This window comes from Pseudochaenichthys georgianus, chromosome 24, assembly GCF_902827115.2.
Source record: "Pseudochaenichthys georgianus chromosome 24, fPseGeo1.2, whole genome shotgun sequence".
Lineage (NCBI taxonomy): Eukaryota > Metazoa > Chordata > Actinopteri > Perciformes > Channichthyidae > Pseudochaenichthys > Pseudochaenichthys georgianus.
The window spans coordinates 1-212,761 of record NC_047526.1 but is presented as its reverse complement, the minus strand read 5'-3'; the positions used below and the strand labels follow the sequence as shown (position 1 = coordinate 212,761).

Genomic DNA, 212,761 nt, shown 5'->3' with positions numbered 1-212,761 from the left:
AGAGAGAGACGCTGAGCTGCACCGAGCAGCGATGAACTGATACGGAGCATAGAGAGAGAGAGCTGCAGTCCGCGGGGCTCGGCCTCGCCTCCTGTCCTCACAACTCTTAATCCCGGGACCGGACAATTGTTATTTGTTCCTACTCGGAACCGAGTTTTGCTTCCCAACCCTGCCACTGTGCTACACTTCCCGCCCCGCCCCCGTCTAACTGTACAGAAAGCGGCGAGATGCATTTCCTTATGAATCGACTTGCAGAACCGAAACTAACATTTCTAAACGAACAATGGCGGACACGGACAATTTGCCAATGAGTTCTGCATTTTTTAAACTGAATTTATCAATAATTTGTTAATAAATCAGGGCGAAAAATGTCACTTGTCCGCCGGACAAGTCAATTGAAAGATCTACTTGTCCGATATTGTAAATAACATGTCCCGGACGGTGGGACGTGTACTTTTTCGCACACTGGTAAGCAATTTGAGTTTTTAGCCATAAATATAGAAGTGGCAAAGGGGCAACAGGTCATGGTGGTGGGCTGTTACAGACCCCCCTCAGCTGGCAAGGACTCCTTGTCTTCACTAGCAAATCTTTTATCGCAGCTAGACTACAAGGAAATAGTGCTACTTGGAGATTTTAACTGGGACTGGTTAACTGCAGTGTCAGAGGATTTTAAAAACCTTTGTATCTCTTTAAATGTTACTCAGATTGTGGACAGTCCTACTCGCCCTAACATTAAGTCCCCAAATAAATCCTCCCTAATTGATCTCATTTTAACTAATGTTCCCCATAAATATTCATCTGTGGGAGTATTTGCAAATGATCTGAGCGATCACTGTGTTGTAGCCACAATTAGGGACACTAAGGTCCAAAAGGTTAAACCTCGTATTATCATTAAGAGAGACAAAAAACATTTTGTGGAGCAGGGTTTTGTTCATGATCTGTTTGGGTTTGATTGGGGAAAAATCGATCTGTGTGCTGATGTAGAAACCGCATGGTCTTATTTTTATCTTGGTTTTATGGAGATCATTGATAGACATGCACCCCTGCGTAAATTTAGAGTAAAGGGACGAGACAATTCTTGCCGAGCTGTCTTGTCTCCTTCATGAGAGAAACAAAGCCTGGGCAAAGGCTAGGAGATCAGGCTCAGAGGTAGAATGGCTGCGTTTTAGGCAGCTAAGAAATAGCTTCACTTCTCATATCAAAAGTGCTAAATCAAAGTACTATCTGTCAGTTACCACAAAGAATCTGAATAATCCTGGAAAATGTTGGAAAGCCATTAAATCGTTATCCACCGGCGATATCCGTAATGAGCTACCTCCGTGCCTTACCACAGCATCTGGCACTATATCGGACAGGGCTACTATGCTCAATTTCTTTAATGAGCATGTTGTGTCCTGTGGCTCTCTGTTTGATTCTGTTTCTAACTCTGCTGCTGTGAACACCCCAATCCGTGATTCTGAAAAACGTGTGTTGGAAAACCCTTTTAGTTGTACCCCTTTTACTGTTGATGTTGTTCGTGAAGCTTTAACCAAGTTAGATCCTAAGAAACCGGCCGGCCCGGACAACGTAGAACCTTTCTTTTTAAAGTTAATGTTATTGCTCCACCTCTCACTACTCTTTTTAACCTCTCCCTCAGCACAAACACAATTCCAAAAGTATATGTCAGCATATGTTCTGCCTTTGCTAAAAGGAGGGGAGGCCACCTTATTAAATAACTATAGGCCAATCTCTAAATTGTCAGTTCTGGCTAAGGTTCTTGAATGCTTAGTGAGTGAACAGGTAAAGGTGTTTTTATGTACAAATGACAACCTGTCTAAACATCAGTCAGGCTTCAGAAAGCAACACAGCACCATCACTGCGACAATGAAAGTGGTGAATGATGTGACGAGTATTTTAGATAATAAGCAGAGTTGTGCAGCTCTGTTTATTGACCTTTCAAAAGCGTTTGACACCGTTGATCATCACATTTTAAAGCAGAGGCTACTCAGTATAGGCATGTCCAGCCATGCAGTGGGTGGTTTGTGAACTACCTCTCTGAAAGGTCCCAATGTGTTCACTTTGATGGGCTGTCTTCTGAGTGGTTAAACATTGCAAATGGTGTTCCTCAAGGTTCTGTTTTAGGTCCACTTTTATTCTCCATCTACATCAACAGTTTAGGTGAAAATGTGGATGAAGCTACTTTACATTTGTATGCGGACGATACCGTGATGTACTGTGCAGGTCCCTCCATTCAGGAGGCTGGTGTTACATTACAGGCTGTTTTTAACATTATTCAGACTCAGCTCTCTGAACTAAAGCTTCTTTTAAATGTTGAGAAAACCAAGGTAATGCTCTTTTCTAAAGCTAAAAAGACACCAGAGCCTGTTTTAGATATTGTAACTACGCAACGAATAAAACTTGAAGTGGTTACCTGTTACAAATACCTTGGTATCTGGCTTGATGATTGTCTCACTTTTAAACTTCATGTCAATAACCTGCTTAAAAAGCTGAGGGTTAGGCTAGGTTTCTTCTACAGGAACAAGTCCTGTTTCTCGCTTGAGGCCAGGAAAAGGCTAGTCACTGTGACCTTTTTACCTGTGCTGGACTATGGTGATCTGATGTATATGAATGCACCTGCCAATTGCCTGGTCAAGTTAGATGCTGCGTATCACAGCGCACTGAGATGTGTGACAAACTGTAAAGCATTAACCCATCACTGTACCCTGTATGCAAGGGCTGGTTTGCTTTCACTAACTGTACGGAGGCTCAGTCACTGGTACATTTTTATATACAAAGCCATGTTAGGGAAACTTCCATCTTATATCTGCTCCCTGATCTCACGGAAAATTGTAAGTGGCTACTGCCTGAGATCAAATGCAGTGGTTTTATTAAATGTGCCAACTGCTAGGACTGTCTTAGGGAAGACAGCTTTTAGATGCGCAGCTCCTCTGTCTTGGAATAGTCTGCAAATTAAATGGAAACTGAACAATCTGGTGCCACTAAATGTTTTTAAAGCTCGGTTGGATGCTAGTCAATCAGAAGCTATTGGTACCTGTTTATGTGGATAATTATGTAAATGATGCTGTATGATGTCCTTTTGTTGTTCTATTGATCATTGATAGACATGCACCCCTGCGTAAATTTAGAGTAAAGGGACGAGACAATTCTTGCTGAGCTGTCTTGTCTCCTTCATGAGAGAAACAAAGCCTGGGCAAAGGCTAGGAGATCAGGCTCAGAGGTAGAATGGCTGCGTTTTAGGCAGCTAAGAAATAGCTTCACTTCTCATATCAAAAGTGCTAAATCAAAGTACTATCTGTCAGTTACCACAAAGAATCTGAATAATCCTGGAAAATGTTGGAAAGCCATTAAATCGTTATCCACCGGCGATATCCGTAATGAGCTACCTCCGTGCCTTACCACAGCATCTGGCACTATATCGGACAGGGCTACTATGCTCAATTTCTTTAATGAGCATGTTGTGTCCTGTGGCTCTCTGTTTGATTCTGTTTCTAACTCTGCTGCTGTGAACACCCCAATCCGTGATTCTGAAAAACGTGTGTTGGAAAACCCTTTTAGTTGTACCCCTTTTACTGTTGATGTTGTTCGTGAAGCTTTAACCAAGTTAGATCCTAAGAAACCGGCCGGCCCGGACAACGTAGAACCTTTCTTTTTAAAGTTAATGTTATTGCTCCACCTCTCACTACTCTTTTTAACCTCTCCCTCAGCACAAACACAATTCCAAAAGTATATGTCAGCATATGTTCTGCCTTTGCTAAAAGGAGGGGAGGCCACCTTATTAAATAACTATAGGCCAATCTCTAAATTGTCAGTTCTGGCTAAGGTTCTTGAATGCTTAGTGAGTGAACAGGTAAAGGTGTTTTTATGTACAAATGACAACCTGTCTAAACATCAGTCAGGCTTCAGAAAGCAACACAGCACCATCACTGCGACAATGAAAGTGGTGAATGATGTGACGAGTATTTTAGATAATAAGCAGAGTTGTGCAGCTCTGTTTATTGACCTTTCAAAAGCGTTTGACACCGTTGATCATCACATTTTAAAGCAGAGGCTACTCAGTATAGGCATGTCCAGCCATGCAGTGGGTGGTTTGTGAACTACCTCTCTGAAAGGTCCCAATGTGTTCACTTTGATGGGCTGTCTTCTGAGTGGTTGAACATTGCAAATGGTGTTCCTCAAGGTTCTGTTTTAGGTCCACTTTTATTCTCCATCTACATCAACAGTTTAGGTGAAAATGTGGATGAAGCTACTTTACATTTGTATGCGGACGATACCGTGATGTACTGTGCAGGTCCCTCCATTCAGGAGGCTGGTGTTACATTACAGGCTGTTTTTAACATTATTCAGACTCAGCTCTCTGAACTAAAGCTTCTTTTAAATGTGGATAAAACCAAGGTAATGCTCTTTTCTAAAGCTAAAAAGACACCAGAGCCTGTTTTAGATATTGTAACTACGCAACGAATAAAACTTGAAGTGGTTACCTGTTACAAATACCTTGGTATCTGGCTTGATGATTGTCTCACTTTTAAACTTCATGTCAATAACCTGCTTAAAAAGCTGAGGGTTAGGCTAGGTTTCTTCTACAGGAACAAGTCCTGTTTCTCGCTTGAGGCCAGGAAAAGGCTCTGTGACCTTTGACCTGTGCTGGACTATGGTGATCTGATGTATATGAATGCACCTGCCAATTGCCTGGTCAAGTTAGATGCTGCGTATCACAGCGCACTGAGATGTGTGACAAACTGTAAAGCATTAACCCATCACTGTACCCTGTATGCAAGGGCTGGTTTGCTTTCACTAACTGTACGGAGGCTCAGTCACTGGTACATTTTTATATACAAAGCCATGTTAGGGAAACTTCCATCTTATATCTGCTCCCTGATCTCACGGAAAATTGTAAGTGGCTACTGCCTGAGATCAAATGCAGTGGTTTTATTAAATGTGCCAACTGCTAGGACTGTCTTAGGGAAGACAGCTTTTAGATGCGCAGCTCCTCTGTCTTGGAATAGTCTGCAAATTAAATGGAAACTGAACAATCTGGTGCCACTAAATGTTTTTAAAGCTCGGTTGGATGCTAGTCAATCAGAAGCTATTGGTACCTGTTTATGTGGATAATTATGTAAATGATGCTGTATGATGTCCTTTTGTTGTTCTATTTATGTTTTTATTAATGCTGTCAAAATTATCGCGTTAACGGCGGTAATTAATTTTTTGAATTAATTGCATTAAAATATTTAACGCATTTAACGCATGTGCAGAATGGCCCGCCCCATACATCCCACCAGTGGCAGCGCCAGGGTATGGCTGGGGTAGGCTACACCCATACCAAGAAATGGCTTAGCCCCACCATGACAAATTATGTTAAAGTAAGCAAAATAAAGTCCGCCAACTCGCGCCGTAAATTGCACACACAACAGTTAGTAAGATTGATTTCAGTAGCCACTTGTCTGGAAATACCGAAGACCAGAAACGGTTTTGAAAACTTTTGTCACATAGTGATCGTCTTCTCAATAGAACATCTTTGATAATGTCTTCTGGCCAATCAGAATCAAGATAACGGCATGGTGTTGTTGCAGGAAGTCCCGACGGAGAATACTTTTGCTGTAGTACACATAACTGTTACGCAGGTTATGTGCGTAATCTGAAATGCGTACCGTCACTTGTGTCACAAAGCGCATTTGCGTACCGAGTACTTGTGAAGCTTTTCCAGAAGGCGGTTAGATAACCGGACGACAGAGTCGGTCTCCGTGTGCACAGACAGGGCTGCTGTTAACGTCGGTCTATACAACGGAACTGTGCCAAAACTACGCCAACCGGCTGCGGAGGGAGACTCCCCCCTTCACTGGAGAACTGCGCTAAAACAGCTGATCACAACGTTCACACTCTCTGGTCACGAAGTACTCCACTAGCCCCCCCCCGTCGACTTTCCTGAAGTACTCCCTCGTTGATAGAAATCAACACGTAATGAATTAAGACCCCACGGTTTGATGATTGATAGGTGCTCTCTTTCATTTTGACACACAGAAAAATGTTACAACATGTATGTTAAATGGATATATCCGCGTTCTTTCATTTATCTTTCCATTTCCACAACAATATGCATAAAGAAATGACATATTTTGGACAAAGTTCGAATGGTGATTAATCATGATTAATTAATTTTTAAGCTGTGATTAATCCGATTAAAAATTGTAATCGTTTGACAGCCATAGTTTTTATGTTTCATGTGGAACTACTTGAGCAGGTCTCCCTTGAAAAAGAGATCAATGATCTCAATGGGATTTATCTGTATAAATAAAGGTTTGAAATGAAATGAAAAATCTGTGTCTGTCCATTTGGTGTAGTGTTTTATCCAATATTACATTTGGTTTATATATTAGTCACTTTCTTATGAAATGCCATGTTTTAGGCCTTGATTTGAACATTCAATCCTGGAAATAAAAAATCAACCAGATACATTTTTCTAGATCGATAGTAAGTAACATCTGTATAGGAAGACGAGTTACGGGATAGAGGAGAAAAGGTTATGGTATAATTACAGAGCCAATTTATAAATGGAGGAAATCAATGTTAGTCTGTTAACCAAAGTGCAGCCATCTAATAATGTACTATCTGTTATTAAAGATCAGAGGAAAAGAACAGAATGAGAGGGGTCAATCCAGAATAATTGTTCTTTAATCCTGACATAGAGTAGATAGATAGTAAGTAAGTACATCTGATTGGAAGACGAGTTAAGGGATAGAGGAGAAAAGGTTATGGTATAATTACAGAGCCTGTCAATTTATACATTGAGGAAATCAATGTATAAATTCAAATCAATGTTAGTCTGTTAACCAAAGTGCAGCCATCTGATAATGTACTATCTGTTATTAAAGATCAGAGGAAAATAACAGAATGAGAGGGGTCAATCCAGAATAAAAATAAAGAAGCAAAGAGATTGTAGAGCAGTGAGAAGGAAAAAAGCTTGGTGTGTCAATTCATTACATTGCCAGTATTTTTCGTTGTTGTGAGAGAAAAAAAATCGCCCCCTCAGTCATTTCATCCTGGAGCCGGGCCTGCAAGCCACCAACAGAATGCTCATCTTTTTTTTTATATATCTTTTTTTTTATTTGCACAAAAAAAACATTAACAGTTACAGACCATCTTACATTTTTTGAAATAATACAAAGCAAATAATGTGAATCACGCATACAGACAAACGAACATGAAAAGACAGAGACACAACAACAACAAAAAACAATTGTGTGCAGCAGAGAACCAGGGGGTTCCATTACAAATAAAGTTTTTAGTGTTTTTAGTTGAAGTCTGATCTATACGGGTTGACAAACTCGATCCATCCGTTCCAACACTTGTCAAATGTGTCTGTATTGAGTCTTAGAGCAAATGTTAATTTTTCCATAACAAAAATGTCATGCATCACATTAAAACAGTCTGCTAGAGTAGGTGGTACTTGGCTTAACCATTTTTTCGTTATGGCTTTCTTACTGGCGACTAGCATTATTTTAAACATGTACATTGTTGAGAAGCCAAGAAGCTGTTGTGGCATCTTACCCAGGTACAGTACATGAAAGCAGAGATCAATCTCAATTTTTAAAGCTCTTTCCATTCCATCTCTTATTGATTCCCAATAGTGAACCATCCCAGGGCATTCCCAAAACACATGATGGTGATTGGCCCTCACAGATCCACAGCCTCTCCAGCACACCATCTGCCCCTTCCTTTATAGTTATAAAGTATCTGACCAGATTTTTCCAGTTAAACTCTCTCCATGTTAGTGAGTTGGTTGATTTCCATTGCCTTTCAATTAAGTTGTCCCACTCTTCTATTGATAAGACAAAGTTTCCTTCACGTTCCCACTTTTCCTTTATGTAGGACGTGTTCACCCCACTTAGCTCCTGGAGGCCCTTATACAGCTTAGAAATAGTCTTGTGACCTTGGTCAGCTCTGTATGCCGAAATAAAGACACTTAATATACCAGTTCCAGATAATAATTTTAACATATCTTCTTTACTAATCAGTTTGTTCACATGATGTCTGAGCTGCAAAAATCGGAAGAGGTCCTGGCTGGCCAAGTCGTATTGATCCCTTAGATTTTGGAAGCTTTTAAGTGTGTTTCTTTCAAATAAATCAAAATAAATATTCAGGCCCTGAGCCTGCCATTTTTTTAAATTTGCATCAAGAGTGTTTGGAATAAAACCTGGATCTCAGGCCACCCAACTGATCAGTGAGTAAGGCTCCACGGTCCCAAATATCTTAGCTACTTTAAACAAAATGTTCAGTGACAGATCTAGACACGGTTTGGGTTATTCCCCCAGGTGGTGCCTCAATTCACTGTCGCCAATAACTGCCTGTAGTGGGACCTTGGTTGAGTATTGACACTCAATTGATTTCCATATTGCTGAATAGGCGGGGTTACATATATTTATCAAAGGTTTAATTTGAGCTGCTTGGTAGTATGTTTTAAGACAGGGGAGGGCTAGGCCCCCCTTGTCTCTGGGAACCTGTAGGGTTTTGTACCTAACTCTTGGTTTCTTTCCCTGCCATAGGAATCTCGAAATCCACTTGTCCCATTCTATAAATGTTTTGTCTGGGATATCCACTGGCAGTGACTGGAACAAATAGAGTAGCCTCGGAAGAGTATTCATTTTAATTATTCCAACACGCTGGATCAAGCCCAAAAAGGGCAGCAGGCCCCATCGAGCTAGATCTTTCCTAATGTTAGAAAGCAGTGGGTCATAATTTTCGGAGGTTAGGTTTGTTAGATCCCTTGGAATCTGCACACCCAGGTATTTCAGACTGTCGACCTCCCTAATGGCATATTTGTCTTTGAATTGCTGGCTGGTCCTGTAATTAAATGATAAGAGCTGGGATTTATGAGAATTCAATTTGTAACCTGATACTGCTCCAAACTCTGACAGTGTTTGCAGCAAAACAGGAAGAGAATGGGCCGGACGCGTCATATAGACAAGGACGTCGTCCGCGAACATCGCTATTTTGTTTTCTCCTGCCAGCGAGACTCCATGTATGTATCATTTGGCTCAGAGGCTATAAAGAGCGCAAACAGGAGAGGGCTTATAGGGCATCCCTGGCGGCAACCACGCTCCAATTAGATGGGTCCTGAAAGGGAGCCATTTATTTTTATTCTCGCCGTTGGTTTGTTATAAAGAGCCTTGATTGTCTGTATGACATTTTTATTAAACTGAAATTTGTGCAGAGTTTTGAACAGAAATGACCATTTAACTGAGTCAAATGCTTTTTCTGCATCCAGTCCCATGATAACTGCTTCAATGTGCTCCTGGTTTATCTTGTGAACCATGTGTCGAGTACGCCTGATGTTGTCCTGAGTTTGCCGATTTTTTATGAAGCCTGTCTACGTGAATGATTTCAGGCAGGATTCTCTCAAGTCTCTTAGCTAATATTGAAGCAAAAATCTTGTAATCTTGGTTCAAGAGGCTCACAGGTCGGTAATTTGAACAATCTAGCCCATCTCCTCCCTGCTTGGGGATAACAGTTATTACCGCTTCTCTCCAGGAGGGGGGGGTCTCCCCTGTCTGGAGCACCCAATTAAAGGCCCTAAGCAGTATTGGAATTAGAGGCTCTTTGAGCACCTTGTTGTTCAGCTGTGTATCCATCTGGCCCAGGGCTTTTGTTGATTTTGAGCCCAGAAATAGCCCTATTCAATTCCTCACCTGTAATTGCTACCTTTAAAGACTTATTTTGGCTATCTGTCACGGTTGGGAGGTTCCGCAAGCAGAGTCTCCGCTTGGTCATCATTGTTTAATTCTGACTGAGTGTACAACTTTTTGTAGTATGCATCAAAGCAGCTGCTGATATCATCCAAATCGTATTTTAGTCCTTTGTCCTGGGGATCTCTAATCTTGTATATAGTTCTCTTAGCTTGTTGTTTTTTTAATCTATAGACTAATCATTTGGTTGATTTACCCCCCACTTCGTAATATTTCTGTTTTACAAACATCACATTTTTTATTATGTCTCGTGATAGGATATTGTTTAATTGAGTTTTTAGCTGTTGCATTTCTTTATTAAGATTTGGGTCCAATGTTGCTTTGTGCTCCGTTTGTAGCCTTTTCAATTTTATTTCTAAATTAATTAGTTCCTGTTGTTTTTCCTTCTTTATTGCAGCTGTTTTCGATATTCATTTCCCTCGTAGCACCGCTTTGCATGCATCCCACAGGAATATGCGAGAGACCTCCCCGTTATCGTTATCTTCCAAGCATTTCCTCTTTCATCTCTTGGTTCATCTTCCGTATGGATGAGTTTAATCTCCATGATGTAACTCGCCTTTTAAAATTGTATTCTATTTCCATTTGAACTGGACAGTGATCTGACATGTCCATTACTCCTATACTGCATGATTTAACCACATGCACATCTTTGTAAAACATTAGAAAAGAGTCAATACGAGAGTATGCAGAGTGGGGAGACGAGAAATAGGTAAAACCTTTAACTGAGGGGTGGAACTCTCTCCACACATCTATTATACCTGCATCCTCCATTACACTGTTGATTTGTCTGCGCAGTGAGCCACTTTGGGAACTGGAACCACGGGAAGAGTCCAACCTGGGGTTCAATCTGACATTAAAATCTCCTCCACAGATCATGAGGCCCTGGGCTTTACTTAACATTAGATAACAATGTGCCTAAAGAAGGACCAGCTTGCTCCAGGTGGAGCGTACACATTCAGAAAGGTGACTTCGCTCCCCTCCAATCTTCCCCCCACCATAATGTACCTCCCCTCCTTATCTTTGATTTCAAACTGCACTTCAAAATTAAACTTATCTGCTATCATTACCGACACCCCTCTTCTAGGTCCAGATGTATATAAGGCTGAGAAGACCTGATTAAAACCCCTTCTCTTAAGGTTAGCATGGTCTGGTTCTGACAGGTGTGTTTCTTGAAGAAAAACAACACCCGCATTCTCCCTTTCATTTTACCCAAGATGTTACTCCTTTTGATCGGATTGAGAAGGCCATTAACATTGTATGATACTACTTTAAATCAGACCTGGCATTGTTGCAATACTTCTGACATCTCAAAGGTTACCCTACTCCTATTGCTACACACACACATAACAAATCCCTTAACTGAACACACACTTTGGTACATAGAACACAACATTGAAAACAATAACACAAAGCTGACTCCCTGAACTGGGGTCCTATCTTTGACCCTGTTGGAGCCGTGGTTTAAACTCCCTCTCCCACTAGGGGTAGAGGGCCCTCTGCATGTGGATGTAAGCGGGAATGCATTGCAGTTACAACCCCCAATATTACAAGCTTAACAAAACAACTTAAATGCTACTCTCGAAAACAGAGTATAAGAGAAGAGATAAAGAAAAAAAGATGCTGGCCGATTTGTTCGTATTTAGCAAGTCCGTTATTTTAGGAAATATTGAAAAATGACTAATGTTCAATTAAAGTCTTTCAGATCTCCTAAAAGTCTCCAGCTTCTCCTTGAATCCTGTGTCTCCATCTCTCTCCCCCGGGAAACTGTGCTCCAGCTCAGCCGCTTGATCCTCTCCGCCCACGTCTCCGGGGGCTTGAACACCTTTACCCGCAAACAGTTTGCCGCTATATCCTTGGTTGCCTCCTCCGCCGAGCCGTAGATTCGGGTCCCGTCTTGGAAAAAGACTCTCAGCTTGGCTGGGAATGGGGTCTGAAATCGTATTTTTTCCTCCCGCAGCACCCGTTTTGCCTCCACATATTCTTTGCGTTTTTTTAGCACCTCTGGGGAGTAGTCATGATCCAGGTTAACTTGTCTCTCTTTGTAGACAAAACCCCGTTTCTGCCATGCCGTTTTAATTATCTCCTCCTTGGTTCGGTGGCTCGCAAATTTGACCACTATCGATCTTGGCGGCGCGTCTGTGGGCGGTTTGGTCCCCAAAGCCCGGTGGGCTCTTTCTATCTTCAGGTCCGAGGAGGGCGGAAGCTCCAGATTCTCTTTCAGTAACGTCTCAACAAAGGAAATCACTGAGGGTGAGTTTTCTTCAGCCCCTTCACAGACACCGTGTATCCTAATATTTTCTCTTCTGGATCGGCTCTCCTGGTCCGTTAGCCTGGCTTCCAAGTGTGTCTGTAGCTTCAGCAACTCTGACACCGCGCTCTCCACGCTTTCTAAATCTGTCTTCTGCTTCTGCAATTCTCTCTTCAGATTCATCAATTCTATTGTTTGTCTTATTTATGTCTTCCCTGATGTCCCACAGCCGCTCGCCGTTTTCTTCTCGAAATTCTCGAACAATCACGTCCAGGTTCGCCATGTTTCCTTCCTCACGTTGCCCTTCGGTGTCTCGCTGGCTAGAGCTAGCTCTCTCGCTAGCTCCGCTCTCTTCGGTGAGGGGCTTGTTGTTCACGGCATGCTTACCGGGAACTTTATCGTGGTTTGGTTTCTTCAGCTGGCCTTTAGGCATCTTATGGTCCCCCACTATGATTTGAATAAACTGAAAACACGTAAGAGCCAAGTTACAGGGGCTTTAGATATTAATTGGGGGGGAGCTGTTAAGTTAGTCTGCTACCAGCATGGCCACTCAACCGGAAGCTTCCAGAATGCTCATCTTACAGACCAATTAGCTTAATGGGACGTGATACAAAAATACTCGTCTTTCTGGACGATTGGATAAATATCTCCCTCAATTAATTGTTGATGATCAACAAGGTTTTGTGCAAAAACGACAGGGATTTCACAACATCAGAAGAGTTTTAAATATACTACATATACTACGCCAGCTCCGGTAACAACCCCTTTCTTGTGTGTCAGCTAAGAGTTGCACTGTCTCTCGGTCGGTGGGTATTTAAACACCAAAAAAGGCAGGAGCAAGCTGACACCGGCATTCCCAAAGTACCTGCCATCCTGTCCAACCTTCTCGAAGTAAAATCAGCGCTTGAAGCCTTTAATTGCACAATATATTCCCGTGAACAAACTCGATTTCCTCTACCTGCAATGTAAACAAATGTTTCTACTTCCTCGTTCAACCACGTTGTGCCGCTGACGTCACACTCCCGAGGATTCTGGGAATTGGAGTCCCAGATCCAGCCACGAGTTCTAGCTTCCTGCCCCCTGCAGCAGCAGTTCCTTAGGAATCGCATCTTGGCAGGTATATATAATACTATTCTGCATAAGCAATGTTTTATTATGGAAATATTTGGCCTGCAGTAAGTCATATTTGAGGCAATTATACAGAAGTTGTATGTGTATAAGTATGTATACTAGGCCTACTATAAATCAATGAAATTAAAAACGGAAATAAATTAATAATTTCCATCACGTGAATATGAAGGGAAGCTCGATACATTGTTAACCATCATTTTAGACTTCAATCTCCGACAGTGTATTTTCTGTGAATAGGCCTACCATGAATCATTCTCTGCCAAGCGGCCGTGTACATTTAATCCCGAGTTTTTCCTCACAGGAATTAAGCTCTACCTGCAATATTCTGCCCCTCGCTGGGTGTGCCTCAGGAGGCTTCATGCTGCAAATTGTTTCCAAGCTCTTTCTAATCACAGATGTTCGTCAAATGACCTCATCACAGGCTTAAAGCAAGGTTTCTTAGCAGGTTATGCTGGCTCCCAGGGACCCATGTCTGTTGAAACCTGCACTCAAGACTGAAGTTTGCACTGAAGGAGCCAGGAGTATTACACGTGCTGCTATTTAAACGTTTAAAAACACGACAGGCCCCTAGCCTAGTGCTAGGAGGAATTATTCTAGCAACGTTTCTTTATTGAGCCGTTAGTTCCTCACGATTATTCTGTTAAGAGTATTATTAACTACTAAAGATTGTTCCCGTTTCTTTGCTCTGTAGATGACATGGCAGGGAAAGCAGACATCCCATATGCCTTCTGTGGCATATATATTTTAAGGTTTTACAATCAAATGTGCATTTGGTTGCCATAGTAGCCCACGTTTCTTTGACACCTCATCAGAAGCATTATGCTGGATTCTCTGCAACACCTGTAAGCACCCCTTTTAACCATTTCCTAGTTGTTAACTTTCCCAGATAAAACTTTTCAACAGCTAGGCCTACCTCTTTCAGAACTGGAAGCCCTTCCACACGTCTAGAATTATCGGTATCATGCTCGATAGTGTGCCGATGCAAGCTTCACTGCCACGAGACAAGCTGTCCCGCATCAGAACAGCCATACTTACAATTCATGTTATTTATTTAGCGCCTTTCCAAATGTTCAAAGTAGGGATGCACGATATTGGTTTTTTGAAACCGATACCGATACCGATAACTTCCTGCTTCTCAAGACCGATACCGGAAAAAAAAAAAAATGAGTTGCACATAGCTCCAACGCGCGCGCACACACACACACTTTGTATTGTATTATTGTCTTCGTACGCTTTTAACACACCATCGTAGCGATGGCGATGTTTCAGGTGACTGATCAGGTGCGAAGTATTAGGGAGCGCTGGATTTGTGAAGAACTCCCCTCTTCCTAAACTACTAATACCACAGTACTGGCAAAACGGGAAAAACAAGCGCCCCTCATCCCAATCCACCCACACCGCAGTATTTTTTCTTTTTTTTACCCAAAAAATATATTTTATATTATCGGGGCTATTAATACTGGTATCGGGTTTATCGGGATGACGTCATAATTCCTAATATCGGACCGATAATTATCGGGCCGATAATTATCGTGCATCCCTAGTTCAAAGTGCTCTACGTCATACTACATATTAGACTTGTAATACATTCAATACTGATTACTGCCTTCAATCATGGTCTCCCACTGGTAGTCTCTCTAAAAGAGATGTTTTATATTTATAAGGAACAAGCGCTAGACTTTCTGTTCAAACCTTAGGTCACGTTCACACCTGCTTGGTTAGAACTATTGAATCGGTCCCTGTAGCGTTAACCCCTTGATGCGGTTCGTTGGATTGGTGTGGAAGCAGTCCGATACCTCTGCTCCGCCTAAAAGAGGTGGTCTCGGGTCGCTCGCTAGTAAACTCTGGAGAGGTTCATTGCTGGTGTGACGTAGTCCGCATCAAAACATGGGAACAACTATTTGCGCGTCATCACTTGTTTTGCTATCTATGCTGTGTGCAACATCCAGTAACCTTTAGGGTCATGCATTCATTCTGGTGACTGCTTACCTCACTGGTCCCCTGTGTACAGAGAAAAGGCAGTGGTACAATCTCATCAGAGCCACCCGTCATCGGTGAAACCTCCTCACTGCATAACGTCTCATTATGTGTTATAATGTTTTTAATGCATGTTGTCTGATCTATAATCCTATGCACCGGCCGCAGAGTCTGTTGATGCACTCTCCAGATTAACAGCAGTATGAAAATAACCTGCAATGCTCCATGATGCAGGCTACTGTAGGAATTGCTGGGATCTGCATTTTATCCGCTTAATGTCCCGCCAATTGTTGAAAAAGCATCTCCGTACAATGACTTTAGTTTACAGTTCATGGTCTGTTTGAGGTTGCCTGGGTGAACGCAAACCCAACCTTCTGCAAATGAAACAATGTAATACACTTGCGTTTGGTGTAAAGACGCGGACTATTCGGCATGAATGCAATCTTAGAGATGGCTATTGCTCAGATCTTTGGTCCTTAGCCCCTCTGCGACGAGTGGAAGGTTATGTTCATTCTTTTATAATGACCTTGCGGTGTCCTCAGATCCTCTCTAGTTACTTACAGATGCTGCGCCTTCTGCTGGTTTGGGGGATTTCACAATGAGTGGTTTACCCCACCAGCTTGCCATGCCCTTCGTTCAACCAAATGACTCTGGATCTACACGTCAAGCCCTCAAGGATTTCCCATATTCTGCCTCCAACCAAGAGCATGATTCAAAGCCTACAATTCAGCTTGCTACTTTATCTTCTTCTGTCCCAACCTCCTCTGTGTACTTATACAATAGATATAATAGTTGTTCATGCATTAATTGTATTTTCATTCGAATCCTGCAATCTTCAAGTGCTAAGTATTAAGCCACGCCAGAGTTCATTAATTTGCTCCTCAAGGGCCTTAAGAAGGCACGCCCTCCACGCAATGATAAAGACTGCCTCTTAACTTTGCACCCGTGTAAAGGTTAATGTATAGGTTCAGGCAAAGGGGTTTCACTATACATTGATAAACGTCAGATGCAGTTGTTACAGCTTTCTATTGGTTTCTCAGGTGGTGAATATACACAGACCTCTCACCTTTTAATCCTCCAGCATAATCTCTCCCTCACTGAATTAACTTTGGAGATCAAATATACACACTTTTTTGAAACATTCAATGTCTGACAGTTCTGTTTTGGGAGTCAAGGAACCCCGAATAATCATTGCTAAAACTAACACTGTTTTCTTTGTCCTTTATCTTCCATGCTGAACTTCTCGCATCATTGCCCTCTGACACATGGGTCGGCACTAGGGATCGACCGATATGGCTTTTTCAAGGCCGATACCGATACCGATTATTAGTAATCAAGGAGACCGATAACCGATATTTGGAACCGATATACATTTGCAGTAAAATCAGAAAATCTTGGTGTCAAAATGTAGAATAACACAAACTCCAACACAACTCAACACAACTTCTTTGAAATGCATTTAAGCATAGCCTATATTATGCTTAATGAACTTTTAAACATCTTACAACTGGTTTCCTCTCTGAGCCCTTTTCTTTAGTGCAGTCATCTGCAATGAGTTAGAGAGAGAGACAAGAAGTGGGGCTGCAGGCTGACATGCTTAACTAACAATAATGCTTAATTTATTATATCAAAACAATGCCTGTATGTCTAGCATAACATCCCAATAAGCTGCTAGCAACTGCAAAACACTAGTGCTAGCTAATGTTTTGCAAACTATTAAAAGTGAGGCTATTACAGTAGACCTAACGTTAGACTAGTAGCCTCACTTCTAATATTTTGCTAAACATTTGCTAAATACATGTTGCTTAGCTAATGAGCTTCACATATCAACCTGAAAAACTGCGAGGCTTCACTCGCAGCCGCCCCTCCGCAGTCCGCACCACAGTTCCGCTGTGAGACGCTGCACGCTGACTGACTTCCCGCATCCCTGTGTAACTGGGAAGCTGATAGAATTGGATCAATAGATCGTGCTGTTTTTGCAACTTCAGCATAGGGGATAGGGATGTTTATTGAACTTCGGCTTTCAACTGATTTACCTTGGAAACACATGTATGGCTCTGCCGCTCAGCGCTGCTGCTTGCCTCTGTCTGTGTCTGCGTTCTTCGCACCTGCCTGTAATTTGAGAAGGTCCCGCCTCTATGGCTGGCTCCCGCCCGGAAAATCTTCAGTGTTGATTGACACTTCAGTAATAGCCTATCAGATAGCGCTGTGGGCGGGACATTGCTCGTGTACAGAGAGTGGTGACTGCAGACAGAGAAACGGCCGCATCAGAGCCAAAGTGTTATCGGCAATTTTATAAAAAAAAGGCCGATACCGATAATCGGTCAAATGATGAATATCGGCCCCGATAATCGGCCTGGCCGATAATCGGTCGACCCCTAGTCGGCACCCTTGTTTATTCGATGGCTGCAAACCCAACGACAAGGGTTCTCCTCCAAGCTGCGTGATCTCTGCCTAAACTGCGATCTGCCCCCAGATCGCTATTCCCACTGTTTAAGAATCTGCACAGCCACAACCGCAGCTCTATATCCGCCTACCTCAACCCTGAGTATCCTGGGCCGTTGGTCATCTTCTGCCCACCAGCGCTATATCATGCCTCACATGAATGAGATCCTTTCAGCACAAACAACCATGAGCTCTTGCACTACTCGATGATGAGTAACGTTCAACGATGTATATCTGTAGAATTCTGTTATTGCATACCAGGTGGTTGCTGGGTTAGATTATATTTTTATTTCATTATAGTATATTCCCCTCATACACTGAACAAAAATATAAACGCAACACTTTTGCTCCCATTTTTCGTGAGATGAACTCAAAGATCTAAAACATTTTCTATAAACACAAAATAACCATTTCCCTCAAATATTGTTCACAAATCTGAAAAAATCTGTGATGTGAGCACTTCTCCTTTGCCGAGATAATCCATCCCACCTCACAGGTGTGGCATATCAAGATGCTGATTAGACAGCATGATTATTGCACAGGTGTGCCTTAGGCTGGCCACAATAAAAGGCCACTCTGAAACGTGCAGTTTTGCTTTATTGGGGGGGTCTGGGGGGGGGGTCCGAAAACCAGGCAGTATCTGGTGTGAGGGGTAGGATTAGGGTTAGGGGTAGGGTTAGGGTAATGTTGTGAATTGAGTGGCCCATGGTGGTGGTGGGGTTATGGTATGGGCAGGCGTATGTTATGGACGACGAACACAGGCCACTCAATTCACAACATTACCCTAACCCTACCCCTAACCCTAATCCTACCCCTCACACCAGATACTGCCTGGTTTTCGGACCCCCCCCCCAGACCCCCCCAATAAAGCAAAACTGCACGTTTCAGAGTGGCCTTTTATTGTGGCCAGCCTAAGGCACACCTGTGCAATAATCATGCTGTCTAATCAGCATCTTGATATGCCACACCTGTGAGGTGGGATGGATTATCTCGGCAAAGGAGAAGTGCTCACTATCAGAGTTTTTCAGATTTGTGAACAATATTTGAGAGAAATGGTTATTTTGTGTATATAGAAAATGTTTTAGATCTTTGAGTTCATCTCATGAAAAATGGGAGCAAAAACAAAAGTGTTGTGTTTATATTTTTGTTCAGTGTAGCTGCATGCTAGCAGCACCTTACCGTGGTAGAGAGGTTTGTGTGCCCTGATGAACCTGGGGGCTGTGTTGTCTGGAACCTTGTGTTCCTGGTAGGGTCTCCCATGGCAAATTGGTCTCAGGCAAGGGGCCAGACTAAGATTGGTTCAAAAGACCTCATGAAAGGAAAAACAAGAAGTGAGGATACCCGGCCCGGAGGAAGCCCGGGGTCCCCTTCTGGAGCCAGGCCCAGAAGGAGGACTCGTCGGCGAGCGTCTGGTGGCCGGGCTTGCCACGGAGCCCGGCCGGGCCCAGCCCGAAAAGGCAACGTGGGCAACACCTCCGCTTCTCTGTCCCGCGGGCCCACCACCTACGGGAAACATCGATGGGGTCGGGTGCGCTGCCAGACGGGTGGCAGTGAAAGCGGAGGGTCTCGACGGACCAGACCCGGGCGGCAGAAGCTGGCTTTGGGGACGTGGAACGTCACCTCTCTGGGGGGGAAGGAGCCGGAGCTTGTGCGGGAGGTGGAGCGGTACCAGTTGGATCTGGTTGGGCTCACCTCGACTCTATTCTTCTCCGGAGTTGCTCAAGGTGTGAGGCGCCGGGCGGGTGTGGGGATACTCACAAGTCCCCGGTTAGGTGCTTCGTTGTTGGAGTTTACCCCAGTGGACGAGAGGGTCTCCTCCCTACGCCTGCGGGTTATGGGGGGGAAAACTCTGACTGTTGTGTGTGCTTATGCACCCAACAGCAGTTCAGAGTATTCGGCCTTCTTGGAGACCCTGGAAAGAGTCCTGTATGGGGCTCCTGAAGGGGACTCCTTAGTCTTGCTGGGAGACTTCAACGCACATGTGGGCAATGATGGAGACACTTGGAGGGGCGTGATTGGGAGGAACGGCCCCCCTGATCTGAACCGGAGTAGTGGTTTGTTACTGGACTTCTGTGCTAGTCATGGATTGGCCATAACAAACACCATGTTCGAACATAAGGATGCTCATAAGTGTACGTGGTACCAGAGCACCCTAGGCAGAAGGTCCATGATCGATTTCGTTATCGTATCATCGGACCTGAGGCCGTATGTTTTGGACACTCGGGTAAAGAGAGGGGCGGAGTTGTCAACTGATCACCATCTGGTGGTGAGTTGGGTCGAGTGGCGGGGGAAGCCTCTGGATAGACCTGGTAAGCCCAAACGTGTAGTTCGGGTGAACTGGGAACGTCTGGAGGAGGCCCAAGTTCAGGAGGCCTTCAACTCACACCTCCGGCGGAGCTTTTCGGGCATTCCTGTGGAGGTTGGGGACATTGAACCAGAGTGGTCGGTGTTCAAAGCCTCTATTGCCGAAGCCGCGGTGGGGAGCTGTGGTCTCAAGGTCTAAGGTGCCTCAAGGGGCGGTAACCCTCGAACCTCCTGGTGGACACCGGTGGTCAGGGAAGCCGTCCGACTGAAGAAGGAGGCCTTCAGGGATGTGTTATCCCGGGGGACTCCCGAAGCAGTTGCAAGGTACCGACAGGCCCGAAGGGCAGCAGCCTCATCCGTGGCCGAGGCAAAGCAGCGGGTGTGGGAGAAGTTCGGAGAAGACATGGAGAAGGACTTTCGGGCGGCACCAAAGTTGTTCTGGAAAACTGTCCGACACCTCAGGAGGGGGAAGCAGGGAACCATAGAAGCTGTGTACAGTAAGGATGGGACGTTGTTGACCTCAACTGATGGAGTGTTGGGACGTTGGAAGGAACACTTTGAGGAACTCCTGAACCCGACAACTCCGCCCTCTATGTTAGAGGCAGAGCTGGAGTATGACGGGGGATCAACGCCAATCTCCCGGGGGGAGGTCACTGAGGTCGTCAAACAACTCCACAGTGGCAAAGCCCCGGGGGTGGATGAGATCCGCCCGGAAATGCTGAAGGCTCTGGGTGTTGAGGGACTGTCATGGTTGACACGTCTCATCAACATTGCGTGGAAGTCGGAAACGGTACCGAAGGAGTGGCAGACCGGGGTGGTGGTCCCCCTTTTCAAAAAGGGGGATCAGAGGGTGTGTGCCAATTACAGAGGCATCACACTACTCAGCCTCCCCGGGAAAGTTTACTCCAAGGTACTCGAAAGGAGGGTCAGGCCGATTGTCGAACCTCAGATTGAGGAGGAACAATGCGGATTCCGTCCTGGTCGTGGAACGACGGATCAGCTTTTTACTCTCGCAAGGATCCTGGAGGGGGCCTGGGAGTACGCTTATCCGGTCTACATGTGTTTTGTAGACTTGGAGAAGGCGTATGACCGGGTTCCCAGGGAGTTACTGTGGGAGGTGCTGCGGGAGTATGGGGTGAGGGGGTCTCTACTCAGGGCCATCCAATCTCTGTACTCCCAAAGCGAGAGCTGTGTCCGGGTCCTCGGCAGTAAGTCGGACCCATTTCCGGTGAGGGTTGGCCTCCGCCAGGGCTGCGCTTTGTCACCAATCCTGTTTGTAATATACATGGATCGGATTTTGAGGCGTAGTCGTGGGGGGGGGGGTCTGCAGTTCGGTGGACTAAGGATTGCACCACTGCTTTTTGCAGATGATGTGGTTCTGATGGCTTCATCGGTCTGCGACCTTCAGCACTCACTGGATCGGTTCGCAACCGAGTGTGAAGCGGCTGGGATGAGGATCAGCACCTCCAAATCTGAGGCCATGGTTCTCAGCAGGAAACCGATGGACTGTCCACTCCAAGTAGGGAATGAGTCCTTACCCCAAGTGAAGGAGTTCAAGTATCTCGGGGTCTTGTTCTCGAGTGAGGGATCAATGGAGCGTGAGATGGGCCGGAGAATCGGAGCAGCGGGAACGGTATTGCAGTCGCTTTACCGCACCGTTGTGACGAAAAGGGAGCTGAGCCGGAATGCAAAGCTCTCTGTCTACCGGGCCATTTTCGTTCCTACCCTCACCTATGGTCATGAAGGATGGGTCATGACCGAAAGAACGAGATCGCGGATACAAGCGGCCGAGATGGGTTTCCTCCGCCGGGTGGCTGGTGTCTCCCTTAGAGATAAGGTGAGAAGTTCGGTCATCAGGGAGGGACTCGGAGTTGAGCCGCTCCTTCGCGTCGAAAGAAGCCAGTTGAGGTGGTTCGGGCACCTAGTTAGGATGCCACCTGGGCGCCTCCCTAGGGAGGTGTTCCAGGCACGTCCAGCTGGGAAGAGACCAAGGGGTAGACCTAGGACCAGGTGGAGGGATTATATCTCTTCGCTGGCCTGGGAGCGCCTTGGGACCCCCCAGTCAGAGCTGGTTGATGTGGCCAGGGAAAAGAAAGTTTGGGGCTCTCTGCTGGAACTGCTACCCCCGCGACCCGACCACGGATAAGCGGGAGAAGATGGATGGATGGATGGAATGGGGACAACAGAGAAACAAATATTTTTCATGACCAATGTTGGAATTTAAAAGTAAAGTGAAACGTATGCTTGTCACCCTCCGGTCCACACGTATTAATCCACATGAATCCCAATACGTATGATTGTATGAAAATATCTTAAAATAAATACAAATGTATTTATTATAAACGTTAGTCCTTAACCTACCACTGTGTATATCACCATTAAAACATCTTTTAAACGTTTAAGAAACCCCACACAGCTGAGCCCCGCGACCCGACCACGGATAAGCGGGAGAAGATGGAAGATGGATGGATGGATGGTAGCTGCATGCTTGGGGGGGAAAGCTCATTGTCGCTGCCTCAAAGACCTAGACACAGCAGTCTCTCTAGGTAGTATATTCCCCTCAAAGCCGAGGTGCTTAAGGGGGATGGCTTTTCGGGCTGTTCCCAGGCCTTCACATAGCAGTCACTAGGTAGTATATTCCCCTCAAAGCCGTGGTGCTTAAGGGGGATGGCTTTTCAGGCTGTTCCCAGGCCTTCACATAGCAGTCACTAGGTAGTATATTCCCCTCAAAGCCGTGGTGCTTAAGGGGGATGGCTTTTCGGACTGTTCCCGGGCCCTCACATAGCAGTCACTAGGTAGTATATTCCCCTCAAAGCCGTGGTGCTTAAGGGGGATGGCTTTTCGGGCTGTTCCCGGGCCTTCACATAGCAGTCACTAGGTAGTATATTCCCCTCAAAGCCGTGGTGCTTAAGGGGGATGGCTTTTCGGGCTGTACCCGGGCCTTCACATAGCAGTCACTAGGTAGTATATTCCCCTCAAAGCCGTGGTGCTTAAGGGGGATGGCTTTTCGGGCTGTTTCCGGGCCTTCACATAGCAGTCACTAGGTAGTATATTCCCCTCAAAGCCGTGGTGCTTAAGGGGGATGGCTGTTCCATGGCCTTCACATAGCAGTTTCACTAGGTAGCATATATAGGTAGTATATTCCTCTCAAAGCCGCTGTGCTTGGGGAAGAATCGGCTCTGGGCTATTCCTCAGGCCTACACATAGCAGTCTCACCTAGTAGTATATTCCCCTTAAAGCTGCTGTGCTTAAGGGGAATGGCCACATGGCAGCTCGCCAGGCCCTCTACTTATCAGTCTTACATCACCAGTGTCAGGCTCGGGCTACGCAGTTTTGGGGGATAGTATCTAATCTCCACGCAGGTTTGGGGGTTAGTTATTTAATCATCACTCATCGTGCTATGTATATCTATGGAGTGATGATGCCCGAGCCTAGTCGCCAAACTCAACTATATGCTGCTCTAATAAACATGTTAAAGGAACACGTGAGTTGTCTGACTGAAATGAGGCGAAGCCTGCGAGCTAGTTCAGGCAGTCAACTCGAACACTTATGCTGCAGTCATACATAACGCCCCTTGCCACTCTCCAACCAACCAAACAGAGTCTGCTTAATATGCCGCTCTATTTAACCTGCCAGATCTCTCTCCATGCATTGCTCGCTGCTGCTATTGCCGCAGCTCTACGAAGCTGCTGCTTGCTGCCCCACCACCACCCCAGCTTCCACCTGTAGGCTCGGGGGGTTAGTTATTTAATCATCACTCATCGTGCTATGTATATCTATGGAGTGATGATGCCCGAGCCTAGTCGCCAAACTTAACTATATGCTGCTCTAATAAACATGTTAAAGGAACACGTGAGTTGTCTGACTGAAATATAAATAAACTTGCCTTGCCTTGCCTAATGTGAACGAGCCTTTTGGGGGGACTGGTTAAAGTTGCGCATGTTCTATGAGCGCACATACGGGTACTTTTTAGGCATGACGGGTAATCTGTGACGTTTTGCTCTCTCAAAAGTTGGCCCATTTTATCTTCATGCGCCTATGAGCAGCTCTCATTAGAATGAATTATATATGAATGCTGTATCCAGTTCTTATTATACATCCATGATATCCACGCCATCATAGCGCAGCTTCCTGAATGCCAGCTTCATAACAAAGCACGGAGACGAGCTGCGGCTCGCCTCAAAAGTAGACGAGAATAGCCTTCTGGTTCGGAACCGGTCTTTCTTTTCAGCCCCCGTTTTGTTCACACCTCCCAGAGCCTGACTGGTGCTGCCGCTGCTAATCCAGAGTTCCGTGGTTCATTGTTTATTAATGTGTTTCAGCGGCATTTACCGACCGCTGCAGTGCTGCTCGTCCACCGGAGTTTACTCACGACAGCGGCCGCTGTAAAGTATTCACTGTCTGACTGTCACACAAGCAGCTGATAAATATCCACAAGTGAATTTGTTTCAATATGAATTGACGCTGTTTGGCATCACAACGCTGTTATGAAAGTTTCTCTGGTATAAAATGGGTGATGTTAGCATAGCAACCGAAGCTAAACAGACTATCTTGACTACTTGTTGCTATCCTATTGTGGCATAAGCCGTTTTCTACAGGCACATTTTACCGGCGTATGTTTCCTTATGATTCTACTTGTGATAGTCGTACATGAGAACCTGTGCAGCTCATGCATTCCGGATTCCATCCGATAGCTGCTATAATACAAAACAACACGTCTGCCTCTCTCCACAATGATCAATAACAGCGAACGGATGGTCAAAGTAAGGTACAGATAAACAGAATCACACGAAGCCTGGTTAGTGTTGCCTGACTTTAGAAAGTCTGTTTTTTTTTACAAGTGTGTGGTTGCGTTCTTGTCACTTTGCTCAGCACTACTGCTTGATACAACTTGTATTTGCCGTACTCGCCTTTAACTGTCAGGTTAATCTCGCTCCCCTCCGACTTAGGTGGTTCTTGTTTCTAGACCGACAATTTTTTTAGAACTTGGTAAGAACCGCTTTTCGGGGAAAAGAGGCGGCTCCGCTGCGGTGTGAACAGGAAAAACTGGTGCTTACCAGGCTTAAGCTCTGAACCGGCCCTGGAACCGCGTTGGTGTGAAAGGGGCAAAAGAGAGAAAAGCTGCTGGCCCTGACAATGTCTCCCTCTTCATCTTGAAGTACTGTGCTGATCAGCTTTCTCCGGTGTTTACTGACATCTTTAAAACCTCACTGGAGACATGCCACCTTCCGGCATGCTTCAAAACCTCCATCATCCCGGTTCCCAAGAAAACAAGGATCACAGGATTAAATGACTACAGACCCGTCGCCCTGACCTCTGTGGTTATGAAGTCCTTTGAGCGCCTTGTCCTGTCCCACATAAAATCCATCACAGACTGGACCCCTGCAGTTCGCCTACAGAGCTGACAGGTCTGTAGATGATGCTGTCAACATGGCCCTTCACTTCCTCCTTCAGCACCTGGACACAGTGAACCTACACCTTGATCCTGTTTGTGGACTTCAGCTCTGCCTTCAACACCATCATCCCGGCTCTGCTGCAGGACAAGTTCTCCCAGCTGCACGGGCCCGACTCCATCTGCAGATGGATGACAGACTTCCTGTCTGACAGGAAGCAGCACGTGAGGCTGGGGAAACACGTCTCTGGTAGGGTTGCCAGAAAATGACCATGATCAAAATCGATTATTCGGCAGCCCTGGCGAATAATAATCGATTATTCGACCGACCCCTCCCCTCCCCCCCCCCCCGCGGGAGAAAAAAAAAAAAAAAAAAAAGGAATTCCGTTTTTTTTTCTTTACTGGAACATGTTTAACAGTACAAACAACAAACAAGCATGTCATCACAACGACGTGGCCTTGAAGTGAAGTTGGTAATGGCCGGCTGTGCTGCGTCTTTCTCTGTAACCTCTTTGGCGTGCTTCGCACTCAAATGCCAACGCATTGTTGAGGTTGAGCTGTGATAGACCAACGTCTTTTCGCAGAGCTTGCATTTAACTTCCTTTGGACTTGTAAGTTCGAAGTAGTTCCACGAGGAGGAACTCTTTTTACCTGCCGCTTTGTTCATCTTTAGTCGCACGTGAGAGGGGGGGCGGGGTCGGTGTGTAGCGTGCTGCAGCAGCAGTCTGCTCTGCACGCAGGCTTCCTCCAAGTTTACAGTAAAACAAACTGGTGGTGTGACCAATGACAATTATTAATACTATTACTATTATTAGCATATATATATATTTATATATATTTTGGTTGAAACTAAGCCAGAAAAAAATAAAAATACATAAATAATAAGAAAATAAAAAAATAAATAAAATCGATTTTTAAAAATAATATTCGATTATGGAGACTGTAGCGAATATTCGAATAATCGAATAATCGCTGGCATCCCTAGTCTCTGGTGGTTGTGCCTGAAATTATTGTGCGTGAAAAGTCCAGTGGACTCCCCTGGAGTCCTTCCTTATTAGTCTGTTCAGTGTCTTCCTGTCAGCAGCCCAGACGCTCTACCCCAGCAGACCACACCATAAAAGAAGGTGGTTCCTCTGGCACCAGAGGGTGAAGTCCTGCGTCAGCCCCCTGTACTTCCTGTCGTCCTCGTTGGAGATGAGGCAGAGTCGTCAGAGAACTTCTGCAGGTGACAGGTAGCAGTGAAGAGGGTGAAGTCTGCAGTGTAGAGGGTGAAGAGAAACGGTGCCAGCACCATCCCCTGGGGGGGCCTCGTACTGCTGATGATAGTGTCTGATTGACGCTCCCGGGTCCTAATGTACGGTGGACGGTTGGTGAGGTAGTCCAGGATCCAGGAGGTGAGGTGGGGATCCACCCCCAAGAGCTGCAGCTTGTCTCCCAGGAGCGGGGGCTGGATGGTTTTGAAGGCACTGGATAAATCAAACCATTGCCAAGCCAGATCATCCATTATTTTAGTTCCACTTTACGACAGAGCTGTTATTAAAGAAATCTTTTAACAACGTGTTTTCATTTTAAATTTGCCTCAGTCTGACCTCATTAATACCTCCACTAGATGTATTCAATATGAACTCTTGAGTGACTTTCTCCACATAAACAGATCAAAACATCCCCCTCAACTCTATCATTCATCTGTGAACGTAAACCTGCAGCTCAGATCGAAAAAAAGTATTTCAGCAGTTGTCAAAGCTTGTTACCGTGACACTTCACAGCCCCTTTACCATGAAGAGATAAGATAAGACCAGATAAGCTGACATCAGCGCTATGTGCTGTCTGACACAAGGCAGGAAAACAAACGCAAATGATTTTAAATGTACTCTCATCCTCATGCTTCAGGAATGTCCTCGGCAGCCATGTGATCTGCTGCCCTGCACAGCCATGAAGGAGGTATTGTTCTCAGGAAGAAATTGGAAGCAATAAGAATGATAAGGATAATAGGAGGGTCACACAGATATCAGTAACATTTGGTTAACTGCTGAATGATGAGCACCAATATTTCGGCTTTGAGTCAGCTATAAATGAAAAGCTTTAACTGCAAAACGTGTCTGCTACACAAGTCACTTGTAAACGTATGTCTCCAAGTCATCTGGTGAGTCCAGCAGTGTGTGCAGGATAGTCAATCGACACAAAACTGTAACTGGATAAACCTGGGCATGGTTTTTCAGTGGCCAAAACATATGCTTCAACACACAGAAGAGGTTTAAAAGCAACTAGTGAAAAAGGTTTTAAAAAGTATAAGGAAGAGAAGAAAAATGTGTGATGAAGTACTTTCCATTCTGGAACAAGGACACATCATGAAACAAACAAAGCCATTGTTAACTGGAGTTTGGCCTGTAGAGAAGCTCCAGCAGCTGGATTCAATTAGGGGCTTTTTTAAAAGGGGGTAGGTCCCATCCACACTACATGTTTCACTTCAAATACACACAAGGTAGATCAGGGATTAAAGAGGACACATTATGCTAATTTTAAGGTCCATATTTGTATTTCTACTGAGACATGTTGATACTGTAAGCTAATGTTGAAAAAGCTCTTATTGTTCTCATACTGCCTGTGCTGCAGCACCTATCTTCACCCTCTGTCTGAAACCAGAGCCCAGTCTGCTCTGATTGCTTAGCTGGCCGGCTCTGTTGTGATTGGTCAACCACAGAGATGTGTTTTAAATGTCCAATCAAAGTTTGATAATAATTAAAAAAATATATATATATATATTTTATGTTTTGTGATAATTTTTTCTGCTGTACCGAAAACGTACCGAACCGTGACCTAAAAACCGAGGTACGTACCCCTACTGCTTACAGGCAGAAACTTAAAGACAGACAGATAAGATGGACTTTTATTAATCCCTCGTGGGGAAATGGTTTCTCTGCATTTGACCCGTCCTAGTGTTAGGAGCAGTGTGCTGCCATTTTGAACGGCGCCCGGGGAGCAGTGTGGGGAACGGTGCCTTGCTCAGGGACACCTCGGTAGCACTTGGTCTTGCCGGGACTTGAACTGGTGACCTTCCAGTTGCCAAGTCCCTATCGACTTCGCCACCACCGCCCCCAGACCGGTAACAAGGACAGTACAGCGATGGAGTGAGGAGTCAGATTCAGCTCTGTAGGGTTGCTTTGCATCTACGGAGTGGAGTGTGTTTGAGGACAACAACATCAACACACACACGGATACGGTCATCTGCTACATTGGGAAATGCATCGATGACGTGGTACCGAAGATTTCCATACGAACATTCCCAAATCAAAAGCCCTGGATAAACGGCAAGGTGTGTGGCAAACTGAAAGCGAGCACTATCGTGCACAGAGGTGGAGATTTAGAGGAGTACAGGAAATCTAGGTATGAACTCCGGAGAGCTATCTGCAAAGAGACAAAACCCCCAACCTGACAGTCACCATTGATGGCACCCCGGTTTCCCCCTCCACCCAGGCACGCAACCTGGCGTTATATTTGACCCACCCTCTCCCTCGAGCCCCACATCCGCCAAGTTGTAAAAACCTCATTTTTCCACTTCCGCAATATTGCCAAACTCCGTCCCTCTCTCACCCGCCCTGCAGCTGAGCGACTCATTCACACCTTCATCTCCTCCCGCCTTGACTATTGCAACGCACTCCTCTACGGCATCAGCACTACATCCCTCAGTAAACTCCAGCGTGTCCAGAACGCAGCCGCCAGACTCCTCACCCACACCAAGTCATGGCATCACATCACCCCGGTCCTCAAAGAACTCCACTGTCTCCCTGTTTCACACCGCATCCATTACAAACTCCTGGTCCTCACTTACAAAGCCCTCCACCATCTGGCCCCCCCCTACCTCACTGACCTCCTCATCCTCTACCAACCACCCCGGTCCCTCAGATCCACCCCGGTCCCTCAGATCCACCCCGGTCCCTCAGATCCACCTCAGCCGGTTTTCTTTCCATCCCCAAGGCCAAACTCCGGAGCTTCGGGGATAGAGCTTTCTCTGTGGCAGCCCCGAAGCTCTGGAACTCCCTCCCCCAAAACCTCCGCGAGTCTGAGTCCCTCACCCTGTTCCAGTCCTGCCTCAAAACCCACCTCTTCAACTCTGTATATCCATAAGCCCCCCCCCCCCCCCCCTCTCAACCAACTTCCTCCTGACTGCTTTTTCTGTTTGTTTTTTGTTTGTTTGTTTTTGCCTGTCCTTGTTTGTCTACCCTCCCTCATAATGTAAAGCGTCTTTGGGTTCAAGAAAAGCGCTATAGAAATATAATTTATTATTATTATTATTATTCCTCCGCAGGCTGAGGAGGTTCAACCTGGACTCCAGGATACTTTGCAACTTCTACAGGTGCACCATAGATAGTATCCTGACTGGCTGCATCACGGCCTGGTACGGCAGCTGCACCGCCCTCAACCGTAAGGCTTTACAGAAGGTGGTGAAAACTGCAGAGAACATCACCAGGACGGAGCTGCCCTCCATGGAGGACCTTTACTCCCAGCGGCTCAGGAAGAAATCCCTTTTTTTTATCCATGTATTTTTCCTTAATGTTTATTTTATTAGCTTTTCTTTTTTAATGCTTAATGTCTTTCATTTTTTTTTTGTAAAGCACTTTGAATTGCCTTGCGTTGAAAAGTGCTATATAAATAAACTTGACTTGCCTTGCCTCAAGATTATAAAAGATCCCCATCACCCCAGCCACAAACTGTTCAGTCTGCTGCCGTCTGGCAGGCGCTACCGCAGCATTCGGACTAAAACCACCAGACTCAGGGACAGTTTCATCCCACAGGCAATAAGACTGTTAAACACCTGAACTGTTGAAACAACATCCACAATATTCATCTGGCTGCTACTTAAAAAGTATTTATCTATTACCTAATATATCATATTTCAATGACTTGCATATAGACTCTTATTGCACTATTTCAAACTATTTTTCTTCTTGTATTTACTATTTACTATTTACTTGCACTATATTTTTCTGTTTATCTGTGTTTTGTGTTGCACTGTTGGAGAAGTCGGTGACACAAGATTTTCATCGATATAACTACACTGTAGCTATGTTTGTATGACAAATAAAGAACCTTGAACCTTGAAACACACCCGCGAAAAACATAACCCTCTCGTCTCGTCAGCTGCGGTCCTCCGACACCGGGCTGCTCTCCATCCAGCGCTCCAAAACTGAAATCCTTTGGTGACAGAGCCTTCAGTGCCGCAGCCCCAACCCTCTGGAATTCTCTCCCCTCTGCTATCAGGAATGCCGACTCTCTGGACACTTTCAAGGAAAAACTCAAACACCATCTGTTCACTCAGGCCTTCGGCCCCAGCTAAAATGCAGTACCCATCTGTTTTTCAGTCTGTGCGTCTGTGTGATTATTATTACTTATGTATTCTATGTCCCATTGTAAAGCGTCCTTGGGTTTCTTGAAAGGCGCTATAAAAACAAAATTATTATCATCATCACCATATTTCTAAACAATTGTAGGTAAAGTTAGCATACAAACTTTATGCACAACTGTTAACTGTATAACATTAGCTAGCAACTTATCCGAGACCAGCGCTGTGTTTGCAACTTAACTTACTTAACAACTCCACACTTAAAGCCGCAATAGCTACATTGTTGTTTTTTCAATCTGCCTACATTAACACTGACAATAGCTAATCAGGCACAGCGGCACAGAAGGTATTATCAACTCAGATAACTGGCAAGCCTAGCTAAAGCCGATAGCAAACGTACATTTGAACACTTGAAAACGTTTCAGTGTGTTGTGAACCAAAAACCATATCCATATATTTCACCACAATTTAAGGGCAAGTTGCTGGGCACCATGGGCGTAGGAAGCATCCTGAATGTGGGGGGGACATTTTTAACGAAAAATAGATTTCCTGTATTCAAGGTCGTTTGATACTTTTATGTGGCTATACTAGCATGAGGAAAATGATGGGTACATTTTGTAATTTCATCCAGTAGTAAAGAAAGGAAACATATTTGATTATTAATTCAGAGCCGTCTTTGAATTAATAAAAAGCAGTTTAAATGCCCATTTTTTGTACATTTATATACAACAATAAATATGTGTGAGTACATTGAGAGATATTGTTGTGGAGAGTCATTTATATATAAATCGCAAAATACATTTGTGAATCCTTCTGAGAGCATTTATTAATATTGAGACTGATCTGACTCCATACAGATGTTAAGTTCACCTAGGAATGGTATCATTGACTTGTTCAAATAAATGTTGCTCTTCAGTCTATATTGGTCATATGATGCCCCTTGACTGAAATGCTTCCTGTTCAATATCCCCACTGATTTCCTTAACACTCTAAAGTGTCATTTCCCTTTCATCACTCACCTCAGCAACAGACCTCTCTCCACTGTCCCTGTGTTCTGCCTCGATTATTATTCGCCAGGGCTGCCGAATAATCGATTTTGATCATGGTCAGTTTCTGGCAACCCTACTCTAAAGTAAGTCCCAGTCTGTGACATTGGACATTTTGAAGACTCAAAGCCCCAAGCAGTAGGTAGAATATTAGCTATCTATATAATGTGCACAGAAAATAAACAGTTAACTTAACACTGGGATGGAAATGGCCTATAAGCACTCAGTAAAACATAAACACACACAAACAGCTTCTGAATGATAAGAAGTATAATTAAAACATAATGCACATTATCATTTTGAGAGAGAGTACCGAAGTTAAAGAACTCTTATCTCTTATCGAACTGAGGCTCCAGTAAAACACACTGACTGCGTCTCTACGTGGACATCATGGTGTTTCCATGAGCACAGAGAGATTGGTTATTCATGTTCCCTGTTTACATGATAAATACTAGTGACCTGGCATTTCAATGCCTTTTCTCATCTAAACTATTCAGTATTCGTATCTCTCTATCATGACATAAAGACGAAACTCCTCTCCAGAAGTGAGACGCCGCCGCCGCCGCCATCACTGTTAACTGATTAACTGCTACCAGCTGATTACTTACTTTCCTCTTCTTTGAAGTGTTCTTATGTCCATGTTGTCTGGGGGAGAAAACATATCAAACCAAGAGATCGTCAGCTTTGATTTTCGCTGTATTAACCATTTCCTGAACACTTGGTGTGTGTGCCTTACCTCCGCTACCGGCATCGCTTCATACAACAGATCTGAGCTGTCCAACTATGGCAACACTCCTTGAACATAGCGCATGTGAGAATCTGCCTTGGTACAAAGTAGCAGTGAAAACATGGTACGGAGTATCATTGATTTGGGCATTCTCTCAATAAGCAAGTGGAATGGATTTGATAGTGAAGCACTGACACAGCGCTCTACAAAGTGCGGCGAGTGGAGAGGCCGATTCACGGACTTTCCACATGGTAAAAGTGGGGGGGTCTAAACTAAACAATTGAAAAGGTGGGGGGGACTTGTCCCACCCTCATATAATGGCTGCGACACCCATGCAACTGGACTTCCACAACAGCTCCACAATCGCCATTAGTAGCTACTAGGGGTGTAACGGTTCACAAACATTTTGGTTATTATCCAAAGTAAATGTAAACTTGAATAATGTACATAATTTGAATGTAATAATTAAGTTGATTGTTGTTTGTGGAAGCTCCAGTGAATGAGCCCCATTAACTGAGTTTTAAACATCACTATAAATTAAATATTCCTTGATGTGGTTTCAAACATGATATGGCATTTAAGCACGGCAGCATTTAGCTGAGTATCTGCCGGTAGAAATCTCTCTCATCTCTCTGGAGCTCACAGTGTGCCAACGTGCTCCAAAGGGAGCGGGGGCAGCAACTACTGACGCCACTAATTATTTTAACGCGATTAACGCATGTGTATTTTTTTTCCTCGGCCGCCCCGTAGCTTCAGAGCGCATCGAGTTTAAAATACCATCTCCAAGCTGATGCTGACAGCCCCGCTCCTGCCGCCCGCTTGTGGCAGACCACACTTCCACGCTCACCGGCAGGCACCGCTTGGCCATCTGGAGGACCGGGAGGGTGTGTGTACGTGTGATCCGAGCGAGCAAGAGAGAGACCTTACGTGCAATGTTGTTGTTAGCATCTGGTGCTAGCTAGCTGCGCTAACGGATATAAGGAGCTGTTTAAATGAAAACAGAGGAGCGCTCTATCCACACAACTGCGCCGAGCACTTGACTTTATGCAGGAAGCCAGACAGCGGGACATTGTACGAAAAGTCAGCACACTCAGCAACATGATTGCAGCGTCCAGGCAGCTCCGGTTCGAGCATATGCCTTGAGTTGCACATAGCTCCAACTCGCGCGCAGACACACACACACACACACACACACACACACACTGTATTGTATTATTGTCTTCGTACGCTTTTAACACACCATCGTAGCGATGGCGATGTTTCAGGTGACTGATCAGGTTCGAAGTATTAGGGAGCGCTGGATTTGTGAAGAACTCCCCTCTTCCTAAACCACTAACACCACAGTACTGGCAAAACGGGAGGAGCCGAGTGAAAAACAAGCGCCCCTCATCCCAATCCACCCACACCGCAGTATTTTTTTCTTTTTTCTACCCAAAAAATATATTGTATATTATCGGGGCTATTAATACTGTTATCGGTTTATCGGGATGACGTCCTAATTCCTAATATCGGACCGATAATTATCGGGCCGATAATTATCGTGCATCCCTAGATGATATGTTTGTTATTTTGAGCAAAACACATCATAAACATGTTTTTTATGTATTTTTATTAGGGCTGTCAAACGATTACAATTTTTAATCAGATTAATCACAGTTTAAAAATTAATTAATCATGATTAATCACCATTCGAACTATGTCCAAAATATGCCATTTATTTATGTATATTGTTGTGGGAATGGAAAGATAAATGAAAGAAGGCGGATATATCCATTTAACATACAGTATCTATGTTTATTATAAAAAATGTCTGCGTGCCAAAATGAAAGACAACCCACATACCTATCAATCATCAAACCGTGGGGTCTTAATTCATTACGTGTTGATTTCTATCAACGGGGGAGTATTTCAGGAAAGTCGACAGAGGGGGGGGGGGGGGGGGGGTCGGCGGCGGCTAGTGGAGTACTTCGTGACCACAGAGTGTGAACGTTGTGATCAGCTGTTTTAGCGCAGTTCTCCAGTGAAGGGGGGGGAGTCTCCCTCCGCAGCCGGTTGGCGTAGTTTTGGCACAAGTCCGTTGTACAGACCGACGTTAACAGCTCCCTGTCTGTGCACTCCGTGTGCACAGAGTCGGTGCACTCCGTGTGCACCGACTCTGTCGTCCGGTGATCTAACCGCCTTCTGGAAAAGCTTCACAAGTACGTCGGTACGCAAATGCGCTGTGTGACACAAGTGACGGTACGCATTTCAGATTACGCACATAATCTGTGTACCAGTTATGTGCACCCCTGTACTACAGCAAAAGTATTCTCCGTCGGGACTTCCTGCAACAACACCACGCCGTTATCAAAGATGTTCTATTGAGAAGATGATCACTATGTGACAAAAGTTTTCAAAGCCATGGCTACTGAAATCAATCTGACTAACTGCTGTCTGTGCAATTTACTCTGCGCGAGTTGGCAGACTTTAGTTTGCTTACTTTAACATCATTTTTCATGGTGGGGCTAAGCCATTTATTGGTATGGGTGTAGCCTACCCCAGCCATACCCTGGCGCTGCCACTGGTGGCACGTATGGGGCGGGCCATTCTGCACATGCGTTAAATGGGTTAAATATTTTAACGCAATTAATTCAAAAAATGTATTACCGCCGTTAACGCGATAATTTTGACAGCACTAATTTTTATATATCTGAGACCCATAATATATTCCTAAAAATAGCATAATAGGAGACCTTTAAGTTGCAGACTGAGAGGGGAACGAGCTAAGCAAACGTTTGGTTCTTACCAAGTCCACTGTTGTCAAAGTGCACACGTCCATAGAGAGTCGAAGTCCCTCCCTTTCCGGTGGAACTCCATGGGACCTTATTTCGGAAAACTTATGTATTGAAGTCAATGGCGAGAGAAAAGTTATCTTTCGATACCGTCTGAATTGTGCCATGAATTACACATGTTTGTCAATCTTAAAAAATCATTTCCAAGTAAAAAAAATCACAGTTTGTCGTAAAACTGTGAAGTTACACTTATTTGTGTGTGAAACCGCTCAATTAACTACATCTCTGGTCTCGCACAATACACGTCACCAACACCAGAATGAGGTGAATAAGGTGGAAATCATTACAGTCTGGGCATGTTGAGAGCTGCTATTACACAAAAGGAGAATTAGTCGGTCCGTAAGAGCCAGCATGCGGGACCGGCTGTACAAGGTTTCTGTGAGTGTAATGTGTAACGTTAATGTCAGCTAGCTAACATTAGCTAACGAGGTACACTCCTGTGTTTTGTTTTAGCAACTAGTTTTCTGCGTACCTTGTCCTTGCCAACACCAATGTTATCCACAGCGTACACAGCGATCACTCAGTTCTTAACGAGAAAACAAGTTGCTAAAACAAAACACGGGAGTACCTTGTTAGCTAATGTTAGCTAGCTGACATTAACGTTACACTCGTTTAACACTCACCTCGGCTCTTACGGAACCGACTAACTCCCCTTTTGTGTATATAAAGCTCTCAACATGCCCAGACTTGTGGGTTAGATCCGCGTTCATAATGCAGAGGGAAATAACTCTCAGAATAACGTTATTAGCACATTTTTACAACTTGAGGAACGAATGTTTATAAAGGGCTATACAAGTGTTCATACTGGGTATTTTATTTAGCTTAAAAAAAAGTATCCAATGATTTACAGACCACTCTTTCCCCATGTAAGTCAATGGGAAAAAGTGTTTCCGGGCCTGGCAACCAAACGGAAGTGTAGTACCGCCGTTGGCCACCATGAATATTTTTGATCTGAGTCCGGCGCACTTCCTGGGGGCTTGTGCAGATCGGGCAGGACTGCAGATCGGGTAGTGACAGTGACAACCGCAAAGACTTCAGCCGACGGCCAAGAAGCACGTACGAACTGCGCATGCGTGAGTGGCAATAACTCTCCTTACCAGCAGGCGGCGGTAGTGTGTATTCGTCATTCAAAAGAGGCAACAACCGGAAGACAGACTGCGTGATAACTGAGAGAAGAAGAACAGACCGCGTGATATAAACGAACAACAAATAGCGTGTGCGTTCCATTTTCACTCTACAACGAGAAGCTCATGAGGAAATGAAATTACGGGCCAAAAGTTGGATTTACAAGTATTAAGCATAGGACACCAAACCAACTGAGAAGTGTCTGTCCGCCGCACCTACGCACACACACACACACTCTACCACACGCACCTACACACTGTACAACACGCACCTACAGCTCCGACTTAAAGCATATAATATCAGGCTACAGCCCAGGGGGGCGCCCAAGAAATATGTGGGGGGGGGGTTTAAAAAAAATAAATTATTGATTACATCAATGCAAATGTGAAATAAATAAATGTTTGACCAAAAACATAAAGCCAACACAGCTGATATGATTAGGCCAATGGCCAGCACCCATTCGATTTTTGACCTACCCATAGGCTAAATTACTTTGTGACACTTGAGTGACTTCCTGTTAGCTCGAGCGCCAAATTATTTGCTAACAGCAAAGTGAAAAATTGATAGTTTTTTAGTCCTTAAACTTCCATGTGTGGACACTCAATCAAAACCAACTGAAAGCGAGAGGGATTATGCACATAATAGCATAGCCTCGTGAGTACAAGTAGCTTACTTCTGGGTCTCTATGTTTCATTCAAGCCCTGCTCTGTGTGTGTGTGGCACGAGCCATTTTGTGTGCGTGCGCGAGCGAGAGAGAGATCTACCGGAGATCGTTGTGGTTAGCATCTGGTGCTAGCTAGCCAAGCTAACGGATATAAGGAGCTTTTTCAACAACAAGGTGGAGGGAGAACTCTCTCCTGTCAGACTGAGAGTCTCAGATAACCTCAGGTGAAGTAAAGGACTCTCTCAGTGTTTAGATAGTTAACTTTAGTCTAGTTGTCTCAGTGGGTCTCAAACGGTTTGTTTTAAAAGGGGAGTGATTTGTAAAATATCTATAAAGAAATAGAAAATCTGTTTACAGTTCTGTTTCATATGGGTGATGAGAGATGTATCCATAGATCTCTTAATGTTGCTCTCAAAGTGCACCAGATTGATGCTTTCAACTTCAATATTTAAAAACAAAATCTTCCCGGGGTAGCATGCCCCCGGACCCCACTAGAGGAGGTGAGGGCCCTCCTAGACAGAGGCGCGGGAAGGTATTTTGAGTGGGGGTGCTGAGGTGCTGGACTCCAGTGAACACTATGACGGGCACTATAGAGCACGCACAAAAGCACTCCCCACACGCAAACACACAGTACACCCGCTACTGTAAGCAGATGTTCTTTTTCTTTATGGATATTTTACAAATCACTCCCCTTTCAAACTGTATTCTTGTTTTACTGCCATATAGTATTTCATAACTGTTTTTCCTTTATTCTCTTATTTTTTTATAACGATGATCATATGAAAGTGTGCCGCGGAAATAATCTTTTGAATAATTTGTGACCAAACCGTTTGAGACCCACTGAGATACCTTAGACTAAAGTTAACTATCTAAACACTCAGAGAGTCCTTTAGCTCACCTGAGCCTCTCAGTCTGAGAGGAGAGCTCTCCTCCAGCTTGTTGTGGAACAAACAGCTCCTTGTGTCCGTTAGTGCGGCTAGCTAACCAGACGCTAACAACACGGTCCCTGCAGCTGGCACCGGTCCCTCTCTCTCTCTCCCTCTCACACACACACAGACAGACACACACACACACACACACACACACACACACAGAGCCGAGCTCGAATGACACAAGCACACTTTTATTTCCATGCAACTCTCTGATTGGTCTGGTGTCTTGCCTCTGTTGCATTCACTGAACAAGGGAAATTACAGTCCTGTCGTCCTCTCTAGTGTCATGATGAGGTTCACGTAAAGCACGGTTAATGTATTATATTATTGAGGTAGAATTGTCCGGGGCTACAGCAACAACATTCGGGGCAGGCCAAAATATTATTTTACCAACAATGTGGAATTTATTGGCTACATATTACACAGATTATGCACAGCGGGAGCAGCAATAACCGTCAAATAATAATTCAGACAGGGGAGCACCCCATGCCTGCCGCTAGGGTGTGCTGCAGCGCCCTCAGCACCCCCCTTCCCGCGCCCATGCTCCTAGAGGAGGTGAGGTCCACTCCCCACTTGTAAAAATAGCACTTTACCCCTGCTTACACCTATATGCCGTGAGCTGATTATCGAGCCTTCTAACAGTCGCGGGTGCACTGTGTGTGTGTGTGTGTGTGTGTGTGTGTGTGTGTGTGTGTGTGTGTGTGTGTGTGTGTGTGTGTGTGTGTGTGTGTGTGTGTGTGTGTGTGTGTGTGTGTGTGTGTGTGTGTGTGTGTGTGTGTGTGTGTGTGTGTGTGTGTGTGTGTGTGTGTGTGTGTGTGTGTGTGTGTGGCAGTAGAAAATTCAACTGTAGCGCTGGTGCATTAATGGGAAACCCTTACTGTTTGAGCACCCTCTATGAAACGTCAAGCTACAGTTTTCACCCCTAGAGAAAATCTCTGGTGCCGCCACTGCTACAGCCAATGTGCATTTTATTATGTGAAGCACTAAATGGTCTTAGAAATGTATCGACTCTTTGTTTGTAGATATCTACTAAACTAAAGCAAATACAGAGAGTAATGTAGGCCTGTTATACTGAGTGATATATATTATACACACTGCTCTGCTTTCTGCACGGACCTCACAGCTGTTCTCTCTGTAAACATCAAAGTATTATGGACTATGGATTATTGTGTGTGTGTGTGTGTGTGTGTGTGTGTGTGTGTGTGTGTGTGTGTGTGTGTGTGTGTGTGTGTGTGTGTGTGTGTGTGTGTGTGTGTGTGTGTGTGTGTGTGTGTGTGTGTGTGTGTGTGTGTGTGTGTGTGTGTGTGTGTGTGTGTGTGTGTGTGTGCGTGCGTGCGTGGCCTAGCATTACTATACTTGTGGGGACCTAAATCTGTTTACACAGTCCTGTGTGGGGACTGGCCTCCCTTATGGGGACAAATTGGAGGTCCCCATAAGGGGAATCATTAATTTTAGGATGAAGACTTGGTTAGGTTTATGGTAAGGGTAAGGTTAAGGGTAAGTGTTAGGCATGTGTTGGTTATGGATAGGATAAGTCTCCAGGAAATACATGCAAGTCCATGTAATGTCCCCTGAAGTGTGTGTGTGTGTGTGTGTGTGTGTGTGTGTGTGTGTGTGTGTGTGTGTGTGTGTGTGTGTGTGTGTGTGTGTGTGTGTGTGTGTGTGTGTGTGTGTGTGTGTGTGTGTGTGTGTGTGTGTGTGTGTGTGTGTGTGTGTGTGTGTGTGTGTGTGTGTGTGTGTGTGTGTGTGTGTGTGTGTGTGTGTGTGTGTGTGTGTGTGTCATCAGATAAATGCTAACCCATCACCAGTGCTAAAATAATCCTGTTATGCAGTATGGGAGCAGCAGCACCATTCCAACCCAATACACGTACACAGTGTAGCACAGTGTAGCACAGTGTGGTGTAGCACAGTGTAGCACAGTGTAGCACAGTGTGGTGTTGCACAGTGTGGTGTTGCACAGTGTTGCGTTCAACGAGTGTGAGATACAGCTGACATTGATATGGAGCTTGCAAGAGGGCTAACATGCAAGTAGAGACAGTGCATGTGCACAGTGTCTGTCTGTCAGTCTCTCTCTGTCTGTCTGTCTGTCTGTCTCTCTCTCTCTCTCTCTCTCTCTGTTTGTCTCTCTCTCTCTGTGTGTCTTTCTGTCTCTGTCTGTCTGTCATCACAGCAACATGTTCAGCTGAGATGTCCTCGCGCTCCTGACTGTGATCGAATCTTCGATAATACTATACATAAATAAATATTTAAAAATAAATACAACAAATAAAAATATATATACATTTTCCCAATGAATACACATATTATTTCCCATTGTAAACCATTGGCAGCTTCTCACCTCATGAGGAAAGTGTTGTCCGGTCAAATGTTGTCACACCGTGTGTTCTCTTGGGTGACTTCCACTAAAGTTCCCCCCCCTCCGTTGGCGACAGATGAACAGGGCTACTCCGGCGGCACTACGGCTCTCAGTTTGCAGGCAATCCGGTGAAAGTACAAAACAAGAACAAACAAAAAAAAGCGAGATGATAAAAGAAACCCTCGAATCCTACATAATCCAGAGCATTGCGTCCCCGCTGGAGGTAAAGAGTCCGTGGGCAGAGAGCGGAGAATCGCAGCGTTTCTCGGCTCTCTCTGGAACACTCGTGTCCGTGTGATGCGGCGCTATGCCGCGCCGCTGCCGCTCCCGCCTGCTGCCTGCAACACGTCCTGCGTTTATGGCCACGCCAAAAGCTCCTGCTCTGAAGTTCCATGGCCGTGTGGCCATGGAGCTGTAGTGACCGAACAATGTCTACTGTATCGCTGCTACATCCTTTATTAAAGGACATATGGCACGTTCCTTCTCAAATCAAGTCTATGAGTGCATATGCATATTGATAACGGAGTGAACAAATTAGTCAGTGAATGGGGAACTATTTTGACAGCACCACGATAAACTTGATTCCCTGTGAAACCCTCATTGTAGGCTTCTTCTGGTTATAACACACTGCCCATGTATTTGATAGATAGTCTTAGGATAATAATGATAATAATCATAATAATCATAATAATAATAATAATAATACTGCCTCTGCTGTCCGTCCTCTAAAATGAACATCTACATGTTTGGCTTACATAAGAAACTCTTTAGTTTCGTCTTTCATAAGCGCTGAACTTTTCGTCTTTCATTTCCCACAGTACTTGAAGGCACCAATTGACGCAATTTGTAGGACGTAGCACGTACAGGTTGCCCTTGACAACCGAGTCTTATCCCCTGCTGTAGGGGTATGTGTCTTTAATGTTGAACTGGGACCAAAGTAAACTGAAAATATTACAAAATATGCATATTGCATAACTACAGTAAACCAGAATTCATTTAAAATGGTGCCACACACCAGTACAGTCACATAATATGAAGTGTCATGAAGCTTCCTGCTGTTAACCTAGATTAAAGATGCTGAACAAGTTGCCTCTAAACTCTCATCAATGCTGCAAAAAGATGCTCAATTGCTAAATGGCTCGTAACGGGCAATATGTGTTACTTATAATAAGCAAGACAAACTGTGCATCCACTGCTTGATGTGTTAATTAGGTCAAATATTTCCCTAGTGATATTGGATATCAATCTTTTTAAGCCATTTCAAAAACACAAGTCGAAAACTGAAATACACAATTTTTTTATTTAAACCTATTAGGAACTAACAAAAGCAGCATAAAAAAAAAATGTGCACGCCATTATTCTCTCACATCTTCAGTCCTGTATAACCTGCTGGTCCCAGGCAAGTAAGAGTGTGCTGAGACCAGTTTTAGATTTTAATTTAAATAAATTGTATAATAGTTGTACTGTTAACCTGAAAATGACTAGGCAGTCATCCATAGGAATCCCGAACCCAATAAAATACCCAATATTAACGGTGTGTGTGTCTGCCCAAGGACAATTTAAGGTAAAACCTAATAGAGGTGTCATACATAATAACCTAATAAAAGTAAATGTAACAACTACTACAGTGCAACAAAACAGGAAGATTAAATGTGGTCTCTTAAACATAAGATCTCTAGCATCTAAAGCAATATTGGTAAATGATTTAATATCAGATTATAATATTGATATATGCTGTCTCACTGAAACTTGGTTGAGACATGAAGAATATGTCAGCATAAATGAGGCCACTCCACCCAGCCATATCAACACTCATATTGCCCGAGGCACGGGCCGAGGAGGTGGAGTTGCAGCAATCTCAAGTTTACTTATCAATACTAAACCAAAATTAAATTATACCTCCTTTGAAAACCTGGAAAACTTTGCAGCCAATCTTATTTGTTACAGTGTATCGTGCACCAGGTCCTTATTCAGAATTCTTATCAGAATTCTCTGAATTTTTATCAACTTTGGTTCTTAAAACAGATAAAGTAATTATCGTAGGTGACTTTAATATTCATGTTGACGATGATAAAAATAGCCTTACTGTTGCATTTAACTCTATATTAGATTATGTTGGTTTCTGTCAGAGTGTAAATAAACCAACCCACTGCTATAATCACACTCTCGACCTTGTTCTGACTTATGGTATTGAAATTGAGCAACTATTAGTCGAACCGCATAATCCTGCTTTATCCGACCATTTCTTAGTAACTTCTGAAGTACTATTACGAGACTACAAAGCATTAGTCAAAAGCTCCTGCAGCAGAAACCTATCTGTTAGTGCTATAGCCACATTTAAGGAAGAGATTCCACCAATACTTAACTCGATAGCATGTCTGCATGTAAGGGAGGAAACTTATACAAAATGTACACCACCCCAAATTGATCATGTTGTTGATAGTGCTACAGATGCGCTGCGAATAAAATGAGACTCTGTTGCTCCTTTGAAAAAGAAGAAAATAAAACAACATAGCACCATGGCATAATGCCGAAACCCGCAAAATAAAGCAAAAGTCGAGACAACTTGAAAGGATATGGCGTTCCACTAAACTTGAAGAATCTCGTTTAATTTGGGATATTACTCTCAATGAATATAAGAAAGCACTGCGTAAAGCGAGAGCAGCCTACTACTCTTCATTAATAGATGAGAATAAGAATAATGCAAGATTTCTTTTCAGCACTGAAGCCAGGCTGACAGAGAGCCACAGCTCGATTGAGCCTTCTATTCCCATAGCACTCAGTAGTAATGATTTTATGTGCTTTTTTAACAATAAAATTGTTACTCTTAGAAACAAAATGAATGACCTCTTGCCTTTGACCAGTATAGTGTTATCAACAGCTCCCGGAAACGTAAGTTCTAATATTACACCCGATAGTAAACTAGAATGCTTTTCAGCCATTAAGCTTGAACAATTACATTCAATGATTCTCTCTTCTAAACCATCAACCATGATCCATGTTAGACCCAATTCCAACTAAGCTGTTGAAGGAAGTTTTTCCATTAATTAGCACTTCTTTATTAAATATTATGAATATGTCTTTATTATCAGGCTATGTTCCACAATCATTCAAAGTAGCAGTGATAAAACCGCTTCTTAAAAAGCACAACCTCGATCCAGAGGTTTTAGCCAACTATAGACCTATTTCTAATCTTCCGTTCCTCTCAAAAATTCTTGAGAAAGCGGTCGCAAAACAGTTGTGTGATTACTTAAAAAATAATGATTTATCTGAAGATTTTCAGTCTGGCTTTAGAACACATCATAGCACAGAGACAGCTCTGGTTAAAGTCACAAATGACATTCTAATAGCCTCAGACAAGGGACTTGTCTCTATTCTTGTTTTGCTCGATCTCAGTGCTGCATTTGATACTATCGACCATGATATCCTATTGCAAAGACTAGAGCACTTAGTTGGCATACAGGGAACTGCTTTAGGCTGGTTTAGGTCCTATCTATCTGAACGCTCTCAGTTTGTACGTGTTAACGATGAATCTTCCACGCAAACCAAAGTTAGCCATGGAGTGCCACAGGGTTCAGTGCTCGGACCTATTTTGTTCACATTATATATGCTTCCGTTAGGCAATATTATAAGGAATCATTCTGTTCAAAAGACCTCATGAAAGAACAACAAAGAAGTGAGGATACCCGGCCCGGAGGAAGCCCGGGGTCCCCTTCTGGAGCCAGGCCCAGAAGGAGGACTCGTCTGCGAGCGTCTGGTGGCCGGGCTTGCCACGGAGCCCGGCCGGGCCCAGCCCGAAAAGGCAACGTGGGCAACACCTCTGCTTCTCCGTCCCACGGGCCCACCACCTACGGGAAACATCGATGGGGTCGGGTTTGTTACTGGACTTCTGTGCTAGTCATGGATTGGCCATAACAAACACCATGTTCGAACATAGGGATGCTCATAAGTGTACGTGGTACCAGAGCACCCTAGGCAGAAGGTCCATGATCGATTTCGTTATCGTATCATCGGACCTGAGGCCGTATGTTTTGGACACTCGGGTAAAGAGAGGGGCGGAGTTGTCAACTGATCACCATCTGGTGGTGAGTTGGGTCGAGTGGCGGGGGAAGCCTCTGGATAGACCTGGTACGCCCAAACGTGTAGTTCGGGTGAACTGGGAACGTCTGGAGGAGGCCCAAGTTAAGGAGGCCTTCAACTCACACCTCCGGCGGAGCTTTTCGGGCATTCCTGTGGAGGTTGGGGACATTGAACCAGAGTGGTCAGTGTTCAAAGCCTCTATTGCCGAACCCGTGGCGGGGAGCCGTGGTCTCAAGGTCCTAGGTGCCTCAAGGGGCGGTAACCCTCGAACCTCCTGGTGGACAACGGTGGTCAGGGAATCTGTCCGACTGAAGAAGGAGGCCTTCAGGGATTTGTTATCCTGGGGGACTCCCGAGGCAGTTGCAAGGTACCGACAGGCCCGAAGGGCAGCAGCCTCATCCGTGGCCGAGGCAAAGCAGCGGGTGTGGGAGAAGTTCGGAGAAGACATGGAGAAGGACTTTCGGGCGGCACCAAAGTTGTTCTGGAAAACTGTCCGACACCTCAGGAGGGGGAAGCAGGGAACCATCCAAGCTGTGTACAGTAAGGATGGGACGTTGTTGACCTCAACTGATGGAGTGTTAGGGCGTTGGAAGGAACACTTTGAGGAACTCCTGAACCCGACAACTCCGCCCTCTATGTTAGAGGCAGAGCTGGAGTATGACGGGGGATCAAAACCAATCTGAGGGTCACTGAGGTCGTCAAACAACTCTACAGTGGCAAAGCCCCGGGGGTGGATGAGATCCGCCTGGAAATGCTGAAGTCTCTGGGTGTTGAGGGACTGTCATGGTTGACACGTCTCATCAACGTTGCGTGGAAGTCGGAAACAGTACCGAAGGAGTGGCAGACCGGGGTGGTGGTTCCCCTTTTTAAAAAGGGGGATCAGAGGGTGTGTGCCAATTACAGAGGCATCACAATACTCAGCCTCCCCGGGAAAGTTTACTCCAAGGTACTTGAAAGGAGGGTCAGGCCGATTGTCGAACCTCAGATTGAGGAGGAACAATGCGGATTCCGTCCTGGTCGTGGAACGACGGATCAGCTTTTTACTCTCGCAAGGATCCTGGAGGGGGCATGGGAGTACGCTTATCCGGTCTACATGTGTTTTGTAGACTTGGAGAAGGCGTATGACCGAGTTCCCAGGGAGTTACTGTGGGAGGTGCTGTGGGAGTATGGGGTGAGGGGGTCTCTACTCAGGGCCATCCAATCTCTGTACTCCCACAGCGAGAGCTGTGTCCGGGTCCTCGGCAGTAAGTCGGACCCATTTCCGGTGAGGGTTGGCCTCCGCCAGGGCTGCGCTTTGTCACCAATCCTGTTTGTAATATACATGGATCGGATTTTGAGGCGTAGTCATGGGGGAGGGGGTCTGCAGTTCGGTGGACTAAGGATTGCACCACTGCTTTTTGCAGATGATGTGGTTCTAATGGCTTCATCGGTCTGCGACCTTCAGCCCTCACTGGATCGGTTCGCAACCGAGTGTGAAGCGGCTGGGATGAGGATCAGCATCTCCAAATCTGAGGCCATGGTTCTCAGCAGGAAACCGATGGACTGTCCACTCCAAGTAGGGAATGAGTCCTTACCCCAAGTGAAGGAGTTCAAGTATCTCGGGGTCTTGTTCTCGAGTGAGGGAACAATGGAGCGTGAGATGGGCCGGAGAATCGGAGGAGCGGGAGCGGTACTGCAGTCGCTTTACCGCACCGTTGTGACGAAAAGGGAGCTGAGCCAGAAGGCAAAGCTCTCTGTCTACCGGGCCATTTTCGTTCCTACCCTCACCTATGGTCATGAAGGATGGGTCATGACCGAAAGAACGAGATCGCGGATACAAGCGGCCGAGATGGGTTTTCTCCGCAGGGTGGCTGGTGTCTCCCTTAGGGATAAGGTGAGAAGTTCGGTCATCAGGGAGGGACTCAGAGTTGAGCCGCTCCTCCTTCGCGTCGAAAGGAGCCAGTTGAGGTGGTTCGGGCACCTTAGGATGCCACCTGGGCGCCTCCCTATGGAGGTGTTCCAGGCACGTCCAGCTGGGAAGAGACCAAGGGGTAGACCTAGGACCAGGTGGAGGGATTATATCTCTTCGCTGGCCTGGGAGCGCCTTGGGATCCCCCAGTCAGAGCTGGTTGATGTCGCCAGGGAAAAGAAAGTGTGGGGCTCTCTGCTGGAACTGCTACCCCCGCGACCCGACCACGGATAAGCGGGAGAAGATGGATGGATGGATGGATGGATCATTCTGTAAACTTTCATTGTTATGCGGATGATACTCAACTATATTTATCAATCAAGCCTGATGAAATTAATCATCTAAATAAAATTCAAGACTGCCTTAAGGACTTAAAAACGTGGATGACCTTAAACTTTTTGATGTTAAACACGACCAAAACTGAAGTTATTGTACTTGGCCCGAAGAATCTACGAAACAAATTATCTAAAGATATACTAACTATGGATGACATTAATTTGGCCTCCAGTGAGACTGTAAGGATTCTTGGTGTTATATTTGATCAGGATTTATCCTTTAACGCCCACATAAAATCAATTTCAAGGACCGCCTACTTCCATCTACGTAACATTGCAAAAATCAGGCATATCTTGCCTCAAAACGATGCAGAGAAACTAGTCCATGCATTTGTTACTTCTAGGCTGGGTTATTGTAACTCTTTATTATCAGGGAGTACCAAGAAGTCAGTCAAGTCGCTTCAGCTGATTCAAAATGCTGCAGCTCGGGTACTAACCAGAGTTAGGAAAAGGGACCACATTACTCCTGTTCTGGCTGCCTTACACTGGCTCCCTATAGAACACAGGATAGAATTTAAAATTCTTCTTCTCGCCTACAAAGCCCTTAATGGGCAGGCGCCATCTTACCTTAAAGAACTCATTATACCCTACTGTCCAGCTAGGGCATTGCGTTCCATGAATGCAGGGTTGTTGGTTGTTCCTAGAGTCTCTAAAAGTACAGTGGGAGCCAGAGCCTTTTCTTATCAAGCTCCACATTTGTGGAATCAGCTTCAGTTCGTGTTCGGGCGGCAGACACTCTATCCGTTTTTAAGAGTGCGCTTAAGACCTTCCTTTTTGATAAAGCTTATAGTTAGGGCTGATTAGATTCAGCCCCTAGTTTTGCTGATATAGGCTTAGTTTGTCGGGGGACATCTTACTTCTTCCTTCTCTCTGTCTATACCTGTGTACTCTCATGTTCCCATTAACCCAGCTTCCCCAAATGTCTTTCTTTTTGGTGTCTATATAAGCCGGGATCCGGAGACATGGATGATCCTGCGGTCCTGAGTCCTGGATCGTGAGCCCTGGATCTTGAGTCGTGGCTGTGGTCCTGGATCATCGGTCCTGGATGTCACGATTCTCATGTTATGTCACGTTTGTAGTTTTGTCTGTGTTGGTGTTTTTCTTGTCTTTGGGTTTCCTGTTTTATTGTGTAAAGTGTTCACCCCCGTTTCCTGCCTGTCTGCTTTCTGTCTGTTTCCCTCCCTGATTACCCGATTGTGTTCACCTGTTGTCCTTGTGTTTCTCCTCCCCTGCCCAGCTGTGTCTTGTTCTGTGATTACCCTTCTGTGTATTTAGTCTAGTCTTCCCCTGTGTTCCATGTCGGTTCATTGTTTCCCCTCCATGTTATTCCACGGTCTGTGTTCCTTGTGCTGCTCGTTGGTTTTGGATATTTTGGATACTGCCTTTTTTTGCCACAGCTTTATATTATTTAATAAAGCTCGCTTTTCATTAAATTCTGCATTTGAGTCCTACCTGCTTCATCCAAGCGTAACACTGGATGGATATCCTCGTGGATTCATCTTCTTATTATAGACACATGCATGTCTAAACATTTGGACTACCTATGTTGCAAATGTATTATCTTTTCAATTTACACACGGCATCTATTGCACGTCTGTCCGTCCTGGGAGAGGGATCCCTCCTCTGTTGCTCTCCCTGAGGTTTCTCCCATGTTCCCTTTAAACTGTGGGTTTTCTCCGGAGGTTTTTCCTTGTACGATGTGAGGGTCTAAGGACAGAGGGTCTAAGGACAGAGGGTGTCGTATTGTCATACTTATATTTTGTACACACTGTGAAGACCACTGAGACAAATGTAACATTTGTGATATTGGGCTATATAAATAAACATTGATTGATTGATTGATTGATTGAAATCACAGCTGACTGCAGGAGAGAGGAGAACCATTTTATAGTTTGGCTGCAGCACGGTGATTGGCTGCTGGAGAATGAGGTGAAATGTAATAGGCAGAGATGGGGTCGTTACTAAAAAAAAGTAATATATTACATATTCTCTGAAACGCCTTTGGAGACGGCTTATGGTAGAGAAATGAACATTCAATTCATGGGCAACAGCTCTGGTGGACATTCCTGCTGTCAGCATGCCAATTGCACGCTCCCTCAAAACTTGTGACATCTGTGGCATTGTGCTGTGTGATAAAACTGAACGTTTCAGAGTGGCCTTTTATTGTGGCCAGCCTAAGGCACACCTGTGCAATAATCATGCTGTCTAATCAGTATCTTGATATGCCACACCTGTGAGGTGGGATGGATTATCTCGGCAAAGGAGAAGTGCTCACTATCACACATTTTTTCAGATTTGTGAACAATATTTGAGAGAAATGGTTATTTTGTGTATTTAGAAAATGTTTTAGATCTTTGAGTTCATCTCATGTAAAATGGGAGCAAAAACAAAAGTGTTTCATTTATATTTTTGTTCAGTGTATACTCCCAGTCTTCCTGAAAGAACTTGCGCTGAGCTTCATTTCAATCTTGAAAAAAAAGATAAATAACACAAATTTAAAATGAGATAGCACGGGGACATGATGAGAATGTCGGAATCACTGCAGGGTTAATGTGAACGCCGACCATGGTTAGCGCCTGCATAGCGGATTTAGGCAAACGCTGACCCACTGGCCGCAACCTATACGCGCAGGGTTAAACATGACGCTGACCCACTGGCTGCAACCTGCACCCGCAGGGTTAAACATGACGCTGACCCGCTGGCCGCAACCTGCACCCGCAGGGTTAAACATGACGCTGACCCACTGGCCGCAACCTGCACGTGCAGGGTTAAACATGACGCTGACCCATTGGCCGCAACCTGTACACGTAGGTTTAAACATGACGCTGACCCACTGGCTGCAACCTGCACCCGCAGGGTTAAACATGACGCTGACCCGCTGGCTGCAACCTGCACCCGCAGGGTTAAACATGACGCTGACCCACTGGCCGCAACCTGCACGCGCAGGGTTAAACATGACGCTGACCCATTGGCCGCAACCTGTACACGTAGGGTTAAACATGACGCTGACCCACTGGCCGCAACCTGCTCCCGCAGGGTTAAACGTGACGCTGACCCATTGGCCGTAACCTGGTTAAACACAATGCGGACCCGAAGGTCACAACGATAAGAAGTGTTTAAACATGTACACGGTGACACGTAAATGTGCTGACTTGCTAAGACAACCACCAGTTATATGTATAAATACCGTTTAGTGTTTGAGGGACCTTTGGATGGCCAGCACGGCACTGATGTCCGGGCGGATGTAGGATGTGAAGGCAGCCGTCCGAGTTGTTGCAGGGATGAGGATGAGACTCCTTGATTAGCAGCAGATGTAGCTGCGCCTATCCTGAACGAATGCCCCGAGAATAATTGGGGTGATAATCCGGATTTAGAGAGAACTTGCTTTAAGTAGTAGTTGAACCGGTGTTTAGTTAAGGGAATATTCCCTGGAAGAAGAAATAGTGGTGAGAGAGGATTTGTGGAAGATCTAAGATGCAGGAATTTGATCATGGATTTATAGGGGCAGAACGGGGAAGCATTGCGAGCAGCGTTAACGGAGCAAGCGTCTCCACATTGAGTGCTTAAGTTTTAAACTAAAATGGCTAGCGTGGAAAGATAAGTCGGCAAAGCAGACGTCTTGATCGGGATCGAATGTTAGGGAAACTGTGGCGAATTCTCCTGGTCTGAGAAAAGCATAGAATGCTAACAGGAATAGTGACTCTCAGCACAACCAATCAGAAGACTTTACTTTTGATTAAAGAATGACAACACAACGTTGTGTCAACTATGGCTTTAGTGTTTGATTTCTACAAGTTACTTCTGACTGGAAGAGTTGAAAATGCAAGCGTGGTAAGTCACATTATGAATAGTGACATCACATCGAGTAGTGCGTCGACGTAGGGAGAAAATACTCCTTCTCTGAGTTTGGAGAGCATGAGACGCAGGGTGGAGAGTGTAATGGGTCGCCTATGGTCTGCAACGGGGGGAAAACGTTTTTCGAAGACCTTTCAAAGTGAGTTTGACTGATTGGTTCGAAAACAGGCTGGGAAAGCTGGGATCGTAACAGCGAACATTAAACTAAACTCCAGCTAGGAGGCCTCGGATGTATTGAGGTTTTAGGTGGCGATCAGTGGCGCAGTAGCACATGAAGGCGCACACGGTGGATATGAGGACGGGTTTAAGTGAGATGCCTACAGAAAAACAAAAGAATGTGAAAGTTCTCCATGCGGAGTCGTATATTTTAAGCCCTTCCTCATAAAGAACCTGGCGGACTCTAGGTGCCTGGCTAATGGCTTAAATCTCATTTAAGAGAGGGAGAGAAGATGCAGGGGAGGGATCCCGACGGGTTGCGAGCTGGCTTCTGGGCAGAGATTCCGGAAGGTCTGGAAATGAAAGCGAGAGAGGGAGTCAGCCGCTGTGTTGAGGTGACCGGGGACATGACGAGCTGAGATGAGGAAGTTATGGGTAATGGAGGGCCACGTGATGCTTCTCATGAACGGCATAATGTTATTGCACGGGGAGCGAGCTTTATTAATTATCCCAACTACTGCTTGGTTGTCGCAGAGCACCAAGATGCGTTTCCGTAGCCAGAGGTGACCCCACACGTAACAGGCAACGGCGATAGGGTAGATCTCGTGCAGGGCGGAGGATGAGGCATGATTGGGGAATGTGGGAGGCCATGGGCCCGCAAACCACTCTCCCTGAAATAAACCCCCAAAACCCACGGATGGGGCGGCGTCCGTGAAGAACCTCATTGAGTCGGAGGAATACACTATGTCATCATAGAAGAAGGTGATGCCGTTCCAGTGATCGAGCAGGAGGGACCAGAATTGTAGGTCTGAGCGGCAGCTTTCGTCTAGCACGACGCGGTCGTGGAGGTTTTTAACGCCCGACGCTGTGTCTAGGAGGCGAGAGATGAATGAGCGCCCCTGGGCAACACACTCTCACTCCCTAAGCGTCCAATAGCGACGTTTGGTCAGTGTCCGTGGCGTCCAATTTTGACGCTCCTAGTCTCCTTCAGCGTCATAAAGGGACGCAAATAGCTTTCAACTGATTGCAATGTATTCCCATCTGCGTCGGGATTTGACGCTCATGGAAGCACGGCATTCGTTTATGCCGGCTGCCCTTAAAGGCAATGTGAGCATCCATTCCCATTGGATAACGGAGAATTTTACACCCGGAAGTAAGTACTCCTCTTACTGTCGATTGATTTTACAGTGATATCTGCACTACTCATCGACTAAAAAACACCAGATTATCCTTGTTAATTACACAACATTGATTGGTTTAAATTGTGTGCAATGCTTTTGTATTTTTCCCCTTCGATTCGGAGAAACAAATATGTTTTCTGAGTAAAGGATGGCAGAAGACACTACACTACCCAGAATCCCCAGCTATCGTTTGGCCTACACCATGTGCTCTGTTTGACAAACCCCATTTTTTTCACCATTCATTCCGATGGCTGGCGTCTATGTCACGTGATCTTTAAATTTCTCTCTGCAGAAAAAGAAAACATGGCCGAAATTCGTTTTATTCTCGGTAGAAAAGGTCTATTTTAAAGTTAATTTGGCCATTAAAATGCGTTTTGATGTCATTTGATGCGAGAAATATGAGTTGTTATTTCAGATTATGTGTGCAGTGGATGTACATGATCTTTAGTTTGCTAGTTATTACGAAGATTACTTCAGGAAATCGCGATGTTTTCATTGTTACCAAGGTGGTTGCTAGGGACGCTGCTATCGATATTATTTCTGTTATGTTGTGTAACTGTTTAATGGTGTTATCTTTATTGCTACCCCCTTCCCCGTCAATGTATAGTGTTGGTCCACAGCCTAAACATATTAGTTTAACAAAATCCGCATCTAAAGATAGCTTACGTTATTTCCCCCTGTGCAATTCCAGTCTCACATCTCAGAGCACATCGTCATTAACAAATACCGGAAACAGACCAAAATAATAATAATAATACCTTATTCCGAGTGTGCTTGCTTTTCTCTTTGAAAGTCATCACATAACGGCATTGTAATACACGGTTCGGCTGCATTACATATTACATATCTGCCGTAGTTCTGTATTTATAGAGCCCTGAGGAGAAGACAAACATGAGGAACTGAAAACGTGACGTGGATCATAAATATATCAGCCATTAAACAACATCTTACATTTCTTTTCACACAATACGTCTCCTTGCAGTATCAACACTAATTCGGCTCACTTTTATATTTGATCCAATTGGTAGATAGGCTGTATTTACACCATAAAGGTGCACAGATGATATAAAGAGACACCTGGTGGTTAAAGCATGTTATTGAATTTCAATATTTTTATTATTAGATATTAATACGATCCCTATAAAGTATATTCATTACTCGTTATTCTCTACTAATTGTTAATTAAAGACTGTATGTAATGACTATTTTGCACATCCCGTTCAAGATTTCAAGATTGTCTAAGGTTTATTGACATATCATATAGGCCTACACAACTGTGGTGTAGTTCTGCACTGAATGAAAAACGTGGGTCGCAGGTTCCTCAACAGTGCATTACAAGACATCTATCAATATTTGTGCATACCTCCAGCAATGTTAACTATGTTGAAGCACTTATTTTAACTGATATTATACATAATGTATTATACTCTTATGAGATGTATGCAGATATTTCATCTCCGGCCTTGTCAGGTATTGAACAATCAATAAATAAAGAACACAGAATTGTTGAATATAAAACACAGAATTTGTGTGATTATACTAAATGATTTTCAAATAAACACAACTGCATATTTAACTGTTACACATGCTGATGTAACGCAAATGTTCCAACTTGGGATCAATAAAGTATATCTTATCTTAAGCTGATCGATGGCTACTGCCATATTTGCAAAATGTGCCTCTGAACCCTTGACAAGTGCATGTTTCAGGCTTAACAATTAATGTAATGTAATGTTATCACAGGGGTGACACACATAAGACCAGCTGTTAAATAAAGCTCTTCTGACCTTAGCTGGCATGTGGGTATATATATTAATACTGCCCATATTGGGCACAAGCAATTTTCACCCATTTATTAATTATATGTTTTAAATGTGAGTGTTTCCTGTCCCCTAAACCTCCAGGGATGTACACAGTTTAATACTGGCAACTTCTTATTATGGGAAATACGAAAACGTCTTTTAAAACTACAACTCCCAGTAGAGACGTGCCATAGAGAACATGTTGCGAAACAGAATAGCCAGCATGTGTAGTTCTGGGGACGGGGTGGGGGAGGGGGGACGCGGTGGACCCGTTCAAATCCAGTTTTGGACAGTCTGCCGTGGTTCCATCCCATTTCAAGTGCTGTTCGAGAATCGGCTTAACCCTCGGAGCACACTCTCCAATCACAGAGCTTGAGGAGTATCACGGGGTTTGTCAAGAGCACATGGTGTAGTCCAAACGATAGCTGGGGATTCTGGGTAGTGTAGCGTCTTCTGCGTCTTTACTCCTGGGAATGGACGCTCACATTTCCTTTAAGGGCAGCCGACATAAACGAATGCCGTGCTTCCATGAGCATCAAACCCCGACGCAGATGGGAATACATTGCAATCAGTTGAAAGCTATTTGCGTCCCTTTATGACGCTGAAGGAGCCTAGGAGCGTCACAATTGGACGCCACGGACACTGACCAAACGTCGCTATTGGACGCTTAGGGAGTGAGAGTGTGTTGCCCTGGGGGATGGCAAAGTTAAGGTGCCCGAGGAGAGAGAGCAGCTGTTGTTTGGTTATGATTTGTTGCCCGCAATATGACTTGGTAATTTCACGTATGCGCTGCAGTTTGTCGCTGGGGAGAGATGCTTTCATCTCTGAGGAATCGAGTATAATGCCTAGAAACTCCAGGCGTGTGTCAGGTCCTAGGGTTTTCTCTGCGGATAGGGGAACGCCTAGCTCCTGAAAGCAGAGTTTAAGTTTAGCCAGGGAGGCGCCTGAGTTGTCCCGAGGGGGATCTACGAGGAGAAAATCGCCCAGCAAGTGAAGAACGGAGGGAATTCTGACAATGTTCAGCAGGATCCAGCAGAGGGCTTCGGAAAGAGAACTAAAAATGCAGGGGCTACTTCTGCACCCAAAAGTCAGGCGGACGGCGAAGTAGAATGTTCCACTGGGACGGATGGATGGGGATGATTTTGAACGCATCAGTAATGTCTGCTTTGGAGAGCCAGGCTCCTTGCCCTGCGAGCTTGATTAGTTTGATTGCGTTGTCAACCGAGGCATAGTGAAGGGAAAATGGCTCTGAAGGGATGAGGCTGTTAATGCTGCAGAACGGGCCGGCGCTGGGTGCAGACAGATCGAAAATCAGCCTTTTCTTCTCGGAGTATCTACGTGTGGCTACTCCTATTGGACTTGTCCGGAACACTGAGAACGGGGATGAGTGAAAAGGACCTATTAAGTATCCTTTGTTACGTTCTTTCTCAATGAGCTGGGAGACTATGATGGGATAAATAACCCATGCAAAAACCTACCATCAGCCACTAAAGAGTGGCTGATTGTAGGTTTTTTGCGACAAAGGTTACGGAGGGAGGAGAGAGGACCCCGACCCTAAAGCCTTGGGAGAGCCCTGACAGAAGATAATCCACGAACACTGAGTCTGGGTGGGTAGAGAGCGCAGCGGCTAGGTATGGGATGTTAATGGGAGTGGACGGGTGAAGTTTTAGAAGGTTTTTCCAGCACGTGGTTTCTGTTGCGGGAAGTTGATTCGGCGGCGCCTGGGGCAGACTGACTTCGGATGAGCATCCCTGCAGAAACTGCAGATGTGGAGAAAGTACAAAAGGGGTAAACGCAGACATTCTCGTTAAAGCCATAACAAATCCTGTCATTTTTCCTATTCTGCACCTGGCGGTCTTGGCTATAATTCTCGGCGTGGGCAAATCTCTGGCCCCGGAGAGAGGCACTGATGGGCAGAAGGGGGCAGTGTGGCCCTGCGTCCCGCAAGTAGGGCATGAGTGGACTTGTTGCCCGCCGGTAGCCATAACAAGCAGCTCGGTGTCCAGCACGGACCAGTCCAGGCGAATGTTGCAGTGAGCTAGATGGCGCGCTGCTTTGCTAGAAAAGCTCTTGTGGTAATAGTAGAATGTGAATTTCCCGTATTTGAGATGGAGATCGATGATGCACAGATACGCATCTAACTCGGTTCTCCTTTCGGGGTAGACGGTACATATGACATCTCGAAAGATGCCGAAAGCGGCCAGGAACTGCCCTATGTTTAGATCTTTAAGGAGCTGGGGATCTGTGGACCTAAACACAGCGGTGAAGCTTCCTCCTGTGGCGATGGACTTGTCGCACTCCAGGGAAGGCAAGATGAGGCTGACAAGATTAACGTATTTTCCTCCAAGGATTTTCGCTCTCAGCCTAGAGGAAGTATACGCGGCTTGGGGAATGTAAGGCCTACCTGAAGGAGGCGCTGGAAATGCAGTAGCCAGGGTGTGAGAGGGAATTACCACTTGTGGATATGACGGGCCCTGCCCCGGCCTAAGCCCTGACGGCCCCGGAGCAGAAATGTCGCCCCAGTTTGCGGAAGGAGTTGAAGCTCTAGCGGAGCCTTTATCCATGGCCTGAAGGTGAGAGTTAATTCCCCGCATGGAGCTTGCCAGAGTTTGCAGGGTGTTAGCTAGGCTATCATCCTGGTTCCCGAGGCTCCCGAGCTGGCCGGCGCTCGGGTGCGCCTGGGGAAAGGTGGATCTTTTTGATGAGCGAGCTCGTGGAGGGCTCCGCTTCCTTGTCCTTTTCCCTCCGCGGCTACGCCCGCGTCCTCGCCCCAGTCTCTCGGGAGAGTTGGCTGGAGAGTTGGCTGGAGCTGCTGGCCTGGGCTGGGAGACCGCACCGGAGACTTGGTCGGAGAGTTCCCGAAGCTGGGAGAGAGGGCAGTCTAGGGCTGTGGAAATGCCCTGCTGCAGTAGGTGGGAGATGAGGAAATCCGCCTCTGCTGTTCGGGATTCGCCACGGGAAGCCAGACGGGAGCTTGTGCGCCGTTGGCTTGAGGAGTTGGAAGGTACTCCTGGAGGTACATCGGAACCGGGATCGAGATCCTTCGGAAAAGGTTCGTTGTCGGAGCCTTCTGTATTAGACATCTGAGGGTTTTTTCTTTAATCTTTTCTGAGTGTTTGTTTAACGAGATAGGAGTATTGAGGTACTACCAATTGCGTTGACGCCTGAAATGACAACTGACAGAGAGGGAGGAGCAGATTTAAAGGGGTTAGCAGGTGCGATGATTGGCTAGCTGGGGAGTAACACCCCTGATTACTTAATGGAAGAGGAGATTGAAGTGACGTGTAACACCAGGGGGTCTTCCTCATTGAACTTGCGCTAAGCTTCATTTTATTTCAAGATTTTTAATTTCATCGCTAAACTCCCTGAAAAGGTCCTCTTCCTTTTCTCCAAGGTACACGACAAGGCAGCGGATGCTATAGTTCTCTGCGTACTTCATTGTATTGTGCTATTTTTGAAAAAGGAAAAAAAGAGAAATGACCTAAATGAATATATTCTGAATGGGTGACTGCCAACAACTTGCATTTCAATGACAACTCTAAATAAGGATCCTACCTCAAGAAGCATCCTTGATCTGCTTCACGAGATTCATTTTTAATAAAAAGCGATATCACAATAGTAACCAAAGTATTTTTACTCTCACAGTAGCCTCTACTACTTTGTATCCTCTCACAGAACTATTCACAGTTCAAAGGCTGCTAGTTTTGGTCAAACAGCAATTTGCCATACAGTGCAACTACAAGGCTATCTGTGTATTTCAATGACAAAAGATGACACTCACCTTAAAATGTCCTTTGTATATTTCTATTTGTCTTAAGTGTGGGAACTTGTCCAGGCATGTTAAGTGGGAGTGGACTTGAAATCCTTAACTCAAGGTGTAGAACAATTAAGTTATCAAGCCAATTGCATTACTTACTACAACTTGAATTTAGTTTAAAGTCAATTAACGCAGAAATCAGAGTTCAAATGACACACAATATTAAGTTGATGTAATTACCAACATTATTACGTCAACACAAATTATAAATTAATGTTTGCAACTTAAAATGTTTATCTAAATCAATTAACTCACATTTTTATCTTGCAACCATGCATTTAATTAAGTGGAGGTGAAAGGTCGCCTGAATTCGTTTTTAGAGTGCAAAAGCACTATTTCCTTATTTAGCTTGTGTGGTTTCTATTCTCCATCCTTTGGTTATATTTGATTTGAGTACAATGAAGAATCATCATGAGAATGTTGAGCAGGAGAACGAGTGAATAGCACATATAGGCAAGGCACGTTTATTTATATAGCACCTTTCAGCACCAGGCAATTCAAGGTGCTTTACAAAAATGAAAGACATTCAGAAAATGGCATTTAAAATCAGTCATTAAAAAGAAAAGCTGATAAAATAAACATTAAAAGATAAAAGTTACAGTGCAGTCTAAGATATGAATAGTTCAATTATTTCGGTTCTTGATTTTTTATTTATTCACAGAACCTCCCTTTGGAAATCCGAACATTTCCGTCCCGATTGTTCATTTAGACTGATTGTTTTCACCATGTTATGCTCGCATGACATCCACAATCGGACCCTCAGGAGGGTGTACTAGCCCCCTACTCTGCTTTGCGTTCCATAACAAAGTCTTTAAGTGTTACCTGAACACCCCGTGTATAGGCCCTTAAAAAAAATCTGTTTTAAAGACAGACACGATTCAACATAACTAAGCTGCTGTATGTATACGCTATATTTTGTAAAGAAAAAGATCAGCAAACATTTACATTTTTGTGTGATGTTTTACACAAGGATCAAACTGTAAAGGCAACATTTTTATTATCAGCTCTTAAGCCCTTTCTGCTGTGGTGTAGGTTGTCAATAGGACTTCATGATAAGAATCTATTTTCAGTACATTTGAACCGATTTTTATTTACATATTTTAAAAATATGAAATAGATGTGAGGTGAAACCCAGCTGTATGATTGAGGCGTCAGCACACCATCCACTCCTCAGCAGCTCGGCTATTGTGATCCAATACCCTGAGACAATACATATCAGGATCTGAGGCTTCAGACCTCTGTTCATAAATATATAAGCCTTCCATAAAAATACTCTTGAAATGCAGCACTACTAAGCAAGTGTTAACACCTGAGTATTGTACTTAATGAAAGGGAACATTAAAAATGTGAATTTAATTCAAGTTAAATTGTCAAACAAGTAAACAGCAGCACTAACACAGCACAATATAATCTCTGCATTTTACCCATCCAAGTATCAGGGAACCAATATACAGAGCTCTGGTCCACCTCGGCACTGCCCTGGAGGTGTAGTGGCACTCTGGGCACTAGTCCACAGCCTTGGTTCCTATGGACTGAGACAACTCCACTTCAAGTTCTTGTACTATTTTCAACACTTTAAATACTTTGTGTTGGGAATGCCAGCAGTCAGTTTAAGGTGCACCCACTAGAGGGGGACATGCACAATCTATACAAGATATGCTGCAAGCAGTCCTCAGGGAGTACAGGTTCAGTATCTGTGGGCCCCTCCTCATGTGGGCTGGAGGTGGAATGAGAGAGCGGATGAGCTGGCAAAGAGGGCTTTAAAGAGGGGAAATGCAAGTATTAGTAAGTGAGAGGTTAAGTGTGAAATCTGGGAGAGTGTGAATCAAATGTAGCAAAATAGGTGGGACACAGAAGGGGAAGGGAGGCATCTAGATGTTGTACTTTAGTAAAAGTCGAAGTACCAGAGTGTTGGAGTACTCTGTTTCAAGCGATAGCTCTGCATTTAAAGTGTTACTCAATTAAAAAAATATTATCATCAAAATATACTTAAAGGTGGGGTAGGTAAGTTTCAGAAACCGGCTCGAGATACACTTGTTGTTATATTCCATGGAATGCTCTTAACATCCCGATAGCAATGAATATCTGAAGTGCTTTGACAAAAAATCCATAAAAAATGTCATCTGTAGAAGCCGTAATACTGTAAAAAGTACAACCAATCCGTTTAGCCGTCCCGGATGGCCTACCTGCCTGTCAGCCTTCCATCGGGCACAAACTTATCTCGTGCCCTCATTGGTCGTGTGCGCGTTCGTGTGTGTTGGAGGAGGGGCTCTATAAGGAAGTGGCAGACTTTCTCCAGTTGTGTATTTTCAAATTCTAGCGATCTCGAGCCGGTTTCTCAAACTTACCTACCCCACCTTTAAAGTACCAAAAGTAAAAGTAGTCATTGTGCAGATTGGTCCATCTCAGAATAATATATATGAAGAAGAAGATGGAGCTTTATTGATCCCCCAAGGAGGAAATTCAATTTCCACTCTGTTTTACACGCACATGCTTTTTTAAATACAGATACAAGTACACACAGTTATGATTACAACATGCACATACATATACAAATACTCACAGTTATATGCACACATGCACATGCATTGAGAGGTCAGAGCAGAGGCAGCCAGTCTAGCCGGCGCCAGTGAGCAGTTGGGGGTTAGGTGCCTTGCTCAAAGGCACTTCGGCAGTGGCCCAGGAGGTGAACTGGCTCCTCTCCAGTACTAGTCCACACTCCGTATTTGTTGGTCCGATCGGGACGTGAACCGGCGACCCTTCGGTCCAAAGTCCAACCTTTCTTTCTTTTTTTTAACGTTCAATTATAATTATTTGGCAAAATTACATTTTATTACATTTATTTACAAGAAAAGTGTTATTTTTGTCCAATTTGGACCAATTGTATCTGGCTTGTGACTTAAAACATAAAAGTAATAATCAAAATATGATTCATCCTCAAAAAATGCTTTTAAACCAATTAACAAATGAAGCTCAGCGCAAGTTCAACCAGCAAGACCGTCTTTACTCATTCATGTATTTCTATCTCCATGTTTCTACTCTCTCTCCTCTCAATAAGTGACCGGGGGCGTCACTCTTTAGCTCAGCCAATCACTCCGCTCTATTCCCAAGAGCCTAGCGTGCGTCAAACCCTTTCAACCCTGCTCTTTCCCCTCTGACAGCTGTCATTTCAGGTGACTCAACGCAACCCTCCTCCACCCCTTTTCACCTCCTGTCCGTCTGAATCCAGGGTCAAGCTAAGCCCCTGCCCTTCAGACCGACCCAACTATCCATTCGCCACCACCAGTGTCTAGACCCCGGGGGGTTTTCATCGGATCGGTTCTTCCCTCCCGAATGATACTCCTGCACAACGGGGCCTAATCGCCGAAACTACTGTCACTTTCATTTGTGTATCTGCGTATTAAATATGTATTATAAAAACCGTCTCTCCTGATTGAACTAAATATAACTGTTCACACTGATGTAAACAAGATTAACTAAAAAAACATTAATTGTCATCAACCAGCCTTTAACATTTCCTGTTCACAAAATGATATTTTATTTTGCCTTCGATTCAATGAGGGTGCTACCCTCCACAAAGTCCTCTGTGAATTTAACTTTCTTGTGGTATCTGTGTAAAATGTCAATGTCTCTTTTCATTGTCCGAACGAAAATGTTCCACACTTCGACTTTTCTGTCCTCATAATGGGCTACATTCCTTCTTATTTTAACAGCATGTAAAATTGCAGTCCAACCCCCTACAGACTGAACCACTGCCGCCCCCATATGATATGTTTTATAATTATTGATGCATTAAAGTTTTATCAAAGCTGGTAAAGGTGCAGCTAGTTTGAATGACTTTGCAGGGCAGCTTGTGAATTTACTCAAAGTAAAATACTCAAGTAAAGTACAAGTACCTCTAAATTATACATAGGTACAGTACTTGGGTAAATGTACTAAGTTACTTCCCACCTGTGTAGTGGTTATAGGAGAGAAGAAACCGTGTTGACTATGTTGAGATTGGGGCACTGCTCACTAAACAATACATTCAGACAGGATTGTGTGAGGAATGTCAAGAGGAGGAATCAGTAGAGCATGTAGAACTGAGATGCAGAATGTAACACATTTTAAGGAGTATTATTATTATTGTTATTATTATCATTATTATTATTGTTATTATTATCATTATTGTTATTGTTATTATTATTGTTACCATTATTGTTATTATTGTTATTATTATTGTTATTATTATTATTATTATTGTTATTATTATTTTAAAGGGATTTAGAATGTACACCTATGCATGATCCACACTCCGGAACAGTAGGGTGGCGGTAATGCACCATTAAAAGTCTCCTATCATGCAAAATGCACTTTGTGATGTCTTGTATACATGAATGTGTCCCCAGTGTGTCAGGGAACTCCCAAAGTGTCAGAACACAAAACCCTCTCTCTTTTCCTCCGTACCCAAATCTCTAAAAAGCTGGTACAACGGGGCTGATCCAGATTTGCGTCTGCTATGACGTTATATCGAAAATGTGGGCTGGTTTTACACCCATGGCCCAATCAGAAACGTTGCTATCAGAAACAATGCGCGACGTGTTTTGGACATAATGTGGTCTTTGTTTACATTAGCAAGCATGGCTAACACTCAGAGCTAACCTGTACTGGAGAGAGTAGCCTATGTGTAAAAAAGCGGGATATAAAAAAAGGAACTGACCTTGTGGTAAACCCTTGTGGAGAAAAAGCATTTGAGCTCCATACTGTTTCAGAAATAATCCTTGAATTGGTTTTGAACATGATGTGGCATTTAATCACAGCAGCATTTAGCTGAGAATCTGTTGAGTTATCAGCCTTCTCTTCTCTCTGCAGCTCTGCTGCATGTGGCTCCAAAGGGGGCGGGCCTACACAGTTGTTATGCTATACCACATCGCCCTTCACTGGATGTATAATGAGCTGCACTAAACTACATTTTAGCATTTAAAATACCTAGCCATTCTTTTGAGGTTATTTTGGTGAAAGTAACTAAAAAGTAACTAAAGTAATGTAACTCATTACATTTTCATTTTAGCATTTAAAATACCTATTCTTTTGAGGTTATTTTGGTGAAAGTAACTAAAAAGTAACTAAAGTAATGTAACTCATTACATTTCAGAGACAGTAATATTGTAATTTAACTTATTACTTTCAAAAGACAGTAATAAGTAATATGTAATATATTACATTTTGGAAGTAACTTGCCCAACAATGTTCATGTTGTTGTGAGTGTGGACGGAGCAGAAACAACGTTAGCTTGGCCTGATCGATCCGATCTCCATTCAGAAAACACGCATTTTAAAAGGTTTTTCGCATGCTGTCTTGTCTGCACACTTCTCAAAGCATTAATTCATGGTTTTTACTAACCTGTATCAGTATGTTTTTACTTCGGCATCATTTTTAAACGTGTATTACAATTAAGTCTCAGTAAAAATATGTTAATGTTGTTGTCGTTGGTATCTACCATAGTATTTACATGGATATAAGCCCCACCCCCTGGCCAGCGCGTCTTATTTGAATGATGCGAGTAAACACAGCTGATAGCCGCGGTGAAACACGAGCGATTAGAGCGATATATTTCACCTTTTGATTATTATAGTGATGCACGTTCAAAACAAAGCACTTTGGCATGTTACCACATCCGTTTTAAAATGCTTAATAAGCACCTTCACTTTAAAGATACTAATTTATCGGTCATAATCTAAGGCTGCAGTCAAATTGTCAGTTTAGCTTAGGAACATTCCTAACGGAGTGTAATGACCCGGAAGTACCTCAGTGGCAGCCATGATAAGAGCTGTTTAAATTCTCTAGATCACATGTGTCAAACTCGAGGCCCGGGGGCCAAATCAGGCCCTTGGTGGATTTAATTTTCGGCCGACAGGATAATTTCTAATTACTATTAGATCTGGCCCGCCGGTATATTGCACGCACACCTTCACTCAATCCTGAGGGTTTCCTCAGCTCAGAGCCTGACCCCAAACATTGATGAATTTGCACCCAAGATGTGATGCCAAGTATCTGGCTCGAACTAGCATCACAGAGCAGCACACTGAGTTTACATGGATGTTTCCTTCTGCACTTTCTTTCTTGAGACAACAGGGCATGTTTGGTTTTTTCTTTGAGGGAAATTGTTTTTTGAAGCTGTTGTTGGCCTGTGGAAAAATGTAATCATAAGAAATGACTTTGGAAAAGCTGCAGATAGAGCCATAAGAAATGACTCTGCAGATAGAGCCATAAGAAATGAATGCAACTGATTATTTAATGTTTTGTTTTTATAGGCAATAATTTAAGCTTTGTTAGTCCCAGGTTTAATATGTGCAACACACTCATTTCAATAAGTTTTGCAATAAACATTGAACCAGTCCGGCCCTCGACTAGTTCCCATTTTTTAATTTTGGCCCACTGTGTATTTGAGTTTGACCCCCCTGCTCTCTAGATGATAGGAAAGGAGGTTTGAGAAAATGCTGCCCCACAATGCAGCATTTGCCTTCACACAACATTCAGCCGTTCACGGAAACAACCGATTATGACCGATAAATTAGTATCATGAAAGTTACGGTGCTTATTACGCATTTTGATGTGATAACTTTTGTTTTGAACGTTCAACACTATAATAATATGAACGTTACCTTTTTACTGAAATTTTCAAATAAAGTCAACATTTAATAGTGTTTAATCAGTTCAGTCAGCTGTGTGGGGTTTCTTAAACGTTTAAAAGATGTTTTAATGGTGATATACACAGTGGTAGGTTAAGGACTAACGTTTATAATAAATACATTTGTATTTATTTTAAGATATTTTCATACAATCATACGTATTGGGATTCATGTGGATTAATACGTGTGGACCGGAGGGTGACAAGCATACGTTTCACTTTACTTTTAAATTCCAACATTGGTCATGAAAAATATTTGTTTCTCTGTTGTCCCCATTCCATCCATCCATCCATCTTCTCCCGCTTATCCGTGGTCGGGTCGCGGGGGTAGCAGTTCCAGCAGAGAGCCCCAAACTTTCTTTTCCCTGGCCACATCAACCAGCTCTGACTGGGGGGTCCCAAGGCGCTCCCAGGCCAGCGAAGAGATATAATCCCTCCACCTGGTCCTAGGTCTACCCCTTGGTCTCTTCCCAGCTGGACGTGCCTGGAACACCTCCCTAGGGAGGCGCCCAGGTGGCATCCTAACTAGGTGCCCGAACCACCTCAACTGGCTTCTTTCGACGCGAAGGAGGAGCGGCTCAACTCCGAGTCCCTCCCTGATGACCGAACTTCTCACCTTATCTCTAAGGGAGACACCAGCCACCCGGCGGAGGAAACCCATCTCGGCCGCTTGTATCCGCGATCTCGTTCTTTCGGTCATGACCCATCCTTCATGACCATAGGTGAGGGTAGGAACGAAAATGGCCCGGTAGACAGAGAGCTTTGCCTTCTGGCTCAGCTCCCTTTTCGTCACAACGGTGCGGTAAAGCAACTGCAGTACCGCTCCCGCTGCTCCGATTCTCCGGCCCATCTCACGCTCCATTGTCCCCATTCATAAAGCATAAAACAACACCATCAGAGAATGATGCAGTATATCTAGATGAGTTTACAGTAGTCCACTGTTCTTATCATACATCCATGTAGTCCGCTGTATAGAAAACTGTTGTTTCCCCCCATTCATGACGTTGACTGGTGCATCATAAATACGTCGATAGTGTAAATGCAGTCGGATTCTCTAAAGTACTGCAGTCTCTTCTCCTAAGTCCTTTTGAATTCTCCTATCCACTATCCCTTAACCCTGTGACGTTTCACACAGAGGTCAAAGAATAGTGGATAGGATACGAGCTGATTTTTGGACTATAGAGAGGCGAAGTCCCTCCCTTTCCGGGAGCCTCCATGGGACCCCGGAAGCGTAAAATTATACATTGAAGTCAATGGAGAGAGAAAGGTTATCTTTTGATCCCGTTTGAATTGTGCCACGAATGACACATATGATGTTTGTCAATTTAAAAGAAGTCAAAAAATTTTAAATGTGTCGTAAAACTGTGAAGTTACACATTTTTTTGTGTGAAACCGCTCAGTGAACTACAGGTCTCTCGTCTCGCACAATACGCGTCACCATCACAAAGATGGCCGTCACGTTAGCAAATTTCACCTGTTTCTTTCAGAATGAGAATAAAAGTATAAAACGAGGTGAACATCACTACAAGTCTGGACACGTTGAGAGCTGTACATACACGAAAGAGGAGTTAGTCGGTTCTGTAAGAGCAGCGGGACCGGCTTTATAAGGTTTCGGTGAGTAATATGAGTGCAATGTGTAACGTTAATGTCAGCTAGCTAACATTAGCTAACAAGGTACACTAACGTGTTTTGTTTCAGTAACTAGTGTTCTCCTTTAGAACTTCGTGGTCTCTGTGTATGCTGTGGATAACATTAGTGTTCACAAGAACAAGGTAAACTCCCGTGTTTTGTTTTAGTTGCTCTTCAGATTGAAGCGGCCAGTTTTATATCGACTATACCAGGCATCCTCAAACTACGGACTCCGGTCCGGATCCGGACCGAACCACCACTGTCTCCAGACTCTGAGCAAATTATACTTTTCATATTTATTATCTCTCTGTATTATATGTGAGACATCGCCACAACGCATTCGCAACGAGTCAAAATTCTCAGCTATGTCCACTGCAAACAGCGCTCTGCATGTCTGACTGTTCCACTGTGTTCCACCTGTGTGTGTCAACGAATGTCGAATCACATTCAGTAGCAAGTCAGCGTTTTTTCCCCCCCACCAACAGTCTGCCAATCAGAGGCACAGGAGGGCGGGTCTTCGCGGAATGAAAATGCGTATGTCGTCTCTTTCAACCTGTCTGAGTCAGCGCGGGAGTCATAATAATAAATAAAGTCAGAGCGAGAGTTGACAGTGCATCTAGTTGCATGTAGCTATACTTAGTTTCAGCTGTAGCTAGTAAAGCTGGAAAAATGGCATGTTCAAAGATGACCAATAAAATAAAAGTCGACAGTGAAAACCGGCAATTCAAAGATGAGTGGACTGAAAAATATGCGTTCATCCTCCCTCCAGCGAGCACCAAACCAATGTGCCTAATATGCCAAGAAACGGTAGCTCTTGTGAAGAGTGGCAATTTGAAACGGCATTATGAAACGAAACACGATTATTTTGAAGCGACCTTCCCTCAGAATTCAGCAGTAAGAACCACAAAAATAAATGGGATGAAATCCTCATATCAAGCTGCAAGCAGGATTCTTGTAACATCTATGTCACAACGAGAAAAGGCAACTGAGACCTCACTCAGAGTGGCATGGGTGTTGGCTAAACACAAGAAGCCATTCTCTGATGCAGAAATAATTAAAGAATGCATGACTGAAGTGATTGAGACCTTGTTTGAAGGCAAACAAAAAGAGGAAATAACAGCTAAAATCAAGCAAATCCCCCTCTCAGATTCCACAGCAACCAGAAGAACGGAAATACTGGCTGGTGATTTGATTCATCAGCTTTGTGATGGAATCAAACATGCACAGTGCATTTCCTTAGCTGTGGATGAGTCCACTGACACCACTGACAATGCTCAGTTGCTGGTGTATGTGCGATTTTATGATGAGACAAAGGGGGAGTTTGTTGAAGATGTGTTGGGCCTGACAGACCTCAGTGGACACACAAGGGGGGAAGACATTTATAACGCAATCATGGGAATGCTGAATGAAAGAGGGATAGATCTAAAGAAAGTGGTGTCAATTGCTACTGATGGAGCTCCAGCCATGATGGGGAGAGAGAGAGGACTGGTTCAGCGCCTGAAAGATCACCACCCTGACCTGATCTCATACCACTGCATAATCCACCAGTCTGTCCTTTGTGCAAATCTTGGAGAAGTGTACTCTGAAATCATGGCAACAGTGATGAGACTCATAAACTTTTTGAGAGCATCATCTTCACTGCAGCATCGCTTGCTGCGCACATTCCTGACAGAGGTCAATGCCACTTTTGATGATTTGCTCCTGCACAACAACATCAGATGGCTGAGCAAAGGCAAGGTCCTGGAGCGTTTTTGGGCCATTAGGAAAGAGCTGCAAGTGTTTCTGTCAGAGCAAAAGAGTGCGAAAGCAAAACAGTTCATGGAATTCATGCAAAATGAAGAGAACATGGAAGCTGTTGCATTTTTGGCTGATATAACATCTCATCTCAATGACCTAAATCTCAAGCTACAGGGCAAGAACAACACAGTGTGTGAGCTGATGTCAGCAGTGCGTGCTTTCCAGAGGAAACTGGAGGTTTTCAAAAGTGACCTACAGGTAAGCCTTTTTAATATTTTCTACCACACACATTTCCTGGATTCCAATGAACACCTTTATCATACCCTTTTAAGCAGTGCTCCTTATATAATTTTCTTATTTATTTTTGTTTTTTTTGTTATGTTTTCCTACAGGAGGGACTGCTCCACTTCCCCACACTTTTGGAACAGACCAAAGGAGAAAATCGTCCTCAGAATCATGTTGCATTCCTGGAGAAGCTGATTGAAAACTTCAAAATTCGCTTTGATGACTTCAGATTAGGAAAACAAGTCCTACTGTTCATTGAAAACCCATTCCTGGTCAGAAATGTCAGAGAGTTCTCTGCAGAAGCACAACAAATCTTCCCATGGGCCAGTGCTGCTTCTCTGCAAAGTGAGTTGATTGTCCTCCAGGAAAGCCTTGCACTGAAAGAGGCTGACTGTGACACTCCCACCTTCTGGACAAAGATGGTCACTGCAGCTAATTTCCCTCTCCTGCATAAGATGGCACTTCACATTCTCACAATGTTTGGCTCAACCTACAGGTGTGAGTCTGCATTCTCAACAATGAACATGGTGACGAACAAGTACCGCAGCCGACTCACCAATGAACACTTGCATCAGTGTGTCCGCCTGGCCATCACGCCTTTTGTGCCAAAGTTCAAAGTCTTGGCAACAGACCAAAGGTGCCACTTCTCTCAGCAACAGTGTTTGACACAATGTACAATAGTTCTGGACTTATTTCGACTTTGATTTTTGGGATGGTTTGATTCACTTCGAGGCTTTTTGTTTTTGCAACCTCGTGTTCAGAATCTTTTTGCAATTAAAAGTTTGAATGACCATATTAAACGGACCTTTGTCTTATTGAACATTTTCTTTCTGGACCTTTAAGATTTGTATTTGAGTACCTCTGGACTATACTGTATGTGTGATCTCCTTTTACATCTCGTTGTGTCATTTGAGTTTATTTGCTGTGTGTAGATTCAAGGGTTTTGGTTATCTTGTCAATTTATTTGGTTATCCAGGCACAGCTGTGTGTGACTCCCTCGGGTACACTGGTATGTGTTTTCCTAATGTAGAGAGCATTGATTAATTAATAAACTACACACTGAGTCTAGATCCTGACCAAGTCCTTTTTTATTGTTGATCAAATGTTTTTCAAAAATGTATTCATACACATTTAGAAAAATACAATGTACAATCACAACCAGTACAACGCACATTACAAAAAATACAGAAAAAACAAACAATAACAACAATCAGACAAGAGGACAAAACTATGGAAAAATAACCCCTCCCACCCCCAGATCCGGACCATCCTTGTATTATTTCTCATTCAATCTATTATAGCATGCTAACAAACATGGTACTTACTTTATTTGTACAGATCTGCAGGGGAGACGATGGCGCGATGCAGAGCGCTGTCTGTGATTGTGCACGGGGGATGTACAAATGCAGCCACGCTGCAGCATTGGCAATATGTGCCATGTGGCAGATCAGCTCCACAGATGTTGAGTGCCAGTGGAGGAAGCCTGGCACTTCCAAAGTAGTCCAGCCGGTGTCTCAACTTTACCAACAGTGAGAGGAGACATACAACCCACTGGCCAGAGACATCGCCTCTCAGGATGTGGACTGGTTCAGGTCTGCACTGAGGGGCGCACAGTGTGGCATGGCATGGCTTTTGTCACCTGAGCCAGAGCCGCGGCCTCAACATCAGGCCATTGTCACCGTGCCGGAGCTGGTGAAGGGGCATGGGGGTCGGGGGCTTGATTTATTCTTTATGAAAATAGTTGACTGTTGGAGAAATGAATCCAAATGAAACGTTGGACTGAACTACAACTACGCCTTTAAATCTCTACGGACTGTTTTTCAGTGGGATGGCAAGTTCCTATCTTTAAACATTTAATAGTTTTTTCTCCGAACAGATTTGATTTTCTGAAGTTAATTTAACTTAACCATGTAAGGTCATTATTAAAAAGGTACAATCAATTTGTTTAGGGTTGACTAAAATAATGATAAACATTTCATTTGGATAATTTACTGATAGAATAAGAAACTCAATAATGCTCTACTCAGCTGTTCCTTTTTATAAAGTGAAACCGTTGAAACGATAGATTTTAGTAAACTTAAAAACAACCTTCTCCAAAAGCTATCAAGGAATATACCGAATACTTATTTTAGAACTTTATTACATATTATTTGTATATAGTTTGAATGATCCATAATTGACAGAAGCTTGTGTTTACACTTACCTGTTACTCATATATTAATCAGTATTGGGTCCACTCCTATTCATCATTTACCTCCTCCCACTAGGCACAATCCTCCGTCACCATGGCATCCACTTTCACTGCTATGCTGACGACACGCAAGTCTATATCTCAACCAAACCCAACACCTCCCTCACCACCTGCCTCCAGGATATCAGGAGCTGGATGAGCAGGAACTTCCTGAAGCTAAATGGTAGTAAAACTGAGGCCCTGCTCATTGGCTCAAAAAACACCCTCTCCAAAATCCTAACCACCCCACCCCCAAGCATCATGATCGACGGCTTCCCTGTATCCTTCACCAGCCAAGTCAAAAGCCTTGGCGTCATCCTGGACAGAACCCTTTCGTTTGCACCCCACATAAAAAAACATCACCCGGACTGCCTTCTTCCATATCCGCAACATTTCCAGACAAATTAGATTTACCAAATAAGTCAGCCATATGTTTGATTTGTATTCACTATTCAATATTCCTCAACAATACAAGAAACTTCACAATTCATGGGCTTTTATTTTGAAACGTTAACCCCAGAAGAGATTATGTTTGGTCCAAGTGGAGCTGGGAGAAGTTCCACTAAAAGGGCTTTATTTAGTAGAATTATTATTTATTTTGTAAACGTTTCCTTTAATTTGATAATTTAAATAAATTGTCTTTCAGTCTTGATACACTCCGGTACAGTAGGTGGCAGCATGCACCTTTACACGTTGGGTTGTAGTCCGCCATTAAACCAAAAGAAGAAGAAGAAGGAGATTCTCTTGGATATGATTGGCTGTGTTCACACTGTGCTGATGTGGTCTTCCGTTAGCAGAGCTGTCGACACATTCAGAACAATATTACTGTTTTATTATAATTATAAAAAATAGCCACTGTACTTTGTTGATAATGCCTTATTATCAGACCTGGGAGGAGTTTTCCCGCGCAGCAGAGAAGCTGTATCTGACAGACCCCATGAAGGTGAAACACTTTACATGTGAAGTAGCTTAGCATGCTAAGGACCGAGTGTTAGTTGGATAGCTCGGTGGCTAGAGAATGTGCCCAGCAGCCAAAGCTGTGTCATGTTTAGATGTTCAAGTGGTTCTGATCTTTGACTTTAACTTCACCGTGTCCAGGTTCGGGTGGTTCTAAAGTACAGACACTGCGACGGAAACCTGTGTATCAAAGTGACCGACAACGCTGTGGTGAGTGAGGCCATGAGTGGTCTACAATAACTCATGCTAAATGTATTATTTTTACATTTCTGTTAAAAAGCTTGGACTGATGGACCTTGAGGAAGTCGAGGAAGATTAAGTAGACCTCAATTTCCAGGCAGCATGAAGGCACGGGCAGGAGAGCACATTTTAGAATAATGTTTCTGATATTGCGACGTATACATACTTATACTTGTACATCTTGACATTAACCATAATTCTGTCACCTCAATTGAATATTGTCTCATGTTGTCTTCTGTCCATCCCCACAGTGTTTACAGTACAAGACAGACCAGGCCCAGGACGTAAAGAAGATTGAGAAGCTCCACGGAAAACTGATGAGACTCATGGTGTCCAAGGAGACGCACAGCGGTTCCATGGACACAGATTGAAGAACTGTTGCAGCACTGGACTGAGCCTGCTGGACACAAAGTGCACAGTGTGGAGTCTGAGAGACGGGATGTGGCTGCCTATGCTGATTTAATATATCAGAGATGTGATATTAATACTGTCCATTTTTGATTCTCAGGATTTTCATTTTTTATTATACATTTCCCATTTTAAAATCTTATTATCATGGTTTTTTTCAGGCATTGTGATCCCGCCCCTAATAGTGTTACTATAAAGTAAGCTTTAACAGCTGCTGGGACATTTTAGAAAATGCAGAGGTGGAAGTTGAGAATGGTTGTGGTAATGTAGGACCAAATGTCCAAATCCTCTGCTGCAGTGTAGCTTTGGCACCTTGATTTCTTTAGAGCCTGCATTTCCATTTTAAAGCAGGTGAAAATGAGCGTGATGAAGACACTGCATGTCTCTTCTATTTTCTTCATCCAGGATATGTAGCTGTAGGTTGGATTTCAGCACAGCGATCTTTTAGTTTTTCTTCATGGACATTAATGAAGCAGGAACATTTGACTTTCTTACCAGTGTGGAGAAAGCCCCCACACCTGATTGCTAATGTATTCTTCTGAAAATCAATGTTACATTTTCAATAAATGTTTGTTTACCCCAGCACAGCCAGTATCTCTGATATATTTGTCTTGTGTTGGTATTGTTTGCAACGTGTTTCAAAACCGTAATTGTCTGCAATGGGGGAGCGGGTATATGTAGGGGTACTGTAAAATAGTTAACCAAACCGGCAGGAAGTGTTTATTTTAAACGGGATGTTCTCAGTGGGGAATGTTGTCTAAATAATGTTAGCCTTTTACTGGTTGTGGGGAGGCCCAATCCCTACAGCACCTGTAGACGCTAAACTGTTCTTAATCGGCATAATACTACGTATCCCATCATGCACCTCTGGCATTTCCACACGCCCTTCACACAGTCCACTCAACCCTCCATATTTTTCGCTTCATACGCCATGAATTACAGCCCACCAGAACCATAGTGCACGCATCCTGACGCACCCCCCGCTGAGGACAGCAGCGTTGAGCAGGTAAACTCCTTCTGACTCATCTATAATGTTCTATCTGCAGCACTTAGTGGACAGCTTACAGTAGGCTAACAGGTCCCGCTTTAGGTGACTCCAAACGCTTCACTGCAAAAACAGTGCGGGGGCAAACGTGGACTTTCCTTCTTGAGGATGTATTACATTCGTAAACTTTATCTATGCAGGAAAATAATGACTATCCAGCAGCATCTGAAGCACACATGGTGATGTGATTGTGTCTGCAGTAACACGGTATGATACGGCTCGTTAGAGTCCATTCATAGTGGTCTTTATTCGGTGTCATGGATGTACATGGAGAGTTAAACAGTGCAGACTTTGAGCTCTCTGATCCGGTCAGCTGCACCACAGGACACCTTTGTTTGGCTGCATGCTTTTTCTACAAAGTTGTGAAATCAAAGTGCCCCCTGATTGATTGATTGATTGATTGATTGATTCATTTTATTTTGAACAAGTAAAATAAATAATTACAAACAACAAAGAAATGTTGCAGTGCATAGTCATGTTAAACAAAACAAAGTGACATTTACAACAACAACATTAGCAACATAAACAGTCATATTACTGCGGCCACACGAGGACGAATTCGGTCGTTTGCGTTACTGTTTAGTGTCATATAGACCGTTCGGCCACACGAGGACGACCGAATACGGCACTAAACGACTGAGGAAACGATAACGGGTCCCAAGGTGGATAGAAAGGCATACGCAACTCTCTGGGGGGTCAAACGGCTCCGTGTGTACGCCCTATCCGAACATTTTCAGATCACTGATAGTAGGCTTGTTTGAGACAAGCAAGACCTGCGCAGACCTGCGCAGACCTGTGCAGTTGCGATCAACGTCTTGCTAGTGCGTTGCATGATGGTTAGTCATTTTGTCCGACTTGCTCTGGAGGCTCGCCCACATGAGACTTTGAAATCTCGCGGGACAAAGACGCCCGCAGCCTTGAGAGCGAGGCGAGGCGAGTTGGCGCAGTTGCTCTCCACGAGCTGCGGAAGCGAAATGCTTGATGGGAAACGGCTCGCTGGTATCTCGAGCTGAGCGCTCATTGGTGGTTTTTACCACGTGCTGCTGATGAAACTCTCCAATTGGCTGGCAAAAGTTTGTTGTTGTTTTACGTCGCCACATCCATTCCCATTTTTCATCATTGTTCCACAATGTTTATCATCATGAAATTAATATCTATATATTTTTATACTATAGCCTACTGCTTACCGTTTTCATACTTTATATATCTTAGCATATTCATACACACTGTTCATACTGCTCACAGGCTGATATCTAGTGTATTCATACCCCACTGTTTATTCATCATTCAATTCATTCTATATGTTATTCTGTAGATTGTGTACATTACTTTCCACTTCACTGCTTGTTGCACCTGGTTAGAAGCTAAACTGCATTTCGTTGTCTCAGTACCTGTAATATGTGCAATAACAATAAAGTTTCTCTTTAAGTTAAACCAAATCATTAAAATAAGATCTAATGTAATGATTTGGTTTAACCTTATTTATTGAATACATCATTTAAAATGGCAAGATTAAATCAAATTACATCCATGTTGTAGACATCATAAAGCTTAAAGTGGCAGCTAAAGAATTAACACAGCAGCAGGTCTGTTCAATTCATGCTCATTAAGCTTCATGTGTGCGGATCTGAAGGGACTGATCATTTGTAGCCTGTCCACCTATCAGTTTTGCAAACATTAAGAGGGAGGAGCATTTCTATTGCATCCACTTCATCTGCAACGAAAAACGCCAACGCAATTTCCGCCATTGCAAACCCAGCCAGTCAAGCCGACTCCGAGTCCGAGCTGTCCGATTTAAGACGAGCTTTTTGACACCTACCCCGGCTGCGATCGGCTACTCTCGTCTACTTTCGAGGCGAGCCGCAATGTGTCTCAAACAAGCCTACTGATTGCGCAATAGCCCCACCTCTTCTGCTCACCGCCACCAACAACAACAACAATGGCGGATCGCAGAGTTGCTATCGTGCTCCGGACGCTATTGACCATGCTACAGTTGTTTGTGCAACATTATCATACAGCAATAATGATGAGGCAATAACCCCGCCTCTCCCCACCTCTGCTGCTCACCCCCGCGTCAAAGTAAACTGCACCCTGAATTCAGATTATTTATCTTTCTCTCGATATGGACCTAAACGCGAGTGAAGTCTAATCTGACAGGACGGAGACACGCAGCTCTGCTCACCTGCAGCTCCTCCCGCTGCAGCAAAACACACACTTCAAGTCAGATCATCACCCTTAGCTATTTTAATGACCTCTCAAACTAAACTAGTTATAAATATGTTTATTTTTACAGTCGGCCGGGTCACTCATTACTGGATCAGCTGCTGCATGAGACTGACGCTGTCCGAAGAGAAGGAGGAAAAAGAGAGGCTCCGTGTATTTTATTATTATAATATATAGAGTCGTTATTCATTTGTTTTAAAGCTCAATAAATAACAAAGAAGACCTTTGATCGGCACTTTTATAATTTTGTCCGGAAGATTTAAACTTTAATACACGTTGACTGGCGAAAAACGCTGCCCGGTTCCCTCGGCCCCCACCGCGGAGAATAAACAGAAGGACAACAATGCTTCTTCGCTGCTTTTGTGGAGGAAGTTACAGCGCCACGTACAGGCTCCTGCATATGTACTGCAGCTTCTCCAGCGGTTGGAGCTAAACGGAGCGGTCTCGTGTGGACAGACACTATCCGGATATCTATTGCGTGTGGACGGAAGCTTGTTTGTGATTGCGTTTGCGCTAATCCTATGCGTTTAGCCGTTTTCGTCCTCGTGTGGCCGCAGCCTGGTGTTTGAAAAGGAGTGAGAAGAAGTATAATCTATTTAATCTCACCCCCTTGTCCCTAAATTATTTATTTATAATCTATAAATAATTATCATTATTATTATTATTATTATTATTAATCTGCTTTACTTGTTGATTGAAATATATACATTTTCACATATATATATATATATATACATATACACATATACATTCACACACATACACATACACATACATATACATCGTCGTCATACAGTCTACACCAGGGGTGTCAAACTCAATTTCATCACGGGCCACATTCGCATAAAGGTTGCACTCAAAGGGCCGGTTGTAACTATATAAATATATAATATATATATAAAATAATGTATTATATTACATTATTGCCTCTGAATTGGATTATTATCATTATAATAATTTAGTAATTAACTATGTATGAAAGCTGAAGTCCAGAAGTCTCTTCAGTGAGCATGTCACAAAATGAGATGCATTGTGGGACATGTAGTTTATGGGCAACCTGCTTATGTAAAGTGGCATGTAACCGTATAATACACATTATATTCTTTGCAAGCTCTTGTGGGGCCACATAAAATGAAGTTGCAGGCCGGATTTGGCCCCCGGGCCTTGAGTTTGAGTCCCCTGGTCTACACCCTCCCCATCCCTGTACCTGAGAAAATAATTTCTCTGTATTTCCTCTTGAACTGATTAATGTCTGGACATCGCTTTAGCTCCACATTCACACTGTTCCATAGTCTTACTCCGCAGGCTGAGATACAACATGTTCTTCTGGTTGTACGGACCCTATGAATTTCGAATTGAAATGGTCTCCTTGAACTATATCCCCCCCACTCGTTAAAGGTGGAGAATTTGAAAATTCACAGCCGGAAAAAATCTGCCACTTCCCACAGAGCCCCTCCTCCAACACACACGAACGTGCACATGACCAATGAGATAAGTTTGTGCACAGATGGAAGGCTGACAGGCAGGTAAGCCATCCAGCTAGCCGGCTCAGATGATTGGTCGTGCTTTTTACAGCACTACGGCTTCCACAGATGACATTTTTTTATGGATTTATTGTCAAAGCATTTCAGATATTCATTGCTATCGGGATGTTAAGAGCATTCTATGCAATATAGCAAAAAGTGTTTCTGAAATAAATTACATACCCCACCTTTAAATAAATATTTTTTGGATGTTTCCATTTTTTGCCTTAAACATGATTTGTGCTGTTTGGAATTCTACCAAGTCTGTACATTTGAGCAATTTTGACTGCAGGAATAATGCGTTAGTGTGATCAAGATATTTGGCATTGTGAATGATTCGTATGGCTTCTTTTTGTAGAATAGATACATATAGTTATTGCCCCAGATGTCAGCACAGTAAGTCAGATATGGTAAGACTAGTGAACAGTAGAGAATGTAAACTGGTTTTTGATCTAGAACTTGTTTTACTTTGTTTAGTATGGAAATACTTCTTGACAGCTTTGATTGTACTTTATTCGATGATTGTATGTGTAATTTCCAACTTATTGTGTCATCTATTATTAGCCCAATAAATGTAATTTCATGGACTCTTTCAATTTACATTAAAATTGTTTCTCACAAACTCTGCATTCAAACCATATATTCATTGTTCAGTTGGTTTTAGTAAGACAAGATGTCACATCTTGTTACACTTCAATAATTATTTATTATGTTGTTCATAGGATAAAAGGACTGACCAAAGGACATTTCGAGAAATTATCCTATCAACACTTTTTTTGAACTATTAACATAAAAACGTTCTATGGAAATCTAAGGAAAAATGGAAATCTTCTGGCGAGATCTTTTGTTCACCTGTTTTTAAAGGTCCCCTATTATACTGTTTGTCATCAATATATTATAGGTCTCTGGTATATACACAACATGTCTCCGAAGTGTGTGGCTCGAAATACCAGACAGATCATTAAAGCATCCCATAATCCCCTCTGTTTCAGCCCTGTTTCAAAAGTGCTGATTCTCTGACTGTTACTTTAGATGAAAATAAAGAGCCCCTCCCCACGCCCCTCTGAGAGACATTTGGTTACAACGAACACAATGGTGCTCTAGGAGGAGATTCAGGAGATAACGTTTTTTATGATGTCATAAAAAACGTTATGACATCATAAAGTGGCCAAAATCTGATCAGCTCATTTTCAGACAGGTTTTTATATAAATGGATCAGGACAAAAAGTGAGCCAATCTTTTTTCCTGAAACTTTCAGAATTTGTTTTACACAGTGTCCCCACATGTTTATGTATACAAGACATGAATAATGGATTTTGCATAATAGGTGACCTTTAACTCATAAACAAAGGAATGGAAACAATATCTCAAAAGGTATCAAGTTTAACTTGACTCTCTTCCTACATGAAAGTTTACTGTCATAGCAAACATAAATCAAACCATTGAAATGTTATATTGTTTTATGCATGGTAAATATGTTTGCATTTTGTATTTGTTCTTTACATCATTGTGTTTCACCCCCAGACACGGAGCACCATGTTCACAGAGCTGCTGGTTTGCCTGTTGATTGGAGGACTCATCTGCTTCCTGGTTCAGAGGAGCAGGAAGCAGGTCTTGAAGACCGAGGATGGCTGGTGGGGGCCCGGTGCACCCCCTGATGGGGGGGAGGACGTCACTATTTATCCCTTTAAAGTCAGCACCAGTGATAAAGAATTGGAGGTTAGATTCCCTTTTAGTTTATCACTCAAGCAGTGTTGGGAGGGTTACTTTGAAAAAGTATCCTGTTACAATGACTATTTACATGTTAAATGTAAATCAATAACCTAATCTAAGTATCACAACATACAAGTAATGTAACCTGATTACTTTTGTTACTTTTGAATTACCTCAATATCGAATGCAATGCAAATAAAATACAGTAAAAATAAATATCAAAAGAAGGCTTTTAATCAAGTGTATGAATGAAGACAACAGAACACCTAAGAACCTTCTCTGGTGCGCACCCGACACAAGTTTGTTACATTGTTTCATTTTTCAGAAGGTTCGGTTTGCGTTCATACGGGCAAACCTCAAACGGAGTATAAACTGTAGTCAAAAGTCATGTGCTCGGAAATGCTGTTCAACAATTGGTCAAATCACACCAACCCACACGAACCGCACCAAGGGGTTACACGCTCCAGGAACATGTATAGATAAAGCAGATTCAGGCAGCAGGCCTATCGATTCACACTTAAAGTATTAGCCTACAGAACAGTATAGCATACAACGCAGAAATATGCACTTTTTCAGTTTACTAAAGTATATGGATTAGGCGATGACAGTATTTTAAACAAATCAAGTATCCACCTACTGAATTTTCAAAAAGAACATATAAAAAAGAAAAGCAGATTCAACCAGCACGCCTACCTATTCCAATCGCCACCCAAAGAAAGTGTTTTTTTAACTAGAGGCCACGATGATGGTTTCACTTTAGACTAGTTTCACTGGTTGTTGTGAGACTGGTGAACTGTGCTTCTTAATATGCTTTTCATTATTTGAAAATGTATTGTAACATTGTAATCCTGCTACTAATCCCCTTTTTTTTTTTTAAACTACCAGTAATCTCATTCTTTTTTTATATATAACTGCAAGGGAATAAAGTATGTTTGTTTGTATCCAGATTACTTAATCCCGTTATCCAGTACTCCTCAAGCCATCAATCAAGATAACTCCATAGCATTTACTCATGTTCCCCTGCACACACCATATACATATCTCTGTCTTTCTTGCTTCCTTCTTGCAGGACCTGTACACAAGGATAGACCAGACTCGCCCTGTCCCTTCACTGGAGGACAGCCAGTTTAATTATGGCTTTAACTCCCAGTACCTGCAGAAAGTGGTTTCTTACTGGAGACATGACTTTGACTGGAGGGGACAAGTGGACAAGCTTAACCAGTACTCCCACTTCAAAACTAACATTGAAGGTGAGTCTAAATTGCACACACTCATGGAGAAGATGTTGTCCTTCTCTAACCCCATCTTCTTCCTCTTCCTGTTTGGACTGCCACCCAGGCGTTAAAATCCATTACCTGCATGTGAAGCCCAAGAAGGTGCCGGTAGGATCTGCTGCCATTCCTCTGATAATGGTTCACGGCTGGCCGGGCTCCTTCTATGAGTTCTATGGATTGATTCCTCTGCTGACAGAACCCACAGAGCCACATGACCTGGTGTTTGAGGTTGTGTGTCCTTCCATACCAGGGTACGGGTTTTCAGAAGCACCACATAAGAAAGGTGAGTTGGCAGACATTCATAGGAAAATATAAATTTATAAAAACAAGAATATCTGACATTTTGTGTGTGAGAACAGGTTTTGATTCAGTGTGTGCGGCACACATCTTCCACAAACTGATGCGGCGCCTGGGCTTCCAGCAGTTCTACGCTCACGGAGGAGACTGGGGCTGGCTGGTCACCACCAACATGGCTCAGCTGCAGCCCAAGTAAGACACACACACTCTTTGTGTAAAGGTATTTACTATTTATACATCGCAGTGTTTAATCTTTTCGGTATTTATTTCATACCCCAGGACTGTCAGAGGCTTGCATGTGAACTTCGCCCCCCCTTCTAAGCCGGGGCTGCCCTTGGCTTTATCCGTCATGCTTGGGAACCGCTTCCCAAAACTGTTTGGCTTCACTGACATGGATGTTCAGCGTCTCTACCCCTGCATGGACAAACTGGTGGTGGAAACCATAAAAGAGTCTGGCTACATGCACATCCAGGCCACCAAGCCTGACACTGTGGGTAAGGACATCAAACTCCAGACCAGCTTCGGTAGAGTAGAAAAGGATTGATAGCATCTTAAATTGGTTTATCATTTTTCTTGTTTCTGGTTTAATATTCTCTCAGGACGAGGACTGAATGACTCCCCAGTAGGCCTGGCTGCTTACATTCTGGAGAAGTTCTCCACATGGACGAGCCGTGACTTCAGGAACCTGGAGGACGGAGGACTCACCAGGTACAGATAAATAAATACTTATACCAATACTTTTGTATATATAGTGTGTATATATATACACATTATATATACACAAGTATTGGAACTACAGGAGCTTTTATGATGGGGCCAGTGAGTCCAGTTATTCCACACCAAACTCATCCAACCAGGCCTTTATGGACCTGTAAAAGGTCCTCCCCCAAACATTTTCCACAGAGTAGGAAGCATAGAATTGTCCAAAATGACTTGGTAAGATGAAGCATTAAGAATCCGCTTCGAGGGGCCGAGGCTAACCCCAGAAAAACAGCCATAGCATTATCACTCCTCCACCAAACTTTACAGTTGGCACAATGCCGTCAGGCAGGTAACGTTCTCCTAGCATTCGCCAAACCCAGACTCGTCCATCAGACGGATAGAGAAGCGTGATTGGTCACTCCACAGAACACATTTCCACTGCTCCAGAGTCCAGTAGCGGCGTGATTTACACCCCTCCATCCGACGCTTGGCATTGTGCTTTGTGATGAAAGGCTTGATGCAGCTGCTCAGCCATGAAAACCCATGAAGCTCCCACAGTTTAGTGCTGATATTAATATATATAAATCTAGAATTCTGCAGTTATTGAGTCAGCAGAGTTTTGGTCACTTTTACACACCAAATAGTGAGCCCACATTTATCTGTACCGCTAAGCCTTGTATTGGCTACTTGGCTTACTTCGTCTTCTTCATCAGCTAACATCCTTGGTATCTGTTGTTCACAGAGTTGATTCTCCTTCCCATCCATCTTGATGTCTCTTGGCATCTCTTATGTACGGTGGCCGGCAGGTGAAAACGCGGAACAACGGCCCAAAACAAATACATAAGCAGGAAACAGCTGCAAATAATGAAATGAAAAACAAACAAACACTGAAAACAAAAACAGAAGAATGCTGCATTTACAGAAATGATGCAAACTAAATACAACACACAAACCCCGAAAACAAACACAACAAAAAAACGCTGCAAATACCAAAACGATATGCAAAGTCCAAAGCTCGTACAAATCCCAAAACACATAAAAAAAAAAACATTCCGGAAGTGCTCCAGGCCTCTACGTGGAACAGATTGATGTCTGACCCAAGCGTCAAACTCTGGGGAACAGCCGGGAAGCCAATACGGAAGTGCCACACACTGCAGTTCATACATGGGCCGCTAGGAACTGGCTGCAGAAAGGAGCAATTTCCATAGACCCCCATATTAAAATGCCCAACTTTACAGCAGAAAAAACATGCAATACATATTATTATCGATATAGTTAGATTCCACCTTCATGATTATGAATCTGTGAGTGAATTGTTTTCTAACATGACCCTTTTATTTATATTAGGTCTTAAGGTTTTTGCATAAATTAGGGCGTGGTCACGTTGATGGACACGTACATGCCTCACTGTCAGCTAACAGCAACTTGTCCACTCTGCTAGGCTACAACCATAGAGGCTACAACGTTAGTTAGTCATAGTACTGTACTTGACCCTTTAGCTTTAGCCGTGTTCGTGGTGATTGTGCCTTTTAGGGAATATTGTTACAAGTACCAGACAATTAAAATGTTGTGCTGTGCGCTTGAATGTACTAACAGAACTTCCAAGAAGTCTAAAATGATAATATTATACATGTTAACCCCGTTCGCAGGGTTCTGCTTGGTAGCTTAGCTTGTTACTTATTAGCCAGCTAAGGACGTAACCCTTTATGCATACATATACATTTTAGTTTATGATTCAGCCTTGGGTAAGACTTTTATAGTCTATGGCTATGACGCCCATAATGCTAAACGGGAGCAAATGTTAATAGGGGACCCAATTATCCCAGTGGTGGCCGCCGGAGCTAACTCTGTTTACTTCCAGTTCGGAGGCAGCAGGTCCCGCCTCGGCTCCGCCTCTTTGCCCTTATTTGGAGCAGGCGGGATTAGACTCTGACGTCACAGTCGAGCCGTTAGTGGCCGACTCCGCCTACTAAGGGCTTCACGGCAACTCTGCAGAATCCTATGGGTGACGTCACATTTATATATACAGTCTATGGTCTGACCAGACATAGACAGTGGCGGCGCCAGAGATTTTCTCTAGGGGGTGCTGTGGCCTGTGGGGTATCTTGACGTTTCATTGAGGGTGCTCAAACATTAAGGGTTTCCCATTAATGCACCAGCGCTACAGTTGAATGTTCTACTCCAACACTCCCCACACGCACACAGTGTACCTGTGACTGTTACAATGAAGGCTCGATAATCAGCTCACGGCATATAGGTGTAAGCAGGGATAAAGTACTATTTTTTTCAAGTGGGTGGTGGACCTCACGTCCTCTAGGAGGGTCCTCACCTCCTCTAGTGGGGTCCGGGGGCATGCTTCTCCGGGAAGATTTTTTTTAAATATTGAAGTTAAAAGCATCAATCTGGTGCACTTTGAGAGCAACATTAAGAGATCTATGGAAACATCTTTCAACAACACCCATATGAAACAGAACTGGAAACAGATTTTCTATTTCTTTATAGATATTTTACAAATCACTCCCCTTTTAAAACAAACCGTTGGAGACCCACTGAGATAACTAGACTAAAGTTAACTATCTAGACACTGAGAGTCCTTTACTTCACCTGAGCTGAGGTTACCTGAGACTCTCCGTCTGACAGGAGATAGTTCTCCCTCCACCTTGTTGTTGAAAAAGCTCCTTATATCCATTAGCTTGGCTAGCTAGCACCAGATGCTAACCACAACGATCTCCGGTAGATACCCACCGGTGCGCGAGCTCTCTCTCACTCGCTCGCGCAGGCACACAAAATGGCTCGTGCCACACACACACACACACACACACACACACACACACACACACACACACACACACACACACACACACACACACACACACACACACACACACACACACACACACACACACACACACACACACACACACACAGAGAGCAGAGCTTGAATCAAACACAGAGACCCAGAAGTAAGCTACTTGTATTCACGAGGCTATGCTATTATGTGCATAATCCCTCTCGCTTTCAGGTGGTTTTGATTGAGTGTCCACACATGGACGTTTAAGGACTAAAAAACGATCAATTTTTCACTTTGCTGTTAGCAAAAATAATGTGGCGCTCTAGCCAACAGGAAGTCACTCAAGTGTCACAAAGTAATGTAGCCTATGGGTAGGTCAAAAATCGAATGGGTGCTGCTGCCATTGGCCTAATCATATCACCTGTGTTGGCTTTATGTTTTTGGTCAAACATTTATTTATTTCACATTTGCACTGATGTAATCAATATTTTTCACAAAACGAAAACCACACCATTGGGAAAGCTTAATGTTTTGTTCAATACAAAAAAACAGGGAAAGGCTTGAAAAACACAGAGTTGAGACTCTGGGTGCAGGGTGAGGGTCTCAGTGCAGGTATTCAGGCTCCATTGAATCCCCCTCTGGTTCTTGTGCTGAAAGAGGGAGTAACAGACAGGAGAAAGGGTTATACACAACTATATAGCACCTATTGGATGGGAAATTGCCTTGGGGAGATAAGGTGTTTACTTATATAAAACAGTAGTATTAAACTTACCTTGTGTTTTCACTCTCACTTAAGTCCCTCTCCCTTTGCCATCAATCCAAATTCAGCTGAGCTGCAACATTATACAGACAGGTAATAATCAACATAATCACAAGGACACAATATGGCTCTGCTAAAAACACTCACTCTTACACGCACCAAAGTTATATTTATCTAATATTTAACTCCCTCCACCCCCGCATACAATCCCGTTTAGAAGCTCCTCTTCTCTAATTCAACAACGTTGGACGAAATGACATTAAGAGAACGGAATTTACAATTAAAAGGCTGTTCAAAGTGTGTTGCTAACTTGATTCGGTATCCTAGCTTAATCTGTTATCTGTAAACGTTCCCTAAATCTACTAATTTAGGGATAATCCACTGACATCCTTTAATACACATGTTAATTTGAATCAGATGTACTGATAATATCCGCAATATAAATCTTTAAACTTCTTCTTACCTTTAAAAGTCCGTCACGAACAGTCTATTATGCTGCAACTCTACAGCTCTGCTAACCTTGGCGCTAACTTCCGGGGAACGATTGAGAGGCTCCACGATCCGCCATTGCTGTAAAAAAGTGGTCCATTGGAGTGAACGGAGATGACATAACTCTCAGTCTATATGGCGCTGGTTCTCTCTATGTCTGGTCAGACATCAATCTGTTCCACGTAGCGCGCCCCCTAGAGGCCTGGAGCACTTCCGGAATGTTTTTTTTGTATGTGTTTTGGGATTTGTACGTGCTTTGGACTTTGCATATCGTTTTGGTATTTGCAGCGTTTTTTTGTTGCGTTTGTTTTCGGGGTTTGTGTGTTGTATTTAGTTTGCATCATTTCTGTAAATGCAGCGTTTTTTGGTTGGATTTGTTTTCAGGATTTGTTTGTTTTTCATTTCAGGATTTGCTAGTTTCCTGCTAATGTATGCGTTTTTGGCCGTTGTTCCGCGTTTGCACCTGCCGGCCACCGTACTTATGACCAGGGCTGCCAACACTCATGCATTGAGGGTGAGAGTCACGCAATTAACCCACATCTCACACACTCACGCCACACTTGCCTTTCCTCACGCTAAGTTTTCGTCCAAAATAAATGTATATAAATATAAAAATAAAGTGAAGGAACAGCAAAGCGAGCGGTCTACGAAATGAGACGGTCTTTTGGCTTAGTTCAGTAAAGTTGGAACGATATTGGGAGATTCTGATTTCCCGGACCAATAAATCATGAACAAAGCGTTATTCAGACACAAATTACGTCTCCTAAGTACCGTGGTAAGGTTGGCAACGAACTACAATCACATGTTGATCAGAAAAAGCCAATATGCGCCGTCCTCTCTCCGAGCTGGACACATTACATTGGTCTCTATCCGCAGCCGGAGAAGAAACGAGTGCTCAGGGACCGTCTGCAAAGTGCAACACAATAATACAATAATATTCAATCACTATTATAGAGTATATTTCTACCAAACTCACCACACACATCAATAGTCTCCTGTGTGTCATACTACAGCAAGGAGTTTGGAAGAATATGCTTTTGAATAATTTTGGAGAATATTTATAATGTAAATCTTCAATAAATATGGCATCATCTTAAATAACTTTACTATCATACTGTATATTTCTACCAAACTCACTATTTGCGTTGTTGTTGTTGTTGTTGTTGTTAGCATCTGGTTAGCTAGCTGCGCTAACAGATATTAAAAGCTGTTTCTAAAACAAAGAAAGGGAGAGCTCTGTCCTGTAAGACTGAGAGAGATAACTACAGCTCAGTGAGGTAAGGGACTCTCTGTTTAGATAGTTAACTTTAGTCTAGTTATCTCAGTGGGTCTCAAACGGTTTGGTCACCATTTATGAGAATAAATGAAAAACAGTTATGAAATACTATATGACAGTAAAACAAGAATACAGTTTAAAAGGTGAGTGATTTGTAAAATATCCATAAAGAAAAAGAAAATCTGTTTACAGTTCTGTTTCATATGGGTGTTGAGAGATGTATCCTTAAATTCATTTTGCTCTCAAAGTGCACCAGGTTGATGCATTTAACTTCAATATTTAAAAAAAGAAAAAAACTTCCCGGGGGAACATGCCCCCGGACCCCCCGGAGATGAGGACTCCCCCCACTTATAACATTTGTTTTGTTTCTTTGTTTCTTTTTGGTTTTGTTTTGTTTGTCTACCCTCCCTCCCAAATGTAAAGCGTCTTTGGGTTCAAGAAAAGCGCTATAGAAATATAATTTATTATTGTTATTATTATAAAATAGCACTTTACCTCTGCTTACACCTATATGCCATTTTATATGCTGTGAGCTGATTATCGAGCCTTCATTGTAAGAGTCGCGGGTACACTGTGTATGTGTGTAATCCTCTGTAGCGCCCGGTACATTAATGGGAAACCCTAGTTTGTACATGTTCAATACATTTGTAACACTGTACACATGAACGTTTCTTTTTTCGGTTCACCAAAAAGAAATCTCACTCCAAGCTGAACTCAAATGTTGGCAGCCCTGTTCTAAAGTGTAAAACACATTCCCATTTATTAATGAGTTACTACCATTTCTAATTGGTAAAAGGGAGCCTTATTGTAAAGTGTGAAACACATCACCATCTATTGATGAGTCACTAACATGTATAACTAAAGGGTGCGTTGTTTTTAAGTTTAATACACATGTCCATTTATGAATGAGTTATAACATTCACGCTTACCTAATACACATGTTTCACATGAAATACAAAGTAAGACGCAACAGAAACAAGCAAAACATTTTATTCACACATGAAGAAAATTGGGACTCAAAGTAATGACTGTTTAGTATTACTGATCCACATATTTAAACATAAAAGCTTTTCTCAGACATAAATGAAAGACTTGGTAAGACATAATGGTACTCAGACTGGAAAGGCTTTGTGTATATCCTTGAACAAGCGTCCACGCAGTCCATCAGGGTGACCAGAGCCAAGCCAAGATGACCATTCAAGAACCTTGAGGTGTTCCTCCAACAAACTCTCTGTACGGTTTACTCTCAGTCTACGGATATGTCCTTTGACGGTCGACCTCTTTCTATATGTTGGGTATGACTGCCAGTCTGGGGGTTCACCAACCACCTGCTGTGGTTTATGGTGTAGTGGTTGTACCCCATGCTACTCAGCACTCTCCTGTATGCCCTCCACTCATCACTCATAATGCTACTTCCTGACTTAACATGCCGTCTAATCAGAGGGACAAGGTGGCATCTTGATCGTTTCTCCACTAGTTTCAACACTAGCCTCCGCTTTTGTCTTTAACTCCCATCATTCCGAAGACCCATTTTTCCTTCTCCAGGTATGTCCAAAGCGTCCACGTGCATACTAACAAAAAATCATCTTAGTTAACAACAAAATGCACACAAATTACAGTAAAAATGGTTGCAGATCATGTTTCAAAATGCCATACTTGTTTATTAGGTGCATTGTATAACATCATTTAAGGATAATTTTATAGTAATGGTTCATATTGTATTCTCTTGTACAAGAAAGCCCAGTCTATAACTACCGAACATAGGAACTGGGTACAGTACCTTCTCCCAGACACAAATAATCAAATAAAATTGTTTACTTTATCAGCAGTGGTATTACCAATGCTTACTATTTATTTGATACCAATTTGGTAATACAATTAATAACAAGAACAAGGTTAGGGTTTGTTCTTCAGATATGACTGTGACGTTAACGTGTAAGCTCAATAATGAACTCCAGCTCAACCAACCATATTGTAATATCTAAGTAATCATCTTGAAATATGAAATTAATATTTGTAATATACACACATCTTATAGTGAGGTTCATTTCACATACACTACGCCGCTCTTCAACACTACGTTTACTAAGCAACACATAAATAAAGTACTCGAATTTCACTTACCGCATTAATGCACCGTCTGTTTTAACCGCAGAGCGAGTCACAATAGTCCGATCTAAGCATGAAGAATGTCCACAAGGCACCAGCACAACAAACACGGCAGAGTTCAAGTTATGTTCCCCGGATGAGCTGAGCAGGCTGAGCCCCCTGAGAGAAAGCTAACAGCAGCAGTCACTGGACAGACCTGTCACTCAATGTGACCACGCCCTAATTTATGCATAACTTTAAAGGAGACCTATCATGCAAAATGCACTTTTTTATGTCTTTTATACATAAATATGTGTCCCCGGTGCGTCTCACGCAGCGTCAGAAAATAAAACCCTCTCTCTTTTCCTCCATACCCAAATCTCTAAAAACGGAGGTACAACGGAGCTGATCCAGATTTGCGGCCGATATGACGTAATATCGGCGGCGGACCCACAGCACTATCAGAAACGTTGCTATCAGAAACAATGCCCGACTGTTTTGGACGTAATATGGTCGGTGTTTACATTAGCATCGCTAACAGTCAGAGCTAACCTGTACTGGAGAGCATGTGTGTGAAGAAGCAGGAAATAAAAAGGAACTCACCTTGTGGTATAACCGGCAAGAGAGAAAGCCTTTGAGCTCCATACTGTTTCAGAGAGAATCCTTGATCTAATAATCCTTGATCTAATAATCCTTGCGTTTCATCACCGCAGCATTTTAGACAGTATCTGCCAGGTCCCCCATGAGCCGACATAAACTCAGCCCCCTCTTATTCATTTATTTTTCAGTTTAAAAAAAAAAGGTTTATTTTTTAGCCTTTATTTATACAGGTGAACATCTCATTGAGACACAGGGTCTCATTCTCAAGAGAGACCTGATTATACCCAGAATCAGCACTGTTGTAACCGAAAGTGAAATAGAGGGATATGAGGCATGCTAGAATGGGTGACCTGTTTGGTATTTTGACCAAAACACTTCATAGACATGTTTTTTATATTTCTTTATATATCTGATACCTATGCTATTGCCTAAAAATAGCATAATAGGTGACCTTTAAGGCTTAATATAACCTAAACACATTATAAATGGTAGTAACTCATAAATAAATGGTCATAAAGAGATGCCAAGAAAGCTCAAGGTGGAAGGGGCTGGAATCAACTCAGTGAACAACAGATACCAAGGATGCTGGCTGAAGAAAAAGACGAAGTAAGCTAGGTAGCCAATATAAGGCTTAGTCATCTTGCCAAATAGTGAGCCCGTCTTGATGTATGAAACTATGTTAGAACTGGTTTATAAATGGTTCTTAATGATTAATAAAGTGTTTGCAACCTAATTAATAACCTAATGATAAACCCTTTATGAAACCTTTATAAGGGTAGTCTTATTGTAAAGTGGTACCCAAACTTGTCATATGTTCTAAATAGCATCAGGTGCAACTGCGTATGTTTCAACAGTCATACTAATCAAATATCTTCAGTTTCAGAAAATATGGATGAATGATGGTAGCCTCTCAGTAGACTCTTTACTGTCATATTAAATGTTCTTGCAGGAAGTTCTCTCTAGACGACCTGCTGACTAATGTGATGATATACTGGACATCTGGCTGCATCGTCTCCTCCATGAGGTTCTACAAGGAAAACTTTGGCAAAGGCCTCAACGCACCTCACTCTAAGTGAGTGACAAACACCAAGTTGGATGTGACCAAAGGTTCTTATAAAGCAGATGTAGAAACAGTGTGATGTTGATTATCATTTTAAATTAGTTTAAATGAGTCCTGGGCCACCATTTTCTAGTCACAAATACTTAAATTCAGAGCAGATACATTCAAGTTTTGAGTAATGGTATATTTTGACAGGATATTTTCATCATTTTAGAAGTTTCCTTGACTTAAAGGGGACCTATCATGCAAAATGCACTTGTGTACGTCTTTTACAGTATACATGAACATGTGTCCCCGGTGTGTCAGGGAACTCACCAAGTGTCAGAAAACACAACCCTCTCTCTTTTCCTCCATACCCAAATCTCTAAAAACGCTCCCCTCTCCTGCAGGGGGGCGTGGTCAGCTGCAGCTCATTTGCATTAAAGCTACGTCATAGAATCAGCCCTTGCAAAAACAGGGCTGGAAAGAGCAAATAGAGCGAAATGAGACATGGCTAAAATGCATGATCTGTTTGGTATTTTAAAAAAAAAACTTCACAGACATGTTTTGTATAGGTATGGCCCTACAATATATGTTTCAAATATAGCTTGATAGGTCCACTTTAACTGATATCCAGCAATATATATTTTGTACAAGTTATATGTATTAGCAGCATTTCAACAACATTTTCTTTGTTACCGCATTGTCTCGACACAGGATGACTGTATTTGTCCCCACTGGCTTTGCCTGCTTCCCCAATGAGCTGATGCACACTCCCAAACTATGGGTCAAGCAAAAATACCGCAATCTGGTGACATTCACACCCATGGCCCGTGGAGGCCATTTTGCCGCCATGGAAGAGCCCCAGCTGATGGCCGAAGACATCCAGAAGTTCATTAAGCTGGTGGAGAAGAAGAAGAAGAAGCAACAGTAAGGACTGCACTGATAAACAGGTGAAGGAAATTAAATTCAGAATTGTGGAATTGATCAAAGTGAAAGAATGGAAAAAAGCAGGGCCTCACTGGTGAACAGGAGGTAAACGTGTCCACAGTGCAATTCGAAGCATTGTGTTTCTCTAGAAGTGGAATCCTTACTATTAGTGAATTTCCTAATCAAACTTCTTGGTGATTAAGCCAGTCTAATGCTGTGTTAATACTAGAACATGTTTGCATGTTTGTGTCTGCAATTATTGTAAAGAGGCAGAAAGATGGTGTGGTATTATGGTGCAGACAGCCTGGACATTCCTCTGATAACATGAAGCTACAGCCATGGTGCCATGTTATTGCCTTACACCTCTTAATATGACTGTATTTCTCCTTTCAAATTAATTTAAGTGTATTACGCTTTGATAAATTCGGGTGCCTTTTATGTATTACATAAGTGTCATTGATGTATTTGCTATGCATTAACCTTCACATTTTGTCTCAGTGATTGACTGACATTGATTGACTTGAATTTGCTGTACAATTGACACAAGTCACAGGTGAAACACTTCCTCTATTGATATAAGCCTCTGTTCTTCAGATCATAGCCTAACATTACAATTATAGTTCTGAGAAAATGTACATTATCATGTTGATCTTGAAGAAGTGACATGTGCTGTATGAAGATAGTTTACTTAAGTGGTGAAAGTTTTTGAGAATTTAAGAGATGTTAACATTGGCATGCTCAATATATGTGTGGAAATGCGTTGTAAATCACATATTTTGGAATCTTCTGAAATAAAATTATATTTTACAATGAAATGCTGATCGAATCTTTCCCTCTTTACCCTTTATGTTTGCTACCATTCCAAGATGGTCAGTATGACTTGTATCTAAGATTAAGACACAATGTTCTGTCTATGATCAAATTCAAATAAAGTTGTTAGCGGCTGTAATATTACAGCTTGTGACATAGAAACATTTCAACGCTTGAACACATTTCAGTTTGTTGTGAACCAAAAAATACATCGATATTTTGAACCAATTTTAGGTGGGCATACAGCCTATTAGCTAAATTGTTAACTAGCAACTTAGCAGAGGCTTGCACTTTGTTTGCAACTCGACTTCCAGCAGCTCCACATTTAAAGCCCCAGTAGTAGCTACATTGTTATTTCCAAAGGTTGTGACCCTGTATCACCAGATTGGCCCAACAGAGTTGGACATATCCCTTCTTTCATCAGTAACTATTGTCAATAACTGACTGATCCTTGCTTGGTTCAGGAAGCCACTTATTTTCTTCTTTTCAGTTGTCCATACAAAGGTCAAAGTTACGAGTCTTACGACTGTAGTAAAAACAGGAAATGGCAGACAACAAAAAGGGTTAGCAGACGCGGACTTGACAATATAAACTAAACAGAGTAATAATATTAACAAATCTGCCGAGACACAACAGTACCCCCCCCCTCTACGGCCGACTCCGGACGGCCCAGAGTCCTGTGGATTAAGCCTGAAAAAGTCCTTTATCAGCTTCTGATCCACAACGAAGCTTGCTGGTACCCACGACCGATGTTCTGGACCGTATCCTTTCCAGTCTACAAGGAACTGTCGGCCGCGTCCTCTCTTCCTGACTGCTAGCAGTTTCTTGGCGTCGTAGATCAGACCGTCGTCTAACATCCAGGGGGAAGGAGGGGGCTTGGATGGAGGAACCAAACGACTCTCCCGAACCGGTTTGACTTTGGCAACATGAAAGGTCGGATGGACTCTCAGGGACCTGGGCAGGCGCAGGCGAACAGCCACCGGGTTAATAACTTTAGTTATGGGAAACAGACCCACAAACCTCGGAGCCAGCTTCCTGGAGGCCACACATAGGGGTAGATCTCTTGTAGATAGCCAAACCTTCTGCCTGGGTCCGTCGCTCTTGCAGCCGAGTGTCTGTGCCAAGGCGATCATACTGTCCAAATCCGGCGGAAGATCAAGAGGAACAAGAAGATCCCGCACACAGTCACTGAGTCCGCTGAAAAACATATCGTATAGTGCGTCTTCATTCCAACCACTGTCCGTGGCCAAAGTGCGAAAATCAATGGCGTAGTCAGACACACTCTGATTCTGCTGGCAGATCTGTGTCAGGGCTCTGGCAGCTTCTCTCCCCGGTGTGGTTTGGTCAAAGATTTTTTTTATAGTCTCAATGAATAGTTGTAGTGATTTACACACTGGAGACTTCCGTGCCCACTCCGCCGTAGCCCAGGCTTCCGCTCTTCCCGTGAGGTGGGACACAATGAACGCCACCTTGGCTAGATCGCTGGGGAAAGCAGCAGGCTGGCAGGTAACATGTAGGTCACACTGCGTTAGGAAAGGACTGCAGTTACCAGACTCGCCTGAAAACTTCGCAGGACGAGCAAGACGAATCATGGAAGCTGGCATGGAAAAATCAGCTGTAGTCTCTGGGGCTGGGGCAGCCATGGCGGGAGGAGCGGCGGGCACACTATCCAAACGTGTGAGTACATTATGGACCCGTTCAGCCAGGTGATTGATTTGCATCGTAACCGCACCACGAAACTCACTCTGGCTGTTAGTCAGCGTCATCACTCCCTGGTTTAAGGCCTTCATGTCCTCCTCCTGATGCTGCAGGCGTTGAGCCTGAGAGCCGAGCGCTGCTAAAAATGATAGGACCCAAATGCACGACTCCAGACAAAATATGATTCAAAAAAAGGTTTTGACTTGCGGTGATAAGCAAGGCAACACAGTCACATAAGCAGAGTTAGGACTCCAAAAAATTACTCTACAAAAAACTACTGAAAATCACAATAGCTTAGAAAACAAACTGGCAGACTAGTATCACAAGGTTTGACAAACAATCTGGCACCGGGCACAGGGAACACACAGAATATATACACAAACAAGGGACTCCTCAGGTGCAAACAATCAGGGCGGGGCAGGTAATCAGGGCAGTGAGCATCCTGACAAGGTAGGAGTCGAACTACCTGAAATCAGAAAGGAAGTGACAAAGTAAAACAGGAAATGGCAGACAACAAAAAGGGTTAGCAGACGCGGACTTGACAATATAAACTAAACAGAGAAATAGTATTAACAAATCTGCCGAGACACAACAGTCAACAAAGTTTCAGTTTGCAGAAAATAGCATCTAGAGCTAGCCAGTAGAAACACAAGTGTTACATAGTGATGTCACCACTTTCAGAAATAAAACTAAGGAGTCCAATTTGAGGCCTTTCGTGCAGGGAGGAACAGTGTGGGGGAGAAACCCCCTCTGGAGGGAACCTTGGGGTTGTAGCCTTTGCTGACTGACATGCACAGAAACCTATAGGACACGCTGCAGAGAGGGCACACCCTTTGTGGCGCTGTAAAGATAACCTGGTACACTTCATCAGTAAGACTCTTTGTTGACTCAGATGAAAAAGAACATTTCATGGTGTGAAATGCAGATGTTTTGCGTAACATGAGTCATTTTCTGCTGAGGGTTTCTAATCTTAGACCCTCTCCGGTGTAATGGACCACCCATCAGCATGGTGATTTGAATGTGTCTGTCTGATAAATACCAATTGTCAAGCATAGAGTTTACATTTCTATACAGTATCAGATGATGACACTAACAGTATTATCTATTTTGTATACTTACTTTTTTTTTGTACACTACAATTATGATATAAAAAGCAAACATAAATAACATATTACTGTGAAAATGTTGATTTAAGATCATTCCACCTGTAAAATGATCACGCTAGTTCTATTCAGTGCTGCTGAGTTCATGTCATTCAAACCTGCAGCTCTGTGCAAGTGAAAGTGGTCTTATCAGGATGAGGTGGTCTTCTGCCTCTGTTTGGTCATGTTGCATGTCGCACTGCCCTGAGCTTCCACTCTGTCCAGTTGTAAGCAAAGCGAGAGTTTCCCAAGCCCCTTGGTGCCCTGGCGCAGGACACCCTCCCAGAGCTGCTCTCCCCCACCGGCTTGACTGCCTGCTCTTCTTGGCAGCCAAACAGCCAGGGGAGGATCAAGATGACCGGGCGGCTGAGATAAGGGCTGCATGAAGTTCCCCACATTACCTCACCCGATAAGGAAACCAGCAGAGAGAGAGAGAGAGAGAGGCAGGCTGGGAGGAACCCTCTAGCGAACAGTGATGCACAGAGAGGCAGACACACTTGGTTGGGTTTTTAGTGGTCTGGGTGGAACCGCTACCCACAGAGGCCTTTTGAAGTCGACAGATGCTTGAACATAATGGTCCTCAGTAGAAATAGAAACATGTGCACAGACTTTTAAAATGTCCTGGATGTAAAGAAGACCTCAGACTATTTGTTCTTTAGAGGATTTACCAGAGCAGTTGGTGGATGATACAAACATCTTCAACCAGGGAGAGCAAGCTTCCATCCTGCCAATTCAAATAGACTGAAGAAAGTGAAAAAAACCTTGAGGAGAGTCTGCTTCAGCACTGATGGCGGGGAATCCTCTGGAAAGTCTCATGTCGGTTTCAGCAAACCATCAGCTTGTGTCCAACTCCGCCGCTCAGCCCTGGAGGCAGCAGCCTGGGGGGGGGGGCGGCCCAGCATCCCCACACAGGCAGAGCACACGCAGGAAGTGGGTGAGTCTGAACCCTTCAGAAGGTCCCTGGTTACAGACACCAGCGGGATATTGCACAACCTTCTGAATTATTACTACCATAATCACCAAGACATAAAAGTAATAATTAAAGCAAAAAGGATGAAACTAACTAATGTTCTTGAGTAACATGTATTTTGTATTTATTTTCACACTGTGACAACATACAACTTGTAGCAAAATGTATTTTATAATGAACAAATTCTGATATATTTGACTAATATATATTTTTTGAAAGTAAGTAAAAGGATGTTGCTAAATGAACTGTTCATTTAATAAATGTTCTCTATTACTAGGTTTGATTTGATTGTTCCACCCTGTGCTGCAGGCGCAGTCTGTGTTTGGGTCCAGGCTAAACTCTGGTTCTTGTGGCGAGTCTGCAGTTCGGTCCGGGACAATGAGGGGTCAGCACTCTCCAGAGAATGCAGCGCGAGAGAGGAGCCGTGTTCGGAACCTACGACAGGCCTTCCACAGCCTTCAGGTACACTGGACATACATCAGTCTCTTCCCAATATTCTCATTCATTATTCGGCACTCCCTGCCCATTTGTGTTTCATAACCTGCTTCCATGTTGAATTCACATTTATGAATTAATTCTGAACAATGAGGGGCTGTGGATTGTTTCCTACAGAAACACTCATTTGTACAACAAACCTAAAACCTTAACAACAGGTAGCATTACAAAAATACATAAACTGCATGTCTTTCATTTTGTAATTTGAATTAGCATAAACCAAGACTCCACTGAACCTCCTTATGAGGTGGACTGATTTGGGGATATGATTAAAAGCAGCTATAGTTTAATATTAGAAAGTGCAGATAATGTAAATAAAGTAACTCCAGTAAATAAATATGTAAAAACATGTTGACTATATTTACTGGCAATCTTTTGCAGATTTGTCCAGACATCCATCCATTGTGTTGAAGAGGTGTGATCATGGGCAATGGTCGAATGTAACAAATTCATATACTTTAGTATTGTACTTAGGTGCTAACTTGAATTACTTGTAAGCCAGGCTAATGGCCCCGATGGCACCTCTCAACTGTCCGAGGTCTTCACTGAGATGTTCAACCTTTCTCTGGGCCAGGCTGTTGTCCTCACATGCCTGAAGATGACAACTATTGTGCCAGTGCCCAAAAAATCTGCTGCATGGAGTCTGAACGATGTACGCCCTGTCGCATTCAGCCCTGTCGCATTCAGTGCTTCGAGAAAGTCCTGGGTCACGTTAAGTCAAGACCAAAAGCTGCAGACACACCCCTATGAACATAAATGGATCTGAGGTAGAACAGCCGCTTTCACACCCAGTACTTAGCCATACTTAGTGCCCAGTAGGGCTGTACCCGAATATTCGACTATTCGAATATTCGTTCGTTGGCCAACTATTCGGGTTTCAATTTCATTATTCGGATATTCGTTTTTTTTTTTTTTTTCAAACAAAAAAATATTTTTAAAAATAAAATATTTTTCAAACAAATTAATATATTTTTCTAAATGTATGCTATTAATAAAGGCGAATTGCCATATTCTTATACTATATTTATACTTTTGAATTGCACTGTTAAAATGCGGAAATATATACAATCTCAGCCTGTGCTCCTGACATTGCGTTCACTGTTCACAGTCACGAACGCAAATGGCACGCTTCACCTCGCTTCACCTCGTTTCACCCATAAAATGCCGAAGACTTCAGCTGTGTGGGACCATTTTAAATTGGACGACGGTAAAAAGAAGGCAGTGTGCCAAATATGTGATAAGAAACTGGCCTACCACGGTGGCACAACAACTCTGAAAAGTCACCTGGATGCTGTAACCTAGCTTAGTTTAGCTGTTGTGAAGTTGCCGTGATGAAGCTGCTGTATCCGCCGTTTAAACAGTAACGTTAAACATGATAAAAATGTGCACTTACTTTGCTTGGAAAATAGTTGCAAGCAAGCAACCGAATTATTTTTTTATATTAGTTTTTTAATTTGATCAGCATAGTGAAAATAATAGGAGTAATGTGGGAACATCTGGGGCTAAGGCAATTATTGGCATAAAGTTGAGTAGCTCAGCCTAATAATACATTGTGGCCATAGGTGCATCCCCACGCATCCCAGCCATCAACATCCTCAACAATACAGCAGACCCTACAGTTAAAAAAAACGATAACGGAGAAAAGAAAGATAGAGATAACAGATGCCATAGTACATTTCATCGCTATGGATATGAGACCCATTTACATAGTCGAAGGCGAAGGCTTCAGAAAATTAATGAAGAAGATGGAGCCCGGCTACACTGTCCCCAAACGCTCCAGTATTTTAGATGCCATGTCTCTGAAGTACAGCGATCACCGAGACCAAATTGTAACTCAGATTGAAAACTCAACTGCCGTAAGTTTTACAACGGACATTTGGACCACCTCGGTGCGTATGGAGGCGTATATGGCTGTCACCTGTCATTTCATAACTCGCGAGTGGAAACTCTGTAACTTTGTTTTGGAAACCAAAGTAATGGAAGTAAACCATACGGGAGTAAATATTGCAGAACAGCTTGGAGAAGTGGCGGACGCCTTTGCCATTCCGAATTATAAGCGAGTAGCCGTTGTCCACGACAATGCCAGCAACATGAAGCTGGCAGCTGAAATATGTGTTTTGTATCTTTGTTTGACTGTTCAGGTTGTAAAATGTTATAGACGGAATGTGGAACCAGATTTGGTCCCCGGGTGCTGCGCTGGGTTAAATGCAGAGGACACATTTAGTTTTAATGTTTGCGAGTACTGATACAATAAATACATATAAATCGTAATAGTATGCTCTATCTGCGCTTCTGCTTAACAGCGTGTTGTCAGGTGTCTCGGATTCGGAGCGTGTTATGAAACCTTTTGGGGAAAAAAAAAAAATGTGAAAAAAAAAAATGTGAAAAAAAAATGTATTAAAAGAAAAATACAAATCTCTCCGCACCGAATATTCGAATATTCGCTGCTGATTACTACCGAATATCCGGAGCCCGAAAAATGGTATTCGGGACAGCCCTAGTGCCCAGCACTTAGTGCCGGCACTAAGTACCCCATGGAACTAAGTACAGATCGCCTTCACACCGGAATAAGTTCCCTGAGGGAAGATTTCGCAAATGAAGCCGCTGACGTCACTTCTTCTTCTGCTTTGGGTTTACTGGCAGGCCGCAAACCACTTCACGGTGTATACTGCCACCCGAAGTCCCCGGCCGGAAGTCCCCGGAGTTGGGGACTGGCTGGGAGTCCCAGCAGATTCTACTGAAGCCTTCCGAGTAAATCACCAGAACGCCGACACCTCCTCATCTCCACCGCTCCCATGTTTTCTTTTGTGTTGCTAAGTTATTCTCTCTCCGTTGGTGCGCGGGGCTAATGCTAATGCTAATCATGCTATTGCCATCAAATACAATGGCGGCTTCACAAAAGTTTTCTGAGTTTTACGGGGCGTGGTTTGCAATTCGCCCAGCCAATCTTAATTGGTACTTTTCCCCCCCCCAGGATAGTACCACCTCTCTAGCAGGCACTAAAAATGAGGGTAAAAGTTCTCAGAACTAAGTAGGCCTACTTTTTTTGGTGTGAACGCAAAATTCCAGAGAGGAGCACGCTCGTGAACTGTCAACGGGGGTGGGGGGGGTGCACGCTCGTGAACTGTTAGCGCCGTGTTATGCATGCCCACTGCACCTCGCGGGAGCGCGCACAGCGTAAAACCAAAACTCACAGACATTTCAATGATCTGTACGGCACAGTTAGGTTTGGAAAGGTATCATTTCCTTTTTGGAGGGCATGCATAACACGGCATAACACCGGTGCCTCGCTGCGGGGAAACTTTGGCGCTGTTCTGAGTTTGTTCTAATCTGTCAAAATGACGGACTGCTTTCAGATGTTTCCGTCATTGTTAAAATCCGTCATAGGCGGAAAATATTCGGTTACCAGCCCACCTCCACACTCCCCTTTGCATGTCATTGGGCTCCAACCCACAGCACCTCACACTCAGGGACCTATCACATACAGTACTTGCAATATCTGAATTTAGTTTTTATTATAAAAGAAGTATTAAATATGCATTACAACTGTATTTAACTTTAACCTAAACCTTCTCTTTATGCCTCTAAATATGCATTCTACAGATATTTATTAATATTCATACATGTATGTACATTACTACAACATTGTTTGTAATGTGAATGTATTGAAACCTCATGCACTTTTCTGCTCTTTGCACTGGTTGGATGCATTTCATGTCATCTTTGCAATGAAAATATAGTGTAATCTAATCTAATCTTTACTTGATTATTTGTTCCATGCCAGCATAGACTTCTACCTTACTAATTCAAAATATTGTACTTTGAACTTCACTACATTTATAAAATTACGATTTATTAAAACGTATAAAATACGATGGTGTTTTTATGAATACATACAATACATGAACAGGATAGTCAATTATAGACTATTGAGAGAAATGTAGTATTTATAATTATTTCAAATATAATTGATATATTCAGATATATTGAGGCCTCAATTACACGTCATTTTTAACTTCATTTAGCTGAGTATTACTTACTTGCACATAAGTTACCTTTTCAATGCAACAGAATAGTTGTACAGTTCAAGAAAAGGATCTCAATTGTTCTTCCATCACTGATCATGGGACTGCTTGGAAGCAACGTTCCACCTCCTGAGGAGAAGAGCTGGTGGCTCAGGAGTAAAGATCCGTTTTTTTCAAAATTGTGTAGACACAATTCCTGGAACAACTCTTCACACACACTATTTCTAAAAGTCACACAAAATGCTATAACATGTATGGTCTGGGTCCTTTGGAATAGAAGGCTAATGGATTCAGTTGAGTGTGTAGACAGTTGTAAGCTGATGTGATCCTCTGTCCACAGGCGGCTCTGCCCTCAGTCCCACCTGACACCAAACTGTCCAAGCTGGACATTTTGGTTCTGGCTACTAACTACATAGCTTTCCTGACGGAGACATTGGACCAGGGACGGACGCAAGCTGAGCACACCTTGCCCTCCCAGCTGGGGGGAAATCTGCATCCTGTTAAGGTGCAATCATGCAGAGTGCATTACACTGAATGCTGCTCTCAGAGAGTATCCTCTAGGACACTGTTATTGGGACACGCCCTCTCGCACAGACAGATTGGATAAAGATGCAACTGTACCTATACCAACAGCTGTGCATCATGTCAGGTGGCTGAAACATATATTACATATTATTATGATATTGAAAAAAGTTAGATAACTTGATTATGTTATTACATTTTAGTAGTCTAGATAAAACTACTAATGAAAACTAGAAAGTCCTAGCTCATAAGCGGATGAAACATCCCACTAATATAACCTTGTATCTGTATACATTCACTTATATGACCTGAAACAAGCCACTGATTTATGATAAGTAGTCGATCTCAGCTAATTACAACAGGCTGGTTCAAACCACATATAATACCTTTAGATCAGGAACTTATTTGATTTGGTTATAAGTACATGAAAACTCTAATATTACCAAGATGACACATTTGTATTATCCAGTTTTAAGTACATAAAACCTGCCTTTTGATTATTGTGACCTTGTAAAGACAAGAATGAAATGCTCCAAGTAGACAGTCCTAAGTTCTGGGACATTGATCTGCTGTCCTCTGCACAAGGCATTTAAAGCCCCTGCCTGAAGTCTTCTGCCACTTCTGGGGCGGCTATGGCTCGGGAGGTTTGACCACCAACCCTGCATGAAACATGTGGAGTATCCCTGGGACGTGGCCACTGGTGTCTGCATGTGTGAGGGTTTGAGTTGTACTGTATGGCAGCCTGTGCCATGAATATGTGTGTGAATGGATTTATGCTGTCTCATTGCAAGGACAAAGATTATAGAAATCACCCTAATGCTCCCTGGGTCTAGGATACGCCTGAACATTTATATATATATATATACAGTACATATATATATTTCTTTATTTAATATAGGTAAAAACGTCACTGTGAGTCGACTACTGTAATGGCTCAGGGCCTTCACTGGGCTGTGACCGAGGTCCCCTTCTCTTCTGAGGTAGGTTGGGGCTGCCTGTGACTTTAGGGGAATACTAACTGTAATAAAAACAACCGCCAAGAAGACGTTGATGCAGGTATTCTTTCAAGGTTGGGTATCCTGTGTAGCACGAGAGATGTAACTTGGGACAAAAGTGGCATATATGTTGCTATGGGTTGTTTTTGCGTTTATCAAATATCCAGGTGCTATTTCTATTTGCATTAAGGGATAACCAAATGATGTTATTTCTCTCCTCAGAAGTGGCCCATGCGTTCCCTGCTCTATTGTGGCAGCGTGGCAGAGCTGCTTTCAGGAGTCCCAGTCAATCAGACGCCTATTCCCGGACAGGATGGAACACACCCCCTGACCCCCCGCCAAGAAGTAAACAAAGAGTGATAGCTAAGAGGGGTCATTACTTTCCCCCTTCTCAAATGTTAATCAGCTGCCATTGGGAGCGCAAGAAGCTTCTACCTGAAGTATGTCTTTCTCTGTCAGTAAGAAGCTTCCTTCCTTCTACATGCACTGTAATGTAAATGATATTGCTTAGGTAGGCTCTGCAGTTTAACTTTAAGAACACTACAGCAAAACAAATATCAAAACTTTTGAGCCGTCAAAAGTAAAAGAAAGGCAAAGATTTACATATGTTGGATGGAGATGGGCAATATGCAGTTCCAATCACATTTTGAGCCAAGGCTGTTGAAAAAGTATAAACCTTTTCTCATTTCATTATTTCATTCAAGAATTGGCAACAGCTTCTTTTTCTTTATTCCTGTGACTATTATGTTTGTATCTGCAAAAGCCTGTGTGTGTGTGTGTGTGTGTGTGTGTGTGTGTGTGTGTGTGCGCGTGTGCGTGTGTGTGCGTGTGTGCGTGCGTGCGCGTGCGTGCGTTCATGTGTGCGTGCGTGTGTGTGTGTGCGTGCGTGTGTGTGTGTGCGTGCGTGCGTGTGTGTGCGTTCATGTGTGCGTGCGTGTGTGTGTGTGTGTGCGTGTGTGTGTGGGGGGGGTGTGTGTGCGTGCATGCGTGTGTGTGTGTGTGTGCGTGCGTGCGTGCGTGTGTGCGTGCGTTCATGTGTGCGTGCGTGTGTGTGTGTGTGTGTGTGTGTGTGTGTGTGTGTGTGTGTGTGTGTGATGGACTCCCAGATGTGCAGTGGGAGGGTGTTGTGGGAACACAGCTGCTGTCTGATCACTTGTTATCTCTGCAGTAATGATGACTTGTTCTAATTACGACCTTGCCACAATGTAACCTTCTTCTTTGAGTAAACGGAGTCAGTAACAGCTTGTGTGTGTTTGATATTTTTTCTAGAGACCCCATGTTAACAGTTGTAGGTCAAACTTTGTGGACTGATATATACTTTAAAGCTAATTACCAAAGTGAGCTAACATATCTTACGTCTGCTCGATGAGTAGTCACAAAACCACACGTTAATACATGTAACTATCTGCTAGGTTCCACCGGACAACAACTTGCATTAAAACACAAGGCAAGATTTCCACTGTCTTCCTTTTTCAAAGTATTTGAAGTTTCTCTATCTGAGCTGAGAAATGACAAAGTATCATATTGTACCAGCATGAGTACACATTGCTGACGTGAGTGATCGGAATCTATAGCAATAGATCACAGACATGTCTGCAGGGCGGAGAGGAGCGGCTGAGAGCAGGCACACTGACGTTCTCTCCTCCTTGAACAAGATGGGCTCCGCTCCACACGCAACAGCCCAATGTTCAAGGCCAGCACTGTAAATCCCCCCCCCCGATTTCCTGTGTGTAGTGATGACTCATTTGGAGATGCTTGGGTCTGACTACTAAGGCAGAGTTTACAGAATGACAGTGAAAGCTTGATAACATCGTATAGCGAATGCAAAAGAAACACAGAAAACATTGAGGCTCAAAACGTTTATAAACCCCCAAGGTGCCACAACCAATCCAATACGGTCCAATTCTGCGTAACAGTTGCTTAAATATAGTGTTCATGTAAGCAGTAATGCTCATTATGCAACTTGCAAAACACAAGTTGGCATCTATCATTTTCTAAATAAGTCTAAATAAGTCTAAATAAGTAAGCAATGTTGAATTCTAACTAAAAACGAGGAAGTACTTTTTGGTTTTATGGGCTTTAAATGATTTGCTGCTTCATAAACTGATAACAATGTCTATGTATTTGTGTTGAAGTTCAACAATCTGAGCTGCTCAACTCCTAATATTAAACTAAACACTTGCAGCTTTTCAAACTATATCTACAATTTTCACAGTTTACACTCAGGATTCCACTTAAATATTTCAAGCTCAATTTATTTCTTAATATCTACAACCATTTTGGCTAATCACATATTTTCACATGATGTATATACATTATAACTTATACATGATCAGACTAGTCGCGGTGCATCTCTACTACAGGCTCTGTGCGTGTTACTGCTCATGCTTCCACGTAAAGACAACTCGTCTCCCATGTTGGGAGGTGAGAACATCTCCTGCTCATTATCGCCGGGACGTGCTGATTACAGGCTGGATTTATGGAGCTCTGAGGCCACAATCCCCCTGCTTTGGCCAGGCCTCTGGTGCCATGTAGAATCAGAGGCAGAGGAGGACAGGGTGGAAGAAGAGGAAGAAGAGGGGAGGGTGGAGGATAACAGTAGAGAAAGGACAACTGTATTTGGAGACAACAAATGAGAGAATAGTTAATAAGGACAGAAGAAGACAGGAGGACAAAGGGGAGATGAAGGTGGAAGGGCAGCAGAGCAAAGGAAAAAAGCTTTTATTTGTTAGAAACACATATTTGATCATACTGAGATTTAAATTGCACTTAACCGCAAAATGTTTTTAATACTACGCTACTCTTTAGCTTGAAGCTTTAGTGAATATTTTTCACACATTTAAACATGGTTTATCCACTTACCTTTTTTACGTTTGCATTGAGGGAAAAAGGTCAGTTCTGCTATTTGACACTTTTTTAAAAGCTGATTTCAGTAAACAGGCAAAGCATTAAGCCTATAATAATTTAAGCTCACAGGTTGTTCTGCAGCTTAACTCCAGTTCAGCCAATGGGAATTCAAATCTGAGCAGAAATCTCAGGCATGCTGTTCATTTTCATGTCAGCATACTTAAATCATGTGATAAATACATGTCTGAGCAACATATCCTGCCGTTTGAAACGTATTGTGTGGAGTTACATTATTTTGCCTAAAATTAAAACCTTTTTTTTTTTTAAGAAAGCTGTTAAAAACTGAAATGTCTTATCTTCACAAACACAATACAATGTGTCTCCATTAAGCTCTGCATTACATATTTTAATGTACTTTTACACATCATAAAAGAGACTTTCATCCCACTGTATTACTGTACAGTGTCAATGAGTCCATACAACTGTGTTAACCCCTTATTGTTACAGAAGCATCTGGATGTCAATAATGGCCTGATGTTCTTTATGAATGTGTCATATTGATAATTTTCGTATGTGTTATTTGTAATCATGTTGTTAAAAAGCATGACAGAGACGACCTTTACATTATGATTATGTGTTTTGAACACTTTGCTATTATATTACTCTGAGTCTCAACTTACACAGATACGGATATCATGATTTTATTTTAGACATCAATAAGTTGAAAGCAGGGGAAGAATTCTGAACATATCATTGTAAATAAAACAGGCCGGTTTTACCTCAGAAAGGCTGAGGACCATATTGGTTGTATTCTCAGTGTTACTGTCCTGTATACATGTGACGTGACCGCTGGGTGGCACTGTAGTAACTGCAGTACCGGGGAAATAAAACTCGAATTGCTCTTACGTCATCTCCGAGCGACTGTTGACCATCCAGATACCACCATGGCCGAAACTGAGTATGTAATTGTGTTAAATGTAATCTATCGCAATCCGTTCTTTATCTGTCTGCATTTGTTTTGTTTCGAGTCTCTGTAACAAGTCAAGGTTTTACCGGTTGAATCTAAAGCCATATTGATCGCGATGATTGTTAGAAGCCGTTGTCATGGTTAGAAGAAGTTTGTAGAAGCCGGATTTCACGACTCCACTCCACGGAGAGATCATGGCGTGATTTAAAGTTAATATCCGAAACTAGTTGTTTTTAGTGTTTTCTTGGTAGTTTAATGCTGTATGTTCTTTGGCTATATTACATAATCCCCACACTTAAAGCTGAAGCTGCATGTGTACACACACACACACACGCACGCACGCACGCGTATATCTGTTGATCAGTGTGTGTGCTCCTGTTGGCAGGTCCAAGAAGGTGATCAAGTTGGTTCCTGAGTATCTGCTGAAGAAGAGGAAAGCATACCAGGCCATCAAAGCCACTCAGGCTAAGATAGCACTGCTCGAGAAGAGAAAGGTAAGAGAGCAGGCTGTAAGAAAGTGTTAACAGTCACGTGATGCAGGCTCAACTGTACATACTACTTGTTTTAATGTACTGCTGGATATTTACACGTTTCCCATTTCTACACCATTCCAGATATCAAAAGGAAAACCATTAAAGTTCAAACGATTAGAAGATTTCTTGAAAGACAGCCACAGGAAGCATCGTGATGAAACTCGCATCCAGAGGAGTCAGCAGCGGCCCCCCGGGCCCCTGCCCCCTGCCAAGAACAGGCTGGCCTTCGCTGTGCGCATCAGAGAGTGAGTACTGTCGGAGGATTGTCCTGCCTCCTGTGGCTCTAACATTCAGGACTTCCCTTTTTAAGATCGAGTGTCGATTAAATTCAGCTTGTTTTAAATTTGACTTCAAGGTAGGGCAGGTAAGAATAGAGAAACCAGCTCGAGTGCGCTAGAATTTAAAAGTACACAGCCGAAAAAAATCTGCCACTTCCTTCAGACTTCCTTCCAGAGCCCCTCCTCCAACACACACGAACGCACATGACCAATGAGGGCAGAGATAAGCTTGTGCACAGATGGAAGGCTGACAGGCAGGTAGGCCATCTAGTTATTTTAGTCGGGCCGGCTCAGGTGATTGGTCTTGCTTTTTACAGCACCACGGCTTCCACTAGTGCTGCACGATTCTTGCTCAAATGTGAATCACGATTTTCCTCTATAAGAATTGACATCACGATTCTCATCGTTTCAATGAAAATATTTATTGCACTCTTACTCTTAGACATCACGTGAGTACAATGAATTTAAACAGACAACATTTGTCTCTCTTGTAACAAAAACATAACTTTGTCTTTAGTCTGTAGTTGCTGAATACTGAACAAACATTACTACATTCAAAATGTGGAACCTGGAGCCAACTATTGTGGCTTTAACAGACACCATCAACATCAAAGTGCTGGACTTAAATCCAAGTCTCAGTTCCTTGTAGCAAAAACATAGAGTAACTAAAATGAATTTGACAGCCAACTACTGTGGCTTTAAACAAAGTGCTTGACTTAAACTCAAGTCTCTCTGGTAACAAAACATACAGTAACTAAAATAAAGATATTGCTGCTGCCTGAGTGCTGAACATAAAAAATAGAATTGTTGCAGCTTTATAATAACAAAATGTAAACTTTGCAGTAGCACCTGTCCACAGTGACAGGACACCCAACTACTGTACAACAACACCAACCTGTTGTTATAGGGAGGAATGCACTTAAGTTACTCAAAACACCTCACCACAGTGCTGAATATAAAAACAAAACAGTCACAGCTTTAGATTAATAATATAAAAAAAAGCCTAGCCGGCTAGCACCCAGTTCAACTACTGCACTTAAAGGTTCTTGTACTGAAAAAACCAGAAACTTAAACAAAGTGCTAGACTCCACTGAGTAGTAATGTCACTGAATCAAAAGGATTAACTTAAATACTGCAGTCAGTACTGAATATAAAAACGGAACGGAACATAAAGTTACAGCTTCAGAATAAATGTAAATAAAGTTTAGCTGCCTAGCTACTAGCACAGTCCATCTACTGCACAAGATTCTTGGCTAAGAACACCAACATGTCGACATTCTGAGGTTTCAGGGAGGAACGCTGGCAAGTTACAATGTTCCCCCCCCTTTTTTTTTTATCGGTGTTGTTGTCATTGTCCTCGACCTCCTCGTCACTCATTTCTGTTTTTCCTGTACTACTAGTCGCTCTCGTCACTCTTTGCTAATCAGTGCTAATGCTAACGCTTCTGTAAACATACTGCCGGCTCCTGCCCTCACGTGCTGCAGTCAGTGAGTGTTGCCAGGTATACTTATTATTAGGGATGCACGATAATTATCGGCCCGATATTAGGAATTATGACATCATCCCGATAAACCCGATATCAGTATTAATAGCCCCGATAATATACAATATATTTTTTGGGTAAAGAAAAAAATCCTGCGGTGTGGGTGGATTGGGATGAGGGGCGCAGCTCCTCCCGTTTTGCCAGTACTGTGGTATTAGTGGTTTAGGAAGAGGGGAGTTCTTCACAAATCCAGCGCTCCCTAATACTTCGAACCTGATCAGTCACCTGAAACATCGCCATCGCTACGATGGTGTGTTAAAAGCGTGCGAAGACAATAATACAATACAATACAAAGTGTGTGTGTGTGTGTGTGTGCGCGCGCGCTGGAGCTATGTGCAACTCAAGGCATATGCTCGAACCGGAGCTGCCTGGACGCTGCAATCATGTTGCACTATCCGTGCTGACTGTTCGTACAATGTCCCACTGTCTGGCTTCCTGCATAAAGTCAAGTGCTCGGCGCAGTTGTGGCGAAATGTCGCTCCTCTGTTTTCATTGAAACAGCTCCTTATATCCGTTAGCGCAGCCAGCTAGCACCAGATGCTAACAACAACAATGCACGTAAGGTCTCTCTCTCGCTCGCTCGGGCCACACATACACACACCCTCCCGGTCCTCCCGATGGCCAGTCGGTGCCTGCCGGTGAGCGTGGAAGTGTGGTCTGCCACAAGCGGGCGGCAGGAGCGGGGCTGTCAGCATCAGCTTGTAGATGGTATTTTAAACTCGATGCGCTCTGAAACTACGGGGCGGCCAAGGAAAAAAATACACATGCGTTAATCGCGTTAAAATAATTAGTGGCATAAATCTTTTTTTATTATCGGTTATCGGTATCGGTCTTGAGAAGCAGGAAGTTATCGGTATCGGTTTCAAAAACCCAATATCGTGCATCCACACTGCCACACTGGGCTTATCTTTCTGTAAAGTTGCTCGGTAGTAAGTAATAATGGTTGTTGCGGTTGTGAGCTTGTAGATAGGTTATTTTAAAATAGCCGACCCGACATATATAGGTTTAAAGTGCTCATGTTCTTTTGCGCTTGTTTTCATAGACCTGGTTGCTTATTCCTTCCGCAAAAACTGGCAACCCTCGTGGCTCCTACAAAGAGTACGCTGCAAGCCAAACCATGCCTGACTTTTCACAGCGATGGTGTCTGCTGCACAAAAAAGTTCCTGAATTAGTTCTTAATGTGGGTTGAGATGTCAATGCCGTCGATGGTTATGATTTGTTTATTGAAATATTTGTAGTGCAATGTTAATTCCCAGTCCGACTCATCTATTGCAAACCAGTGCTCCCCTGATCTCCAGATCAGGGGAGCACTGGTTTGAGTCCCGCTGCAGTCTGCATGTCATTGTGTCCTTGGACAAGACACTTCAGCCCAGATTGCTCCTGTGGGGATTGTCCTCTATACTGAATGTATGTAAGTCGCTTTGGATAAAAGTGTCTAACAAATTACATGTGATATATTATACATCTCATTCTATTTTGTTAATCTTGATGATGCTTTCCTGTTAGGATTAAAGGTGTCAGTCCAAAGGTGATGAAGATGGTTCACATGTTGAGGCTGAGGAAGATCTTCAGCGGGACCTTTGTCAAAATCAACAAGACCTCGGTAGCAATGATGAAGATGCTGGAGCCTTATGTGGCCTGGGGGTGAGTGACGAGTGACTGAAATGCTAAGCGTAGTTTTGCTTATAATAAACCTATGTAATTTTTCCAACAGTTTTCCCAACTTGAAGTCTGTTCGTGAGCTCATCCTGAAGAGAGGACAGACTAGGGTGGGCCGGAGGAGAGTTCCTCTCACAGACAACACCTTCATTGAGCAGCACATGGGTAAGTCTCTTCCTCAGCCACATGATGATGGCAGGCTCACCACCAGCACACACATCAGCAGGGCTCAACGCTGACTTTTTAAAGTGGTTGCCAGGCTGGTAACCAGGCATCAGCTTTTGGTTGCCAAAACTGAAAATACGGTTGCCATTTTTAGTCACCTTATATTTTAAATAATGAAGATACTACACAGTTATATATCAACTTAATAATGAACATGTGACACAAAAGAATGTTCAAATGCTTTACAATAAGTAATTAACACAATTATTTGAAACTTAAGTGGTAGTAAGTTGTCCACCCTCAATTGCTGGTATACTAAATACCAGTAGTGCAGCTGTTGTCCTGTTCTTCACAGATCCCTCACAAATGAATAGAGCAAGTCACTAGTTTCATCATCCGTTGTCTCCCTTTCAAATGTGTGCTGACCCCCACCATAGATCCATTGGCCCTTCAGCATTGAAGTCTTGACCTCTGTGCTGACCCCCACCATAGATCCACTGGCCCTTCAGCATTGAAGTCTTGGATTGGCCAGGCTAATACATTTCTAATGTTAAATACATGAAAACTATTCACAGTTAATTAGATATTAATTATTAATGCTGTAAATTACCTGTAATATGTCTAACTATATTTAACATGTGTTACCTTTTTATAGAAGTGATTATATTTGTATGCCAATATTTTCCTATGGTAAAGTTTCGTTTAGCACTTTTATTTTGGTAGTAATAAGATCGGGACTCTTATTTTGAAGGAACTTTTACAGGAAGTGAATGCACAACGGAGCAGAATGTACATATATATTTCGACTCCCAAGACTTTACCCATTTCCTCTTTGCTTTTCGTTCGGGTTCATCTTGCGCTTTATCAGTTGAATCACTTTGAACATTGGTTTGAGAAGTTGACGGGTTGGCTGAACTTTTTACCCCACAGTCAAACAACTTAATTTGCTTCGCCATTTTTTGTAAAACAAACACGGCGCACGCGAGTAAACGTGCATCGCTTTCTGGCTCCGTAATCACACCAATGCACGTGCAACTTAAGTATCAGGTTCCGACTGGTCACTACAATAATTAAATATCACTCTTATGTATACAAATAATGAACATTTATCTATCTTAGGGTGCACATTTTGCTGTTTGCTGTCCTTATTTCTTTCTGAATGGTTGCCAATGGCAACCTGGCAACCGTTACTGTGGAGCCCTGCATCAGGCTCAAGTTTCCATCATGCTCATCAGTGAGTGCTAACCACTGATTGTTACATTCGATCCACTCAAAGGATCATTTAAAGAGTGTGTACTGAAATACTTGAAGGTATAGCATTCTAAGGCTTTAAAGGATTACAAAATGTATTTGTGTTTGCACTATCCCTAGTGAAAAATAGCTACAGTGTAGCTTTGGCATTAAAAATCGTACGGCCCAGGCTACTCCAACAAAGCAATTTAAGATTGCAAGTAAAAATATAAATAAGATGTTGCAAGTGAGTTGTGTGCAAGTAAGTGCAGAAATAAGTAAATGATAGGTTATATTGAATAAGATATGCCAAAAACAAAGTCAAATGAAACTAGTGGCCCAAAACACTGCATTTTGTGGATGCAGTTGGTCACGATACGCTCCATAGTACAAGTGTAGAAGTTGCAGAGTATCCTGGAGATCAGATTGAATTTCCGCAGCCTGCGGAGGAAGAAGAGCCGCTGTCGAGATACTTGGGTGATTCCACGGTTGTGATGAACATGTGACTCAGTGAGGTCACCCCGAGAAACCTAAAGCTGCTGACTCTCCTCTGTATTCCTTATGATGGCGATGGGGGCGTGTCCTTCTGTCCCTTCTGTCTTCATATCATCCACAATCAGCTCCTTGGTTTTGCTGACGTTGATGGAGGTTGTTCTCCTGGCACCAAGATATCAGGGTTCTGTCCTCCGCTCTGTACGCCGTCTCGTTGCCGTCGGTGATCAGGCGGTCGTGTCGTCAGCAATATAGTATAGCATCGAGCAAATAGTTGTAAAGGTTTACATTAAATAAATAATGTTCATCTATTGACGCAGAATAAGGAACTCCTTGAGTTGCACATAGCTCCAACGATCCATCACAGTGTCTCTCCACACACACACACACACACACACACACACACACACACACACACACACACACACACACACACACACACACACACACACACACACACACACACACACACACACACTGTATTGTATGAGAGGTTCCAGGTTGAATTGAGGCAGATACATTTGTAATGTTCAGAGGTTGTTGTGTTTAATATTCATGAGAATATTTGTCATTGATCAAATGATAATAAACAAACATTTGCATAAAGCATATTTGTCCACTCATATGTTGATAAGAGTATTAAAAACTTGAAAAATATCCCTCTAAGGAACTTTTAGAACAGATAAAAAAATGTACGATTAACTATGGACAATCATGCGATTAAATATTTGAATCGACTGACAGCTCTTGTTAAAACAATTATAAAGAGTAGAATAAAAATAATTATATTATTAAGCTGTATAAATAATACACAAGTTGTTAAGCATTTCTTCATAGCTTATAGCATGTTCGGTCTGTCCGTTTGACACTCCTTCCCATTACTCAACTCCTCTACCACTTTTCCCCAGGTAAACATGGTATCATCTGTTTGGAGGACTTGATTCACGAGATCTACTTGGTTGGTAAAGGCTTCCGGGCTGCAAACAACTTCCTGTTGCCGTTCAAGCTGTCAGTGGCTCGTCACGCTGCCAAGGATAAGGCTGGGCTTCTGAAGGAACTGGGAAATCCTGGATTTCGCAACACAGACATTAATGCTATCGTCAGACAACTCAACTGAGGCACCAATGCAAGGTGGACACTCTGCCGAATCTATAAGGATGCTTTATTTCTTACCATGCAAATGCCAACAAAACAAGATATTAAAAAATGTGTTTGGTTTGTTTATTTGGCAGAGAAGTTCATAAATATATCTGTAAGGCCTTTTTTCTGGTTCCAAGCTGAGACATCACAAGGAAATACAAGTCAGACTGGACTCGCAGTCCATCTGTCAAAAAAATCATTTAATAGTTTTCAGTGTGTTAATATTGGTTAACGATTGTTAATATGTTGTATTTACAATAAACCCTTTTTTTTCCAATGAAATATGTTAGACACAAGATGAGTTGTCACTGGTTTCCAGAGGGGGCCTGATCTGTGGATTCCCTGCTCCACTGCTAGCCCAAATGTATGATAATACTCTATACCTGTAGATTTGAGCAACGTTACACAATGGTTTCCTTAACGGCAAAAAAACAACATTGATTAGGATTAGGGTTTATTATGAGGAAATGGGGCAGTAGATGGCGATGCTTTCACAGCCTCCGCCCCTGGTGTCAGTGTCACTAGATTCAATGAGACCTGAGTCAGTAGGGAAGTTGAGGGGGATGCAGCTGCGCTTCAGCGGTGCGCACTGAGACTGAGGCGGTCACTGAAGGATGTGCTCCCTGGTCGACGATATTCCTGTCGGATGGATTTTGAAAACAACAGGTAAGACAGAGACAGTGGTGTGTTGGTGTTCTGCAGACCGTCATTAAATCTACCAAATAAAGGACTTGCCATGGAGATTTATTTGTCTCTTACTATGATGCTCTGCCCCCAGGAGCAGCGGTTTACAGACTGACGTCATGAATAAGATGAACCGACCACTTTCACTTGATGTCATCCAGTTTCAAACACTGCAATGTTTATATTCAGTGTAGTTGAAACAACTGGCAGCACGTTTTCCGCTGGTGAGGGCTAGTTTACGAGGAGCACGTGAAGGCAGCACCCAGTCGGGTGTCAAGGAGAGTGGGCGGTCCTTCACCGCATGACCCCACGCGCACATCCCATCGAGTATCCCAGTGATGTGTTGTCTCGATGCCGAGGGTCCTTTCAGTGCAGAGGACAATCCGAGCTCAGGCTGTCAGACCGCTGAACCCACGCGGTGTTCATATGAAGACGGTTACAACACTTCTGAAGCCAGACGTCACTGGAGGCTCGAGTTTACCGGGTAGGCTCACGTTGGTGCACGTGGTTGTAGCATGAAGTAGGAGCATGTGTTCTGGTTATTAACGTTAAACATGACACAGGACCGCGCGAACTCTGGGTTCTGGTACTGTCATGCCGATTTTAACAGTTGTTAGTGTCGCTAGCAGTCACTGCAGCTCAATGAATGACATGTTCGCGTGTGTGCTGAGGGTCTGTCTATAGAACATGTCCGTTATACACTAATCTCGTGTCAGTAAACGAAGCGTTAAAGTGATACATGTGTGAAGTATGTTGGTTTATCATAAATACAATGAAACACATAATAAAATGCCAAGCGAATAGCAATACAAAACAGAAACAGACAGGTATAAAAATACAAGAATACAAGTTGGAACCCAGTGCAGGATATGAATAGTTTTTTTATTTAATAAAAGGCAGAGGCAAAAAGGAAAAAGTCTTACATTTTCATTTAAAGAAGTTAAAGTTGTAGCGGACCTGCTAGGGATTATAATGTGGCAGATCAGAAATGAGTTTTGGCCCTAAACCATTCAGTGCCTTCTTAGCCTGTTCTCCAGTGGGGGCTCTACCAGAATGTAAGCAAACGTATACTCAAAGTAAAAACCTATTTCGTATAACAACGCAGGGCTAGCTCAAAGGCACCACAGAACTTGATGCAGTCTCTTATTTTAGAAAGGATGTACCTGTTTTAGACAACCACCTTATTATGCTTACTGATCCCTATCCTGTAGCCTTCATTGGACAACTGTGTTTACTTTCCTAAACATGGCTAGTCACATAGCATCATCCATGTGGACTCTAGTTTGCTCTGAGGTGTGCTTTAACCCTCTGGAGGGTATTTTCTCGATTTTTAGAGGTCTCCTTAAATCTTATTTTAACTGTACTGGTTATAACATGGCACCTCTGCATGTGTTACATCAAATGTTCAGGACAGTCTCTGGTCTTGCGAGAAAGGCAAGTCACTCACCTTAGCACTGTGTGATGAGATCATTAACATTTGACATCCGATTTTTGGAAATCTTCAAAAGTCTTGTGAAAACACAGATTTACTCATGCCATCCAATTGTTTTGGTGTTTTACATTTAGTTTACCAAAGTCTTAGGATCACAAAAGTAGTGAAATATATGAATTACACTGTATATAAATGTGAAATTCATGTCTAAAATGAAAATGTGTAAATTCGAATTTTGAGTAAAATAGTTGTTTATCACTCTACTTTCGTCACAGCTGGGACTGAGATACATCAGGACTGCTTCATGACATTAAAGGTCCCATGTCATGGCCATTTCTACTGATCATAGTTCCATTGTTGAGGTCTACTAGAATAGATTTACATTGTTCAATGTTCCAAACTCACATTGGTTTCTCATACAGCATCTCTGTATAGTAGTATGTGTATTCATACCCCCCCTCCCCCTCCCTGTGAGCCCAGTGTGCTCTGATTGGTCGCGAAGCTGAGAGGCTCGTTGCTGCTCGCAGCTGTGTGAGCTGCTGCAGGAGCAGACAGGCTTTCTGTGTCGGCGATACAGCGAAACTCATCCTGAGCACACAAACACTCACAGCCGAAGTAAAAACAATAAGTGTGGCTTGATATTGAGTAAGAAAAAGGTTTATAACGCTGTGAGCATGGGTCTGCGGAGAGCATCTCCGCGATACCTTGTTTGTTTTAAACATCATAAATACACAAACAACAATGAATACTTACAGGTTGTGTACCTGAATCTCCCGCTGGTCCAAACAAAGTAGGAACAGCATCGTTCTTCAGTGCCCTACGCTGTACATATCTGGCATGAATCGCTGAAAGGTTTGGGAAGCTTTGTTTCGTGAAATGCTGGCAGAGGGTGCGGCCATATAGACCCTCCAGAAAAACGCGATCGCAGAATTTACCGCATAATCAGCCAAATGGTGCAGATTTTTAAAAGGCCGCATATTTATCAAAAGGCCGCATAATCCCCGCATTTTTCCACACAAAGTTGAGAAATAAAAAAGTTAGAAGGTAAACAACACCGTAGAGTGAACGTGTGGAGCTCACACGAGAGAGACAACACCAAGATGAAAACATCTAATCCATCTCATTTACCGACGAACATTTCTGCTAAAGACCGGGCAAAGCAGTTCCCCGATGTCTTGCACGAAAGTGGGGGGAAACTATTCTGCACACACACACACACACACACACACACACACACACACACACACACACACACACACACACACACACACACACACACACACACACACACACACACACACACACACACACACACACACACACACACACACACACACACACACACACAACTCCTAAAGCATAATCAGGCTACAGCCGTTGTGTATTTTATTATGTTAAGCACTAAATGGTCTTAGAAAAGTATCGACTCTTAGTTTTTAGATATCTACTAAAGTAAAGCAAATAAAGAGAGTAATGTAGGCCTGTTATACTGAGTGATATATATTATACACACTGCTCTGCTTTCTGCACGGACCTCACAGCTGTTCTCTCTGGAAACATCGAGACGCGATGAAAGCAGTTTCTAAAATAATATCCAGGGGATGCATGCAGAGCTGTCATTGGCTGAGATAAGTTACTTTATATTCAGTATAAAATCACAGACACACATACATATATCTGCACAATACAGTATGGTAAAAATAATCACAGAAACCCATATAAATAAGTCTGAAAAAATCTCATCTGTACAGAACAGTATGATAAAATACATATCTATAGCCACTGCAAATGTCTCCGTTGTGGGACAAAAAAAAGCATTATCTTATTCATCTACACATGTAACCACACTTTTACTCACCAAAATAATGTTTACACATAACAAAACTAGTTAGTAAACGTTTACTAATGGAGTCTATTTTGTCCCAAAAAAAGTTCATGACTATCGATAACAAAAAATGATCAATACACCTATTGTTCATTTTCCGCGGTGTTCCCAATACAGTGCAAGTACACTTACTGTAAAATTACACTTACCCATGTTCAAATGGATCCTTATCCTAGGGCTGTGCAATTCATCGTATTTTAATCTCGATTACGAAAACAACGTAATCGAAATAAAAAGATTATTTTGCTGCATTCCCTTTCGCATTGATGCTTTCAATTTGTCTTGCGTTATACTTCCTCCCCGCATTTGCGCTTTCGCCCCTCCCTAAAAGCCCTCTGGGCCAGGTTGTGAGTAGGGCTGGGTACTGAAATCCGGTTCCGTTTCCAACATTTACATTCCATCTGTATCGTTTGGAAATGTTAGTTTCGGTTCTGCTTATTGATTCCTAAGGAAATGCATCTTGCCGCTTTCTGTACTGGTACAGGGCGGGGTGGGACGTGCAGCACAGTGGTTCCGTAAGAACAAATAACAATTGTCCGGTACCGCGATTAATCTCTCAATTCAATTCAAAGGGGCTTTATTGGCATGAAAGTTAAATTAAACAATGTTGCCAAAGCATCACAATACAAAATAATTAACAACATTAACATACATTTCAAATGTTTACATATTATTGATGATATATATAGTGATATAATTACATTTCTCTGTGTGTGTGTGTGTGTGTGTGTGTGTGTGTGTGTGTGTGTGTGTGTGTGTGTGTGTGTGTGTGTGTGTGTGTGTGTGTGTGTGTGTGTGTGTGTGTGTGTGTGTGTGTGTGTGTGTGTGTGTGTGTGTGTGTGTGTGTGTGTGTGTGTGTGTGTGTGTGTGTGTGTGTGTGTGTGTGTGTGTGTGTGTGTGTGTGTGTGTGTGTGTGTGTGTCATTCACTGTCCCTCAGGTTGTGGCATGTGTATACATATTGGGCAGCAAGGTGTGCCTTGTCTCCTTCTCCTAGGAGTACTCTCAGTCTTGAGAGGTCATCAACCTCCTTGAAACCTGGGATTACAGAGTTCAACTTGTTCCAGTAAACGCTCCTTACTTCGTTGAATGTTTGGCACTTCAGGAGGAAGTGCATCTCTGTCTCGGTCTCACCTGTCGTACAGTGACCACATGTTCTGTTCTCTTTTGGTTGGTCTTCTCTCTCTCTCTCAGCTGATCTCTCTCTCTACAGACAGCGGCTCCGCTGCCCGTTAAACAGTGCAACGGCCTACTCATCCAGCTCGCAAATATAACAGATGCCATCACATTCTACATCAAAGTCAATGAATAATCGTATTTAATAATCGTGATTATGATTACAGCTTGTGTGCACCCCGAGCTGCTCCTATCTGTCAGTAAGGGCTTGGACTGTGAGCCGTAGGGTTTCCGGTTGAAGTACCCGCACAGACTTAAAATATGGAGTGTGGCTACTTGTGGCGCATTTCCACTGCAACGGGGTAGCCCCGTTTAAGCGTCCCTAAGCGTCCTCGCTCAGGCCTCGGGCTGCCTCGCTGGCCGGCCGAGGCCGTGGCGCATTTCCATTACAGTTTAGGACCTGGGGTAGCAACGCAGTGTAGGCGGGGCGATCAGCTTTTTGGTCGGAGCGACGCTGGGTAAAACTGCAGTGGCGTCATCTTCAATGCGACACAACTCACAAAACAATGGAGGATGTGGAAGCGATCGTTTACTTGTTTCTTGGTGTGTGGCTTGTTATCACAGAAAGAAGGAAAGTGATCACAGCAAGCATTGTATTGTATTGAACATAAATACATCCTTTTTTTTCCATATACATGTGTTTGTCAAATGTTTTAAACAAATATTATCTGAATTGAATATTTGAAATTCAAGCACCAGTAAGTACTGCCCCATAATAACATTTGAGGAAATATCAGATCATGAAAAGAAAATCTTTCTAATCAATTAAGCGAATATCAAAGCTAACTATAAACATAAATACTAAAGTGTAAAACACGGCTACACTATATTCATAAATGCAAGTGTAAAATAGTGTGGACAATTGTAAACATGGATGGAGACTAAAGTATCCACAACATAAAATAATATATTAAATATAACCTCAATCTTTCTTCTAGACATGTTAAAAGCTTGCTTGAATGGGTTATAGGTTTATTTTGTTCTCGTCTTTGAAATATATAAGGAATGTGTTGTTTGAGTCTAGTAGAACGAGGGTATTACAATTGAGCAATTTCTACATGTATTATGTATTTATCATGTATTCTTAATACCATTACAAAATAAACATGTAATAATGTTTTAGAGTAGGACCTCAAGCTAGCAAACTCAATTTCTTGCTTTAAATCTCTTAAAAGTAAGGGGCTTTTTCCTAACTGATGGTGTTTGTTATTGCTTTATAAATTCATGTATGTATTTTTTTCTGTTGGGTGCCATTCATTATCAACAAGAGATAAGATAAGTCAAAGAAGTACTTTATTGATGGCAGTATAAAAATACAAATGTTGTATCAAAAAGGCATGCCATTAAACAATACAAATAAAAAATGTAAAACTGTATTGCAGCCAGCATAAATATACATGGAATTGTAAATATAAAATGAACATTTTAAAGAAAATAAATAAACAAGGAAGTACAAATGTTGCATTTAAAAATTAACTAGATAAAAAAATATATAATATGTACAATAACTATTAAGGTTTTTTGAAGTATCAGGGAGGAGACGGGCCACGTCGGCTGCCCAGTCATGGTGCCGTTCCTGCTGGGCCCGATCCTCTCCTCCTCGTTTCCTCTTGCCTGGGTGACAATAAGATAATAATTAGCAATAAGGAAAACACACAGGACAGGTACAGGTCACACAAGGATATAAGAATAACATGTATAAACAGAACAACAGTAAGGTGAACTAAAGAAAGTTCTGGCCCTAGATGTTTACAATGATTGTGAAAGTGAATTACATTATGTCCAGCCTGTTGATAATGAATATAAATGTATGTATATGATAGGATGTCACACACAACTGTACTAGCTGCTTACTAGCTAAGACTTTACTTGTAACAGAGCATTTCCACACAGTGATATAGCTTATTTTAATTACTGACGACGGATGATCCACGGTTTAAAAAAACAAAAAAACAATTCCAGTCGTTTTGCCATTTCTACTTCTTACCTAGAACCACACGCTGCGGTGTCGTGATGGCACTCGGTGTTGGTGGTTGAGTTGGTGTCGATTCTTCGGCTGGGGTCCGTTCTGGATTCGATGACGAAGTGGACGGAACACTGCCATCACCCGTTGTTAGGGAATGTTCCTCCTCACGAGTCCCAATGTAATCATCTAGAACAGCAACATGACTTGTTAATTCCACAAACTACTGCAGCACAATACTAAATAGCAACAACAACTATAGAAAAGAAAAATTGAACGTAAACAATGGCACATATGGTGTTAGCAAACAATAGCTCTAGCTAAGGCTATCTGCCTAGGCTATCTGCCTTAGCTAGCTATGTAGCTCTCCGGGGCTCCATAAAAGCACAGGTTGTCGAACATTAATGTAAGGATAAAATAGACTTATTTGTTAGAAGTGAGCATACCTTGCAGGGACTCCAGTAAAGCCGTTGCCGTTTTCCCTACATCGCAGGAAAGTTCTCGAAAATCCGCGCTCGGACATCTGTGCAGAGACATCCTGGAACACTTTCACATTTCGCGTTGTTCCGTCGAGCTCCCGCTGGATTTTATCATCCCCAATGAGATGTAGGAACGTCGTCACCTCCTCGGTCGACCACGGTGTGCTTTTCTTCGACGTTGCCATTTTTGTAGCTCCTCCGTTTACAAAATGCTGCAAGCTTGCTTCTTGATATATATGTGACGCGAGGGATGATCTCGCGCGCGATCTTGTGACGATTCTCTCTGACCAATCAGCAGTCGAGTGTTGACGTCACAGCCCTGGCCTGGTCTGATAGAACCACGATTTTATGGGGCCGGAAAAAGAGGGAAAAAGTACCCGCTAGCCGGTACTAGGCTATATGGAAATGCCACCAAAAACTGGCCTGGCCGCTTGAGGACGGTCCAGGACGCTTAAACGGGGCTACCCGCTGCAGTGGAAATGCGCCATTGGAGAGGTCCCAGTTCACCTCCTGGGCCCTGCCGTGGTGCCCTTGAGCAAGGCACTGGACATCCCCCCCACTCCCATTGCGCCATACAATAGCTGCCCACTGCTCCTTGTAACTCCTAGTTAAACCACCGGAGTTCCCCCTTTAACGGCTAGGACCCTGATAACAGACAACTCTATGGACTAAAGACAGAGTGGTTTAATACGATAATATGCATTTGTCTATGAAATAATAATGAAATACTAAGTGCGTGGCAAATATTTACTACACTGCTGTTCTATTAAACACGGCAACATGATTTCCATTCTATTAAGTTAGAAACGCATTAAGCATGGAACAGATGTAAATATCAAATCTAATACTGCTGCATCACATCACATGGCTCTTTGATTGTGTTTAGGTTAAAGCCTTTCTCGGTACACTCTGTAATAACTGTTTTGGCTACAGTCTAAGCACTTTCCCTGACCGTAAATTGTTCCTCATACAAAGTTGGACAGTTTGTCAAATGTTTTAATGTGCAAGGATAATAGGGTGGCGTGACTCCATGTCCTGACCTTTCTTGTTGAATACTGAAATAATTGACTAATTGTCTACACTTCAATTTTCCAATACAAAGTGGTTTGCAGTATGTAATCCGTTTGCTCTCCGTTCATCTTGAAGCTAGATGGCTCATATTATTCTAAGGATCTTTTCAAAGGTTTTGGGTCACATGTTTGAGTCACAGTTTCAAACTACTTATTGGCTACTAAAAGATAACATTTCTTTCTACTAATATTAGAGCAGACCCCCCTCATTTCAGTTCAAAAGACATTAGGTTTTTCCATCACACAGAGGATTTAAACCTTTGTGTTGTTGAACTGACAAGGTTAAAGAACTTTGGTTCCTAAGTTTTGGATCCACGTAGGACTCAGAGTCAAACATTCAATGTGAAAGGGGGGATTAAATGGTCTGCACTTAAATCACTTTGTGTTATGTCTGATGTATTTGAATGCTGTGTTTTGTATTTATGTGAAACAATGTAAGTTTTGGGATGCAAAAATAATGTATAATATTTCAGGGTCACATTTGACCTTCTGGTTGACAGTTATTTACCAGCAGTTGAGCGTAGTTAAAAGTATTGTGTATTTATTTACACAGATACACTTTTTTCCAATAATCTGGCATGATAAACTATCAATGCTTCTGCAGGCTAATGATTGCACACAATCTTTGAACTTACACCATTCTCCTTTCATTATTATCTGGTGTTGCGTAAACACGTGCATGTCACGTTTTGTTTGGTACAATCAGTCTTCAATGGAACAGCCCATGCATTTCAACGTTTTCAAAAGTGTCTTTAAAAACAGATAAATACCTGTTAATCAGTTGTGGCAATTCTTATTTCACTTGTCAGTACCTCCTTGTCTTTGCTTTTCATAAAACCAAATTGAGATGCCTCTTGTTCATCCGCATCTTCGTCTTACAGTCCTTGCTCTCGGTTATTTCACAGGACAGGCCAGGGTTCAGCTGAAAGTTTAATCATTACTCGAATGATTCTCTGCCTAGTTGTAAGCATGCAAAATGCATACACGTCTATTACAATTGTTGGTAGCATATGCATTGGGATCAATCCACGCCATCCCAAACTTTTATTTTGTTTATATAGTTTCTACAAAAAGCATAGAATTACGCATTTTTGCATTCAGACATTTCTTCTCCTCTATATCCATGTGGTATTCCAAAAAGTATTTGTAAAAAAGTTTGACGGTGTGTAAACAGATATCCTATGTCTTGACACTGTCCCCAGTAAAGCCAAAATGTATCTTTTGGTCGGAATTAACCCCGTAAAAGCAAAGTTTTCTAGTCACCAACAGAGCCAACAGTGAGCCCAAATTACACTTAACCAAATTGGACAAGCAACAGAATCAGAACAATTTAAACAATATTTTGTATTATAAGACTTCAAGGATGAAGATCAAAGGGATGACTAAAATCTGTTTAGCCAAGTTAGCTGCGTTGCTCTGTGGATAGTGGCGCCAGTCGGTGTAGCCTCACAGAGCTGCTAGCATGGTTGTACCACCAAACAAAAACAGCTGGGACCATATCTCCGTTGGTTTGTACTGTCACGATGCAGCAGGAAGGTCGACCCAAGAGCAGTAAAAACAAGATATCAAGTAGTCTTAACCAAAATACTTTAGATTTAATCTGTCATAATGAACCTAGTTGCCACCAGTTTGCAGCCTTTCTTTTTTCTCTTCTCTGTCTATTGAAAAATAAAAGCACATATCCATCCGACAGTTTGTAATTTCTTATATTTCTTTTTCAAAATTAAACAATGACAATTACAGCCATCAGCAAATCATAATGTAAATTGCCAGTATAAATCTTTCCATTAGTCAATACTTAATTTTCATACATACTGTTTCAATACCATTGTGTATTCATTATATTCTCCATATGCATAAACATATATCTATATATACACATTCAACCCTCCTTAGTCATCTGCTTATATCGACTCTTCTCCCTACATATATTTGTACCCTGTCCTCCCTTTCCATTCTGTTTTATAAGTGAGATGAATAATAGCAAACTGAGGGAGGGGGGATAGGTAATCAAACCAAATAAAATAGAATACGAGGAATTAGACATTCAGAAAAAAAATCCTATTCTCTCTTTCAAATGTTCCATTTCCTCCATATATCTGCCGTGTACTGTACATTATTACTCTTTTCAGAATGGAGATTCTAATGATTGTATCAGATGAGCCCTATTTAAATTGCTTACCAGCCATAGTCAATTATAATCACTCACAATAAGTTAAGAGGCCAGGTCACAAAGCTACATTCAGGGTTCGTACGGGTGCTTGAAATCCTTGAAAATGCTTGAAATTTGACGTGGTGTTTTCAAGGTTGGGAAAGTGCTTGAAATTGAGATAAAGTGCTTGAAAATGTAAATGCTTTACTTTTATAATAAATTGCTGTCCGACTGAATAGTTCGCTTTTTAGATTAAAAGAAAAGAATTGCTTCGCTTCTACATAAAACAGCTCCGCTGCGGCCTTCCCGCACTATGCGTGCAACCTGCAAGTGTTTGTGTTACGTGTGACCTGAGCATTCTGATGAGAGTGATAGATGACTGTGTGCCAGGAGGTTGCCGTTTCAACGAGCGTTGGCTAGCAGAAGACAAATACAAGCCATGGCTAAGACGAGGGTCAAGCCCACGAGTAGCCTCCTGCAAGTTTGCAAAAATAACGATGGGAGAGTCTGCACGAGCCACATGAAAGGTACGCCGTAGTTGAGCATTTTAGATTAGGCTAACGTTGCATGTTACGTTTGTTTAAGCTAACGTTAGCGAGCTGAATAGCAAACTCGATTGAGGGATAATAATAATTGCAGGGGACAATCATTTCAGAGGAGCGTACCTACGTTATGTGCATTACAGTCGCCATCGTGTGGTCTTCAGAGGATGAAGCACTCATGGCATTTCGTGTTATAGTTACGAAATATTATCTATTGATTCGACACAGAGCGATTTTGAAAGCAATGTATTTCTACTGGTAGTATGTTTCGTGCCTAAACCAAATGTGACTTTCTCTATCGAAATCAGTCACATTGACCCGAAGACACATTTTCGTTTGTATTACTGGTCTCGGGGGAGCTCGCGAGTGTGTTTGTGTATTTTTGCGTTTGTGTACCGGGGAAACACTCACAAGAAACACCGGCTGTTATGCTTGCTGTGACGTTACATTAGTCCGTTCTCTGTAGGGATCGACCGATATGGCTTTTTCAAGGCCGATACCGATTATTGGTAATCAAGGAGACCGATAACCGATATTTGGAACCGATATACATTTGCAGTAAAATCTGAAAATCTAGTGTCAAAATGTAGAATAACACAAACTCCAACACAACTCAACACAACTTCTTTGAAATGCATTTAAGCATATATTATGTTTAATGAACTTTTAAACATCTTACAACTGGTTTCCTCTCTGAGCCCTTTTCTTTAGTGCAGCCATCTGCTATGAGTTAGAGAGAGACAAGAAGTGGGGCTGACATGCTTAACTAACAATAATGCTTAATTTATTATATCAAACCAATGCCTGTCTGTCTAGCATAAAATCCCAATAAGCTGCTAGCAACTGCAAAACACTATGCTAGCTAATGTTTTGCAAACTATTAAAAGTGAGGCTATTACAGTAGACCTAACGTTAGACTAGTAGCCTCACTTTTAATATTTTTCTAAACATTTGCTAAATACATTAGCTAATGAGCTTCACATATCAACCTGAAAAACTGCGAGGCTCCACTCGCAGCCCCCCCTCCGCACCACAGTTAAGGCCCCTACACACGGCAGCATGCGTTGCCGCTTCAACGCTTCTGTCCATTCACTTTGAATGGGGTGACGTCACGATTCGCCGAACTGCATTGTGGGAGCAAAGCGTAGCTTCTCTCGAGGTGCTCGCTGCAAAAGTAGAGCAATGTTCTACTTTTGCCGCCTCGACGGAGGCGTCAGCCAATCAAATCCCTCGTATGTAAATCTGACAGTACAAGCAGTAGCCAATCAAACCGGGTGTATGTTGGGAGAGCCAGACTGCAGTTATTTCCCATATGTCAACAAAAGGAGGAGAAAATTATCGTGGCGGTAGGGAACATACAGGGATACAAACCGGAGGAGCCAGGCATGGGGGGAGGTGACAAAGACAGTGGGGGAAACTGGTAGGTTTTCGCTTGTTTGGGGAGTTTATATCCAGTGTATTTTGTTTGAATGGACAGCTAGCAAGCATAGACAGTATATGTAGCCAGCATGGATGTAGCATGAATGCTTTGCTTTGTATGTGCGGGGCGGGACATTCATGTGGTTGGTTGTTGGTCGGGCTGCTCGCGTTGACTCCCCAAGCTCAAGACACGCCCACCGCCAAGCGGCAACGCACGCCGCCGTGTGTAGGGGCCGTTACTCCGCTGCGAGACGCTGCACGCACCCCAACGCTGACTGACTTCCCGCGTCCCTGTGTGACTGGGAAGCTGATAGAATTGGATCAATAGATCGTGCTGTTTTTGCAACTTCAGCATAGGGGATTGGGATGTTTATTGAACTTCGGCTTTCAACTGATTTACCTTCGAAACACATGTATGGCTCTGCCGCTCAGCGCTGCTGCTTGCCTCTGTCTGTGTCTGCGTTCTTCGCACCTGCCTGTAATCTGAGAAGGTCCCGCCTCTATAGCTGGCTCCCGCCCGGAAAATCTTCAGTGTTGATTGACACTTCAGTAATAGCCTATCAGATAGCGCTGTGGGCGGGACATTGCTCGTGTACAGAGAGTGGTGACTGCAGACAGAGAAACGGCCGCATCAGAGCCAAAGTGTTATCGGCAATTTTATAAAAAAAGGCCGATACCGATAATCGGTCAAATGAGGAATATCGGCCCCGATAATCGGCCTGGCCGATAATCGGTCGACCCCTAGTTCTCTGCATGTAATTATGCCGAAACTTCAAAGTTGTATTTATCATCTGAATTTTCCGAAACAAATGTAATATTCTGAAAGCCAAGACTTTGTTTATTTGAAAACAGATGAAAACAAACTGTCTTTTATATAAAATTGAAGTATTATAAAAGTAAAACTACATTTTGCTTTAATCCCATGTAATTGTAGAATAAACACAGTCTTCCTTTGAAGATGTATTAATCAGGTGTCTTCAACATTACCTATAAATCATTGTACACATTAGTAAATATTATTTTCCACTTGTTACCATTGTGAGTCTATTTGTATGCAGCTCTGCGTGATTTTGTGGTTACAATTCAGACTAATACGCTACCAGAGGTGGAGAAGTACTCAGATCTTGTAGTGAAATTATAAGTACTCAGATCTTGTACTTGAGTAAAAGTAGAAGTACTCAGGTCTTGTACTTCAGTAAAAGTAGAAGTACCAGAGTGTAGGAATACGCTGTTACAGTAAAAGTCCTGCATTCAAAATGTTCCTCAAGTAAAAGTAGAAAAGTATTCTCATCAAAATATAGTTAAAGTATCGACAGTAAAAGTAGTCGTTGTGCAGATTGGTCCATTTCAGAATAATATATGATATGTTTTATAATGATTGATCATGAAAGTGTTCTCAAAGCTGGTGAAGGTGCAGCTAGTCTGAATGACTTTGTATACTGCAGGGTAGCTTGATTTACTCCAGGTGGAACTAGAGTCTGATTCAACACTTGATTAGATTTCACATCATTCATCCAGATCTGTAAAGTAACTAAAGGTATTAAATACATGTAGTGTAATACATGTACCTCAACAATAGTAATCAATAATGTATTGAAAAGTTATTTGGCTGATTGTTTTATATTGGCTCAGCCAGGTTATATGGGAGGGCCCGGTCTACGTACAGATCACTCATTTTGAAATATTAAACTTAGTTTTCTTTTCTTGAATTTTTCATCCTCGTGTAGAATGCTATCACGAAACACACATTTAGTTGTATATAGCATAAAGAACATCTGATTTAATGTGAGGTAGGGAAATAATCATTTGAGTATATAATAGGGGTGTAACGGTACACGTACCCGTACCGAAATTATTCGGTACGGGCCCTTCGGTTCGGTACACATGTGTACCGAACGAATATAACGTTAAACGTAAAACATTGAGAACGTGAACAACTTCTTGGAAGTAATCTCAGGTTCTGCGTCGCAGCATTCAGAGTAATTTGCTCCCATTGTGTTCAACGCGTCATAGAGCGAGCAAGTCATTTCATTGGACGAGCTGGTCAGAGGGATGCGTTCAAATGTAGTCAGTAATTTGAGGAACTGTCAAAATGGCGAACGCAGATAAAGTTGAGCTCGAAAATCCTCCAGCATCATTGAAGTCTCCGGTTTGGGAACATTTTGGTTTCGCAGTTACGTACAAGGATGACGGACAAAGACAAGTGGACCGAACCAAAGCTGTTTGTCGGCATTGTTCAACTAAAATTGGTTACGCGGCTGGCAATACATCAAACTTGCACACTCATTTGAAAAGGCATCACCCGAACGTGAATGTCACCGGTACCAAAAGACTGAAGTGAAAACCCAACTCCCACTAGCATTTAAGCCTCCACCACTCGCAAAAACTTCAGACCGAGCCAAAGCTATTACAAACGGCAAATATCCTTATGTTGCCATGTTAGCAAAGCGCTACCTGGCTGTATCTGCTACTACCTCTGTCCCTAGCGAGAGGGTGTTCTCCACGGCAGGAGACATTGTTAGTGCCAGCTGATCTGCCCTTTCGGCAAGCAATGTGGACAAGTTCATCTTTCTTTAAAAAAAACATGAAATGACAAGCAAGTCCTGATGTCAAACTGGCTGCTTAGGTACTAGTACAGTACAGTACAAATACAGATTATTTCAGTTCATCGAAAAGCTGCACCTTAATGTTTATTTTATTATATTTTATATTTATTTGAGTGAATATTCATAGTTTAATAATAATTAAAAACCCAAAACTAATATTTATGTTTTGTGAGTACTAGTACAGTAAAGTTCAAATACAGATTATTTCAGTTCATCGAAATGCTGCACCTTAATGTTTATTTTATTATATTTTGTATTTATTTGAGTGAATACATTATTCACAGTTTAATAATAATTTAAAAAAAATATGTTATGTTTTGTGATAATTTTTTCTGCTGTACCGAAAACGTACCGAACCGAACCGTGACCTAAAAACCGAGGTACGTACCGAACCGAAATGTTTGTGAACCGTTACACCCCTAGTATATAAATATGTAATTTACAACAGCTGTAAGATGCTTGAAAAGCTTGAAAATGCACCTTGAAAATGCTTGAAAAGTGCTTGAATTTGACTTTGGAAAAGGTGTAAGAACCCTGCCTTTGTTGGCAATGACAGAGGTCAAACGTTTTCTGTAAGTCTTCACAAGGTTTTCACACACTGTTGCTGGTATTTTGGCCCATTCCTCCATACAGATCTCCTCTAGAGCAGTGATGTCTTGGGGCTGTCGCTGGGCAACACGGACGTTCAACTCCCTCCAAAGATTTTCTATGGGGTTGAGATCTGGAGACTGGCTACACCACTCCAGGACCTTGAAATGCTTCTTACGAAGCCACTCCTTCGTTGCCCGGGCGGTGTGTTTGGGATCATTGTCATGCTGAAAGACCCAGCCACGTTTCATCTTCAATGCCCTTGCTGATGGAAGGAGGTTGTCACTCAAAATCTCACGATACATGGCCCCTTTCATTCTTTCCTTTACACGGATCAGTCGTCCTGGTCCCTTTGCAGAAAAACAGCCCCACAGCATGATGTTTCCACCCCCATGTTTCACAGTAGGTATGGTGTTCTTTGGATGCAACTCAGCATTCTTTCTCCTCCAAACACATCTAGTTCTATTTTGGTTTCATCTGACCATATGACATTCTCCCGATCCTCTTCTGGATCATCTAAATGCTCTCTAGCAAACTTCAGACGGGCCTGGACATGTACTGGCTTAAGCAGGGGGACACGTCTGGCACTGCAGGATTTGAGTCCCTGGCGGCGTAGTGTGTTACTGATGGTAGCCTTTGTTACTTTGGTCCCAGCTCTCTGCAGGTCATTGACTAGGTCCCCCCGTGTGGTTCTGGCATTTTTGCTCACCGTTCTTGTGATCATTTTGACCCCACGGGGTGAGATCTTGCGTGGAGCCCCAGATCGAGGGAGATTATCAGTGGTCTTGTATGTCTTCCATTTTCTAATAATTGCTCCCACAGTTGATTTGTTCACACCAAGCTGCTTACCTATTGAAGATTCAGTCTTCCCAGCCTGGTGCAGGTCTACAATGTTGTTTCTGGTGTCCTTTGACAGCTCTTTGGTCTTGGCCATAGTGGAGTTTGGAGTGTGTTTGAGGTTGTGGACAGGTGTCTTTTATACTGATAATGAGTTCAAACAGGTGCCATTAATACAGTTAACGAGTGGAGGACAGAGGAGGCTCTTAAAGAAGAAGTTACAGGTCTGTGAGAGCCAGAAATCTTGTTTGTTTGTAGGTGACCAAATACTTATTTTACTGAGGAATTTACCAATGAATTCATTAAAAATCCTACAATGTGATTTCCTGGATTCTTTCCCCCCATTCTGTCTCTCATAGTTGAAGTGTACCTAGGATGAAAATTACAGGCCTCATCTTTTTAAGTGGGAGAACTTGCACAATTGGTGGCTGACTAAATACTTTTTTGCCCCACTGTATATATATTTTTTTAATTATTATTCAAATAAATACAAAATATAATAAAATAAACATTAAGGTGCGGTAAATAATCTGTATCTGAACTGTACTGTACTAGTACCTAAGCAGCCAGTTTGACATTAGGACTTGCTTGTCATTGTATTTTCATGTTTTTTTTAAAAGAAAAATTAACTTGTCCACATTGCTTGCCGAAAGGGCAGATCTGCTGGCTCTAACACTGTCTCCTGCTGTGGAGAACACCCTCTCGCTAGGGACAGAGGTAGCAGACACAGCCAGGTAGCGCTTTGCTAACATGGCAACATAAGGATATTTGGCGTTTGTAATAGCTTTGTCTCGGTCTGAACTTTTTGCGAGTGTTGGAGGCTTAAATGCTCGTGGGAGTTGAGTTTGCTCTTCAGTCTTTTTTCTTTTGGTACCGGTGATATTCACGTTCGGGTGATGCCTTTTCAAATGAGTGTGCTGCCAGCCGCGTAACCAATTTTAGTTGAACAATGCCGACAAACAGCTTTGGTTCGGTCCACCTGTCTTTGTCAGTCATCCCTGTACGTAACTGCGAAAACAAAATGTTCCCAAACTGGCATGGGCGCGGGAAGGGGGGTGCTGAGGGCGCTGCAGCACCCCCTAGCGGCGGGCAGGGGGTGTGGAGCTCCCCTGTCTGAATTATTATTTGAAGGTTATTGCTGTATAATACATTAACCGTGCTTTACGTGAACCTCATCATGACACTAGAGAGGACGACAGGACTGTAATTTCCAGTGTTCAGTGAATTTCAGTAAAACAAGAATACAGTTTGAAAGGGGAGTGATTTGTAAAATATCCATAAAGAAAAAGAACATCTGATTACAGTTGTTTCATCTGGGTGTTGAGAGATGTATCCATAGATCTCTTAATGTTGCTCTCAAAGTGCACCAGATTGATGCTTTTAACATCAATATATAAAAAAAAAAAATAATCTTCCCGGGGGAGCATGTCCCCGGACCCCCCTAGAGGAGGTGAGGTCCGCTCCCCACTCGTAAAAAATAGCACTTTACCCCTGCCATGCCGTGAGCTGATTATCGAGCCTTCATTGTAACAGTCGCGGGTGTACTGTGTGTTTGCGTATGGGGAGTGCTTTTGTGCGTGCTCTATAGTGCCCGTAATAGTGTTCACTGGAGTCCAGCACCTCAGCACCCCCACTCAAAATACCTTCTGCAAACTAGAGACTTCAATGATGCTGGAGGATTTTCGAGCTCAACTTTATCTACGTTCGCCATTTCGGCAGTTCCTCAAATTACTGACTAAATTTGAACGCATCCCTCTGACCAACTCTCATAGTATGCCTCTCATCCAATGAAATGACTTGCTCGCTCTATGACGCGTTGAACCCAAGCGGCAAACTGTGGGGTAGCGCCGGGACGCCAATACGGAAGTGCCACACACTGCAGTTCATATATTGGCCGATAGGCGATGACTGCAGAAAGGAGCAATTTCCATAGACCTCCATGTTAAAATGCCCAATTCTACAGCAGAAAAAAAAACATGTTTCTACCCCCTGGCCCTAACCCTTTTATTTATATTATATATTATATAAGTGTTTGCATAAAAATTAGGCCGTGGTCACATTGAGTGACAGCTCTGTCAAGTGACTGCTGCTGCTTGCTTCCTGTCTCTCTGATAGCTGCTCCGTGAAGCTAGCTACTGGGACTCTGCCTGCTCAGCTCATCCAGGGAGCACAACTTGAAGCCGGCCGTTGTTGTTTGTTCTTCATGCTTATATATCGGACTATTGTGACTCGCTCTGCGGTTAAAACAGACGGTGCATGAATGCGGTAAGTGAAATTCGAGTGCTTTATTTATGTGTTAATGATTTTAATCAGCTACGTAATGAATGTTAAGGCTTGGGTTAGCATGTAAGTGAGTGGTAGCTACATTGGTGCTAACAATGCTAATCGTGGCCTCCAAGTTAAAATCATAGACTGTAAAGGTTATATATATATATATATATATATATATATATATATATATATGGTTAAAACGAAATAGACAAGTGTTAAGAGTTAAGTGGGATAATACTGTAGAATAAACAGCTTCTGTTTGAGGTTATAAAATAAGGTCATCCTTGTAACTTAGAGAGATATTTTATTATGTAGGAACTGTATGTATCGCTAAAGTTAATTTAAATTGGCTATGCTCAAGTATGTAGACAAGCTAATGTCGAAGTAGTGTATGTGAAATCAACCTCACAATAAGATGTGTGTATATTACAATTATTAATGTCATATTTCAAGATGATTACTTAGATATTACAATATGGTTGGTTGAGCTGGAGCATTATTGAGCTTACACGTTAACGTCAGTCATCTGAAGAACGAACCCAAACCTTGTTGTTTTTATTAATTGCATTACCAAATGGGTATCAAATATACAGTAAGCATTGGTAACACAACTTCCAAAGTTACAGTAAAATAAAAAGAACCCTGACTCGGACAATACACAATCCAACATGTTCAACAGAAGAGAATCAGTTATATTGTTTGTACACATGGTACTTTACATATATATCTGTTTGTTTAAGGTGTCCAGGTGATGCAGACAGAACTGGACTCCTCACAGAAGTGAACTTCAGCACAGGTACAAAGACTCTTTTTTCATACTGTACAAAGAATCAAGAAAGATATTGGTTTAAATAAATGAAGTATTTACTTTAATACACTGATATACATTCCATTAAACAATACTAGATCACCTACACATCAGTTAAGTTGAGGGGGTTTTCCATGCAAAAAGTTACATTTAGATGTTAACAAGCAATATGACTTTGTCAGCTTTCTAATTTAATGTATTGAAGGCAAAGATATTTAACACATAGTGAGAACTGCTACTATTTATCTCTCAATATTGTCTGTAAAAAACGTGGTAAAAGTTATTCTTTCAGTGAGACAACAGAGCAAGCTTCTACAGTTGCACTACATTTTGAGAACAGTTAAATATTATTTTGATAATAACATATATTTAAATGACGATGAACTTCATACTGTTCATTCATAATCTGATTGTATTTGTATCTCTGTTGAAAAAAACAAAAAACATTACAATTATAAAATAATTATATATACAGCCCCTAAACACACAAACACACCGCTTTCATAACTAACACACTTGTTCTGCAATAATATGTTTTATGTTTCCTGTCATTTTTGTTAGGAAAGGACATGCCTGAAAGACACGACATGTTCTCCTTCTCTGAGGGTCAAGAAGAACATCCAAGAGGAACATTAAAAGCTGATGTTATGAGATTTTAAGACCAATACAGGACCTTCACTAAGAAACTACTTTTATTGTGAAAACACAGTCAGCTGATCGAATGCAGCTATTTCCACATCTGGTATCAGCTATGCCCAGCATGGGCTCCTCCATCAGGCCTGGTCCTCCTTGCTGAGGAAAGACCCTCAGTCCTCTCCAAACCAACAGACAGGACGTCCATCACACGGAGGTTTCTCCCTGAAGTCTCTGCAGCTCTCTGGACACCATGCTGTCTCAATCCGTCCACACTGAATATGAGAGGGGGAAAATGAAAATAATAAATGCTTTAGACAATAAGAAATATAAAGTTGAGTTGCTCAGTTTTTTTAGATTGTCAATACTATTACTGTATAACTAATATCTCAGGTTAAGAGGCACATTCAAATAAAGATTGGTCTTTAAATACATGTTGTCTTTTGAATTGTTTGTCTAAAGTCAAGGATCTAGAACTGGTACTTAGTTTTAATGATACAGTCTGGTTATTATGCTGTTTGGAGGAGGCATCACAGGTAAGAGCACTAACTAGCTACCATCACATGTACCTTAGCTTGACTTAAATGTATTAAACCTATAGTTAAGTGATATCAAAATATAAATAACTAATGTCATGCAAACATAAATATTTGCTTGATTCCAGTGTTGCATTTAGCACAATTGCATACAAACGTTAAGGGATTTTAAGATTCTGAAGCATTATGCTAAAAACTCAATAACTTAGATTATTATTTATAGTTTTGCTGAACAGTTTCATGTCCGCTTACCTTAGAAATGTAAAATGCCACGGCAGTGTGCAGATGGGGAGCATGTTAGCTTAGGTTGGTAGTTTCAGCTAGCTCTGGAACTTCCAGCTCGGTGGCAGCAGGTCCCGCCTTGGCTCCGCCTCTTTGCCCTTATTTGGAGCAGGCGGAAGTTGAACTCTGACGTCACTGTCGAGCCGTTAGTGGCCGACTCCGCCTACTAAGGGCTTCTCGGCAACTCTGCAGAATCCTATGGGTGACGTCACAGACCCTACGTCCATTTATATATACAGTCTATGGTTGAACCCAATGGGAGCAAATTACTGTGACGCAGCACCCGAGATTACTTCCAAGAAGTTGTTCACGTTCTCAATTTTTTACGTTTAACGTTATATTCGTTCGGTACCCTAGTATCTACCCTCTCTATCTTCAATTTCCGATAATTCCCAAATGCAAACCTCCCTAAAATTAGTATAGCCACCCCTCTACTATGTCCTGATTTATATGATGAGAATTTTTTTTTAAAAAGCCATTTCTCTTGAGCTTTTCATGTTCATTCTCTGTTCGGTGCATCTCCTGCAAAAACACTACCCCTACCATGTCCTTCTTCCTCTTATTTAGAATCTTGCTCCTTTTAACTGGATTGAGTACTCTATTGTTATTGTAAGAGGCTACTTTAATTAAAGAGTTTTGTCACAATTTGTTTTCGTATCCTTTATCTTTTATCATTTTCCCTCCCTTCTTTCCACAGATATCCCTTATGCTAGAGTAACAGACAAGCCCTGAGCCTGTTTTTCAGGTCTTGGGCTCGAAAATGACATGCCCAGAACAAATGACTATATCTTCACTTCTAAAAGGGGTAAATTAATAATCTTTTTTCTCAAAGCAATGATACACCTGTGAGTTGGATGTAGAAAATCAATATAGATGTTTTTATTTTAAAGTAAATTCAGATTGAACATAGTAAAAAAATGTAAATTATAGATTCCGTCCAAAAAAAACACCATTACCCTGTATCAAGATTGATGCAAAACAAGTGAAATTTTACCTTTTTTTTTAGAGCGGTCTAGAAAAAAAACCCATAGTAAAAAAATGTAAATTATAGATTCCGTCCAAAAAAAACACCATTACCCTGTATCAAGATTGATGCACAACAAGTGCAATTTTACCTTTTTTTTAGAACGGTCTAGAAAAAAAACCCACCTCTGGGGTCATTTGGGTGTATTTGCCGTATCTCTGGAACCCATTGGTCGATTTTGGTGATTGACATCTCTTTTTAACCTGTTAAGCCCCAAGCCTGTTTTTCAGGTTTCAGGCTTGAAAATTACATGCCCAGAATAAATTACTATATCTTCAAAAAGGGGTAAATGAATCATCTTTTTTCTCAAAAATGATACACCTGTGAGTTGGATGGAGAAAAGTCAGAATCAATATAGATGTTTTTATTTTAAAGTAAATTGATATTGAACATGGTAAAAAAATATAATTATAGTTTCCGTCCAAAAAAAACCCATTACTTGAAAACCACCCTTGAATGATGGGGATAGTTGACAAAAAGCTTTAGGAATCCAAACTATAACATATAATAAGTACCCTGTATCAAGATTGATGCAAAACAAGTGAAATATGACCTTTTTAGATAGGTTTAGCAAAAAAAAAACACCTCTGGGTGTATTTGCCATATTTCTGGCACCCATCCGTCGATTTTGGTGATTGACACCTCTTTTGAACCGTTAGAGCCAATAGAATCGAGGGGAGGTTCCTAAATCCATCTAAACATTACCATTGGTGAATGAGAGTGATGCACAGCCAGCATGCCCAAAACCGGAAGCTGGGTTACAGCTCTCATACACTCTATATAAAAACTACTCTTATTGACATGATGGATTATCAGTAATCATTTCAAAGTGACACAGAGACATTGGATTAACCTTCAGCAGTGTTTATGTGCATTTTAATGCCCTTGAACACAACTTTTGATCAGAAAACAGCAAAGGTAAGACGTATTTCCCGTTTTGGCCCCGTAAAGTGAAGTTGTGTGTTGTCTTTCCTGGCTTTCGCTGTCATGAGTTTTGGTCGCACAGTGATGATACTTATACCAATGGAATCTGTGGAATCTCAGCTTTCATATACTATCTAGTTTGTGCAGATAGCATGAAGTATACAATATTTCTACCGTGAGTTATGTGCTAAGTGCGTTAGCAATCTTTCGCTTAAGGCTAATTCAGATGCTTGGCGTTAGATTCCGGTTTTATTTAGGTAAAAATTGTTCATATCGTCAGTTAGCTAAGTTTCTTCCTGTTAAGCGGGTATGAAACATTAATAGGTTGTTAAATGTTAAGAAACCCTGAGACGCCCCCGGCGGGGGCAATCGGGCTTAACTATAATACAGGTATGGAGGAAACTCTCCCTAGTAACATAACAAAATAACTTCCATAAGTGAGGTCTGCATCTCAACCTTTTCCGAGCCCTGAGTGGGCTGAGGGATGCCCTCTGACCTCTAGGGGCAGAGGGCCCTCACTGCTAATACTAGCATAGTCCATATATCCCCCGACTAATTTTTGAAAATAAGTAAGTTCCCCGACTTCTCTAACTTTGTTTTGAGGAATTACCACAATGAACTTAAAACCGTGAGTAAATCAATTATATACCTAAAGAGAGCGCCCTGTTCATCACCATAATTATTTTTTGAAGTAATCCAAACTAAATGTAATATGAGAGTTGCATGTATACCTCCTTAATTCACTGTGAAATAATCACATCTCCATACAGATGTAGCACCTCATTTCGGATGCCCCTACCCATGTGGGTCCGTGATCGGCACGGGGTGGGCCCCTGCTGAAAGAAAACCCCCCCCCAGGACCTGATACGCCCCCTTGATAAATAAATACAATTATAATGAAACCAGCTGCAATGGATCATGGATCCATCAGGGGGAGCAGTGATTAAAAAGCTGCCACACTGGAACTCATGTGAAATAAACAGCTGATAGATCTAGGTATCTGATATAGCGGATATTTGTTAAGATCCATATGTCACGGATAGGATCATATTCTGTGCTAAATAAGAGACATGTAATCATTTACAAAACATCACCATGTTTTTATTTAACAAAATAATGTTGTTTAATCCACGTAGGCGTAGGCCTACTACAACTACAAAACCATTGGTTTGTTTTTTCATCACGAAATGCAGACCGGCTCAAATGAACGATTTTTAATCATCATCCACACGATCATTTAATGTATCATATTTTCGCCCAATTGAAGTGAAAGCACTAATAAATGTGATTTAATCAACGTGAGTTTACAACTACACAAATAATCGGTTTGTTTTTATATCACATCGACGGGAGGAAATGCAGCACGGCTCTCACTACCGATTTGTAATCCTAATTTAATCATCTTCACGATCTACTTAAACATAAAGAGGGCCGCCCGTATTGCACCTTTTAATTATTCTGTGAAATTTCCAATTTACAGTGATGCAAATGAGTCGCTTTTCGGCACCTCCTGCTTTTTTAACGCTGATTTGGGTGACTTGTGTAATTCGTGAAGAACCGAAGAGTTTTCGTTTTGGGGGGGGGGGGGTCTGTCCGACTGACGGACAACTTCTCACTTCAAAAAAGAAGAAGAAATCTAGATCGCAAAAATCATTACAACAAGTGAGTGCCTGTTTTCTCTGGCCAATGACAGGTTCCTTGAACACAACACGAGCGTAAGGTGTCTTCACGTGGTTATGTCTCGTCTGAAAGAAGTGTAGACGAGTGCTGACGGAGAGCACCGGAACGCCGCTCCAGCTCTTCAAATATTGCAGTACCCATAAGGAGCCGTACACATGCCGCAGTGTTTGCGTGGCTGTGTCTTTAGTTGTAAGCACAGTGGCGATCTGTTGTTATTAGCATCTGGTTAGCTAGCTATGCTAACGAATTTAAAGAGCTTTTCTACAACCAGGTGTGTCGTGGCCCATTCTTGTAGGATATCTAAAAACTGTGCCACGTCAACAGGGATCCGCTTCTTGACTCACGTTAAAAACCATCCAAATAAAGCTCTGTAGGCACTGATTTCTTTGCCTTCCTCGGCCGATTTATTTACTTCCATATATTTAAACAAACAAAATGATCAGTGTAACGTGAGGTCAAAGACTGTTCCGATTCCCTGTTCATTGCTGGAGACATTTTCCTCCTCACGCTCAGTCCCACCCCTTCCTTATATCACAGGTGTGGCTCGCAGTATAGATGTAGCGCTTCATTTCAGACGCCTACCTGTGCGGGTCCGTGATCGGCACGGGGTGGGCCCCTGCTGAAATGGAAAACCCCCCGCAGGACTTGATACGCCCCCTTGATAAATAAATAAATTTAATTATAATGAAACCAGCTGCAATGGATCATGGATCCACCAGGGGGAGCCGTGAAAAGCTGCCACACTGGAACTCATGTGAAATAAACAGCTGATCTACAGGTATCTGATATAGCGGATATTTGTTAAGATCCATATGTCACGGAAAGGATCATATTCTGTGCTAAATAAGAGACATGTAATCATTTACAAAACATCACCATGTTTTTATTTAACAAAATAATGTTGTTTAATTCACATTGGCGTAAGTACAAAACCATCGCTATGTTTTTTCATCAGGAAATGCAGCCCGGCTCAAACAAACGATTTTCAATCATCATCCTCACGATCATTTAATGTATCATATGTTCGCGAATTGAAATTAATGCACTAATACAGGCATCCTCAAAGTACGGACTCCGGTCCGGATCCGGACCGAACCACAACTGTCTCTGGACTCTGAGCAAATTATACTTTTCATATGTATTATCTGTATTATCTGTGTTATCTGCGAGACATCACCACAACGCAACGAGTCAAAATAATCCGCTATGTCCATAGACTGCAAACAGTGCTCATCGGACATTTATGAGAGAAAGTCTCTAATGTCCGAGTGCAAGTGAATGCAGCACAAGATGCACGTCATGTAACCCCTCCCCCGGTCCTGGCCCGAGCGTGGACATATGATTGGCGGCTATTTCATTTGAACGGGACGGCGCAAAACGAGAAGCATTCGGACCCAAGCACTGAAGGAATGAGGTATTTGCGGGCTGACAGAGAAGAGACTGTCAGTTTGGCTGCACTCAGCATTGAATCAAAACGCACTAAAGCTGTTGATCTGAATACGTTTGTGAGGCGTTTTGCTGAACAACATGGTAATCGCAGCATTCAGCTGTAATACACGTCAACTTGATGCTCTGCTCACGGATGAGCATACAAAACTGTTAAGATGATGACCTTACGTGTGTAAATATATTTGTTTCTTTGAGGGGGTCTGCCCCCAAAAAACTGTTTAAGTCCTGAGAAAGTCAAATAAGACGGTGTGTAAAACTACACTGCCCAGCCAAAAAAAAGTAACCACTTTGATTTAACTAGGCCAGTAGGTAAGGACATTGCACTGGATAATAACTGAAGTATAAAGAATGCATGACTGAAGTGATGGAGACCATGTTGAAGGCAAACAAAAAGAGGAAATAACAGGTCAGATCAAGCAAACCCCCTCTCAGATTCCACAGCAACCAGAAGAACATAAATACTGGCTGGTGATTTGATTAATTAGCTTTGTGATGGAATAAAAAATGCACAGTGCATTTCCTTAGCTGTGGGTGAGTCCACTGACACCACTGACAATGCTCAGTTGCTGGTGTTTGTGAGCTTTTATGATGAGGCAAAGGGGGAGTTTGTTGAAGATGTGTTGGGCCTGACGAACCTCAGTGGACACACAAGGGGGCAAGACATTTATAAAGCAATAATGGGAATGCTGAATGAAAGAGGGTGCAGCTGCCTTTATTCATAACTGCAGCTCTTACACTGCGACTCTGAGGGGACAGACACAATAACAATGAAAACGGCTGCATACAGAGCCTTTTTGTTTTTGCAACCTCGTGTTAAGAATCTTGTTGCAATTGTTTAAAAGTTTGAATGACCGTAATAAATGGACCTTTGTCTTATTGAAACATTTATTTTGGACCTTTACGATTAGTATTTGAGTACCCCTGCACTAATACATGTAGCCTAGTTTAATCCACGTGAGTTTACAGCAACAAAAAATATTTGCTTTGTTTTTATATCATATCCGACCGGAGGAAAATGCAGCACGGCTCGCACTACCGATAATCCCAATACCACGGGCAAACAATAATATGTACAGCGTTAATAGTTTACTGTATTGTTAGTGTCTAATATTACTGCTATAACAATCACACATTGAGTTGTTGAAATCAGACCGTTTTTTTTTTTAAACAGTCTGAATGAAACGGCAGCTCTCAGATGATCAGCTGTGTGTTTACACAATCAAATATGCATAGTAATTTAATAAATCCTTCCATCACACATTGTAAGAACAGTTCTGTTTCATATGAGCTGTATCCACAAATCTCTTAATTTTGCCCTCAGTGCACCAGATTGATGCATTTAACTTCAATTTAAATAAAAACATCTTCTGTTGTAACAACAATAACATTATAAATAGTAACATAGCATGGTATTGCACATTTAGTTTTGAGTGTTACTGGCCTGAGATTTTTTTATTACATGAATTAAGGTGACTGAAGCTTTTTAACATAGACTTTTCAGTGACCCACATTTTGCACAGAACTGTCCCACATTAGGAAAAGCAGATTGTCTGAGACAACTTGGCACTAAGAGTACTAATATGTCTACCATTTCTTTTATGAGTTTAATATCTGCATTTTCTCTTTTGGTTTGATTAGGACACATCCTGGGGATTTCAGAATGGTACTGGATTTTGATGTATTGTATCGGCTTCATATCGCAATATATTCCCGAAGTCTGAAATGCAAAAATGTCCCACATTAGGGCAATTCATCCTACATTTAATCATTCAAACAAAAATCATATTTCGTTTCTTTTTAACGAAATAAATGTGGTTTAATACATCATGAAATTAATATCTATATATGTTATACTATACTTATACTGCTTACCGTTTTCATACTTTATAAATTTTAGCATATTCATACACACTGTTAATACTGTTCATACTGCTCACAGGCTGATATCTAGTATATTCATACCCCTCACTGTTTATTCATCATTCAATTCATTCTATATGTTATTCTGTAGATTGTACATTACTTTTCACTTCACTGCTTGTTGCACCTGGTTAGAAGCTAAACTGCATTTCGTTGTCTCAGTACCTGTAATCTGTGCAATAACAATAAAGTTGAATCTAATCTTGAGCAGGAACAAATGTATTTACTTAGTACATATCTGACATTAACGATTAAACACATGTGTGCATTCTTTATAAATGCAAACCGAGTCAAGCTGACTCTGGAGGAAATCATATTTCGTTTATTTTTAACGAAATAAATGTGATTTAATCCACATAATTTACTGTGTTAATTGTTTACTGTAGTATTGTTTAACTTGAAGGTGCCTGATGTGAACATTTCCAGAAGAACGTTTGAATGGCCTTTTGTATGTATACAGTACAGTCTATCCCAACCATTTACACCTTCCTTTTTTCCTGTCAAGAGTTTAAATCGGAGAAAGGTAATGGTTATCGATGGTGCTTTTAAAGCCTATTGCATAATAACTGTGTGATTTATATTGCTTTTCAAATGCATATGGCCACACATTTATACTGCTCTTCCCGTCAAGAATACTGTATGAATAGAACTTAGTTAGATCACTTTACATTTCTGCGAATGAATTTTAAATCACACACGTCTCCCCACCCCGAAAATAAAAAGAGGAAACTATTTTCAAGTTAAGTTCAGTTTTCACTGAAAAGTCTATGTTAAAAAGCTTCAGTCACCTTAATTCATGTAATAAAAACAAAAGCACGTTGGCTGATTTTGGACCTCCTCACTCGCCTACTTTAATTAAATGTTTGATAAGGGCATGCAGATCACAGTACAGCTCGTTCAGTAAAACACGTACACATACATTATCTTGTATTTTTTTATTTATTTTTTTTTTATTTAAAGGACAGTGCACATTAATTCATATTGCTGTAAATGAGCCAGTATTAGCCAGCAGGCTAATTTTCAACTGTTGTCCTTGGCAAGATGTTAACTGACCACAACAAGACTAGAAAATAAAAACATAATTAAATAGAGTACAGCAGACAACATCAGTACACCAATAAATAAATAGCAGTACAAGAATAAATAAATAGCAGTACAACAATAAATAGGAACAGTAGTACAACAATAGAGAGGAACAAACAAACATGCAAACAGATGAAATATCATCATACCTTGATTCAGTTAAAAGTGTTCACATTTTTGATTGTTTAAAAGCCAGTTCTTATGATTGTGGTTAAATGTATGATAAGAGGTGTTATTCCTGATCTGTATTGGTATTGTGTTCCAGAGTGTAGATGCCCTCACAGAGAAACAGTGTTTGCCAAAGGAACTGGACCTAAGAGGGACTACACAGTCCCCTCTTAGGGCAGACCTTGTGGTTCTACTGTTTGAATTTTTCTGTTGTATAAAAGTGCAGAGTGGTGGGGGTGCCTTGCCGTTTAGAATTTTATTAGAATTTGTTATGTTTGTCCAGGATTTTGCAATGGTGGTATAGCTTTGGTTTTTTGTCAAAAACTTTGAGAGCTTGCTTGTAAAGTGACAGGATAGGCCTTAATGTTGTGCTATTCGCCTGGGTCCAGCTGGTCATACAGTATGTTAGGTGGGGAAGGATCATGGCAGTCATATATAGTTTTGCAACAGGTGTTGTCAAACAGTTCCTTATATATCTAAAATTTGCTAGATTGTATTTAGTTATTTGCATTACCTTTCTCACTTGTTTATTGAAGGATAGAGTAGTGTCAAGGATAATGCCTAGATATTTGAAATGTGTAACTGTTTGAATGACCTCCCCAGACACATAGACCTTGGGTTCACAGTGTGATACAGTGTTGGTCTTGCTAAAAAACATACAGACTGTCTTCTTAACATTCAGATATAGCTGAGAGTCAGTAAGCCATTGATTTACATGAACCATTGCATCATTTAATTTGGCCGCAGCTTGGGCCTTGGTTTTTGCATGGACATAAATGACAGTGTCATCAGCGTACATTTGCACCTCACATCCAGTGCACACTGAGGGCAAGTCATTTATATAAAGGCTGAATAGTATTGGGCCCAGGATAGATCCCTGGGGTACACCCAGTTCATTCCTCAGGGGTGGTGATGTCTCGCCACTTACCCTTACACACTGAACTCTGTCTGACAGATAGGAGCTCATCCAGTCTATTGCACTGGGTGAGAAATTAAAATAGGACATTTTGTGAATGAGTACTTGATGATTGACTGTATCAAAAGCTTTCTTAAGATCTAAGAAGATTGCTCCAACAATGCCTCCTTTGTCCATTTTTAATTTAATATTTTCCACAAGGAAACAATTTGCGGTCTCAGTGGAATGATTGGCTCGGAAGCCGAATTGCATGGGGTGTAGTGTGAAAGGACTACTGTTAAGATGTCCAGTCAATTTCTCAGCTACACATTTCTCAGAGATCTTAGACATGACAGGTAAAATACTAATGGGCCTATAGTTGTTTGCATCAGTTGTGTCCCCAGATTTGTGGACTGGCACAACAATGGCTAACTTCCAGTCTTTTGGGAATGTTCCCTCCCTAAAAGAGGTGTTAATTATTTTGGTAATTGTCCCTGTGAGGGTAGTAGCATGTTTCTTTAGAAACAGAGAATCCAGTCCAAAAGTGTCTTTTGATTTGGAATTGTTTAAAGAAGAAATTATAGAATTAACTTTGGATTCAGAAGTCTCTGTCAGGGAGAAGACTGGCTGTGTATAATCAATAGGTGAATTTGACCAATTTGGGGACTGTTTATAGTCAGCCTCACAGAATCAATAAAATGGTTATTAAAAATAGCCGCTATTTCTGCTGGCCCCTTACATAAGGTTCCATTGTTACTGATCTCCAGCTGCTTTGTTATTTTATGTCCTTTCCCTGTTAGGTTCTGCAGACAGTCCCAGATTTGTTTATGATTTCCCTTGGCCTTAGATTCGCTTTTCCTGAGGAATCGTTTTGATATATTTTGGATTGTTGACATAAGGGCATGTGTGTTGGTATCCACATCTGTACCTGATAACATTTTGCTCCAGTTAATGTTTTTAATTTCCCTGTCGAATTCATCAATATCACTCTTGGGTATTCTTAATTGGTAAGATTTTGTACTGGGTTTCAAATGGAAGCGGGATTTAGTGAGCTTTCTGACTATGAGAGTTAGGTTGTGGTCAGACAGACCAGTGATAATATTGTAGGTTTTTGTCACCCTTTCAGGTTTGTTGCTGAAAATCAGGTCAATCTGGGTTTTTGAGGATGTGGTTATTCTAGTAGGCCCCTTAATTAATTGTGTGAGATCAAATTGATTAGATACCCGTTCTAGTGCCTTATTACTTGCTTTGTCCTCCCAGTTAACATTGAAGTCACCCATTAATACTATTTCCTTGGCAGAACTGCATTCTCTAAGCATTTTTTGTAATTTGTCAAAGAAAATAGCTTTTGCAGATGGTGGTCTGTACACTCCAATGAGAATGAAAGACATCTGTGGGGACAGGCTAACATTAAGACAGATATGCTCAAGCTCATTCTCAGCAGAGCATTGAAACTCATTACATGATATGTGGTCTTTGATATAAAACAGTAACCCCCCACCCCTGCCCACAGCTCTATCTTTCCTAAAAACATTATAGCCAGGAATATGTATGGCTGAGGATGGGGAGTTTTTATTCAACCAAGTCTCTGACAAACATAAATAGTCCAAGTTAGAGTCTGTTAAGAGATGTTTTATCTGATCACTTTTGGGTACAAGACTGCGGATATTCAAGTGACCCCCCAGCAGACCACTGGGTTTTGCATGATGGTCCCACAGCACTCTGGCATTGTTCACTGTTTGAAAGAAGTTGTGTTTTCGCAATTTTTTAATTGCCGGATTTAATCCTGCGGCTTTCTGTCGAGCGGCGCCAACTCTTGTTGTGAGTGAGTTCTGGATTGGCCCACGCTTACCTGGACCGTCGCAGAGAGTGTTGACAGGAAGAATGGAGTTTGTTGGTTTGAGATCGACCGGCCGTAAATATTGAAGTACTTTATAGAACCTGATGACAAGGTCAATTTTACTTTCCACTATGTCCACCTTTATTTTGCACAATCAATGGCAGGACTTTATTGAGGCCTGTAATCAGTCGACTACATGTGTCTTGGGTCAGTCTTGTCTTCCAAAAATCCTCTATCGCTTGCATTAGCTCCTGCTTTGAGCCTGGTTTAGCCTCCTTCCGAATGTAGTCTTTCATCAAGTGCCAGACCAGCTCGATAGGATTCAAATCCGGAGATTCTGGTGGAGTCTTTACCCAGTTGATTCCCTCCGCAGCAATTCCAGCTGCAGCCGCGCTGTGCTTCGGGTCATTGTCCTGGAAGAAGCGGTGATCGGACCCAAAATGTTCCCTGATGTAGGGACCTGCAGCTTCCTTGATTATACTGCTTTCAAAGTAGATTCTATCCATGATTCCTTCAAAGATAACCAAAGGGCCTGGACCGTGGCGCGAAATCAATCCCCAGACATGCAACTTTATTGGATGTTTCGGCTGAGGCTTTGCAACAGAATGGTCCTTTTTGTTGAAACTGTACCTTGCAAAGTGTTCCAGAGCTATTGTGGATTCATCCGTAAATAGCACATCATGCCAAGTTTCCCCAGACTCGATCCACTGGAGGGCTTGTCTCAGCTTTGCCTCTTTGTTGTGATCTCTTATCATGGGAGTGAAGCGGGTCCTGTCATATTTCCACACAAGTTTTCTCCTGGCCTTGCGTATGCTGCTCCGTCCTAGTGAAACCCCAAAGTCCGCCTGGATTTTCCGCTTTACGCCATGAGCCGTGAGTTCGTCGTCAGCCTTTGTCGCATTTTCGATCGCAATCACGATATTGCTGTAAAAGAAAAAGACAAAAGCCATCAGGGAAATGCAGAACCGTGACATGTCAGCTGTTTACGATACGTGCTACAGTATAGCCATACTATTAAATAAGGTATAGGCTACTTACTGTTGGAGTTTCCTTGGACCTGAGCGGGTGGGTGGTTTCTCCTGAAAGTGATTTCTTAGAGTGCTCTGTGAAACTTCGACCCCAAGGCTTGCAAAGAGTTCTTGGATTTCTCTGGTTGATTTTCCATTTGCCCGCATGACACGGACCTGCTGGGACCTCTCTGTTGATGTGCGTCATCCTTGCTGTCATAGGCAATCGTGGATTCCAAAAGCCGGTCACGCTAATTAATAGCCTACACAAGTGGGTGTGGCTGTATGCCCAAACTAGACGCACCAATAGCATTCCAGGTGAAACGAACACCATGTAGGATTCACAGATAAATAGAGTGCATAACTTGCTTTTGGCACAATGCACAACGTCTTTTCTTTGTGAGAATCGAGGAAGAATGGAAGTTCCCAATTTTTACCAGTCCCGGAGACCACGTCTTGCACAGGTGAGCTGACAGATTGTTAATAACCTATAATCTGCCCTTTAGACCTACTGTATGTGTGATTATTTTTTCATTTCACTTGTGCTTATGTCTAATTGTGTTATATTCTGTATCCATAGGCAAAACAAAGCTCTCCCTTCAAGTCCGCCCCGCAGGTGGCTGCAAAAAAAAAGAAGCCGCCTGAAAGCCCTGCACCCAAAAAAGCAAGCAAAGTTAGACTTGTTAAAAAGAAAGCGGTACGTACTATTATCCCTCATTGTCAATCATTGATATTTACACCATCTCTCTGCTATAAAATATATTGTTTATTTCCATGTGACCACTGGTATTCATATTTTTTTTCTGTTTCCTATCAGGCCATCACACTTAAGCTGCTCCCGGTGTCTGCCACATGCACGGCTGGATTGGGTGACGCAGAAATCCGCGCTATTAAAATCCGTTTGACCGCAACAGAGGCACAATTGTCTGCCCTGATTCAGGAGCAGGCCTCCGTGAGGTTGGCACTGGAGACGGCAGAGTCAGAGCGGGCTTCCATGATGTCGGCACTGGAGACCGCAGAGTCAGAGCGGGCTTCCATGATGTCTGCACTGGAGACCGCAGAGTCAGAGCGGGCTTCCACACGGTTGGCACTAGAGACTCTTTCTCAAAGACTTTCAAATATTGAAAGAGGGACCCCACCAGCACAGCAGGAACAGCTGGACACGCAGCTGGACACCAGCCTGTACCAAACCAGGCGAAGACTGTTTGGGTACCATGTGGGCGAAGCAGACCCACAGCTTCTGGAGCCAGAAGCGACAACCCCGTTTACTCCCATACTGGTGTTGGCGGCAACACCATTGCCACCGGTCATTCCAGTGCCAGTGGTCACTCCAGGGTTGGCGGTCACTCCAGGGTCGGCGGTCACTCCTGATGAACCCACCAGGGCTGTTTACTCAGAACGAGAGGAAAGTTTTTATCAGGACAGCTTTTTTAAGGGACAGCATCGCTCTGAGATCTATGCTGCTAATATGTTCATGGCCATAACGCCATTTGTAACATATGGGAGAATGGTGAAAATAACCAACTGGACTGGGACCAATGGGAAAATGCCTCTTTCCTTCAATGTAAAGCAAAAGATTGAGTCCTATGTTTCTAATCGGTTCCCAAATCTGAACATTGACCAGTGGCATAAGATCAGGAGCCGGGTAAACGAGAGACTGAGGAGCCCCAGAAAAACAGATCCCGAAATAGCTCGTCCTGGTTTCCGCAGCAGATAGGCCTACAGCATGGTGTCTGTTATGTCAGTTATTTTAAATAAAACGGTGAAAACTGAACTTGAAAATTGTTTCCTCTTTTTATTAAAAATTCATTCGCAGAAATGTATAGTGATCTAATTAAATTCTATTCATACAGTATTCTTGACGGGAAGAGCAGTGTAAATGTGTGGCCATATGCATTTGAAAAGCAATATAAATCACACAGTTATGCAATAGGCTTTAAAAGCACCATCGATAACCATTACCTTTCTCCAATTCAAACTCTTGACGGGAAAAAAGGAAGGTGTAAATGGTTGGGCTAGACTGTACTGTATACATACAAAGGCCATTCAATAGACGTTCTTCTGGAAATGTTCACATCAGGCACCTTCAAGTTAAACAATACAACAGTAAACAATTAACACAGTAAATTATGTGGATTAAATCACATTTATTTCGTTAAAAATAAACGAAATATGATTTCCTCCGGAGGCGGCTTGACTCGGTTTGCATTCATAAAGAATGCACAAATGTGTTTAATCGTTAATAAACACCTGAGGTTTGTCTGGAAACGGTCATTGGTGTATGTCAAAGTGTATGTTCTCCTCTTTCAGTTCTTTTTTTGCCCAAGTACTTTTTTTGCCGTTTTCTTAGAACATTCAACATTACAAATGAAATGTGAAATAATATTTAAATATATAAATGATATACAATAAATAAAACAAATAAATTAAATTATAAAAATATTATTAAATAAATCACACAAAAACGGAATGGGGTGGTTGTGTTTCAGATGCAGTTTAAGGTTGGTCGTATTGTTAGCTTTTGTTGCTACCTTTTCAAAACAAATGCGACATAACGGCTCATTCAAGTCCCTAGGTTCGCCTCGTTGATTTGGCTTAAATCCAAAAATATTCCCACACCTGAGATGTGGAATTAGGTTTTGCAACCAATTCCATTTAACTTCAAATTCCCCTCGAGTAAGTCACACGTTGTCTCCTGCTTGTCTCTATATTATTCATTTGGCTGACCAATCAAACATCTGACCTCACAGCGCGCCGACTGTGTCTGCCGGCCCGGTGCACTGTGTCTGCCGGCCAGGCAAGTTATCGAGTTCATTTTTATTTGTCGTACGATAAGTCAATTAATTGCTTATCGCTACAGGCCTAGCTGTATATTCCAAATGACACCTGACAGGGCTGAACCGGGGCTACCCATATTTGTGACGGGGCTCTAGCCCCAGTTAGCCCCGGTTTAGCGCCGTCCTTGCTGATCCATGATCCATGTTCTCCACTTCTCCGCTTTTGGTGTGGTGAAATCGCAAGAAAATCATATAGCTGAACCATGCGCTCGTGAGTCCCTTAAAGTTGTATTGAAAAAGGAGTGAGAGATAGCAGAACAGGGTCATCACAACTGATAGTGCTGCAGTATGAATACTATCATACAAGCATGTGTGTAGCACACATTCTACAGAGGGGAATCATTGCTGCTCTCATCGACGGTGGCCTTGTCGATGCTTAAGTCTGAAAATGGTTGGACGTTCTAAGAAAACGGGGTTTCATGTAGAAAAGGGGTTTCATGAAAAAGTACATGAAACCCCTTTTCTGCAATGCCCTCTTAATAAGCTCCTCTTGATTGCTGAAACGTAGTAGTTTCACCACAATAGACCTTGGTGGTGAATCCTTTGGTGGTCACTCCGCCAAAGCACGGTGAGCTTGTTCAATCTGGAGTATCAGTGACGGGGCAAGCTCCAGTTTCTCTTCGTGGTTAATTCAGTTAAAAGTGGTGCATAGAGCTCATATTTCGAAAGTCAAACTCTCTGATATGTATCCTGAAGTTAGTCCCTACTGTGATAAAACTGGTCCTGCCCTCGCCTTAGCATGTCCCAGGTGTTCAGCACTGAACCGGATCCTAATCCTCTGGCTGCCCTATTTGGGGCTATAGGAAATAAATGCTTTAACTGCTGAACGGCGGCAATATCTTTCCTTGGCTCTCCTCCAAGCTCGTTGAGCTTGTATGTATATGCATATGTATTACATGCCTATATATTAACTTATCAACATTTCTGGTTAATATTTATGTGCTTTATGTGCTCACTGGCAGTGAATGTAGGGGATTACTTTAGTCGTTGTTATTGTTTGTTTGTATTTTTCATTGTTCTTTCTTTTTCCTTTTCTACATATCAGTGCAAACCATTGTCACATTTGTATATGCATATATTTTGCTTTCCATTGCTAAATTACAAACCTTGGTTATGCATTGTCGAGACTTGTAAAAAACGTTTTTTTTATCAGATAGCGAAACATCAGTCACCACAACCATGGAGATTTATCTTGTAAGTACAGTAGCCATGGGCTGGAGCCCATATCACAGCAGTGCTATGCTGCTTTGTGTGGAAAATAATGGAAGTCAACATTCTCCCAGGCGCCAGTGCATGGGAGCTGTTGATTCTTTCCCATCGCTGCGTAAAGGCTCCATATCACTTCAACTAAGATTGCTCACGGCTCTGCTTGCGTGCTCTGCCAGGAACCAGTAAAAACAAGGGAAATTAATGGGGAAATCACCGTTTTATAGACCAAACATATGCATCCACTGATGTTAGCTTTATTTTCCCTCATCGTACCACTGGCAAATTAGATGACATTCACAAAAGGCACTAGTCAATGTTCATCTGTTTTGCTGGGCCTTAGCTTACGTGACCTCGTCAACATTAGCTATCATTGTTTTTTTATTTATTATGATGCCCAAATCTGGAGGTGGTACTTCATTTTGAATGATTAAAACACTGACAGAGATGCATCTGCTTTAACTTTAAAGAAATTCATAGGGCTTCACTTGCTGCTGGACTTCCTCCCTGTGTATAACGTTTTTTTTAGGATTGGTATAAAGTCTAAGAGTCTTCTGGACTCTTGATCATTACCCTGGGAGAAATCTTCCCTCAGTCCAAAATGTTGAATTGGCGCTGTTGTTCAGTCTGCAGAGTCTCAGCAGAGCACAGACGGCCTTGAGAAGTTGGCATTCCGTGGCAAACACTGTATATATTTGGCAGTTTAGGCAAAGTATCCATAATATTTTTTAGTGGCCTTTGTTGTGACTGCTTTGTGCTTTTGTGACATGAAAAGAAAGCACACAGTGTCTTTTTATCATTCTCCATTCACCCATAAATGCATAAACTCAAAGCAGGTTCTGTATATTTATAATTTAACAGTTAATCAAATTCTTTAAAATATACCTAATTTTGATTAAAAAATGATGGGTAATATATAAAAATGGACGATAACATAGTCTTGGGTAGTGTTGTAAAAGTTACTTTTAAGAGTTTGTGCTTATCACGAAATGTTGGTGATGATGGACAGAAAATCATGTTTGTTTGTTTGTAGCCTTTATTTAACCAGGTGAAAGCCCCTTGAAATCAAAAGATCTCTTTTTCAAGGGTGACCTCCTCATGTGAGAGTTTGTGCTGGTAAGGTGGTGAGAATAAAAATGTGTGCTTTGCTTTGTACTACCCTGAAATGATTTTATAAATCAGTGTGGCCTGTGCAGCTCACATAATATAATGTATAATGGTCACTCACAACTGAACATTGATTTAGAAGATTATTGTTGATGACAAACTAGCAACATCGGTGAGGGATAGTGTCCTGATTCACAGTAGAACATTTGTAACGATGCTTCGACGGGCGCACTATTCAAAATTGCCCAACCACTTAATTTCACATGAAATATTTAAATAAATAAATGACTCAGCAGTGATGTTTTAAAAAACAACGATGCGTCTGTTGTTGTGGTTCAGTGCAAACTTTGCGCTGTATACTGACAATGGGCATAGATGCATATCTGACAACGGTGGTACGATATTATGTGACTAATGATACGTTGTGTTTCTCTGAAAAATCCAATATTTGTGTATTACGGATTGAGGAGTTGTTCCGACTATAATTTTCATTAACTTTTGAGAGGTAGGCCAATGTGGAAACAACATAGATGGTACTTTTTCCCCCTTCTTTTCTTTTATTTGTTCAGAGAGTTTAGAAAAACACATTGATAGCAATTGCATTAGCCTACAGTATGTAACTTGTTTAACATCTGTGTCTCCTGATCTGAGTATATTATTATTTTTCTGCTTCGAATAGTTCTCTCTTTTTTCACCATACCTGTGTTTGCATCACTGTATATAGGGCTGTCACGATAATACATTTTGTTGGACGATACATTTTCCCGGAAATTATTGCGATAAACGATAATATTGTCGGCACCGTTGTAAGACCATTTTAGACCACTGACATCATGATAATATATAATAATAATTCAAGTACATCCTTTTTTATTGAACATTCAACATTACAAATGAAATGTGAAATAATATTTAAATATATAAATGATATATAATAAATAAATTAAATTATAAAAATATTATTAAATAAATCACACACAAAAACGGAATGGGGTGGTTGTGTTTCAGATGCAGTTTAAGGTTGGTCGTATTGTTAGCTTTTGTTGCTACCTTTTCAAAACAAATGCGACATAACGGCTCATTCAAGTCCCTAGGTTCGCCTCGTTGATTTGGCTTAAATCCAAAAATATTCCCACACCTGAGATGTGGAATTAGGTTTTGCAACCAATTCCATTTAACTTCAAATTCCCCTCGAGTAAGTCACACGTTGTCTCCTGCTTGTCTCTATATTATTCATTTGGCTGACCAATCAAACATCTGACCAATCAAACATCTGACCTCACAGCGCGCCGACTGTGTCTGCCGGCCCGGTGCACTGTGTCTGCCGGCCAGGCAAGTTATCGAGTTCATTTTTATTTGTCGTACGATAAGTCAATTAATTGCTTATCGCTACAGGCCTAGCTGTATATTCCAAATGACACCTGACAGGGCTGAACCGGGGCTACCCATATTTGTGACGGGGCTCTAGCCCCAGTTAGCCCCGGTTTAGCGCCGTCCTTGCTGATCCATGATCCATGTTCTCCACTTCTCCGCTTTTGGTGTGGTGAAATCGCAAGAAAATCATATAGCTGAACCATGCGCTCGTGAGTCCCTTAAAGTTGTATTGAAAAAGGAGTGAGAGATAGCAGAACAGGGTCATCACAACTGATAGTGCTGCAGTATGAATACTATCATACAAGCATGTGTGTAGCACACATTCTACAGAGGGGAATCATTGCTGCTCTCATCGACGGTGGCCTTGTCGATGCTTAAGTCTGAAAATGGTTGGACTCATCAAAACTGTGATGAGATGTTGTAATAGTGAAAACACCCTCTGATTTGTCTTATCAGTTTGCAATGCATTTTTAGGGTCCATGACCATCTCCACATGCTATACATGTGCTAATACGTGTGTGGAGCACAAAGGATGAATGCATAAAGTTCCTCTATGTGTGTTGTTACGTGTAAAAAAGGCCAATTCACACATATTATAAGATAATCAAAAGATAGTAATTTGTCCTTAACATTTTTATAAAACCAAAAGAATAAGACTCTGCAGGGAGTATATTTCTATCATGTTGAGTGTGGTCCTCGTTAAGGAATGTTTAGGCACTTGGCAGACATAAATGTGACGCAGCATTCCTATCTTTATGGCAATCTATTTCCTTGTAAGACATTAACATATGAGGATACAAGGTAACTTTAAATACACACAATCATTTACCACTGGTTATACAAAAATAGGCCAGGCAATGAGTTAGGGCAGTCAATCAGCAGTTCAGTATTTTTCCACCTAATGTAGGAGCCAAAATGCTCAGTTAGCCTGTGTTTATTGTTTTGTTATAATCATTATTTGTTAACACCACACACTTTGGTAATTGTCACATGGGTGTGGTTTATGGTATCTAGGGCACCTGTTGTATGTGGGGGTTTGTGGCATGACAATGAGGGAGAGCTAAGCTCTGATATCTTCTGTACTGTATGATGTCCATAAACCTTTAACTTTGGTTTGGACTTCATTATTGATACACGTCACATCTATGAGCCAAGTTTAGCCTCTAAGAGATTAATCTCATTGGGAATTTAGTTAAACACAGTTTGATTGTTATCCACGTAATGATTTCCGTGTACGCCGATCAGAATGCACCAAACTTCAAGGTTCGAGGTTTTTATTTTGTCATACGAACATAGCTACAGTGTAGTTATAACGATGAAAATATTAGGTCACAGGCTCCTCCAACAGTGCAACACAATAAAACAGATAAACAGAAATATAGTGCAAGTAAATAGTAAACACAAAAATAGTTTAAAGAAGTGAAATAGTGCAATAAGAGTCTATATGCAAGTTATTGGAATATGATATATTAGATAAATAGATGAATAATTTCTTAGTAGCAGATGAATGTTATGGATATTGTTTCAACAGTTCAGGTGTTTAACAGATGTTGTTTCAATAGTTCAGTTGTTTAGTCTTATTGCCTGTGGGATGAAACTGTCCCTGAGTCTGGTGGTCACGGCCCGTTCACACAGCGGCGTGCGTTGCTGAAACTCGACCAACAACCAATCACATGAATCTCCCGTGTCTGACACACAAGCAGCGGTTTGATTGGCTAGATCTTGTACTGGCATATGATTCGATTGGCTGACGCTTCTGCAGAGGCTTCAAGAGTTGAACATTGCTCAACTTTTGCAGCGAGCCACGCCAGCAAAGCTGGCATTGAGGAAAGTGCGCTTTCCTCAATGCAGTTCGGCGAAAAGTGTCACCCCATTCAAAGTGAATGGTGAAGCGTCAACGCACGCCGCTGTGTGGACAGGCCGTTATAGTCCGAATGCTGCAGTAGCGCCTGCCAGACAGCAGCAGACAGAATAGTTTGTGGCTGGGGTGATGGGGGTCTTTTGTAATCCTGAGGGCTTTCTTCCTGAGCCACTGGGAGTAAAGGTCCTCCATGGATGGCAGCTCCGTCCTGTAGGGGTGTAACGGTATACGTATGTGTACCGAAAATATTCGGTACTGGCCCTTCGGTTCGGTACACGTGTGTACCGAAGAAATATAACGTTAAACGGAAAAAATTGAGAACGTGAAAAACTTTTTGGAAGTAACCTCAGGTGCTGCGTCGCAGCGTTCGAGTAGCATGTTTCTGCAGCCCATGCTCCGGGGCTGCAGGAACACAGCGTTCAGTGTAATTCCAACGGGTCATAGAGCGACCAAGTCATTTAATTGGACGAGAGGCATACTATGAGAGCTGGGGCCTCATTTATAACGCCGTGCGTAGGATTCACGTGGGAAGGTTGCTTACGTAGTAGAAATCCAAAACATAGGTACAGAAATGTTCCGACATTTTCCGATTCACCAAACATTGCGTACCGGCGAGGAAAGTGCGTACAGCACTTCCTACGCCGGTTTCCCTTTATAAATCACAATCAACTCGAAATGCGGTGCAGCTTTTGCGGACTTCACGTAACGCCCATATTTGCCTATAAATAGTCAAAGAAACGCCCATTCATTCATTTTGACTGACTTTATGAAGGAGATCGCAGGAAATGACGACGGAACAGCTAAAAAAGACGTCTCACACCGTGTCAGATTCTGGTTATTTTGGGGAGGTGGAGATAAATCATATTGTTTGGTGGATGCCGTTTGAACCAGAGTAGCAGCATGGAGGTCGGATCGTCACCAACATAAATAAATAAGTGGTCCGAAAAAGGTTCATGACAAAAAACATACACATAGCCTTCCTCAGGCAGTGTGTTTGTACCGGGGACAGGAGACCCCCCTTGATGAGAGACTGTAAGAAATGATCGGGGAATCTCTCCGGAGTGGAGTCATGACGACTGGATCTGAATTATGTTTTCCTATTTGGTGGTTTGTGTCCCAGCTGTCGATCAGCTGTGCGCAGTGTCTCCACTGCAGCCTGTGCGTCTCAACCCTCCCCCCCCCGCAGCAACTCTATATCCACCAGTTAAAGGAAATACAACTAATGTGTTGTGTTATATCAGCTGTACAATTTACCACATATGGTGTTCTTAGCTTCCATACCTCCTGTGTTTTACGGGCGACTTATCAAGTCTTAGCAAACGGCATAACACTTGATTAAATATGGTAGTATATAAAACCATGCTTGTACAACCTATAGAAATGCAAAACCGCATCATTTATGAGAAAACATTTCATAACATTAACACAACATATTCGAGGCGGTTTTAAATAACATATCCGTATTTATTTATTGTCCAAGTTATGTTTTTGTGAGCACTGAGGAGTCTCAAACAGGCGTTTGTTTAATCCTTTTAAGATTGGCTTTAATCAATGTTTGAAAATGAATTCTTCATATGATAAATGAGAGGTAACATTTTATTTATGGTATTATTTCCACATATTTCTCTCCATTCTTCCTTCTGCCAACGGTGTCGCAGTTTCTCGTCTCTCCCGTTTTTTTGCTTAGTGCGTACGCATGGGTTAGAGTTTGCGTGGAGGACCGCACGTTTTCCCGTCAAGTTAGTATTTTATAAATCGCAAACATTGCGTAGAAACGCAAAACAAATATGTTATGTTTTGTGAGTACTAGTACAGTAAAGTTAAAATACAGATTATTTCAGTTCATCGAAATGCTGCACCTTAATGTTTATTTTATTATATTTTGTATTTATTTGAGTGAATACATTATTCACAGTTTAATAATAATGAAAAACCCCAAAACATGTTTTCATGTTTTGTGATCATTTTTTCTGCTGTACCGAAAACGTACCGAACCGTGACCTAAAAACCGAGGTACGTACCGAACCGAAATGTTTGTGAATCGTTACACCCCTACCGTCCTGGGGATGTTCTGTCCAGTTTTCACCACCCTCTGTAAAGCCTTACGATTGATGCAGCCAGTCTCTTTGTGCACCTGTAGAAGTTGCAGAGTATCCTGGGGTCCATGTTGAACCTCCTCAGCCTGTGGAGGAAGAAGAACCGCTGTCGAGCTTTTTTGGTGATGGTGGTAGTGTGAAGAGTCCATGTCTGGTCCTCAGTGATGTGGATACCGAGGAACCTGAAGCTGCTGACTCTCTCCACCGTAGTCCCATTGATGGCGATGGGGGCATGTACCTCTCTCTGCTGCTTCCTGTAATCCACATCAGCTCCTTGGTTTTGCTGACGTTGAGATGGAGGTTGTTATCCTTGCACCATGATGTCAGGTTTTCTACCTCCTCTCTGTACGCTGTCTCGTCGCCGTCGGTGATCTAGCCGATGACGGTCGTGTTGTCAGCAAACTTCACGATAGTGTTGGAGCTGTATATGGCCACGCAGTTGTATGTGAATAGGGAGTAGAGGAGAGGGCTGAGCACGCAGCCTTGAGGGGCTCCAGTGTTGAGGATCAGGGTGGAGGATGTGATGTTTCCCACCCGCACTGCCTGGGGTCTGCCCGTCAGGAAGTTCAGGATCCAGTCACAGAGGGCGCTGTTGAGCCCGAGGTCTCTGAGCTTGATGGCCAGCTTTGAGGGCACAATGGTGTTGAATGCTGAACTGTAATCAATGAACAGCATTGTCACACATGTGTTCCTCTGGTCCAGGTGTGAGAGGGCAGTGTGGATGGTGAGGGCTATGGCGTCGTCTGTGGACCTGTTTGCTCTGTAGGCCAACTGCAGGGGGTCCAGAGAGGCAGGGAGGGAGGAGGTGACTAACCGCTCAAAGCACTTGATGATGGAGGTGAGTGCTACTGGGCGGTAGTCGTTGAGGCTGGTGATTTTTGTCTTTTTGGGGACAGGAACGATGGGGGAGTGTTTAAAACATGTGGGGACTACAGACTGCAGCAGGGACCTTTTTGAAGATGTGCCAGCTGAACTGCACACACCCTGAGAACACGGCCAGGGATGTCATCAGGTCCAGGAGCCTTGTATGGTTAACCCTTTTAAAGGATTTGCACACATCTGCCCTGTTTAAAAGAAAAGGGCAGGGACACCGGTGATCCTGACACCGGACAACCCCCCCCCCCCCGCCCACTCCCCATTACTATCTGTCCATCTATCTATTCTGATAACACAGTCATTTCAGACACTCCCAAAAAATGTATTCACCATTACAGTCGCTAAAGGGTCAATGTCTATTAGGGGTGGACCGATTATCGGCCTGGCCGATGATGGAGGCCGATATTCCGCATTTTACAGATTATCGTTTTTTAAATCAAATTGCCGATTTTGACGACTTTGGCTCTGATGCGGCCGTTTCACTGGCTGCAGTCACCACTGTTCACGAGCAATGTCCCGCCCACAGCGCTATCTGATAGGCGATTACTGATGTGTCAATCAACACTGAAGATTTTCCGGGCTGCAGCCAGACAGAGAGGCGGGACCTTCTCAGATTACAGGCCAGTTGCGAAGAACGCAGACACAGACAGAGGCAAGCAGCAGCAGTGAGCGGTGTTTCGAAGGTAAATCAGTTGAAAGCCGAAATCGGAAATTCAATAAACATCCCAATCCGCTATGCTGAAGTTGCAAAAACACCACGATCTTATGATCCAATTCTATCAGTTTCCCAGTTACAAAGGGACAGGGGGGGTGCGGGTAGCGGAGTGATGCGCTGGGACGGCTGCTAGTGGAGCCTCGCAGCAACTCTGCTTTCTGCACCACAATCTGGTGCTGCTGAATTGGGACTACTAAATGAGTGAGACTCAAATATCAGACGTTCAGAACAAGTTTTAGTAGTTTTTATTATTACTTCATTTACTTTACTCAGGGTCACAGAGAGGAAACCAGTTTTAAGATGTTGAAAAGTTCATTAAACATAAAAAGGCATTTCATAGAAGTTCTGTTATTCTACATTTTGACACCAAGATTTTCTGATTTTACTGGAAATGTATATCAGTTCCAAATATAGGTTATCGGTCTCCTTGATTACTAATAATCGGTATGGGTATCTGCCTTGAAAAAGCCATATCGGTCGATCTCTAATGTCTATATATGTAGACTTGTCATTACAAGTGGTCAGTGTGCATCACCTAATGAAAGCGGTATTTACAATAACCTCAGTACTACCTACTACCTCACTACCCGTTTCATAATCTCGCTCTATTCCCAGGGGCTTGTTTAAAGTTGGCAGGGCTTGACATAAATCATTATTGGCCTGGATTCAAAGGAGATCCTGAATCCTACTATGTGGAAATCTGACACACACAGTTAATGTCTAATTTTCTATCCTGCCTTATTCCTTGTGACCTCCCCTCACTGTCATTGAACCTCTCTGCAGCTAACTGCCTCTTTGCTGTTCCTCTCATAAGTAGGGTTTGAGACTGCTGCTCAACAGCACACTCTGAGAGAAAACATGGTCTTATGTGTCGTGGAATATGATAGTTATTTTCAAATCAGCACAGCGAGGAGCTAAAAACTCAGGCCCCTAAAGTGAAAACTGTAAATAAACACTGATAAAGTATCTCTTGTAAAAATATAACAAAGGATAGTATTTTGTTTGGTTAAATTCATATGAACCCCATAAAAAATAAATGGCTGTTTTTGTAAAGGTGATTCATCTTTTGTAACAATATTTCTAATGCATTACTTATGTGTGGTACATTATTTTTCTCAGTGTTCACAGTGATTGGAAGTGGGAACAGAGAACTGTGGGGTGTCAGCTAGCAGCAGCAGCTTCAACTCAGGGGACGGTTATTTGCTGTCTTTCTTTGGAGCTTTTACTCTACTATTCAAGTGTGAACAACTTGTATACTTTGATGTTGGTATTTTTTACGACAAGTCTTTAAGTGTTTTTCAACCAAAGGCAGTTAGTAATAATGAGCTAATTCAGACAATTCTCAAATCAGTCCTTATTTTGTTGAAGTAGCTGGGGTTGGGTATACAGACAGTTGGGTGTATAAAGCATTTGTTTCCCATGTCACATTGTATCTCTTGTTAAGCTCATGTTTTACTGTATATTATTTAATTTCAGTAACCAGTGCATTAACATATTCATTGTAATTGTGGATCTTTTAACGGAAGATGAGTGGCCCTGTGCAGCATGTGTAATTGAAAGAAGTGAACCGAATTTTAAAGCAAGGACAAATATCTGTGGATTTTGACTGCAGTGTTAAGAGCAGTTTTGTTTTATTAGGTTATTCCCCAACCATGAACCTACTTAACCTTTATCTATTTCATAAAGCACAAAATACATTCACAACTAGATGCAAATAGAAGATGCCAAAAGGGCAGAATACAAGCACCACTAAGTGGACTACGCCATCCTTTCCTTACTGTTGGTGGCCACAGCTGAAAGTGTTGCATTTAACACTCTTCTCTCAATCTAACTGGTTAAGGGCTAATGAAAACATGAATGAATAAAAAGCTCTGGTCTACACAAACCCCAGTGGTGGGCCGTCAGGGCCAGCAAGGCCTTTCCTGACTAGATTCAAGATTCAAGGGTTTATTATAAAATGCACCGTAGCTACAGTGTAGTTATGGCAATGAAAATCTTAGGTCCCGAGCTCCTCCAACAATGCAGCATATTATATATAGGACATAAGACAACAAAAATAAGCAAAAGAAACAGAGTAGGAAACATTTGAATAAAATAGTGTAGGTTATGTTGCTAGACCATTCTACAAGTAGTGCAGATTAAGTTAACTATACATGTCAGAAAATAAATAAATACATAGCTAAATGATGCAGGGATTGTTGAAACTGACCAAGACAATTCAGGATTCTATGTACATGTAAATATAATAAAATATCAAGGATAGAATGTAAGGTTAAATATTGTACAATGAAATACAATTAAATACTGTTGATAACTATAAGGATAATAAATTAAATAAATTCTCAGATGCAACCAGGTGAATTTGTTGGGTTATGGAGGCACTTAACAGAGCTCAGGCGTTTAACAGTCTTATGGCCTGTGGGATGAAACTGTCCCTGAGTCTGGTGGTCTTAGTCCTGATGCTGCGGTACCGCTTACCAGACGGCAGCAAACAGAACAGTTTGTTCCTGGGGTGGTGGGGGTCTTTGATAATCGTGTGGGCTTTCTTCCTGAGCCGCTGGGAGTAGAGGTCCTCCATGGATGGCAGCTCCGTCCTGGTGATGTGCTGTGCAGCTTTCATCACCCTCTGTAGAGTCATGATCCTCTCTTTGTTGCCCCCGTAGAAGGTCAGCATCCTCTCTATGGAGCACCTGTAGAAGGTCAGGATCCTCTCTATGGAGCACCTGTAGAAGGTCAGGATCCTCTCTATGGAGCACCTGTAGAAGGTCAGGATCCTCTCTATGGAGCACCTGTAGAAGGTCAGGATCCTCTCTATGGAGCACCTGTAGAAGGTCAGGATCCTCTCTATGGAGCACCTGGAGAAGGTCAGCATCCTCTCTATGGGGCACCTGTAGAAGGTCAGGATCCTCTCTATGGAGCACCTGTAGAAGGTCAGGATCCTCTCTATGGTGCACCTGTAGAAGGTCAGGATCCTCTCTATGGAGCACCTGTAGAAGGTCAGGATCCTCTCTATGGAGCACCTGGAGAAGGTCAGCATCCTCTCTATGGAGCACCTGTAGAAGGTCAGGATTCTCTCTATGGAGCACCTGGAGAAGGTCAGCTTCCTCTCTATGGAGCACCTGTAGAAGGTCAGGATCCTCTCTATGGAGCACCTGTAGAAGGATCCTCTCTATGGAGCACCTGTAGAAGGTCAGGATGCTCTCTATGGAGCACCTGTAGAAGGTCAGGATCCTCTCTATGGAGCACCTGTAGAAGGTCAGGATTCTCTCTATGGAGCACCTGGAGAAGGTCAGCTTCCTCTCTATGGAGCACCTGTAGAAGGTCAGGATCCTCTCTATGGAGCACCTGTAGAAGGATCCTCTCTATGGAGCACCTGTAGAAGGTCAGGATCCTCTCTATGGAGCACCTGAAGAAGGTCAGGATCCTCTCTATGGAGCACCTGTAGAAGGTCAGGATCCTCTCTATGGAGCACCTGTAGAAGGTCAGGATGCTCTCTATGGAGCACCTGTAGAAGGTCAGGATGCTCTCTATGGAGCACCTGGAGAAGGTCAGCATCCTCTCTATGGAGCACCTGTAGAAGGTCAGGATCCTCTCTATGGAGCACCTGTAGAAGGTCAGGATGCTCTCTATGGAGCACCTGTAGAAGGTCAGGATGCTCTCTATGGAGCACCTGGAGAAGGTCAGCATCCTCTCTATGGAGCACCTGTAGAAGGTCAGGATCCTCTCTGTGGAGCACCTGTAGAAGGTCAGGATCCTCTCTGTGGAGCACCTGTAGAAGGTCAGGATCCTCTCTGTGGAGCACCTGTAGAAGGTCAGTATGCTCTCTATGGAGCACCTGTAGAAGGTCAGGGTCCTCTCTATGGAGCACATGTAGAAGGTCAGGATCCTCTCTATGGAGCACCTGTAGAAGGTCAGGATCCTCTCTATGGAGCACCTGAAGAAGGTCAGGATGCTCTCTATGGAGCACCTGTAGAAGGTCAGGATCCTCTCTATGGAGCACCTGTAGAAGGTCAGGATCCTCTCTATGGAGCACCTGTAGAAGGTCAGGATCCTCTCTATGGAGCACCTGTAGAAGGTCAGGATCCTCTCTATGGAGCACCTGAAGGTCAGGATCCTCTCTATGGAGCACCTGTAGAAGGTCAGGATCCTCTCTATGGAGCACCTGAAGGTCAGGATGCTCTCTATGGAGCACCTGTAGAAGGTCAGGATCCTCTCTATGGAGCACCTGAAGGTCAGGATCCTCTCTATGGAGCACCTGTAGAAGGATCCTCTCTATGGAGCACCTGAAGGCCAGGATGCTCTCTATGGAGCACCTGTAGAAGGATCCTCTCTATGGAGCACCTGAAGGTCAGGATCCTCTCTATGGAGCACCTGTAGAAGGTCAGGGTCCTCTCTATGGAGCACCTGTAGAAGGTCAGGGTCCTCTCTATGGAGCACCTGTAGAAGGTCAGTATGCTCTCTATGGAGCACCTGAAGGTCAGGATGCTCTCTATGGAGCACCTGTAGAAGGTCAGGGTCCTCTCTATGGAGCACCTGTAGAAGGTCAGGATGCTCTCTATGGAGCACCTGAAGGTCAGGATGCTCTCTATGGAGCACCTGTAGAAGGTCAGGATCCTCTCTATGGAGCACCTGTAGAAGGTCAGGATCCTCTCTATGGAGCACCTGAAGGTCAGGACCCTCTCTATGGAGCACCTGTAGAAGGTCAGGATGCTCTCTATGGAGCACCTGTAGAAGGTCAGGGTCCTCTCTATGGAGCACCTGTAGAAGGTCAGGATCCTCTCTATGGAGCACCTGAAGGTCAGGATCCTCTCTATGGAGCACCTGTAGAAGGTCAGGATCCTCTCTATGGAGCACCTGAAGGTCAGGATCCTCTCTATGGAGCACCTGTAGAAGGTCAGGGTCCTCTCTATGGAGCACCTGTAGAAGGTCAGGATCCTCTCTATGGAGCACCTGTAGAAGGTCAGGGTCCTCTCTATGGAGCACCTGAAGGTCAGGATCCTCTCTATGGAGCACCTGTAGAGGGTCAGGATGCTCTCTATGGAGCACCTGTAGAAGGTCAGGATGCTCTCTATGGAGCACCTGAAGAAGGTCAGGATCCTCTCTATGGAGCACCTGTAGAAGGTCAGGATCCTCTCTATGGAGCACCTGTAGAAGGTCAGGATCCTCTCTATGGAGCACTTGTAGAGGGTCAGGATCCTCTCTATGGAGCACCTGTAGAAGGTCAGGATCCTCTCTATGGAGCACCTGTAGAAGGTCAGGATCCTCTCTATGGAGCACCTGTAGAAGGTCAGGATCCTCTCTATGGAGCACCTGTAGAAGGTCAGGATCCTCTCTATGGAGCACCTGTAGAAGGTCAGGATCCTCTCTATGGAGCACCTGTAGAAGGTCAGGATGCTCTCTATGGAGCACCTGTAGAAGGTCAGGATCCTCTCTATGGAGCACCTGTAGAAGGTCAGGATGCTCTCTATGGAGCACCTGTAGAAGGTCAGGATCCTCTCTATGGAGCACCTGTAGAAGGTCAGGATGCTCTCTATGGAGCACCTGTAGAAGGTCAGGATCCTCTCTATGGAGCACCTGTAGAAGGTCAGGATCCTCTCTATGGAGCACCTGTAGAAGGTCAGGATGCTCTCTATGGTGCACCTGTAGAAGGTCAGGATCCTCTCTATGGAGCACCTGTAGAGGGTCAGGATTCTCTCCATGGTGCACACCGATGACGGTCGTGTCGTCCGCAAACTTCACGACTGTGTGGCCACAGTAATTTAACACTTCTTGAGGAAAGAAAAGAGGATAGATTTTTTGTACAAATAATTACTTTTGGTGAGTATAGGCTATAATTAATGGCTTTTATTTAAATGTTTGGATATTTATTTTCCATTTGATAATTTTACAAAGTTAATATTGATGCTTCTGCTAGAGATTATGTATGTGGCTGCAACAAAAGGAGACTTGTTGATTTGTATTATTTGGGTTTCTGGCTTTATTAATTGAGTTTCGCTACATCAGATACCTGTCTCTGATAAAACGCCTTGTTATTCTGCGTTTCTGTACAATATTGCCTGGCCCGTTACTGATGAACACATATTACTCTTGCTCTGTAGTGATTTTTACAAAACTTAAAGATGAAAGAAAATTGTTGAAGACAATAATCACTGCTAATTGTTGAGTTTACATCTGAACCACTGCTACCCAGTTCTTTGTGTGAGGAAGTTAACTTACCCTGTTGTTTCCTCTCCAGCTCTCACTGAGTCTTCCTATTGGTGAAGAACTCTCTGTGTTGTCGTGATCACTCCCCTGGCCCCCAGCATCCACTGTCATCATGGGAGGGGTAGTCCAAATGCACTTCACCACAGTGGACTACGTCATCTTTGCCCTACTTTTAGTAGCCTCAACTGGCATCGGACTCTTCCATGCTTTCTCCGGTGGACGCCAACGCACAACACAGGTAGACTTCAAACATACTTCCCTTACTTTGATTATTAACCAAATAAGACGACGGGGTCAATTTTAAGCTTTTAGGAGCACACTATGTTTTTGTATTTGATAGTCTTGACACTAATATGCTGTCTGTTTCTAGGAGTTCCTGATGGCTGATCGCTCCATGAGCTGCCTGCCTGTGTCTTTGTCCCTGCTGGCCACTTTCCAGTCGGCTGTAGCCATCCTTGGTGCTCCATCTGAGGTGTACACCTTTGGGACTCAGTACTGGTTCCTGGGCTGCTCCTACTTCTTAGGCCTGCTCATCCCAGCTCATGTTTTCATACCAGTTTTCTATAGACTTCGTCTGTCCAGCGCTTATGAGGTACACACAACATGCACATTTTTCGGAATGATTGTCTGCAGTAGTGTTAATTTCGTTGACTAAAACTATGACAAAATATGTTCGTCAACGACCTTTTTTTCCATGACGAAAACGAGACGATGACGAGATGGCACCGACGGCAGTAAACAATAACGGCAACGAAATCATCATGCAATATCGTTGACAAAAAGAGACGAGACGAAAATGTAGTTTACTAAATAAAAACTATGCCAAAATCTCTCTTTACTTGAGGAGTAAAAAATGAGGAGACGAAATATTATCAAAGATAACGTTACATCTCTGATAGTCAGTTTTTCTCCCAGCAGATCCATTTCCGGTGCTGCGGCTGGGCAGCAGCTGTGTGTCTGTGCTGCGCGCGGCGGTACATTTGAATTACACCGGGCAGCGGCACACTGTGAACTGTCAGGACGACTCGGGTCTAACTCATGGTCTAACTCGTGGTCTGACTCATGGTCTAACTAACCTTATTTAACAGAAAATACAATGGCAACAACAGGGCTTCGGAGCAGTGGTCGCACTCGCGTTAACCAAATACCCCCCGTCAGCGCGAGTGAGTGATACATTATGCACTCGACGGATAATAATGGATTATGACGGAAATGTTACAATCCTGTCCGTCAAAATTACTGACAACGAAAAAGTCTAAAGCCACCACTGCTTGGGAGAAAGAAACGACGTGATATTTGGGCCCAATTTCACTGCAATGAGGCGGCGAAAAAAAGAGAATGCATTGTTTCATCAGACGGGAAGCAATGTGGCCATAACACCACAAACCTGAGCAGATACTCTCTGCAAAGCTTCTTAATCATTCAACCTGTGTTTTTCATCAAATAAGGACAAGATATAATCTTATTGTGAAATACGTTTCACTAAAATGACACATTATTGGTTTTGGCTAGACTAGTTTGACTGAAATGTCTGATGACTAAAAAAGACTCAAAAGTTTTCATTGATTAAAAGTAGACTAAAATAATTCGTTTTCTTTGACTAAAATAAGACTAAAATGCTCAGACTTTTAGTCGACTAAAACTTGACTAAATAAAAACAGGATGAAGGTGACTAAATATGACTAAAACTAAAAAGGAAATTTAACACAGGACTAAGACTAAAACTAAATAAAAAATAGCTGACGAAATTAACACTAGTCTGCAGTTTTTCAGTTTTCAAGATATCGGAGCTTAAAATGTGTATCAGTCCTCTTATCTCTGCTTGCCATTGAAGTTCAACAGAAAAACGCATGTTCTTGTCTCAAGACTGAACATATTTAAAAGGTTAGGGTTATCTCCTTCCGGTCTGGCTGTTTCTCTCATGAACCTCAAGTACACAAATGAGAATTGACCTGATAACAGTACTGCACTGATGTCCTGTGAACAAAAAGTTTAAATCTGAGATCAAATCTGGTTCGGAAAAATCTGGCTTTGAAAAATCTGGCTTTGATATTAAGGCTCTATATTTGCAGCTCTGATCCTGACAAACATCCACAATCTGAACATATGTCACAAAATGACTGAATTCATATTTTAATTAGCCGTTTGTTTATGTCTTTTCCCTTTGACATTGTCTCCCCTCGACAGTATCTGGAGCTGCGCTTTAACAAGACGGTTCGCATATGTGGGACTGTGACCTTCATCTTTCAGATGGTATCCTTGTTTGGCTCATGCTTCCTTTGTACATTTGTTTTCTGGGGTTTTATGCCAACCCCTTGCAGGAACAAGGGAACTTATTGATGCTACTTCTGATAACATGACCACCACCTTGGGCGTTATTTCAGCTAAATGGAAATTTTTAGTAAAGACAATAATTATTTGATGCAGAAAACATAAATGTATTCCAAGTTCCCATTTAATAAAGCAAGCAGACCATTAAATGAAGCTGTTGAGATAGTAAAAAATTGATTAAGAAAGGCAAAGACAGCAATACAAAAGTGTATCTAAAAAATGCCACTTTGAGAATTGTTATAGAATTATTATATTGCAGCCTAGCTGAAACCTTAGCCGATATGAACCCTCAAATGTGTTATGTGATTTGTATTCAGTAATTTCAGGAACTCATGACATTTCATTAATAGTGTGAATTGTTATTATCAATGCCAATCAACATAATTATTAATTGCCCAAAATATATACAGAAATGTGTAGAAACAATTTTTTATGGTGAATTGCTTACAGGTAGGGTATTTAAGTTTGAGAAACCGGCTCGAGATCGCTAGAATTTGAAAATACAGGACCGGAGAAAATCTGCCACTTCCTCACAGAGCCCCTCCTCCAACACACACGAACGTGCACATAACCTGTGAGGGCACGAGATAAGTTTGTTCACAGATGGAAGGCTGACAGGCAGGTAGGCCATCCAGTTATTTTAGCCGGCTCAGATGATTGGTCGTGCTTTTTACAGTACCACGGCTTCCACAGATGACATTTTTTATGGATTTTTTGTCAAAGCACTTCAGATATTCATTGCTATCGGGATGTTAAGAGCATTCCATGCAATATAACAATAAGTGTAGCTCAAGCCGGTTTCTCAAACTTACCTACCCCACCTTTAAAGGCTATTTTTCCTTGTTTACTAGCAAATGAAGCGTAGTTGTTGGCAATGAACATTCTGAGTCTCAGGCTCCCCAACAATGGAACATGCCATATTCCAAAAATGGATTAAGATCGCTCGTTATCTTAATCTATTTCCTCAGTGTCAGAACTTTTTAAATGTTGACAGGTATAATCTGATATATGAATCATGACCTCATGAGTTCAGCGTTTTTTTGTGACTTTCCCTGTTCTGTAATGTTTATATTTTCTTCTTCTGCAGGTCATTTATATGGGGGTTGTACTGTATGCCCCAGCATTGGCACTCAATGCAGGTAGGACTAGCATTTTCTTTAAATATTTGACCACAACATTATCAAATCATTTTTACATCAACGGTTAATCAACGGTTACTGATTGAATGCAGTAAGAGTTGTAGTTCAGTAATGTGCGTGCCGGTTTTGGTAATACTCTGTCTGATCACTTGCAGTGACAGGCATTGACCTATGGGGGGCAGTACTGGCCATGGGCTTGGTGTGCACTCTTTATACTGCTCTGGTGAGTACAACAAGAACATATATATCTTGTGTACATCTAATAATCCAATCCAATAATGTAGAGGAGGAAGGAGGTTCTTGTCAATAACTTATTTTTGCTTTAATTACTTTATTATTTTTATTTTATTGTCTTCAGTTATTTGAACATAGATATCATTCATTCCAATCAATGCACACTTTAGCAGATTATTCCTAATGATAATCATTTTGATATATTAAGTGGATCCACTGCTTCTTTGTCCCAGGGCGGTCTGAAGGCAGTAATCTGGACCGATGTGTTCCAGACAGTGGTCATGTTTGCAGGCCAGCTTGCGGTCATCGTTGTGGGGGCCAATCAGGCGGGGGGCATAGCAGAGGTGTGGAGGAAAGCGACCAATGGCAGTCGCATTGCTGGTCTGGAGTGAGTAGTCTGTGTCCTCCTTCCTTTTAAATGTCACAGTGTATTAAAGGTCCCCTTATCATGCAAAATGCACTTTTTGATGTCTTTTATACATAAATATTTGTCCCCGGTGTGTAAGCAGACTCACAATGTGTGAGAAAATACAACCCTCTCTTTCCTCCTTACCCACATCTCTAAAAACAGGGACAACGGAGCTGCGGTCATGACGACGTTACTAAAATGTGGGCTGGCTTTACACCTATAGCCCTATCAGAAACATTGCTGTAACAGAAACCATGTGTGACGTTTTGGAAGTAATATGGTCTGTGTTTACATTAGCAAGCATCGCTAACACCCAGAGCTAACCTGTTCTGGAGAGAGTATGTGTAAAAAAGCAGGATATAAAATGGAACTCACCTCAAGAGAAAAAGCATTTGGGCTCCAAATTGTTTCAGAAATAATCCTTGATGCTGTTTGAGACCTATAATATATGCCTACAAATAGTATAATAGGAGAGCTTTAAACCTAAAGCAAGCTTTATTTTACTAAAACTGATTTTTAAACGGGAGGACCAGGCATGGTAAAAAAATATTAAAAGGAAAACAAAACAAGAAAATAAAATGGAATAACTTGTTTAAAATGGGTAGCAGACTAGGAAAAATTACAGATTTTTGGACAACGCGACGGCAACCATAGTCACAGAACTAATCACACTGACAAGCCACAGCTGGAGAGGACAGGCTAAAACACGAGGGCAGCAGGTTATAACACACAGGTGAATAGGATCAGGGCGGGCAGACAAACAGTCAAGTGGGAAAAAACTCAGGAAGTAAGGTAAAACACAAGAAAAAAAAACATTTCAAAACAGGAAACGAGAAACACAAAAACCAAGATTAGGACAAAAATACTCATAGACGTGTTTTTTTTATTAATAAGGAGATCCTACTTACAAAAACAGAACAATTTTAAGATGTACAATAATGGTTTATTTAATCATAATTCTCATCATAGTGCATTGTTTAAAGGTCACCTATTATGCAAAATCTACTTTTGCATGTCTTTTATACACAAACATGTGTCCCATCTGTGTAAAGAGATTCTGAAAGTTTTAGGAAAAACCATTCACTTGACCATTTGTCCTGATCCATTTATATAAAAACCTGTCTGAAAATGAGCTGATCAGATTTTGGCCACTTTATGATGTCATAACGATGTTTTGGCTTGTGTAACCATTAGCCAATCACCAACCAAGGTAACACCTGTCCTTGGGGTAAACCCGTGGAGAGAAAGTGTTTGAGCTCCATACTGTTTCAGAAATAATCCTTGATGTGGTTTTGAACATGATATGGCATTTAATCACGGCAGCGTTTAGCTGAGTATCTGGGTAGAATTCTCCTGCATGAGCTCTCGTCTCGTTTATTTATTTATTAAAGCTACGAATCAGCACTTCTCTAACCGGGCTGAAATAGAGGGGTATGAGCAGAGTTGGGCGTTACTTTTATAAATTCAGTCACACTACAGTTACTGAATTACTAGATTCTCCCTTTGACAGACAAGAGGGGTTTCTGCCGCAGGTTTATATTTATGTACATTTGCGCGACTTGCGCATCCACATGCAGTGCATAAACATGGCTGAGTCATCATCAACAGCGTCACTTTCGAGGGGTGGAGGTATGCCCATTATTTTGAGTTTGTCCGAAGAAAGGACAGGAATGTGACAGTGAGGTGCAAACTGTGTCCAGGCCAGAAGCTTTTATCCACTGCTGCAAACACAACGTCAAACCTCCACAAGCGCCTGCAAAGACACCATGTTAACCATGAAGCTAATAGCTAAGGACCCCCGAACCCAGAGTGAGGATGCAAAAACTAGAATTTGGACCGGTAACCAAAGCAGAGATGGACAGGCTTGTAGCATCCTTTATAGCACAATGGTGAAATCTTGAAATGCTCTCTCACCGACTGTTAGCTTGTGGTAGCCTATTTTATTAAAGAGCATAAAAAGAAAGACTTGTGTTATGTCTTCCTTATTGCCATAGTCATTGTTATATGTGTGCAAATTAGTGCTGCACGATTCTTGCTCAAATGTGAATCATGATTTTCCTCCATAAGAATTGAGATCACGATTCTCACACGATTCTCATCATTTCAATGAAAATATTTATTGCACTCTTACTCTTAGACGTCACGTGAGTACAATGAATTTAAACAGACAACATTTGTCTCTCTTGTAACAAAAATATTTTATGGTGACGTTGCAGGTGATTTAATAGGTTTGTGGTGTTACCTGACATCGTTGCGACGATGCGAGAACAATGCTTACAGTGGACAACTTTTTGTAAGTCATCATCAGGATCAAATCCAAAAAAGTTCCACCCACTGGATGAATGTGGTCCTTTTTTCGGCACAAGCACAACTTCCCTCTCACTCTCGCCAGAGTCGCCACCGGGATTTTCATCGGTGTTGTTGTCATTGTCCTCGACCTCCTTGTCACTCATTTCTGTGTCACTCCTTTCTGTTTTTCCTGTACTACTAGTCGCTCTCGTCACTCTTTGCTAATCAGTGCTAATGCTAACGCTTCTGTAAACATACTGCCGGCTCCTGCCCTCACGTGCTGCAGTCAGTGGGTGTTGCCAGGTATACTTATTATAAGCCACACTGGGCTTATCTTTCTGTAAAGTTGCTCGGTAGTAAGTAATAATGGTTGTTGCGGTTGTGAGCTTGTAGATAGGTTATTTTAAAATAGCCGACCCGACATATATAGGTTTAAAGTGCTCATGTTCTTTTGCGCTTGTTTTCATAGACCTGGTTGCTTATTCCTTCCGCAAAAACTGGCAACACGAGTGGCTGCAGCGTTAACACTGCATGAGAGGAGGAGAGACAGAACACTACCATTTGCATGCGATCATGGTACTTTAATGTTAAATGTATAGAGTATATTTGCTTTACATCGTTTAAGTATGATTGACAATGCAAGTTGGTATTATTCAGAAGCAAAATAATTTATTTTAGGCGCCTTTCATGACACCCAAGGACACCGTACAATTTGTTAAAAAAGAAAACGCTAATAGGCAACAGAACATGATAAAAACACAAACAGGAAATCATGGAGGAGACAATCAAGTGGACACAAATGAAACATATAATGGGGAGCACTACAGTGAGTAGGCAGATTTGAACAGGTGGGTTTTTAATTGGGATTTGAATATGGTGATTGTGTCTGACTGTCGGATGTGCAGGGGGAGGGAGTTCCAGAGTCTGGGAGCAGTGCAGCTAAAAGCTCGAGCACCCATGGTGACGAGGCGTGGGGTGGGGACGGTTAGCAGACCAGCAGAGGAGGAGCGGAGGGAGCGAGAGGGGGTGTACTCCTGAAGAAGGTCAGCCAGATAGGAGGGGTGGGGGCAGGTTATGGAGGGCTTTGTAAGTGAGCCGTAGGTTTTTGAAGTTGATACGGGATTGAACAGGTAGCCAGTGGAGTTGGATGAGGATGGGGGTGATGTGTTATGAGGCCTTGGTGCCGGTGATGATCCGGGCTCCGGAGTTCTGTATGATTTGAAGTTTATTGATGAGTTTGGTGGGAATGCCTGAGAGGATGGCGTTACAGTAGTCGATGCGGGACGTGACAAATGCATTGACCAGGACTTCAGTGTTTGATTGAGAAAGGGATGGGCGGAGTCTGGAGATGTTGCGTATGTGGAAGAAGGCAGTCCGGGTGATGTTATTTATGTGAGGTGAAAATGAGAGGGAGCTGTCCAGGATGACACTAAGGCTCTTAACTTGGCCAGAGAAGGGGATGGAGTAGCCATCAATGATGAGTTTGGAGGCAGAGGAGGATGAGGTTTTGGAGAGGGTGGTTTTGGTGCCAACCAGCAGGGCTTCGGTTTTGCTGCCGTTGAGTTTTAGGAAGTTCCTGCTCATCCAGCTCCTGATGTCCTGGAGGCAGTTGGTGAGAGAGGTTGGGGGGAGGGCAGTGTTGGGTTTGCAGGAAATGTAGACCTGGGTATCATCGGCATAACAGTAGAAATGGACATTATGATGACGGAGGATAGTGTCAAGGGGGAGTAGGTAGATAATAAACAGGAGTGGACCCAATACTGACCACTGAGGAACACCATGTGAGACAGTGGAGCAGCTTGACCAGTGGGTGCTGAGACAGACATATTGTTTTCTATCTGTGAGGTAGGATGAAAACCATGAGAGTGCAGTACCAGTGATCCCAATGTCTGCCAGACGTTTGATAAGCAGTGGGTGCGAGATGGTGTCAAAGGCAGCTGTGAGGTCAAGGAGGATTAGGATGGTGAGCAGTCCAGAGTCAGCTGCATGGAGGACGTCGTTGGTGATTTTTACCAGCGCTGTTTCGGTGCTGTGCTTTGAGTGAAAACCCGATTGGAAGGGTTCATGAAGGTTGTTTTTGTCCAGGTGTTGTTGAAGTTGGCCAGCAACAACTCTTTCAAGGGTATTTGAGATGAAGGAGAGGTTAGAGATGGGCCTGTAGTTATTCAGGTCATCTCGGTCAGCTCCAGGTTTTTTGAGTGTTGGTGTTATTGCAGCAGTTTTGAGGTTTGGCGGTACAGTTCCAGTTGCGAGGGACGAGTTAATGATTCTTGTGATCAAGGGGCAAGTAGAGGGCAGTGGGGATAGGATATGTAATATATTACTTTTTTTGAGTAACGACCCCATCTCTGGGTATGAGGCATGGCTAGAATGGGTTCTGTTTGGTATTTTGAGCAAAACACTTCAGAGACATGTTTTTTTATATATCTGAAACTAGGGATGCTCTCGCTGAACATCAGCAGGAGAGGAATCCAAGATGGCGCCAGTGTGTGTGGCCTGCCGTCCGTATCTGCGAGTGTTGTGTGTGTTTGTGCTGTTTTTGTCACTTTTTGCTTTAAATGTCAACTCTCTATTAGTATACGATTGCCAAACACTTCTGGATCTTCGTTTTTCGGCATTACATCCTGTGAATTCGGATCGTGGACATAAAACGCTCCACCCGTTCTTATTGGGAGTACCAGCTTACCTGTGCCGCACCCCGGCTCCAACTACCCGCCGTAAACGCCACCGCGGAAAACGCAGTGGTCGACTGGTGAGGATGAAGGAATTTTCAGCTTGTCCTATCTCAAGGACTGAATACCACGCCGTGCCTCGCCTGTCTCTTCATCGTCGCTATCTGGACCCTGTCGATGCCTGGTTGGTACCTGTCATCGGCCCGGATGAAGCTTTCCATCCTGGCCGCGGGCCCTGCTCCCCTCGGCCCCGCAGGCGCGGGGTGAATCTGAATAACCTGCTGTCTCTTTGTCGGGCTCCCTGGACCTCAAACGCCGCGGACCCACTGGCTCCTGCCAGGTTTGGCCTCATAAACGCCAGATCATTGACAAACAAGACTTTTGTCATTAAGGAGTTCTTCACTTCAAAAGGACTGGATTTCCTCTTCGTCACTGAGACATGGCTCGGTACTGGTGAGTCCAGCGCCTTTACCGAACTTTTACCTCCAGATTGCTGCTATTTTAACTCTCCACGGACTTCGGGCCGAGGCGGAGGAGTAGCTACAGTCTTTAGGAGTGATTTTAAATGTCAGCAACTATCGCTGTCATTCTCTCCTTGTAGCTTTGAACTGAGCGTGTTCGAGCTTGGCCGCTCTCACACAGTGCTGTGTGCGGTGGTCTATAGACCTCCCAAATACAATAAGGACTTCATAAATGATTTCTCTGACTTTCTGGCTGAAATGATGCCGCAATATGACCGTGTCCTTATTGTTGGGGATTTTAATATTCATGTGTGTTGTCCTGAGAAACCTATGGCAAAGGATTTTTTAAACCTTGTTGATTCTTTTAGTCTTGCTCAGTATGTGTCTGGCCCCACACAAGAACACGGACACACACTTGATATTGTTTTATCATATGGTTTGCCTGTTCTTAACTTAGAGATATGTGACGCTGTTTTCTCAGATCATATGCCTGTTTTATTTGATGTTACACTTGCCTGTACTACTGTCAAACCGCGCGCTGCTGCCCGGTCTAACACTACGGAGGAGCTTAGTTTATGGTTTCACTCCACATGTAAAGCTGCTATGGACACTATGGCTCCATTAAAAACAAGGCGACCCAAAACTAAATCTGAGCCTTGGCTCAATGCCACGACTCGTGCTGCCCGACGTGAATGCCGTAGAGCTGAAAGAAGATGGAATAAGGACAAACTACAAGTGTCTTTTCAAATGTTGAGGCAGTGTTGACGTCTCTACCAGAAAACTGTAAAAGAGGCAGAAAGAAAACATTTCTCTGACATCATTCTTTTAAACTGTCACAAACCTCGTGTACTATTTCAGACAATATATTCAGCTCTTAATGCCCCTCAGACTACCTGAGTGGAGACCTCCCCTGCAGTCTGTGAACATTTTCTTCAATTTTTTATTAATAAAGTCACTTCAACTAGGACTCAAATCACTGCTCCATCAAAAGACACCTCTGTCTCTGCCCCCTGCTTTGCTGTTTTTGACCGTTTTGAGCCTATGACTCTGTCCTCTGTGCAGGAGATTGTCTCCAAAATAAAACCCTCTGGTTCTCCAATCGACCCTGTCCCTCCTCGATTTTTTAAAGAGGTATTCCCCACTATAGGACCTTTTGTTCTTGACGTTTTTAACAGCATTCTGCTCACAGGGGTTGTTCCGGAAAATTGGAAACATGCCGTTGTACAACCACTTATTAAGAAACCTAGTCTGGATCCCACAGTTCTTGCAAACTTTAGGCCCATTTCCAAGTTACCTTTTATGTCAAAAATCCTAGAGAAGATTGTATACAGTCAACTTCTCGCTTTTCTGGAAGAGCACAAGATACTCGAGGTCTTCCAATCTGGTTTTAAAACCTTGCACAGCACGGAATCAGCTCTTTTAAGAGTTTTTAATGATATCCTTTTAGCAACAGACTCAGGTGAATGCATTATCCTTTTACTCCTTGATCTAACGGCCGCTTTTGATACAGTGGACCATGAGATCCTGATAGCTCGTTTGGAGCAGTGGGTGGGCATTAGGGGCAAAGCCCTCGAATGGTTTAGGTCGTATCTGACTGGTAGGACTTTCTGCGTCAGCCTTGGGGACTCTGAGTCCTCGTCTGCTCCTCTCCTTTGTGGGGTTCCACAGGGCTCAGTGTTAGGCCCCCTGTTGTTCTCCCTGTATTTGCTCCCTCTTGGGTCCATTCTTAGGAAGCACGGTATCGCTTTCCATTGTTATGCAGACGATTGCCAAATATATGTGCCACTTAAAAAGAATGACTCATATTCAATTAAACCGCTGTTAAACTGCCTTGAAGACATTAAGTCCTGGATGTCATGCAACTTTTTAAAATGAAATGATGACAAAACCGAAGTGATGGTTTTTGGTGCCCCTCGGACCACTCCTATAGACCTAGGATCCCTGGGCAACTCCACCAGGCCTACCATCACAAATCTTGGGATAAAGATGGACCCTGAACTCAAGCTTGACAGCCAGATCAAGGCAGTTGTTAAAAACAGCTTCTTCCACCTCAGGCAGCTAGCCAAAATAAAGCCTTTTTTAAATAGTGACCTCTTTGAAACTGTAATCCATGCCTTCGTCACCTCCCGCTTGGATTATTGTAATGCACTAAATATGGGGATAAGTGCATCCTCCCTTGCTCGCCTCCAGATGGTGCAAAATGCAGCAGCACGGCTACTAACAGGCACACGCAAACACGAGCACATTTCCCCCATTTTATCTTCACTCCACTGGCTGCCCGTTCATTTGAGGATTCATTTTAAAACTCTTTTATTTACTTTTAAAGCCCTGAATGGCCTGGCCCCGCCGTACCTCTCTGAGCTGTTACACAGCTACACGCCCACTCGCACTCTCAGGTCAGCTGATCAGTTGCTCCCGAGGGTGCCAAAAACAAAGTCTAAGCGCAGAGGGGACCGTGCTTTCTCTGCTGCCGCCCCTAAACTGTGGAACGACCTGCCCTTGCTCATCAGACAGGCTCCCACACTGACTGTTTTTAAATCCCGTCTTAAAACCCACCTCTTCTCCTTGGCATTCAAAAACAAGTAGATTGTTGCTTTTATTTGCTTTTAGTGGTCTATTGTTTTTTATTATATGCCTGTTATTTATTTATTTTAATTATTACGTTTATTCTGGTTTGTTTTGTGTTTGTATCTTTTATTTATATTATGTTGTGTGAGCTTATCTCTCTGTACAGCACTTTGGTCTGAAGGTTTTTAAAGTGCTATATAAATAAAGTTGGATTGGATTGATCGGCCGCCGTTCGATATCGGCTGATATTCGCTCTCTGCCGATCGTTCGGTGCTCTCTATAAATGCTGATAACTGTTTGTTATTCTCGCATCCAGGAGAGAAGCTTTAAAAAAGGAGACTAAATGGAGTCTCTGCTAAGGTTCAAATGGGTACTTTAATTAAAAAAGGCGCGGGTATGTTACAAGCAGAATATTGTTCAGTCAGAAAAACAGCTGTGTTCTGGCTCTCGTGAGCGAAGGGAAGAGGCCGAGCTCCACCTCTCCAGCTGTTATATCTCCTCTGCTGGCTCCTCCCTGTGTGGTGGTTGGCGCTGCTGGGGGCCGGCCCTCCACGTCTCCAATGTTCGTTGTTGCGCATTACAGAGGATTCAGACATTGTACATTAAATATATAACTAAACACGCCTTTTCTCCTCCTTATCTCTTTCATGACTTTTCATTTAATACTTTTTAAACGCTGTAATCAATACTCCAAAAATACAGGAAATACTTCACGGCTGGTTTCATTTCCGGGAGTTCCGGATGTTGTAACATGCTACCCACGTCTGTAAACAAACGTATTCAAATAAACTGTACCTTCATTTAATATTCAGCAATAATAATATCTCGACGTCTATAGTTGTAGTGTTGAAATCAGTAGGTTTCGGTGTGCAACACTCCGTGTCATATCGCTGCTAAATTCACCTCTATAGTAAATGGTATATTAGCCACATGCTAAATGCTAACCGGAGATGAAGGATTTTCAGAATAAAAGCTTAACAACTGGTTGTGCACAAGAAGTTCTGGTTTTTCAGTATAAAACAGCATTTTATAAACTGACGGTATGTTTAAGGTACTTTATGCCATTAAAACATTGTCTAATCGGGAGAGCCGATCACATGACGTAAAATACATGACACTTTTCTCTGTGCGGGCCAAAACAAGCTCGCCAAAATGGCTTCACCAGTCTGGCAGTATTTTAAGGTGTCTGAAAAATACAGTAAAATAGCGGTATGCAACGTGTGTGAAGTAGATATCCTGCAGCTACGCCCGCTGTGACGGACCGGTGAGCGGAGCAAAACACACACTAAGAGTTAGACCTAACACACTTAGCTATTGTATCTACCTCTGGAACAAGCTAAACTAGTTATAAATATATTTATTCTTCACTGTCGGGTCACTCATTACTGGATCAGTGAGCTGCATGAGACAGATAGGGACCGGCTGTCAGGAGAGGGAGGGAGGGAGAGAGGAAAAGAGAGCGCTTCCGCTAATTTCTCCCATGTTATTATCCAAAGTTAATGTAAACTAAACTTGAATAATGTACTTCATTTGAATGTACTAATTATGTTGGTTGTTGTTTATGGAAGCGCCAGTGAATGAGCCCTATTAACTGAGCCCCATTAACTGAGTTTTAAACATCCCTTTAAATGGAAGATCCCCATAGCCCCCACCCACTCGATCGGATCGGCGATCGGTATCGGCCGATACTGATTCCGGCGATCGGCCCCAAAATTGGCGATCGGAGCATCCCTATCTGAAACCTATAATATATGCCTAAAAATAGTATAATAGGAGGATTTTAAGGTATAGGCCAAGACTATCATGTTATATTGATTCTATGCCTCCGTAGCCTGAACCCCGACCCTTTGGAGCGCCATACCTTCTGGACACTAGGTGTGGGAGGAGTCTTCCTGATGTTGGCTCTATACGGGGTCAACCAGGCCCAGGTCCAGAGGTACCTCAGTTCTCGTTCGGAAAAAGAGGCCATTATGTGAGTACCATCAATGTCTCACAGCAACGTGCTAGGTCAACCCTTTCTGTTTTCTAAGAAGATGATGCAATGACTGTTGCATATTTGATCTTGGAGTTAAGGGAAAAACATTAAATACAAAAAAGCAGAACCATTTCAAACTGGACAAACATGTTCAAAAACATACTGCTTTTGCACAGGCTATCTATTTGTAATTACTGCTAATTTGTGTAAATATTTTACAGTTTTTATATTGTTACATTGTGTACCTTTTCTATGATTTTCTTTATTGTTAACAGTCTTCTTGTTTGCCATATCCTTCTAGGTCCTGCTACATAGTTTTCCCATGCCAGCAGATTGTCTTATGTTTAGGTTGTATGATGGGGCTGGTCATGTTTGCTCGTTATGGAGAGGATAGCCCCCTGGACAAGGGCTTTGTCAAATCTAATGACCAGGTTAACATTAATTTGTAAGGAATAATGTGTCTTTGTTATATTTGGCTTTTGGAAGTACATCCTGATGTTGTGTTGCTTTGTGCAGATGGTCCTGTACTTTGTGATGGACGTGTTCAAGGATCTGCCCGGGCTTGCAGGACTGTTTGTAGCCTGTCTCTTCAGTGGAGCTCTCAGGTAAATGAACCAACAAAAAAGCAACAACAACAACAACAACAACAACAACAACAACAACAACAACAACAACAACTCTAAGCTTGCACTACTCATCATTATGTCTTTGTCAGTTATAATTTATCATGTCATCCTTTTGAAATTGAATAGGGAATTTCACTCTTTCCCAAGAGTGTATTTTCTAATATCAGCTGGACATGAAATGAGTATTGCTCATTTTTAGAAAGTTTCTTAAAACTACAGTATATACATCAATACATCAATATCCTAAAGACTTGTGCTGCAAAGAGAAGCCATATAATGTGTTACAAACTCCCAGTTGTTAATTGAATCCCATTATTGTCTCCTTCCAGTACTATATCATCAGCCTTTAACTCCCTAGCGACAGTAACCATGGAGGACCTGATTAAACCTCATTTTCCAAACATGACTGAAGCCAAAGCTACGCTGCTGTCCAAGGGACTCGGTAAGACAAGTGCTTCAATGAACTTATTGTACCTTTCCCAATCATTGTTGGCATGAACTACTAGATACTGTAGTATTACATACCTTGATACTGTTGAATATAAAATATGTTAGTAGATTTAAATTGTTCTCATTTCCTACTGTTACTTATCAGTAACAGTCTATAGCCAAGCATACTGTGTTTTATAAAGAAGTCTAGATACTCAAATGCTGCTTACAATGCTAAGTTCAGTTTATACTTGAACCTACTTTTCAGTACCTGCTGATGATGTAGCATGTGTAAACAATTTTTTCTTTCTAACGCTCTTGGCCCACAGCTTTGGTATATGGCCTGGTGTGTCTGGCCATGGCCTACGTCGCCTCTATTATGGGATCTGTTCTGCAGGTAACTCAATCGTGACATGAAGAAAAATGACATTCTCTAAAATAGTTTAAAAGGAAATAGTCAGTAAAGTGTTTTGTTTATTTAATGCAGCCGTTCAGTGCAGTTACCTATCACACAAATGATCGACACCTTTACCCATGTTCTGTGTCCTCAGGCAGCCTTCAGCATCTTTGGGATGGTTGGTGGTCCTCTGCTTGGCCTCTTCTGCCTTGGATTGTTTTTTCCGTGGGCAAACTCTACTGTGAGTTCTTTCATTTGTGCTTTTATTTTTTACAAGCTTGGTTCAAGATTAGGTTTGAACAAACCCATGTATTACCTCTACAGGGTGCACTGGTCGGGTTGGTAGCAGGCCTTGCCATGGCCTTCTGGATCGGCATTGGCAGCTTTTTGCTGCGCATGTCTGAGGCCAACGCAATGGGAGCCCTCAACACCACAAATCTGCCCCTTTTTGACAACATGACCACCGCTGTCATGACCCCACTGGTCAGCGCCACCACAGCCAAGCCGAGGTAACGCATGCAGGCTGCAGTAGCTTGTAAATAGGAGGGTCAACAGTTTAAGTCCCTGCACAGACAAGTAGCTGCCCACTGCTTCTTGGATGGATAAAAGCAATGTCTAAATGTAACTGTTGGTTATGTGCATGTGTATATGTGTGACAATTAACGTTTATTTAATTTGCATTTAAAGTTACTGCATTTATTTCATTTAACACTATAGGTAACTGCATATGGTCAGTCATGTAATGATCATCGGTTAGTGCTGCTAACATCGTTCTGTCTTTCATCTTCCCTTTTCCTTCAGGCCGACAGGTGTGGAGGCACTCTACTCGCTATCCTACATGTGGTATAGTGCCCACAACTCCGCCGTGGTGGTGGTAGTGGGACTTTTGGTCAGCTTGCTAACAGGTACACACTACATTATTTGATTGGATGTTCAATTCCAAGACTGTATGGACTAGGGATGTAACGATACCAAAAACTCACGGCATGATAATATCACGATAACAAGTCCACGGTACGATATTTATCACGATATTGGTATTTGTGTTACGTAACGTTCCAATTGGACAGTTTGTTTTGTCTAACAGTAAATCCCCTGGGTCTCCAGTGCTAAAGCAACAAAACTGAACAAGGCCCAGCGGAACAACTGGAAAGCAACCCCATAGTAGGAGGAGAGAGATCTTGCATGTAAGAAAGGCTATAAGACTAAAGAAAGAGCAGGCAGAGCAGCAAAGGAGACATTGAAGATCCGACTAGTGGACTTCAAGAGCAACTATGCAGACTGAGAAGGGCTGGTCTCGTACTGAGGACGAAGAAGTAAGCCAGGCGTGTTTATTTTATTAAGGACCAATACAGGTTGACATAAAACCTTTTGGGTGAAGCAAAACAAGACAATGCTTTTAATTTAATGTTTTTGTTTGCGGTGAAGATGACTCTTGATTTTTGTAAAACTGTGACAATACAGAAATAGGAATACAAATGAGTGACACTGGACTTGTTTCCATTGCTTTCCAAAAAACGGAGCTGTTACAAAGTTTCCAGGGGGTGCTGAAACAACACTCATTTGGTAAGAAAAGTTGTTGGGGTTAGTACTTCATGCATATCTGGGTCAGTATACACAGAGACAAGGGGTCTTGCGTTGATGATCGCCACCACCTCTGCCATTAAAGTGCTCAGGACTTCATGTGTAAAACGTACTGGTCATGTCTGAGGCAGCATTGCATCCATAATGGCTACACCCATGTGGGAGGCATGAGGGGGGTTAGAAAACCAGGGGCATCCTTTCTCCTGGAGGTAATTCCCGACTGTTATGTTGTCTGTGTTCATCCCTAACTCTTTTGAAGCTCCCACAAAGTTAATCCCTCTGTCTGTTACTGGCAATGGCGACCTCTTACACAACCCTCATGACCAACATTTAAATGTATATTACATTACTAAGTCTAGAGCAGGGGTTCCCAACCTTTATTGTGCCAAGGACCGGCAGATACATTAAAATAAAATCGCGGACCGGTTGTCAATTTAACTGATTTTAATATTTACTCACCAGCAGGTAGCAACAAAGGCTAATTGTATGTAACAGCCTGAACATATACTAGAACAATATGCATCCAAAACATATTAACAACGTTTAAAAAAAAAAAGAAAGAACCGGTGTCGTTTTTTTGTTTTTCAGAAAATACGATGTTATTCAGTTTCAAAACGGGAACAGATAAATCAACATTTTGGTTTTGTTTGTATGATTTACGGATAATGTTGGGAATGCTGGGAAAACGAGGAGAAGGCGCATTGTGTGTGTGTGACACTGGCATTTGTTTTCAGAAGATATTATGATCAGGGCCGTCCCTGGCCAACTTGAGGCCCCATTCAAAGTTATATGATGAGGCCCTCTGTTTCGCGAGCGTGGCGATGCAAGTGGAGACTCGCAGCGGCAAAACCGTGCCGCGCCACACTAGCGGCCCGTCCACACTACAGCGTCGACAGCTTCAATCTGCCCATTCACTTTGAATGGGGTGACGTCACGTTGCCTCGCTTTTTCGCCGAACTGAATTGTGGGTAGCATAGCAGTCCGGATTTGATTGGCTGGCGCCGGAGTAGCCAGCGCCAGCCAATCAAATCCCGTTTCGGAAAATCTGACAGCTCAAGCCGTAGCCAATCAAATCGCGTCTAAGCTGGGAGAGATATTCCGCCGTTCATTTCTATATTTCAAAAAAAGATGGAGGAGAAACTAATTATCGCTGTAGCAAATCACCCGGTTTTATATGACCAGACCCTCTTCACCTACCGGGATACAAACCGGAGGAACCAGGCATGGAGGGAGGTGGCAGAGACAGTGGGGGAAACTGGTAGGTTGTCGCCTGTTTGGGGAGTTTATATATATATATATATATATATATATATATATTGCTCCCATAAAATCCCCGGGGGTTTTTGCTTTGTATGTCGGGGGCGGGAGATTCATGTGATTGGTTGTTGGTCTCGTTGTTTGAATAAAATCCCAAAGCTTCAGACACGCCCAGCTCCAAGCTTTTTTTGAAGCTGTAGTGTGGACGGGCCGTAATTGCGCTGCATAAGCGCACAGGTTCGCCGCATTTACGGCTCCGCAAGGTGAGGCCCCACGCAGTCTGCATGATCTGCCTGTAGGGAGGGACGGCCCTGATTATGATAGTGTCGTTCGTTCCGGTGCACTCCGATAGCATTTAGCACTACATCGATATTAAGATTACAGTAATTTATTTTGGGAACACCCACATTACATTACATGTCATTTGTTAGACGCTTTTATCCAAAGCGACTTACCCCACATAAACATAACAGTCTGCAATGAAACGGTCGTCTCCTGTGCGCTCCTCTTCCTACCCCCGGAAACGGATGTGGGCGCGCCGCCTCGAAGGAAATCAAATTTCTCTCAAGGCTCGCCGAGGATCGATTATCACGGCTGTCTGGAGGAGCAGTAACTGCGGCATGTGGTGCAGTGGGTTGTGCGTTGGTGTTCGGATCAAGGGGTCACAGGTTAAAACCCCACTGCAGTCAGCATGTCGGTGTGTCCCTGGGCAAGACACTTCAACCAAAATGACCCCTGTGGGGATTGCAGGCCACAGAGACCGGGAATTATATGAAATTAAACTTTATTCACAACAGGCTATAGTGGCGAGATAGTAGGATGTAAACAGGTATAAGTCTTAAGTGTAATTAAAATACATGAAACTGTAAAGATAAGCATTAACAGTTAATAGACACATATCAACTGTAGAACATATAATATTTTCACTGAAAAGAGTAGAGACTAATGGAAAGACGTGCAGTACACAGTTAATAGCATGAAAATGAATCGGTGTACCAAAAACTAATATTTTCATCTCACTCCAAGCTGAACTCCAAAGTGGCCAGCCATGGACTATATGTATGTGTGGTCTATAACAGAGAAATACAAAGAACCAACAGGCAGAATGACCCGCTCTGAATCAGTCTGTGTCACTGAGGCTGTGCACAGAGTTGTTTCTTAGAAAAACATGCGTTACTGTCATGTCAGCTTTTGGTGGATTAAAAAATGAAGTCTTGGATTGCAGAGTATGAACGTCTTATCGCTATATTCAGACGATAAATACTTGTGTAAAGTTTGTGAAGGCAGGAGCAAAACCTCAGTGATCACTGTTTCCTCACCGCCCTACCCTCCCTGAATAAAATGAGTGACAGGCTGACGGTAACCATAGTAACAGAGCAGGGTCCGGACAGGTGGTTTCCAAAGTTTTGGCATTCAGACTAATAACATATTGCTGAATTCAAATTAGAAATACTTGATCTAAAAAAATATTAAAAAAACGTTATTATTCACAAAAAAATGTTGATCTCTGATTGATGAGATGTGATGAGGCTGACTTAATCTCAGATTCACTGGATTTATGTAACAGTAAGAACATACGTCTGAGCCCACATACAGTGTTTTTGTTCCTACGTGCTGTTGTAAATACTCCTGTTGTCTGCTGTGTTCAGACTCCAGTCATGTGTGTGATGCCACATTCAGGACCTTCAGTGTCCTTTTTTAACAGAAGAGCGTTGCTAGAAGCTGCAGCTAGACTGCAGAAGCATTAGTTTTGTTTTTGAGGATGGAACAATTCAAAATACAATTTATTTATTTTGGTTTACCATTTAATGTCAAGACATTTGTTATTGTATTCCGATGCACTTTCTAAATAATGAAAATATTTAGTTAATATTTGTTTGACTGCATGTATTCATTGATGAACAAGTAGCCATGTGCAGTAATATAGAAAATGTATGATGCAACGCATTGTTATGCATCGTGATATCGAATCGTTGACAGAATAATCGTAATCGAATCGTGAGACTAGTGAAGATGCACTGTCCTACAATCAAGTAACACTGGACTGTATAAAAAGACTCACATCTTAAAGGTCCCCTATTATGCAAAATCCACTTGTCTTTTATATATATTATATATATTTATATTGATGTGTCTGCAACTTAAAACAACTGTCTTAAAACGAGCGGGTGGGATTTCATGACCAATGGGGACACATTGGACACCTGACAACATCCTCACCTGGCCGAAAGTAAAGTAAATGACTGAAGGTGTTAGCAGTTTGATGTATCGAACAGTGTAGAGTATACATTTAATGGCAGTGCATTTGTGATCTTTTCAATTGAGAAGTAAAAGAAAAAACAATTAGCTTTTTCTGACCTTTTTAATTTAGTGCTTAACTCAAAAATATAAAATTAAATAATGACCATAGACCACATTTGAATACATTTTGTGGGTCTCAATTGTGCAGTTGTGACACATTTTTGTGTGAACATTGAACTTGTATTAGAAACAGGAGTGAAAATGTTGCCATGGAAACATCGTGTCGGAATGGGTTCCATTACATTTTAGGAAATTACGTTTGTGGAATGAATTATTCAGAGTTAAGTTTACTTAGTTGTTGTAACTATGGATGTAACAATTCTTGCTATATCACTTTTTTACAACATAAATCTTAAAAGTTGGAGGATTGTCAGGCAAGTTCTGAAAGACTGACGTTGTCCCAGATCAAGCATACTGGTAGTTGTGTGCTTCTAATTAAGCCTTTGGTTTTTATTTATATGTCAGAGGCACCGGCATGTTAATTGTGTCACTTTGCAGCTTTCTCTCAAATAAATTGGCCCTTTGTTTGAATACCTCATCATTACTATACTGGTGTTTCTCTAAACCTTTAGGCCCTATGAAGGAGAAGGATCTGATGCCAGGCACAGTGTTTCCAGTGATGGGCACACTGCTCTTCTTCCTGCCTGAACGCTACAGAGAAAAGCTTTGCTGTGTAACTCCTCTGCCCAATCCACATAAGGTAACCTCACATTTACACTCAAGTGTTTTCTCTGTTTGTTAACTGTAAGCTGTACTTTTAATAATGCTTAATCATTGTTGGTCAGGCCAAAGAAACACAAACCTTGCCTTATCAGAGGGCCAAGAAAGATGGCAACAAAGCAGCTCAATGCAAAGAGGATACCGTCACAGAGGACAAAGAGACGGAGAGTGACAGAGCACAAACAGAGCAGGAAGACTTGGAAATAAGGATGGCTCTGCCCTCATGTCAGCTGACCACTCATATGGTTCAGGAGACGGCCTTATGATACTTTCTTCTTATAACAGGTGTACACTTTCAGATATGTGTTTGTGAGAAAAAAGTGATATGTGTGCAGTTTGAAGATAAGAGTGATTCACTCTCTTGCACAATGCGCTGTTCCAAAGTGATTCTGTTTGACAAAAAATCAGGTAGTTAATAGATAATTATGTAAATTATGTTAACAAGTTGTGTTATTTTCATAGTGAAAATGGAGCCTTAAAATCTCAATAAGTGTGGTCTTGTGTCTTTACATGCATCGGTTCAATGTAATTAGTTTCCTTCTAGCTGCTTTAGAGTGGACAAAAGCAAAGGTATGTATGAATGTGAATATGTACTGTATATGTGTGTGTATAAATATATATATACACACATATATATATGGCACTCTGGCACCATGAGACACCATCTTTGCTCGGATCTTAACACACAGCTTTGCTATATATATATATATATATATATATATATAGCAGGAAAAAGGAGGTTGAGATGATCTTGTTGAGAATTATTTTAGATTGGTTCCTAGTTGCTCTTAATACATTACTTGCCATAATGTCATTGGTAAATCCTTGGCATAATGCTTGGCCAGTACAAATAATTCACATTCATTGACATAACCAAGACCAATATGCTGCCCATTAAATGAATTAGGAAAGTCATGCCATCTATGAGAAAGGAGCATAACAATGTAAAGCATCAAAACTCAAGTTTAATTTTTAAAATACAGTACACAGTTTGTGCTCAGTCACAGTAATCATGTCTCCAGCAGTCATGACTGTCAGGATAGGTTGACTCCATGTTCTCTGATGAGCTGGTATTTACGCTGTAAGGTGTCTGCTTAGTATTATCTCAATAAGTTCTACTGTAGGATGACTATCAACACACGGAACCACATGTGTTAAAACATTTTTGTTGGTGCCTTTCTGTTCATACTTCAGGTTGTTGTCTGTGCCAGTATGTGATTCATTTGCTTAATTGTTTCACTGTTATCATCATGTTTTTTGGAATCACAGAATTCTTGATCGACCCCTTTTTAGCATTTGAGTTATCCATTTTTATTGTATTAGAAGATATGTGATGTTTTGAGTCAGCCATGTGGCTTACTATGTTCAGTGCCAAACCATTGTCACATGTTTCCAAAGAGTAGTCTTCAGTTCATGGAAAGTCCATATGAAATGCAATAATACAAATGTTCTCCTACATTTAGACACTTGCGTTGGTCTACCAATATACATTGCTGGAGTATATGGCAGACCCAGTATAGCAGTTTAAACATGTCTGTACAATCATACTCGGAAATACCTCCATTATTTAAAGCATATAGAAGATGGATTACTTTAAACTATTGTTTTGTTTTTAACCAACAGAAAATATATTTCAGATCTTTTGCATATTTTTGTAATTTGTATAAATCAGAATCATAATACAATATAATATAAAGCAACATTTAAGAAGTTAAAATATGGAATTCTATATGCAAGAACCATGACATTTTCCTTTTTTTGAATGTCAGGTAGAAATGTGACATTTCCTTAGACATTATTTGACACAGGGGGAATGTTTTTCAGTGCTACATCCCATATGCTGACCTTCACAATCACGTTTCAAGACATTTTATTGGTTCTCAGTTTTTATTAACATGTTTTAAAGGACATGTGTAATGTATTCATGATGCATAGAGTTGAATCATTTTCCTTCATACCTGAAATTACTTGAAGTGTGTGCCTTTAATTATGCCCAGATAAAACCACTTTATAATGTAGGATAACATCATTTAAGTGCAGACATTAGTATTGATATTATTGCTGAAGATGTATTTTCTAAACCTAGAATGGGTGGAACACTGTGATACTAATTTACACCAACACACACACTTAAGACAGTCTTGATATTCCAACCGAAGCCAGCAGTTTTTTTAATTAACAGTATGATTCTGATTTTAATTTCACCATTATTACGTTTTCATTCTCTCTAACAATGAATTAGTTTGGACTGCAAAATTAAATGATTTTATATACAATTTATAAAAGAAAGAAATCACACTTTGTAAGTTTTATAATTTGCAACGATAAATATTGTTTTTAACAATATTTATTATGTTTGTTCTCCCAACCACAAGAATTCTCTCTACTATGCATTCCAAAAAAAGAAAAGAAAAACCCAAAGCATTGACGTCAAGATGACTCCACTGCTTTGGCTGTGCCTTCATTTTCTAAATGTTATTTCTTGTGTCCTGATTTAGTTTCCATAAATTAACATGATATTGGCATGAATATCAGCTCACTTCCAAACGTCTGTGGAGGAGTGGACCAAGTCCAGACAAATAAGTGAATGATAAAGATGTATTCGCCCTTTGTCATGAGACAAAAAAGATGTATAATTTAATCTGCTGACATGTTTCATAGTTGTTTGGATGTATGACTAATAGATGTATACGTTTGATGTACTTGAGTTGGGATGATATTAAAAAAATGAAAGATTCAGTTACTATTTCGTGTACATTTTGTACATATCCCCACCTAGTGGCTATGGTAGTGAATGTCATTATAAAGGCTCCCAAATGCACCAAGAACACATACATGGCATTTTTTTTGTGCGATAGGAGCTCTATCCTTGCATTGACATATTTTGGACTCATCTTTGGGTTTGATACCTGATCGCTGATACCGCCATATCAGATGATCAAGGGTCAAGAACTGTAACCAGACTCAAGGCTCTGGTAGCTCAACGCCAAACGAGGCAATACATGGTCTCAGATATTTGAGAAAATGTTTAACACTATAAAATAAATCATATAACTAGCCAAAATGGCATTCAAATGTCTTTTAGAATCTATTAGTATTCATTAAATGTGGTGGGGCGGATGTGGCTCAGAAGGTAAAGTTGTTGTCCACCAATCGCACGGTTGATTGTTCGATACCTTGCTCCTGTGGTCTTCAAAGTGGTCTTTGGCAAGTTATCCAACCCCAAATTGTTCGTGTTGCAGAGTTCACAATTTGTTAAAGTGTATAGCTGCTGAAAAATGAAGCAAGGCACCTTGTATGGCAACATAATGCCACCAATGTACATGTAATTCTGTGTGTCAATGATGAATGATGACTTGGGTTTTGAAAGCGCAAAGACTTGGAAAGCTGTATATAAATTCTGTCAATTCTCCATTACCATTTTAAATAATCATTTCATTGGCATTAAATCATCTTAAATGTCATGTCATGCTTTTCCGTTTATTACCCGTCCCCTTGTGTGTTATGAAGGTTTTTGTGCATGTAAACGGTCTGCAGAGTAAAAAGTAAAACTCTAACACAGAGAAGACCTGTCTGTGCTGCCCCAGAACGCTTCGTTGGAGATTTCTCATTTTCCATTGTTTGCTTCCTGGGTTCTCTGATGTGTGAACACCCAAATCAACAACAAATGACCGGATTGGCCCAAATGGACCAATCCGCGGAGCACCTCACACACCAGGATCCCTTGGCTAACTAACAAGGAGTCCCCATTGACTTGCATAGAGCTCCCTGAATGCTGGTAATAGACGAGTTTGGATGGTGGAGAAATGCTCTGCAGACCCATTCTCACAGCGTTATAAACCTTTTTCTTTCTCAATATCAAGCCACACTAATGGCGCATTTCCACTACAGCACGGAGCTCGCTCTGACCCCCTAAACGCACCAGGAGCGTCTGCGCCGCGTTACGTTGCGTCTGCGCCGCGTTACGTTGCGGCTGCGCCGCGCTGCGACTTCCTCCTGCGACCTAACACACCAGGCGCGTTTCAAAACGTTGCGGAAGTGGAGCGTCGTGTGTGTGTCACTACCCGATCCGTCACCCTACCCGATCGGTACTGCGCATGTGCGAGATGGTCCGGAAGTCCGGACGGCAACCCAAGATGGACACTTGACACAGTGGCTTTTAGCAAAGCTCAAAAAGAAAAACTGAGAGAGATGAGTTATTGTTATTACAACGTGACTTCACTATTATTTAACAACTCTTTTTATTGGGTTCTTTTATTTGGGGTTAAGTACATTGTCAGAATAAGTGAGAAATGGATTTAACTTCTGTTAGACAGCTATCATACTGAATAAATATTTACTGTGAATGTATGCAAATATGTATGGCATATGGCTGTCTAACAGAAGTTAAATTCCATTAAGTTAAATAAACACCATTGTAACCACTGGCCCGGAGCATTCGTCCACCAAAAAAAAATCGACTAATAATGAAGAAAATTAACAACATTTTAATCATCAGTTCTTCCTCATTTCCCTCAATTGTTCATATTTGGTTTATTAAAATAATGATATTGTGGTCATTGTTAAAAAATGTCTGCTATTATTATGAGTATTATTATTTGTATAATGCACTTTCTGCCTTCCTGTCATTAGGAGTTACACATGTAATGGCTATATGTAATTGATTTGATTAGAACCTTCATTATCCTAAACTGGTGGGACATTTCGCCAATACCTATTGTCTACTCTTCACTTACTTGTCAGCATAGGTCGGCATTGATGTACAGAGCCGACAGAAGACCTTGTTTATACTGGCATCATATTGAGAGGTGCAGTGACGCGTCCTGAAACCTGGCAAGTCCTGAAAGTAAGCTGCTGGTTCCCTCCACAAAAAGCAATGGAATTTCTCCACAGGGTTTTGGAAAATAGCTGGAAATAAGGTCTGTGGAAAACAAACCTGTTTGATAAATGCACGTTTTGTTCAGCCGGATAATCTCCACATGTCTACCCTACTTTTACGGCCATGGCCGTCGTGAAATTCCCACCCTGCTGCAGACAGACGGCAGGCGAAAAACCTTTTAAAATGCGTGTTTTCTAAATGGAGATCGGCTAACTCAGTATATGCTCCGACCGTCCACACTCACAACAACAGCCTATACAGACATAAATAACCAGCGACTGTATTCACCATGACACAGGCAGTCTGTGGTTTGTACTTGTTTAACTTTTGTCTAGTTTCTGAACAGATATGAGGAGCTCTGAGCTTGAGTGCTAACAGCTAACGGCTGATGTTGTTTTTCTGTGGTTCTCATTGAAGATTACGTCACGGCTCCGCCTAAACTGCATTACTATAGTTACTGCCCCAGCTAGTAAACTGCAATGGAAACGCAGCATAAAGTGAGCCAGTCCTTCTTCTTCTTTCGTATAACGTTAGATGTCCAACTCGGTGTCGTGTAGCCATGCACGCATCTCTGGTCCTAGGTCGAAGAGGCTGGCTTCCGAGGGTGGTCTATATAAGGGGCAGATGGTGATTATATGGACAGCGGTCTGCTCAGGGTCACCGCACTCGCATGCCGCACTGTCCGCCAAGCCCCACGTCTTCATCGAGGTTTTAAAGCGACCGACCCCAGTTCGTAGACGGTTCAGAGTGGTCCACTGCCGGCGCGGTAGGTCGTCTCCTCTAACAAGGCCTATCGATAGGGTGACCAGATGTCCACGTTTTCCGGGGACAGTCCCCGTTTGTATTGGCCTGTCCCCGGTTGAAACTGTCCCCGGAAATGTCCCCGCTTTTTAATATACGTTAAAAACACATAGCAAGGTGAAATAAAACGTTTCATGTCAGGAAACACTGGGTAAACATACTGTGGTCGAGCCAGCCCCCACTTCGGAAAAAACAGTCAAGCCAGCCCGCACGTTGTATTGCGGTGCGTGAATATCCTATGGATTACGGTAGAGGCCTGTAAAAACTGCCTTCAAAATAAAAGCGTTTACTCGGTCAATAACAAATATACCTAAAAAACACACCACACATATTCATATATACTGGAGCTTAAATTAAGAAATATGTACTATATAATGTGATTGTAACCGATGTGTAACTTCACTTGTTTATATTTCAGTAAGATCATTTTTGTCCATACTTTATTTGTAAAACTTGTCACTGTCACATGATCAATAATAATTTAAAACAAACTACGTATAACTACCACATTATAACTGAGTGAATGTAAAATGTAAGTAGGCTATACATACATATATGAAGACATATCTGACATTTCCACTGGGTGACTAATTTCAATCGAGGTTGACACCATCTCACAACACTCCTAAAATAGCATTACTTTCTGAAGCACAATTTAAAATGTATGCTGTTTAAAATCTCAAATTAGATCTATTGTCCATCTATATTTTGATTATTATTTAATGGAAACCGTCCATAATCAAAGAGTCACTCGAAGTCAATCAAACACTTATGTCACTTCAGGGTGATAGCAGGACACCCCATCTTACGATGTCTAAAGTTACTGATAAGTCACATGTTTCCTGCCTGGCCTTGCCCGTGTATCATGTTATGGAAATCTAGGACCCAAACACGGCTGGAGAGTACAAGTCAAAGTGATCAAAACAAATAAATGGTGAATCGAGAAAAGCTGTCTTTTGGTTATTTATTTGAAGCTTCAAATACACGATACAATATATAAAATATGTCACAAGTCGAACAGAGTATAAGAAGTCTGCCCGAGAGTGAGCAGTACAATGAAAAAGCAGAGGTTATATATGAAAAGAGTGGGAATGTTATAACTCTTGTGTTCACACGGCCAAATTGTTATGAGACACCTTCTGGCCTTGAGCAGATAGCATAACGGTTCTTGTGTGACTGTGTATGAGTCTCCCAGTAGGCCAAAACAGCTTTGACCTTGCAGCGCCTGGGAATAAACCCATAAGAGAATATAATAGAATGATAATAGTAAAAGCACATCTCAGGAAATAAGAAGCATTTGGTTTAAGCATATAAGGATATAATAAGAATGATATAATAAAAATGTCCACTACATTCTCCCCTTTTGATCATACTTGATCAATAAAAAAACAAATGACAGGATAGACTGATATAACACATCAATGAATACACTCCATCGCTGGTTTAAGTAAACACATCACAAATATATCATAGAAAACTGGCTGTTTTTGTGGAGGACAGACTCCAATATAATGTAAGCATAAGAGAGGAGATACACACATGATTATATTGATAAATCGGAATCAGACTCTTCTGATTCTAGCTGGTCTATCTCACTGTGGCGCAAAGGATTGTCGTGTAATGGAATAGTAGTATACTGAACGAAAGCTGAGGATACCATGCTGGAAACGCACTTCTTCAGTATTGGGATAATCAAACAGGTACAACTGATTAATAGGCCAAAAAATGATCACCAGGGGTGTCACTATCCTAGCCAGCCATGCTTCCCATCCGCCTGATGTAAGCCAGGACCACCAGTCCCAGCCACCTGCGTTGGATATGTCATCAGCTTTCATGTCAGCTAACAGGTTGTTAAGATGCAGCACGGTGTCAGTGATGTTCTTGGTGGCGTCGGGAATGTAAGTGCAACAGGAGTCACCGATCACATGACACAGGCCACCCTTTGAGGCGAACAAAAGGTCAAGAGCAAATTGGTGCTGCATGAGCATGTTCCTAGAGGCTATTATGAATGGGGGCAATGTCTGGAAGCCTTACGTCGTCTCGTAAGTGAGATTCTCTAGCCGGACGTGTAAGGTATCTATTTTATGGGCATTGTTTACTGTACCCCACCATGGGAACAGGCCACCCATGAATTTAGCTCCAGCGGACGTCAGATCTCTTTTTACCTTGTGGTGGTCGGGGTGTTGGAACTCTGGGTAATGATGTGTCGTGTGCATTAAGGACGTGAGTACAGTGACTGCTGGATTCAAATCCACTAGAGTGCATGTACCTATCCAGAGGGGAGCCAGAACTTGATAGAGCTTGTCGCCGCACAACCAAACGTAATCTTGTGGCGCGCTAAACCCAGCATCACTGGGCCACGCCAGTTGGAGGGAAATATGTTTAACATCAGGGAATGCTACGTTAGAAAGGATTCTTTCAGGGGCACCAGATATGTGACAATACGAGATTTTGTAAGCACCGTAACTGCACGTGTTCCGTAGGATACGGGTACAACCAGTAGTAGTGCCTAGGAAAAAATAAGGTGGTGTAAGAGACGTTTTGTGGTAAACTCTCTGGATGCATAGGCTGTGTTTCATCCCTCTCAAATGACTAGGGTGCACATGGCTGACGGGTTGGTACTTTGCGTATGTGGTGTCAAGCGTGGATGCACGCAAAGAGGAGTTAGACCGATTACTGCATGGTGGGGGAAGCTGCCTAGCATAACGCCACTCGGTTACGCTGTCTTCACCCTTGATGGGCCTTGTCAGAGCCATAAACGCGCAGAGGTGTTCAACCTGGGTCAGAGAGATGGGACGAACTGGCACGGACATTGATGAGTCCTGGGGGAAAAGAGTGCATGCATAACATGACCCATTTTGTCCTGCGGCCTGCAAGAATGATCTCAGAGTGTGCCACCAGACGTTACCGGTGATCCCATTACTGGTCTGACCCACATGAATGTTGCTATGGTCGTTATCGCCTATGTATAGATTAAATGTAGATGTACCTATGGATGTTAACAGTGGCGTCAAAGGTTGCTTACGCTTTTCCGGGGTCTGAGTTTTGGGCGCGATGTCTATGTAAAATGTGCCACACGGGTCGGCGCCGGATACATACATACAGACAACAAAATAACCCTTGTCTGATATCTGGGCAGCCTGTAGTTGCAACAGGATAACGGGGCTCGATGAATTGACCTTGGAGATAGACAATCTCCCTTTGATGTTTGTTTTGTCGTCCCATAAGGTATAACCCCAATCGGTGTGCGCGGTGGTCCATAAAACAAAAGTCCAGCCCCCCCGAGCAGTGAGTGGCGGTGTGACTGTCACTCTCGACATAGCAAATGTAGGCGTCTGCCCCCCCCAGTTTCTTAGGGTCGGGGCAATGCATGTAGTTGCACGGGTCTAACTGCACTGTGCTATCTTCCCCATCCCTTAGAGTAATGTTACCAATCCCTGTCTTGACCAGCCCCTCGACCCATGTGGTTCGCCCTGCTTTCCCCAGCCCCTCGACCCATATGGTTCGCCCTCCTTTCCCCATGTACCTCTTAGATACCTCGATTTTGGCTGACATGCTGTGTGCTGACCCTGGATACATAAAATATAGGACTAGTCCTAACACAACTATCATGGCAAGTATGCAGAGGAACCATTCTATGATTGTCCAGGCTCTCCAGTAGTATTCACATTGCTCACGGTTGCGTTGTCGTCTCTCCAGCCGAGCCCTCATCACGAGGGGGAAATGTTCCATGGTGTGTGTGAGTGTATTCTCTCGGTCGATTTCGTGACACGGACAGTCAGACTTCGCACACCGATAACACAAACGAGGAACCAGAGAGCATATGAAACCGCTCAGCTGGCACCCGCTCGTGACACCCGCTCGTGACACCTTGTGTGTAGTGTGTTTTGGTGTATGTAGTGCAAGTGTGGTGCTGGTGGTGACTAGGACACGTTACTTGTTGTCATCTGTTGGTGACTCGGACACGTCACTTGTTGTCATCTGTTTGTGACTCGGACACGTCACTTGTTGTCATCTGTTTGTGACTAGGACACGTCACTTGTTGTCATCTGTTTCTGTTGGTGACTTGGATATGTCACTTGTTGTCATCTGTTGGTGACTCGGACACGTCACTTGTTGTCATCTGTTGGTGACTCGGACACGTCACTTGTTGTCATCTGTTTCTATCGTTTCTCCTTTCCTGTGACTACGACCTTGCAGTGGCTGGCGTGGACCCATGTAGCTCTCTCGGCGACCTTGACCGCTGTCTGGGTGACGAGAAGCACCTGGTAGGGACCTTGCCAACGATTGGATTTCCAGCTCTTTCTCCGGAAATCCTTGATCAGCACGAAGTCGCCGGGTTGAAGGCGGTGAAGCGGACCAGTGGCAGGAGTAGGCAAGGCTGCGGCTACCTGACGTCGGATGTCTGCTAAAGTGGATGATAGGTTAACACAATATGACAACATAGCATCCTCACACAAAGTTGTGGAGGGAAGAGGACATCCTGGAGCCTTGAGTCCAATCTGTGGAGGAGCCCCAAAAAGGATTTCAAATGGGCTGAGTTGACTCTGTGTTCTTTTCCGCATCCTCATGTACATCAGCACAATGGGCAGAGCTTGTGTCCATGACAGACCTGTGTCTGCACAGCATTTTGCTAGTTTGTTTTTGATTGTGCCGTTCTCTCTTTCCACCCCACCCCCACTCTGCGGGTGATAAGCACAATGCTTTCTGATGTCCATGCCCATGTATTCTCCTATCTTGTTGTCTGGTTGTCTAGGAATGATTTCCCTCAGTAGTGCCTTTGGCACAGCATTTGCTGTCTGTGCTTTTACTGGGAAAGCTTCAACCCATTTGGACCACATGTCGACCACCACCAGACAGTGCTTCTTACCCTCTGATGGGCTAAGCTCAATGAAGTCCAGCATTAGGTGCTCAAATGGCCTGGTGGGAGGTGGATGTGCTCCGGGTCCTGTAACCTTTACTGGTCTACCAGAATTTTGCATAATGCAAATTAGGCATGCTTCACAGTGCTTTTGAGCTGTTACTGTGAATCCCCTTGTGAACCACTCCTGATTGATAGACTCTAACATCCCTCCTTTTGATACATGATCCAACCCATGCGTCAACTTAGCGAAATGAGGGAAAAAATGTCTTGGAAGACATGGATTGGAATTTGGACCCACCCAGATGCTGGAGGTTGGGTCAAAAACAGCCCCAGCCGCCTTCCATTGAGCCTTCTCAACTGGCGTAGCTAGCTGCTGCATGGAAGTCAGTGATGACATTTTGTCAGTGAAGGAGGAGACAGGGATTTTAACAAATTAGTGTGCGTGAGGTGCGAGAGGAATCAGAGCATCTGCCTTTGCGGCTGAGTCAGCAGACGCATTTCCTAGGGAAACTGGGTCTGTACTGCTTGAGTGTGCGGCACATTTACAGACTGCAACCTCAGATGGGAGCAGAATGGCGTCTAGTAAGCCTGCAACCAGTACATGGTTAAGCACTGGTTTGCCATCAGATTTCAGAAATTGTCTACACTTCCAAATAGCCCCAAAATCGTGTACTACCCCGAAAGCATAACGTGAGTCAGTGTAAATAGTCACGGTTTTGCCTTCTGAAAACGTGCAGGCTTCAGTTAGTGCGATGAGCTCTGCTGCTTGTGCTAATAGGTGACATGGAAGTGGTCCAGAACGGAGTACAGCAGAATCTGAAACAACAGAAAAACCCACCCGATTAGTGCCCCCTTGGTCGCGAGAGGCAGACCATCAACATACAAAATGAGGTCAGCATTGGTCAGAGGAACGTCTTTTAAGTCCGGTCTAGGTGTGCACACCATGAGAAGTTCGTCAACCGTCTTCAGGCAATGTTCAAACTAAATGAAGTCTCTCCTTTTGAAACATCATGTGTTGAAATAAACACCTGCAGTTCAAAAATAAAAAGTGAATTGCCTAATATTTTGGTTGTGGAATCAATTAATTTCTTTCTTTAAAGTCAAAAACATGAAAAGGCTAAGAGAACAACCCTATTGAATACAATATTATTTGGAGCAACTTAATTTATAAATGGTTGTCAACTTAAAAACATGTGTTCATGTTCAACATGTGGTAATTAAGTACATACAATTTAAGATTACATTTAAATTATATGGTAAAACAAGTTGGAACTTTCAGAGTAATCAACTTAAAAACTTGTGTTTATGCTACCAATTATTAAGTAAGTGGTAATTGAAAACACCTCTGATTGTAGAGGAAAAGCCTTCTCCCCTTTCTCAAATAACTTTGTTGCTTTAACAACATTTCAATAGAAGTTGTCTTAACTCAATAACCATCGATGCAACCTATTGCCTTGATTTTCTTTGTTAAGCCAAGGCATTTGTTTTTAGAGTGTACGTAGACTGGGCCTCCCATATAACCTGGCTGAGCCGATATAAAAACAATCAGCAAATAACTTTTCAATACATTATTGATTACTATTTTTTTAGGTCCTTTTAGGTTGGCAGTGAACATAAGTCAGAGGTAAATTGTGTACTTTTCCTTCACTACATGTATGTAATACCTTTAGTTACTTCACAGATGTGGATGAATGATGTGAAATATAATTAAGTGTTAAATCAGACTGTAGTTCCACCTGGAGTAAATCCACAAGCTACCCTGCAGAATACAAAGTCATTCAGACTCGCTGCACCTTCACCAGCTTTGAGAACACTTTCATGATCAATCATTATAAAACATATCATATATATTATTCTGAAATGGACCAATCTGCACAACGACTACTTTTACTGTCTTTACTTTCACTATATTCTGATAATACTTTTCTACTTTTACTTGAGGAACCTTTTGAATACAGGACTGTTACTGTAACACTCTGGTACTTATTCCTTTACTCAAGTACAATATCTGAGTACTTATAATTTCACTACAAGATCTGAGTACTTATTCCTTTACTCAATTACAATATCTGAGTACTTATTCCACTTCTGGTAGTGTATTAGTCTGAATTGTAGCTACAAAATCACACAGAGCTGCATACAAATAGACTCACAATGGTAACAAGTGGAAAATAATATGTACTAATGTGTACAATGATTTGTAGGTAATTTTGACTACTCAAGACACCTGACTTATACATCTTCAAAGTATTGGCTTTCAGAATATTAAACTTGTTTCGGCAAATTCAGATGATAAATACAACTTTGAAGCTTGTAACGGCATAATTACAAGCAGAGAACGGACTAATGTAACATCACAGCAAGCATAACAACAGCTGTGTGTTATGAACACATACGCAAGAATGACATAATCTGTCGCTTAGTGACAGGTTTTGGCAGAGCAGCCAATGATGCAATACGCTTATCTGAAAGCGCTTTCCCCTCTCCTGAAATTACATGACCCAAAAATGTAACTGTTCTTTGTACATATTGGAGTTTTTTACCATTTAGCCTTAACACAAACGTGTGAATGTGTAAGGTTTACCATTATATTCAAATGTGAACAAAAATTGACTGTCTTTGTGTACACTGAAAAAAATGCATTTGAGACATCTACAGATGTAGCACTCCAGATCAGACTCAAATGGGTGTGACCCAGTCAAAAGCCCAGCAGATGCCAGTGGCTGGGGGTGTTGCCAAATTGCTAGAGGGCGTTGCCCAATTTCCCTATTTGTTCAATTACAGGATTTAACCATGAGATGGCGCTTCATTCACAAAATACACAATGGGTGTTGTAGAAACATCAATATTTTAGATCAAATAAAGTATATAGTTTGCTTTATGCAGTATATTTCTTGTAATATTGTACAGTAGATTGAAGTAAATCAACTTATACATTAAGATAAGATAAGATGGACCTTTATTAATCCCGTGGGGAAATTCAGTAGTTCAAACAGCAACAGGGTGAGAGTGAAAAACAGGACAGCACAGATTCACACAGATTAAAGGGGAAAGGAAACACCAATTACAGTTATAATATTCCGGTAGTTTATTCATTTTACAATGGATATTGATCGTAATATTTATTGTATATGATAAGTATTGTATTCGCCAAAAGAAAATTAATTATCCGCCGGCTGGGTGGGGAATTCCGGGACCAGGCCACTGCCATTAGGGGAGTCCCACATGGTGACGTCACTGGATGGGTCTTCGCTCCGGGTATCCATACACAACGTAGCAGATATGGCAGCGATGGAGGAATTTTGCAATGAGATCGACGTTTTGAACGATGCATTTGACTATTCGTCGGGAGCAGGGTTTCCGCTAGGATTTTTTCTCACCGGTCAAATGTCCGGGCAGAATTTATTTTACCGGACTAATTTGAAATTTACCGGTCATATTTCAATAATAATAAGAGTTGTGTAGCAGAGTTGCCGTTAGCAGGTTATTACCGGACTATGAGCAGATATGCTGATGTTTAAAACTCAGTTCACGGGCTCATTTTTATATTGCTTCAGTTTATAATCGTAACAGATCGAAAAATTCAGATTCATTTTTCAATAAATGATTCCACAAACAACAAACAACATAATTATTACATTCAAACAAACTACTTGTAGTAGATAACGTACATTATTCAGAAGTTTACATTACTTTGAATAATAACACGGGAGAAACGGATCCTCTCTTTTCCCCTCTCTCTCTCCTGACAGCACGTCAGTTTCTCATGCAGCACGCTAAACAGAGGGCGGGGCTTCAGGTGATTATGCAGAGCTGCCTGTCTCGGTCAGACTCAGCAGCTGATCTGATCTCTCTCTCTCTCTCGTCCGGTTACACTTCACTCGCGTTTATGTCCATATCGCTCAGACCCAGCTCTCCTGATCGGCCTTTATAGAGAGCACCGATCAAACTATTAAGAGTGAATATCGGCCGATAATGACCGGCGGCCGATCGATCGGAGCCTCCCTAATTATTACCAGACATGTTGACCGGCAGGTTTTGAATTTACCGGTTTTTAATAAATTTTACCAGCTAAAAACCGGTAATTACCGGCTAACGGAAACCCTGGTCGGGAGATGACATTGATGTGGAAGCATCTACAGTTACCAGGCATCCCATGGCCTATGTTTATGAACCGATTCGGTCGAATAGAGTGGCATACGATCCGGAAAAAAAAAACACAATGCTAACAGTGAGCCTCTGAATTCAACACACTTGGTCAGTGTCCGTGGCGTCCAATTGTGACGCTCCTAGGCTCCTTCAGCGTCATAAAGGGACGCAAATAGCTTTCAACTGATTGCAATGTATTCCCATCTGCGTCGGGATTTGACGCTCATGGAAGCACGGCATTCGTTTATGTCGGCTGCCCTTAAAGGTAATGTGAGCGTCCATTCCCAGGAGTAAAGGATGGCAGAAGACACTACACTACCCAGAATCCCCAGCTATCGTTTGGACTACACCATGTGCTCTTGACAAACCCCGTGATAGTCCTCAAGCTCTGTGATTGGAGAGTGTGCTCCGAGGGTTAAGCCGATTCTCGAACAGCACTTGAAATGGGATGGAACCATGGCAGACTGTCCAAAACTGGATTTGAACGGGTCCACCGCGTCCCCCCTCCCCCACCCCGTCCCCAGAACTACACATGCTGGCTATTCTGTTTCGCAACATGTTCTCTATGGCACGTCTCTACTGGGAGTTGTAGTTTTAAAAGACGTTTTCGTATTTCCCATAATAAGAAGTTGCCAGTATTAAACTGTGTACATCCCTGGAGGTTTAGGGGACAGGAAACACTCACATTTAAAACATATAATTAATAAATGGGTGAAAATGGCTTGTGCCCAATATGGGCAGTATTAATATATATACCCACATGCCAGCTAAGGTCAGAAGAGCTTTATTTAACAGCTGGTCTTATGTGTGTGACCCCTGTGATAACATTACATTACATTAATTGATAAGCCTGAAACATGCACTTGTCAAGGTTCAGAGGCACATTTTGCAAATATGGCAGTAGCCATCGATCAGCTTAAGATAAGATATACTTTATTGATCCCAAGTTGGAACATTTGCGTTACATCAGCATGTGTAACAGTTAAATATGCAGTTGTGTTTATTTGAAAATCATTTAGTATAATCACATAAATTCTGTGTTTTATATTCAACAATTCTGTGTTCTTTATTTATTGATTGTTCAATACCTGACAAGGCCGGAGATGAAATATCTACATACATCTTATAAGAGTAATACATTATGTATAATATCAGTTAAAATAAGTGCTTCAACATAGTTAACATTGCTGGAGGTATGCACAAATATTGATAGATGTCTTGTAATGCACTATTGAGGAACCTGCAACCCAAGTTTTTCATTCAGTGCAGAACTACACCACAGTTGTGTAGACCTATATGATATGTCAATAAACCTTAGAAAATCTTGAAATCTTGAACGGGATGTGCAAAATAGTCATTACATACAGTCTTTAATTAACAATTAGTAGAGAATAACGAGTAATGAATATACTTTATAGGGATCGTATTAATATCTAATAATAAAAATATTGAAATTCAATAACATGCTTTAACCACCAGGTGTCCCTTTATATCATCTGTGCACCTTTATGGTGTAAATACAGCCTATCTACCAATTGGATCAAATATAAAAACGAGCCGAATTAGTGTTGATACTGCAAGGAGACGTATTGTGTGAAAAGAAATGTAAGATGTTGTTTAATGGGTGATATATTTATGATCCACGTCACGTTTTCAGTTCCTCATGTTTGTCTTCTCATCAGGGCTCTATAAATACAGAACTACGGCAGATATGTAATATGTAATGCAGCCGAACCGTGTATTACAATGCCGTTATGTGATGACTTTCAAAGAGAACAGCAAGCACACTCGGAATAAGGTATTATTATTATTTTGGTCTGTTTCCGGTATTTGTTAATGACGATGTGATGTGAGATGTGAGACTGGAATTGCACATAACGTAGGCTATCTTTAGATGCGGATTTTGTTAAACTAATATGTTTAGGCTGTTGACCAACACTATACATTGACGGGGAAGGGGGTAGCAATAAAGATAACACCATTAAACAGTTACACAACATAACAGAAATAATATCGATAGCAGCGTCCCTAGCAACCACCTTGGTAACAATGAAAACGTTGGACGCAATTTCCTGAAGTAATCTTCGTAATAACTAGCAAACTAAAGATCATGTACATAATCTGAAATAACAACTCATAGTTCTCGCATCAAATGACATCAAAACGCATTTTAATGGCCAAACTAACTTTAAAATAGGCATTTTCCACGAGAATAAAACGAATTTCGGCCATGTTTTCTTTTTCTGCAGGGAGAAATTTGAAGATCACGTGACATAGACGCCAGCCATCGGAATGAATGGTGAAAAAAACGGGGTTTGTCAAACAGAGCACATGGTGTAGGCCAAACGATAGCTGGGGATTCTGGGTAGTGTAGTGTCTTCTGCCATCCTTTACTCAGAAAACATATTTGTTTCTCCGAATCGAAGGGGAAAAATACAAAAGCATTGCACACAATTTAAACCAATCAATGTTGTGTAATTAACAAGGATAATCTGGTGTTTTTTAGTCGATGAGTAGTGCAGATATCACTGTAAAATCAATCGACAGTAAGAGGAGTACTTACTTCCGGGTGTAAAATTCTCCGTTATCCAATGGGAATGGATGCTCACATTGCCTTTAAGGGCAGCCGGCATAAACGAATGCCGTGCTTCCATGAGCGTCAAATCCCGACGCAGATGGGAATACATTGCAATCAGTTGAAAGCTATTTGCGTCCCTTTATGACGCTGAAGGAGACTAGGAGCGTCAAAATTGGACGCCACGGACACTGACCAAACGTCGCTATTGGACGCTTAGGGAGTGAGAGTGTGTTGCTGAATTAGCCCCGAGCGAACAATGCTAACCTATTACTGCACCGAAAATCACTCCTAGCTCCCTTATTACTTATCCTAGCCGCACATCCAACACATCGTTTATGATCGCAAGGAGACACAGAATCTAATGGTGCCCACCACAACACTGAAAGATACAAACTCGCGAGGTTATCAACAAAAACGTACATCAAAACAAGTGGCGCTAGGTACTAACATACGCTAGGCTAACGGCTTACCTTCCTCATTGTCTGGTCTAAACTGGTCTTCAATGGCATTACAACGATAAAAACGATGATGTAGTTAATCCATAGGTTAATATCCAATGGGGCTGTGTCCCCTTTGAAATGTTCTGATAATCTATAAGCAATACAACTGCAATTCCGTTATCTGCTGTCCGCTCTGTGCTCCGTGCGCTCTGGGTCCTGCAATACCATCCATTGAACACCTAGTCCAGCAATACTATCCTTTTTAGGGCTGTTTTCGACAGATGAGCGTGTGTATGCCAGTTTAATTAGTTGAGCTATAGAACACCCCCAATTCTCTATTGTACGTCATAATAATAGCTACCATTTAGTTTGGACGCGTTTGCTTTAATTAATAAGGTCACACTGTGTCAGTAAATACATGTGTGAGCTAGTAATCTGGTAGTGCTGCAATATTTACCTCTCTCTCGGCATGAAGCAACTCGTTTGGTGGCTCGAACTTCACGTTTGTTGACACTGTCATTGTCTTGCGCGGCCGACGTGCTGGGATGGTTGGTGTTCCCGACTGCATACGTTGAGAAATCGAATATTGTGGGAACAGATCCTGGCTTCAAATCCGATGTTTTGTATTGAACCAGGCATCCAGACTGGACTTTGAGCAGCTTCTCATCCTTTAGTGGCAGCCTATGGAAATGTACTTCTTCCTTCTTCATATAAAATCCATTTGTGCAGCCTGGGGCAATACAATAAACTCCTGACGACGACCGTTTTCTTGTAATGTAAACTACTGGTGCATTGCACGCCATGTTGTTTGTTATTGAGCGTTGGCCCAGGAAGCCGTACCCACTCAGTGACGTCACTGGAAAAGTCCCGGAGCAATGGAAGCGCCCATGGTCATTAGGCACGTATTTCAAAAAGTAAATTCGCGTATCTCGATCGTTTACATTGGAAATAGACTAGATAAATACATTTCCTAATGGGAATATTGTCGCATGGAAAGTAGTTTGAAAAGTGTTTCCATTTCCCTTTAATAAAATCAAAAATAAGATGAGCGATAAAAATAATAATAATGAGAAACTATGAAATAAGAAATGAATAAAACTAAAATGTAATTATCATATCATATATTATAATGTATTGTATTATTAAAGGGGACCTATCATGCAAAATGCACCTTTGTACGTCTTTTATACATGAATATGTGTCCCCGGTGTTCCAGGGAACTCACCAAGTGTCAGAAAACACAACCCTCTCTATTTTCCTCCTTTGCCAAATCTCTAAAAAAGGGGCTGCAACGGATCTGAAAAAAACGGATCCAGATTCCAATACTTTTCTACGTCACAAAGAAGTGCTCCGCTTATTGGTCAACTCTCCACCTATCAGGGGAATGAGCCACGGCCACGTGCATTGCCAAACCTCTCATTCGCATATAGGCTATCGGCAGGCTAAATAATCAACACCCCAGTCACATCTGTGTTTTTGCCTGCTCTTGCCAGGATGTCTAAGCCAGTTAAACGTTGTGCTGTTGTTGGCTGCAAGACTCGGGACAGGGGACTGCATGCAATGCCATCAGTGGAAAAATAAATGAATCTGTGGCTAGACTTCATTTACAAGGGACATGTGCCAGAAGACCACGGAAGATTTCTGTTTGTGTGTTCCAAACATTTTACCACGGACATGTTTATTAACTTCTCTCAAGTCCAACACGGATATGCCTCCAAACTAATGCTAAACCCGGGATCAATACCAACCATCCGGGACCAGGCCAGTGAGGACACATCCAATTTTGAAGCTGTACGTTTTTATTTAGCGGTGTTTTTCCTGATAAAGCTATCTCTAGCTTGTAGCATGTAGCTTCGCCGTATCAATGTCGCCTCAAACCCAAATAGTAATCGGTTAGGTGTTTATATATTTTTGTAGCATTTTATTTTGTACGCTCCGCAGTCTTTGCTTTGTCATTTGAATTATCAGGCATTTGCTAACATGTTCAGACATACTGCCGTAATGGCGATCTGTGTGAAGGCTGTAAAGCCACGCCCTAGGCGATAACACAAGTATTTATTCTCCTATTTATTAGTATTTTGTATCCTCTACAATCATATTGAGTAAGTTATAATAACAAATGTAATCTTCTGTAGGCAAGTGCCGTTTTTTCCAGCGTTATATGTAAACGCTTTTGTGATTGTAGTCTGTAAGAACGATCAGATATCATCGATCTGTAAGCTAAGCTACGCTACGCTAATGAGACATGCCGTGTTTTGCAGCGTTATATGTAAAAGCTTTTGTGTGTTTACTTGTTTGCGCACATGAATATAAATGGGGGTGTGTTAGGATACAACACTGTGTATGTATGCGAGGGGGGACACACACCGCGAGTAAAACTGAGCTAAAGCCCCGTCGGTCTGTTGTTGTTGACAAGGCCTTACCTCTAGCAACAGGCTAATTAGTGGCTAGCACTCATTCCAGTCAGTCTACTGAGCTCAGCCCCTCTCCAACACATCATCTGTATTGAGTCAGAAACACAGCATGCACGTTACGGTTCAAAACTAACTCAGATTGGAAAAGGCTAAGCAAAGAGCTTTGCTAAATAGAGAGCTTTGCTAAATAGAGAGTTTTGCAAATAGAGAGTTTTAGCCCCATCTTTTCGGATTTCAGACTATATTTATCCAAATAGTATTTTCTCATCCTGAATACTAAATTGAGATGATTTTGTTCTAACTATGTGTTCTTCTTTACAGGCCAGCACCTCACATACTTACTAATTAACTGCAGTTCCCAAAGGCCAGGAAGGGAGAATGCAGAGCAAAACCAGTAAAGACTGACCCCACATTCCGTAAGTGTTTAAAATATTTATTATACAACTATTTACAAATATAAAATAAAAAAATTAGAAAGAAGTTTCAGTTTTTTACATGCATATACTAATCTAAACCACATTTTTTGTTGTGCTTTTTTTACCATTGCACAGCCCTACGTGGCCAACTTGATGGACCTCATCTTCGACCAAGTCTTTGTGGACCCTGCACCATTATGAGCGACCTGACAGGGAGGTTCAATTTGGCTGCTGTCTGAACCCAACATCGACATTTCACGGATCAGGAAACTCACAAAGCTTCTGTAAAAATATTTAGTGTCATTTATACAAAATACAAGTAGGCTACATTTAGTTTTTTTGTATGGGTTTTTTTAACCGTTGATTTTGACAATAAAGTTCCAAGTTGATATCAAAATGTGTCGTGATTATTCATGTTTGGATGGGTAAAGAATATTCTGATTTCAAAAGCATAAGGTTGTGTGTGTGTGGACCTTTTTGTCGTACACATGGGTGTGTTATGCCATTGCTGTGTAGTATATAATAGTACAATGACAGAATGAAAGATTGCATAAAGCCATATACACCAGTATTTATTTCCATGAACAATATTAGCATTCGTTTTACAATTTCAGTCAAAACAAACAAACCACTCACTGCTCTATTTGTCTCAACTGTAGTCCACCATGTTCAGCTCTGTAAATATGCAACGCATTCTGCAGGGAGAACACATTTAGGCACACAGGCTCCAATCCAGGATGGTCCACCACACAGGTTACAGAGTCCTCAAGTTACTGCATCCGTCTTGACACATTGTGATAAACATATATTGAATGACATGTGAAAAATGTATTTAAACAGACAACTTAGTAAAGCTATCAAAAATGTTACCTGTGGTATCTCCATGCAGCACACATTCTCCGTTCAGAAGGCATCGTGGCGCAATTTGCACAAAGAAGTCAATAACTGAGCTTTTAAAAACACATGAAACTACACACATTGCTGACAACTGAGGTGTTGTTGGAGTTATACTTTTTATCATCCTAAGTTATTCAACTTTCCAACGGTTGTTGCAGGATGTTGGAAGAAAAGGACTGTAAACTATTAAACGCAATGAGGCCATTGTATATATGCTGAAAATATGAATGTCTCCCTTTATAAATATATATATATATATCGCTGTTTTTGCGTTACAAATTGTACACATTGCATTCTTGCTAATTAGCCAAAATATGAACGGAATAAGGAGCAAGCATCGTAACAGAGTAAAATAAATAGGGACAACAGCTTGTCAGCTAACCATTCAGAAACGTCCTGCTGCAACCGAGATGTTTGCACCTCCACCAAAACCTCCGCTGCTTCAGGGTCAGTTTCTGGATCAAATTGATAATATGCTTGAACACATGCATTGCTCTGAGATGACATGTTTATTCGACACTCGTAATCACAGCAAGCATGGTAACGTGACTCTCGCCGGCTCATGCCTGCTCTTCTGCAGGGGGGTGTGGTCAGCTGCTGCTCAGAATTTTCAAAGACGGGCTTGGAATAAAGCGAAAATGAGCGAAACGAGGCATGTCTAAAAAATGATCTGTTTGGTATTTTGAAAAATAAAATGTATAAATATACCTTATATAGGTATGGTCATACACTATATCATTTAAATATAGCATGATAGGTCTCCTTTAAGTAATATCATACATTAACCCCATTATAGCAGATGCCACATTGAATGGATGAACAATGCATCAATAATTACAACAGAGTATTTCTAAATACAAGTTGTAAAAATACTTATATGTATTTAATATTAACCCTTTGGAGTCGACCGTCATGCCGGCGTGATCAGATCACATGACCTGTTCAAGCCGGTGCCGCATAAAAACAACAGTCCGGACAACTTTGCCGTGTGTTTCTGTCGAAAGTACTGGCTTGAAACTATATCCCAGTCTTTGTTTCATGCAAAAAGACCCAGTAAACACGGAGATACGGTGATATAAAGTTAATACAGATATATTTCAGAAGTATGAATAATGGAAGCACATATTTTAATATCTTCGCCGTATTTTATCATTTTACGAAACGGAAAATACTGGAAACTGTAGATCCTGCTCAACAGGATGTATATGTGTATTTCTGTCGAAAGTACTGGCTTGAAACTATATGCCAGTCTTTGTTTCATGCAAAAATACCCAATAAACACGGACATATGATGATATAAAGTTAATACAGATATATTTCAGAAGTATGAATAATGGAAGCACATATTTTAATATCTTCGCCGTATTTTATCATTTTACGAAACGGAAAATACTGGAAACTGTAGATTCTGCTCAACAGGATGTATTTACCAGGGAGGGGGTGAGGTAATCAGTTAAACGGAGTGATACGAAACGAGACGAAAAGAGACGAAGAGGGACGGCGGGAACCGAAGAGAGACGGCGGGAAATGGAGAGAGAGGAAGATATACGAAGACAGGCGGCGGGAGACGAAGAGAGGCTGCGGGAGACTGCGATTGAAGTAAAGTGACAGACAAACATTGAGAATTTAGATATAGTTAGATATATTTTGAGTTTTGAAGACTCAACTATGATGAAGAGAACTCTGAATGTGAGTCAAGCTTTAAGCTTGTTTTTGACCTGGAGGAGGAGGAATCTGTGATGTTGCCCTCTGTGTCGTAGTTGACTGAAACCGCTTTGAAGCGTGGCACAGATAAAGACAGAAAAAACAGATTGTTGTACATAATGTGTATATATATATATTTGTATTATATTTATAATAACACTTTTGCCTTATCAGAATGAAATCCCATGCTACCTCAATCAAACTTTCACATTATCATAGTCACATCCCATGTATATATTTCCAGCTTTTAAATGGTTTCGTTGTGTATGTTTGTGTTATGAAAAATAAAATCATTTTCAAAATCTGTTTTTACGTTTTTTTTGTGATTTTGGGTCCAACATGTTCATATAGTAGAAGATCACTGCTCTAAACAAAGTCAAAAATCCTACATCCAAACGAAATAAATATAATTAATTATGATGAATACGTTAAGTCTTGTTCATTGTTTTTCACTTTTATTAAATGTTTCATATTTCCGGTGGAAATGGTGGACTATCGGACATTCAAAATGCAGCACATTTTCACTCTTACACACATATATTCTCATTTTACATACATACATTTTCACTCTTACACACGGATATTCTCCTTTTGCTCTCATGCGAAATCTATTAAAACAAAGTATGTCATGTATATTTAGTTTTCGTTGATGAGACGAGACGGACTAAGGTGTTAATGGTGGACTATCGGACATTCAAAATGCAGCATATTTCCCCCAAGTGTCTGTCAAAATGCATTTTACGTTTCTAACTTGCAATATCATTATTTCCGCTCTCTTCACTCCAGAAGAGCGATCTCCCTCTCTCTCTCTCTCTGTGTGCGGGGGATCACAGGAGGGGGGAGAGCTGTGGAATGTGACTCCACACATTCCGATGGCCAATTAGTTTTAAAAAAAGGGTCCCCAACATGCATAGGACACATGGGGGGTTGGTTGACTCGGTTTGCATTCATAAAGAATGCACAAACGTGTTTAATCGTTAATGTCAGATATGTACTAAGTAAATACATTTGTTCCTGCTCAAGATTAGATTCAACTTTATTGTTATTGCACAGATTACAGGTACTGAGACAACGAAATGCAGTTTAGCTTCTAACCAGGTGCAACAAGCAGTAAAGTGAAAAGTAATGTTCACAATCTACAGAATAAAATATATAATGAATTGAATGATGAATAAACAGTGAGGGGTATGAATACACTAGATATCAGCCTGTGAGCAGTATGAACAGTGTGTTAATCGTTTATGTCAGATATGTACTAAGTAAATAGCCTACATTAATTTCATGATGGATTAAAGCACATTTATTTCGTTAAAAACAAACAAAATGATTAAATGTAGGGTGAATTGCCCTAATGTGGAAATGTTTTGCATTTCAGACTTCGGGAATATATTGCGACATGAAGCCGATACAATAAATCAAAATCCAGTAACAGTAGCCTCAGTCACCTTCATTCATGTAATAAAAAATTCTCAGGCCAGTAACACTCAAAGCTACAGTAAATGTGCAATATTTATAATGTTATTGTTGTTACAACAGAAGATGTTTTTATTTAAATTGAAGTTAAATGCATCAATCTGGTGCACTGAGGGCAAAATTAGTGGATGTGTGGATACAGCTCTCAACACTCATATGAAACAGAACTGTTCTTACAATGTGTGTTGGAAGGTATTAAATTACTATGCATATTTTATTGTGTAAACACACAGCTGATCACCTGAGAGCTGCCGTTTCATTCAGAGCGTTTAAAAAAAACGTCGGTCTGATTTCAACAACTCAATGTGTGATTATTATAGCAGTAATATTAGACACTAATAATACAGTAAACTATTAACGCTGTACATATTATTGTTTGCCCGTGGGATCGGTAGTGAGAGCCGCTGCATTTTCCTCCGGTCGGATGTGATATAAAAACAAAGCGATTATTGTTGTTGTTGTAAACTCACGTGGATTAAATGTAGTACATTCATTTAAACTCGCGAACATATGATACATTAAATGAATGCGAGGATGACGATCGAACATCGTTTGTTTGATCCTGGATGCATTTCCTGATCTAAAAACATAGCGATGGTTTTGTACTTACGCGGCGTAAGTTACGCCAACGTGAATTACACATTATTTTGTTAAATAAAAACATGGTGATGTTTAGTAAATGATTACATGTCTCTTACTTAGCACAGAATATGATCCTATCCGTGACACATATGGATCTTAACAAATATCCGCTATATCAGATACCTGTAGATCAGCTGTTTATTTCACATGAGTTTCAGTGTGGCAGCTTTTCACGGCTCCCCCTGGTGGATCCATGATCCATTGCAGCTGGTTTCATTATAATTAAATGTATTTATCAAGGGGGCGTTTCAAGTCCTGCGGGTTTTTTTTCCTTTTGAGCAGGGGCCCACCCCGTGCCGATCACGGACCCGCACGAGTAGGCGTCTGAAACGAAGCGCTACATCTGTATGGCAGTAAATATGTTGCAGAGGCTGGAACTTTTGGAGTAATCAGATAAGGATTCCGGACGAGCGTGCATGCACAGCTGCATTTACATCGTAAATCCTGGACAAATCTCCACTCGTCAGGAGGTTTTGTCTCTGTCTTTTTGACAGGAAACACTGGAATCGTTACACGGAATAATGACCCCTTGTTTAAGCAGAGAGGTAAACACTGGCCGAATGCCATCAACAACTTCACGTTTAAATGGGTACGGGACGGAACGTGGACATTAAACCTACGTCATATCTGTGAGCTGCCCAGAGTGAGTATGGCACATCTGAAAGCGCGGCAGGAAGCTCAGAGATATGAGAATTACCTCATCATCCTCAACCAACAGCAATGTGCGCAGAACGGCTACGTTCGTGCACATTTTCACTTGATACACGTCACGTGACATAGAGTACATGACATATTATGTGTGTGTAGGTGCCCAATCAGTGACTGACTCCCAATCTTTAACGATTGGACCCAAATCCCTCCATCTATCAGTGGGCCCCCTGGCTAGTGAAATGTGTGGACCGCCCCTGGGATTTGACACAGTTTGTGTTGTGTGGCTGTGACGTGTGAGTGCAGAGATGGGGACTTGAGTCTGCGACTCAGACTCGAGTCGCACTTAAGTCGCACACACAGAGACTTCAGACTTGAGTTGGACTCGTGACCAAAATACTTCAGACTCGACTTGGACTCGAGTGTTGGGACTCATGAACAATCATTGTGTTTTCTATTTTTGGCGTATTAAAGGTAGGTACATTTGAGAGAAACCGGCTCGAGATCGCTAGAATTTGAAAATACACAACCGGAGATAATCTGCTAGAGGCTGCTACTTCCTTATAGAGCCCGCCTCCTCCAACACACACGAACGCGCACATGACCAATGAGGGCACGAGATAAGTTTGTGCCCAGATGGAAGGCTGACAGGCAGGTAGGCCATCCAGTTATTTTAGCCGGGCTCATTTACGCAGAGGTGCGTGCCTCTGTTACTACCTCGTAGTAACACAATGGCGACCGGCGGCACACCTGCGGCTGTACCGCAGGCTTCCAAAACAGCCTTGTTTCAATGAAATAACCTCAAAATCACAAATTGCCATTCAGATGACTTTTGGAGAGAATTAAGCATAAATCTGTCAAATGTCGAAAACAGCCTTGTTTCAATGAAATAACCTCAAAATCACAAATTGACATTCAGATGACTTTTTGGAGAGAATTAAGCATAAATCTGTCAAATGTCCAAAACAGCCTTGTTTCAATGAAATAACCTCAAAATCACAAACTGCCATTCAGATGACATTTATGCTTAACTATCTCCATAAGTAATCTGAATGTCAGTTTGTGATTTTGAGGCTATTTCAGTGAAACAAGGCTGTTTTTAACATTTGACAGATTTATGTTTGATTCTCTCCAAAACTGTCATTCAGATGACTTTTGGAGAGAATTAAGCATAAATCTGTCAAATATCCAAAACAGCCTTGTTTCAATGAAATAACCTCAAAATCACAAATTGACATTCAGATGACTTTTGGAGAGAATTAAGCATAAATCTGTCAAATATCCAAAACAGCCTTGTTTCAATGAAATAACCTCAAAATCACAAATTGCCATTGCAGATGACTTTTGGAGAGAATTAAGCATAAATCTGTCAAATGTCGAAAACAGCCTTGTTTCAATGAAATAACCTCAAAATCACAAATTGACATTCAGATGACTTTTTGGAGAGAATTAAGCATAAATCTGTCAAATGTCCAAAACAGCCTTGTTTCAATGAAATAACCTCAAAATCACAAACTGCCATTCAGATGACATTTATGCTTAACTATCTCCATAAGTAATCTGAATGTCAGTTTGTGATTTTGAGGCTATTTCAGTGAAACAAGGCTGTTTTTAACATTTGACAGATTTATGCTTGATTCTCTCCAAAACTGTCATTCAGATGACTTTTGGAGAGAATTAAGCATAAATCTGTCAAATATCCAAAACAGCCTTGTTTCAATGAAATAACCTCAAAATCACAAATTGACATTCAGATGACTTTTTGGAGAGAATTAAGCATAAATCTGTCAAATGTCCAAAACAGCCTTGTTTCAATGAAATAACCTCAAAATCACAAACTGACATTCAGATTACTTATGGAGATAGTTAAGCATAAATGTCATCTGAATGGCAGTTTGTGATTTTGAGGTTATTTCATTGAAACAAGGCTGTTTTCGACATTTGACAGATTTATGCTTAATTCTCTCCAAAAAGTCATCTGAATGTC

General features: G+C 42.3%; 6 protein-coding genes and 1 long non-coding RNA gene across 9 annotated transcripts in view; 5 read left to right on the top strand and 2 right to left on the bottom strand.

Annotated features, from left to right (window-relative positions):
* Positions 1 to 40,752, bottom strand: part of enah (ENAH actin regulator) — a 135,730-nt gene extending 94,978 nt beyond the window's left edge. Inside the window, exon 1 of the mRNA XM_034076270.2 lies at positions 40,242 to 40,752. Within this exon, the coding sequence (XP_033932161.1) occupies positions 40,242 to 40,246 (5 nt within the window). The 5' untranslated portion in view covers positions 40,247 to 40,752. The remainder of the gene's footprint in view (positions 1 to 40,241) is intronic.
* Positions 40,753 to 70,731: 29,979 nt separating this feature from the next.
* On the top strand, positions 70,732 to 72,190 carry srp9 (signal recognition particle 9). The gene is made up of 3 exons (XM_034075987.2): positions 70,732 to 70,927; positions 71,083 to 71,151; positions 71,433 to 72,190. The coding sequence occupies exons 1-3, from the start codon at positions 70,856 to 70,858 to the stop codon at positions 71,550 to 71,552; spliced, it is 261 nt and encodes an 86-aa protein (XP_033931878.1). The 5' UTR covers positions 70,732 to 70,855; the 3' UTR covers positions 71,553 to 72,190.
* Positions 72,191 to 72,453: 263 nt separating this feature from the next.
* On the top strand, positions 72,454 to 91,263 carry ephx1 (epoxide hydrolase 1, microsomal (xenobiotic)). Its single transcript, XM_034075984.2, has 9 exons — positions 72,454 to 72,595; positions 77,905 to 78,099; positions 79,163 to 79,343; positions 79,432 to 79,650; positions 79,727 to 79,856; positions 79,944 to 80,158; positions 80,264 to 80,372; positions 89,320 to 89,442; positions 90,127 to 91,263. The coding sequence occupies exons 2-9, from the start codon at positions 77,917 to 77,919 to the stop codon at positions 90,341 to 90,343; spliced, it is 1,377 nt and encodes a 458-aa protein (XP_033931875.1). The 5' UTR covers positions 72,454 to 72,595; positions 77,905 to 77,916; the 3' UTR covers positions 90,344 to 91,263.
* Positions 91,264 to 94,473: 3,210 nt separating this feature from the next.
* On the top strand, positions 94,474 to 102,222 carry LOC117439871 (transcription factor 24-like). Of its 2 annotated transcripts, none has more exons than XM_034075985.2 (4): positions 94,474 to 94,923; positions 95,269 to 95,421; positions 99,820 to 99,984; positions 101,219 to 102,222. In XM_034075985.2, exons 1-4 carry the CDS (start codon positions 94,777 to 94,779, stop codon positions 101,354 to 101,356), a joined length of 603 nt encoding a protein of 200 aa, XP_033931876.1. In that variant the 5' UTR covers positions 94,474 to 94,776; the 3' UTR covers positions 101,357 to 102,222. The 2 variants fall into 2 exon arrangements, with proteins under 2 accessions (XP_033931876.1, XP_033931877.1); XM_034075986.2 differs by lacking the exon at positions 101,219 to 102,222 and adding an exon at positions 100,900 to 101,153.
* A 2,476-nt stretch (positions 102,223 to 104,698) lies between these two features.
* rpl7l1 (ribosomal protein L7-like 1) lies at positions 104,699 to 112,132 on the top strand. The gene is made up of 6 exons (XM_034076313.2): positions 104,699 to 104,801; positions 105,196 to 105,304; positions 105,425 to 105,588; positions 108,671 to 108,808; positions 108,879 to 108,988; positions 111,619 to 112,132. The coding sequence occupies exons 1-6, from the start codon at positions 104,788 to 104,790 to the stop codon at positions 111,825 to 111,827; spliced, it is 744 nt and encodes a 247-aa protein (XP_033932204.1). The 5' UTR covers positions 104,699 to 104,787; the 3' UTR covers positions 111,828 to 112,132.
* Positions 112,133 to 112,200: 68 nt separating this feature from the next.
* slc5a6a (solute carrier family 5 member 6a) lies at positions 112,201 to 187,608 on the top strand. Of its 2 annotated transcripts, XM_034076311.2 has the most exons (18): positions 112,201 to 112,516; positions 112,629 to 113,018; positions 163,509 to 163,715; positions 163,848 to 164,069; positions 165,665 to 165,730; positions 166,896 to 166,947; positions 167,103 to 167,170; positions 167,415 to 167,569; positions 177,412 to 177,552; positions 177,857 to 177,986; positions 178,072 to 178,160; positions 178,511 to 178,623; positions 178,940 to 179,007; positions 179,162 to 179,248; positions 179,332 to 179,516; positions 179,809 to 179,912; positions 184,722 to 184,849; positions 184,935 to 187,608. In XM_034076311.2, the coding sequence occupies exons 3-18, from the start codon at positions 163,590 to 163,592 to the stop codon at positions 185,133 to 185,135; spliced, it is 1,935 nt and encodes a 644-aa protein (XP_033932202.1). In that variant the 5' UTR covers positions 112,201 to 112,516; positions 112,629 to 113,018; positions 163,509 to 163,589; the 3' UTR covers positions 185,136 to 187,608. The 2 variants fall into 2 exon arrangements, with proteins under 2 accessions (XP_033932202.1, XP_033932203.1); XM_034076312.2 differs by lacking the exon at positions 112,629 to 113,018.
* LOC139433120 (uncharacterized) lies at positions 118,337 to 119,677 on the bottom strand. Its single transcript, XR_011642688.1, has 3 exons — positions 119,435 to 119,677; positions 119,013 to 119,177; positions 118,337 to 118,639 (listed from the first exon to the last, which is right to left on the bottom strand). It is a non-coding gene; the product is annotated as an uncharacterized lncRNA (long non-coding RNA).
* Positions 187,609 to 212,761: the final 25,153 nt, after the last annotated feature.

Coding starts and splice junctions, on each gene's coding strand:
- rpl7l1 (XM_034076313.2), top strand. Junction 108,809..108,878: donor GAGCCTTATGTGGCCTGGGG/GTGAGTGACGAG, acceptor TTTTTCCAACAG/TTTTCCCAACTTGAAGTCTG. Junction 108,989..111,618: donor CTTCATTGAGCAGCACATGG/GTAAGTCTCTTC, acceptor ACTTTTCCCCAG/GTAAACATGGTATCATCTGT.
- slc5a6a (XM_034076312.2), top strand. CDS start 163,590: ATGGGAGGGGTAGTCCAAATGCACTTCACCACAGTGGACTACGTCATC. Junction 166,948..167,102: donor AGCATTGGCACTCAATGCAG/GTAGGACTAGCA, acceptor GATCACTTGCAG/TGACAGGCATTGACCTATGG. Junction 178,161..178,510: donor CTCTTCAGTGGAGCTCTCAG/GTAAATGAACCA, acceptor GTCTCCTTCCAG/TACTATATCATCAGCCTTTA.
- ephx1 (XM_034075984.2), top strand. CDS start 77,917: ATGTTCACAGAGCTGCTGGTTTGCCTGTTGATTGGAGGACTCATCTGC. Junction 79,857..79,943: donor ATGGCTCAGCTGCAGCCCAA/GTAAGACACACA, acceptor TTCATACCCCAG/GACTGTCAGAGGCTTGCATG. Junction 80,373..89,319: donor GAGGACGGAGGACTCACCAG/GTACAGATAAAT, acceptor ATGTTCTTGCAG/GAAGTTCTCTCTAGACGACC.
- LOC117439871 (XM_034075985.2), top strand. CDS start 94,777: ATGGCGGGGAATCCTCTGGAAAGTCTCATGTCGGTTTCAGCAAACCAT. Junction 94,924..95,268: donor AGAGCACACGCAGGAAGTGG/GTGAGTCTGAAC, acceptor CCTGTGCTGCAG/GCGCAGTCTGTGTTTGGGTC. Junction 95,422..99,819: donor AGGCCTTCCACAGCCTTCAG/GTACACTGGACA, acceptor CTCTGTCCACAG/GCGGCTCTGCCCTCAGTCCC.
- srp9 (XM_034075987.2), top strand. CDS start 70,856: ATGCCTTATTATCAGACCTGGGAGGAGTTTTCCCGCGCAGCAGAGAAG. Junction 70,928..71,082: donor ATCTGACAGACCCCATGAAG/GTGAAACACTTT, acceptor CACCGTGTCCAG/GTTCGGGTGGTTCTAAAGTA. Junction 71,152..71,432: donor AAGTGACCGACAACGCTGTG/GTGAGTGAGGCC, acceptor CCATCCCCACAG/TGTTTACAGTACAAGACAGA.